The sequence below is a fragment of the Mytilus galloprovincialis genome, chromosome 12, assembly GCF_965363235.1.
Source record: "Mytilus galloprovincialis chromosome 12, xbMytGall1.hap1.1, whole genome shotgun sequence".
Lineage (NCBI taxonomy): Eukaryota > Metazoa > Mollusca > Bivalvia > Mytilida > Mytilidae > Mytilus > Mytilus galloprovincialis.
The window spans coordinates 73361442-73649325 of record NC_134849.1 but is presented as its reverse complement, the minus strand read 5'-3'; the positions used below and the strand labels follow the sequence as shown (position 1 = coordinate 73649325).

At 32.6% G+C, this 287884-nt stretch overlaps 9 protein-coding genes and 1 long non-coding RNA gene across 10 annotated transcripts; 7 read left to right on the top strand and 3 right to left on the bottom strand.

The window, feature by feature from the left end:
- The first annotated feature begins 23499 nt into the window (after positions 1–23499).
- Positions 23500–29716, top strand: LOC143054798 (uncharacterized). The gene is made up of 3 exons (XM_076227853.1): positions 23500–23657; positions 27691–27848; positions 29405–29716. Exons 1-3 carry the CDS (start codon positions 23524–23526, stop codon positions 29548–29550), a joined length of 438 nt encoding a protein of 145 aa, XP_076083968.1. The 5' UTR covers positions 23500–23523; the 3' UTR covers positions 29551–29716.
- Positions 29717–38803: 9087 nt separating this feature from the next.
- On the top strand, positions 38804–51999 carry LOC143054797 (uridylate-specific endoribonuclease C-like). The gene is made up of 7 exons (XM_076227852.1): positions 38804–38881; positions 44197–44313; positions 45000–45113; positions 48839–48989; positions 49732–49934; positions 50642–50868; positions 51674–51999. Exons 1-7 carry the CDS (start codon positions 38824–38826, stop codon positions 51902–51904), a joined length of 1101 nt encoding a protein of 366 aa, XP_076083967.1. The 5' UTR covers positions 38804–38823; the 3' UTR covers positions 51905–51999.
- Positions 52000–54467: 2468 nt separating this feature from the next.
- On the top strand, positions 54468–58472 carry LOC143054796 (uncharacterized). Its single transcript, XR_012971823.1, has 2 exons — positions 54468–54714; positions 57612–58472. It is a non-coding gene; the product is annotated as an uncharacterized LOC143054796 (long non-coding RNA).
- Positions 58473–58872: 400 nt separating this feature from the next.
- Positions 58873–67716, bottom strand: LOC143054795 (uncharacterized). The gene is made up of 7 exons (XM_076227851.1): positions 67598–67716; positions 66228–66390; positions 63808–64015; positions 62474–62600; positions 60493–60590; positions 59819–59966; positions 58873–59406 (listed from the first exon to the last, which is right to left on the bottom strand). Exons 1-7 carry the CDS (start codon positions 67621–67623, stop codon positions 58932–58934), a joined length of 1245 nt encoding a protein of 414 aa, XP_076083966.1. The 5' UTR covers positions 67624–67716; the 3' UTR covers positions 58873–58931.
- A 1462-nt stretch (positions 67717–69178) lies between these two features.
- On the top strand, positions 69179–78475 carry LOC143054794 (sperm microtubule associated protein 2-like). The gene is made up of 5 exons (XM_076227850.1): positions 69179–69293; positions 70512–70575; positions 71987–72051; positions 73038–73104; positions 77815–78475. The coding sequence occupies exons 1-5, from the start codon at positions 69281–69283 to the stop codon at positions 78362–78364; spliced, it is 759 nt and encodes a 252-aa protein (XP_076083965.1). The 5' UTR covers positions 69179–69280; the 3' UTR covers positions 78365–78475.
- A 7423-nt stretch (positions 78476–85898) lies between these two features.
- Positions 85899–87313, top strand: LOC143053636 (uncharacterized). The gene is made up of 2 exons (XM_076226426.1): positions 85899–86024; positions 86440–87313. Exon 2 carries the CDS (start codon positions 86451–86453, stop codon positions 87021–87023), a length of 573 nt encoding a protein of 190 aa, XP_076082541.1. The 5' UTR covers positions 85899–86024; positions 86440–86450; the 3' UTR covers positions 87024–87313.
- Positions 87314–121400: 34087 nt separating this feature from the next.
- LOC143054792 (solute carrier organic anion transporter family member 2A1-like) lies at positions 121401–136019 on the top strand. Its single transcript, XM_076227847.1, has 10 exons — positions 121401–121472; positions 124605–125319; positions 126747–126833; positions 128120–128329; positions 129120–129284; positions 130381–130564; positions 131337–131475; positions 133389–133543; positions 134407–134471; positions 135632–136019. Exons 2-10 carry the CDS (start codon positions 124614–124616, stop codon positions 135949–135951), a joined length of 2031 nt encoding a protein of 676 aa, XP_076083962.1. The 5' UTR covers positions 121401–121472; positions 124605–124613; the 3' UTR covers positions 135952–136019.
- Positions 136020–150159: 14140 nt separating this feature from the next.
- Positions 150160–194020, top strand: LOC143054790 (von Willebrand factor A domain-containing protein 5A-like). The gene is made up of 17 exons (XM_076227845.1): positions 150160–150368; positions 153386–153588; positions 154941–155175; positions 156344–156546; positions 158549–158660; positions 160786–160887; positions 162336–162462; positions 162777–162918; positions 163171–163250; positions 164209–164323; positions 166656–166829; positions 169668–169851; positions 171002–171117; positions 173858–174454; positions 188744–188780; positions 189352–189479; positions 190625–194020. The coding sequence occupies exons 1-17, from the start codon at positions 150308–150310 to the stop codon at positions 190802–190804; spliced, it is 2796 nt and encodes a 931-aa protein (XP_076083960.1). The 5' UTR covers positions 150160–150307; the 3' UTR covers positions 190805–194020.
- A 13376-nt stretch (positions 194021–207396) lies between these two features.
- LOC143054786 (von Willebrand factor D and EGF domain-containing protein-like) lies at positions 207397–234343 on the bottom strand. The gene is made up of 20 exons (XM_076227836.1): positions 234080–234343; positions 232954–233151; positions 231796–231978; positions 231442–231504; positions 230925–231181; positions 228755–228841; positions 227786–227886; positions 227034–227334; positions 224680–224765; positions 224304–224385; positions 223026–223220; positions 222387–222604; positions 218561–218873; positions 216808–216963; positions 214283–214532; positions 213343–213530; positions 211532–211795; positions 209274–209310; positions 208216–208339; positions 207397–208048 (listed from the first exon to the last, which is right to left on the bottom strand). The coding sequence occupies exons 1-20, from the start codon at positions 234138–234140 to the stop codon at positions 207934–207936; spliced, it is 3279 nt and encodes a 1092-aa protein (XP_076083951.1). The 5' UTR covers positions 234141–234343; the 3' UTR covers positions 207397–207933.
- A 7748-nt stretch (positions 234344–242091) lies between these two features.
- On the bottom strand, positions 242092–244027 carry LOC143053634 (uncharacterized). The gene is made up of 3 exons (XM_076226424.1): positions 243299–244027; positions 242909–243038; positions 242092–242373 (listed from the first exon to the last, which is right to left on the bottom strand). The coding sequence occupies exons 1-3, from the start codon at positions 243783–243785 to the stop codon at positions 242340–242342; spliced, it is 651 nt and encodes a 216-aa protein (XP_076082539.1). The 5' UTR covers positions 243786–244027; the 3' UTR covers positions 242092–242339.
- Between the last annotated feature and the right edge of the window lie 43857 nt (positions 244028–287884).

Below are 287884 nucleotides of genomic sequence, written 5' to 3'. Positions count from 1 at the left end.
AACAGCTGTTTGATATACACTACCTTAATCAAACCACAATGGTAAAAAACAGTTTGGGTCAGTCTTAAAAGAAGCAAATATAATTTAGAAAAAGTGCAAGCTGTTGATAAAAACTAAAAATAACTGCCAGTCCTAAATGTGGGTGGAGATTACCATTTAGCACAAATGAGTTTCTGGACTAAAGAAAGTAATTTCGGCACAAACCGATTATACCCTTTCAAAAACTATGTGTAGTCCCTTTTATAAAAGTGGCAGATTATCTTTCTATCTAGAGTATCTATGACAACTAACTGCTGCTCCTAGTGACGTTAGTCTTTGGTTTTTGAAAAGATTGGATATATTGTCACAATTCTTTTCTAAGTACCGGTCTGTTAAACAGGAAGTAGCTAGATTAGCTACTAAATATATGCACACTGAAATATAGTCCCTTAAAATTCCCATGGCTGTGTACATGTTCAGATACGAACTATGAAAATTTTGTTTATATCTTTAGAGAAGTAAAATCAAGTATGTATGTCTTTAGTTTTGTCAAATTGCTGTCTTGTTTTGTCCTGTTATTAGGTAACAGTACTGATACAATACTGTAAAAATACGGAGATGTGGTATGATTGCCAATTAGACGCCTACATGTATCCACTCAAGTTCAAATAAAGTGGATGTAAGCAGTTATATGCAACCATACAGCCTTCAACAATGAGAAAAATCATATCAAATAGACCCTTGTAAATAGGTGTTGATCAAATGATATTGTAAATAAGAGGGTTGTATATTTCATGACGGTATAATACTAAACCCCTAACAGGAGGGATTGTGCCTGATATTCATATGATGAAGACATAATCGTTCAATCAGTTTAATTAAGGTCTGGTTCTGGCATGTCAATAACTGCTAGTAGTCTGTTGTTATTTATGTATTATTGTCATTTTGTTTATTTTCTTTTGTTTCATATTCTGACATCGGACTCGGACTTCTCTTAAACTGAGTTTTACTGTGCGTATTGTTTCGCGTTTGTTTTTTCTACATTGGCTACAGGTATAGGGGAGGGTTGAGATCTCAAGAAACATGTGTAATCCCGCCGCAATTTTGCGCCTGTCCCAAGTTAGGAGCCTCTGACCTTTGTTAGTCTTGTATGATTTATAATTTTAGTTTCTTGTGTTTAATTCGGAGCTTAGTATGACGTCTATAATCACTGAACTAGTATACATATTTGTTTAGGGGCCAGCTGACGGACACCTCCGTGTGCGGGAGTTTCTCGCTACATTGAAGATCTATCGGTGGCCTTCGGCTGTTGTCTGCTCTATGGTCGGGTTGTTGTCTCCTTGACACATTCCCCATTTCCATACTCAATTTTATAGTATGATTTACATCTGCAATAATCACGAAACAATAAGAGACAAGTTTGGGTCTAAATCTGTATGTCCCACATAATCAAATTGACCGAAGAGAGAGGCGAAAGATACTAAAGGCTTATTCAAACACATAAGTCAATAATAAACTGACAAAACCACGGAAAAAAAAGAGAAAGATTAAAAAACAAACAACAGAATGCAAAACACAACAAAGAACATCACAGACTGAACAAAACGAACCTCGCCAAAAAACTGGTGTGACCAAATGACTAATTTATCTCAGCCTTACATTATTTAGCAGACCCTTCATTATACCAAACCAAACAAAGTTCTTTATGGTACAATGTTTTTGATCCATCGGTCTGTCAGTCCTGTTCTCGTTATTGCAACTCCTCTGAAACCACATAACAGAGTTTTATAAATCTTTGTAGATAATGAGGAAATTATGAAATTATCAATTCATTGATTTTCTATATACTCCTACAACAGCTGTCTAAAGACCACACCAGAGTTTCATGAATTTTTTAGATAGTTAGGACATGCTATGTAAATGTGCAAATTGGCAGAAAATCATGATTAATTTTTTTATGCCCCACCTACGATAGTAAATGGGCATTAGTTTTCCGGTCTATGCGTCTGCTCCTTCGTCCGTTTTCTCGCTTCAGGTTAAATGTTTTGGTCAAGGTTGTTTTTGTTGAAGGTCAGGTCCAATAAACTTGAAACTTAGTACATATGTTTCCAATAATATGTTTTTTTCTAAGCTTAATGCCAAAGAAGGTTTTTTTCCCCTATTTCACGGTCCACTGAACAAAGAAAATGATAGGGCAAGTGGGGAACGGTGTACGATGGACACATTCTTGTTTTTGTCGAGCCTGCGACTTTTGTCGCAGAAAGCTCGACATAGGAATGGTGATCCGGCGGCGGCGGCGACAGCGTTAGTTCACTTCTTAAAAGCTTTATATTTTAGACGGCGAACGACCTGGATGCTCCATACTTTAAATACAGATGCCTTAAGTTTGGAAGTTTCCGTCTGTCACATGTCCATTGTCCTTGAACTCATTTTCATGGTTCAGAGACTACTTGAAAAAAAGTTAAGAGTTTTTATAATTTCTCTCATATTATGGGTAACTATGTTTAGTATTTGCGTACCTTGGTCAGCATGCCCATCAGACAGTTTTCACTTGACCTCGCCATCATTTCATGGATCAGTGAAAAGGGTTAAGTTTTTGGTGGTCAAGTCTATATCTCAGATACTATATGAAATATGTCTTGTATATTTGGTGTATGGAAGGATTGTAAGGTGTACATGTCCAACTGGCAGGTGTCATCTGATCTTGACCTCATTTCCTTGGTTCAATGGTCAAAGTTAAGAGTTTTGTTCGTTTTTTCTAATACTATATGCAATAGGTCACCTTTATTTGGTGTCTGGAAATATCTTATGATGTCAGCCTCGCAAGTCTCATTTGACCTTGACCACATTTTCGAGGTTCATTGTTCAGTGTTTAGTTTTTGTGCCAAGTGTCATCTGACCTTGACCTGATTTGTATTGAATGATTGTAAGGTGTAAATGTATTCCTCATTTTGGTCATATGACCTTGATCTCATTTTCTTTGGTCATGTTATTAATAAGTTTATGTGATAATTGTAGTAAAACTTTATATTTAGGTCTATCAACATAAATAAGGAGAGAAATTTCAACGTGTGTACTCTTGTTAGGAATTAGGAACTATGCCTTCTGAACTTAGAATTTCGGCCTAAATATACTCTGCATATCTTCTGAAATTACACAACAGAATTTCATGCGTGTTTGAACTAAATAATCTGTTGAAATTTTGTTTGCTTAGTGGCAATGTCGGGCTGTGAAGTATGTGAGCGTGCTCACAAAGGTTCTTTGATTACACACAGTCAATGCATTGTCTGTGCTTACCAGATACAGTCTGTATGCATTTTCTTTGTTGTAAATTAAATTCAGTTTATGTATTGTACGTCGTTCTTAGTCTTTATACATTGTTTATATGCTTTGACTATGAGTCTAAGATACTTCTATTGTCGGTATATCTTAGATTTAGTCGGTTAACACTGTCTATGGATCAGAGACACAGTATGTATGCATTGTAAGTTGTTCCAAGTTGAAATAAAAGTCTGTATGTTTTGCCTGTTACTGCAAGATAAAGTGTTTCACTGCCTGTGGCTCTTATATACAGTCTGTATGCATTTTCTGTATGCTTTATCTATGAATCTAATTTTTAGATACAGTCTGTATACAAACTGTATCTCTGACCCATATACAGTGTCAAAAAAAACTCTGTTTTAAGATCTCTAACCCAAATACAGTGTGAAAATGATCTTTGGTTCTAAGATGCATTTTGTTTGATTGGCTGAATGCTTAGTATATATTGGTTTCGATATATGGTCTGTATGTATTGTATGGATCTTATATATTTGTATTTTTTTCCATCTGATGAGTAAGCCTTTTTCAACTGATTTTTATAGTTCGTTCTTATGTTGTACTGTTACACCATAGTTCCAGATTATTGGAGGTTTGGGATCCCGCTAACATGTTTAACCCCGCCACATTCTCTATGTATGTGCCTGTCCCAAGTTAGGAGACTGTAATTCAGTGGTTGTCGTTTGTTTATATGTTACATATTTGTTTTTCGTTCATTTTTTGTATATAAATTAGGTCGTTAGTTTTTTCGTTTAAATTGTTTCACATTGTCATTTCGGGACTTGTTATAGGTGACTATGTGGTATGGGCTGTGCTCATTGTTGAAGGCCGTACGGTGACCTATAGTTGTTAATTTCTGTGCCATTTTGGTCTCTTGTGGAGAGTTGTCAGTAGTGTTTGTGGGACAGAATGAACCCATAAAGGTGGACGTCGGACGCTAACGCTATATTTGGACCTGGGTGTGAACGCCGACGCCATATTTGGGCCTTAACGCGGACGCCATGGTCGACTATGAAATCGGGACGCGAATTTGAGGGTGGACCGTATGATTCGAGACACCGACGCCATATTTGGGCTTTAAACTTGGACGCTATACCTTAATGTTGCATCAGACTACCCTTTAAAGTGACGTCATACCCTTAAAAGTGGACGGTATATTCTCGAAAATGGACGAGAATTTGTCTTTGATAAACGCTTACCCAACCCCTAGGTAATAAGTCTGTGATAATTCTGAAAAGAATCTTCTACCTCTTAAATAATTAACTGCATATACATGTTTATAACAACTGTAAGAATTCTCCAAGACATACTATTTATATTAATCAGAAAAACTGTCACTCAATGCAGTAGGCGGAACTATTCCCGTGTAAAAAGAATTGGATTAAAATGTTTGATATCAATACATAAAATATTTGTCTTTATCTTTTTAATTTTTGGATTTCTTATCTTATTAACATGACAATCGTGAAACATTCAGTAGTATTGCTTTCTACGGAAGCCCATTTAGGACCTCCCAAAAGTATAAAATTATTTGAATTCGAAATCACGAATTTAAATTGTTATCTCGAATTTTATAATTCGTTTTAACAGATTAAATTTGTGATAATGAATTGGTGAAAATCGTTATAACAGATCTTGTAATTCGTTATTAAGAATATTCTTTATCGTTATAACGAATTGTAGAATTTGTTTAAACTGATTAAATTTGTGATAACGAATTTGTGGAATTCGTTATCACAGTTTTTATTGTAATTGGTAATTGCAGATTAAAATTCATTATCACAGATTTTTAGCTCACATGGCACACAGAATTAAGAGAGCTTTCTTCCTCACTCTGCACCCATCGCTGTTTATTACTTTTACAAAAATCATTAAAACCTTTTTGACAAAGTGAAACAAACTTGACCGCAATAAATTTAGTTTTAACGCATTTTACACTATCCCTAGAAATTTTTGTCGTGTAAACGGGTGGGTTTATTAGCCAGCGACCCAGTTTACACACCGAAACTCTCCGGGGGAAAACTTGTCTAATTCTCATATTTCTTGACCGAAATATTTTTATTTTTTATTTTCTACCAAAGTTTTTTTAAGCGGTGAATATCATTAGTGTGTGTACCTGGATACATTTTACACAGATGCAACGGAAATAGTTTCGCCAACATGGTTTATCGAAATGTAAACCTAGGGATGAAAATCTTAGGTTTTACACTTCGATTAACCATGTTGCCGAAACTAATTCTTTTGCTTCTGTGTAAAATATATTAATTGGCGATACACACGAAGGAAATCGCCTGTCTAAGAAGACTTTAAATTAAGAAAAGGAATACAAATGTTACTGTCACGAATTATGGGTATCAAACACATTTTTTATGCCCCCGCCGCTAGGCGTGGGAGAAGTTTAGTCTAGCCCTTGTCCGTCAGTCCAGTCCGTTTGTCGGGTACGTTTGCCTCAACCAAATGTTATAAATTCAACTTATACACTATGCCAATTACTAAAACACACAGATAAAATTTGAAATTGAAGGGCGTCTCTTTTATAGTTCGTGAGTTATGCCCCTTTACAAATGGTTAAAAAGACGTATTCTGTAATTTCCGCTCTCTACATTTAGTTTGCCTCAACCAAATGTTATTGAATTAATACACAATGTTTATCAACACAAAACACTGAGTCTGATGATCAAGTTTGAAATTGGGTGACGTCACTTTTACCGTTCTGAACTTGTGCCCATTCAGCGCTAATTTACAAAAACAAATCAAAACCAACAAACAACCAAATTAAGTGTCCAATCAATTTTGCTAATTTTTAAAATAGAAATCGTTAAAACTAAATTGCTCGTGGTCAAGTTTGTTTAACTTTGACCAAAAGGTTTCAGTAAAGAGAAAAAAAGCTCACTTAACCCTGTGTGCCAGGTGAGGTAGTTCAAATTTAGGTGAAAATGTTTTTAATCTGGAATCAAAAATTACATTAAATAAAAAATGTGATAACAAATTCCACAAATTCGTTATCACGAATTTAATCCGTAATAACCATTTATACAATTCGTTATAACGATTTTAATTCGGTATCACACATTACAAAAAATTGTGATAACGAATTTAATTCGTAATAATTCGTAACGAATTACAAAATCTGATATATAACGATTTCCAACAATTCGTTCTCACAAATTTAAGCTGTTATAACGAATTATAAAATTCGTAATAACGATTTAAATTCGTGATTTCGAATTCAAATTATATTTGTGGGAGGTCCTATGGGCGTCCGTAGCTTTCCGACTTATTTGAACCACTTAATTAATATCCTATGGTCCTGTTTAACATGACATCTCAAATAATTAGATTAAGAGATAAAGCACATCTGGTGATTAAAAATAAGTATCTTTATACACTTTCTTTCAATAACATGTTTACAGGTGTACACTTTTTTTTATTTGGTTCTAATTAACGGACACCAATTATAAAAATAAAGTCTGTGACATTAAATAATTATCTTTATCTTTTAGATAAGCATGAGAACCGTAAACATTGAGTAGTATTGCATTCCAACTCATTTCAACCACATATAATTACTATCATATGATTAGGATTTCAACCCAAATGATTAACTAAAACCACGTCTGGTCATTTAAAATTGTTTCTCATTTAACATAATCTTAACTATATATTTGAAAATTCCACGGTCGTAGTTGGTTTTTATCTTCAAAAATACACGGATAATATATTTAATCAATCAATATTTATATACAAGGAGTTTGGATTGGGTTTACAGAATAGATAATAATGGACGAAAAAATAAATAAAGAATGATATGGGCGAGTTTTGTTTATTTATTAATAGCGAAAACTCGCTTTCATCCATCGTTTGAAAATAACGTACGTGGCAATTTCAAAGTGCGCCTTGCAAAACGCTATACGTTGGATGGATCGTGGGAATGTGCATTGAAGGTGTCGTTCATACCGGAATTAGAAGCCTAAACGAGACGTATGTACTTCTGTTTCGATTTCGTGCACCAGTCGTACGTTAGGGAAAATCTCTCCATATTCCCCAGTCGATACGATTAAATGAAGATATCACGGACGTGACGTTTGGGAAACCAGTCTATTTCACGGTAACCAGGAATGAATTGTATCACATCGAATTTGTTTTGAGATACGATCATCTTCAAATATGTCGTCTAAAAGATGACCATGTATTTCTCTTGCTATATTTTCGAAGGAAGTGAAGTAAATCTATAAGAGGAAACTACTCACTGTCATTTAGGAAATTACGAGTATGTTTAATTGCAATATTTGCTGTAAAGTGTATGTGTGGCCGCACGATCTTCAAAGACATATATGAAGTAAGCATTCTTCCGATGAGCCATTATACCACCCAGGTGTTACCCAGTAGCAGCAAAAGCAGCAAAAGCAGCAACAGCAGCAGCAGAAAAAGAAGCAGCAGCAGAAGGCTTTCGTGTTTAGACACCCTTTCACCATGATTGTGTCCGGTCCAACCTCCTGCGATAAAACTTATTTTATTTTATTTGTTTCAACACATAAAAAAACTGTGAAGTCCTAGTCCAGACAGGATCGTTTGGTTGTATAAAAGGTGGCAACCTCATTACGAGGAAATACAACGAACATGAAGTGCTTCCACGCGTTGAATTCATTCATGGAATTCCTTTTGATCTCGAAAGGGACGATTTTTTCGATCCCAACATTCGAAACATGATCCTATTAGATGACCTCATGTCGACATCGGACAAAGACTCCAGAATAAATGATTTGTTTACGGAAGGGTGTCACCATAGGAATTTATCGGTCGTCGTTTTTAATCAGAATTTATACTTTGGCAAAGACCCCACCCAGAGACGAAACTGTCATTATCTCATTCTCTTTAATAACCGCATTGATCGACAGCCCATCGTGACTCTTTGCCGACAGATGTATCCTTCTCGAGGGGACTTCTTTCTCCGGAAATTTGAAGAGGCAAAGAGGACACCTTTCGGGTACTTTCTTGTTGACCTAAAAGCTAGAACCCCAGAAGCCTCCAGATTGCACACAGAGGTCTTGCAGGTCGGTCAAGGAAAGACACCAGACGGACAGAGGGATGACGACCGTCTCTCGAATACTTTTGAAGACGATAGTTCGGTCTCATCAGACGAAGATATTGCCGACGAGACAACACATAGTTCGTCAGAGGATGCTGAAACACGGAAAGATCTCATCGCCTGTCAGGATTGCGGAGTACTTAGTGTTTGCTCACCTACGTGGATTAGAAGCCCAACGTCAGCAAGGTTGTGGGAATAAAAACGGCATTGCCCTTAACGATGACCGGGAAAGATGTAGAGGATGCTTTGTGTGGATTGCCCGTGACCGTTTGCTGTGCAGAAGACTTGCCTAGATATGTGAGCGACAGGCTTAGAAGGTTTGTGGTCAATACGGACAACTGTGATCAAAAGGGGAGTCATTGGGTTGCATTTCATTTCCCCGCATCGGGTCCATCAGAATTTTTCGACTCCTTAGGACGATTACCGGAAAAGTACCAACGCTATTTCAGAAATGTACTCATCGTCAATGGACCGAAATACTATGTGGTTTGCAATCAAATCCAACCCGATGATTCAGATACATGTGGCCTGTATTGCATTTATTACGTCAAATTGAGATGTCGGGACTCGAGATGAAGGACATTATCAACAACTTTTCATCCACTGAGACGATTCAGAATGACAGTAAACTCGTAGCTCTATTTGGTTAAATGAAAAATAATGATACAAAAAAAAAATAATGAAAAAAGAAAGAAAAAAAAACAGAAGAAAAGAAAAAAAAATCTTAAAACACCTACATGGATGTATAGCAGGTCTCAAGTCTTGAAAAAGTCTTTCTAGGGTCACTAAAAGTATCCACCCTGGAGGGTAGCCTGGTCAAACATTAAGATATAGCGTCCAGGATTTAAGCCCAAAAATGGCGTCGGCGTCTCGATGTCCGAGTAACATGGTCCAACCGAAGTTTGCGTTTTGATTTCAAAGCGTCCGCTTTAAGGCCCAAATATGGCGTCGGCGTCTGCGCCAACATTCGAATATGGCGTCAGCGTCCGACGTCCACCTTAATTGGGGTCATTCTGTCCCACAAACACTACTGTTGTCTCATTGGCAATCATACAACATCTACTTTTTTATATTATATATATATTATCTATACGTATATATTTTCTATATACGAATTTTACATCTTTAGATAATGCAATGAAAAGTCAGAAGATATGTGGTAATATTGCCAATGGGAAACTTATCCACCAAAGACAAACGAATGTGAATCAGCCATGAGTTTCACATATGTATTCATGTAAATGCTATTAAAACCCATTCCTGACTAGATGTGACGAAAAACGAAAACTAACAGCCCGATTAATGCTGAAACGATAAACGTAAAATCAATATCAAAGACAGCAACCAATAACAATACAGTGCTCCTATATATCGTCTACCAACAGTATGTATCTATACCTACCGTCGGTGGTTAACATGCAATACAGTACTCCTATTTACCGTATATCAACAGTATTTGTCTATACCTACCGTCGGTGGTTAACATACAATATAGTGCTCCTATATACCGTCTATCAACAGTATTTCTTTATACCTACTGTCGGTAGTTAACATACAGTTTAGTGCTCCTATACACCGTATATCAACAGTATTTGTCTGTACCTACCGTCGGTGGTTAACATACAATATAGTGCTCCTATATACCGTCTTTCACCAGTATTTGTCTATACCTACCGTCGGTGATTAACATACGATATAGTGCTATTATATATACTGTCTATCAAGAGTTTTAGTCTATTCCTACTGTTGGTAGTTAACATACAATATAGTGCTCCTATATACCGTCTATCAACATTATTTGTCTATACCTACTGTCGGTAATTAACATACGATATAGTGCTATTATATATACTGTCTATCAAGAGTTTTAGTCTATTCCTACTGTTGGTAGTTAACATACAATATAGTGCTCCTATATACCGTCTATCAACATTATTTGTCTATACCTACTGTCGGTAGTTAACATGCAATATAATGCTCCTATATACCGTCTATTATCAGTATTTTTCTAAACCTACCGTCGGTAGTTAACATGCGATATAGTGCTCCTATATACCGTCTACCAACAGTATTTATAATGAAATTCAAAACAGTGTGGCTGTGGCCATTGATTGACACATTAAATTCATCCATTGACTGGGACAATTAAGGTGAACGTTTGTATGTAACTACCACTGCTCACTATGTACTTTTTAAAGATACTTAAACTATGGGGTCACCAAAGGTTCTCAACAACTTAATAAAGTAATTCGAAAAACTAATCAGAAATAACACGATGTTTTGATTTATATCAATTATATAAATCAAAACATAAAGGTTATTCCTGATTAATTTTTTGAATTATTTTATAATTAAAGGCGTTAAGAAACCTTTGGTGACCCCACAGTTTAAATGTCTATCGTAGGTACGTCGTGAACAGTGGTCGTTACAGACACACGTTCATGTAAATTGTCCCAGTCAATGGATGAATTTAATGTGTCAATCAATGGCCACGGCCACACTGTTTTGAATTTCATTCTATCTATACCTACCGTCGGTGGTTAAAATGCAATACAGTACTCCTGTTCACTGTATATCAACAGTATTTGTCTATACCTACCGTCGGTGGTTAACATACGAATTAGTACTCCTTTACACCGTCTATCAACAGTATTTGTCTATACCTACCGTTGGTGGTTAACATGCAATATAATGCTCCTATATACCGTCTATTATCAGTATTTTTCTAAACCTACCGTCGGTAGTTTACATGCGATATAGTGCTCCTATATACAGTCTATCAACAGTATTTGTCTATACCTACTGTCGGTAGTTAACATACAATATAGTGCTCCTATATACCGTCTATCACCAGTATTTGTCTATACCTACTGTCAGAAGTTAACATGCAATATAGTGCTCCTACATGTGTATATACCGTCTATCAACAGTATTTGTCTATACCTACCGTCGGTGGTTAACATACAATATAGTGCTCCTATATACCGTCTATCAAGAGTTTTAGTCTATACCTACTGTTGGTAGTTAACATACAATATAGTGCTCCTATATACCGTCTATCAGCAGTATTTGTCTATACCTACTGTCGGTAGTTAACATACAATATAGTGGTCCTATATACCGTCTATCAACAGTATTTGTCTATACCTACTGTCGGTAGTTAACATACAATATAGTGCTCCTATATACAGTCTATCAACAGAATTTGTCTATACCTACTGTCGGTAGTTAACATACAATATAGTGCTCCTATATACCGTCTATCACCAGTATTTGTCTATACCTACTGTCAGTAGTTAACATACAATATAGTGCTCCTACATGTGTATATACCGTCTATCAACAGTATTTGTCTATACCTACCGTCGGTGGTTAACATACAATATAGTGCTCCTATTTACCGTCTATCAAGAGTTTTAGTCTATACCTACTGTTGGTAGTTAACATACAATATAGTGCTCCTATATACCGTCTATCAACAGTATGTGTCTATACCTACTGTCGGTAGTTAACATACAATATAGTGCTTCTATATACCGTCTATCAACAGTATTTGTTTATACCTACCGTCGGTGGTTAACATACAATTTAGTGCTCCTATATACCGTCTATCAAGAGTTTTAGTCTATACCTACCGTCGGTGGTTAACATACAATATAGTGCTCCTATATACCGTCTATCAAGAGTTTTAGTCTATACCTACTGTTGGTAGTTAACATACAATATAGTGCTCCTATATACCGTCTATCAGCAGTATTTGTCTATACCTACTGTCGGTAGTTAACATACAATATAGTGGTCCTATATACCGTCTATCAACAGTATTTGTCTATACCTACCGTCGGTGGTTAACATACAATATAGTGCTCCTATATACCGTCTATCAAGAGTTTTAGTCTATACCTACTGTTGGTAGTTAACATACAATATAGTGCTCCTATATACCGTCTATCAGCAGTATTTGTCTATACCTACTGTCGGTAGTTAACATACAATATAGTGGTCCTATATACCGTCTATCAACAGTATTTGTCTATACCTACTGTCGGTAGTTAACATACAATATAGTGCTCCTATATACAGTCTATCAACAGTATTTGTCTATACCTACTGTCGGTAGTTAACATACAATATAGTGCTCCTATATACCGTCTATCACCAGTATTTGTCTATACCTACTGTCAGTAGTTAACATACAATATAGTGCTCCTACATGTGTATATACCGTCTATCAACAGTATTTGTCTATACCTACCGTCGGTGGTTAACATACAATATAGTGCTCCTATATACCGTCTATCAAGAGTTTTAGTCTATACCTACTGTTGGTAGTTAACATACAATATAGTGCTCCAATATACCGTCTATCAGCAGTATTTGTCTATACCTACCGTCGGTGGTTAACATACAATATAGTGCTCCTATATACCGTCTATCACCAGTATTTTTCTATACCTACTGTCGGTAGTTAACATACAATATAGTGCTCCTATATATAGTCTTTCACCAGTATTTGTCTATACCTACCGTCGGTGATAAACATACGATATAGTGCTATTACATATACCGTCTATCAAGAGTTTTAGTCTTTACCTACTGTTGGTAGTTAACATACAATATAGTGCTCCTATATACCGTTTATCAACAGTATTTGTCTATACGTACTATCGGTAGTTAACATACAATATAGTGCTCCTACATGTGTATATACCGTCTATCAACAGTATTTGTCTATACCTACCGTCGGTGGTTAACGTAAAATATAGTGCTGTCTATTAAAATAATGTGTCTATACATACTGTCGGTGGTTAACATACAATAAAGTGCTCCTATAAACCGTCTATCAACAGTTTTCATTTATACCTACCGTCGATGGTCAATATAACGTATTATATGGTCCGTATGTAGTGCTCATATATACCGTCTGTCAGAAGTATCTGAATTTACCTACCGTCGGTGGTTAACATACAATATAGTGCTCCTATATACCGTCTATTAACAGTATTTCTTTATACCTACCGTCTGTGGTTAGCGTAAAATATAGTGCTCCTTTATATACCGTCTTTCAATAGTATTTCTTTATACCTACTGTCGGTGGTTAACATAGAATTTAGTGCTCCTATATTCCGTCTATCAACCGTATTTGTCTATACCTACCGGCGGTTGTTATCAAAACAAATTATTTTCAATCGACAGTCCAAAGTTTCGTATCTATACTTCACTCTGAATGACCGATGACATTTATTTGACCAGTAACATTCCCTATTGTATTCATTATTTAGTTTTCTCCCTGAACTTGTCTGAAATATTTGCGGCTGTACTGATGGCAAACAACAATCAATCAATTTCTTAAAGTACTTCTTAATCTAAATCATATATCATTTTTTAATCTAACCAGTAATATGTGATCGGTGAATGTACGTATGACAATTACCAGTGTATGTAAAGTGCGGATCCTAAAATATCATTTTTACTGTATAGGCCATAAATGTCTAATGAAGAATGATAAATAAACAGACGAACTTTTTTTAATTTTTGAAGAAAATAAAGAAAATTAGTTAAAATGTATATGTTCAGAAATACATAATACTAATAAAACAAAGTAAGAGATGCGAGCGGGGTTTTATCGCGCATAAAGCCATCCAGCTGTGAAATATATACCAAAATAGGTGAATATTTAGGACATTTTACGAACAGATCCTGCAGGTGCTTTATAACTAACATGTAAGATGTTGTTGCAGTAAAAAATATTCATTTTAATACAATTATTAAAGTTGTGTAACGTAGAATATGTTTTGTCATTCAGTTTCTTCATATTTAACTAAATTCCACTATGATGATTTCGTAATGCTAGTCATGTTTACTGTCGAATAATGATACTATTCTTTCATTTTCACTGTGGAGCGAATCATTAGTATTGTATATGCGGTGCATTTTCACTGTATACTTTTTTTTTTTATCTATTACAGCTCATTTCTTTACGCATGTAGAGCAAGACTTTAGTTGATTTGCTTGCTTTTTTTTTATTGTATAATCATTATGATAACACCCAATTTAATTCAAATATTAAAAATACAGGTTAAACTATGCCTATTCATATTGTTTAAAAATGTCAATCTTATTTACAAAGCTTGTATAAACAATTTTACAAACAAAGCAAGCAAACCAACCAAAGTTTTGCTTTACATGCATTAGGAAATTAGCTGTAAAGCCTTAATTTAGCCGACTTGCTCAAACAATAGATAAAGTAAGAGAAAGATTTGATAAAATTTAACTTACGGAGGAAAGTTTGGTTTTAAAACACTCTAATAAATTCAATAGAAATAACATTTATTTCAAATGTATTCAATTTAGTTTCTTATAAAGCGTATAGGGATCTTTATCCTTATTTTTTTTATTCATTTCACCACTAATTACGTACATCTTTGTTTTCCCGTTTAAAAGGTTTTACACTGGAGCCCTTTATAACTTGCTGTTCGGTGTGAGCCAAGACTCCATGTTGAAGACCGTGTTTTGACGTATAATGGTCTACTTTTATAAAATGTGACTCGGATGGAGAGTTGTCTCATTGTCACATACGACATCTATATATGGCTCAAAAACGAAACGAGACGGAATGAAAAGGGATAAAAAAATCCACGCTACTTTTTTAATATATTTATAATGGGTTTAATATGAGTCAAAATAGAGTAAAATAGTGGGTCGCATTTGGGTATAAGCGTCACGCCGGATTGCCGATTTTTTGCAAGCGTGACAGGTGAAAGTCAAATGATTGTGTAGTGAAAAACGGGAAATGAAGTCTAGCGGGACACGGATAATTACAAAAAATTAGAACTGCATAGTATAAGCGGGATACGGGAATTTGACAAAACAATAAGCGGAATACGGGAATCTGCCAAAACAGTAAGCGGGATCCGGGATCAGAACCCCCCCAATGAGACCCCAGAATAAGATATTTTTGTATATTCATCCTATTGTTACAGTCATGCCTTCAATAACAAATGTATCCGATGCATGCATTTTTTTATATTTTTGGTCCCTTTTTCAATTGTGTGGTGTCCAAATTTATAGACAAAAGTCCTTTAATATAGATATTTAGAATTCGTTGACATGCTGATTCTAACCTTGTATCTAGTTTGGGGATTATTTGCCTAGTTGCTGAAATAGCCCACATAGAGTTCCAAAGGGTTTAAAATCAACAAAAATGAATTGTAGCATGCATTTTGTGTACAATAACCCAAATGTGCATGGCTTTACCTCTGCGGTAGTATCCATTCGCGGATCTAGAATTTTTCATAAGTAGGGGCCCACTGACTGCCTAAGAGGGCCCGCTGCTGTCACGCTCCAGTGATTCCCTATATAAGTTAAAATCAAGGAGAAACGTAATCTGAAGAATACAATATGACATTTTGAGAATCGCTTTTGTTACAAGTTTGAAAAGCTATATATTTGATGAAGAATGAATGAGGCGTTTGTATTTCAATTTGAAAATACATGTATCATAAATCCTAAAGTCATCAACTAAGTTTTTTTTCATTTGTTGCAAGTGCATTTATCACATAATTCTACAATAAAAATTCCTCGCATCTTTGAAAATTCTACATTAATAATGACTGCACTAACAGTGATAATTCATCGCATTTATAGTTAAAATGGATCGCTTTCAATAATCGATATGCTATATTATGATGCTTTTATAACACTTATTTGAACTTTAATGCTATGTTTGTATATTATAAAGACATATCACAATGAAAATATGTTAAAACTTAACTTAAAATCCTTTAACTTGATATTTTCAAAACGTAAACAAATACAGTTTTCCCATGATCCTTTATTCTACAATAGACATACCCGCATATGGGTCATTTTCAAAAAATGTCGAATTTTGAAATTGAAAAAAATATTAAAAGTTACTTATTCAAACAACCCTCTACATAAGCAAATCATAACAAACAGTACTTTAAGAACAACATATTAAAAGATGCAATCTTAATGATGTCATACAAGAAACATTTTTTGATCGGTGGTACATTATTTTGTCTATCCTGTTACCATTTTCAAAAGAAATTTTGGGTTATTAAGAAAAGGTTAAGATAAAATGTTAAGCTTGTTTTACGTAGACAATTAGATGGTTTTCAAGAGAATAAACTTCTATATATATTCATTCTGTAATATAATAGATAATTTGCCAATTTTCCAGGTTGTACTGAAAAATGCCTCTAAAAATTGGTTTTCAAAGGTTGTAAAAATTAGCACCAGTAATGCAAGTCTAAGATAGCAATTTATATTGTTCGGCATTTTTTCACCCTTTCAAATAAACCCAACATCAAGTAAATCCCTCATAAGTTAGTTTACTTTTCTCTATATTTCATTGGTAACAGGAACGTACGTTTCTGATATATTACTATATAAAAGTCTATCCTGTTACCTTTTTGTCTATCCTGTTACCGATATCAGTATTGCACCTGCGAATGCTTAATTGGGAAGATTAAGACGTTATAACCTGAAGATGACTTCAAACAACGAAATATTTCATTCGTTTTGCACCTATATGTTAAGATAAAAAAATTAACGACGTTTTTGTCTACAATTGTCTATGCTGTTACTGTAACCATAGCAACCATAGTAACAGGATAGACATAACAGGATAGACAAATTTCTTCGTTTTTGATTGCTGTTGTGAAATAACTACTCCCTTTGGAAAAGTGATTATGTTTTTCTATTGTGAATTTGGTTTCCAACACGTTATTGCACTTTTTACAAATATACTGTTGGTGTATTTAATCAAAATTGGTGGTAACAGCATAGACATAAAAAAAAGTACGCTATATTTTTTTCACTAAATGTCTTGAAATTTCTTTTCTCTACACTGTCGTTCAAGAAACGAGGCGTTTTAAATGTAAAGATTACTTTGCACTTTTGAAATCAACACTGACTGATTCAATATTCATAGGGAGATTAATTTCACGGCTGATATAAGTAGCGGTAACAGGAAAGACATGAACCTCCTGTACGCAGATTCAATTTAGTTTGTAGATAATATGTTACATATACAGTGATATAGAAGCTACGAATTTTCGTTAGAATAATATTTAACGTTCTTAAAAAGTCCCTTTTGCAGATATCAAGGCGATCGGAAAATCGCAAAAAAATCATTTGAAATGTGTTTTTCTGACACTGTACGCAGACAAATACCCCCAAAATGGGTCTTAAATGCAGTTTAATCTTATCAAAATAGATGTAAGGTGTGTTTATTATTAATGTTCTGAATCACAAATCCGACAAGCTTTCATTTAAACCATTACAACTGAAATTTCCATTAGAAATAAAAAAAAGTTAGCATGGGTGTACTGAAAATTCGACATTTTTTGAAAACGACCCATATAACAGTAAAAATGAACTAGCTGGATTCGCACTTTATATACACTGATTACGCCAATTTTGAAAAAGCATATTTTTTTTCATTTGCGCACATTGACATTTTTTAATTTGCGCCAAATTGATTCGAAAGGTTAGGTCTGATAAATTTAGATGATAAAATTAAACTTGTTTAACCAAACGCAGCAATTCAATGAACACAAGCTACAATATAGATAAATGTGTGTATAGACACATGTTCAGCTCATGGGTATCATCATTTAATCACACTTCTGGTACCCGAACATTTACTTTCATATATGGAACCGATGCCATAAAGAAAAAAACAGGCTTTAACTTATAAAAATTTTGATAAAAAAGGGGATGCTTTATTGTAGGGAAGATATCACAAGGTGCAGTTCAACAGAAGTGTTGCATGACAATACTCAGTTAAAAAAGATTTGTGCATATGCAAATGTGCTTTTTATGTCAAACAGTTACAATCTTATTTTATAAAGTGCTACTTCAAGTGTGATGTACACTTGCAATAAACTTATCCTGCTTTCAATCCCCCTCCTCCTCCCCGTCACGTGTGAGCAAGTGGCAGGTGGCAAAAGGCCAGAAGGAATATTTTTGTTATTATATAAATAAATTCTATACATCTTATATGCCTCATGACTTGTGTTTACCTGTTAATTTGTGCAAATGAAGAAAATAAATTTGGCGCAAAGAAATAAAAAAATAGGCGCTAATTAAGTGCAGATTGGCGCAAATGGAAAAAGCCGAAACAAATATAATCTTTTCTCGTATCAAGATTTCAAGATTTTATTCATAACCTCAGACACATACTTGTGTACAAGAGGACAATAATATATACAACCATATTAAAATAATATATATAGCGAGACAGGACAAACGAAACACAAATACATAGTATATTTTAAAAGACAATTGGTATAATTAGATTAAGTATTTTATGATTTTCTTCACGAAAATTGATAATTTCCTTTGAACTTGTACGTTACACATAGACAACAAGCCAGTGAATTTCTTCTTGCTTGGATTCATTACATAGTAATTTGGTACAAACTTTGATCTAAGAGCAGAAACATCAGCATTTTTACAGGTAAACAATATATGAAACTCATCCCCTATTCCCTCATTACATAATGTACATATTCTATTTTCCCTCGCGATCCCCGCCCATCTACCCGTCTCAATAGGTAACTTCAAATTCGAGCATCGAAGTTTAGATATGTAATATCTGTCCTTGGGTAATAATCGCAATAGATACGGTTCCAAACCAAACTCGAGTTTGAATAAAGAATAGAATTCACCCCTATCAGATCAAATTGGTGTTTTCTTTCTTTTTTTCGTTCAGTTTCATCTAGTCCATTTGTTCATTTGACTCTGTCTCCATCACGACTAGGATGCATTTTAATTTATAATGTAAAGTCGTTCAGGTTTTTGTTTTATTATATAAAAAAAGAAGATATGGCATGATTGCCAATGAGACAACTCTCTAAAAGAGACAAAGTGACACCGGAATTAACTATTAAAAAAAACTTTAACAGATCACGGTACGCTGACGGTACAGATGTCTGTAAATTCAGAAATTAATGCGAGGTTTTTATTATTGCGACAATAATTAAGACTCGCATTTTGAAGTATTGCGTTTGACTTAATCAATCAAAATCTCATTTCAGGCTATAATGACAATCATCGCATTAGGGACGACATCAAAAGATCAATGTAAGATAAAAAAAAAACTTAATTCAAATAGTTTGGGGGTGGGGTTGAACGGCTGCAAGATTTGGTTATCCGACATTGATATTTACATATATCTATATGGGTCAATCAATTTTTCCCAAATTAAGTTAAGAGGGGGGGTGGGGGATCAGTGAAAAAACTGTGTGAATTAAGTTTTTTATCCTTAATACACCTTAACTTTTGATGTTGTCCCTTAAATATTTAACAATTGCACGCAACAAATTTACATTCAAAAATTTCATGTGTATTTCACAAGATAAGTTTGTTCAACTTCCCAAACATTCTATAATTAGTCTATTATTCTCCCAAGTTTATTTGAAAAGGTATAATTCCTCTATACAAATGGCAAAATCTTTCATAAAATATCCAGTAAGTTGGATAAACGTTTACCAAATCATCCCAATACAGTTTGATTTATATATTCACTTTGCTATTCCGTTCTTGCACAGTGATATAGTTCATTTTGCGTCATCCCATATTCTAGCAAAGGGAGATTATCTAAGCATCACCGTTACATCAGTAATAGCTCTCGTACATAAAATAGTTAGCTCGAACTGTATGATCCTGTGTGAATCTGATCTTTATATTAAAAGTGCATAAATGGTTCACATATGGGTCTTATTTAAAAATTAAACAGTATCAAAACAATTAGTGCATTATAATATAACCAAATAGGCATGCAAAAAAGAATCAATAGGCAAAATATGCTTGTCTACCGTCTAATTCTAATTGCCAATATTTACTGTATTGTACATAGCTCAATTCCATTCCATTCCATTCAATTTTATTTATTTTTTAATTTTCAGCAGAAAACAGTATTTCTAACAATTAAATTGAATTAATTTGATATGACGTTGACACACGGTAATCACTCTCATGTTTTTATTTACATCGCTGTCAATCATCCGGTAAAGATGAATATTCATTACTACCCTCGGTAGTTAACGTCCCTCGATGGTTAACTTTAAGTGCCTACCCTCAAAAAACAGAAGATTCAGCAATATGTACCATAATTGATTGTATAACATGTACTACTTTCCGACTGTACCTTAACAGTTGGAGTTCTAGCTCAACTTAGAGGACTCCCGACCTAGGCCCTATAAGCCAACATTAATTACGAAGAAACGAGTTTCAAAGTTAAACAACACAACACAACTTTTTCTATATTTATCCACCATCTTGTACAATGTAGCTATCTATCCAACAGCTCATCCAATCTGACACTGTCAATAATCAGAAAAAATTCAGTCATACAATCACTTCTACAGACCAATCCAAACCGTATCTAAAGACTCATATAAGTTCTCTTTTTGTCCTAGAACACTAGTGTCATGGAACCTTAACATACCTGTTGCTACAGTAAAATGTACTACCTTATATAGATATAGGAAGATGTGGTGTGAGTGCCAATGAGACAACTCTCCATACAAATAACAATTTAAAAAGTAAACCATTATAGGTTAAAGTACGGCCTTCAACACGGAGCCTTAGCTCACACCGAACAACAAGCTATAAAGGGCCCCAAAATTACTAGTGTAAAACCATTCAAACGGGAAAACCAACGGTCTAATCTATATAAACAAAACGAGAAACGAGAAACACGTATATATTACACAAACAAACGACAACTACTGTACATCAGATTCCTGACTTAGGACAGGTGCAAACATTTGCAGCGGGATTAAACGTTTTAATGGATCCAAACCTTCTCCCTTTTTCTGAAACAATAGCATAACATCACAACAAAGAAAAACATACGATAAAATATCAATTGGCAGACTTAACTCAATCAAAAAACGTATGATTAAACTGTTTCCGAAAACAGATCATCAGTATGTTGATCGATGGAGTCCTGAACCACAAAGAAGAGCACTCACTGAAGAAAATAGGCGTAAAAAAGATTTCAAGAGGACCGCCTTATGATAGACCGAGACATATATAATACATGTGATATTAAAGTATGACTGTAATAGAACCAGTAAACCAACACTGCGAGGCAACAAGTGATGCTTTGGTAAAATTAATTTTGAGGCTTATTTTAACGGTTGTTTGTGAGTAAAGGCTTATAGATTAGACCGTTGGTTTTCCCGCTTGAATGGTTTTACACTAGTAATTTTGGGGCCCGTTATAGCTTGTTGTTCGGTGTGAGCCAAGGCTCCGTGTTGAAGGCCGTACATTTACCTATAATGGTTTACTTTTATAAATTGGTTATTTGGATGGAGAGTTGTCTCGTTGGCACCAGGGCCGTAACTAGCCCTTTTTAATACTGAGGCAAAATATATTCGCCGAGCGTAGCGAGGCGAAAAAATTTTGGCGAGGGGTCTGGGGGCCGCTTAAGGCCCCTAGAAGCTCTGAGAAAAATAATGCAAAATCGTGCATTCTGAGCGTTTCCCGGACTCTTTCTTACATAGAAACGCAAATCATTTTTAGCTATTTTTTCGACGATATTCTGGTCTCAAAGCAAACACATAGATTCATTGTTATTTAAGACTTTAAAGTTTTAGGGAAATTCAAAACATTAAAAGACCGATATGTAGGATAAAGCAAAAATTGTAACTCTCATAATTATTAATACCGGATCTTGTCTTGTATTGTGCTGACTTGAGATTTTTCATGACTATATTTATATATAGTGACAGTCATTAGTGCAGTAATATACGTTAAATACTAGTACTGCTCAAGTCGACACTAGGGACCATATCATGCATGACCTTGTTTTACGGTATTTATGATTCTTTCATTATTGAAGACCCTCCAGCAACTATCAAGATGAAGAACAGGAATAAAAACTTTGACCATTGATCATTTGTGTTTTTGTCTATACATTGACATTGTGTGCGATTAGCTCCCGTGCACGTGTACTTCATATGTTAAAGGGTCTGAACACGACTTAATGCAAATTTAACCCTTGAATGTAAAAGGTTATATGGCAATACATTGATGTTTTTTTCAACAAATGATTTGATACCGGGAATTTGGTGGTCTTACTTTAATTTAAACCATGTCAGCTATCTAGTTTTATCCACAGGCGCTTATGTATATGATACAGTTATTATTTTTTTTTTTTATTTTTTTTTTTATTAAGATATTCAATTTTCCATATCTATAATAGATATCTATCACGTCTGTGCATATCTCACCTACAGAAAATATCTAATTTTGCTATCCATTGGGTATGGTTTTATATACAAGAAAGACAGTTTCGTAATCTTTGATATCAAGTTCAATTCTCCATGCAGAAACGACCACTTTTATCTGTGTCCAGTAGCATCGTAGATTCTTAAAATATTTTCTCGCATAATGCCTGGACACCGGTGGACATGCAGCATTACACAGTGTTACACGTTTACAAATGAAAATCAACACTCAGACTAGTCATTAAGTAGGGCAATAAATGAACAAAAGACAAACCCGGGACACAGAAGTACAAACAATAGACCATCAACTCTGAAAACCAAAAGTAAAATAGAAATATGGATTACGAAAAATATGCAGGGGCGACATCAGAGAGTGAAGAGAACTTGCTTCTTGCAAGACACTTCAGTGAAAACAATTTGATATGAAGACAATCATATGAAACAATCTAGTTACGGCCCACTTATCTTCCTATATCTATACACTGAACATTTTACTTCCAGTTAATTCTGGTGGATACTTAATTTTATTCATTTTATAAAAAGGGGTAATGGGGTAATGATGTCAAGTGAGTTTTGAAAAAGTCAGGACTAGACAGTTTGAAACTGAAAAGACAGGATGACAATTTAACGGTAAAAAAAGTTCGGATAAACTAATAAAAAAAAGGCAGTATCGAATAGGGAATAATAAAAAGGCAGGACAGATATAACACTGAAAAAATGCAGGATGTCATTCAAGCCTCTCCTTATATTAGTTTAAACTTTTATCAAATTATAGCTCCCTAAAAATAAAATTAAGACCATCCGGATTTTTTTCATGTGCTATTCGGTTTTGGTTCCTAAATGTAAACAAAGGGAACAAACTCTGTAGGAATGGAATATATCAATTTTTTGGAACAAGCAAAACTTTTAGAAAAGATTGATAGAAAGAAAGCAGAACAAAAATATAGCGAATTTATTGATTGTGCAAAACGAGCAAAGCTCGATATTTCAACAGAAAACAACCTGTATGTATCTGACGTTTAATGCATGATGATGGGAAATCAGAAAAGGGGGAGAGAAATTATGTATCTATCTATCGGTATTAGCAGAGACATACATGTATATACACATATATATGTCTCTGGTATTAGTATATAGCTACATTGATTACATGTACATTTGTACATGTATTCAAATGGGAAAACCAGATTGTAAATAAGAACTTTTAGAACAGCTGTAGAATACTATAGAAAATCATTGGTATAAGTATTACCCCAAACTGACATGTAAAGTGAATTCAAAAAATGTATTAAGGTTCATCATAACCTTTTGGCTAATATGGCTGTATTTACACCACAAATTTTACTCTGATGCTCTGAGTACAGACAAACCTATGCACCTGCAAAATTTTTAAGGGATGACAAGAACTAGATTATATATAAATTATTGAAAATAATAAACTTTACTAGACTTTGCTTTCCAGTTTTTTCGTTCCTGCAGAAGAAGTCCAAATAATTATGACGTCTTGAAAGTGACAGGCTATTATATTTTTTTCTTTGACGTCTTACATGTCTTACATTGAAATCTATTCATATTTTTTTTCATTGACGTAAGGCGTCAAAGAAAAAAAATATAATAGCCTTTCAAGATGTCATATCTATTTGGACTACTGCAGAAGGTGTCAAAATAAACTAAGTTGGGAAAGAGGTTTGAGAATCTCTCCTCATGTAATTAATGTTGTGAGTAGTATTGATTTAAATGGACAATAGACATCTGCATACAATAGGTGATTTAAACTATGTAAGGGAGCTACCATTTGATTTTTATGGGGGGGGGGGGGGGGGGGGGGGGGGCTAGGATAAAATTTGAAAAAAATAGGCAGGACAGGAGTTTTGAGTAAAAAAAAAAGGCAGGATGAGACACTTTGCAAAAAAATGACAATTTAGGTAAAAAAAGTCAGGATAAACTAATAAAAAAAAAGGCAGGACCGAATAGAGTGAAAAAAATAAAAAGGCAGCACAGAGATTACAACTAAAAAAAATGCAGGACAAAATTTTTCATCCTAGCCCCCCCCATAAAAATCAAATGGTAGCTCCCTAACTGAGTGGACCCTATCAAATGAAATTCTGTTTGTTTATTTTGCTATCTTCTGCAGACTGGAAAAAAAAACTGGACATCTAAATCATGTACCGTAAATCAAGACAAGTTTTTAATTTTCTGAAATGTATACTACATATAACATGTATAGCTTTTATAGGGTCCTACTAAAATGCGCCCGGGAGCGCCTGGGTGAAGAAAAAGCGCCCAGGGAAATATTTAAATATTTTATTGGCATGAGACAACTTTGTGTTGATGAAATAAGTTATGCACATTAATTGTTTTTAATTTTAGACAAGTAATTTTCAAATTCAGATAATAGACATTTGTAATAAAACAAGTACATGAAGTATGAATGTTTCAATTTTAACAATAATATAATTTATGAATACTATTTCGAAAGACTGATTATAATGGATCACAGTTTATGCGGAAGATTAATGAAATGTAAGACATCAAAGGCAAGTTTTTCAAAAACGATATCAAAATGAAAATGTAAAAAAAAACAACTTAAATTTCACAGATAAATATTAATTTAATCAAAATTAAAAGAGTTAACTTACACATAATACATCAGCAAATAAAGCAGTACTATACATGTACCATAGTTAAAACAAGGGGGTGACTGAAAAGCAGGAGTTTGGTTTAAATTTAAAAATAAGCATTAAAACCTTGATAAGCATAGCCATTGAAACAGTTTTAGTTTCATAAAAAAGATATAATAAATGTATATCAGCATCTGCATAAAAAAGTGTTCACCATGCAGTTGCGAAAATATTAGACTTCAGGCATCATATCCACATTTATATTAAGGACAAAACAAGCAATGATTATTTATTCTTTTATATAAAATATTATTGTTTTATTCTCCCGGCCGCTAATTTTCCTTCCCCGGGCGCTTTTTCCTTTCCCGGGGCGCTTTTTAGTAGGACGGCTTTTATATATCTAGTTCCTGCCATGCCTTAAAACTTTTGTAGATGTACCAGTTTGTCTGTACTCATAGTAAATTTTGAGGTGTAAAAATGGCCATATTTTCAATTCCTTATGATGAACCTTAGGTTCATTTGTACTTCTGAGACTACTTTTCTACTAGCACGACTAGTATATTAAAACACATGTATGTTGTATGAAGGAAAGAAATGTAAAAAATCTAAAGTTGTATATGTTTTCAGGTTTTTGTGTGACTTCTTTATTATAGCTTTTGAGTTTTTAGGAATGATTAGAATTAGTATTGTTCCAACCTTCAAGGCACTGACCTCACAAACAGAAAGTAGACAGATTGATAATCATGTTAGCTATACGCTGATAAATTTTAAATATAAATCTATACAAACTGAAATATAGTTTCAATGATTCTCATGTCTATGTCATGTATGTCTGTATGTATAAGGGACGACATCAAAAGATCAATGTAAGATAAAAAAACTTAATTCAAATAGTTTGGGGGTGGGGGGTGAACAGCTGCAAGATTTGGTTATCCGACATTGATTTTTACATATATCCATATGGGTCAATCAATTTTTCCCAAATTAAGTTAAGAGGGGGGTGTCAGTGAAAAAAACTATGTGAATTAAGTTTTTTATCCTTCATTGAACTTTTGATGTCGTCCCTAAATGAACTGTTAAAACAATAAAACAATTGAAAATATCTTTAGATCAGTTCATTGACATCCTAGACGTAAGTCATGTATGTACAATGATTTAAGTTTTGTCAATCTGCTGGCTAGTTTATTTATGATCATAAGGTTAACGTACTGGTGTCAGATTGACAACTGCTAATTCAACAAACAGGGACATTTAACAATGTTTAACTGCCATAACCATGTTAACTGCAATAGCTTCAAAATGTCAATCATATTGATAAATTACTCATTTATAACAACATTCTTACATACATATGTACATAACTAATATATACCGGTATATATATAAGCATGTAGACGGATTAAAAAATTCAATTTAATACAATATTGTTGTCAAACCTAAAAAATGATTACAAATGTATGTCAGAATAAACAATTGTACAATGTAGAAATGATACATTTTGCTCATTGTGGAAGACTGTGTGGTGACCCTTTAGTTTTTATGTAGAAATGATACATTTTGCTCATTGTGGAAGGCTGTGTGGTGACCCTTTAGTTTTTATGTAGAAATGATACATTTTGCTCATTGTGGAAGGCTGTATGGTGACCCTTTAGTTTTTATGTAGAAATGATACATTTTGCTCATTGTGGAAGGCTGTGTGGTGACCCTTTAGTTTTTAACTTCTACATCATTTGGTCTCTGGTCATGCTTGTAGAGAGTTGTATCATTGGCAATCATACCACATCTTCTTATTTTTATATTAATATTATTAATCTTTTGGTGTACAGTAACACTGCATTAACACTTTTTGTGCTGACATGAATTGTCATTGATATGGTTATATTTATAAATTTACTGTTTACAAATTTTTGAATTTTTTGAAATACTAAGGCTTTTCTACCTCAGGCATAGATTATCTTAGCTGTATTTGGCAAAACTTTTAGGAATTTTCGTCATCAATGCTCTTCAACTTCGTACTTTATTTGGCCTTTTTCAAACTTTTTTGGAATCGAGCATCACTGATGAGTCTTTTGTAGAAGAAACGCGCGTTCGGCTTATATACTAGATTTAGTCCTGGTATCTATGATGATCTATGATGAGTTTATTTATAAACATTTGTATTGAATATAAGATAATAAAGATGATTCCTTTAGATCAAGAGTTATAAAAAACATTGGGGAATTTGACTGAAATATTAAGGTAAACCTAAGCTTCCTAATTTGGAGCTTCTGTAGCACAAAGTGGTGCATCGTAGGGCAGTTAGGTTGCTTACTTTGCCTGGTGGGACAACCCCTGTACCATATCAAAATATGATTTGAATTTCTAATCTTTCCATCATTTTGTCCATTAGTGATTTGAATCCCTTTGATTTTTTCAGGAGATCTTCATTTGCTTCAGCATATAATAATAGAGGATACCTGAGATATTTATCTGTGGATTTTGACCAAGCATCAAATGATTATACTTCCTGTTTGACCATTGACCCTAACTTCACTTTTGCCTATTATAATAGGGGAATGATACATTATAGATTAGGTAAGACAGAGAATAATGTGTACCAGTTAATTATAACATGATTATCATGTGACATTTCTAGACTAGGTTTATACACAAAGTACAATCATTTGTCACAATGTGAAAAGGTACTATTTATATATATTATATATATATATATATACAACTCGTCTAAACATCAACCCAACAGTGTTAGATCTGTAAATTTGCTTTCGCAAATTTTTTTTTCTTCCCTCGCAGGTATTTGAACCCATGCTACTGAGATATCGTGACACCAAATCGCCTGCACTGTAGCCGTCCCACTAGACCACACGACCACCTGGGCTTCATTGCTGGTGATCCGATGGATAAATCTGTTGTAGAGTTCAGAGGCAGATTTAGGGGGGGGGGGGGGGGGCTGGGCCCCCCCTTTTTGGGAAAAAATTTAGTTGCTTATCTAGGGAATCACTGATGCGTGACTGGAGCGGGCCCCCCTTAGGTCAGTCAGTGGGCCCCCTCTTATGAAAATTTCTGGATCCGCCACTGGAGTTGTCACTGACTCAGACGTACTTATATATATATAAATATATGCTCATAAATTTGGGTAATGCACTTTGCAATATATATATTTATCTATCTGTATATGACATGTGCAATGTAGATGTATGTGTTTGTACACACATGAGATAGGTAAATTTTGCACACATCAGTCAGATATAATGAGTTCTCTTCACCTGCTAGGATGTGGTATGATTGTATTGAGACACTACTATCTATCAGAAAACAAATGAAGGAGATGTTAACATATCATGTTTAGCAACTTAACTGTTGATTAGTTATTTTGTGGGTACCAATTTTCATGGATTGCAGAAGACTTGCCTTTTCTTGACAATTCAATTTTGTGATTTTGACCAAATTTGCATACAACCTGATAGAACAAATGTAGAACAGTTTTTGAGAACTTCAACTTATCAATGGTCAAGCTATGAAAAGTCAAGAGAGAATATTTTCCCGCCAAAATTTCAATGGGTAATATCTCAAAAACAAGCATGGTGACCTATATTTTTTTTGGCTCTATGGATTCCTTTATTAATTCCCTATCAATATAAACTATAGTGTTTTGAAAAGTTAATTACTTTGAAACTGAGAAGCGAACTCCCTTAACGGAGCAATGTTTAACTTTAAGGAGGGGAGGTTATTATTGTTGTGTGCAAGGAACATTTTTATTTTATTTTTCAACACTATTAATCAAATTATTTTCATAAAAATTTGACACTATAAGATATGGGGAAAATCAGGATTCAAATATTTTTTTTTTGTCATCTGCTTGACTAGTCCAAATAATTATGACGTCTAGGAAGGCTATTTTAAAATTTTTTCTGGGACGAATTCGGTCGTAGGAAAACAAATAAAAAAAACGCCTTGCCATATGTCATAATTATTTGAAATAGCTTGACCAGAAACTTTTGGAGATTAATTAATATAATATTTTTTTTAGAAAAAAACATTCCCCCCTATCCCTAAATGGTTGTTTCCTTATACTTGTTTACTTCCTTGTGTGACCATCACTATAACATATTTTTATGCATTTTTTTCAGGTAGATTTGATGAAGCCATTAAAGACATGACACAGACATTAAAACTGGATCCTTCATTTGAACAGGCCAAGATAGGACTTGATAAATCTATGCATGATAAACAAACATTTGAACAAAGAAGAAAAGAAGGATTTTATAACTCCTGATTTTAAATGCTGTGTTGTATTTATTGTGCCTGATTTTTAAACTGTGTTAACGTTAACTGTTTGTTAATGGATGAATTTTATGTTCTCTGTGTTAATTATTAACTTTGTTACATACTATCAACAGATGTTTTATTAATACATTAAAATGATTTATAATCATGAATAATTCTTTTAAATTTGTATGCCTGTATCTGACACTGTGCTAAAACGGTTCAACTCTGAAAACTTTCCCACTTTTTTGGGGATATCCTCATTGAGAGATGTTGACCTTTATGGTATTCAAATATTAAAACGTAAATCCTTTTAAAAAGTAATCTGAGGAAAATAAAATACTATATATTATACTCATAGAAAAATAAAGAATGTACATTTATAATTTAACATAGAATAAGTAACAAAAGATTTAATTTAATTAAATTGAGAATGGAAATTGTAATGTGTCAAAGAGACAACAACCTGACCAAAGTGTAAAAAAAACAGGTCATAATGGAGGCCATACTAATCTCCAAAACATATGTAAATCAACTAAAATTAAAAATAATTAACATGATCAATACAAGACTAACAAAGGCAAGAGGTTCCTCACTTGTCACAGGCAGATAAACTTGGCAGGGTTAAACATGTTTGTAAGATCCCCCCCCCCTCCACAATACCTATAACCAATGAGGGGAAAAAGAAACACACAGCAATACTAACAGTAAAATTCAGCTGGAAAAGTCTGATTCCGAATTTGTCAGAATGAAAAACAAAAGAAACTAAGCAAAATGACAATAATACATAAACTAACAAAGGACTACTTGCAGTTACTTTTAAAGATACTTGTGAACCATCCTATAGAATAAGTATAGTTTGTTGGTTGAATGTTGGAGGTAGTTACACGTATAAGAATTTTACAAAGGATATATACTGTATACCTCTTTATAAACATATACATGTGTACAACTTTATATAAGTTTTCATTTTCATTAGTTTAGCAAAATAAACTTTTAGCTGCATGTCTAAATTTCTTGTCAAAAAATCCATAGACAAACGGATTGACAATATTATTGACTGTCACTAGTTGATCCATAAATCTAAATGCACTCGCCTCAGCCTCGGTTTGTTTTGTCCAGAAATAGCGATCGTTGACCATCGAGAATAGGAAAGCTATCTGAATTATGTATGATATAATGAATGCAATGCTGATTACCATTATCATCAAGGAAAAATTTCTAGATGCAGACGTGTGATCTTTTTCTTTCTGCATATTTGTTAGATCCGGCTTATTTGTTTGGTTGGTCGATTTTGCATGGTTAATGGTCCTATCGTCTCCGGGATTTGTTAACGTTTCATTGGTCGATCCTTCTGACTCGTTGATATTAGAATCATAAAATGTTGCAGTTGAATTTTGGGTCGATGATTTTGCCTTTCTTTTATTTTCGTTTCTTAAAACAGTAAACATTCGCTGTGCAATTAACGAATTAAGAATGACAAGTTCCATCATCACAGCTATTATTACGATTGCTGGATATAGTATAAACGAGAGGAATGAATCGCTATTAATAACGTTAGCTCCACATATATACCCAGTGATATTCAAAGATTGGTTTGGTATTTCGAGAGTTTCATCGAACATCACAAATGGCGCAGAAATCGAAAACGATAGTATGAAAATGACAAAAAGACATATACGTCTAGGTTTAAGAGTTAACTGTGATCCAAATGGTCGACACACTTTCAAATATCTCTGAAATGTTATAAGACCAAGCAGGAATATTGACAAAAAACTGAACAAATCGAAGAAAAACCAAATTATTTGACAAGCTAGTAAAAACGTATACTTTACTGGCATTAAGTTTTTCCAGAGGTCGAACGGTGACCTTATGACGCATGCCATCAAATCCACGAACGCTAATATAGGGATGAAATATTTACTTTCATTCTCTTTTGTGAGTCTGAATTTGTATACAAGCAGTACTACTAAGTTGCCGACAAAACCGATTATAAAATATATAACCAGAAATATATTGTGAGCTATATATTTGTTTGTTTCTTCGCTGTTCCATTTATCAAGTCTCTCTTCTACTGAGAAATTCATTCTGACTGCGACTAACTTCTCCTGAAAGAAACACAACACTTGTCAGAAGATTAGAGCCGATTTCATTGAGTGTGTAGGTAAAGGTAATATCTTTGGTTAGCTTGCTTGCTAATTGCTAACTCAGTAACTGAACTGTGAAGTCGTTGTTAGGTAAGATATACCACCCTCCTTTCGAAGTAGCATAGTCATACAGACAGATAGGTTGATTATATGTCGGACTAGTCTACACTTAAAGGAGGATAGTTTACCTAACATAACAAAGGCTTCATGGTTCAGCTAGCAAGCAAGCTAACAAAACATATTACCTTTAGCTACATACTCGTTGAAATCGGCTGTAAATACCAAACTTGTTATGTATACTTCACACCAAAGACCTCACTTTGTAATATATATTGTTGAATTATTATTTATTTTTTGCAAACAGTAAATGATAACTTAAAAAAAAAGAGAATTGGTAATAATAGATTATGTATCAAAGAGTAAATTTATTGTACTTACCCTTCCGGAGCTACTAGAAATAGTTCTGGTTTCTGAAGGGTTTTGTTTTGCTTAGTCTTTAGAATCCTATGTATTTGATCTTGTTAGTAATTACGACGTTATTCAATTGAATTGAACATACTTTCAGTTTATCTCGAACAAGCGTCTTTAATGGGTTTTTTTCTTTTATCTTCCGCGTTTTTTTTTTAATAAAACAAGCGAGCGAAAGTAGTAACACAATTCTTAAAAACTGACATTTGTTTCTAAATGAATTTATTCGAACAGTTGTTTATCCCAGAAAAAAGCGTTAATCAATCACATTAAGTATAAAGTTTTTTCTGTCAAATTGGTTGTAATAATTATTCATATACTTCCTGTTTCAGAGAAAAGTAAATCCCATATTTCGTTCATTACCGGATGTTGCAAATTTTTTTGTTTTCATATTTTCACTCTTCCTTGATGAAAAGTGTCTTTATTGTATTTATTTTCTATTATATTTATTTTTAGCTAACTTATCGTGAAACAAGTCAGTCCTAATAAATGGAAACAAAATGTTGATACTATACATGTATTTTTAGTCTGAACAAAATGGTCGTTTCTTGGTATTGTGAACATGCTAACACCCTAGTCATAAATATTGCAGGATGCTTGATTGTTAATCCAATATTTATAAAATAATTCAAACGTACAGAAAATTGTAAGTGACCCTCTCTTCTACTCACCCACAGACAAACTCGGAGTACTTGAGTATTCGCTTGGAAGGCGGAGTACTCGAGTATTCGTTCGAAAGGTGGAGTAATCGAGTACTCGCTCGGAAGGCTGAGTACTCAATAGCTGGGAAGGCCGAGTACTCTAGGATTCGTTCGGAAGGCGGAGTAATAGAGTATTCTCTCGGAAGACTGGGCACTCGAGTATTTGCTCGGAAGGCGGAGTATTCGCTCGGAAGACGGAGTACCCAAGTATTTGCTCGGAAGGTGAAGTAATCGAGTATTCGCTCGACAGAGCAGAGTAATCAAGTATTCGCTTGGAAGGCAGAGTAATCGAGTATTCGCTTGGAAGGCAGAGTAATCGAGTATTCGATCGGAAGGCGGAGCAATCGAGAATTCGCTCGGAAGGCGGAGCAATCTAGTATTCGCTCAGAAGACGGACTAATCTAGTATTCCCTCGAAAGGCGGAGTAATCGAATATTCGCTCGGAAGACGGAGTAATCGAGCATTCGCTAGGAAGACGGAGTAATCGAGTATTCGCTCGGAAGGCGGAGTAATCGATTTTTTCGCTCGGAAGACGGACTAATCTAGTAATCCCTCGGAAGGCGGAGTAATCGAGTATTCCCTCGGACGGCGGAATAATCAAGTATTCGCTCAAAAGACGGACTAATCGAGTATTCGCTCAGAAGACAGACCAAATTAGTCTTCCCTCGGAAGGTGGAGTAAACGAGTATTCGCTTGGAAGACGGAGTAATCGAGTATTCGCTCGGAAGGCGGCGTAATCGAGTACAGTTTTAGATCTTTGATAATCGTTTTACTTTTAAACTATCATGAGACATTTTCTTTTTCATCTAAAGTAATATCTGAACAAGAGCAAAAGCTAAGTGCCATGAAGTGAATCCTGCGAAACTGATTAGGGACTTTGTAACGGTGTTTGTATACGGATCAACCAAAGGAGTAGGTCCGGTAAGACCCCTTTTTGGCCCCAAAATATACAGCGCGTATCCAGGGTTGAAACGATGTGGATGTTTTTTTGGACCTTTTTATGCAGAAAATTAAGCACATGTACTCCCCCAGAATCCGACACTAGTTAGATATTTGTTTAAATTCAAAATACCCACCAATACATATATTTATATTTTCAACCAAATTTTATTGTTTCCTCGAAACTATCATCGTTCAATTCATAAATATTAATTTGATGTAAAGTTTCCCACCCAATCTTATATTTGACATATCAAAAAACGGACCTCATTACAGCGGCACTTCTGTAGAATTTTGGAACTTCGGAAGATAGGAACTGAAGTGACTTCTTTTTCCAGGAATTTGAGTCTTCAACCTTGGGTTTTTGATTTTTGATTACCATGATTACTGAACTAAACGCGTTGCAGGAGACATAAAAATACCGGGTGTCCGATCGTCCGGTCTTGTTAGCACTCTTATGTGTACAATTCTTGTCAGATTAAGTGAAACTCATATCATAATTAGCAATGTCTTTGACAATTTGGAAAATAAGTCGTGATCAAATATTTTTCACCAGTTATGACCCTTTGAAATATAAATTGTAATGGAAATCTCATTTCATTTACTGTGAAGCTTTTATTACTTAACATAGGCGGATCCAGGGGGCCTGGGGGGGCCGCCCCCCCCTTTTCGTGGGAAAAATTTGGTTGATTATATAGGGAATCATTGAAGCATGACTGGAGCGGGTCCCCCCTTAGGTCAGTCAGCGCCCCCCCCCCCCTTTAGGAAAAGTTCTGGATCCGCCACTGCTTAAGATATTGAAAATAAAAAAGAAAAAGAAAAAAAGTGTTTTTTTAGTTATTCCCTGATAGATAAAATATGACATGAAATGTGCATGGCGGGGAACATTGGATCTTTGTTCTTTACTGATTGAAAATAAAATTAGTATTTGAACCTAGATAAAAACTGGAATTCATAAGCCTAAGACTTATCACGATCTATTACAAGTTTATTTTTTTTATCACGTCGTTTACCATGTCGCAAGAAACGATATCAGGATATGGTGTTTTAGTTGTTAGTTGCTATGGTCAAATGAGAAGGCATCACTCCACTAGGTTCAATTTCAGATGAAAACATGTCCACGGGTCTGCGTATCAGTCTTCTCCGCTTGCCTTAGCCAGCAACCATTTGATTTTCGGGGGGGGGGGGGGGCTATGGATTTTTTTGGAAAAAAAGTTTGTTTCCAGTTTTTAGTTGGTTGCTGCCTTAGCCGATGACGCAGACTTTTTTACGAACAAAAGTTAACTTGAAACACTATTCTGCGATTCAACTATCGTGTTTACATAAACTAAATTATCCTTAATGAAAGACCAGGCATGACTGGACGTTATCCTCATATCTTCAGCCTTGTTACATTTGGATGCTTCCGAGTAAAACTGCTGCTATTTTTATTTTTTTTTGGTCAAAATGATGTGGATGCTTGAGCATCTGAGCATACATGCAAGCTACGCCACTGATATAACAGTTTTACAAAATTGTTAAAATGTAAACTTTTAGTTATTAATTGGACAGTTGAATGCTTCTGCTACATAAATATGGGCTGTTTTTGACAATACAATGCACATATATCGGGTTGTAGCACCATTAAGTCATGCTAAATTACTGAAATCTTCAACATTCTATCATTTTAGTTAAATTTTAGACGGTTTTCTTGTAAAACGAAAGTGGCCGCATTCGTGTTCATCCTTAATATTGAAATGTAAGTTGTATTTTATGATAATACATAACATATATAAAGGTTGTGGATGAACACAGATGCGGCCACTTTCATTTTTGACAATAACCATCTGAAAAGTGACGTTTTTTTGGCATATTTGAGAGATTTTTCATATTTGAGCTTGAATCGGATCGTTTTTAATGACTAAATCAGTTAAAATCTTTCACTTATACTAATTAAATCAAGTGAAATAGACACTTAAGTCTTTAAAAAGTGGTCAAAATCTTTCGTCAGATGAAACTGAAATTTGAGGCCAAAATGAGTCCTTACCGGACCTACTCCTTTGAATTATTTAGAGAAAGCGGAGAGTGACGTTTAATGAATAATGCCAGCTTCTTTTCACGAAAACTTCTTATTTCAAAAATAAAAGAAAGAGGGACTTGTTTGCTATACCCATAGTAATACAGATGTTGTTATGGAGAAACATGTCCTTCAAGCAGTAGCTATATATGTTTTTATTTTAAAAAAATCATAGATTTCTTTTAATCTTTTGATGGAATCAGACGAGATTTGAAAAAGCATCATAATGATTTGTCCATTACAAAAAAAAAAGTTGTTTGCATTTGCGTTTGTCATCTTGTCTATAGGTTTAATACAGTGAAACCTAGCTAAACCGAATCCCGTATAAACCGAAAACCCATCTAAACCAAACATGTTCTAAAGCACCATAATATCAAATGTGATGACGTTACGCATATGCATTGTGAACCTCATCAACTGGAACATCGGCCAAAACCGAACAAAATCTTAAGTCCAAAAGAGGTTCGGTTTCAACAGGTTTCACTGTACTACCATTGATTTCCCTCTTTTAGTCTTAGTTCAATTTGCACCCTAAGTTTCCAAAATATTCTGTTGAAACCCAAATAAAAAAATTATGGTGCTTTGAAATACTCAAGATATATGTTTATGACCCCGATACTTTTTACTGCAATAAAATGTAGGATGAATTATCTACAAATTCATGAATAAATACCTTTGACCTATATTCGTATGCAACCGGATAATTTGGTGGTAAATGTATACAGCTAAATAAAAAGTTTGATTTATTATATATAGATTTAAATTTGTCTTTGAGTTGTGAATAAAAATAGTTGTAGTTTATAAAGAGTATAGATTTATTGATTGAATGATTGATTGATTGATTGTTGGTTGCGTGACGTACTGTAGCAAATATTTCATACATGCTCAGCGCGAAATGATTCGAGAAGCCGCATGTGTATATTATTGCATCTGCATATATACTTTGATTGTAGTTAGTATAGTATACGTCAACAGATTTCATAATATTTTAAGTACTCGCATTTGATTTACACCACACACATACAGACAATAACTGTTTAGTGTCGTTAAATATCAGCTGCAATTGTACGAGGCTAGGAATTAACAAGGTGTATGCGAGCTTTAAGCGAGCTATAACACCTGTTTCGAGAAGAAAAAACTTATTTCAACAGTAAAAACAAACATTGTCCAATTTGAAACAGGAGTGTACGAGTTGTCCTACGCTTCAGACTTGACATTCACTTAACATGCATGCTGAAATTGATATGGTTGTTTTTGTCACAGGGACTCGGTTAGCTGATTAAAATTTTGTTAATCAATGTTTTTTTTGGGTTTTTTTTCAGTATTTTCTGTCTATTTGTATTACTTTATTAACGTATTTGAGGATGACAGCGATATTTCTATACATTCAAGTTTTGAAATCGATAGAAAAGACGGTAACAGTTGTTCATTGGTGTATGTTATCAGAAAATTGGTGTGATTCTTATTGTTCTACAGAAATGTTTGAAAACAAACAGATCATACAATACTCAGTCAGGCAGTGGGCGGAGCTTTAAAGCGATATATGTATAGTATACAGATACAGCATAGCGATATCTGTAGGGTTGTATCGATCTGTATACATGGTATAGTAGCTAGAACACCCAATTGCAGGATAAATATATTAAATAATTATATATATTATGTACTATGTAGTTTCACAGAATCTCTGAACAGCGGTTTTTCTATAGATGATAAAAGTTGATGTAGATTATTTGAAAAGAGGATTCGGTATGCATTTGGCAGACTAATCAATATAACGGTGTTTGCAATTTATGCAATTTGCGTAGCAAGTCGAGTACTTGAGAACCATCAGTGGTGGATTAAAAAGGAACTCCGGGGATTAATTGGAACCAATTTTTTTTTACAGTCAATGCTTTAGAATTGGAACATAAGGTTGGAGCCCCCTTTATCTTGGGTTGGACTCAAGTACTTATGTTTGTTTTATCCAAGACCGTGCAAAACACAGACCTAATATTGGAAGTTGTTGCTTCTACGCTAAGCAAGCGATATTAAAACATCATAGCTGGGACTGGTCAGCCCTTAGTCAGAACAATGTGTGCAGGTATAGGGTGACCTGTCCTGTGGTCGTTACTTGTAAATTAAAACAATCATAATCGATTGTACAGTTAAAAGGCTATATTTAGGGACGACATCATAAGTTCAATGAAGGATACAAAATTTAATTCATATAGTTTTCACACTGACCCCTCTACCCCTCTCTTAACTTAATTTGGGGGAAATAAATTGACAGATAACATGGATAAGGATATATATAAAATCGATGTCAATTAAACAAAACTTGCAGCAATTTTGACCCTCACCCTAAAAATATTTGAATTAAGTTTTTTTATCCTTCATTGATTTTTTTATGTCGTCCCTTATTATTATGACTTTTAAAAAAAACACCACCAAAATATAATAACTTAAGTCTAACTTTACACAAAGGAGTTGAAACCATAGTTATTTCTTAATTTAAAAAAAACCAGATATTTCAAGAAAGGTATACCTTTTTATTCATATAATTTGGGTTACGCTAGCTCCAACACGTGTTCGTACACTAAGTCACTTATGCTTAATAAATTATAACTACTTGTACGAATTTAATTTACTGCTTTATCATATGAAGTACTTTCACCTGCAATGTTCCCAATCATATCCATGTATAATAAATTTTACAGCACTTGTAAGAGTGTCCGAATTGGGGTTTAACTTACTTCATTTCTGTATTTTTTTTTACATTTTTGGCCATGTTTTACTATTTTTCTATTTTTGCCCATTATTTCCTATTGTTTTAATTAAAACACATCATTATTTTTTCCTCTCTAATTTTTGGTCCATTTTACTCTATTATTAAAATTGTTCTCATTATTCTCTGTTTTGTAATCCCCCGTCCACACCCTCTTGTAAAAGTCCAGACCTGGTGATTATTCTTGTGTTATTTGACGTTTGTCATGATGCTGTACACCACTACATTCCTTCTTCTGTCACTCGTAGGTCTAATTAGCACAGGTAAGTTAATTAGTATTATTTTGATTTTCTTATCTATGTTTTTAACTAAAACGTTACTTTTGGGCACGAAATAGTTTGAAAATCTCAGAATTTACACCGCGTATTGAGTCATCATCGAACTAAAAATGATGGTTGTGCGTCCGTACTTTTATATTTCAATATTGTTTGATAGATAAGTTATGTCCCTTTACTATTCAGAGTTTGTTCACTGCAAGAAAATGTGGGATAGATAGTTCTCACACAATATACGTATATGGTCAGAACATAAACAAAATCGAACTATTATAGAAACGGGCAGAAATGATATCAAACATTGACACTTTACAGTTTATCATATTTTATTTCATTACCATCTTCGCTAGCCTACATTTTGTAACAGCGAAAATGCATCTTTAAAGAAACAGACATTGCATTTTATAAAGGCGAATTTGATATAATCGTGCATTTGAAATTGAAGTAGGATGTTAGGAGATATTTCCATAAAACTAAAACTATTACAAATGAAACGTCAAACTGTTATGTGTATATAACCGGACGAAAAGTGACGTTGGGAACTTTACCATAATTCGAAAAGTGCTTTATATGAACTCCCATTTTAGATTGAATATTGATATGAACTCTCGTTTAAGATTTGATATTTCTATGAACTCTCGTTTTAGTTTTAAATTGAATATTTCTCCTTTTAGTTTTAGATGTATATTTCTTGTTTCATTCTTAAATATAATGTTTCTCATTTCAAATATCCAAAGAGATTATAGATTTACTATTTTACAACTTAATCCGATGGCTGTCAAGAGTGTGAGAGATAATACTTGTATCTAACACTTGAACTACAAAAGCAATTATCGCTATTTTATAAAGTTTAGCCGGAGGACAATAATCCTATTAGTATTACATAACATTGGACAAGTATATTTATATTTTATAAGAACCTTTTCATGTTTTAATACCCTTATCTTTGAATTAATTTATGTTTTGTAAACTGTTGCTGGGGCAGTCTTCCCCTAGCTTTCGAACTGTAAACTTGTGTTAATAAATTTGTATATATATGTTATACGGTCTTGCGTTTAAAGCAGCCATAGTGTCAATTATAGACCTACAAACTTTAATGTAACCCGTGCCGAAGTTCACGGACTTATGCCGGAATTTCACGGGGTTATAATTGGGGAGGATTCCTCGATTACCGCAACCTTTGCAGCCAAGCGAGTGTTTTATTTATGAACTAGTCCCAGTATACAAAAATCAAAAATGGAGTTACCGAAGTTGGATAAGTTTAACGCGTTCGAAACCGAAAATACAGATTGTGCTTTCTAGCTGGACAAACGGCAGTGATGGAGCGGTTTATACATCATGGACTTAGACCAGAGTATGTTGCTCCATATGCTTTGCTAGCAGACATTAATTACCATTCAGACAGGATCGGAGGCAGAACCAGTCAAAATCAATAGTGCTATCAAGAAAAACCTAAACCACAAACCCAACCCAGAAGCGATGGTAAGTGTGATACATGCTGTAATAGTTACGAACATTTTGAGAATGCACATGTTTACGTTACCCCAATTATTTTCTAATATACTTAATCATATCAATAGGCAGCAGAACCACCCTAAATAAAATACATCAGAAAAGAAAATTCATTTTTTATCATAGTAGTGTTAAGTTCCACAAGTCCCATATAATTCAACCAAAGACAGGTTTATGAATTCTAGAAGTAGTTCCTCTATCTAAATATTTTTTAATCTGTTTGCAAATACAGGCTGTTCAAGAGCCGATTGTAAAATAAATGTAAGAAGAGGTTCTGTTTTCGTTTTTCATGCTTAAATTTAGAATTTATTAAGAACTAACTTCATTATTCTAAGATGAATAATCACTTTTTTCTAAGATATTTGCCACTTGCAGCAAGAAAACCTCCATAAATCGAGCTAAAGTCTGTGTATCCTTGTTGTATCATAGAACCTAGTGTTAAACACAAGTGGAGGTTATAACTTTGAACAAGGATCACTGACTATAGTATATTGAAATAACCACAATTATTGTTTTAGTTGTCGTTATTGTATCATTTAATACAACATGCTATACGTAGGTGAATTTACACGTGTAAGCTTGTTTACAACATAGATTATCGGTGGTGTAACAAAATCATTCTATAATACAATTTTAATGCGAAACAAAAATGCAAGATGGACTCGTCATCTGTCTTGTGGTCTTGTTTCCGTTGGGTGTACAGGAGTGACGACCTGTATACTACATTTCAGAAAATGCCTTATTATGTTTGATCAAAACCTGCTTACAAGGTAGAAATATAACCACTGATAATCTGATAATCTGTTTAAATTCTTGATAGTGTTTTCGAAAACCTTCCAGACAGTATAGTGTAGTTTGATAGAATTCTAAACGGGCCAATGATCATTATTGCCCCCCCCCTTTTTTTCTGCAATTCATTGAATACTTAGATACTTAGTTCTACTTTTATGATTATGATAAAAGCACCCTTTGTTGTTTATATGTCTATACATGTAATAGAGCCATGCTCTTTTGAGTTGTGAAGTTGAAATAGATATTTCAGTATATTTATGTCAGTATAGTACCCCTCCTCATAGTTAGGATACTTAAGTCAGTAGCCCCCCTCCTCAGAGTACAGTATACTAATGTCAGTAGTCCCCCTCCTAAGAGTTAGTATACTTATGTCAGAAGTCCCCCTCCTCAGAGTATAGTATACTTATGTCAGTAGTCCCCTCCTCAGAGTATAGTATATTTATGTCAGTAGTCCCCTCCTCAGAATATCTAGTATGTTTATGTTTATCTCCCTCCACATACCACCATTGTATATCTATTAAAAGGTCCAATATGTGCATTTTCTATGTTCGTGATGTTTTCAGTATGTACACACTTTCAGCAACTAGAGAGACGAATTACCCATAGACGAATTACCCATAGACGAATTACCCAAAGACGAGTTACCCAAAGACGATTTACCCAAGACGAATTACCCATAGATGAAATAACATTACAAACCCAAATACTAAATGTAGCAATTTGTGCTCGGGACGAGCACTTCGGGGAAGTAGTGGAGAATATAACCGGACGAAAAGTGACGTTGGGAACTTTACCATAATTCGAAAAGTGCTTTATATGAACTCCCATTTTAGATTGAATATTGATATGAACTCTCGTTTAAGATTTGATATTTCTATGAACTCTCGTTTTAGTTTTAAATTGAATATTTCTCCTTTTAGTTTTAGATGTATATTTCTTGTTTCATTCTTAAATATAATGTTTCTCATTTCAAATATCCAAAGAGATTATAGATTTACTATTTTACAACTTAATCCGATGGCTGTCAAGAGTGTGAGAGATAATACTTGTATCTAACACTTGAACTACAAAAGCAATTATCGCTATTTTATAAAGTTTAGCCGGAGGACAATAATCCTATTAGTATTACATAACATTGGACAAGTATATTTATATTTTATAAGAACCTTTTCATGTTTTAATACCCTTATCTTTGAATTAATTTATGTTTTGTAAACTGTTGCTGGGGCAGTCTTCCCCTAGCTTTCGAACTGTAAACTTGTGTTAATAAATTTGTATATATATGTTATACGGTCTTGCGTTTAAAGCAGCCATAGTGTCAATTATAGACCTACAAACTTTAATGTAACCCGTGCCGAAGTTCACGGACTTATGCCGGAATTTCACGGGGTTATATGTATACTAGTGTAGGATACAAACTATTCAATGCTAAATGGATTTTTAATCAGACATTCAACTTAATAGTATTATGAAAATCGTTATACATATATATTACATCACAAAAAAAGTGAAAGTAAAATCAGTAGTAAGTTACAATGTAATATGTATGGTTCTTTAATTATGTCAGCATTCGTTAGTAGATATAATTATCTCCAAATATCATTATACAAATGTACAACTTCTGAATTGGGACAGGCACATACAGAATGCGGTTGGGCTAAACATGTGATCAATCCCCCTTTTAACCTAAGACATTGGTTTAACTGATCAACATAAGAACAAACTATACAAATTAATTGAAAAGGCTTAACTGATCGGATCTATGTAATTCAAAGAAGAAAAACATCAAATATAAACAAAGACATTACGTGGGTGACTTAATTCCTTTGTTCTCTAAAGATTGAATCAAAACTTATTCTGGTACAAGTTTTTGTTTGTTAGATCGTAATGATTTCTATGTTGGTTGTTTTTGTTAGGTATTTGTTTTTAAAAGGGCAGAAGATACACAAGGAAATTCATAAGTTAAAAAAAAACCCCACAAACTGTAAAAACGAAAATGGACCAAGCCAAAATCACAACAGTTAAATAGAAACTGAAGACTGAGCTATACGAACCCCCTTCAACCGGGGATAATCTTAAGAAAGAGTTGTGAGACACTATGCTATGGTTTTCATTTATTTCATACCTGCCAACTGTCATTATTTCATTTTGCGGGAGACTTTCCCCATGGAGGTTCCCAAATGGAAATTTTAAAAGAGAAATTTTGTTCACAGTTTTAAACAAAACAATTAATTTTTAATTGCAATATGCTTGTAAAAGTACGAAGAAGCCAAAATACAACATTAAACTAATAATTAGTGTCGGGAGGTGTGGGTTACCGCCAGATTCCAACCACCAATGCCAGTGTAACACAGCTTGTAAAACGTACAATGGCTATATATTTACTTGTACAACGTACAGAGTCTATTTCAGAGTCTTGTGTCGGGAGGTACAAGAGGTATATTTACTTGTATAACGTACAGAGTCTATTTCAGAGTCTTGTGTCGGGAGGTGTGGGTTACCGCCAGATTCTAACCAACAATGCCAGTGTAACACAGCTTGTAAAACGTACAATGGCTGTATATTTACTTCTATTTCAGAGTCTTGTGCCGGGAGGTGTGTGTTACCGCCAGATTCCAACCACCAATGTCAGTGAAACACAGCTTGTAAAACGTACAATGACTGTGTGTTTACTATTACTTCAGAGTCTTGTGTCGGGAGGTGTGGGTTACCTCCAGATTCCAACCACCAATGCCAGTGTAACACGGTTTGTAAAACATACAAAGACTGTATATTTACTTCTATTTCAGAGTCTTGTGTCGGGAGGTGTGGGTTACCGCCAGATTCTAACCACCAATGCCAGTGTAACACGGTTTGTAAAACATACAAAGACTGTATATTTACTTCTATTTCAGAGTCTTGTGTCGGGAGGTGTGGGTTACCGCCAGATTCTAACCACCAATGCCAGTGTAACACGGTTTGTAAAACATACAAAGACTGTATATTTACTTCTATTTCAGAGTCTTGTGTCGGGAGGTGTGGGTTACCGCCAGATTCTAACCACCAATGCCAGTGTAACACGGTTTGTAAAACGTACAATGACTGTTGTGATGATTATGATGCTTTCTGTTTAGGAGGTTTGTTTATCTTAATTGGCTGGTCTCATCTGTTGTATGAAAACTATCGGTAAACCTCGGTAGATTCCGCGACCCTACATTAGGTGTGCCGAGATCTACCGAATGTACGAAATTTAATGTATACGACCCACAATTATGTAAATGCATTTATTGAATACACTCACTAGTGTGTTGTCAAAAGAAAGTTTAAGATTCACATATTTTTATAATATAGAAAAATTGTATTCAGTACCTTAATAAAGTTAAAACAGTTTAAAACAAATGATTTTTTAGTACACTGTTATTTATTTTCATATATTTTTGAAATGGTGTAAACAAAATATATGAGTTTTTTTAAAGCTTGATTGTCATAAGTTAACACACGAATAAGGGTTTGGATGGGGATTATAATGTCTATACAGGGGCGGATCCAGCCATTTTAAAAAGGGGAAGTTCCTAACCCAAAAGGAACCCCCCCCCCCCTCTGGACCCGCGCCTGCTATATTGGTATACCATTGTTTTAAATACATGTTTTTGCATGTTATTCTATATTTAGGATAAATATAAAAATCAATTATTCTTTATGCTTTGGTATATATATCTCTTTTCTTTATCTTATGCTCCCTTGTTTAGTATTGTAAACTCATTATTCTATAGTCTGTAATTCTATAACACTTACTATTTTGAATGTTAACAATGTTTTGTAGCAACATGTTCCGGACGATGTAATGCTCTAGTTGACAGTTCCAAACCTTGTCAGTGTAACACAGCTTGTGTTTCTTACAATGATTGCTGTCCTGATTACCAACTACTGTGTAATGGTAAGAAGATAGTTGTCCCATTACGATCAGTATAGATAGTTGTCCCATTACGATCAGTATAGATAGTTGACCCATTACGATCAATATAGATAGGTGTCCCAGTATAGATAGTTGTCTAATTACGATCAGTATAGATAGTTGTCCCATTACGATCAGTATAGATAGTTGTCCCATTACGATCAGTATAGATAGTTGTTCCATTACGATCAGTATAGATAGTTGTTTCATTACGATCAGTATAGATAGTTGTTTCATTACGATGAGTATAGATAGTTGTTTCATTACGATGAGTATAGATAGTTGTCCCATTACGATCAGTATAGATAGTTGTTTCATTACGATCAGTATAGATAGTTGTTTCATTACGATCAGTATAGATAGTTGTTTCATTACGATCAGTATAGATAGTTGTTTCATTACGATCAGTATAGATAGTTATCCCATTACGATCAGTATAGATAGTTATCCCATTACGATCAATATAGATAGTCGTCCCATTACGATCAGTATAGATAGTTGTTTCATTACGATCAGTATAGATAGTTGTTTCATTACGATCAGTATAGATAGTTGTTCCATTACGATCAGTATAGATAGTCGTCCCATTACAATCAATATAGATAGTTGTTTCATTACGATGAGTATAGATAGTTGTTTCATTACGATGAGTATAGATAGTTGTCCCATTATGATCAGTATAGATAGTTGTCCCATTACGATCAGTATAGATAGTTGTTTCATTACAATCAGTATAGATAGTTGTTCCATTACGATCAGTATAGATAGTTGTTTCATTACGATCAGTATAGATAGTTGTTTCATTACGATCAGTATAGATAGTTGTTTCATTACGATCAGTATAGATAGTTGTTCCATTACGATCAGTATAGATAGTTGTTTCATTACGATGAGTATAGATAGTTGTCCCATTACGATCAGTATAGATAGTTGTTTCATTACGATCAATATAGATAGTTGTTTCATTACGATCAGTATAGATAGTTGTTTAATTACGATCAGTATAGATAGTTGTTTCATTACGATCAGTATAGATAGTTGTTTCATTACGATGAGTATAGATAGTTGTTCCATTACGATCAGTATAGATAGTTGTCCCATTACGATCAGTATAGATAGTTGTCCCATTACGATCAGTATAGATAGTTGTTCCATTACGATCAGTATAGATAGTAGTCCCATTACGATCAGTATAGATAGTTGTCCCATTACGATCAGTATAGATAGTTGTTTCATTACGATGAGTATAGATAGTTGTCCCATTACGATCAGTATAGATAGTTGTTTCATTACGATCAGTATAGATAGTTGTTTCATTACGATCAGTATAGATAGTTGTTTCATTACGATCAGTATAGATAGTTGTTTCATTACGATCAGTATAGATAGTATAGATAGTTGTCCCACTACGATCAGTATAGATAGTTGTTTCATTACGATCAGTATAGATAGTTGTTTCATTACGATCAGTATAGATAGTTGTTTCATTACGATCAGTATAGATAGTTGTTTCATTACGATCAGTATAGATAGTTGTTTCATTACGATCAGTATAGATAGTTGTTTCATTACGATCAGTATAGATAGTTGTTCCATTACGATCAGTATAGATAGTTGTTTCATTACGATGAGTATAGATAGTTGTTTCATTACGATCAGTATAGATAGTTGTCCCATTACGATCAGTATATATAGTTGTCTCATTACGATGAGTATAGATAGTTGTTTCATTACGATCAGTATAGATAGTTGTTTCATTACGATGAGTATAGATAGTTGTCCCATTACGATCAGTATAGGTAGTTGTTTCATTACGATGAGTATAGATAGTTGTCCCATTACGATCAGTATAGATAGTTGTTTCATTACGATCAGTATAGATAGTTGTTTCATTACGATCAGTATAGATAGTTGTTTCATTACGATCAGTATAGATAGTTGTCCCATTACGATCAGTATAGATAGTTGTCCCATTACGATCAGTATAGATAGTTGTCCCATTATGAACAGTATAGATAGTTGTCCCATTACGATCAGTATAGATAGTTGTCCCATTACGATCAGTATAGATAGTTGTTTCATTACGATGAGTATAGATAGTTGTCCCATTACGATCAGTATAGATAGTTGTTTTATTACGATCAGTATAGATAGTTGTTTCATTACGATCAGTATAGATAGTTGTCCCATTACGATCAGTATAGATAGTTGTTTCATTACGATCAATATAGATAGTTTTTTCATTACGATCAGTATAGATAGTTGTTTCATTACGATCAGTATAGATAGTTGTTTCATTACGATCAGTATAGATAGTTGTTTCATTACGATCAGTATAGATAGTTGTTTTATTTCGATCAGTATAAATAGTTGTTCCATTACGATCAGTATAGATAGTTGTTTCATTACGATCAGTATAGATAGTTGTTTTATTACGATCAGTATAGATAGTTGTCCCATTACGATCAGTATAGATAGTTGTTTCATTACGATCAGTATAGATAGTTGTTTCATTACTATCAGTATAGATAGTTGTCCCATTACGATCAGTATAGACAGTTGTTTCATTACGATCAGTATAGATAGTTGTTTCATTACGATCAGTATAGATAGTTGTTTCATTACGATCAGTAGAGATAGTTGTCCCTTTACGATCAGTATAGATAGTTGTTTCATTACGATCAGTATAGATAGTTGTTTCATTACGATCAGTATAGATATTTGTCCCATTACGATCAGTATAGATAGTTGTTTCATTACGATCAGTATATATAGTTGTTTCATTACGATCAGTATAGATAATTGTTTCATTACGATGAGTATAGATAGTTGTCCCATTACGATCAGTATAGATAGTTGTTTCATTACGATCAGTATAGATAGTTGTTTCATTACGATCAGTATAGATAGTTGTTTCATTACGATCAGTATAGATAGTTGTTTCATTACGATGAGTATAGATAGTTGTCCCATTACGATCAGTATAGATAGTTGTTTCATTACGATCAGTATAGATAGTTGTTTCATTACGATCAGTATAGATAGTTGTTTCATTACGATCAGTATAGATATTTGTCCCATTACGATCAGTATAGATAGTTGTTTCATTACGATCAGTATAGATAGTTGTCCCATTACGATCAGTATAGATAGTTGTTTCATTACGATGAGTATAGATAGTTGTCCCTTTACGATCAGTATAGATAGTTGTTTCATTACGATCAGTATAGATAGTTGTTTCATTACGATCAGTATAGATATTTGTCCCATTACGATCAGTATAGATAGTTGTTTCATTACGATCAGTATAGATAGTTGTTTCATTACGATCAGTATAGATAATTGTTTCATTACGATGAGTATAGATAGTTGTCCCATTACGATCAGTATAGATAGTTGTTTCATTACGATCAGTATAGATAGTTGTTTCATTACGATCAGTATAGATAGTTGTTTCATTACGATCAGTATAGATATTTGTCCCATTACGATCAGTATAGATAGTTGTTTCATTACGATCAGTATAGATAGTTGTCCCATTACGATCAGTATAGATAGTTGTTCCATTGCGATCAGTATAGATAGTTGTTCCATTACGATCAGTATAGATAGTTGTTCCATTACGATCAGTAAAGATATTTGTACCCTTACGATCAGTATAGATAGATTTGCTATGAATTGTCTGTGTTTTTTTTTTATTCCTACAGGAGGCGGAGGTTCAAACCCCGGATGTGATATGAGTTGCCTGGCACAACAGCTATGGGACAGCGACGTGAACAAAGTGTCTTTACTGGATATGATCCATAACTATCAAGGTCAAACAACCTCTAGTGGAACCAATGACTTGGCACCAAACAAGTAGGTCATTCACATAGTTAAGCGTATTCATACGCCAAGCGACTATCTAAAGACGGAATGTTTCTTTTTGTAGATCAGTTTGAACTTTTGTGTAAAAGCAAATACTGAAAGCAGCGGATGCGATATATGACAAGAACGTATGCACTATCAACTCTTTTCACCATCCCGAAAAACAAACTCCTTTCAAAATAGCTTATCTTGACACCTATGTGCACCCATTTTTATTCAGAAAATTGTATTATCTTAAAGAATAATCAAAGATACCAAATGACATAGAAGTTTTACAACTATATAATTATCATTACATTGCCTTTAACAGCAAGTAAGACCCAATAACGCATATACAGAACAACCGGCCTGATGCATGTTCAAAACATCAAACAATAAGAATGTGTCCCCAGTACACGGATGACCCATCCGCACTATCATTTTCCTTGTTCAGTGGACCGTAAAAAGGGGGTAAAATTTCAAATTTGGCATCTAACTCAAAAAGATCATATCATAGGGAACATGTATACTAAGTTTTAAGTTAATTGGACTACAACCTACCTTGACCAAAAACTTTAACTTGAAGCGGGACAGACGTGCGGACGAACGAACGGACGCACAGACAAGAAAACATAATGCCCATAAATGGGACATAAAAACAATTGTGCAACAAACACCAACACTTATTAGCATTTTATAATATTAACACAACAAAAATTTGGCAAAGCAATCCATGTTTGATATCCATTTTTAGATTATTCACTTACATCAATGAGAACCATTTCAACTCAAAACCAACTTTCCAGAAATTCATAGCTTTATTAGATAACTATAATAGAAATATAGGACAGACGGAGGAACTAACGACATCAGAATGGAATGAGATTGAAGATTTCCTAACTACCGTTCTACAGACACAAGTCATGAAGCTGACCTATGATTATCTACTAAACAATGGTTTGTTTGTTTGTTTGTTTGTTTGTTTGTTTATTTGTTTCTTTGTTTATTTGTTTGTTTGTTTTGTTTGTTTGTTTGTTTGCAATGCTTCGTTTTAAGTTGTCAGTGTTGTTCGTTATTTCTATGATAATGATTATTCAACTGAGGCAAAGCCACTGAAATAACTTGTCTGGCCTGTAGAAGTTGAACGGATATAGTAAAAAAAAATGTTATAATATTACTATGGTGATTTTACGCACATGCTAGTAATGCTACACTAGATCTACGCCACCGTTCAATGGTGAAAATTTGCCACCATGGATGGTATAGCCAATTGTGCTGAAAATTGCCTTAAAACAAAATATCAAAAACAAACAAATGAAATAACGTTGATATATAATATATATAATTCCTATAAGATAGAGGACAATGGGATTGCTCCGTTCCCTACTATAAGTTATCTACGTTCATATCCGTAGATATGGATATTTTAACACCCTGAAGTACCCCAGTACACCATGAGGCGTAACACAGTTAGATGGTCACTTTGTAAATGATACAAATGGAAGTGATGTACTGATTCATGATGCAAAATCACTCGAAACAATAACAAAAAAATGAAATGAAAACAAATTTCATATATTGGTCCCTTATATGTGATTCCTTACAGAAAGGGTCTTCCCGAATTGATAAGACAGCATATAAAACTATATTTTTGTTTGTCATAGGACATGTGACAGGTGAAGCTGACTTTAAAGATGTCTTAAAGGAGTTATGGTTTAACCTCTATCCAAGGTCAAGCAGCAGCGGCACTGCAGTAGACAGCAGCGGATTCGAGCACGCTATGGTCGGAGAAACAAGAGGAACTGTTTCCGGATTTCACAGCTGGATCCAGTTTTATTTAGAGGAGAAAAAGGGCAACCTCGACTACCAAGGATGGGTTTCAAAGGCTGATGTAAGTAAAACAAAAGATGACTTTCAATTTCTTGTAGAGCGTTTAGAATTTTAAAATTTGTCAATGAACCCATTAATTGATTTATATCAGCATGTTAAACTGTTTCGTTTTTTAAAATCATTCCCATGGAAGATTGATTGAATGAATGTTTCTATGTACCATCTATATCTTACGCTGAATCTCATGCTTAATATTTTCAAAAACGTACACTTATAAAATATAAGTATATATATATATATATATGAGTCTAAAAGATTGTGTAACAATACCGATAAATAGATAGAAAACAAAACACTAAAAAGTGTTGAATATCATCGCACTTTTTAGTTTTTTGTTTTCCATCTATTTATCGGTATTGTTACACAATCTTTTAGACTCATATATATACAATTAAAATCTGTGAATTGCAACAACGTCCTAAACTATGGATGATTTACCAATGACGTGACGTTATTTTTATATTGGGTTACCATGGTTACAAACAATGAAAAAACACATGATCCATTAGATTTTGAAACAGCGATTAACTTTGCATATACACAGCATTATAAGTGATTGCATTTCATAAATTTTTAAATAACATATTTATATAACAATAATGCTTATAGTTATAATAAGTATCTGGGATATTTCTAGAAATTTGATTTCTTCCGAAAAGGAGAATGATGCGCTAGCCTTTTTGAATATTGGATATAGAGGGTAGAAAGTGGAATTTGAAATAAAACATCCCCGTTAAACGTTTCATCCCCACTTTTTTTGTTGTCCTAACAAATTCAGATGTTCTATTCTTTTATATATATTTCAGCCAGAAATCATGGGTGCAAAGTTCACATGGTATGGCCAGATGAAGACAAAAGGCTCATTCTTCATGCGAGTAAGCCCGGAATTTGACCTTGCCCTATATTCTGTGTGTGCCCTTACAAAACCAAACGCTATCTGTTCTTTCACAATGGCTGGACACAACATCAGGATACAGACATGGGATGTCGCCCATAAATCTGGTTCCCAAATAGGATCAGCTTATCCGGCTATCTAATAAATGTGAAGTTACCAGTTGAATAAAAAAAAATGGCTATCTAATATCTGTGGAGTAACCATTTAAATTAATAAAAAAAAATATAGCATCAATAATGTGTTATCTTTAATTGTAGTTGGTATTTTTTGGAAATACATGAAAATCAAATATATATCAATCTATTGCGATTTTACCAAATTCTAGTATCAAAAATAAAATACTTTAATTTGTTCAAGACATTTCAATCTTAGAATTTTCCATTTTTAAAAATCAACGACTATTAAAAATAGCAACAAGATTTATTTCATAGCACTCCACCAGTTTGCTTATTAAACTGTTATGCAGTGATAGTGCATTCAACCAAATGTCGTATTCATTCATAAATTAACGTCTTGTGATACCCCGAGATAGTCGGAATATTTGCATTGTAATCTGTGAGATTGACGTTTTTTTAATAAATGTACAAAACTAAGGAGATATGGTGTGATTGCCACACCACAAAAGTTTGGGGGGGGGGGGGGGGGGGGGGGGGGCTATAAAATGTGGAAGGGATCAATATGTTTGAAGGCGCCAACCCTCCCCTAACCTGGGACAGTGGTGTAACAGTCAACAGTAAAACAGAATACCCTTACAAAAAATAAGTTGAAAAAAACTTAACTCAAAATTCGATACAAAGCAAAAAACAGCTAATAGAACTTAAACCGGACGTGGCAGAGTATTTATACATCCATCAAAACACTAGACTCAAAGTACAGATTTGAGAGTACTCGTAGTAACTGATACTGACTTCAAAACCAATAACAATTTATAGAAAATTCATGTAAATTTGACTGAAAGCTTTCTTTGCGAAATGTAAGATATGTTGTTGTTATAAGCTTAAGATTGCAAATATAATGTTGATGTGAAACTTGTTTGACATCTTGGAAATAATCCCGCTCGAACGAGAAAAAGTGATCGTTTTGAACTTCCATTGCGCGAGATATTAGACTCCATGTGGAAATCTTTACCTTGAGATGAAGAGCAGCATTAAAAAGATACACAAATATGTATGTTCATTTTGGATTTTTGGTTAGTGTGTGAGCATGTGTGCAGGTATTGAAAAGATATCACGAATCAATAACTTCTACTCTTTTCGCTATACAGTTAAAAAGACAAAAAAAAAGAAAGTAATTTGTATATTGAATAAGACTAGTGCTTATTTTAAATTTTGAAATGTTTAACGCCATCATACACGTGTGAAGGAATCGTGCATCAAAGGCACACATTAAAGTTAAATTAACAATCTTATGGATTGGAATTTGATTCTTCAATATGTCTGCGAGATGCAACCCATATACGTGATGCATGTATCATTAAAACGTTCCTATTAGAGCTTTCTTACAAATTGACGAAAGGTACGTATGCTTGACGAATCATACGTAAGACTCGTTTTAGGGATCCTTTGTTTTGACATATTTAAATAATAGTCGTGGAACTTCGGACAATTATCCTACATGCAACGACACTTATTAAGTTGGATTTTTTTTTAGATATATTTAGGACTTCGGGACGTACGATAGGTTAAAATATGATACCACCAGATCGGAGGAGATAACACTTCAAAATATCATAAATATAGAGTAGTCAGACGAAAATATTTCCCCTAATATACTAAAAACCGGCCCCTCCCTTACTCTTCAATATTTCAATGTTGCACTGTTTAACCTAAAAATACATTGCCTTCTTCCCTTACAGAATATTAAGAAAAACAAAAACAAAAATACTTCCTTGATTCAAAATTTACAACGCTCAAAATAATAAAATGAAAATGAAGAAAAAAGATGATCTTCATACTATGCCATATGCTGGTGCTCGTTTAATAACTTTTGAATCATCGCCTCTCCCCTGATAATATTCATTGCCCCCCCCCCCCCCCCCCCTTAATGTGTCGGAGCAACGGTAGGGTTGTTTTAGCGTATAATTACGTTTTGCCTATAGTCCTGAACATTCATGAAATATTAGACAATTTCGAGTCTATCTTCCAAACATGTGTACTGTTAAATCGTCATTATAAAATGCACAATATATATGGTGCAAAATTGTAGATTTATTTTCTTGATATACAAAATATGTTTTTCTAGATTTATTCAACATTACTTTTTAAAAACATTGTAGCATCATTTTTTAGCAAATCTCGATATTCCACTTTGACAATTTGCTGAAAGTGAACTATAAAAAATAAAAAAATAAATGTGAATCTTGTCGTTAAATTTAGACTAACGTACTTCAACAATGCCATTGAAATGTTAATCGTGAAACTCGTGCTTAAAAAATTCCCGCGGAAATGTGTGTACTCGTGGTTTACGTAAGTAACGTATCGAACGTAAGTGTATTTGACACTATATTTCTCTGTTTTATTATATTAAAATCGTGTATTATTTACGATATTATTATTTTTGAAAAATAAACTTGATTTAGAAAAGAATGCTGTTTTACTGGATAAAATAAAGACCTTTTTAACTGTTATTGTAAAAATGAAATACATGTACGTGCTCCCTTTCCGTTCGTTCGTACCTTTCGTCAATGAAAGCTCTATTGTGACGTCCATAGCAACGTACCAACTGTGTCCCTTTATTGCGTATGATATTGTTGTTCCTCTTGGCAACGAGGACAAAGAAGAGAGGGTTACAGAAAGGCGAGCAACATACCAGCTGTGTCCCTTTCATATTGTATTGTCGTTCCACTTGGGAACACGAACAAACGAAGAGAGGATTACCGATTCCTCTTGGGAAGGAGGACAACAGAGAAGTGGATTAAAAGTCGGGCGTATTTGCAATACTTCAGTTACTAACGTACGTATCATTAATTGTATAGAAATAATAACAGAAGTCAAACACGTTTTTTTTTACCCTGGTATCAGATCAACACACCGCAGGCGCTTTCGGAATAGGACCCCCTCCCAATATATTCGATTTTCTAGGGGTTTTTTTTGGCGAAATGTTTTTTTGGTAAATATTCTGTAATATTTTTTTTATTGTTCTTTTACTCTTATCAAGGATTTTTTTAGTTATTATACAAATGCTTGCTCTTATCCATACAATTTTATGATTGCAATAGTTAATATTTTGACCCAATATGATAATAGAGAGATAAAAATTAACAAACTGACGGTATTGTTTATCGTATGATTAAGAGCTATAAAACATTAAAAGGCGAAAATATGACATATTTGAGTATAATCTATACTGATTAATGAAAAAAAAAATATGGAAAAATAAAGAAGTCAGCACGATCATGAACCATCACTATGTAACAACAAATCTTTGAGGGGTCAACTGGTGACATATTGTAAATGTTATGACCCAATCCAAAATACACTTTTTAATATGTTATATTAGTCTGGACCTCCCCTTTTCCTCCCTTTATTCACCGAGGAGGACCTTATGTGCAGAACCTTTACTTATTAGATAAAAAGTTAATGTGTTCCCGCCATTAGACTTGAAATATTTGCAGCTGGACGTTTGTCGGGGATTATGAATCTTTGTTTATAATTAATATAACTAAAGATATTATTGTTGCCTCGTCACGGTACATGTTCCACAAGAAAGAACTCTGGGTATTTTTGCTAGAAATAATGGTACTTCAATTTATTTCCATGTTTAAATTTGGTGTTATAAAACCCGGTAGTTTTGAAGGAAGCAATTCATCCATATTATTAAAAATGTGCGCGTATTTGTTGTAATTTTTTTAATGCATTCATTTCTTTATTTCCTCTTTTAAGAGAACAAATATAACAAATTAAATTACAATATTTTTTTCTTTCTCGATTTTATAGTGTAGTACAAATAAACTCGTATACATTGTTGTTGTCGTTCCGATTTAACCTCTACTATTTTATACCTGTGTGCGTTGCTAAGGGGAATAAGGTAAATAAAAAGAACGGTTGACGAACTACGCATTTGTGTGTATGGTGCGTAATAATTCTGTTACCGTTGTAGTAGGCGTACCAGTGCTCATTTTTAGTGACGTTTTCCCTAAAGGCTGATTCAGGTAAATAAGCATTTCATATACATATAAACTATGTGTATTAATGTTTATTCCTGGTTAATTGACCATTGTAAACTTTCATTTTCTCTGACCAAATTGATTTTACTAAAATTTATTAAGACATTCTAGTGAAGGTATTACATGTATCAGAGGCGGATTTAGAGTTTTTTCAGGAGGCCAGCCCCCTTTTTTTGTGGGGAAAAAATGGTTGATTGTATAGGGAATCACTGAAGCATGACTGGAGCGAGCCCCCTATTTAGGAAAATTTCTGGATCCGCCACTGTTTATTTTTACCATACTGTGATGATTGAGGTGTAAATTTGTTCAAGTTATCTTATAAATAAAATGAAATTAGTGATTTGAAATTTGAAAATAATGGTATTACTATAAAAATGGAAGCCTTCATGGGTAACGTTTATAAACAAATGCCTAACACAGACGAGATCAAGGATCATTGTGAAAATTGTTCCAAAACTTTTTTGCATGTACTTCTTTATTGTTATAATTTTCTCCAATAAATACTGTTCAAACTAAAAAAAAAGGGGGGGGGGATGGTAAACTCACCGGCAATTGGAGTGATATATATTTCAGTTCCATGCCTTCATGAAATGCATGTATAAAGCAGCTCGATATGGGCGAATTTAGTGGGGGGAAGGGGGGGGGGGGGGTCCGCAGGATGCACGGTTCTCCCCTTTTGTTCGAAAAATTTGTTTGATTGTATAAGGAATCACTGAGGCTAAGAGGTATTTTTGAAAAAAAAATAATTCTGTTTTGTCATTATGTTTGTGTATGTGTTGGTTTGTTTGAATGTAATATATTGTACCTTGTTTTGCGGAGAGGGCTTACATAAGCTATGCCTGTTGCCCAAATCCAATTAAATTTATTTGAATAAAATATTGTTTAAACTTAAACTAAAACTAATCACTGAGGCATGACTAGAGCGCCCTCTTCCTTTGAAAATGTCTGGACCCCCCACAGCTGACCCGATCCCCCTGGTCCCTCTTAACCGGACACTGTAGCAAAATCCTGTCTTTTTGTCGTATTTTTAGATACAAATATTATATATTAATCATGTTCACTGAGGTTCTCTTTAAGATCTCTTTGGTGTGATATTTTTTTTTCTAAGATGAACATCGTCCTTAACATGCATGCGATATTTGCCACTGGACGTTATACGACCAGCAATCACTCAGATTATAACAAACAAACACATCTCGAGTAAACACCCCCCCCCCCCCCCCCCGGCCCTTCCCCTATTAAAATGGAATAAACTCTAATTACCATTATATGTACTAGAAATAAGGCGATGGTAACATAAAATTGAGAATGGAAATGGGAAATGTGTCAAAGAGACAACAACCTGACCATAGAACAGACAACAGCAGAAGGTCACCAACAGGTCTTCAATGCAGCGATAAATTCCCGCACCCGCATGAATACAAATTATTAAATTTGCTGTGCTAGAAAAATATTTGTAAAATCTAGTGTATGATAGTTTGTTTGCAGTCTGATTAAAATCAAACCTCTCAGACTTCGTTTTCTGATATACGCGACATTTCAGAAAACGAGAGCGCTAAGAGGTTTGATTTCAATTAGACTTTTTTTTTAAATAACGGTTTCATGATTTAGAAAGAGGGTACATGTACATCCTTTCCATGGACTTAAATAGATTTAAAACGAAAGCATTTTTATTATCTTTCAGAAAGGAAAATGACAAATCCGGGAGTCAATCATTTTGCAGTTCTTGGATTGAAACCTGGAACTTCGGAAGAAGAGATTAAAAGAACATACAAATCTCTTGCCAAAATTTTACACCCTGACAAAAATAATGACCCAAAGGCGGAAGAAAAGTTCAAAAACATAACTAATTCTTACGAGGTCCTGAAATCAAAAGATAGAAGGAACATGCATGAAAGGGAACTAATAGAAATGGAAAAATATCGTCGGGCAAAAAAGTACGAGAAAAAGCGAGATTACAAGGCAGAGCATTCGAGACGTGAACGAGATTATGATGTCAGAAAACGAAACGACAAAGGATATGATTACTATGCACACTACACGCCTGGATTTTCTTTGGGAGGATTTAAATCGTACGATGACGAATTCAGCGCTTTTTTCTCCGAAAAAGATTCATTTTCAATTAGAGGAAAAAATCCCGAAGATATTTGCGTCGAGTTCATGCCATCTTTCACATATCGGAATATAGATGATATGGTGAAAAATTTAATAACGGACATTTTACCATCTGTAAACGAAAAACGTACTAGCCAACCAAGAATTCGAAACAGCGAAGAGAAAATCGGCCACTTTAAAGTTCCTAGCTCAGAATTTACCTCATTCTATGGTAGAGGAGATCCCTTCCGAGATTTTGAGTAAAATGACAGTTTTAAGTGAGTTCCAATTAATAAACTGAATGTGAAACAATTTTTTGTTTTCTTAAACAACACAAAAGTTCCATTTATATATATATATATAATTTCAAGTACTACATGTATGTATCATATCGTATGCTCTGTATATATGTTGAAATCTATTTATTGTAATAAAGAATTTACATCTTCAACTCTATCTTATTTATCAATATATCAGAGATTATCTCAAAAGCTGTATCAAACCATTTAAAAAACCTGATTGGCAGAATAACAAATTTATCAGAAGGTCACCAATAGGTCTTCAATGCAGGCAGAAACTCCCGCACCCAGAGGCGTCCTTCAGCTGGCCCCTTAACAAATATCTAAACTAGTACAGTTATAATGGCCGCCATACTAAACTCCGAACTATACACAAGAAACTAGTGCACACTTTGTTTCATGATGGGCCAGCCGACGCCCACCTTCGTGTGTAGGATTTCTCTCATTGGTGGTCTTCGACTGTTTTCTGCTCTTTGGTCGGGTTGTTGTCTCTTTGACACATTCCCCACTTTCATTCTCAAATTTACTGAGTAAAAAATGTTAAACAATTCAAACGATACATATAATATTTTATCAAAAAAACATTGAAAAAGCTTAAAGTTAAATCAGGTTCACGAGAAAAGGTCAATATCGTCTTCTTGTTCAGTGTTAGCTTCGATGTATTGTAAAATATCGTTTGTTTCCAAAGACTGAACCTCACGTGACTTTTGTCCATTACTATCAGTCTTCACGATTTTATCGTCTTCTATGATTGGTTGTTTACTTGGTTTCTTCGGAATCGGGGGTCTAAACGGGGTTGTAGTTTTCGGTACTGGATCTATTTCCTTTGGGGAATTTTTAGAGTTCGTTCGAATATCTGATTCGGAAACACTAATTATATTTGTTTCCGGTTTCGTTGTTATCGATACTGGTTTGGTGGGCAATGCGGGTTTAACGCTTAGTCCTGACGGTTTAGGTGAAATCGAAGGTTTCGTTGTAGTTGTTGGCTTTTGTTTTGGTGTTGGTTTTAGATTGGTTATATTACTGTCTTCTGTGTCTTTCTTCTGATCTTCTACACTAAGAAACCTACTCAAATCGTCCTCTATTCTAGAAATAACAAAGAAATCACAAACAATTAATGAGTGGTTCTATTAGACGTTTACATAATGGAGAATGATAGGTCAATACTGCAGAACAATGCAACGATGAGATATGGGCAAACAAATTAAGGAAAGAGAATAATTTTTAAACAAAAATAATAACAGAGAAAATACAGAATACAGAATTGAAGGACCTCTCATTCAGACCCTTGCATAGCACTAAACAATGAAGTTACAACATTATATCGTCAATGAGAAGAAATTTAATAGAAAGTGCAAAACCAATTATGACATATATTTTCAATGGACTATAGAAAAACATAACGAGTCACAGTCATTGCATATCACAGAAAACCCGTCATTATAAAGGTGATACTATAAAAACTGACTTGAATAAATGTTCCTTAAGAAATACTCACTTAAGAAGATCAGAATTGTCCTCGTCTGGTACACGTACAGTTTTTGTTATTATGGCGGGAATGTTAGACCCAGGAACAAATAAATCATTTTCCTCTCCATCCTCTATACTACCTCTCAGGTCGGGATTGTCAAATATTTTGGTGTCCTCTACAAGGAACACAAATAAATAATTCAGTAAACTTAAGTATCTACCCTGCGACTATTACATTCACCAGAACCAGATCCAGGATTTCTGAAAAGGGAGGCGTTAATCTGAAAACTGTATATGAACTGCTGCGGTATTTGAAACGAACAATTAAATTGGAATTATATTTTTTTTTGCCAAATTACAAAAGGCAGCAATTAACGCATCACTGAATTTGTTGTTTGTGTGGCATACGTCTAGTACTTTCATATAACCCCAGATAAAGATGACTGAATCAACCAACGAAAGCTAAATTTCATAAGCGCCTATTTGGTCGAGTGGTCTAAGGATTTGGACGCCAGTGCAGGCAGCGTTGCCACAAAGTTATAGAAGCAGGGGTTCAAATCACACTGCGGAAAGATGCTTACGCCAAAACATTATTAGGATACATTTTAAATTTTTTGTAAAAAGAATCATACTTCCTAACATCTTTGTTATGTATTGTTTAAAGCTTGTTGTTTCCATACCTTAGAAGAATTGTTTCCATACCTTGGAAGAATGTGTTTGACGACGTATCTTCTGGAAACATGTCTGTTGCGAACAAATCTGATTCATCGTCATCATCTATACCGTCACCAAACATGTCACTGTAAAGACAAATTAAACACATGTATAACATATGCCGTCACCAAACATGTCACTGTAAAGACAAATGTAAAATATACCGTCACCGAACATGTCACTGTAAAAACAAATTAAACACATGTATAACATATACCGTCACCGAACATGTTACTGTAAAGACAAATGTAAAATATACCGTCACAAAACATGTCACTGTAAAGACAAATGAAAAATATACCGTCACCGAAAATGTCACTGTAAACAAATTAAACACATGTATAACATATACCATCACCAAACATGTCACTGTAAAGACAAATGTAAAATATAAAGTCATTAAACATGTCACTGTGAAGACAAATGTAAAATATACCGTCACCAAACATGTCATTGTAAAGACAAATTAAACACATATATAACATATACCGTCACCTAACATGTCACTGAAAAGACAAATTAAACACATTTATAACATACCGTCACCGAACATGTCACTGTAAAGACAAAATTAAACACATATATAAAATATACCGTCACCAAACATGTCACTGTAAAGACAAGTAAACAAATATTTAACATATATCGTCACCAAACATGTCACTGTAAAGACAAAATAAACACATATATAACATATACCGTCACCAAACATGTCACTGTAAAGACAAATTAAACACAAATATTACATATACCGTCACCAAACATGTCACTGTAAAGACAAAATTAAACACATATATAATTTAAAATATACCGTCACCAAACATGTCATTGTAAAGACAAAATTAATCACATATATAACATAAACCGTCACCAAACATGTCACTTTAAAGACAAATTAAACATATATATAACATATACCGTGACCAAACATGTCACTGTAAAGACAAAATTAATCACATATATAACATAAACCGTCACCAAACATGTCACTTTAAAGACAAATTAAACATATATATAACATATACCGTCACCAAACATGTCACTGTAAAGACAAAATTAATCACATATATAACATAAACCGTCACCAAACATGTCACTTTAAAGACAAATTAAACACAAATATAGAATATACCGTCACCGAACATGTCACTGTAAAGACAAATTAAACACATATATAACATAAACCGTCACCGAACATGTCATTGTAAAGACAAATTAAACACAGATATAACATATACCGTCACAAAACATGTCACTGTAAAGACAAAATGAAAGACATATATAACATATACCGTCACTGAACATGTCACTGATAAGACAAACTTAAACACATATATATCGTAAACCATCACCAAACATGTCACTGTAAAGACAAATTAAACACATATATATATAATATACCGTCATCAAACATGTCACTGATAAAACAAAATTAAACACATATATATCGTAAACCATCACCAAACATGTTACTGTAAAGACAAATTAAACACATATATATATAATATACCGTCACCAAACATGTCACTGTAAAGACAAAGTAAATTAAGAAAAAAAATGGGACCTTTAAAGCTTGCTGTTCGGTCTGAGCCAAGGTTCCGTGTTGAAGACCGTACCTTGACCTATAATGGTTTACTTGACATGTCATTGGCACTTATACCACATCTTCTTATATCTACTAAAAAATAATGTATTGAATTTGAAGAAAACCTGCTACAACTGACAAATAGTAGTTTGTAGTACGAACACTGAGTCTTAAAAAAATCGTTTGAAAGTCAAAGCGAAGAGAGCAACCCGACAATATGAAAAACACAGTAACACTTGATTACAAGAGGTTAGCATACGCGAAGCAACTTATTTTAAAATAAGTCAAGCGTTTTATAGTGAGGTCTAAATCGGACCGATTCATTGAAAAATCCACTTCAATTTTCTTCTCTCTTTTCAGTCAGTAGTGAACATGCAGACTTACCTTGCCTGTTCTTGTTCTCCGTCGTCTTTGTCATCTTCTTTGTCAACTGCGTCTGTTGTCTCTTGTTGTGCATCATCCGTTTCGTCAACGTCCGTTCGGAACTTTCCTGCTTTTATTGCATTTACACCTACAATTAAAATAAGTGCAGTTGGTCCGGGACCACAATTGTCGTTCCTTGATTTTCGTTGTTCGAATATAGTCCCTAGTGTTGACAGTGGGTTACCTGCCAATATTTTTCATACCCCTTCCAAATTTATTTCTCTATAATATGTGCCTCAAATTGGAAGTAGGGGGTGAAATTACACTGTAAAAAAATTTGGGTCCAGAATTTTAAAGGAAAGTAGTGATTTGGTCCAACTGGAAAAGGTTAAAAATTAGCACTTCGAAAGCTGTCAAAAGATTTCAAGACACCCTAAACATAAAATTGTCCATATTTTGAGTTAGAGCCGATGAAGTTTTCTATAATTTTGATATAATTTGTCCCAAAAGAAGTACAACACACTAAAAATTTCATTGAGAAAGCGCAGGTAGGATTTTTTTAATTTCCATTTATGTTCTAAAAGAAATGCACTATATATAAATACGAATTAATTGTGTTCTCGGACGTAAGTTACTACAAATAAGAGTCTGCTTTATAACTGTCTCACAGGAATACTACCAATTCTTTGATCGATTCCTTAAAACTAAGGACAGACGCAAAAAATAAGGCAAACATCATGTAAACCTAGTAACTGCGGTGTTTGCTAAAATATTGTAAGATGAATCTAAACTCGCATGTCCGATATCTGACATTTTGCGGCAATATGGTAATGCTTCCAAATGCACACTTTTGTTATACACAGCTGTTTTCAGCTAAAACGATTGAAACTGGCCAAGAAAATCATTCATTCTTATTTATTCTTATATATATATATTTACGAAAGATACCAGATGAACATTCAAAACTCATTATAAGTAGAAGAAAACAGACGATATGCAACACAAACAAACGAAAAAAAATAAAAAATGAAAAGACCACAATAGAATACTATATACATGTATGGTAGACAAAAAACTAAAAACTGAGCAACATGAACACCACTACAACTGGGTGATTTCATGTGGCTGTGCTCCAAAAGGGTTAGCAGATCTTGCCCCCTTTGGTGGCACCAGTCAAACTATCAAACAATCCTAACATAGTCAATAAAAATAATTCAGCTCGTATTTAAGAAAAAAGTACAGGATTGTTTTCCTTTTTAGGGGGATAGACCTTGATATGTTTGTAAAATTCAAGTTATTTGACAAAAACTAAAAAAAAAAAAAAACACCATCGAACAGCTTATACATGTACTTACCTAAAAACTCAAGAAAGACAGAACAATTGACTAATTTGTTTGTGACAGCAATGAACTGTAAAAACTTCTCCAATGTCAACTTCTTCTCTTTAACAGCATTCTCAGATGTTATTAATGTTTTCTTTGGCAACGAGGGCAGAATTGTGGCGGGAAATTTTTCTGTTAACTTTGCATGTAATGATTCAAAGTCTGCTTGTCTCTTTTGCACCTATTGAATAAATATTGCATTTATAATGTAGAAATGCAACAAAAAATAAGAGAACATGAGATCTAAGATCACCATATTAACATCTTTAAAAATTATCAATCGAGTGCATATGACTATAAAATGGTGGTAGAAACACATTAAACAAATATGAGATTTAATTCCTAACAGTCTGTTATACCGTTTAAGGGAGTTCGCTTCTCAGTTTCAAAGTAATTAACTTTTCAAAACATTAGTTTATATAGATAGGGGATTAATAAAGGATTCCAAAGAGCAAAAAAAATATATAGGTTTCGAGATATAAGTCATTGAAATTTTTGCGGGAAAATATTCTCTCTTGACTTTTCATAGCTTTATCATTGACAAGTTGAAGTTCTCAAAAACTGTAAAAAAGTAATTAAAATTTTATAAGACTTTTACAGATGGCTTATCATTATTTATGTAAAAGATTTACAAAACGAAAAATGGGGGTCACCGGGCAATTTTTTTTCAAGGCATTTAAATGGATAAAAGCAGAGGATTCCGAAAATCTGACAAAAAATCTAAAACATGACAAGCTAGCTTCCTTAACATAATATGATAAATGGCAGTGGCGATAGCGATTAGAAAAGAAATGAGGGAAACAAACCTACAAGTAGCCCAAGAAAAAATAAAACGACAAATAACTCTTTTTGTCCAATTGCCGATTACGGTCTAATTAATAGCTTGTATTATGATTATCAAATAAATTTGTTTTGCCCGTGCACGATTATCCAATTTGTTCTTACATTCTGATAGTAACACTACGCATGCTCATTTGTTCTTACATTCTGCCAGTAACACTACGCATGTCCATTTGTTCTTACATTCTGACAGTAACACTACGCATGCCCATGTGTTCTTCCATTCTGACAGTAACACTACGCATGCTCATTTGTTCTTACATTCTGACAGTAACATTACGCATGCTCATTTGTTCTTACACTTTGTCAGTAACACTCCGCATGCCCATTTGTTCTTACATTCTGACAGTAACACTACGCATGCCAATGTGTTCTTACTTTCTGACAGTTACACTACGCATGCCCATATGTTCTTACATTCTGACAGTAACACTACGCATGCCCAAGTGTTCTTACATTCTGACAGTAACACTACGCATGCCCATTTGTTCTAACATTCTGACAGTAACACTACGCATGCCCATCTATCACAGTCTGTGTGTTACCTTGGCTTGAGTTTTTACTCTAGTCATTTCTTATGACAGTGTAGCAAGATAAAATGGTACTTTTGCCTAAGTTTTTACTCTGTTCATTACGATGCCAATTTAACAGAGTCTCTGTGGAACTTCTGTGTTATATTTATTAAATCAAGGCGATAAGAATCTTGAAAATTAAAATGTACATACAAACCATAAACTACGTATATGTCATCTTCGTTAGCCAAGGGTAACGATCCACCCCTCGGCTCGGAGCGTAACCCTAGGCTAGCGAATATTTTCGTATGCATGCATACCAAAATGTAAATCTTGGCATGTGTATACATGTGTAGGTGTGCAGGTGTGCAGGTGTGCATAAATATAATTATCTGTACGAACATTTTTTGTATCTATACATACCATAAACTGTGCGTATATAGTTTTAGGAAGATGTGGTATATGAGTGCCAATGAGACAACTCTCCATCCAAATAACAATTTATAAAAGTAAACAATTATAGGTCAAGGTACGGCCTTCAACACGGAGCCTTTGCTCACACCGAACAACAAGCTATAAAGGGCCCCAAAATTACAAGTGCAAAACCTTTCAAACGGGAAAACCAACGGTCTACTCTATATAACAAAACGAGAAACATGTATAAATAAAATAAACAAAGTTAGCGACAACTACTGTACATCAGATTCCTGACTTAGGACAGGTGCAAACGTTTGACTACATACCATAAACTGTACGTACATGTATGACTAGTCTACAAGTCCCAAGTCAGGAGCCTCTGGCCTTTGTTAGTCTTGTATTATTTTAATTTTAGTTTCTTGTGTACAATTTGGAAATTAATATGGCGTTCATTATCACTGAACTAGTATATATTTGTTTAGGGGCCAGCTGACGGACGCCTCCGGGTGCGGGAATTTCTCGTTACATTGAAGACCTGTTGGTGACCTTCTGATGTTTTTTTTTCTATGGTCGGGTTGTTGTCTCTTTAGCACATTCCCCATTTCCATTCTCAATTTTACATACCATAAACTGTACAACATCATTATCTTTATGCTTTGGTGACTTGAAATATTGCAGATTAGATACAACTACTACATAGAACTCCCATGATGAGTGTAGTAACCCCTTTATTTCTTTATATACAGGTATACTTATATCTATCCCGCTGTCCTTATTCTTTAGGTCCCTGAAATCAATGTAAAAATGAAAAAAAAGGACAAATTGATACTATATCAAGGGTGGGGTTTTTGTTTGCTTATTTCGTCTTTTGTTTTCTGGGTTGTGTCTTCCATGCTATTGTTTGTCTGTTGTCTTTTTATTTTTATTTTAGCCATGGCGTTGTCAGTTTGTTTTCGATCTATGCGTCCCTCTGGTATCTTTCGACCCTCTTTTCAATGCAACAACTTTATCGTTAAACCTTGTTTGTTTGTTTTTTATTCATTTATTTTTGATATTAAATAAAAACAACTTTGGTTTTGTTTTCTTCTGTATCTACAAATTAAAGTCGTGGACAAACTAATATAAAGTTCACTTTCCATTCACGTAAAGATAAATAAAATGTTATTCTAAAGTTAAATCGATCTAGGATATAAAATCTACAAGCTATCATAATATAAACCCGGATGAAGTATCAAAGGGAAGCAATTCTTACAAGGTGTTATCAATTATGTACAATGAGAGTTGCCTCCCATTGTACGCAATTAGATCAACCTTTTACTATGCAAGTTATAGATAGCATATTCAACATTTTATAGACAAAACGCTAGGTTTTCAATAATAACTATACTCAAAGTCTTTATTCATTTGGGTTTGTCTGGTGTGGTTTTTTTTTATTGCCTGTGTCTTTTTATGTTTTTTTTTTATTCATTTCTCAGTATTTCGAATTATTACATATAGACACTTGTTAAGCATGGGAAAAAAAGATATATGAAAAAGTCACTCCACTCATTTTGCAGAATAGACAATCTTGTACTCATTCGTGGTACATGTTCAATTTATAAAGTTCAAATTACAAAATAAATGTACCTTGATTGTTGACTTTAAATGCATTTGTTTACTTATTTTAAAGATTTATCTACGAACAAGTACAGTCATGCATGATTATTTAAATGATGTTCAGTACATAATTATTTTTCTTCAATTAGTTAGTACCTTTATTACTGCGCTTGTCTTTAAAATGTTTGGTACTCTTATTCTACAACAAATGTCAAACCAAAAAGTCCATGGATTTACTAGACATGCTAGATAAATGATTTTTTAATCGACATATTTAAGTTTAACTTTTTTTTTTATAAAATTTAAAATTTAACATGATTTATAACATGTATAAGACGCCTACCTTTTTAGTGTAACAAAATTAAAATCAATCTTCTAAATAAACAGTTTACAAGTACCTGACTGTCACAATTGCAGATGGCATCTTCTTTTTACTTCATATCGAAAGTAAGATTAAGATACGCCCACTTTTTGTTTATTATTTATCTGTGCGTATTTGATCGAATACGGACTTCTTACGAATGGTATCCGATTCGGGGTGCGGGGGTACTTGTGTTTTAAATCAGTCTTGTTTGAAAGAATTTGAAGTTGCTACTACTTCTTATCTAAAAACCAACTTAAAGCTTATTTTTTGTTCACTGATTTGTTCTTTGGCATATATTTGATCGGTCAGTTTTATCTTTCCCTGTCATGAAGTCAATATCATTTCTATGATACTTCAGTTGGTTGTGTGCGCGTTGTGTCTGTAACTAAATATTCAACTTTGCATCAGTTCGCCTACGAATCCCTTTATGTATTTTTTTTTTTTTTTTTTTTTTTGTATGTTTGTTTTTTGGGGGGAGGGATAGAATGTTTTGAATGTAGGCTTGGTTGTTTTAAGTGGGTCACAGTGTTGTTATGTTCACATGTACGTCAAGTGGCAAATATTTCAAACAAGTTCAAGACCACTGAGGATGAAGGACGAAAAATATAGACTGGCATTGCAAAATTAAGATAGGAACATCAAAACCCCCCTTTTTTAAGACGTTTTTGCAATCTATGCTTGTTTTAAATGTCAAAAATTTATATTTTCAGTAATATGATATTTTTATTTTTACTAGATAAGAGGATGTGGTATGATTGCGTATGAAACAAAGTTTTAACAAAAATGGATTTAAATTTGGTCCAAAAACGCTTTCGTTTATGTTCGCTTCATTTTCACATATTCGTGTGATTTTCCAAATATCATAAACTAAGATAATAATAATAATTTGTATAGAGTCGATGTAGATCTTGTCTTTTTGTAGACACTCTTCTTTTGATAGGAATTGTAATTTAGACTCCAGAGTTTAATGCTGCCTTAACACGTAATTCGAATTCGATTCGCATTAACTAATTCGAATTAGTTTTTTAATTCGCATTCGAGTTTTATGTCTGAAAAATTTGCTTTACTGTCTGAACGACGTTAACTTTTAATTCGTATAACAAAAACGTAATTCTAATGCGAATTGGATAATTCGAATTAGCCAATTCAAATCAATTCGAATTAAAAAAAGAAGAGTACATGTATTACTATGATTACAATTAGCGAATTCAATTCGCATTGAATGTACGTTTGAACGAGGCATAAGCCATTGATTTCTTGTCTTGTCGATCTATATACCACTGTTTCGTTATCCATACATATATTCAAATAAGGAGAATATACAAAAATAGTCCAAAAGAAATGGATATAAGCAATAATATGCAACCATACGACCTTCAATAATGAGACACACCCATGCCGGAAACATGTACTAGTCGCTATGCTTTCGGAATAACCTAAATATGTATATATACAGCTTCCGAAAAGCATATGAGATAAAAACTAACTTTTAAACCTTATACATAATGTTTCAAACTTAATCATGATATTTAAAACTCAATCAAGAAATTTGAAACAATCACACATTTATGTACTGGTTTTATCTGATTGAATAGTGAAAAGAAATGAATGCGTTGATGTGCAGCGAATCATTGAAATTCGTTAGCGACACAAAAGTGTAAACTACTTTATTAAACCAACAACACACATTTATTTGAGGACAATAACCATATTGAAAATGAAGACGTCAGGTAATTAATATAATAAATAAATCAAATAATGTTGCAGTCGTAAACTATGATCATAAAGTTATATTTTATAAGCTTTTCCTTTTTGTATTTCCAATATTTCAAATTGTATGACGATGTATATCAAATGTTAAACCCGTTTAATTGCGTTGGAAAAAAAGACCTGTATATATTACTGACTGTACCTGTCCAAGGATTTGTATAGTGAGAGTGTGTAGTATCTCACTATACAAATCATTGACCTGTCTTAATGAAAAATAAGAAGATGTTGTATGATTGTCAACAAGACAATTACTCAAGAGAGCATACATGGCGTACAACTAAATATTTCTACGATTAGTGGTTTTTCAGCCAAAAAAAGAAAGGATTACTCTCATGAAAGTCGTTTACAGTTTCGTAAAAAAAAAGACAGTTGACAGACCATAATACTGTTTGTTTTAATGATAATACAGATATGCAGTGGTATCATTGAGACACCAATACAGTCCTTCTTAATGTTTAGAACCAGTAATTCGGGTCCGGTCCAAAGGAACATGCAAAGAAATTAGTTCATATTTAAACAAAATTGTTCCTGGACCTACGCATAGCTGTATCGTTGTCAATAGGTGAAATATTTGGGTAGTTTTTGAGAGAAAAAAAATGAAGGCTTGGAGACTCGGGATGACTGTATATCTTTTGTTGAAAGTTTCTTTGGATTTATGAAAATAACGTATATCAAAATATAATTAGGAGGGCACATTTTCGCTGTTGTTCAGATCTGAAGTACCTGTTTTGGTACTATCAAAATTCCGGGAACCAGTAGTACGCTCTAATAGGCAATACAGTATGTTGAATATTTCAGCACAAATCAGGATAATGTATTACAAAATAGACATCAAATAAATGCCACTTAATTTAGAAGTAGTCATTAATGATCGACAATGCAGAAGTTATGTAAAAATATGCACAACCATTGCAAACCATTTTTTAAGCTTCTCATAGATTTAACATCTGTTTTTTTCGTAACCAAACTAACCTTTTTAGACATACATCAAATTTTAAAATGCTAAGAGCAGAACAATTGACATTTACAATAATTACACTACAGATAGCATGCAAACACTAAAACATTAGACGAGTTTTAGTAATTTAAATTCAGTTAATATTTTCGTTTAGTACGTACAAAATTATTTGATGAAAAGTAACATGAAGTCCATTAAATACTTAGTTTCCACATTTCAGAATACAGTAGGATTATTGTTCTAGCACAACCAAAGCCTTTACATAATGATTTTCGAGATCAGAGGTATATAACTTATCATGTAAAGATATGTTCAATATGAGAATTTCACGTTTGATATCGCACGCACTTGTACATTGTATGCATAACTGGCTCTATTCTTGGATCTTTACAAGCAATGCATTCTTCAAAGCTAAAAGAAAAGCGGAGCATTATCCAAACTTGTGTTTGAAGCATTGCACGTTGGATGTGCTGTAAAAACGTGTTTTCACATGTAAATTAAACTTTTTTTGTTTTAATCCTATAAGGCAAACAATAGGATTGATAAATAATTCTAGAGTATTGTTAAATGTATTACATCAGACAACACTGGAAGACATTACTGGTTTAGGACATGCACTTGTTGCAAGTTATTATTGTAGAAATTTATTTTTTAATCATGTGAACATGATCACACCATTTTATCAGAAGCGTTAAAAAAAGATTAATTATATAGCTATTTATTCTGGTGTAGTAAATATGAAACGTACTAATCTAGACAAACCGCTATTGTACATGTATACAGCACTAGACTAAAGTACTCTAAATATACAGTTTTAAATTTTGAATTATTCCCCTTTAATTGATATAGTTTCGCAAATGGACTTAATAAATTATTTTATGTTTTCTTTTGAACACATCATAATAAAAACTGAAATTGTATACATGTAGATGCATATTATAGCTATTGAAATAAACTAAAGCTATATTTGAACTGTTTAAAAGTATTATATAAAAAAGAAGATGTGGTATGATTGCCAATGAGATAACTATCCACAAAAGACCAAAATGACACAGACATTAACAACTATAGGTCACCGTACGGCCTTCAACAATGAGCAAAGCCCATACCGCATAGTGAGCTATAAAAGGCCCTGACAAGACAATGTAAAACAATCCAAACGAGAAAACTAACGGCCTTATTTATGTAAAAAAATATCGGCTGCAAGTGTACTATATATATCAAAGTGACACACCCTTGGTTTTTCTGTTGCATAATTATATAGAAATGTTAGCACTCACACTTCCTCCTTTGAACATTGAACCCTTCGACTGTATAACCGTTTTTGTTTATGTTGTTTATTTTATTTTAGCGGGTATATATTTTTGTTATGTGTTATGTATAAATATCCAGCCACGTCCACTCGACACGGAGGAGGGTTGCGTCGTTTTAGTAAAATAAAAACTTTCAATATTATGTTGTCATTACGTGAGGCAAAATGTTCTACCTTACCTAGCAAGGTATATAAATAAAAAAAAAAAAAATAAAAAAAATACGAGTATCGACAAATAAAATGTTACAAAAGTCATTCAGAGTTTCCATAGTCAAATGAATGAATTTCGAACAATAGTTATAACATAAGAAAAATAAACAGCTGACAATTCTGATTTCTATTGTTCTGACGAAATTTCGTTTTTTTTTTGTTTTGTTTTGTAGACGATCTGTTTACTGGATAGACAGGACACCATTTGCACCAGGTCCGAACGGCACAACTCAGATAGGTATGTTAGATCAGATGGCTAGGGAGCTCCCTTGGTTTGTACTAACATGAGCAACACGACGGGTGCCAAATTTGAAGCAGAATCTTCTTACCCTTCTAGAGTACCCCAGACCACCTCTGTTTTTGTCGTGTTGCCCAGTCTTTAGCTTTCTGTTTTGTTTTGTGTACCTTTTTTTGTTTGTTTGACATTTTCTTTGTTAGCCATGGCGTTAACAGTGGATTTAGGAAAGTATATACAACCGTTCGGCATTTAAACAATGCGAAAAAACAACATACGATAAAGTTGGCTATAAAATGTATGGACTTGTATATTGGTTATAGACCATACGTTAACATATCATTTTTGCTATTGTAAAACCTAAATCAGCAAACCTCGGGTCAATAAAGATTCGGAACCAGATGAACGTACACTCCTATCGGCAAACCTCGTGTGAATCCGGTGGTCACCGTTTAGAGGTACGTTAGGGGACGATGTCTTTTATTTCATACTGTTGAACATATGCCTAATTCAATTTCAATAAAGAGAGAGATTTTCAATTTATTTTTGAGATAGAGAATACATGTAGAACTAGTATGTATTTTACTATAATTGTATGCAACAATTTTATTTTAACACGTACTTATAAAGCGTATTCAAATTTGAAAATCAGAAGAGCATTAATTTAGTTAAAGAACAGAATAAGCTAGATAGGCAAATTTTTTATGAAACTTCTTTTCGAGACATTTGATTTTCGAAAAAATGGCAGCAAAAGGCTGACTCGGGCCTTACCTTATATTTAGCATTGGTGTGGCTCTCATTCATTACAAAATAAATCTAGGAACTGCTTAGATTTTGGTAGTGAACTTTTGAAATATTTAGTTTTCTTGAAATAGAAAAGTGGGAGACATGGGACAAATATTTTACCCTGTATCGGACGAAAATTCTTAAACCTGAAATGACTAAATCCTTTAAGGCTTTGTCTTATTGAGTGAATGTTTATATTTCAGTTGCAACAGAAAGAATAAATGAACTATCTAAACCAAGATCGCTAACTGCCAATTTTAAATTTAACAAGTAAGTCAGATGAATATCAGGAAAAAAATTGTATCTGGAAAGTTTCGTTATCCAGATATAAATAAAAAATTGTTACTTAGCATATCACGAAACATATACAATATATACATTTCTTATTTTATTGTACCCTTTTAGGGCTTCTGATTTGACATGATCGACTTAAAATGAAGATGAAGTATGTCTGCCCATAAAACAAATATCAGCTTGATATGCTGACTTTTCTGATTGGCTGAAACCCGATGTATACTCAAACAGCTGACTTTTAAGATTGGCTGAAGCCTAATGTATGACTCAAATTAAAATGTTGACTTTTCTGATTGGCTGAATCCTAATGAATGACTCAAACTGCTGACTTTTCTGGTTGACTGAAACCTAATGTATGACTGAAACTGCTGATTATTTTTGATTGGCTGAATCCTAATGTATGACTCAAACTGCTGACTTTTCTGATTTGCTGAATCCTAATGTATGACTCAAACTGCTGACTTTTCTGATTGGCTGAAACCTAATGTATGACTCAAACTGCTGACTTTTCTGATTGGCTGAATCCTAATGTATGACTCAAACTGCTGATTTTTTTGATTGGCTGAAACATAATGTAGGACTCAAAAGCTGACTTTTCTGGTTGACCAAAACCTAATGTATGACTCAAACTGCTGACTTTTCTGGTTGACTGAAACCTAATGTAGGACTCAAACTGCTGACCTTTCTGATCGGCTGAAACCTAATGTATACTCAAAGAGCTGACTTTTCTGATTGGCTGAAACCTAAAGTAGGACATAAACTGCTGATTTTCAGATCGGCTGAAACCTAATGTATGACTCAAACTGCTGACTTTTCTGATCGACTGAAACCTAATGTATGACTCAAAGGCTGACTTTTCTGATTTTTATGCTCCACATACGATAGTAGAGGGGCATTATGTTTTCTGGTCTGTGGCTTCGTTCGTCCGTCCGTCCGTCTGTGGTTCCGTTCGTCCGTCCAGGTTAAAGTTTTTGGTCAAGGTAGTTTTTGATGAAGCTGAAGTCCAATCAACTTGAAACTTAGTACACTTGTTGCTTATGAGATGATCTTTCTAATTTTTAAGCCAAATTAGACTTTTGACCCCAATTTCACGGTCCACTGAACATAGAAAATGAAAGTGGGAGTTTCAGGTTAAAGTTTTTGGTCAAGATAGTTTTTGATGAAGCTGAAGTCCAATCAACTTGAAACTTAGTACACTTGTTGCTTATGATATGATCTTTCTAATTTTAATGCTAAATTAGATAATTACCCAATTTCACGGTCCACGGAACATGGACAAAGGATAGTGCGAGTGGGGCATCCGTGTACTTTGGACACATTCTTGTATTATCATAAAACATTATGTTAGCCTCTGGCGACTTTACGCTCTATTAATTGTATTGCATTCAGCAAAACAATAAAAACATCTTGTAGTATGACTTAATGAATCAAATATAAAAAATAAGAAGGTGGTGGTATTACTGCCAATTAGACAACTCTCAACAAGAGACCAAAATGAATAAAGGCAACAGTAGTATAACGCTGAACGAAATGACACAGACATTAAAAGCAGTTCTTTAAATCATCGTCTATTTTAAATTTATATGCTCAACAGAAAAATACATCAAATTATGAAGCTCAAGTTAACAGAAAAACTCGTCATTTTATGAACAATATCTTTTACATGTAGCTCTATGGTTAATAGCAGGGTCTATTATGAATCCAAGAAAAGAAATATTAACCTCGGCACACGTTTTGCATAATTTATACATGTAGAGCATTCTATAGGATGATACTAGCACAGTGACACTCTCGCTCTCTCATTCACTTACACCGTCTGTCGCACAAACTCATACTCCTTCTCACAAATACTCCATACCCCCTCTCACACATACTCCATACTCCCTACTTCCTCTCCCTCACTCGCTCAGACTGTCACGTCCTCATTCACACTTTTACTTCCTCTCTCTCACTCTCTCGCTCACCCTCTCTCACGTTCACATTGTCACGATCACCCACTCTCTCACTCACGATCGCCCACTCTCTCACTCTCTCGCTCTTTCGCTCGCGCTGGCAGTGTTATAATAATTTGCCTAGAATTCGTCAGTATGACATTTGATGGATATGCATTTCATATCAACAATTAAAAATGGCTCTAGCTGTAAATGGGTTCTACTCCTTCATGGATTTGATATATCAATTCCATCTGAGAGAACACGTCAATCTACTGTAGGCCATTTTATCTAGCAAGTATTAGTACACCTCCCTTCAGTTATATCTTCAATAGAGTACAATAATATAAACATCATCTTAATAAAGTTACTGGTATCGGATAATTAATTACATTATTTGCGGTATTTTAACATCTTATATTTTGCAATTGTATTTATAACAAAGAATCCGCTATGGTTTTTTATTCTTTTGCATTTCATTTGTTTATTGCTCTACTGCTTTTCTTCTTTATTTAGCCTTTAATTACTTTGTTTGTGTATCCTTGAAAAATATTAAACGCGACGAATTAAAGGGTGCTAACTGTGACATTCATTAAATGTTATACTTCATTGTAAATCAAAACAAATGATAATAAATTATATGGCTTTTAACTCATATAAATTTAGTTCACTTACAATCAGTGAGGTGTAAAAATATCAACAATTATGTTCCACACTGTAAGGGACGACATCAAAAAATCAATGAAGGATAAAAAAAACTTAATTCAAATAGTTTGGGGTGGGAGGAAAGGGGGGGGGGGTCAAATTGCTGCAAGTTTTGTATAAATTGGTATCGATTTTACACATATCCTTATCGGTCAATAAAGTTTACCCAAATAAGAGGTGGGTAGGGGGTCATTGAAAAAACTATATGAATTGAGTATTTTTTATCCTTCATTGAACTTTTGATGTCGTCCCTAATTGAAATTTATTATACAGATTTTTTTAAGGATATAATTTCAACAATAACACTCTTGCTCATAATAAATAAAAAATACTGAAATAACTACTTATATTGAACACATATTAACAAAATAAAAAAATAACACCAACCTACTTCTCCAAAAGAAAGCAACTATAATTGCAACAATGGATGTAAAGCAACAGCAAACAAAAAAGAACATAACTGTCTCCTATCGTATGGTAAATTATTAAAAACATTTTCAGGGTTTATTAATAAGAGATAGCATTTATTCTATGTCTAATGTTAGACATTCTCAAATTGCTTGGTTTAATTAGCCGTCTTTTTAAAATTAATTACAATGTATACTACTGGAACACATCCGCAAAATCGCGGGCATTTTGAGCTTAGTTGAAAGTATGTACTATTTTAGGGATAATTCTATAGAAGATTTTGTCTGGAGAATATTAGGAAAGGTGTCAAAATTCATAGGAGACAGGATAAATTGTTTAAGCCATCTCCATTTTTTTCTGTTAAAATCTATTATTTAAGCATTCTGTATACTATAATGAACATACGTAAGTTATAAATATAGTGTATTTGCTATTATCTATCAATTTCATGTTTCTTCTCCACGGCGAGCACTGCTATATTGGGGTCTATATTATATAGAGAGTACTAGTCTCTATCAACGCGAAAAGTATTGTCCTCTCCCAGAGTACTTTTATGAAAAGTGTATGCAATTTAAAACCGGATGTCTTGTATTACTTAAAAGTTAGTCTAATGACGGAAACAATATCTGGACGCCTTTAGGTGTCAGACCACCAATTAAAAACCCCTATCTGTTCAACCAAATTTTGCAATTTTCACAGCTGTCTAAATATTTTACCTTAAGTTTAACTTCAAAGATACCAGGTATATCCTGAATTGTGCATGTGTCAACTTTCTACGTGCCAAATTTCAACCCATGTTTTATGAGTTTTGAACAGCGGTATACTACTGTTGCCTTTATTTATAAGAAATGTCTGATCTTGAAAACACAGATATTACCAAAATAACTTCCGTTTTTCTGGAAATCTAAAATAAGTATACTATATAACGCATTAATCCTGAATTTTTAATGCAAACTCCTAGACAAGTGAAATTTGGCTCAAAATGGTCTAAATATATTTCCCTTTCACCAAAAGTTTAATTTCTGCAAATGTGTTGGTTAGTTTAAGTTAACAATCATTATGACATGAAAAACACTATTTTGTGTCAGAGTAGGGCTACTTTTACGTTCTAAATTGAAGAGAGTAATTGGTGGTCTGATACCTTTATTTTCGTTTTTCTCGCAAAATAAACCAAACTGAATAGTCATAAGAATAGATGACAAATGCGACTATGCATGGTATAATGTACCTATAGAAAACAGAGGCATGATGATTAATATATCGTGGAAGGAAGAGAAGCGACACACAAAACGAGGTCTCCTCGTTTAATAGTATAGATTTGCATCTAAATCATTTACTATCTATATTAAATGTTTAAAAATCAAATGAAGACTATAAATATGACGGTAGCTGAATTTCCCCATGACTAATACGAGTTACCTTTCCTTCTGTTTAATCAGTTAATGTTATTATAGTTTTCCAAGTACTTGAATACATCGATAAATTCCACTTCATTTGTAGTATAAAGTATAAAATTAATTGTTCTGGTCAATAATATTCTTTTCTGTTTACTAAATGCAAACCCTCTTCTATCTTTAAACTCATCTTTAAAATTTTGTTCTTTTACACAAATATTTCTCAAGTTCAGATTTATCTATTTCAGAATGTCAGCAATATCTCCTATAAAAAAATCAACGTTAGAAAGAAACCCGGCTGGGAGGATTTTATATTTGTCACTTCCGAGAAGGCCTTTAGCTAAACCTGACGGAAATGTGTTTTCGTCAATCCCTACAGGACTACCGAGACAAAGCACATTAGATAGAATAGATATGCTAAGCCAGCCCAGAATACGAGAAGACACCTTTGCAACTGACGAAACGAGGTGGGGACAACCAAAACCGGTATCATTTGACGCAATGGTTTGTACTCCAAGTTCCCGCCTTGAGGATTTATCTCGACCAAAGAAATTCCACTCGGAATTCAAACCGGAACGTCCAGTAGAATCCGAAGTACCGGAACATGCACTGACTTCAATGGCTAACCAGCACCTGCAAAAATTAGCGCGTCCCCGCACGAGAACAATGATAATTGATGACTATGATCCGTATAAAGTGACGTCTGCTGCGCAACACGCTAAGCCAACAGCGAGAACAGAATTGTTGTCTGTGCCTTTTACGCGTAAACAAAAACAAAAAAGCCAATTAAGAAATTAAAAAAAAAAAAACAGGCAACTTTTAATCTAACAAGTTTACTTTGTGTCTTAAAACCGTATTATTTTTATGTTAATATAATGTAATGTTATGTCAAAGAAGTTATAAATCTGATTGATTACTTGTTTATTTTTCGGGAAAGGAAAGATATCAGATCTTCATACTAATGTCACTTTGCAAATATTCTGTATTCTATTTTCTTGTGGTTTTTTTTGTGTTTTTTTTTATATCAGAACCTACACACATTGTTTTAGACAACAACTATTTAACTAAAAAAAGATGGAGACACACCAGTTTAAAATCCCCTTTTCAACAGATTAGCATATAGTTTTACTTAAAAGACGAAACAGAATATTTTATGCAATGCTCAGATGTAAAAGCTGAGTGTTTTCGTAAGAAATAACTTGGGTCAAATAAAACTCATTGGTGTAAATATAGGATGATTATGATGAGACAGCAATCCCTGTATAAAATATCTTTTTAGCAAAGATAATGATTGAAATGCATTATAATATCTTTAACAACATATAAGTTTATAAAAGTATTTGCAGTGTGTATACAGACATTAGAGGTGGATCGAATGAAGAATGAAAGGAGAATAATTGTCAAAAATGGAAAATGAAATCTAAATATAAATGTTCGGTCTCGTGAAGTTAAGGCCGGTGCTTTCAACAAATGCTATGGTATAATTTACGAAACACTGACCACAAAACTATCCAAAATATATGAAATATCAAATTCAAAGATTATTAAACTAAGGTATATTATGCTTCATTTTAATGAGTAATCAACGAAAACAAAAACAACTTTTAAGTTCAAATAAAGCAATTCAGTAATGTGAATATCAGTTGTTTATTTATAAAATTGAGAATGGAAATGGGGAATGTGCCAAAGAGACAACAACCCGACCATAGAAAAAAACAACAGCAGAAGGTCACCAACAGGTCTTCAATGTAGTGAGAAATTCCCGCACCCGGAGGCGTCCTTCAACTGGCCCCTAAACAAATATATACTAGTTCAGTGATAATGAACGCCATACTAATTTCCAAATTGTACACAAGAAACTAAAATTAAAATAATACAAGACTAACAAAGGCCAGAGGCTCCTGACTTGGGACAGGCGCAAAAATGCGGCGCGGTTAAACATGTTTGTGAGATCTCAACCCTCCCCCTATACCTCTAGCTATTTAGTATTCATCAAAACCAATAAGATATAACAATGATCAACAATCATATAAATCGTGAAACATCCCATATTTTTTTGGGAGGGGATGGGGAGTCAAAGTTAGGGTACACCCTCTAATACTTATTCTGAACTCTCCAATGATACACAAAGTTAGGGTTCACCCTCTAATCCTTATTCTGAACTCTCCACTGGTACACTTTAGTTTTATCAGTAAATAGGAGCTTCAAAACTCTTTATTTATTTACTTTGTTTGAACTTATGAATGTTTTATGTTATCTTTTTTTGTACAATAAAGTGCGCATTAAACTAGAAAAAGACCAGATATAACAGACCGTGCTTTCTTAATGATATATTTACAGTGTGGTGTTCAATTTTAAGTACAAATTTTTTCAAAATTGTAGAAAAGGTCATCAGCTCATACTCAAAATATGGCTATTTATTTTAGGTATTTTTGTCATATAGCTCTTCAACGGTTTCGGTACTTATTCATCTTCGGATTTCAAATGTTTGGCTTTGAGCGTTCCAGATGAAGGTAAATCCAGAAAAGCGGTTCGGACGCATCTATAGAATTATTAAACGTGTTGTTTTCAATTTTTTAGGTAAGGGGTCTTAAATTCTTTAGATATCTTCCGAAACACTAATTTTTTACCGTTTTAAGCTAGATCACTCCTTTACTTTGAAATTCATCAACCAAAATTTGTTATAGTGTTATGTCACCTCCTTACTTTAAAATATTTGCGCAAAAAGACACGAAGAAACAAAGCTCATAGACATAATATGAATCTTCCTTTATATTTTATTTTGCTATGACAATTTGATATATGGTTTTGTTATGCTGAACGTTCAGTAGCAAATATCTCATGTCGGTTGAGAGCACAAGAACCAATTTATAGAAAAAAGCTGACTATACGGTATGAGTTTTGCTAATCAGTGTTGAAGGCCGTGCGGTCACTCAATAAATTTGTTTACATCCGCATCATTTGACCTTCGGCTGGACAGTTGTCCCATTGGTAATCATACCGTATCTTATTTTCAAAAGGAATCTAATTCTACCTTGCCCGTGAATTATCAGGCATATCGCTTAATGTTTGGCTAATATTTACTTAACTTTGTGTCAATGTGACGACCTTAGCTAGGGGTATGTTGATTCAAAGATATCCTAACCGATTATGTCTTAATTAATCTTCATAGAACCAGGTGGACGTATAACTGCGTTTTCTCCCCTACTGTGATAGACTTATAGGGCAATATTACTCCGGTCTATGTAAAATTTACGTGAAGGACATTTCTTGATAGAAACTAAGGTACAAGTTAACTTAAATGCAAAAACACTTTCCACTTAATTAGACAAATATTGGTATGACCCGCTTAGGGACATTATGTTTTTCGTTCTATGCATCCGTTCGTTCGTCCGTCCGTTCGTTCATTCGTCTGTCCGTTCGTTCATTCACCCGTCTGTCCCGCTTCATGTTAAAGTTTTTTGTCAAGGAAGTTTTTGGTGAAGTTAAGTCCAATCAACTTGGAACTCAAGACCCTATGATATGATCCTTTTTATTCTAATGCTAAATTAAAGTTTTGACCCCAATTTCACGGTCCACTAAGCATGGGAATTGATAGTGCGGGTGGGGTATCTCTGTACTATGGCACATTATCATTTTACTCTATTTCTATCAAGAATCTACTGTTACAGTAAAGCATCTAACAACTAACCTAGTGGTCTGAGAAGTGTGCATGTTTTATCATAGCATTGCGTTTTCATGACTTTGTTTTACCTGTTGGATTTCAATCATTTGTATTTCAACGTAAATACTCCAACCAGATATCATTTATCCCTTTTTTTTCCTTATTTATTTACTATTGAATCCTAGAAACCGACTCACTTGTTTTGTGATTGCATGTACTTCGGGGTGCAAGGGGTTGTTGATTAAAGCCCGGTCATGTTATATTTGAATGGAAACAACTGGCTGTCTCTCTTTTAAAAGTTATGCATATTGACCTTGTCTCCAAATACTTTATCGCCAAAATTTATAATTCTCATATTTGAAAATATCCAAAAGTATTTGATAGATTTCAATTTTTGAAGGAGTCTAGAGATATAATTCATGAGTTTCATGATTTTCAAATTATGAAGGAGTATTATTATAACGGCCTCAATAATTTCAAATAAAGTTATTTAGCATATTAGTACTTATTCTGAGCACCTAAATAAGTCTTCGCCCGGTTGTTTTTTTTTTTTTTTTTTTTTATTTGATGGGTTTTATATTTCCCCCTTGATATCATCTCCAGTTTTATTTTTTTAAAAAGCGTGGACGGACAAATAAAGTCAATAGTAGTGAACATATCTTGTCAAAATAATTCTATGCTTAAGTCAGCACAACTTGGATACATTGTCGAAATGCGATGATCTGGTGCGGTGTGTTTTGTTTTTGTCTTAAAAGCTTCCGGAAATCCTAGGCAACAACCTGCGATCCAAAATGTTCAGATGCCAATTGAAAGCAACAGCAGTAAACCGCTGTTCAAAAGTTATAAATCAGTTGAGAGAAAACAAATATGGGTAACAAGCTAAAACCATGGAAACACATCACAACTATAAGAGGAAACACAACAGAGCAACAGCCTTTTCAATACTCACATCTCGTGAATATTTTTGAAGTCTAGTTTGATGAATATTAACGCTGGCTAACTTCACACTAATTCTAAATACATACTTATGTCTAAGACATAAAATAAGCTTTCTGAAATTATAATTAAAAAAAAAAAGCACTGGCGAGTGAAAATTTGTATTCTGTGACTGAAACAGTGAAAACGAATCCAGAAGCATAATTACAAGTATTTCTTTTCATTAAATTGAAAATAAACATTGCAAATTCGGAAACCTATCTGTTCATAGGTTTTCCGCTTATTTTTAAAAAGTCTAGGATTTGATACATTGACCACTGTAGTATCTGGCTTTGTAAATAACTTTATCAGGTATTTACCTGATCTAAAAGTCTATTCACATTGTGTATGTTTGTATGTCAAGGTAAAAGCGGGGGTTATCATAATATTATGGCCTTTGATAGCCTACATATATATAAACAACGAATATATGTGTAACAACATGACATGATTTATATGGATAAGAAATAGGCGATAAACAGCTTATTATTCGGCGTGACCGCTTGTCTCTTGTCGACAGCGACCTTAAGTTGTCTATTCTTTCACTTGTGTCTGCCCCCATGACATTTTCTCTAGATATTATTCGGCGTGACCGCTTGTCTCTTGTCGACAGCGACCTTAAGTTGTCTATTTTTTCACTTGTGTCTGCCCCATGACATTTTCACTTTTGTCTGCCCCCATGACATTTTCACTTGTGTCTGCCCCATGACATATTTTAACGTATGTCTGCCCCATGACATTTTCACTTGTGTCTGCTCCATGACATTTTCACTTGTGTCTGCCCCCACGACATGTTCACTTGTGTCTGCCCCCATGACATTTTCTCTTGTGTCTGCCCCAATGACGTTTTCACTTAATTGTGTCTGCCCCCATGACATTTTCACTTGTGTCTGCCCATATGACATTTTCACTTGTGTCTGCCCCTTTGACATTTTCTCTTGTGTCTGCCCCCATGACATTTTCACTTGTGTCTGCCCCCATGACATGTTCATTTGTGTCTGCCCCCCATGACATTTTCACTTGTGTCTGCCCCCATGACATGTTCACTTGTGTCTGCCCCCATGACATTTTCACTTGTGTCTGCCCCTTTGACATTTTCTCTTGTGTCTGCCCCCATGACATTTTCACTTGTGTCTGCCCCCATGACATTTTCTCTAGATGTTAAGGCAACAAACATTCAATCATCAATCAATTCTCATAGGTGGATCTAGTCGTTTTTAAAAAGAAGGGTTCCAAACCCAGAATAAAAGGGTCCGGGGGGTCCAACCATATGTCCCCATTTAAATGCATTTATCGCCATGAAAGGAAGGTTACAACCTCCAGAAACGCACTCACTGGGTCCGCTACTGGTTCGTTTGTCCCATATCACTTCATGCACACTCCTTTATAGACTGTGAACAGACGGTGTAGAAAAGTTTTTATGTTTGTAATGTATTAGACATGTCAGACGTTTAGCAGCTGAGTGAGGGGATGGAGGGATATGTTGATTGGTGGTAAACGTTGCTTTACATCCAGCGTGCATATCTTATGCTTGTTCAGACGATATAGGAACAAACTACTAAAATATTACACAATACACGGGGGCAATTTGTTTTACCCCTGTTCATCCGTCTGTCCCTCTATGGGTGTATATATTCCAGAAGTTTTCACTTTGCGGTCTGTTTGCACATATATTGAAGGTGTGCATGTGGTCTGGGTTTTGATTTTTATTGCATGTAATTTGCTCTTTTGCATGGAAGATAAAGTTAAACTTGGTCATTTTTGATTATTTACTTGCATAAGAGGCATATAGCGTTTCCTGCCAATAACTCCTCCTACAGTGAACCATAAACCTAGGTACTCCTATTTTTAAGGGAGTTGGCTTCTCAGTTTCAAAGTAATTAACTTTTCAAAACACTAGTTTATATAGATAGAGGGTTATTAAAGGAATCCAAAGAGCAAAAAAAATATATAGGTCACCGTGCTTGTTTTCGAGATATATGCCATTGAAATTATGGCGGGAAAATATTCTCTCTTGACTTCTCATAGCTTTATCATTGACAAGTTGAAGTTCTCAAAAAGTGTTTAAAAGTAATTAAAATTTTATAAGACTTTTACAGATTGCTTATCATTATACATGTAAAAGATTTATAAAAAGAAAAATTGGGGTCACCGGGCAATTTTTTTCCAGGCATTCAAATGGATAAAACCAGAGGATTCCGAAAATCTGTCAAAAAATCCAAAACATGACAAGCCAGCTTCCTTAAATAACAATTTAATGCAGGGGCATCACTTGTGTCTACCAGACACAATAATATTTCATAGAAAGTCTCACATTGACTTTTTTATAATACATATTACTTCAGAGTGAACAAAATGTGCAGAATTTCAGGATAAGCTAGGTAGGCTATGGGAACGTGGATTTTCCCGGCATTACGAAGATACAGACGACATTTATTTCAAAGTCGATACCAGGGGCGGATCCAGCCATTTTAAAAAGGACAACCCAGGACAAGGGGGGGGGGGGGGGGGGGTTCCAACTATATGTCCCCATTCAAATGCATTGATCGGCAAAAAAGTGGGATTCCAACCCCCGAAACCCCCCCCCCCCCCCCCCCTTAGATCCGCCAATGGATACTGTGCTAGGTCATTTTCAAATACTGATCTTGAATTTCTAGTTGGTGCACTATGGCTTTTAATATACGGTTGTTACTGTAAAAAATGTTTTTATCTTTTGATATACAATTTGCATTACAACTTATTACCCACTGCATGTAGGGTAAGACTTTGGTTAGCATGCTTGCTTTGTTTGTATTTTGACAATTATAATTTGGATAACTTTCAATCAAATTTAAATATAATATATACTGCTTTAATAATGCCTGTCTATATTGTTTGCTGATGTCAATCTTAACAACACTGTTTGAGCTAACGTTTATACAAGTTTATACAAAACAAAGCAAACAAACCAGCCAAAGTTTTACTCCACAAGCATAAGGAACTTAGCTGTAACTGCGAAGATATTATTCTTATAGTTAGATATGTCTTTTACATTACTGGAACTAGACTAACCCTGTATTACAGTTTATGCCTTCATTTATTTTATATTTCTTTGTTTGTTTTATGTTTTTATTTTGGGGGGGGGGGGGGGTTTGGAAAGGGGGGGGGGGGTGTCATATTATGCCATCTTCAAATTGGATACAAGCTTGACATGTATGCCTTACCATTTTTACTTGATTGGTTCGAATGGAAAAGAACAAAAATAAACAGTTTTATATAGCCAGAATAGTATGTATAAACATAATGCATTGTGATGCATATAAAACTTAAAAAAAATAAAAAAAAAATAAATATGCTGATCAGGCCTTGAAGAATGTTTAAAAACTATAACCTGCCTTACTGAGTAACAACCTCAACCTTGGCGTCTTCCTGTTTCTACCTTGCACCAAATTGTACTTGAAATGTTTTTTTTTAATAAGGATATAGACTAAAATGTTGGTCTAATTATTTACATGCATTTTAAAAGAAATAGATCTCGGTAAAAAGGAAAAGTTCAATTTATAATCATTTATAATCAATTAATGTCTTTAATTAATAATTTATTTCCCGATTGTGCCGACAAAACACCTCTTTTGATTGACAGTTTTATCAGGTTAAAGTGACGTTCTTTATCTATCTGGTAATTGGCCAGGATTTTATTGATAAACATAAGTATATAAGGCCTAGACCTACAAATATATATCGTTCAAATATTTACAGGTTGCAAGCACCAGACGTTTAAAGAACATCTTAAAAAGTTAATTTACTTCAGGAATAATTTTCAGCCTAGATATTCATAAGGTAATTTTTACATATTTTTTCATGCTTATTTCATGCTTAAATGCTGCACAACGGATAGCTCAAATGCACTTTGAGTGGCATTTAAAGCCAACCTAGTATGCCAACCTGTTTGAAAGGAAAGCACATTTTAAAAGTAGAAATAATAAATGCATATTGCAATATTTAAGTTTTAAACAATAAAATCCTCAAATGACTACCAATCGCAAAGTTCGTCGGCGCAACACAATCGAAATCATTTAAAGATAACAATTTTAATTTTACCTAGTCATAAAAACGAAAAGAAAATTGTGATTTACCTATGTCCTATTTTGATTTTTTTCTTTTTTTTAAATAAGAAAAAATGTGAATCTTTGACTCTTTGAAAAAAGACAAATGGTGATTATTTATAATATGAAGTTTATTTTTTTCATTTCAGACTAAGACAGAATGTTACTTAAAGAAAGCAGACCTTTTATCACAAGCTTACCAATGGTTGACACCTTAGCAACCGGAAAGCATGTAATTATTGATTACATGACGGAGAGGCAATTTTCCGAAACTTATCTGATGATTCAAGAAGCCGCTGAAAATGGAGATGGTTTTGGCGTTGATGAATTTTTAAATGAAAATTTGTTCAGAGAGGAATTAATAGGCAGCGATTGCTTTGTCATAACGTGCAAGGAAACTGGAGAACTTTTAGCCAGTTTTATGCTAGCGGTCAGCAAATTTTACCGCGGTGCATCTTCGGTGGTGGATCCTTTCATTATTGTAAAATCAACCGCACGCGGTCAAGGATTAGGGCTATTTGCTATGCTGAAAGCCATAGACTTTTCAAAACGCCTAGGTTATGAAGCTATGTATGTGGACACATTCACTAACAATGTGGCTCTTTTACACATTCTTAAGAAGATTGGAGGCTTTCAACAAGTTGGACTTTTACCAGTCGGTGGAAAAATGAAGAATGGAGAAATCGTTGGGTCCGTTATTTTCTACATGGAACTGTCAAATGACTGCACCTGAGAACATTGAAAATCAATTTGACAACCAACTTGTGGTCATCCCAAGATCATAAAATGCCAGAGTCGCCCTAAATCTCGGCGATTTGAATGAACATGACAGAAGGAGCGTCAAGGTCACCGTGAGCACGAACAAGCTCAATTCTGCGGAACACTTGTGTAAAGCTTACTAATAACGTTCGAAGTCGTGCCGATGTTGCACACTTGGAAATATTTGTAACCAAGACTTATTATGGAAAGGACTAGAGATCTAGACAAATTGATTTTTATGAATAAAAATATTATTGAAATATTTCAACGTTTTTGTTTCCATTCATTTGTTAATGATCTGTCATAAAAGCTATATTATAAGAGTCATGTTCAGTTGCGTTATGTAACTGTATAAGATACATACAAGATATTTACAGAACAAAAAGAAATTATCGGCATATTTTTAGTTTAACATAATGAAATTAAGCACAATACAATTTTCTGTTCTTCTGTTTCATTTGTTGCCATTAATTATAAAGTTTCCCCCAACGATTCTCTAGGTATTATGTAAACAAAATCCAGAATCTCATGAAAGGCCCATCTCATTCATCTGAAATTTAATTATGTCACCTAGTTGTGTATATGTCAGCAGAGCAGTGGTACTGTGACATATATACATGTTGGATCACCGTCAAACCCCGATCAGTCCAAAAGTATCAATCGAGAAAAGAACACAATCGATTCATACGTCACACAGTTCTAGTATCTTAGGATAAAAAACCGCGAAAACATTTGGCTAGTGATTTGAGAAGTATAATATATCGTATAGGTAAGCGAATTCGTGATGGTGACCGTGATATATCGGGTCTGAACATGAAACGGGGGAATTGATTTTCATTTCATTGTTCCAATAGAAAATTTGGAAGATGTGGTATCATTAACAATGAAACAAATTTCTTTCTAATGACGTATCATTTCAGTGCATGTTCAATAATTATCATACTCTAATTGCTATTCACAACTGCATACTGTAATACATTGTATATGGTATACTACACCATGTACTATAGTAACCCATTCTGTCACTATAAATTCCTCAACATGCTAAATAGCTGTTAAATACAGTTACGCCGGTTAAACAATAAACATTTTTCAAGTTGGAATTTACGGAGATAAAATGCATGTCATTTCCGTCATGTAGATAACAAGGAAAAACGAAGATTTCACAAAATGGAAATATTGACGTCTACGTCTCGTTCAAAGACAAATATTTGACAGTTTGTTTTTATGTTATGGTGTACACCTCTGTCCCATGTTATACGAAGGATTGAGCACACCCAAAACTTGTATAAGCCTACCCTTTTATGTTGTACGAGTTTTCCAAGTCAAGAGCATGTCGGGTGTTGTTATCAGTGGCGGATCCAGAAATTTTCATAAGTGGGGGCACACTGACTGACCTAAGAGGGGGCCCGCTCCAGTCACGCTTCAATGATTCCCTATATAAGCAACCAAATTTTTTCCAAAAAAGGGGGGGGCGGGCCCCCTGCCCCCCCCCCCCCTAAATCCGCCTTTGGTTATTTGTTACTGTCTCTCTGTTTATACTATATTTGTTTTTCGTTTATTGCTTTGTCATAAATCAGTTTTTTTCTCTCGTTTAATTTGAATCACAGTTTGGCACGCTATGGCCTTAGAATGTTGATTATACAGTATTGGTTTTCCTTATTGTTGAAGGTCGTACGATGACGTATGATTGCTTACATTCACGTCATTTGGACTATAGTGGATAATTGTCTCATTGGCAACAATATCGGCTCTCATTATTTCCACAATGTTGTTGTCAGAGAGCATTCATCTATATTCACCAGAAACATTGGTTTCCTCACACATTAGGAATTATAACATTTGATAAATACAATAAAAGCTATTAACATTTATTCTCTAATATTCTAACACTTTTATACAATATATGCTTGAAATCCAATTTCCCTAAATCTGAGAGAGACATATATGTAGGGATAGTGATCCGGCAGCGGCGGTGGCGGCGGCGTCAAACTTAAAGCTTTATATTTTATAAGGTAGAAGACTTAGATGTTTTACACTTTGTATATAGATGCCTCATGTTATGAAGTTTGCAATTGTCAAATGTTCATTATCCTTGACCTCACTTTCATGGTTCAGTGATAACTTTAAAAAAAAAAGAAAAAAAAAAGATTTTTTTGAAATTTTGATTTCTCTCTTAGGATGAGTAATAGGAGAATTATATTTGGTATGTGCGTACCTTGCAAGGTCCTCATGCCTTTCAGACAGTTTTCCGTTTACGTTGACCTCATTTGATGGCTCAGTAAATAAGGTTAAGTTTTCATGGTATAGTTCATATCTCAGATACTGTACATAAGCAAAAGTCAACTAAATTTTGTGAATAGAATGATTGTAAGGTGTACATGTCCAGCTGGCAGGTGTCTTCTTATATTCTGAGTTTGGTTAAGGCAAATTCTGTTAAAGGCCTAGTTTACGTGGCTGATTTCATACAGTAGACCTCGTTCAAGATTGTAATGGGTCGAGAAATCATGGACTCTAGTTGCTGTTATATGCATACAATCCGAAACCAATGATAATGGCGGAAATATCGTCAATGTTGTCATTTTAATGTTATAATTAACACTGCCATTATAGCGGGAGTTTTTGCATGCCACAAAACCAGGTTCAACCTAGGGGGCCCGCTCCCGTCACGCTTCAATGATTCCCAATATAATCTACCACATTTTCTCATTTTGATCGTGAGTCACAGTATACTTACGATCAATCTTAGTCTGAAGTTTTTTTGTGAAACCGATTTCAGCATATTTACAAAACTATTACGTCAATCTCTGATGAAAATTTTTGTCCTGCATTTTTTTTAGCTGTATTCTCTGTTCTGCCTTTTTATTTTTCACTCTGTTCGGTACTGCTTTTTTTTTTTTTTTTTAGTTTATCCTGACTTTTTTTTTTTGCAAGTGTCTCATCCTGCCTTTTTTTTTTACTCAAAACTCCTGTCCTGCCTATTTTTTTTTTCAAATTTCATCCTTGCCAACAATTTCTCAAGAGAATAAAAATCACGTAGAACTACATCATCGTATGACGTAATGCAACCACTGACGTCACTCGTTAACTATTTATTGAAATATCTTTCCAGGATACATTTTGTACATTAAAATGATAATGATTGTATAAATTACATGATGTGTTAGATTTATAAGTCAATTAAAGTTTTAAATGACAATTATGGGTTTACTAATAGCATAATTTACTTGGTTTCTATGCATGTCCATAAACAGTGGCAAATTCTTATCGGCAGCTAATAATGGGAGAGACTATTTAACTTCAGAAGGGGAGGGGTATGTTTTTTTACTTCCAATTTGATAATAAAAAATGTGGTCAAGCAGAACTCATGACAAAACAAGATTTTTCATATTTAATCGTTGCCGTTGGTTCAGATTTGTTTGGTAAGAACGTCCACATTATACATAAAAGGGCAATACATCAGAAACAGGACATTTTTTTATTCTAATCATTGCCTTGGTTCAGATTTGTTTGTTAAGAACGTCCACATTATACATAAAGGGCAATACATCAGAAACAAGACATAGACAATAATAGTGCATTGACTTGACATATCAACGATATAAGGATGAGGCTTAGAAACGGGGAAATGCGAGGCTGTGCCGAGCATTTTCCCCGTTTCGGGCCGAAATCAATGGTGAACGAATTCGTTGCAGACTAAAATATCAACAATAAACATAAAACATAATGATTTATAGGTTGCAAACAAAAAAATATTAAAAAGTGAAATATGTTTTCCCGAAAATTGCAAAAGAAACAAGTTTGAGTCGTTAAAAGTAAAAACACAAAAATACTGAACTCCGAGGAAAATTCAAAAAGGAAAATCAAAAATCAAAAGGCAAAATCAAAAGTCCAAACACATCAAACGAATGGATAACAACTGTCATATTCCTGACTTGGTACAGGCATTTTCTAATGTAGAAAATGGTGGATTGAACCTGGTTTTATAGCTAGCTAAACCTCTCACTTGTATGACAGTCGCATCAAATTCCATTACATTGTCAACGATGCATGAACAAAACAAACATACTCAAAGAGTAAAAATGTCAAAAATAGGGGTACAACAGTCAATATTGTGTTATCATCTTAATATCACTACATAAACAACAAATGTAACAAAGTAGCACAAAAAGGCATACATCAAAGGAGTAGGTCCGGTAAGGGCCGATTTTGGCCCCAAATTTCAGTTTCATCTAACGAGATAATTAGGACAATTTTTAAACACTTAAGTGTCTATTTCAATTGATTCGATTAGTTTATGTTAAAGATTTTAACTGATTCAGTCATTAAAAACGCTCCAATTGAAGCTTAAATATGAAAAATCTATCAAATATGCCAAAAAATGTCACTTTTCAAATGGTTTTCGTCAAAAATGAAAGTGGCCGCATCCGTGTTCATCCTCAACCTTTATATATGGTATGTATTATCACCCAATACAACTTCCATTTCAATATTATGAATGAACACGAATGCGGCCACTTTCATTTAAGACGGAAACCGTCTAAAATTTAACTAAAATGCTATAATTGTGAAGATTTCAGTAATTTATCATGACTTTATGGTGCTAGTACACGATATATATGCATTGTATTGTCAAAAACAGCACATATTTATGTAGCAGAAGCATTCTACTTTCCAAAAAATAGCTAAAAGATTACATTTTCACAATTTTGCAAAACTGCTTAGTTTTGGGGCCAAAAAGGGGTCTTACTGAACCTACTCCTTTAACATTCTCATTTTGCTTTTCTTATACGGCTGAATTTATCTATGTAAAGTCTACCCATAAATGAAAGAAGGTTTTCATTACTGGTGTAAAATTGCGCGTTTGAAATTCGCACAGGTAGACATAAAAATAATTTTGTCGTATGACGGCATACATAAATGCAGACTCACGTAAAGTAGATATAACAAAAAACAGACTTACAGTAAAAATAATAAATAAAATAATGGTGTGGTTCAAAGTATGACGGGACACATAAGTACAGTTTCACGTCAAATATGGCTGAATTTATCTATGTAAAGTCTACCCATAAATGATAGAAGGTTTTCATTACTGGTGTAAAATTGCGCGTTTGAAATTCGCACAGGTAGACATAAAAATAATTTTGTCGTATGACGGCATACATAAATGCAGACTCACGTAAAGTAGATATAACAAAAACCAGATTTAACAGTAAAAGTAATAATAATAAATAAAATAATGGTGTGGTTCAAAGTATGACGGGATACATAAGTACAGTTTCACGTCAAATGTATATCATAAAAACAGACTAAACAGAAAAAGTAGTCTTATTGAATAAACGCATCATTGTTTACATTGAAAACAAGAACAGGTTGAAGAGGTCGTATGAATAATTAAACATAATTTCGACAATTTCTATTTAAATATTCATGAGGAAAAGTGATATCAGGTCAGTGACTGTATATGACATAGAAATATACGGTCAACGCATTTTGACTGCTCAAATAGAACGAGTGCAGTATAAATTGTTTTATTCTAATCGTTGCCGTTGGTTCAGATTTGTTTGGTAAGAACGTCCACATTATACATAAAAGGGCAATACATCAGAAACAGGACATTTTTTTTTATTCTAATCGTTGCCGTTGGTTCAGATTTGTTTGGTAAGAACGTCAGCATTATACATAAAAGGGCAATACGTCAGAAACAGGACATTGTTTTATTCTAATCGTTGTCGTTGGTTCAGATTTGTTTGGTTTAAAGTACGTCCATATTATACAGAAAAGGACAATACACCAGAAGCAGGACATTGTTTTATTCTAATCGTTGCCGTTAGTTCAGATTTGTTTGTTTTAAAGAACCTCCATATTATACAGAAAAGGGCAATACATCAAAAGCAGGACATTGTTTTATTCTAATCGTTGTCGTTGGTTCAGATTTGTTTGGTTTAAAGAATGTCCATATTATACAGAAAAGGGCAATACATCAGAAGCAGGACATTGTTTTATTCTAATCGTTGCCGTTAGTTCAGATTTGTTTGGTTTAAAGAACGTCCATATTATACAGACAAGGGCAATACATCAGAAGCAGGACATTGTTTTATTCTAATCGTTACCGTTGGTTCAGATTTGTTTGGTAAGAACGTCCACATTATACATAAAAGGGCAATACATCAGAAATAGGACATTGTTTTATTCTAATCATTGCCGTTGGTTCAGATTTCTTTGGTAAGAACGTCCACATTATACATAAAAGGGCAATACATCAGAAACAAGACATTGTTTTATTCTAATCATTGCCGTTGGTTCAGATTTGTTTGTTAAGAACGTCCACATTATACATAAAAGGGCAATACATCAGAAACAAGACATTGTTTTATTCTAATCGTTGCCGTTGGTTCAGATTTGTTTGGTAAGAACGTCCACATTATACATAAAAGGACAATACATCAGAAACAGGACATTGTTTTATTCTAATCATTGCCGTTGGTTCAGATTTGTTTGTTAAGAACGTCCACATTATACATAAAAGGGCAATACATCAGAAACAAGACATTTTTTTATTCTAATCGTTGCCGTTGGTTCAGATTTGTTTGGTAAGAACGTCCACATTATACATAAAAGGGCAATACATCAAAAACAGGACATTTTTTTTTATTCTAATCGTTGCCGTTGGTTCAGATTTGTGTGGTAAGAACGTCAACATTATTCATAAAAGGGCAATACGTCAGAAACAGGACATTGTTTTATTCTAATCGTTGTCGTTGGTTCAGATTTGTTTGGTAAGAACGTCCACATAATACAGAAAAGGGCAATACATCAGAAGCAGGACATTGTTTTATTCTAATCGTTGTCGTTGGTTCAGATTTGTTTGGTAAGAACGTCCACATAATACAGAAAAGGGCAATACATCAGAAGCAGGACATTGTTTTATTCTAATCGTTGTCGTTGGTTCAGATTTGTTTGGTAAGAATGTCCACATAATACAGAAAAGAGCAATACATCAGCAGCAGTACATTGTTTGATTATAATCGTTGCCGTTGGTTCAGATTTGTTTGGTTTAAAGAACGTCCATATTATACAGAAAAGGGCAATACATCAGAAGCAGAACATGGTTTTATTTTAATCGTTGCCGTTGGTTCAGATTTGTTTGGTTTAAAGAACGTCCATATTATACAGAAAAGGGCAATACATCAGAAGCAGGACATTGTTTTATTCTAATCGTTGCCGTTGGTTCAGATTTGTTTGGTTTAAAGAACGTCCATATTATACAGAAAAGGGCAATACATCAGAAGCAGGACATTGTTTTATTCTAATCGTTGTCGTTGGTTCAGATTTGTTTGGTTTAAAGAACTCCATATTATACAGAAAAGGGCAATACATCAGAAGCAGGACATTGTTTTATTCTAATCGTTACCGTTGGTTCAGATTTGTTTGGTAAGAACGTCCACATTATACATAAAAGGGCAATACATCAGAAACAGGACATTGTTTTATTCTAATCATTGCCGTTGGTTCAGATTTGTTTGGTAAGAACGTCCACATTATTCATAAAAGGGCAATAAGTCAGAAACAGGACATTGTTTTATTCTAATCGTTGTCGTTGGTTCAGATTTGTTTGGTAAGAACGTCCACATAATACAGAAAAGGGCAATAAATCAGAAGCAGGACATTGTTTCATTCTAATCGTTGCCGTCGGTTCAGATTTGTTTGGTAAGAACGTCCACATTATACAGAAAAGACCAATACATCAGAAGCAGGACATTGTTTTATTCTAATCGTTGCCGTCGGTTCAGATTTGTTTGGTAAGAACGTCCACATTATACATAAAAGGGCAATAAATCAGAAGCAGGACATTGTTTTATTCTAATCGTTGCCGTCGGTTCAGATTTGTTTGGTAAGAGCGTCCATATTATACAGAAAAGAGCAATACATCAGAAACAGGACATTGTTTTATTCTAATCGTTGCCGTCGGTTCAGATTTGTTTGGTAAGAACGTCCATATTATACAGAAAAGAGCAATACATCAGAAGCAGGACATTGTTTTATTCTAATCGTTGCCGTGGGTTCAGATTTGTTTGGTAAGAACGTCCACATTATACAGAAAAGGGCAATACATCAGAAGCAGGACATTGTTTTATTCTAATCGTTGCCGTCGGTTCAGATTTGTTTGGTAAGAACGTCCACATTATAGTCTAGATAAGAGGCAAAGGATACCAAGGGATATTCAAACTCATCAGTCTTAAATAAATTGACAACGCCTTGGCAAAAAGGAAAGAAAATGCATATGTACCCAAACAACAATATATATAAAACACAATATAGAGACAATAAAAATTGAGCTACACAGACCTACAATTAAGAACCTTGTTTTCTCGTTTGAATTGTTTTACATTGTCTTATAGGGGCCTTTTATAGCTGACAATGCGATATGGGCTTTGCTCATTGTTGAAGGCCGTACGGTGACCTATAGTTGTTAATGTCTGTGTCACTTTGGTCTTTTGTGGATAGTTGTCTCATTGGCAATCATACCACATCTTCTTTTTTATATACCAACATGCAAGACCCTTTAAATTAACAAAAATAAATGTTTGTATTTCGAGGTTCACTAGGATAAAGAGATGCTATCTAAAATGTGGGATATCATATCTTGCAAAACATATAAAAGTAAAATTGAAGAACTTTTTACATTTTTTACTTTAATGATGTGCTTGTTAAAATTTGCTTTTTATGAGTACAAAAGTAAGTAAGGGGTGCCCAATTAGAACTTATTGGATTACCAATTGTCTTTGGGGATATATTAAATAGATTTATTGATTTAGTTGTCGATCAAATAGTCCAGTATTTTGAAGATACCATATTCGGTCAATGTGTGGCTGGTATCAACGTACGTCGCTCTTTACAAATTAAGATTATTCGCTTCTAAAACGAGGAATTTGTATGTAAGATTTCCATGTTTGTAGAATAGGCTGTGTTCAATGAGACGATAAAGTCGATCCTACAAGATTTAATCAGGAATTGAAATGGAGGATATCCAATTTACAAGAAGTACACAATTTGGTTCATACATTAAACCATTTATGTTTAAGTTTGTAGAATGGAAAGATTTAGGTGTTTTTCGAATGACGTGCAAGACTTTAAACATGATATATAAAGTGAAGTTTGAGATAAGTTCTGGCCTTTCTCTATTAATCATCAATTAGTTTCCACGTACCTGCTAAGGATTGGAAATGTTACAACAAATCTTAAACATTTAAACTGTGCTTGACTTATAGCATGCTCGACCTTGGCTAAAAGTATGCAAGAACATGACTTATAACATGTTAGTTCTGGACTTATACCATTTATGAGCATGCCTTATAGCATAAAAAGTAAAAACACAAAAATACTGAACTCCGAGGAAAATTCAAAAAGGAAAGTCCTAAATCAAAAGGCAAAATCAATAGTTCAAAAACATGTAAGAGCATGTAAGAGCTTGACTTATAGCATGTTAGTTCTGGACTTATACCATTTTAGAGGATGCATTATAGCATGTAAGAGCTTGACTTGTAGCATGCAAGAACATGCATTATAGCATGTTAGAACCTGAAGTATAGCTTGTTAGAGCTTGACTTTAAGCATATTGAGCTTGACTTAACGCATATTGAGCTTTACTTAACGCATATTGAGCTTGACTTAACGCATATTGAGCTTGACTTAAAGCATATTGAGCTTGACTTAACGCATATTGAGCTTGACTTAAAGCTTGACTTAAAGCATATTGAGCTTGACTTAAAGCATATTGAGCTTCAATTATATAATGCTATAAATTGACTTACATCATGCTATAAATTGACTTACATCATGTTATATATTGACTTATGGCATGTTATATATTGACTTTTAGCATGTTAAAGCTTTAATTATAACAGGTTATATCATGTTAAATCATGACTTATAGCATGTCAAACCCTGACTTATAGAATGTTAGAACTTGACTTGTAGCATGTTAGATCATGGTTTATAGCATGTTTGAGCTTGACTTATATCGTGTTAGAGCTTGACGTATAGCATGTCAGAGCTTGACGTATAGCATGTCAGAGCTTGATTTATAGCTTGCTACATATTGATTTAAAGCATAATTATAAGAGCTTCAACTTGACTTAAAAAAAAATAATTTTGCTTTACTGCATGTAAGAGCTTACCTCGTAGCATGTTAGAGCTTGATTCGCAGCATGTTAAATCTTGATTCGTAGCATGTAATGAGCTATACTTACAGAATGTTTGACCTGGACTCGAAGCATGTAATAACTGGACGTATAACATATTTGATTTTGTCTTACTGCATATTAGAGCTTAAATCGTAGCATATAATAGCCGGACTCGTCGCATGTAAGGAGCTTGACTTACAGCATGTTAGATCCTGACGCGTAGCATGTCTGAGCCTGCCTTGTTGCATGTTAGATCTTGACGCGTAGCATGTCAGAGCCTGTCTCGTTGCATGTTAGAGCTGACTCGTAGCATGTCAGAGCCTGCCTCGTTGCATGTTAGAGCTTGACTTGTAGCATGTCAGAGCCTGCCACGTTGCGAGTTAGATCTTGACGCGTAGCATGTAAGAGCCTGCATGTTACAGCTTGATTCGTAGCATTTTAGAGCTTGACTTATATATTATGTTCGATCTCGGCGTATAGCATGTATATGCATTTGAACATGGAAGTAGGCATATGCATATCATTAATTATTTCATGCAAATGAATTTCAAGCTGAATTCTGTTTTTGAACTACTGAATTGCTGTCATATAATTCTGTTTAATGAGTCACTTTTCACAACTTGTGTGTGGTTTTGCAATAAATGTCACTTTGTTATGTATTATATATATAAGTATTTGTTTAAGTATTTGTTTACATCTATATCCTCGTTCTGAACACGGAAGAGACAACATAAACGTGTCGTTCCTAACTACATACTGGCGACAATGAGATTGTGATAATATTAAATTAATCATTGATGAACTATTTAATAGATATAAGAAGATGTGGTATAAGCGCCAACGAGACACCGTCACAATTTGTAAAAGTAAACCATTATAGGTTAAAGTTCGGCCTTCAGCACGGAGCTTTGGCATGTTTAGCATTTAAGGTTAAAGCAATCAAATCAACATATTATTCTTAGTACTTTGAGTATAAGACGGTTACGAGCAAAATGAACTTTTAGTTTATAATTTAGAATTTTCGATTTTAAATTTTTGAAACAGGCGCATTTTTTTATGAAGCCCTAAGTAAACAAAAAAAAATAGAAAGTATGACCGGTGGTTGGAAAATGAACTCGTTTTGCTTTTTAAAATTAGTTATTTTGAGGCCTTTTATAGATTACTATGCTATACGAGATTTGTTCGTTGTTTAAGGCCGTACGGTGTCTAAGTTGTTAACTTCTATGTAATTTGGACTCCGGTGAAAGTTGTTTCTTTGGCAATCATACCACAGATTCTCAGTCTTATATTAGGGCCAATAAAAGTCATGTATAATTAATCATTGAACTTTTGGTGGATGATGGTTGTCGGTACAACATGTATGACTAATTATACCCTGAGTATATATGGGTGTCGGTCAACACAGACAGGTATCATGGCTCCTGTTCTGCCTGCAAAAGAACTATGCAGGCTCACTCAAAATAGTTTTTAAACTTTCAATACTATTGAAAAACTTTGCACCTTTTTTTTCTATGAATCAAGATATTTAACGTATATATTTCACACAAGGTTAATTAAAAAAAATCTTTCAATGATAACAAGGGGATACTATTTGATTTTTAAGGGAAGGGAGGAATTTGGAAAACAATATCCTAGCCTGGTAACAAATGCAAAAAGCATCGAGTTTGCTCAAGTTTTGAGGGATATGGATATTATTCACAATAAATGCAGTAAATGTTTGTGTATAATTCAAAAATGAATAAACCGACCAAGAAAACTAGGGTGAAATAAGAACAACAATACCCGGCTGCAATTATGCAAATGTGAGTTCAAAGCTTGTCAGGTCATCATTTTAAACTGGTACCCTGTTCTCTGTTTAGCTCTGACTGATCAGATACCCGTATGTTACAAGGGAGAAATCCAGCTTAGTCACCGTTTATTCGAAACTCATACACAATTTTGACATACCAATACGAAGGACAAAATAAAAACAACAAACAAACAAAGAGAGAGCATATCACTCAAAATCTTAGGAACATTTATGCAGTAAACTGAGAATTATGACATTTTTATGATTGATTAACAATCTTTAAATCATTTTTTATTAAGATCCTTAAATGCAAAGTATATGTCTATTTTACAGGGTTCAGCAACTGTGCCTATGTTTTCCTTGCATTATCGCAATAGTATAAATAATTAATAATTCATGAAGGCGGTCACTTCACTCCTCTCGCGTGATTTATTGTAAAAAAAAAATACTTATTTTTCATTACTATAATGGCCTTGATCATTCTATGCTTTATCGGACATTTTAATAGTCACAACATGACCACAACCCACGACTTGCGTCAGTATAAAATTTTATAGAATGACAGTGCGATTTTTTTAACATGTTATTATTCCGAAACGGGTCACGGACATCTATAGGAGTTTCAATCACCGACTATTGACCTTGTGTTTTACTTTCTTTTCGTGCCTTTAAGTTATTTGTTTTTGTTTTTTTCCCCACTTGTGCATACCAAGCTTTTGATTCGCGGCGTTTCGAACACTAGTTAAATTAACGACTATTTGATTTTCGTGGGGTTGGATAGGTCGGACATTGGAAATGAAAATTCTGGTGTTATTATAATTTAATAAATTTTTAAAGAAAAAAAATAAGTGAAAATAAATTTTCCGCAGAAAACAAAGTCTGTCCCTTCCCTCCCCCACCAAAAAATCATATGCCATTGGTCATCCCGCACTTGGGATAATTATGTTCACACATGTCATACTGCTTTGCCACAAAGAGAGAAGAATTTCATTATATGCAGGATATCTAAAATGGTGTTTAAAATAAAATCATATTTGGGGCGTCCGCGGAACGCTTTTCTGGATTTGCCCTTATTTTTTATAGCTCAAATTAATTTCACCGTTCCAGAATCTAATGCATTCTGGGTAATATTTTCAAAAGTGTAAACTATACCAAAGCGTGGTGATTGGTTTAAAACGTCCTAAACAATCGAAATTCAACCAATGATGTAACGTCATTTTCATTTTGGGGTACGAACAATGAAATTACCCATAGTCCTTTAGATTCTGAAACGGCCAATTAACAGTCAATGATGCATAAAAACATGAGGAACTGATCTTATGTTACAAAAAATCATTGTCATAATCTGAAATCAATGTCTAGTATGTTTTGCTCTTTATTTGTCATCACTAGAATGAGAAGTTGTGGGGTTGGCTAGTAAATTCTGCCTCACAGTTCAAGAAGCAGCATTAAGTACTACGGACAAAGACTGGTCAGCCGCTTGGAGTCAGACACACGTGTCCGGGTAGGGATACATATCTATCTTCCTGTGCATTGTGACCTTGTGACCTTACACATGAAAAAAATCAGGATATTTATTACAAAGTAGCATTCATATTCTTAAATATTCTCGTCCTGATGTATATGAAAGTAATACTTGCCACTGGACAGTCACGATCGCTTGTTTTCTCATCAATCAATCTGAATTGGATAGCAAGGTTATTATGCCAACCGAGATACGTGTAAACATTATAACTTTTCATTATTTTTTTAAGTGCAATCGTACCTATTTGGGTCAAGGAAAAAACAAACAACTTTGACGAGTAAGAAAAATTTTATGAAAAACAAAATCATTTACAAAGTACATATCAGGAGAATTTACTTTGACTGATGTTGATTCTTTATCATTTGTAATGCAAATGAGTACTTTAGGGAACGACTATTTTCTGATCCTTTATTTAAAAAAATATATTGTGGTCAAGCAGATCACAAAAAAAGATTCTGCAGAATGTCCCCATACATTTTAGTGTTAAATTTAAAAAGAAAAAAAGTAATTTGTTTGGTTGAAAATTTTCAAACGTTTCCGAGTCAGACAAAAAAACTTACCCCCTTTGAAGTTTCAATGTAGCATGAAGTTTTTATTATTTATAAATTAACATTATGAACCAATCTAGTGTTGTGTTAAATGCTCGCAGATTTTATAATATTAATGTCCAAATATTGAACACACGATTTGTTAACTAACAATTCAACGCAAAATGTAACAAGCATTAGCCTTTCAAAAAGGGCTAGTCGACTCTTAGCTGAGGAAAATGGAAAGTGCTCTCGCTTTGTAGATTAATTCATTTACTATAATAGCCACGTGCATCAATCAACAAATTTTACCACACACGTGAGGTCACACGTTATGAAGTAGTATATATCATTTAACGTTGTTGTTTACGAAACTCCAGAAGATTCGACTATTTATAGATAAAAGTTACCTGTGTACCAATATCATGAATATGCATGATTAATGACCAGGCAAAATCTAATTGCTAAAATAGAGAGGACAAATCCGATACTCTACGGGATTGAAGGACATTTACTAGGTTTGGATTGTCCTAACCAATCAATAAACTTTGATTATTCACGTCTCGTAATATCTTCCAATCAGGTAGCAAGAAAAATTCACGCACTAACTGTCCATCGTTCAATTCTTAATATTGATGACTCCTAGGAGTCGATAATCATTTGCATGCATTTGGTTAATAGATAGATGATTGTCTGATTGATATCTAGTATAGTTGATAATCATCCAGTGGCGAATATTTCTAACAAATGAAGGCACAATTGGTATAAATAGTCACTGAAATGTGGAACGGCCAGTATTAAAAACGGAAAGAAGTTTTAAAAGTCTGAAAATAATATCATGTTGGATAAGACCAATTCCTAGGACAGTGTTTGTGCGTAACAGTATCATTTCATTAACTTTAGCTAGCGACCAATTTGTCGCGTCCATTCAATATCAAAATGAGCTTGGATATATGAGATGTACATTGTGTAAGAGGGAGGTAAAGGGTTATTTTCGTGCAATTAACGTGTTTTGCCAATTTTTATTTCACGATCAGCATTGAAAAGGTGGAGGTGGAGGATTTGATGAAAAAAAAATATTCTGATCAAACAAATGACAATTTTTTTTATTCTGAATGTAAATTTCCAACATAAGTTATAGTGTTAAATTAGAAAAAAATCTGATTGATCGCGTCGAAAAACTAAATAAGTGTTCTAACTTAGAGAGAAAACCATACCCCCTTCTTTTTGAAGGTGAATGGTTGTGTTCTAACTTAGAGAGAAAACCATACCCCCCTCTTTTTGAAGGTGAATGTTTGCTTCTTAAAATGCATGGTTAAGTTAGTCGGGACTGTTGGCAGTCGACTTCAGATCTATACCTTATACAAATTGTATTACAGATTTTAGATATCAGGACACGTGTTTGTACATACATACGTATATTACCTAAGATCTGAAGAATTAAGACACGTGTGTTCATATCTGGAATAGATTTTATCAGGTACTGTTGACATAATGAAATCTAAATACATGTGAGTATCAACGGCTTATCGAGATAAAAGGGGGATGTGTGGTTGAGAAACAACTTCACCCCACACTTGCGCTCGACTACAATCTTAATTGACTAGAAAGCTTTTGAGGGAACACTATACTTTATATTTATTAGTACAATAACTACCAAAAAACAGATTATATGTAAACCTAATATACACAAGAAACAAACAATACATGAAAAAATGCTAAACAATTGATATAGGAACATGTAGTATGAGTGCCAGTGAGACAACTCTCTATCCAAGTAACAATTTATAGAAGTAAACCATTATAGACCAAGGTACGGCCTTCAACACATAAGTCAAGTTAATATCAATCATATACATCTATAATACTAAAATTACGAGGTCCAATTTGTCAGCCGTCATCACGTAAAAACGACGAATCACAGAATTCAACTTTATATATAACTAATATAGTACAAAGGTGTAGATTAAAAATTACACCACTCCATGCCCTTTTGTTTTCCACGTATTTAATATTGCCAATAATTAAGAAGTTCCGGGTCGAGTCCGCTACCGATACCAATAGTATATTCACCTGTTACCTATTACCTTATCTGTACGTTCCGCATCTGACAGGCGCACCACCAAACGTTGTATTCAGGATTAATATGCTATATATACACAGGTCATAACCACAGGGTTGACACTACTAAATTGTCAAATTGTTACCTATTGTAGTATTTTAATCGGTAAGACTTTCTAAGATAACAATACGAATACTAAAAATCTGGACTAAAAATAAGGCGTATAGGTACAGTTTTCAATTTGTTAGTGGGCATGACGTAAAACAGAGAAGCAAAGAATTCAACTTTATTTATAACTTATATAGGACAATGCTGTTGATTAAAAAATACTCCATTCCAGGACCTTTTGTTTTCCAAATAATTAATATTATTGTTTCAGTTCGACGGGTTCAAACAGAAAGACTTGAAACCAGAGAAAAACTGTGTATCTTATAATCGGAATGACTTTATCAGATGACAATACTAATACTAAAATAAGGCTTGCGCATAGTTATATACTTTAATTCAGTCACGGACCCGTGATATCACGGGTGTGTTCTAGTATATAATAATATATACTAGAAGATAATTGACAAATGTGGACCTTATTTTCGCAATTTCATGGATTGTTTTATAAAGCTTACAACACTAGACAAAATATCTTTATTGGTATCTATAAGAGGGTTTGGATAAGTATAGAGAATACAGGCAAACAAATACACAACAGACAAACAGAAATAAAGGACTTTTCCAGATAAAAAAAATGTACTGGTGCATAAATCGATAGGATACCAGTCCAGAAAACAAAAGAATGTCAGTCAGTCAGGAAAACAAAAGTATGTCAGTCAAAAAAAAAAGTATGTAAGTCCAGAAATCAAAAGGATACCAGTCCAAAACATAAGGTACCAGTGCAGAAAACAAAAGGATGCCAGGACAGAAAACAAAAGGTACCAGTGCAGAAAACAAAAGGATGCCAGGACAGAAAACAAAAGGTACCAGGCCAGAAAACAAAAGTATGTCAGTCCAGAAAACAAAAGGATGCCATCCCAGAACATGCAGAAATTTAATTATGCCGGTCCAGGTATCAAAAGGGTACCAGTTCAGTGCCTGACAATTGAGGGCGTAAATTAAAACTATCATCTTTTTAACTAATACAAAATATACAATGATGTGTAGGAGATAAGTTATGGTTTCAAATTAGACATCTATCCGACAGAGACAAGAGGTACACGAATATTTTAATACATAATTTTTCACATCTACATATATTATCAATTATGTGACCTTCAGCAATGTGTAATATGCCATTTTGTAATTGCAGTACCTGGTCTATCAAATCTACATTTGTATAATTTGTAAATTTATAAGTAATAACAGACGCTTTCACATTTAATTAATTAGGTTATGTAACGTTGCGTCATCAAAAGTATGAAATTATCCTGTTGCTAAAGCAGACATGTCTGATCATTTCTAAACGTGTTGGTAGATAGCCCATATAATGATTAATTGTTCAAATATGGTCTGATAACATGTTCTTAAAAGTACATACGATATGTCAGACATTATATGTTAAGTTACGACTTTTCACGAAAACATCAGAAACGCATTTCAAGCGGCGAAAAAAAGGACCTTCTTTTGTTTTGTTCATAGATTAGATATCACTGCACACATATATATTGTCTGTGTTTGCACCATCCAACATTTTGAAATGTATTAAGAGGATATAACTTTTACCACTGGTAATAAAAAATGCAAACTCCTGGTTTCCTAAACAAAAATACTCGCGCATATAGATAAAAAAATCGGAACAAACAAAACAATACTTTTATCAAAACAAATTAAAAAGTCGTTTGAATAATTTCTGCAAATACTTGTTACATGTACATGTATACCAATTGTTTACCAAAATCTATCATAAATTCAATTGTAACACTTTGCAAATCACTTAAGGTGGGACAACAAGTGGAAGTTTTTAACGACCTTGACTGGCTATACAGCCCTTGCACGGTCGGCAATGGGTGTCTTTCGCCATCTTGTATTCTAAGAAAACAGAGAACTTTTAAGGTCCAGATTTTTAATCAAATTAGCAAAATTTGTTGCAGGAATGCAGATAACTAATGACAATTTTCATTTAAAAGAACAAATTTATTTTTATTTTACAAATATAGATTATTTTTGTTGATATGCAATGTTTTTAAATTGGCATTTTAAGGGGAGGTAACTCTTAAAAAGTGCTCTAAAGGAATCTACATGGAATTTTGCTATGTTGTATTTTACCGGGAAAAACATACGGTGACCCTATCATAAGAATCTTTTGATATTCTCAAAGCATTTTCGAAAAGCTATCTTTTTGTATTTTATTTTACAATTCTATCATTTAGTTTAGCTTCTAATCACATAATGTTTTATCCTGTATTTATCCGTACACAATGTGTCATTTTGTCACACAACCTGTACCTTAAGAAAATGTGCGATAACCTATCATTTTTATCATATTTTTGAAGATATATCAATATCTACTTCTCTTTGGCAAAGTATGAACAAATTCTATCATTTTCAATGTATACACTCATACCGCCTTTAACCTGCAAGTTAAGATTTTTAACACTTTACTGCTTCATTGTAAATATATGTTTCCGTATTAAAATAACGTAGAAGCAACACCAATATTAAATTGGTATATTCAAGGAATATCATAATAGTTCTGATTTATACGTATTTATCATACTGTTACAGTAATTTTTGAAATACTTTTGAAATAGTTATCTTAAAATTTATTTCACAAAGGCAATACACAGACTTGAATTGCCATCGCAAGCAAGAGCCGATGTCACGCTGGTCCACGTATTGCCACTTAACAGTAGCGTTCTCGACAGTGATTGAACGGTTTACTTTTTATGAAGTGTGACTTGAATGGAGAGTTGTCTCATTAGAACTCATACCACATCTTCGTATATATCTATATAATAAGCAAATCTTCGTGTGGAAAATGTAAAATCACAAAAATACTGAACTCCGAGGAAAAATCAAAACGGAAAGTCCCTAATCTATTTGGTCGAGTGATCTTTTAATTAATAGTAGTTTAACTACTTTAAATTGACAAGGTTCTCTCTGGGAACACCAGCTCTCGGTCCTGACCACAACGACACAACAAATAGTGCTAAAAGTAGCGCTAAACATCAATCAATCAATCAATCAATCAATCAATCAAATTAGTCAATCAATCAATCAATCAATCAATCAATCAATCAATCAATTCATAGACAATAACATTTCTCAATTCGATTACAGTTGAAATTTAAACATAAAAAAGTCAGATGATCTCCATATTGTTAAATCCATATTATTATTTATTCATTTACTGCAACTTCATCCATATAGAATACGATGGATAAAAGGGGACACATTTTTACAACAGGACAACAACCGTTCATCTTTTGCTGACGGCGGTATTTTTATTTACATCGACAAAATATTTTTATTTGCTTTCAACCCATGCAAAAACGAACTGTTTGTCCACTGATAAACATGATACGTATGATATTTTAGATCAAGGTTAATTCTAACTTTTGAACCCATATCCGATACAAACACACTTTTCCCCCCATTTTTCTTCATAACAAATCTTTTTAAGAGATTTTAAATCAAACAATTTAGTCAGACAAAAACATGACCCTACAAAAGATGGACGGAGCTTTCAACTCATGCAAAAACTAACTGCATTGTCCACTAATAAACCTGATACGAATTTTATTCTACATCAAGGTGGTTTATATTTTTAAACTTATATTCAATACAAACACAATTATTTTCCCTCTTCCCTTCATAACTGTTGAAATTTTTTTTTTTGAGATTTTGAATCAAAAAGTTTTGTTTGACAAAAACATTGAATGGTTTTACACATATCATTTGTGAGGCCCTTAAAGTTTATAGCTTGCTGTTTGGTGTGAGCTATTAAGGCTCCGTGTTGAAGACCGTACTTTGACCTATAATGGTTTACTTTTAAAAATTGTGACTTGGATGATTGAGAGAGTTGTATCATTGAATTGGCACATATACCACATCTTTTTATATCTAAGACCCCACAAAAGATAATCGGTCAGTGCCTCTTTCTCTCAAACAAGGGTTTACAAATCAGAATAATGAACTTTGATATGTAATGGTCATAGTTGTAAATTAACTTTAAATTTGACTGAAGTGTAAAAATATAATTATTTTTTTTGGTTCTCATACTGAAAATGCATAAAATATTTACCACTGGAATTTGAGAAAAGAAGAATAAATCTATCTAATTTTACCCTCCAATCAAGGGGTTTATTTCTAATAAATCTTTCTTAGAGTTAATAACCTCAATTGTATGAAAAATACATATTTAATATGGACATGTTGGCGTTCTATCAGAAAACTCGCTTATTAAATTTTCTATTTATGAAAGAAAGACAACCGAAAATGTACAATCGCTTAGACAAAAATAACCTACACAAAATATATCATTAGAAAAATAGAAAGCAAGAATAAATCTACATAATTTAGTTCTCCTCTGTATCGATAAAAATGTTTATTCCTTAAATGTATAATAAAAAATAAAACCTCCTTAACCTACATGTAGATGGCGTGAAGCATACATTTTTACTAGTAATTAAATTTTTTAAAATTCGCGTATAAAGTTTTCTTCTTATGAAAGAAAGACAATCGAAAATGCACAGTCGCTTAAACGAAAAATACGCTACAAAGAAAAAAATGAACATTTAAATAATTTTGTCTGCTGAACCCAATTGTTGTTATGTTAAACATTTAATTTGTCTTTTTTGGGATGGTCAGTCACTTTTTTTTCTTCAATTTTTCGAAACTATAAAACAACTCGTACAATTGTGTGTAAAGCTATCTATAAAACCAGGTCTTTATGAAGTCTTTATACTAATTCAATTGGATTTTGGGTGTATTTTAAATGATAATCAAGTTAAGCGTAGATGCATGATTTTTTCAACGAGTTGTTACTGGCTTTCAACTAACTGTCTGTAACTGCAAGTACTCTCAGATCTGTAACTTGTGTCTTTTTGTTGTTGGGATGTACAAGTACCCGGCCACATCCACTCTGTGTTATTGTTAGATGTATTTCTATGTGTATCCATCTGAAGAGTTAAGCCCTTTTTAATTTGTTTTAATAGTTCGTTATTATGTTGTTCTACTGTTAACCACTGTCCAATGATAGAAGGAGAGTTTGGATCCTGTTAGCATTTGTAACCCCGCAACATTATGTATGTATGTGCCTGTCACAACTCAGGACCCTGTAATTTAGTGGTTGTCGTTTGTTGCTGTGTTCCATTTTTGTTTTGGTTTCTTTTTTGTAATTTTATTTGGACGTTGGTTTCTCGTTTGAATTGTTTTATATTTGTCATTTCGGGGTCTTTAATAGCTGACTACGCGGTATGGGCTAGACTCTTTATTGAAGGCCGTACAGTGACCAGAAGTTGTTAATTTCCTTGTCATTTGGTCTTCTGTGAAGAGTTGTCTCATTGGCAATCATACCACATCTTCCTTTTCTATGTTAACTTGCCATTTTTCTTTAAAAAAACGGAAAATAAAATTTCTAGTATGGAACGAGACATTCCTATAGTTGATATAAATAATCAATAATACAGAATATGAGTTTGATTTGGTTAGATTTTATGAATTCGCCGTTTCAGAATCTAATGCATGCTGGGTAATATTTTCAAAAGTATACATCAAAACGTCCTGATTGGTTAAAAATGCCATAAACAATGGAAATTTAACCAATGACGTGACGTTATTTTCATTTTTGGGTACGAACAATGAAATTACCCATGATGCTTTAGATTCTGAAACGGCCAATTCCCCATGTTTGAATTTTCTTTAGAGTTTGGGTATTTTTGTTAACTCTTTTTTTCCCATATCAATTTCCTCCCTATGTTAGTTGAATAGTTGTGTCTGTACTTGAAATATATCGTGGTACACATACAAAACAAAACATTGAAGACATTTTGGTGATCTGTTGTCTGTTCTATGGTCGGGTTGTTGTCTCTTTGACATAATCAAACTTTCCATTCGAAATGTTATTGCCAAACGGTTGTAATGAACCTTTTGGTGATTGATATGCTAAAGCGATAAACGTGGTTTAATGATGTGATTCGAATAATAATTACAGAATCAAATCTCCAAAACTACTCGCATTGATTTCATCCAAATTTATTAAATATGTTCCTAAGAACTTGAATATTTCTAAGTCTGACATTCGTTATGAATTAGGGCCTACTCTGGAAACAGGTTTTCTTTCGGACAAAAAGGTCCTTGGTTTTCTTAGACTAATTTTGACACTGTTGTGCCATTGCGAAGCGGTATTTATTTACAATGCACAATTTAAAAAAAAACATTTGTTTTTCAATTCAATCTTTATTGCCATTACTTAGTTATAGCATGTGACACAACATAACAAAATAAACATTAACCAGATGCTCCACAGGGCGCAGCTTTATACGACCGCATAGGTTGAACCCTGAACGGTTGGGGAAAGTATGGACACAACATTCAAGCTGGATTCAGCTCTAAATTTGGATTGTGATTAAATAGTTGACACAGCATAGGTTTTGGACACAGAATGAATGTGGTCTAATGAACTTAAAATAATTATTTTGTCTTTGAGCAATCACTATGCTGTTGAATATTAATCCTCTCAAAAAAATGTTTGAAGAAATTTTATGAAATCTGAAATGAGAAAAATTAAACCCCCTTCCCCCCACCATTTTTTTTTCACACCCCCCTTTCCCTTTTTTCAGAACTGATCTCAATGCAAATTTCTAATGGAGTTTGCAACAATAACTACTCATTTAAATACATCATAAAATATTAAAATGTAACAAAAAGTGCTTGTTATCACTGAATGGTAAAGAGTGTTTTAATTTATCAGTTGGTAGTAAAAGTGAATATACATTGTGCATTGTATAAAACAATGATTTAAGTTGATTCAACTACTATTCTGGACAAAGAAAGATAACTCCAATCAATTGAAAATTTCTTGCTATAATTGCACAATATTGTACAATTAGATATTTCTTGCTATTGCGCAATACTGTGCAATTGAAAATATTTGCTATTGCACAATACTGTGCAATTGAAGATTTCTTGCTATTGCACAATACTGTGCAATTGAAGATTTCTTGCTATTGCACAATACTGTGCAATTGAACATTTTTTGCTATTGCACAATACTGTGCAATTGAAGATTTCTTGCTATTGCTGAATACTGTGCAATTGAAAATTTCTTGCTATTGCACAATACTTAATATAATAATTTTGGATCCTGATTTGAACCAACTTGAAAACTGGGCCCATAATCAAAAATCTAAGTACATGATTAAATTCAGCATATCAAAAAAGCCAAAGAATTCAATTTTTATCAAAATTAAACTTAGTTTAATTTTGGACCCTTTGGTATTTAATGTAGACCAATTTGAAAACAGGACTAAAAATTAAGAATCTACATACACAGTTAGATTTGGCATATCAAAGAACCCCAATTATTCAATTTTTGATGAAATCAAACAAAGTTTAATTTTGGACCCCGATTTGGACCAACTTGAAAACTGGGCCAATAATCAAAAATCTAAGTACATTTTTAGATTCAGCATATCAAAGAACCCCAAGGATTCAATTTTTGTTAAAATCAAACTAAGTTTAATTTTGGACCCTTTGGACCTTAATGTAGACCAATTGGAAAACGGGACCAAAAATTAAGAATCTACATACACAGTTAGATCCGGCATATCAAAGAACCCCAACTATTCAATTTTTGATGAAATCAAACAAAGTTCAATTTTGGACACTTTGGGCCCCTTATTCCTAAAAACCTGTTGCGACCAAAACTCCCAAAATCAATCCTAACCTTCCCTTTGTGGTCATAAACCTTGTGTTTAAATTTCATTGATTTTTATTTACTTATACTAAAGTTATTGTGCGAAAACCAAGAATAATGCTTATTTGGGCCCTTTTTTGGCCCCTAATTCCTAAACTGTTTGAACTAAAACTCCCAAAATCAATCCCAACCTTCCTTTTGTGGTCATAAACCTTGTGTCAAAATTTCATAGATTTCTATTTACTTAAACTAAAGTTCTAGTGCGAAAACCAAGAAAATGCTTATTTGGGCCCTTTTTGGCCCCTAATTCCTAAAATTTTGGGACCAAAACTCCCAAAATCAATCCCAACCTTCCTTTTGTGGTTATAAACCTTGAGTTAAAATTTCATAGATTTCTATTCACTTTTACTAACGTTAGAGTGCGAAAACTAAAAGTATTCGGACGACGACGACGACGACGACGCAGGACGACGACGCCAACGTGATAGCAATATACGACGAAAAATTAAAATTTTTGCGGTCGTATAACAACATCAACAAGATCATTAATATACGTAATAACAGAAAAAAAATCAAGGGTACCAGTAACCCTGTCCTCAGTTCTATAGACTCTTTTATATTTTATTATATAAGCGTTCACATTTGACAATAGAAATTATTTTTCATGAAAAAAATAGTGTTAAACTGCCGAAACATCACTTTCAATTCATCATGCACTGAATTGGTAAAAGCCAATTTTGTCCGGAATGGGGCCAGTCTACGATTGACAAACGGAAGTAATTTGTTTAAAAAGTTTGTAATAACAGAATCAATCAGTAATTGGCAAATGGACTATTCTACTCGCCGATTAGAAATCCGTGGTCCGAAGGAGCCGAATCCTGCTAAGCAATAATCATTACACTTTGTAAGAAGCATGCATTTTTGTTAAAGTACCTTATTTTCTGTTGAACTAACGAGAGAAATCTTCTTCTTCTTCCAGGGGTGTGGAAATATTTGTTGTGAGCACTTGTCCCTGGGCAAGTAAAACTAAAAATTTAACTTGTCCGGAAATTTTTTTACTTGCCCTGATGATCCCAATAAATATTGAAGTATTTCTTGTTAGCTAATATATGATTCTTACTTAGCACTGTTGTGCATCACACACAAATGAAATCCATTTGTTTATATGTGTCCAAAATTTAGAAAAGTAGGAAATGGGTTAACATCAATGGGACAGAAACCTAACAGCAAACCAACCAATGAAATGACATGTAAAGGACAATTTTGCAGCAGTTTTGGAATAACAATTGTAGCCAGTAGGTACATAATAATTATAATTAATTTGAGGACGATGATTGAAGAAATGTAAACTAAATAATAGATTAACTATTGATTTTGTGGTGTTTCTCTCAACTGACACACTTGTTTTTTCTTGATTATTTATTTATTGTCTTGATGTGCAATTAAAGCGTCCCTTCTATTTGTCAGTTTGACAACACATAATGTTGACCTTTCATCTATAAATAAGACAAAAACTTAATTTATCAATCTGAATCTCGATACAAAATTTAAAGAAATGACACTTCCAGTAAATGATTGTTGAAACTTGATCGACGATCCCGGGTCAATGGACAAAGCCAATGCAATGTTACGCGACTCTGGTTCCCATACTTATTTTTATTTATTTTGGTAATTGATCTATTTCCAGTATCATGTAATATTTATCGTCATGAACATTGATGTTTTCACTTGCTGAACATTGGTTTATTTTACATGAATTAAACATTTTTATACATTTTGAAATTAATTTTATGTTTTTGTTGGATTTGAACTTTGTCTTGTATATTTTTTTACTTGTCCACGGGCAACCAAGACAAAAATAATTACTTGTCCGGTTGTTCAAATGTACGAGTCGGGCATAGCATTTCCACACCCCTGTCTTCTCTTCTTTATATACAGAAAAACATCAACTGGTTGATGATTACTTTCCGGCGCATGCCTGGTTTAACAATATTGTTAATGATTAAAAATATATATTTTTGATTTCTTAATAATTTTTCAATTTTTATATAATACAAATGTATATGTAAGTAATATTTTTCAATTTTTATTTTTAATTTTTGGTATAAGATAAAAACAAGATACATATTATACATGTAGGTGTTTGTAAGTGTCAAGGAGCATCTCTCTAGTGAGTTTCTCCTTGAAGCACTCAGTAGTGGTGCTGCAGGCTATTGGTTCAGGTAATTTGTTCCAGTCTTTTATAGTTTGGCAGAAAAATGAAAATTTGTAACTGTCTTTGCTGCATCGAATTTGTCGGTATGTTTGTTCGTGGCTAGACCTGGTGTTTGATTGGCTTTTAATTAATATGTCAGTATGTGGTATGGCAATTTTGTTATTCTATGGAACATATTTAATCTGCTTTTGAGTCTCCTTTCTTGTAATGTTGGCCAGTGAAGTGTGTTAATCATGTTTGTTACACTTTCAGTATATTTGTAGTTTGAGCATACATATCTCGCTGTACGTCTTTGAACTTTTTCTATGGAGTTAATGTTCTCTGTTGTGTAGGGGTCCCAGACAGTGCAGCAGTATTCAAGTTTTGGTCTAATAAGGGCTTGGTATGCTCGGTCTTTGATGGTTACTGAGTTTATTTTTAAGTTTCTTCTGATGAATCCAAGGGTCTTATTTGCTTTAGATGTCATGTTCTGAATGTGTTTGTTCCATTTTAAATTTGATGAAATAGTTATACCTAAATATTTTGCATTTTCAACTGACTCAAGAATGTGACCGTGCATGTTGTAATTAAAATGGATAGGTGTTTTCTTTGTGGTCACTGTAAGAATGTTGCATTTATCAGGGTGGAACTGCATTAGCCAGTCTTGTTCCCATTTGATTGCCCCTTCTAGGTCTTCCTGGAGTTTAAGGCAATCTGATTGTGATTTTATCTGTCGGTAAATGATGCCTGATTTGACTATGATGTAAGTAGTCAGGTAAGTCATTGATATATATCAAAAATAGTATTGGACCTAATACAGTGCCCTGATGAACACCTGATGTAACTGGTATGTTGTCAGAGGAATGGTTTTCTAGCATAACTGTTTGTGTACGATTTGAAAGGAAAGATTTTATCCAGTTTGCGGCTTGATCTGATACACCGAAAAATTTAAGTTTATATAGTAAGCGGTTGTGTGGAACCTTGTCAAAGGCTTTTGCGAAATCCATGATGATTAGATCGGTTTGCATGTTTTTGTCGTTATTTGAACATAGTTGGTGAATTAGTGATATTTTTTGGGATTCGCATGATCTATTTGCCCTGAAGCCGTGTTGCAAGTCATAAAGTATGTTGTTGGATTCAAGGTGTTTCATAATGTTGCTTGCAATTATGTGCTCTAATATTTTGCATGAAATACATGTAAGTGAAATTGGACGATAGTTACCAGGATTATGTTAACTTTGTCTCCTTTTTTGAAAACAGGTGTTACATTTGCGTGGTTCCAATCGTGAGGTACTTTTCCTGTTTGCATTGATTTTGTGAAAAATTAGAGTGAGTATGTCTGTGCATGTGTTGATGTTTTCTTTAAGCACTATTCCAGTAATGTTATCAGGTCCTGTTGCCTTTTTTGGGTTTATATTTTTAATTAATTTATAGATGCCGTCTCTGTTGATGTCTATGTCGTCCATTATTGGATGTGTTGATGGACCTTTGTCAGGGATAACTGTATTGGTCTCAGATGTAAAAACTGATTTAAATTGTTCATTTAATATGTTAGCTTTTTTTCAAGGGATCTGTATGAAGTAAACCTTCACTCCTAAGAGGTGCAATACCAGTGTTTTCATTGTTTTGGCCTTTTATGTATGAAAAGAGTTTTTTAGGTTGTTTGTTAAATCTCGAATTTTCAGGCTCTTGTATTTCAATGTCAAAAATCATGTTTTCGATATAATTCCAATAGGCATTTCTCATCTCTTTCTGTAATTGTGTTTTAATTTGTTTGAACTTTTTAGTATGTTTGCTATCATGTTTTTTCTTTTTATAAAATTTGTTTTTCTTATTTATCAGTTTTTTCAATTTTGAGTCTATCCATGGTAGATGGGTTTTATTTCCTATTAGCTTAGTTGGTATATGCTTTTGGATACTTTCTGTTGTTTTTGTTTTAAAGAAATTCCACATATTGTCTATATCAAGTTCTAATTTGTGTTTTTCCATATGTGTGTATGTTTCTTTTAAGTCTTTTCCAATTTTTTCCCAGTCTGCTTTCTTGTAAATCAATACTTTGTGTGGTGACTGTTTGGCTTTTGAAAGGGAAAGATTTATTTCACTGAAGATTATGTCATGGTCACCTAGTGGTGGTAATGTTTCTACTCTGTTTACTAGGGATGGATTTGACATGCACAGTAGATCAAGTGTGCGTTCATTTCTTGTTGGTTTGTCAACTACCTGTGTGAGATTGTGATCTTGTAATATATCTAATAGGTGTTGATGAAGAGAAGGATCTGGTTTGCTAGGTATTACTGATGAATTTGACCAGTCAATATTGCCTAAATTGAAATCGCCACTGAGCATGATATTTGCACTGGATATGTTGCATATCCTATTTAGTGAGGTACCTAGATGTTCTAGTGATTCCCCTTTGTCTGATGGTGGTCTATAATATGCTCCAAGATAGGTGGTTTTATTTCCCGTTGGAGTTATTTTTGCCCATATTAATTCGCAATCTGTGTCTAATTCAGGCACATGTGATGTAATAAGTGTGTTTGTGATTGCGAGTAGCACACCTCCATAGCCATCTTTCCTGTTTTTGGTGTAGATGGTGTATTTGGATGGAGAAATATATTCATATGCTGATGTGTCATTTGAAAGCCAGGTTTCAGTACCAAATATAACATCAGGTTTGTATGAGTCTATCATCTCATCAATTTCTGGCTTTTTGTTTTTCATTGATTGAAAATTAATAGTGAGTACACGGAGAGGTGGAACTGTACTTTGTTTCTTATTCTGTTTAAATGGTTTTGATTTTTGTTTGAGTATTGGTGATGATGTATGAGTTGGTGTTCCAATGTGATCTAAGCTACATGTATTATCATCTGTGCTCAAGTCTGCATAGCTATTTGATGTTTCAATAGTGGTGTTAAAAAATGTGGTAGAAAAGTTTGGCATGCCACATTTAATGCATTCCCAAGAGATGTTGCTATTATTTAGGATTTTATACATGTGCTGATCAATACCTTCACATTTGATGTGATACCATTCATCACATGTGTCACAGCAGACTGCCTTTTGTCTCCATGTGACTGCTTTAGAACAAGAACAGCAGGGGTATTTTGTAGGACCTGGGTTTGGCTCAGGTGCATAAGAATTGCCTAAGAGGAGGCTACATAGGTAAGTTAGAACTAATTTATTATGTTTTATTTCTCTGCCTCTCCTGATACTGATGTTTATTGAGAGGGTAGATATGTTTGACTTACTTGGTTCTTGACTTGTGATTGACCAAGAGTTGTCTGGAGAACTGCATGCTGTTATAGTGCAGACTACTTTGTCTTGACAGGTCAGTGATGTAATTGACAGTAGTGCTAAGGTTCAGCACTTTTGCTGTTAGAGTCGTCACAGCTATAGTAATAAGTACTGTGTTTATGATTTGCATTTTGTTTTTGTTGATACTAATTTTTTAATGGTCTGTGCACGCACTGAGATGGTGCCGAAGTGCAGAGAAAATATATAGCAGGATTGTTAAATAAATGTAACACAAGTTAGTCTTCGTCCCTTGGGTAACTCAAGGGTACTGGGTATTACTTACTCAAAGTTCAACCATGTTAGTAGAACAATAGAAAAGTCTTGAGACAGGATAGTAAATGTGATGTTTGTTTACTTCCGGTATATTTGTTTGGTCATGTGACTGATATTGGCGGTAGTTACTGTCAATTTCAATGAAATGTCTGAATTGTGATTTTTTTGACTTTTTGGAAAATGTTGAATGAAAAATGTTATCTCTATGATTGGTTTACTGTTTGAAACAGTTTTTGTGGATTTTGGAACGTAAAATATGTATGTATTTCACCAAAATAAAGAGCTCAAAACAAGGAAGTCTTTCGATGTCCAGGCATGCGCAAAAAAAAAGTTAATATCGAGATAAAAAATAAAGTTAATATCGAGATAAAAAAAGAAATCGCTTAAATTTTACAATCTTTAGTTAAAGAACAGCTTATTTGAAGATAATAAAGAAAAATATAGGTCACAGATGAATTAAAAAAGATATTTCAATTTTAATGTAAAAAAAATGGCATTGTTTCACCAAAGGGAGATAATTTGGTGGTGCTTTTTTAATGATACATGTAAATTTGTCCTCTTTTTCGCTTACTCACTACATTGTACCACATGATTAATCATAATAGGAACAAACTTCTTTAATTTATTTCCTACACATTACTTCTAGACCAGTATGAAACTCTTCTCGGGTGCCAAAACTTTTTAAAAGTATATTAGAACTGTTTTCTTTAAAACAATGTAGGGTTTCTCTTTAGACGTGTAGGGCCATGTTAAGGTGAAAGGTAAGTGTATGCCACTGCTGGTGGGGTTTTAACTCCCCGAGGGTATCACCAGCCCAGTAGTCTGCACTTCTGTGCCATACATGTCCAAGACCAAACAAGATGTTGATATCGACGATATCGACAAACGAATCCACCGTGACAAAACATCTTCTGCATAAACCTAATAATCTTATTTTTTTTTTTTATATCAGTTTGATTTACCACATTACATCATCACGGAGTGACATTTTCTAACATCGTTTTCATTCTTATTATCGAGGTGGAAAGACCTTCAATTGTTCTCTGAAGAATTGGTTTTTAATTCTTCTTACTTTCCATTTATTCAAAGAAATTCATAATCAGCTGAGATTCAATATGTGCTTTGAATTTTAGCCGAGCCTGCGACATTTATGACGCGAAAGGAAGAAATAGCGAACCTAGATTTCTTCAGCGGCGTCAACATGTAGGTTCAATATGTGGTTATTTTAATATCAATAATTTTGTCAAACCTTCATGAAGTTTTACGAAAGTTGGACAGAAACTTTTTATTCTTAATAGAGTATCCAAAGCATAATGATGAATTTATATTTTTAATTTTACCATATTTTACTGATAAAGGGAATTTTTGTTTGCAGTTAAAGAGTGGATATAGTCTGTGGTTAAAGAGTGTTACACTTCAATTACTTTGTCAAACCTTCATCGAATTTTATGAAACTTTGACAAGCTTTTTTTGTTGATTAATGCCTGAAGCAACTTTTAGCAATTAACAGACGGTCTGTGGTTAATATTGATTTTTACTAGACAATTTTGAAAACATTTAGATATTGTATTGAAACTTTGGCAGAAGTTATATTCCGGCAGATCAAGAAAAAAAAACATCTTAAGAAATTTAATGTTTGATTATTTTAAATCTTGTAATGTAATGGACTGATTGATGGATTCAATTTTTGAAGGGGTAATCTCATCAAATTGAGAATGGAAATGGGGAATGTGTCAAAGAGACAACAACCCGACCATAGAAAAAACAACAGCAGAAGGTCACCAAAAGGTCTTCAATGTAGCGAGAAATTCCCGCACCCGGAGGCGTCCCCCAGCTGGCCCCTAAACAAATATATACTAGTTCAGGGATAATGAACGCAATACTTATTTCCAAATTGTACACAAGAATTTAAAATTAAAATGATACAAGACTAACAAAGGCCAGAGGCTCCTGACTTGGGACAGGCGCAAAAATGCGGCGGGGTTAAACATGTTTATGAGATCTCAACCCTCCCCCTATACCTCTAGCCAATGTAGAAAAGTAAACGCATAACAATACGCACATTTAAAATTCAGTTCAAGAGAAGTCCGAGTCTGATGTTAGAAGATGTAACCAAAGAAAAAAACCAAAACAAAATGACAATAATACATAAATAACAACAGACTAGTAGCAGTTAACTGACATGCCAGCTCCAGACTTCAATTAAACTGATTGAAAGATTATGATTTTATCATATGAATATCAGGCACAATCCTTCCCGTTAGGGGTTTAGTATCATACCATCATAACATATATGAAAAGAACATAACCCGTGTCATGCCAATAACTGGTTTTTGAATAAATGTGTTTAGTTCCGATGCAAAGACCCTATAAGTGAATCAATATTAACGCCAAAATATGCAATCTTTAATGACCTGACAACAGTATCGTAACTATATCCCTTCTTAAGGTGGTACCTAACACTACAGAGAGATAACTCTGTAATATCAGCTAAACGTTTTAATTACGTTGCGTTGTGAAGGCAATATAAAGCTCCTCAATGATCAAAATTAGTGTTTGTCAAACTGCTATATAACCAGTGTAATTTTTCTGACAAAACGGTTGGTTCAAAAAAATTTTATTTTTTTTATTTTTGTAAAAGTGTCAAAATAAATTCTTTGACAAAATTTTATGAAAATTAAACGAGCCAAATTAATTTTAGTGAAAGTGTTGGGTACCACCTTAAAAAGTCTATTTAAAGGTTTGGTTAGTTTCTGAGTTGAATACTGACATTTTTGTGCTTTATAAAGAATATTTCCATAAAAAATTCAGACTAGAATCACGGTAATCCACGGACCCCTTTACTAATTTTCATAATGTACCTAAAAATCTATGCATATTTCCAAATCAACAAAATGGGTTCATTAACATAAAAGATTAAAAACAATAGTCTCTAAAGTATTTCAACTTGCTATATGCAGTTCGTTTTAATGATAGAAATGGGACTCCCCCTCCTCCTACCCACTACTATGAATAGGTTTTATAACCTGGATCCGATTGGAGCTCTCAAACTCCTCGCTGAGGTTGGGACGTACACCTTAAAATAGCCTAGCTACGCCACTGACTGTATACAAGGACAAACAAACAACACTTGACATTGAACTAATAACAAATGAAAACCGCAATCCTGAAATACTGGGGCGACCATAATACCATACACTCTTATTGCGTTAACATCAATGTGTGGATGAATGTCAAGTTAAGATATTTTACATGATCTCTTAAAAGCATTGCCAACATAGACAAAAATGTATGTAAACTGGATTTCGACAACCAAGACAGAGGTTTGAGATCGTTGTTCAATCTATGAGATGCTTGTCGATATTGATTCGATATCGTCGATATCGACAACAAAGACAGAGATTTTGGGCTGTTGTTCAAGTTATGGGATGTTTGTCGATATCGACAACCAAGACAGAGGTTTCTGGCTGTCGTTTAAGTTATGGGATATTTGTCGATATCGATTCGATATTGTCGATATCGTCGTTATCGACAACAAAGACAGAGGTCTAGGGATATGGAATGCTTGTCGATATCGATTCGATATCAACATTCAAGTCAGAGGATTCAAGCCATGTTGACATAACAACATACATACGGAAAGTCGTGTTTCGATATCGAATTGCTGACATGAATTATCATTAATATGGTCATATTTATAAATTAACTGTTTACAAAACTTTTGAATTTTTGAAATACTTAGGCTTTTCTACCTTAGGAATAGATTACATGAGCTGTAATTGACAAAACTTTTAGGAATTTTGGTCTTCAATGCTCTTCAATTTCGTACTTTACTTTGCCTTTTTAACTTTTTTGGATTCGAACATCACTGATGTCTATTTAACCTGGTATCTATGATGAGTTTTTTAAAATTCCAATTCGCTGTATTAGAATCTACAGAACTAGGGGTAATATAAATTTTAAACACCCGCGTTTGGAAATATTACCAAAATGACATTATATTATGAACAAAATTGGACAGGTGGTTGTATCTTCTGATGAATGCATATCAAGAAGCAACGCGCATCAAGTTCGGCCGTTATAACCTTTAAATTGAGAGTGGTACCTATTACTTGGAGATAACTCTGTACAAATCAGCTAAAAGTTTTTATCATATTGTTTTGTTTAGGAAATATTAAGCTTCTCAATGATCAAAATTAGTGTTTGTCAAACTGCTATATAACCAACGAATTTTTTTTTCTGATAAAGTGGTTGGTTCAAATTTTTTGAATTGTTTATATTTTTTTATCAAAGGTTCAAAGAGATGATTTTGTCAAATGTTATGAAAATTAAACGAGCAAAATCAATATAATTCATGGTGTTAAGTACCACCTTAATTTTTTTTCGTGTTTGCATCAACATGTAAATGTTCGAGATTCTAGATATAAATTTATAAATACTGAAAGGATACAGTTTTCTCCATAATCCAGAAAATAACCTCTGTTCTACCTTTTAAACTTGTCATAACATATTACATATATTTAATAAAAGCAAAAATTTCAAATCCACGCTTAAAACCTTCAATAGTCATGACGAGGAATAGGTTACTTATATATTAAAATGATAATTAACATAATTGATCTACATACATGTTTGCATAACTGGACATTGTGTCACGTGATATGGTACTAGCATACAGATCGTTGGACTAGAAAGATCTGATTTTAAAACGTCCACAGTCAAGGTAATAGAACTTTAAGAATTCAAATAACACTTCATAATATTTATTTTTTAGTCGCATATCAAAAATGACTTAAACCATTTTAGGAATATTTGGCACAAGTATTATATCAAATGAGACCTTCCTTTTTTTTATTTGATCGGTTTTTAGAGTGACCGATTAATACAAAAGTGAAAAATAAAAAAATAAAAGCAAACATTAAAAATTTGATACGTTCGGAGCGCTTTTCTAGATTTACCTTCATCAGGAACACTCTCAGCTGAATATTTTAAAGCCAATGTATAAGAATCGAAACAGCTGAAGAGCTATATAACAAAAAAGGCATTGGAAAAATAGCAAAATCCATCTATGTACAACTTGTTTCTATCTATTTCAAAATTTATTTAATGACAATTTCAGTAAGGTTACACATGTAGTTATAAATTATGTCAATAAAAAAGACCTGACTACTGAGCTGATTATACCATAGGGGACTTACAGTGTACCAGCAGAGGTTTCAATCCAGACTGAGTGCTGTAAAAATGAAGAAAAAAAAAAACGTCTCAAGCGCTTTTCTTGATTAATCTGCATCAGGAAAGATCAAAGTCGAATACTCGGAAGCCATGGATGATCAACAAACTGTACGTACAAAAAAGCCGAATATATCTAAGGTCAACTTTGCCTAAAGGACTTGAAAACCTAGTTTTCAAAATTCATTGACGAAAAAGTTGGTCAACAGATGATATCCTTAGGGATAGAAAGTCCTCAAACAGCGGAATAAACCCAGTGTTGTAAAAAACCAAACTCCGAAACAGCGGTTACGTCCTCTTTACTACGCTACGTTGATAGTTTAGCGAAGCAACGTCACCACTGTTTCGGAGTTTGGTAAAAAATACTTTATAAATGTCGTGCATCCGAAACGTTTCATGAATTTACCTTCTCCGGGAACCCAACTTTGCCCGAGAGAGTTGAAACCTCAGTTTTGTAAATAATTCATTAACGGAAAATTTTAGAAAGGTTTGTTATAAATCAAAACAGAAATGATAGGCAGGCAACATTGCATGTAGGGGAAGGTACCGTTTCTTGTCATACAATTTGCTAGTGACTTATTATATTTTTGGGAATGATATTACTATATAAATTATATCAATTTCATACATGTCAACTGCATACGTACATGTAAAAATGTGAGTTGAAACGGGGAGTCATAGAAACAACAACCTGACCATGTAGTCACATGTACTTGTCTCAGAAAAAAAATTCCAATATACCTTAACATAACATAAAGGTATGTAAGGGGAAAAATCTGAGACGAGTGCCTGTGCATGTTGCCTATTTCCGAAAGTGATACTATATCTTTGGCACTTAGATAAATTGTTAATAATATTAACAGAAAGTCGTTGATTACGCACTAATGTTCGGAGTTTGTTATTTTATGTAGAACGCCACATACAAGTTAGTGACTATGTTTTACACTGGATAGGAGATTCAAAACGACAAAAAAGTTTTAGAGGAATACGAATATGTATCTTGGTTAAACTAGTCTGTAGATCACAAACTTTTTCCTTTAAAAAAGAAACAATAGGTAAAACAAGAGGCTGTCACAACGACAGCAAACCGGATTTATTAATATTTATTTGTGTCCTGGCAATATCACAAGAACCATTACTGATGAATGGTGAAAGTGAAAATCGTCAATATCAAATTTGACCTCCATTTTGTCATCAGTATCAACATATTAAAATTTGAAAAGCTTAGATTGTATAGGTCATGAGTAAATGCAACAACGTGAATGGAAACGCCATTTTACAATCTTTCAAGAACCATAACTCCTGAACGGTAAAAGTCAAAATCGTCATTATTGAACTTGACCTCTATTTTGCCATCAGTAACAACATATAAAAATTTCAAAAGCTTTGGTTGAATGGTTCATGAGAAAATGCACGGACACGACTGGAAACACCATTTTTCAATCTTTCAAGAACCATAACTCCTGAACGGTAAAAGTCAAAATCGTCTTTATTGAACTTGACCTCTATTTTGTCATCAGTAACAACATATTAAGATTTGGGAAGCATTGGTAGAACAGTTCATGCGTAAATGCACGGACACGACTGAAAACTTCATTTTTCAATATTTCAAGAACCATAACTCCTGAACGGCTAAAGTCAAAATCGTCATTATTAAACTTGACCTCCATTTTGTCATCAGTAACAACACATTAAAATTTGGGAAGCTTTGGTAGAATTGTTCATGCGTAAATGCACGGACACAACTGGAAACTTCATTTTTCAATCTTTCAAGAACCATAACTCCTGAACGGTAAAAGTCAAAATCGCCATTTTTGAACTTGACCTTCATTTAGGTGTCAGTAACAACATATTAAAATTTTATAAGCTTTGGTTGAATGGTTCATGAGTTAATGGACGGACAACATTTGATTGCCGACCACCCGCCCGCCCGACCGCCCGACCGCCCACCCGAACGCCGTACATCCCCAAATCAATAACAGACATTTTTGTCACAAAAATCCGGTTAACAATTATATATTCAATAATTGCTTACATCCACTTCATTTGAACTTAGATGGATAGTTGGTTGTCGTTTGTTTATATGTTACATATTTGTTTTTCGTTCATTTTTTTACAAAAATAAGGCCGTTATTTTTCTCGTTTGAATTGTTTTAAATTGTCTTATCGGGGTCTTTTATAGCTGACTATGCGGTATGGGCTTTGCTCATTGTTGAAGGCCGTACTGTGACCTATAGTTGTTAATGTCTGTGTCATTTTGGTCTTTTGTGGATATTTGTCTCATTGGCAATCATACCACATCTTCTTTTTTTTTTATATCAATGGCAATTATACCATATCTTCTTTAACTTAAACCAGTACATATAAATAAACGAAGAAGACGTTACTATTGTGTGCGATCAATTTGTCATTTTGAACAATAAAACAGATTTAAACTAATCTAAACCAATTATAAAAATATATAACAGAACGAACAACATTTTTTTCAGGAACACTTTTATTATTTTCAGGAATTCACAAATACTTTTATTCTTTTCAGGAATTCACAAATACTTTTATTCTTTTCAGGAATTCACAAATACTTTTATTCTTTTCAGGAATTCACAAATACTTTTATTCTTTTCAGGAATTCACAATGGATTGGAAACAAAAAGAAGAGAAGAAATCACAACAGAATAACATTGAAATAATTGATGACATTAATTACCAGTGTAATTTCTTTGGTCTTCGTTTACCATTCCTACAAATATTTGGGAACGCCGCTGGATTTACGGCAATATATAGCGTCAGCGCCTTGTTCACACAGACATTGTCTTCATACATTAGCTCACAGATCCCAACCCTAGAGAAACAGTTTGGACTAAGTAGCTACGAAAGTGGGATAATTATGACATTTAATGACATTGGTTTTCTTGCTTGTATTCTACTTGTGTCAGCTATACCTCGATTAGTGCATATTCCAAGATGGCTGTTCGGAACAATGTTTTTGTTTTCAGTTTCGGCACTTCTCTGTAGTTTGCCGCATTTCTTATTTCCAACTGAATCACCAAAGTTGGATTTAGCTATGTCGTCAAACAATATGACAGGAAGTTTGACTGGATCCAAATCAAACTTTATACTTTGCTCGGAGGAACTTGAACGTAACAATAGCATACCAGGCATGGAGAGAAAGAGCGGAAGTAGAATGCTAAACTCTGTTGATTCGTCAATGAAGAATATTTCAATAGCGTTGATTGGTCTAGGAATGATTTTGCAAGGTATTGCAAAGGCACCGCGTGGGCCATTCACAACAGTTTATCTTGATGATGGTTGCGATAAAAGAAAAACCGGATTCTATTTTGGTATGTATTGCCGCTATCGTAATAACTAATTACTTATTATCTTTGACAATCATGCAAACATTGTCACAAATTTATGACGTCTGTCTGAAATCAATTTGAGGCATATCAATAAAAAATTAGTTACTTAAAGGAGATCATATTTAGATCATAATTTGTATTATATATTATTAGCAAACATTTTTACAAGACTATTTTATATTTGCAGGAAATAAACTCATCATACATACCAGGATTAAGTTTTGCACCAAATGCGCGGTTTACAAAAGACTTATTAGTGGCGTCACGCCCAAATTTAAAAATACAAATGTAGTTAAAAATGCAAAAAAAAACTACGAAGTTGAAGAGCACAGAGAACCAAACAAAATCATAAATATTTTTGCCAAATACAGCTAAGGTCGTCTATTCCTGAGGTAGAAAAACCTAAGTATTTAAAAAAATCAAAGTTTTATAAACAGTTAATTTATTATTACCATATAAATGATAATTCATGTCAACACAGAATTCATGTCAACACATGTTTAGCACCATGTTGAAGAGCATTTAGGAGAAAACAATCCTAAACGTTTTGCCAAATACAGCTAAGGTTACCTTTTCCTGCGGTAGAACATACTTGAAAAGTATTCTACTATTTAAAGCTAAATCTATAAGAATACTACATGCACTGATTTTGGTATTAGTTTATATTTTTATTTGAAAAATAAGGAGGTGTGGTTTGATTTCCGGTGCATTTTAACAGAAACAATACAACTGTCAACACTTTTATATTGATTTCTATTATGGATAAAAAGAAAAATCACAAAAAGTACTGAACTTTTGAGGAAAATTTAAAATGGCAAAATCAAATAATAAAACACATCAAACGAATGGACAATAACTGTCATGTTCCTGATTTGGTACAGACATTTTGAAATGTAGAAAATAGTGAAATGAACCTGGTGTTATAGCGCTAAACCTCTAACTTGTATAACAGTCGCATCAAACTCGTGTATATTTATAACGATGCGTGAACAAAACAGATATAATAAATAGGTAAAATTGCCAAAATAGGAATACAGAAATCATAACCGTGTCACAATCTCAATCAGAACAAAAACAGATATGGTCATACTTATACAGTATATGCTGTTTACAAAACTTTTACTTTTTCGAAATAGCAAAGATTATCTATTCAGGGTAATAGGATTGTTTAGCTGTTACATGCAGTATTTGTCAAAATCGTTTGGAATGTTGGGTCCTCGATTATCTTTAAACGTTTTGATTCGAGCGTCGTTAATGAATCTTTTGAAAACGAAATGCGAGTCTGGCATACGAACTTAAATTTAAATTTTAGTAGCACATTTAAACACTATCTCAACCCAGTTCAATTGAATATTACTTAAAGTTTTGGATTATTAATAAAAAAAAATCATGATAGATTCATCTTTCAGGAATAATTATTGGTTGTTCTATCTTTGGCCCAGCATTATCGTTTGGCATAGGAGGTGTTTTTAGCAGGATCTACGTTACTTTGGAAGGTATGTAGTTAACACAGGCATATATATATACGTCGTAGAATCAGAATGGTGTTTTAAATAACACCATTCCAAACAATGAAACACGTTTGTCATTGTAGTCACAAACCATCGAGTTTACAAACATCGAGTTATTTTGTGACCTTGTTTTAAAAATTATCTCGTAAAGACATTTTTAGAACTACGGCGTTTAAACCATCGTAAGCACTTCTATGACAATAGTTAGTACTTAAGGTAGATTCAGGGTATATCGCCATCTTGGATTGTACTTTCGCAGTACAATATCAGTCTAGTTATTTGGCCAAATCCGCCAATTTGTAGACAAATCTAATATTTATTGGTTAGACTGTTTATTCATATGAAGAAAACTTGCTGATTTATTGAATTATCCAAAATATTTAAACAAATACCAAACAGTTGTTTTAGAATCATTTTTTTTGGAAAAGTTTGGTGTGTTTTCATGAGCAATCTAAGCAAATTTAGGCAATTTTCAACGACTTATAGCTTGAAAAATAGCAAGGTGACCCATTCTTTCCATTATGTATGTTTGAAAAAAAGCATAGAATAATCTTCATTTTGGCAAAGCATAAGAAAAATCTATTACGGGAAACATATACGGATGATCTTCCGTAAGGAATGTAGATCATAAACTATAAAAAAAAATTCAAAATGTTCACATACATGTTTTAGCGACAACTGAAGCTATCTAATTCATTGGTTTTTGTTTGGGCTGGACTAGATAGCGTTGAGGTGTGTTTCATTCATGATGTTTATGAGTCCATACATAATAAACAAAAACAAGATCAAATACTGATGTGAATTTGTGACGGTGCAAACCACTTTTTTTTGAGAGGTTAAACCTTGGTATATATGTAGTTTCACAAGTGGGTTTTATGCATTCATGTGAAATATAATTAAAATGATATATGTTGCTTACAAACTAGAACATGAGAATACATGACTGGAATAAGCGTTACGGTGCTTTTTGAGAGTCTTTAAAGGGGGGGTTCTTTTTTTAATATATTTAGTATTGAAAGTTTAAGGCTAATTTTTGTATCTATTATATTTATTTGATCCATCATTCTCTTTTCTATATTTGTCCCCTATTTTTCATTATTTTGATGATGCCATTTATTCTCCATGTTGTAAATAGTTATCAAAGGTACCAGATTATATTTAACATTATTCCCTATTCAGTAAACCCTATAGCTAGATATCGGTACTAACAATCACATTTAAATAATCAAACCAACCAGTAGTTGCTGCTATTAGTTTCATTTTGATTACAGATGTCGATATGTCCCCTAAAGATCCGCGTTGGATAGGTGCATGGTGGCTAGGGTTTGTAGTGTTTGGAATTATGACTTTAGTGTCAGCATTGCCTGTGTTGTGTTTACCAAGATATCTTGCAGACAAGAAAAGCAAAAACTACGAAGACAAAATTAAACACACTGACAAATCAGAAGATTCAACAATGACAAAAAAAGAAAAATTCAAAGGTAACCGTCTTTTTTACCGTCAATAAACACTAATTTAACAAAATACGTAGACAAATCAAATGCAAAAGCTAAACTCTCAAAGCGATAAAGATATTTAATTTATTTTATGTCCTGCAATGGCACCAACTTTTAGACATATTCGTTAGATAAAGGCAACAGTAGTGTAACAATGGCCATTTGTCTGACTTGTTACAGGGCATTTTATGAAAAAATGGTGACACGTATTGTATATTGACCAAATAAAGTATTTGATTTGTTACATACGAACATGTCCAATAAATTACAAAATTCAGTATAAATTGAAATAACAAAAATGCACAACTCCTGATTTAGTTCAAAACGGGAAGTCTTTTTATCAAATAAATTGTTCAAATACAAAAACATAAAATAACTAGACGAAATTAACCTGTAGTTATTATTCTCTTCCCAAATGATCTACTATTGACCACACTGCAATCGTTGCATATACACAGAATGGCTCATAACTTATTTTGAAATTTGTAAGGAGCGTTACTATTTTCAACGGTTGAGTTTTGTTAAATCAACTGTACAGAATTTTGGAAAATACTATGGATTGTTCTTTGCAAATAAGCATGGATCCAAGGACCACTGATGAATCTTTAGTAGACAAAACACACGTCTGAAACACAATATTATAAGCCTGGTATATTTGATTAGTTTCTGTGTAGCACCATGACAATATCCATATATGTGACTCACATCTGATATTTTGTAGTGTCTGCAAATTTTGTTTTCATTTATGATCTTTTCTCTTATGAAATAATTTCAGAGAGAGCTACGTCGTATATACGTGTAATAAAAAGTCCAGTATTCATGTGCACATTGTTAGCTTCTCTTTTCAACTTCTCCGCCATTATTGGAAAGATAGTTTTCCTGTCAAAATATATAGCAGCACAGTTCGGTGTTCCGTTGTGGAAGGCTAATATAACTGTATGTGAGTATAAAATGTATGTGAAATACATGTAATGTAAATTTTGTTTTTCAGAATTAAAGGCATTACTGTTACATTTTACACCAAACGTTGTCACCAGGTGCACCAACCTATTCGTCAGCACTTCAATGTTGACATGATTTGTCATTGGTATGGTCATTATTCTAAGTTAACCGTCTACAAAACTTAGGATTTTGGAAAAGAGGCTTCTTACCTAAGGTGTATATTACCTACGCATATTTGGCAAAAACTTTTTGAATTTTTTGGTCTTCCATGCTTTTCAACTTCATTCTTTATTTGACCTTTTTAACGTTTATAATTCTAGCTTCTCTGACGAATATTTTGTAGACGAAAATTGCGTCTTGCGTTTATAAATTTAATCCTAGTTATATGTTGAGTGAATTTACAATTTGGATACACAACTTATTATATAACAGTTCAATCATGGCTGGTACCTCATTTCATTGTGTATATGTATGAATAAGGAAATTACTCATAACCCTTAATATTATATTATGTAAAGACTAACGCAGAATTAGACAAAGTTGGAAAATCTTGAAAAAGAATAATATACACACCACACATCAATGAAAGAGGGGCGTAAGATACCAGATGAACTGACAAATAATAATACACAAGACAAATCATAACAAACTATAGACTAAGCAACACGAACACCACTGGGGGATGATTTCATGTGCTCCGGAAGGGTAAGCAGATTCTGCTCCACATGTTGCACCCGTCGTGTTGCTCATGTTATTACAAACCCGATAAAAAGTCCAATGCAGTAGGTGAATTTCAATATGATCTGTGATACATTTATTGCGAAAAGGTGTCTGTTAAATGTAATGATGAAAACAGACAGACAAAAAAATGACAGAAAGTAAAATTTGAAATAGACAAACAGTCTATATCAGACTTCAGAGAACATATTAAAAACACGAAGCCGACAATAAAAACGGGTGCACATGTATTTGTACCGTATGGAATATGAACGTTACGCAGACTGTTTTATTAAAAACTAGCACATTTATTTTGAATAATAGTGTAAATATCATACATTAATCTTAACATAATTATTACACATTTTTCATTTCAGCGGCTGCAAATCTTATAACAGTGTCCATTGGAACAATTCTAGGTGGTATTATAACAAGGAAAGTGGAAATGTCTCCACGTCGATGTTTTCAAATCAATACAGTTCTATTTCTAGTACCATTTCTTTTCTTTATTAGTGAATTATTTCTCGGATGCAAGCAGCCAGAAATCTTCGGATTTAATAGGTAAAAATGCAATAAAGATACTTAAAGTTACTTAAATGAGTTGACGTGCGACATACGACCTATTGGTGGCGCTAGAATCAAAATTGTTGGAAAGTCTAATCAAATACGATTTCAAAGTGAAGAGCATAAAACAAGACAAATTCGTTCGAGTTCTTAAAAGACATAATGATATATTAGTAATAACTGCAAGGTCAAGAGAGACGATGGCATGCAAACTCATAAGTCGGAAATAAACCAACAATGTCATGGATAAAAAAGAAAAGGGACACCCAATAGATCACAAAATACAACATAGAAAACTTGAGACAAAACACAGAAAAAGAATTATGTTTTTATTTGTCAAAAACCAAATCAGTGTTAGTACAAACAAAAACCGACAATGTTCAAATTTATTTCAAAACAGATGCAAAGGATATCAAGGAACATTCAAACTCACAAGTCTAAAATATTATTCAACTTATTCACTTCAATTGAAAATAAAATCCTGTATATCGAAAATATATTTAGACGATACTTGTAAGTTAAAGTCATTTTAAAAGGATAATATTTGAAAAACAATTTACTGCTGGTTTATTTCATTTTACATATATGTCACGTCGACATATCTGAAAATGTATCCTGAACTTATATACTTGAAAGTATGTTTACATATTCCGTTGCCGGAACATGTCAATTTTCTAAGGACATGGAGTGTAAAGGGGGGGGGGGGGGTAAGATTTCATTATACATGTTGTACTCTGACTTACTTTTATTTTAATTTATAAAATTTAAGTCACATGGCCAAAGCAGAAAATATATCCAGTGTTTGTAACTGTAATCCTCAAGAATACTTTCCGGTTTGTGGTACAAACGATGTCACCTACTTCTCTCCGTGTTATGCTGGGTGTTCAGATACAGTTCGCAATGGACGGGTTTGTAAAATTTTGTAAAAATGTAGTATGTAAAATGTAATGTAGTAGTTTTTTTCACACGGGGAAACAGAATTTAGATTTAGATATTATCGACATACATGTACATTACGATATCAATGGATCAATTAAAATCAAGATTGGAAGAAATGATTAAAATAACGAATGTTCGCTACTTTGTTTCAAAATAACAACCCCCTTAAAAGACGGTTATAAATTGGTGATATATAGATATAGAAACTAAAAAGGCAGAAAAAATAAAGGATTCATGTGCTTGTTTTCGAGATATAAACCATTGAAAATGTGGCGGGAAATAATTCTATCTAGACTATCCATACATTTGATATTGGCACCCTATTTCTTTCAAAAATTATTAAAAATCAACAATTTAAGGATTTTACAGGATTTTGAAATATGGCTTATTAAACTATATGTAATTAAATTATGAAAAGAAAAGTAGGGTTTGTGGGGAAAATTTTTTCATGGTACTACAATAATAAAACTAGGTGATTCTGAATATCTTGCATAAAGGAGTAGGGGCAATAAGGCCCTTATTTGGACCAAACATTACTGCAAATTTAAAAGTTATCATACATATTCTTAAATTACTGAAAATTTGACTTAGGTATAAGATACTATGAAAATCAAAACAAATTTGATATCGAACACGTTACCATGACAACAAATCATTACTTAATTTGCATATTTTGTTAAATCTCGTGATTTTCTTTGTTTTTCATCAAATTTTAAGTATATGTTAGATTGAAAAAGTATGTGGGCACCCAAGAAACAACTTTATATTTGGTGAGATTATGCCAATAGTTATAATAAAGCTTCTGTTAAATTATTTTGTTGTTTCTCGGCTGCGCAGGATGTTTCCACAACGGAAATACAGATAGAAAACTGCATAAGTTCTGTATTTTTCATCGTTTTTGTGAATATAGTACACATTATGAAGTAATTGTGACGTCACCAGAAAAAAATCTTTATGTTTTTTATTCATATTTCTTGAGCCTATGCATTTCTAAACATTATATGGCAATTTGAAATAGTTATCAAACATTTTATTTTCTTGGGCCAAAACTAGGCCTTAATGAGGGGGGATAGGACCTTTATCGGGACTCCGGGATCGGGTGTTTTTAAGCTCGGGATTTCAGGATTGACCCTTTCGGGATCCGGGAATTCTTTTTTTTTGGATTTCGGGACGTCGGGATTTACTTTATTTAAATTCGGGACCTCGGGATTTCGTTTTTTTAAGTCCGGGATTTCGGGATCAGGACCCCTCCTATCCCCCCTCCTTAATGCCCCTACAAGAGGAGCGAACATCCCTAAATGAAAGACACTCATGTTAAAGCAAAACAGCTTGTAGAAATTTAAAATTAAGTTTCACAAATTCCTCATGACAAAGATCACATAGTAGATTTGGTAATATAGAATTTATGTATTATTTCACTCAAACAATTGACAGTCGTGCTAGGTAGAATTCACAAATTAACATGACAATGAACAAAAACGAGATTTCTGTAAACAGACCAGAGCAAATCGGAATTGAGATAACCAATTCAAAGCAGAAGACAATGGAATTTTATGTTGTATTTTTGTAATTAAAATAGTTATAGTTGATGAATCAGCACTAACCAAAAAAAAGAAAAAGAAAAGAAAAAGAAACATAACACTACAAAACACAAAACACAGAGATCAATCACCATTTTTTTCTATTGTATTTATGTTGATCGTATATTTCCCTAAAATGAAGGACTGGTTTAATACTTGTACTATACACCCTGGGTATCAAATGTCGCAGAATGCCAATGAATTGAATATTTATTTTTGTGTGAATAGTTTAAAAAAAAACATATATCCATATCTGAATGATAATGCTTCATCAATATGGATATTATTATTTGTCTTTTTAGTTATTCGTGAATTGTACACAGATCACAAGCGGTCAGGCAACTGCTGGATTATGTCCCTTTGACTGTAACACATTTTATCCATTCATTATTGTAAATGTTATAGGATCGTTTATCGGGGCACTAAGCATTATGCCTATGGTAATAGCAAAAATGAGGTGAGTATAGAAAGTTTAGGTCCTGTAATGGATCCGTTACGAAATGGTTTGTTAATGGCGTGTGTTTTAGTTTGTTACCCGGATTTGTGTTTACTTTATCGAATTCTGACTATTGAACAGAGGTATACTACTGTTTCTTTAATAAATCACTCGATAGCAACATTTTAACTTGGGCATACTAGTAATTAAAAATGAACAGAATCTTCATTACAATATTTCTACGGTAACTTCCAAGCTAAAAAAAACCAGGTTTAATCTATCATGCGTGTACTAGTTCAGGAAAATGGCAACAGTTTTTATTCGTTTAGTATGTTAGAGCCTTTGAGTTTGCCGTTTGATATTAGACTTTTTTTTTAATTTTCCTTGGAGTTTTTTTTTTAAACTTTACTTTTCTTAAGAACTTATCAATTGCTTTAGTTTCATACTTTTGCAACTGTTTTTTTTTTCTCTTGTTTTTAAATTTTGTTTTTTGTTTTTGTTTGTTTCTATTCCACTCATAATTATCAAATGTCTTTATAGTTATTTGTATCTTCCATTACTTGTCAACAACCTGTAATATAAAGTCCTGCAGTGTACTTCCAGTTTTCCGTGGTCATGTTGACACAGAAATCAAAGTTTATCATGTTTGTAATTTCGACACTTAAGGCTGTCATCTTCATGATCGAATGAAAAGAGATGCATAAATAGCATGTGATTCAGTCAAACTAAACCTATCGGTTTCACGACATATTCAACAAATTATTCCAAGTGCTGAACAAAATAAGGTTAATTGCATACAATTTATCTTTAAATACTATCTGTTATGTCTTCAGATACTAACAACATGAATAAATACGACATACTCAAAATCTTTATTTATATAGGAGTGTTGAAGACCGTGATAAAGCTACAGGGATGGGTTTACAATCAACAGTGGTTTCACTTTTAGGTACGTAAAAAAATGAACATAACACATTTGAATGAATGAATTTTATTTCTCATAAACTACAAATTACATAGTTACAGAGAATATATAAACAATTTCATTAAATATTGAAGCACATACAACAATACAAACATAAACATTAAATTACAAACTAACCAGGAGGAGTGACCCTCACATTTATAATTTTTATAAATCTGCAAAGTTTTTCAAGAACAATATAATTATTAGAGCTCATCAATTGTTGATATTTATAAATATTTGGACGAAGAGTACAATAGTATGGTAACAACCTCTTTCTTTCTTCATTTAGAGCATTACATGACATAACATAATGATATTCATCACCTACGTCTCTTGATTCGCAAAGATGGCACAACCTATCATTTCTTGATATGTTATTCCACCTTCCCGTCTCGATAGTTAATCGGTGACTTCCACATCTAAATTTACACAATATAAATTGATTATATATTGACAATTTGGAAAAATAGCTTTCTAATTTAATATCAGTTTTAAAAATTCTATAACATAAGCATTTATGAGTAGTGTTAATTTCGCTTAGGCAATTCTGCAAAAACTGGTCTTTAAGTTTCAACTCAATACTTTTAATTACCCATTTATCTAACATTTAATAATGTCATGCGTCCAAAGCGCTTTCTGAATTTACCTTTATCAGGAACGCTCAAAACCCAATATTTGAAAGCCGAGGATGTATAAGTAGCATAACAGCTATATGACAAAAAAAAGACCTTCACAAAAGACCGAATTATATTTAAGGTCAACTTTGCCCGAGGGAGTTGAAACCCTAGTTTCTTTATAATTTCAAAATATAAAAATATATATCGCAGTTTCATCAGGCCAAAACTGCTGTATGTACAAGTTTAAAGATAATGAATCCGAGTGATATATAAAAAAACAAAAAAACTAATCATACCTTTGACTTTAATAATGTTAGTGTCGAGCATGTTTATCTTAGAAACCTAAATATACGAAATATGCAGGCTTTAAAAGATAAGAAGAAGGTCTGAAACCAGCTTTTAATGAGGCAGTTGTAATTGGTTTAGTAAAATAGTGATCGATTTCAGTTTGTATATTTTAAAGAAATGTTATATTATGCATGTTCCGTAATTCTGAATAAAATGACAGGCTTCTTTATTTTTCAGCTGCGATACCAATTCCAATCATTTTTGGCAAAATCATTGATACAACTTGTCTAATATGGAGTTCCGGACACAACACGAAAGGAGCATGTGCGTTATACAACATAGAGAATTTAAGGTTCCGGATGGTTGGAACTGCAATTATGTACAAATTTGTGGCACTTGGTTTTACATTATTAGCTTTAAAGTTAGTATGGAACATAAATGATTGGGGAGATTTATGGAAAGGAAAATCGTTAAGGAAAAATGAAGATGAGGTCAAGCTTGTTGTTTCAGCTAATGGCCACGATGCAAATAAAGGACGACAAAACGAGGATAAATAATTATATATGATTGACAAGCGTTACAATTGTTTATTATCATATTTTTAATAAAACATATGTGTGTGTAATATGTGTCCAAGGAATCTTATCATATATATCATAATTAAAGTGACGTGCTTTTTTCCTACAAAATACAAACTTATCTTAGGTGCTCAAATCATTACAATTGAAACATAACAACGACATGTTAAGTCGCCTGGAAGTATATTTGTTACGGAAGCTATCAACTGAATGGGATATATAAATTTTACTATCGTTAAACAGGCATGAGTTCTATTGACTAACCTCTGGTTCTGAATTCCAAATTATAAGAAACTGCAAGACATTAAACTCCAAATAGTTACAACACTGTAAGACTTTTAGTTGTGACTTGTGTGTGAATAGTAAAACAAGTGAGTGTGTATTCTAAATATATAGGAAGACTTGCATCTAAGTTGCTAGCCTCTACGATATGTGGTCTCTAATGGAGAGTTGTCTCTTCAACAATCATACCACATATTCTGTTAAGATGACATTACCAGGAGGTCAAATTCTTTGTTAATTAAAACTTTCACAAAATGTGCTCGAGTCTATATATTTACAAAGATTTGCGGATATCGTTTTAACTACTGAATAAACTCATCATAGATATCAGGATTGAAATTTTGTATTTGCGCCAGAGACGCGTTTCGTCTGCAAGTGACTCGTCAGGAACGCTCGAAACTAAAATTAAAAAGCTAAATAAAATACGAAGATGAAGATGTTAAGGACCAACAAATGCCTCAACGTTTTGCCAAATACAGCCAAGGTTTACCTATTCCTAATGTAGAAACGCCTAAAGTATTTCAAAACTTCATAGTTTTGTAAACAGTTAATTTATAATTATTATCATATCAATGATAATTCATGTCAACATATAAGTGCATATCGACATGCAAAATTGTAAACACCAGTAGTCGGGTTCACACAAAACTTGCCACTAAGATTTCACGTAGGTATACTAAAGTATGTATCCCTTACACTCAATCTTAGTCTTGAGTGTTTTTGATGAAACAAACTCCAGCATTCAACAAAAGACTCATCAGATTCGTGACGCTATCATCAAAGAAAGATTTTAATACCAAATAAATCACAAAGTTGAAACGCGTTCGAGTCCCAAATTCTGAAAAGGTATTCCAATTAGAGGTAAGGTAAATCTATTCGTGTTTCATACAATTGAGAGGTTTAGCGCTTCAAAACCAGGTTCAATCCACCATTTGCTACATTTGAAAATGCCTGTACCAAGTCAGGAATATGACAGTTGTCCATTTGTTTGATGCGTTTTATCATTTGATTAGGGACTTTCCGTTTTGAATTTTCCTCGCAGATCAGTATGTTTGTGAAGAACGTATAGTATTTCAAAAAAAGGCAGCGTTGTTTACACGTATAATCCTTTTTGTTTTATTAGCCCTCAACGTCTGTTTAAGGTTTCGGCTCCAGCAGCAATGAAGTGACATTAATTGTTTTATGGAGAATTAAGTGCAGTAAAATTGGTACCGATGGTATTATACTGATTGTCATCAAATTCGGAGCATTTGCAAAATTACACTTGGAAAATTAAATTTATTAATGCACAAATGATTTGTTCATATCATATGTATATGGATTAAAAGATTCCAAAGTGTTTTATCTGAGCTCTTATATAGATAAAAGGGGTTGAGGTATGAGTGGCAATGATCCAACTCTTCATATTAGTCACAACTTGTAAAATTAATGTGTCTTAAAATGACTCACACCGAACAGCAAGCTATAAAGGGCTCCACAAATGACTAATGTAAAACCATTCATAGGGGAAAATCCAACGGTCTAATCTATATATAAACGAGAAACGATAAACACTTATGAACCACATCAACAAACAACAACAACTGAACATCAGGTTCCGGACTGAGGACAGGTGCAAACAAATTCAGTGGGTTTAAACATTTTAATTATCGCCATCTTTCACCCAACCTGAATCAATAGTGTAACATCACAACATAGAAAGACACACTATAAAAATATCAATTAAATTGGCTTAAGTCGATCAAAATACATATTAACAAAAACAAGTAAACATACACCGAAAGAATAAATTTGATCGATGACACAATTTCAATATTAAATTAAAAACCAATTGTTCAGAGAACATTTAAAGGTCTTTCCACCAAAAACAATGTATTTTAATATGAAAGTTGTAGAATTATGTTTAAAATGTCATTTCAGTCGTCAAATAATAGCTTATTGTACGCTGATTCCAAAAATATATGGTTTCTTTACAATATTTTTTAAATAAGGGAGATAATTTGTTACTTCCAGTTTGAAAAATGTTACTTCCGATAATATTTGAATATTTACTTGACACTGATTCCAATAATATCTGGTTCTATATACTTTCATATTAATAAAGTACAAAAATAGCTACTTCCGGTTTACACAAGGTCACTTTCGTTTTTTTTCCAGTTTGAATGGTTTGATATCTTTGGCCAAAAGTCTCATTGCTTTACTCATGTGAGGTAAAAACAAAGGTCAAAAACTAGAACGTCAAATTAAGCTATGACCTTGAGATCAATTTCTAGGTCATAAACCAAGGACCTCAAAATCAAAAGACCATGGGTCTTAATTATATTTGGTTAATGAGTTATATCACCATACGCGTATTTTTAAATATTAGAGGGGATAAAACTCCCTTTAACGTTCAACATACCCTTACAATCACGTGTCGTAACTAACAATATAGCAAAAATTATTTGATGATGTCTTATACGGTTTTTGGGAATAAGTGAATAAGCCAAATTCAAAAATTAGAATATGACTTTGACCTTTGACCTTGATCTAATTTTCATTTTTTTTGGACCAAGGACCTCAAATCAAAAGATCCTAGGTCTCTATCACTTATGGTTTACAAGATAGAAATGCACATCACTTATATCAAATGCAAAAGGGGAAATAACTATCATTTGGAGCGTTCATATTGCTTCGGTCAAAATAGGACAAATCATGCGAAGGATGTAACGATCAATTTTATAACATAAATTTGTCATAATCTTTTATGGTTGCGAAGGAGTATTGGACACAAGGAAAACAGTGTTTGGAGAGATAACTCCTACAAAGAAAAGTATTTGGTTATGCAGGGTAAATTTCAAAAGCGCATAAACTGTTCAATATAATATACCAAATATCTAAGCGACATATTGCGAAACAAGTATTTATCGCAAGAATAAAATTAGGCGGGGAAAAAAATAATAAGAAAAACAATAGGTCTTTCCACAGAAAAGTGGAAAGACCTAATTAATAAACCGAGGGTGTTATATGTAAAACATATCCGATAGACAACCATAACCTATCTTTTTTGGTCCGTAATATATAATTATTGTTGTTGAATGAATAACAACAATGATACAATGCGATGTTTAATTTTACTTCCAACTGATAGATACCAGCAATCTTTGTTACCCCACAAGCACTTTCATTCTCATATCACATCAATTCAAAAGGGGGGACGAAAGATACCAAAGGGACAGTCAAACTCATAAATCTAAAACAAACTGACAACGCCATGGCTAAAAATGAAAAAGACAAACAAACAACAGCACACACGACACAACATAGAAAACTCAGGTGCTCCGAAAGGGTAAGCAGATCCTGCTCAACATATCATATGACATCAATTAAAATGATGTATACCACAAAATGCCTCTAATTTCATTATCCTCAACTTCTAAATGGCGGGCTTTATATCAATCTTATTGCTGAGAAACAAGGGTCGGTTCTAATGGCTTGCTTTCCAAACCTTCATTTTTAAAATTAAATTATTAGTATAAATAACTTGTAACTGTCCTTGTTTTAGTTGTGTCATGTCTAGGCTGTTATCAACATATTTATTAATAACACCAATAATGTAATAGAATTGAGAATAATTCTAGAAATTTGGAATATGTCAAAGAGACGAAAAAACGACCAAAGAACAAAAGGCTACCAATGGGTCTTAAAAGCAGCGGGAGGTGGTCCTCGGCTGACCCATAAATAAAATTGTGTACTAGTTCAGTTGAGACATATCAATGAACAAAAAATATAAAAAAAAAACAACAGACTAACAAAGGTCAGAGTCGCAAAAAAAATGCGGCGGAGTTCAACATGTTTTGTGAGATCTTCACCCTCCCATATATCTCTAACCAAGGTAGACTAAAGAAACACAGAGCAATACGTACAGTAAAATTCATTTAAAAAAAATACAAGTACGATGTCAGAATAAGTAACAGTATAAACTTAGCAAAATGTCAATGATACATAAATTAACAATAAACTCATCATAGCTATTAGGATCAAAATTTTGTATTTGCGCCAGACGCGTGTTTCGCCTACGAAAGACTCATCAGTGACGCTAGAATGAAAAAAAAAATAAATGGCCAAATTAAGTTCGAACATTTGACGAAGTTTAAGAGCATCGGGAACCAACATTTCCTAAAAGTTTTGCCAAATACATCTAAGGAAATCTATCCCTCAGAGGAATAAAAACTCCACCAGCAGTGGAATCGACTGGTCATAGATTCATAAACTATTCATAGATACCAGGATTAAAATGTTGAATTTGCGCAAGACGCAATGGACTACTAGCACTTACTGATTTGCCAGCTCCAAACCTCAATTTTATTTGATTTAAAGATTATGTCTTCATGATACGAAAATCAGGAACAATCCCTCCCGTTAATGGTTTAAAAAACCAGCTAGGTTCAACTCAAATTTTTTTTCTTAAAATGTCCTGTACCAAGCCAGGAACATTTCCGTTGTTATTTTATAGTTCGTTTCTATATGTGGTACATTTTAATGTTGTGTTTCTGTTGTGTCGTAGTTCTCCTCTTATATTTGATGTGTTTCCCTCAACCTTAGTTTGTAACCAGGATCTGTTTTTTTCTCAACCGATTTCTGAAATTCGATTAGCGGTATACTACTGTTGCCTTTCTTTATTATACTATCATAAAATATATGAGAAGAACATAACCCATAGTATGCCAACAACTGGTTTTATAGAATAAGTGTTTATTTCTGATGCAAATATACTATGAGTGAATCAATATTAATACCAAAATATGCAATCCTTATACATTGTTATAATGACCTGACAACAGTATCGTAATTATATCATTTCCAAAGAAGTCTGTCTAAAGGTTTGGTTAGCTTTTAAGGTAAATGTCGACATTTTTGTGCTTTGTAAAGAATATTACCATAAAATATTGGATGTGAAATACCTGAATGAATAAGTAAGTAAGCAAGTAAGTAAATTTTAGAGTCGGCATATACAATGTATATATGTCGTGTACAAAAATATTGTACATGTTATAACTTGACGTATAATGCAAAAATACAAGTTATAATATGTACAAAAGTACCTCGTACATGTTATAACCTGTACAAAATGTTGCTTTAAAATGGTTTTAACTTGTACAAATTTGGAAAATAAAGATATGCTTCTATTATTGCAACAGATGTTATTAACCTTAATAATTTTTCATCAATTTTTATTATTCATTCATGTAAGTGTGTTTTGTCCTTTTTTGGTACAGCTAATGTCCAGGGGTCTGTATTACGAAACATTCTAAAACCTGTCATAAAATATATCTTAGGACATGTCCAATGTTCCTCTTATGACTATCTATGGTCATATCTTATACCTCGTCTCAAAGCTGTCTTCGGATGATCTTAGCTTGATAAGATAATAAATGAGAATAAATTTGTGACTATTAAGACCCTCATTAAACACCTCTTTTGCATTTTTGACTTTGTGACCATTTTTAAGAGGAGCAGGACCTTTTAGGGACGTCAGGATCAGGTATTTTAAAGCTCTATATTTCGGGATTGATCCTATCAGGATCCGGGAATTCTTCTTTTTTTTTGAATTTCGGGATGTCAGGATTTATATTTCTTTTAGTTCGGGACCTCGGGATTTCATGCTTTTAGGCCGAGGATTTCGGGATCAGGAGACCCTTCCTACCCTCCTCTTTAAGAGATGTTCTAATTTAGGAATACTTTTGTGACACCGACTTAGGATTAAGATATGTCATAAGACCATCCTAAGACATGTGTTAGTCATATGACAGCTTTTATGAAACAGATGCATAGTTTAAATTATTTGTTGTACCTTTTAAAACACATATTCATTCAACAAACATCATTCAGTATTCTGATCTGATGAATCATAATGGTGAGTGTCCACTTTGAAGGCAATAGTAAAATACTTTCATTCTAGCTGACACTAAAAGACGTAAGAGGATAGCCAGGATAGATTGCTCTACAAATAAAATTGATAATGGAAATAGGGGATGTGTGAAAGAGACAACAACCCGACTATAGAGCTGACAACAGCCGAGGGCCACCAATACCTGCTTTCAAAGTAGAGGATATATATCTAAAACGTCTAAATGACATTCACCTCATGCAATGATAGCTTACAATTTATCAAAAAAATAATAATTTGAGGTATAAATTTACACAAGTCATGCTGAAGGTCAAAAATGTTGAAAAGTAGATTCAAAGATATTTATAATGAAGGGTGGTCTAAGGAAAACAATTTCAGCTCTCTCTTGCTTTTACAGAGCAATCAAATGAGACATTACTATAAAACGAGGCGGAGGAGTATTACACAAAATGTTAAAGAATTGTTCTTAAAAAATTCAGATTAATTTAGTTTCTAGTGTATTGTCATTTAGGAATTTCAAAGATAATGTATGCTTTTAGTAAATAAAAGAGAAAAGAAATATATGCTTTTAGTAAATAGTGTCACGCTTATGTAAGCCATATGATGGACTGCATAAAACATACAATTACATGAAAACACATTATGCCAACATAAGTCATGAAGCATGCATTTCTGAAACTTTGTGATCATTTTCCTGTAAAGAATAAACACGTTATGGCCTATTGATTGTTGTTCTTTGTTCATAAATAAATTTAGATGTCTATTTTACTTCATTTATATTTATCCTAATTTTTGTACAAGTTAAAACCATTTTTAAACAATATTGTGTACATGTTATAACCTGCACAAAATCGAAACATGTACACGACATATACATAATAACAGGCCAAACTTAAGCTCCTGTGTGCAATTTAACCGACTTTTTAGCTTGATGTCTGCATGTTGGTTTATATTTACGAATGATGTGCTTAAATACCAATGATAAAATTTAGATAATGTTTTGACTAGTTTTTGATATCGAAAACCCTGATGTAATATTTTTCAGTAATACAGAGATTTCTTTCGTTTAAATCAAATACGTTGTTTACATACAACATTATAATCGAACAAGTTGAGATATATAAACACCAAACGATGGTGACAAAGGAACATCACTCTCTGAAAGGGACAATTAAAAACAATTATATATACATGTTTATATATAGGAAATGAAAAATCATCTCTTTTATCATAAATTTTGGTATTAAGCTTCCCATTAAAGATATAGATATCAGGATCCAGGAAAGGGTAGTGTTCGTTGTTAGTATTAGCTTTATTTTAAGTTAGTTCGGCAGGAAAAATCTCTTTAGTGTAAATACTGAAGTCGTCAATATTGAGAGCCGATACATACCATCTATATATCTAAAAGTATTATTATTTTTTTGATCAGATGTTGTTTTGATGAGTCTTTGCTGATTTTTATCATAAATTGTAACTCATAAAAATACAGAAACAGGTCCGTAATAAGTGGTGCACAGTAAGTCCCCATTAGAATTCCGATAACCTGACGATAAAAGGAATCTTCATAGCGAACAAAAACTGTTATCTAGTAAAATTTAAAGGGCAGTTATAGTATCAAATCAGGTCCAATTGACAGAGTTATGTGATATAGATACAATGGATAAGCGTTGATTCTTGAAAAAGAAACCATGAGCCCGGAGGGGTATCTATAACTTAAACTATTGTGTTAATGTCTTTTAACAATTAACGCCTATTCTTCATTAGAAGGTATTGTAGGTGAGTATAAATAACCATGTAATCGTGTCAAACGATTCATTACAATAAATTGAGTATCACAATTAAATGATTAAAATAAAAATACAAATATATTATAACACAATACGTCTGTCCTTAAAGATCTTCATACTATCAGGCATCTGAATATTAGTAGTTTTTACAAAATAAGATATATTCGAACTTATTTCTATTAAAATTGAAAATGGAAATGGAGAATGTGTCAAAGGGAATACAACCCGACAAAGAACATATATATAGTGCATATGATAAGTATGTTTCCGAAATTTCTAACAAATAGCCTAATTCTAGGCACATCACGATTTTCTAGCATAGGAATTTACGAATTAACAGTTGTAAAATTATGTAGTAAAACAGATGAAATCATATTATATTAATTCATAAAACAGAAATGGACAAATCATGAGAATGTAATCATTTTTACTTCAAACATGTGGAATAGCCAACAATAATCCAAAAATAAACGACCAAACTCGCTTTTATTACACAAATTATCCACAATAACATACAAAACAAGAACAAAAACTGGAAAAGTAGAGAATAGGGACAACAAAGAGAATTCAGGGATTCGAACCTAAAAACACAAGTCCGTACCTTAAACTCATTTATATTAACAATGAAACCTCGTGGGTACCAATTCATACTATTCGTTTGCCTGTTATGTATATATAAAGGTAGAAGCCCTGTGCGTCTGTTGTACCGATGTATATCATATATTCATTTATATATATAAAATAGACAATTAAGTCTTAACCGATTGTTAGCCCAGAGGTTTCGTCGATATGTTGATGTCAGTAACATGTATCAGAATTCATGGACGGGTTCGATTCCCAGTGAAGGCATATAGAAATCACACAAATTAAAGGTAAGTTTTTAAAACAATTCCATTAGTGAACAGAAATCAGTTAATTAGTCAATTCAAACTTAATGAAATTAGGCACACAAAGGAAACAAAAGAATCTTATATGGTGAGCCCATTTCAGTGACAGATTTAGGAAGCGTTGATTCTAGAAAAAGAATCCACGGTAAATGAATAGGCTGACGTCACCACAATGGTTTAATTAGTTTGGTGTTACTAAAAATTATTATAAAATAGTAGTCTCAGGTAATATGTATATTCGCATTCCGACTTTTAAATCATACTTGTAAAGAGGGCAATAACAATTTGGAAATCAAAATCAAAAACTGCAATGAATATAAACTGGAATCCGCTTGTATTCACTTCACTCAAACAACCGGTATGACCCGATATTTTAGGGCAAAATTTTGCCCTGGATATTTTAACGAGATTGGACAATACTATGTTACATAGCAACATTCAATATCAGAACATGTAAACAAACAGAACAATTTGTTTTCTTTTGCATAGACAAGCCTTAATCAACAGTGATGCGCCAAATACATCCCTATTATAAATTTAAATAATCTGTTGCATTAGATAAAGATAAAATTCCGCTCTACTTCATGAACGATTTTCGAAAATCAACGTGACGTCATACAAAATGGAAACTTTTGAATTGAAGGCTGTGGTTTCGACAATACATTTTCACCTGTGAAAAAATGTTCCATTATATTATTGGAAGGAAAATAGATGATTCCTTTCATTTGCGATAACATTTCTTGGATTGTAACATTAAATAAAACTGCATGTGTACAATATGAAGTGCTGTGTAATACACGTAATTTGATTGGTCGACTAATCAGATTCTACAATAGATCGGCTCACACACAGGCTGTCTATGAACAAAATTTAGTAGTCAGTCGAGAACCGGCTTACAATGAATATATCTAGCGTGACAGTACCCAAATTGCACCTATTTTGACAGTTGTTCATCTACGTTTTTTTATGATAAAGACAAAAATGTCCGTTCTGTGTTTATTTTGTAGCCGTATCCTTCTTTATAATATATATAGGGACACCAATTTGATTTTTAATCCCCAATGAGTTTGAATCGACCTCCAAACTATCCATGATTTCGGCAATGAGCCAGAGGAGTACCAAAATTACAAAATCAAATAATAAATGTTTTGTTTTGCTTGGATGCTTGTAACATATTTTTTTGTTCACTTTTAAAAGATAACTTTTTGTGAACGTCGTATGGCGGCGTTTTCGAACTTTTCTTTTCCAGTTAAAGTTTCATCTGTTGATATAAACTGTGAACGTTTAATATTTATTTGAATATATTCATCTATTTTGTAAAATGTGTATAAAGTCAAATAATCAAAATACAAATTGTTTAGTCTCAAAGAAAACTTCTTAGAAGTTCTCAGCTGTTTATGTTGAATAAGTGCAATTTGGGTACCTTAGTTGAGGTTTTGGCATTTGTGTCAAATGTTCGGACTCCTTGGTGATTTTCCATAAAATACAATGTAATTGTTTTGTTGTCCCATAACACCTATTTTTTTTCTTCATACAAGATTTAATAGCTCATGAAAGGTCATTACCAAAATTATAGCAGATTGTTGATGTTCTTTCTTTTGACCCAAATAATCATGATAATACCAATCAAAATTGAAGGTAATAGTCCGAGTCAGCCTTTTCCCGCCATGTTTTAAATATCAAATACTTCGAAAAGGAGCTCCATGACCTTTCAAATATTTCTTTTTTTTTTTTTAGCTTACTTTGATTCTTAACCAATGAATCCAGCTAATATTGTCTTTTTTTTTTTATTTCACCTTAGTACATCATTAATTTATATTCGTGTTGCTTAATTATTTTTTTGTCACTTATTGACGCTTTTTGTCGCTGCTTGTCCTGAATTAGTGAGACTTGTGTTTAACGGTCTCACTAATTAGAGACAAGAAGAATTTTAGCGACAAGAAGCGACAAGAAACTATTTAGCGACAAGAAAACATTTTTTTTTTTAATTAGAATTACTTATTCCAAATAAATATTAAAAGAATATGCAAAACAGTTTTAGTGACAAGAAAGTTTTAAAATATTGATAGCAAAAAAATGAAACATATATCTAATTGCTACATTTATTTACATGATATTTAATTATTTATTATGTATAACAGCAAGTATTACGTTTAACATGTCGTATTATGATATTACTTTTACTTGTGTTTTAGAACAATGATATATTTATCTTATAATTTGTTTTTTAAAACTTTCTTTGTACAATATATAATAAACTTGCAAAATGCATTATTTGTGATTCATTGTCCAGAAAATACAGACACAAATTGTGAAATACAAAGAACTGAAATCAAACAAGAGGAAACAAAATAGAGTAGTTCAGGGAAAGCTTGTTCGCGACCTAGAATTCTGAGTGGGTCAAGCGTTTAATTAAAATCCATGCGAGAATATGCGAGATTTGAATGAACTGGGGGCAAAGTCATATATAGTACACATCAATATTCAATATTCAATAGGCGTTTATTGGTGACACTAAATAATTTTATTCTCTTTAGCTTTTTTTCGGGAGAATATAGATAAACAATCTAAACCAAATGACTGTCATGTAAAACGGAGATTTTTGAAAAGTTGTTGCTGGTCATAACACATAGTCGTAATGAATGATATTATACGATGTATTCAATAAAAAAATAACTGTGGCTTCATAAATGTTATGTTTTCAATATTGTATTAATAATCTGATCGTTAAACCTTGGAACAGTAGATACGTTCCTAGTTCAAAACATAATAAAATAAGTTCCCATAAAATCAAACAGCTACAGCTAGGTCATCATATGGAATTAAACTCTTAGCAAAAAAGCCACACCGGCACTAATGAGATATACGATGTCTTTACTCTGACTGTTGCATTTTGAATAAACAGGTGAAAAGTCCAGCGCAATGTAGAACAAAATAGTTTCAACATTCATATATCATTATCATGATCTTGACCTGCATGGATATGCAACTGGACGATTAAACAAAACGGTTATTGATGACTGCATAAAAATCTTCAACCTCAGAAAAAACATGAAATTAACTGTTCAGAAAAACGAAGTTCATCTTGTAGTAAAATACGGAAAAATGAAAATAAATATTTGCAAAATTCTGCCCTGGATACTGTATTTTGGACAGAAAGAAGCTTCTGTCCCAATTTCCCAAAAATCCTTTATGTTTGACAACGATTTTGATGTAAAACAAAACTTTAACCACAGACTGAACCTGCATGTATGCTGAAGTAGTCGGCGTGAATGCTGACGACGGAATCTATGATCACTAAGTATCGCTTTCGCGAAACTTGTCAACAAGAAGGATGTATGTCAAAAGATCCAAGTAGGCAGCTATTTCACTCATAAATCTTAAAGACCTCCTTGCTTTCGACAAGACGACAATAATTGTTTTCTTTTTGTCTAGGGGGGGGGGGGGTTCTTTTTTCTATAGTAATTGTAATATAACAACACTGTTCATTAAAAGTATGTAATCAAATGCCAAACTATATATATATACATGTATATGCGAGAAGTATCTTTTTTTTCTGTTTTAGATCTTATTAAATCTCATTGAAATTAACTAGATATTCTGTATACAATATTAATATATATCAATATTATATTGAATTAAGTACAAAAAAAATTATGTAAATTCAATACACGCATGCAATCAGGGCTAGCATTTTGAACATATATTTTAATGGTACCTAACAGTCAGAACATGATTATGATTATTAAGGGTATATTAATTGTGTCTAACTGTCGCCTGGTGAGATTAATAATTTAAGGTAAAACTTTATGACACCATATGGCCTAGGCAGTGTTGATTGACTTTTATTTTTATGACCTAAGATCAGTGCCTCAGATATGGTAATGAAATAGCACCCGTACCTTCTTGAATATACAGACAATCTGCTAAGTGAACATCACAGCATGAATCTGTCCATTTTTACGTAAAGGTAACACTCAAAGTCAGGTGACATATATCAAACCGTTCCTTTTGTAATCAGTAAGATTAATTAACATAACGGTCAAAATAGTCTGCTTTAATATGTCAGTGGAATCTTCAGCTTTAGAAGAATGTAACAAACTTTGTATTTATAAAGGATATAAACTATTTGGTTTTGAAAGATACTTAGATTTTCATTGTAATGTATCTATATTAACAAAATTGCGTAGCGGCACACTTAGATTAAATGTTGGTCGTTATCTGAATACTCAAAGAGAAAATAGAATTTGTATATGTTGCAATATGAATGTTTTGGAGGACGAATATCATTTTGTTTTATCATGGCCAACTTATAGATCTGTGCGTATAGAATTTTATATTTATTCTACTGTTCTTGGCCAAATCGGCACAAGTTAGATAATTTATTCTAAATCTCTGACAGTAAAACTTTGCAATTATTAAATGCAGCTTGGAAAATTAGATCACATATGATTGTCATAATATTATTGTTTACTCTGTAACTTCTGTTCTCTGCTGTCTTAATATGTTTGTCATATATTGTATATATTTTCGTTTGCCATAGCATGTATATGCTTCTTGAAAATAAAGTGTTCATTAATCTGACTGCAGTAATTACGATGCCGATCTGAAAAATCAATAAACTGATAATGCCCCCAGTTTATCAAATCTCGTATCTAATTAGTCGATAACGCAAAAGCACGATCGATCTTGCACATGCGCATTGTTTCCCTGAACTAGAGTATTAAAATGTGAATATTTTTCATATTTTAATTTGTGAATTGCATCATTTAACAGTTTAACGACATTTGTCAGGTTTATGCATATTGATTGAAGATTAAAGGAAATCAATGACAATCTTTAGTTTTCAACAGGTGATTATTTACCATGATTATGTTTATTATGGCGCGTGTAATTGTATAGTCTGACGCGTGTACAAATTTGAAGGTGTTAATTGGATGTTATTGTAGCAATAAATCAAGGGACACGCGCCTCATTAATCTCATTTGATGTATCACATTCTGTGTACCTTAGGGTGAAGCAAGGACTTATAACTAACATACTCTGACTTAGCGGAAAACAGATATACATTATCTTAAACATATTCTTTATATTTAATAAAAACTACACAATCCCTTTCTTCTTCCCCAATGGTTAATTTTTTCATCTATAAATATTATAAAAAAATCAATTTCTTTCTTCCCGTATATTAAAAAAAATAATTAAATGCATATTTCTTTATATTTAATTTAAAAAAAATGTTTTCTTGTCGCTAAATAGTCTTCTTGTCGCTTCTTGACGCTTCTTGTCCTTAATTAGTGAGACTTGTGTTTAGACATTCCCAACAGTTATAAATAGAACAGGGATTTCCAATATGGTCGAATGTTGTTATTGAGCAGTTGTCGAGTTGAACTTAAATCAAACAGTTAAATCAAAAATGCATTGACATTGTAGTACACAACTATCAAAACACTTACTTGAAGGCAGCTCCTTTAAATAGAAAACAGAGAATGTTTAACAATTTCTGTACAACCTCCTGTGGTTTGGTTTGCCAGGAAAGTGGACAGGAAGGTATACAGCTCCTCGCTCTGGCAACTCGTAAACAAAACAGCAAAAAAATGTCACGATTTGATTTGTTTAACTAGGGGTGTAACCATTTATAATCAACGAAGCTTAACTGACTTATCAAAATCTGCTCCATTTTTCATGGGTGCGACTTTTTACCCCAATTTACTCCAACATACCCAAACAGTTTCCTCATAATTTGTTTGAATTTTCATTTTATTTCACATTTCAATCTTATGTTTAAAGCAGTGTCTGTGCGTAACCCTCATTCGGGTATGTTAGCCAAATTTGCCTTTGTAAGCATTAATTGCGTATCTGTAACCGATTTTTTATATAAATAACACATAGCTGAGATGGCGGGTGATAGAGCAGATTGTAACCCCAAGAAACATTGTCAACCAGGGTACCAATCTGCTTTATAACCCTCTCAGCTACATGTTATTTAATTTATACTGAATGTCCTATCATCATTTTCTTTTACAGATTAATTGTATTTTAAAAGTATTTTCTATGACGTCATGAACGTACATAACAACGTTACAGTAACGGGTAATATTTAAAAAAACAGCTAAAGTTAAGCAAGATGTTTTATTTTTTTTATTTTGACAGTCAAATAAGAAATTCTAAGCAAAAAAACATAGAACTTAAATTAATATAAAAAAGAAGATGTGGTATGATTGCCCATGAAACAACTGTCCACAAGAGACCGAAATGACACAGACATTAACAACTATAGGTCACGTACGGCCTTCAACAATGAGCAAAGCCCATACCGCATAGTCAGCTATAAACATGATAAAAGGCCTTGTATATAATTACTTGATGTAAATTCGATTCATTTTTCTTTAAACTGTCGATTTTTGATTGGTCTAGACGAGAGAGTAACGTTAAAAAAAAATGTCACCCTCTCAGCCATGTGATAGAGTAAATTAATACCCTTGTATAACTTATTATACTTCACATTAAAATGCCATATTATTTGGATTGGCTTATACGGTATAAGCCAATCCAGATATGGCATTTTAATGTGAAGTACAATAAAATAAACTGTCACATGATCAGGAAATGAAACATGAAGTGAAAGATACACGAAAAATATAAATGCAATGCACGTTAAAAAAATAAAATTATACTGAATTTGAATAAATATATATATATTAAAAAACTTAAGTATGAAAGTTATTTTCTAATCAAATTCGAAACAGAAACATTAAAATATCTAAAACAAAAGGTTGAATTAATGTATACACAAACTAATGTGCATTATCATTTAATTTATATTTTTCTATAAATTACATTAAATACAAATAATGATTTGCCATTCTCTTCACTGAATTCACACAATCAAGAGATTTATATCAATTACTTTTGTGTATCTTTCATTATAAAATTAGTTGCGGGTACGCTTAGCCTACGAAGGCCAACTGGCTATGCATACCCACATGCATAGACACTGCCTGACTGCCATTTATTGTAATGAACATAGTTTTACATGTTGGAAGATAAAGATATCTAAACGCTGTGTAAGTTTAGAACCACAAATCATAGACTTCCTATAGAAACAGGACGGTGGAATGGTATAGAATATCATTATATTCTGGAATGTAAATTATTTGAAAATGACAGAAAAAAACTCATTGATAAAAATTTGTGGCAAAGGCCAAATATTTTGAAATTCAAAGAAATAATGAGTTGTACTAACAAGTTTAAATTAGAAAAACTATGTAGATTTATACGCCAAATAAATAAATCATTTGTTCTGTGTGTATTTAACGATAGTTAGTGTATGCCTGTGTGTATGTATGTTTGTGTATAAGATGTTATTATAAATAAGTTTGTTTTATTGCTATATGTATGTATATCTCTGTACCGTTGTACCTTATGATTTATGAGATTAAAGATTATTATTGTTACAATTACACTAGTTCTGTTCATCTGACTGTCATCTACTTACTATCACAATATGACTTTTTACCCCAATATACTACAATAAAAGGTTTCAGTACAATGTTAATATTAATCATGTTCATATTTTGGTAATATTTATTTCATTTTAACAACCCTGTACACGTTTGTGTTCATTTAAGAGTTTATAAAACTGTAGTCAATGCATACATTGTATCTTCTTGAGGTTAAAATTAAAGACCAGAATGCTGACTAGAACCAACTTAAAGATAACCGCTTAAATTTTACAATAGTTTAGTTAAGTAAAGCTTATTTGAAAAAAATAATAAAAAATATAGGTCAGAGATGATTTAAAAAAGACATTTCAATTTTAATGCAAAAAAATGGCATTTTTTTCACCTAAGGGAGATAATTTGGAGCTTTTCCAATGGTATAAACATTTGAAAAGTCATCTGGGGCCAAAATGAATCGATTTTTTGGTTGATTTTTGTACCTTATCATAAAGTCACAACTAGTACATGTAATAGTGTAAAAAATAAAACTTGTAATGTAAAAAATAATGTTTAAATATTTGCTGAATTTTTAATACCCCTAAAGCCTCCTAAGGTACATGTACAATGTACTTAATCTAGTAGAAACACCTACATGTACATTGTAAAATAAAAGACACAAAACATATTTAATATGATAGCTAAAGCTAGCTCATAAAACAACAGCAATCAGAACCTAAACTGCATGTTATTTTTCTATTGTACATGTCTATTATTTGAACTTAGAATTATTTTTAAATATGGAATTTGCTTGATTTTTTGTTATTGAAATTTTTAATAAATTCCATGATTATTCTATACTGAAATGTTCTATGCTGCGCACAACACTTAATTTCTATTACAAAGAAAATAGTATATTTTCAATTGAATGTACTGTGTCGTGCACTGAACAGTCTATCTAACCAAAATATATTGTATGAAAAGTGTTATTTAAAATCGCTCAAAAGATCATAATACAAAATAAACTTGGAATTTATAAAAAATTTCAAACACAAGAAATTATGCGAATTCCATAATTAAAACTAATTTCAAGTTCAAATAATAGCCTGTTATGTATTGTTTTTGCAGTTGCACTCCAGAGTATAACAGTAAATGTAACAGTAGGTCACATGATCAGTCATGTGGAATCAGTTCTGTCATACAAAAATGAGGGACCAAATGCCATTGAGGCTTTATTCAAATTTCCATTGGATGAGGGAAGTGCCATCTACAAAATGGAGGCGGAGATTGATGGCAGAAGAATTGTTGCAGAATGTCAAGAAAAAATTCAGGTATTTGATAGTAATTATATGAAAATAAGAAAATGTGGTATGATTGCAAATAAGACAACACTCCACAAGAGACGATTCACGAATTGACACAGAAATTAAAACTATAATAGGTAATTCTTGTGTATAATTCTGAGTTTAGTTAAACATCCATTATCACTGAACTTAAGTATAATATTTTTAAGAGGCCAGCTGATGGACGCCTCCAGGTGCGGGAGTTTCTCGCTACATTAAAGACCCATTGGTGGCCTTCGGCTGTTGTCTGCAAAATGGTCGGGTTGTTGTCGCCTTGACACATTCCCCAATTCCTTTCTCAATTTTAACTGTAAAGTCTTCAACGATGAGCAAACCATAGCGCATAGTCAGCCATAAAAGGTCCCAAAATGACAAATGTAAAACAATTCAAAAGAGAAATTTAATGACCTGATTTATGTACAAAAAAATGAACATAAAACAAACATGTAACACAGCAACAAACAACAACCAACCACTTAATTACATGCTCCTGACTTGGGACAGACACTTACAGAATGTTTGATTATTCTTTTGTTGTTAATGTTTCATTTGCATATTCCCAATAACTTTTATTAATATATATTCTAATGCAACTGAACGTTTGTAACGTTCATTTTGATTGGATAACGTCACTTATTTACATGGCATCAATTAACAATTGATGCTATGGGACATACGCGCAAGCGCAGACGGCATATGACAGATTTTAAATACATGTTTTAACGTTGTTTCCTGTCAGTTTCATTAGAATGGAGATAAAAATATTGTATTTTAAGCTCCGACGGCATCAATTGGGGATTTGATGGTCGCAAATACCCGTTTACTGTCTCCGCTAACGCATTGCCAGTAAACTTAATTTGTGACCATCAAATCTCCAATTGATGCCTTCGGAGCTTAAGATACAATACAATTATCTCCTAAATGACTTCACATGCACAAAATCCTTCATAAATCAACCAAAATCAATTTACTGTACAGCCTTTCGAAAAGAGTTTGTGTCTGAACTTTAATCTTCATTTGTTTAATAAAAAAAACAAAGGATATATAGAGTATCAATCTTTGACACACAATCAGTTCATGCACTATAAGCATTGTTACCACAAACCGATTACACAATGAAGCAAAGGCACAGTGTTATTTTGCTGTTCTTCACCTCAAAGTCAAAGTGAAGCCTTCAACACAGATCAAAAAAACTCTCACCTTACTGCAAGTTTAAGACAGCCCACTCACACCAGCTTGATCAGACTTACACAACATCTTTCAATTGGGTTAGTCAAAATAATATTATATAATATAGTAATATTGCAGCAGAATGTTTATTTTTCTGTTTGTAATTTTAGGCACAACAAACCTATGATGAAGCAAAAGCCAAAGGAATGACAGCTTTTCTTCTTAGAGAAGATGAAAACTCTGGTGATATATTTAAGTGTTTCCTTGGAAACCTTCCATCTCAGAAAGAGGCTAAGCTCACCATAGCATATGTCTCAGAACTACAAAGGGAGATAAATCGAGCAGTAAAGCTTACATTACCAACAGTACTGAATCCAAGATATCATCAAGAAACTTCTATACAAAGTATGATTTAATCCCTAGATGTCATGATACTCAGTAAAGCAGCTTATTTTTGCAGATGTTTTATTTCACATTTTGCTCTATTCTTTTTATTACCCAGGCCACTATAGATTCACATTTTCAAATTTACTTGATTTAATGAAAGATTCAAGTAAAAATTTCCCTACGATATATTCATGTTATTTTTCAACTGGCAAAAGTCCTACAAATTAATTGCTTGCGAAAATTAGTTGGTGTACAGCACATGCAGTATGAATGTCTAAATAAATGCAGACACTTTTGCACACAAGTGTAAATAAGTTGTAAAGTTGCACACGGGAAGTTTATCACTCTTCAAAATTTAAAAAAAGAAGTAATTTTAAAAACCAATTTTTAATTTAAAATAAAAATTATTTATGAGGGGGAGGACAGGGGTAAGGGAGACAGGGAGAAAGGGGGTAGGAGAAAGGAGAAAGGGTGTGGGAGAAAGGAGAAAGGGGGTAGGTGAAAGGAGAGGAAGGCTGGGATAAAGGAGAAAAAGTTGGAGAAAGGAGAAAAAATAAAATATCTCTCCTTTTAAAAAAATTTCTAATATTTAAAAAAAAAATATCTCAAAAGAGATGTTTTATTCTAATGGGAGAAAGGAGAACGGGGGTAGGAGAAAGGAGAAGAGGGGTGGGAGAAGGGAGAAGGGTACCCCCCTGTCCTCCCCCTCATTTATAAATACAAGAGTATTGTCAGTGAACATGAGCATGAGCATGCAGCAATATATCATAGTCAACATCTGCTTATCCTTCCATTGCATCTTACATTACCTCAATATATCACAGTCAACATTGACAAAGGGTCTGCTTATACTTCCATTGCATCTTACATTACCTCAATTCTTATATGTATTTGTGTTGAATCTGATTTTCCATGTTGTGTCTTGTCTAGTGGTTTTTTGTGTTCTGGCAGTTTTTCATGTTTTTACCATATGGCATGGTCAGATTGTCATCAACATGATTAATTTATGATATGTTCTGACTTTGTTTATGTGTTACATATTTCATGTATTTATTTTACGTTCTTTTTTTTTAATTTAAAATAAGTCTGTTAGTTTTCTCGATTGAATTGGTCTCTTGTGGAGAATTGTCTCATTGGCAATTGTACTACATCTTCTTTTTTATATTTCCATTTTTTATCATTTCAGATAGAGATACTGGTTTCTCAGGCTTTGGATTTTCTGCAAGTCCTTTCCAACAACAACCAGATCAATTTACAGAGTCAGGAAAGGGAGGTTACTCATTCAGCCTCACTATCAGTATCCAATCACAATTCAGGATTGACAAAATAGAATCAGAAACTCCAGAACTTACAGTATCAATAGAAGAACCAGATAAACTTAGTGCACAGGTACTTATATTATAAGCTAGTTTAAAATCCCTCTGTTGATGTTGGATACCTTGCCCGAAGGTCCAAGTGAGCTTTTCTCATCACTTTGTGTCCGTCGTCCGTTGCAGTTGTCATTAGCTTTTACAAAAATCTTTTCCTCTGAAACTACTGAGCCAAATTTAACCAAACTTTGCCACAATCATCAATAGGGTATCTAGTTTAAAACCAACCAAGATGGCCACCATGGCTAAAAATAGAACATAGGGGTAAAATATAGATTTTGGCGTATAACTCTGAAACCAAAGCATTTAGAGCGAATATGATGGTGTAAAATTGTTTATCAGGTCAAGATCTATCTGCCCTGAAATTTTCAGATGAATCAGACAACTGGTTGTTGGGTTGCTGCCCCTGAATTGGTAATTTTAAGGAAATTTTGCCGTTTTTGATTATTATCTTGAATATTATTATAGATAGGGATAAACTGTAAACAGCAATAATGTTCAACAAAGTAAGATCTACAAATAAGTCACATCACCAAAGTGGTCAGTTGAACCCTTAAGGAGTTATTGCCCTTTATAGTCATTTTTCACAAATTTTTCTTAAATTTTTGTATCCTTTTACAAAAATCTTCTCTTCTAAAACTATTTGGTCAAATTTACCCAAACTTAGCTACAATCATCATTAGGGTATCTTGTTTAAAAAAATGTGTGCGGTGACCAAGCCAACCAATCAAGATGGCGGCCATGGCTAACAATAGAACATAGGGGTAAAATGTAGATTTTGGCTTACAACTCTGAAACCAAAGCATTTAGAGCAAATCTGACAAGGTGTTAAAATGTTTATCAAGTTAATATCTGTCTGCCCTGAAATTTTCAGATGAATTGGACAACTGTTTGTAGGGTTGCTGTCCCAAAATTGGTAATTTTTAAAGAAATTTTGCCGTTTTTGGTTATTATCTTGAATATTATTATAGATAGAGGTAAACTGTAAACAGCAATAATGTTCAGCAAAGTAAGATCTAAAAATAAGTCAACATGACCAAAATGGTCAGTTGACCCCTTAAGGAGTTATTGCCCATTATAGTCAATTTTTAACAATTTTCACTAATTTGGTAAATTTTTGTAAATTTTTACAACATATTTTCCTCTGTATCTAAATGGCCAAGTTTATTATAGATAGAGAAAATTGTAAGCAGCAAGAATGTTCAGTAAAGTAAGATCTACAAACAAATCACCATCAGTAAAACACAATTTTGTCATGAATCCATCTGTGTCCTTTGTTTAATATGCACATAGACCAAGGTGAGCGACACAAGCTCTAAAGAGCCTGTGGTTTAAGTTCATTTTAAATTTTCTTCTGATGACTTTTAAATCACAATTTATTTTGAATGACAATATACATTTATATAATTATAAAATGTTATCTACCAGTACTACATTCTTCAGTGGAAACACTATTATACAAGATTATTTATTTCTTGGGATGTAAATGACATTTGTTTATGTTTTTTTTTTTTTAATTTCCACCTTCAGCCTAGTTTTGTCAAGCTTGTGATGTACCATAAAGAATATAAACAAGACATAAGGATCCAATGTATTCTATCTTTTTCGACTTTAGGTTCAGTCTAAGATTTAAGATAAAGATAACTTGTTTAGCATACATGGAAACTTGCAAAATCATGACTTACAAAAAAGCATGATTGAAGTAAAATGGTATTATTTTATTGATTATTTAAATATAATTTAATAATCATGATAAACAACATGTTTTTGACTTTTTTGGTCAGTGAACACTATTTGAAACTTCTTAAATCATATATAATATATATAGCAAGTATCCTTGGTAGAACATAAATATATATATCTATATCATTTCCAGTGGAATCTACATGATTCAGCATCCATTTATCCAAGTTGTAAGCAGTCTCCCATGCCCTTAATATTGCTGCATGATAATTTTACTGTATAATATATTTTCAAGTAATAAAAAAGATAATTAAAACTGATACAAATTTGTCACACAGGCTACCTATGCTACAGAAGATTGTAAACTATCCACAGACTTAACTTTGTACATACAATATGAAGATGACAGTCAACCAACAGCTATCATAGAAAGAGGGTCAGCAGGTCAAGGTAAGATGACAGTCAACCTACAGCTATCATAGAAAGAGGGTCAGCAGGTCAAGGTAAGATGACAGTCAACCTACAGCTATCATAAAAAGATGGTCAGCAGGTCAAGGTAAGATGACAGTCAACCTACAGTTATCATAGAAAGAGGGTCAGCAGGTTAAGGTAAGATGACAGCCAACCTACAGCTATCATAGAAAGAGGGTCAACAGGTCAAGGTAAGATGAGAGCCAACCTACAGCTATCATAAAAGAGGGTCAGCAGGTCAAGGTAAGATGACAGTCAACCTACAGCTATCATAAAAAGAGGGTCAGCAGGTCAAGGTAAGATGACAGCCAACCTACAGTTATCATAGAAAGAGGGTCAGCCGGTCAAGGTAAGATGACAGCCAACCTACAGCTATCATAGAAAGAGGGTCAGCAGGTCAAGGTAAGATGACAGCCAACCTACAGCTATCATAGAAAGAGGGTCAGCAGGTTAAGGTAAGATGACAGCCAACCTACAGCTATCATAGAAAGAGGGTCAGCAGGTCAAGGTAAGATGACAGCCAACCTACAGCTATCATAGAAAGAGGGTCAGCAGGTCAAGGTAAGATACAGCCAACCCTACAGTTATCATAGAAAGAGGGTCAGCAGGTCAAGGTAAGATGACAGCCAACCTACAGCTATCATAGAAAGAGGGTCAGCAGGTTAAGGTAAGATGACAGCCAACCTACAGCTATCATAGAAAGAGGGTCAGCAGGTCAAGGTAAGATGACAGCCAACCTACAGCTATCATAGAAAGAGGGTCAGCAGGTCAAGGTAAGATGACAGTCAACTTACACCTATCATAGAAAAAGGATCAGCAGGTGAAGGTGTTACATATACATGAAGGATCTGCAAAATATATTAGCACTTGATAAATGTTATGCATCTTTTTTGGAATTTATCTTTATCAGAAAGATTCAAAAGCAAAACAAATGAAAGCCAGTAATATATGAATAAAGCAAAGCAATATGCTCAAAAGGAACATGTTAATAACACATTTTAGTTGGTGACAATTGAGAGAAAATATTTTAATCTGCATGTCACTTTAAAGCCATTTATTGAATATAAACACAGAGAGGTATTCCGAATATATTTTAAAAAAACACAACTTTAATGTGTATGTACAAAGGTGTCAGTATTCACCTCAGAAACTTAAAAAACCTTTGAATAGACTTATTAAGAAGGGATATAATTACGATACTGTTGTCAAGTCATTAAAGATTGCATATTTTGGCGTTAATATTGAGTCACTGATAAGGTCTTTGCGTCGGAACTAAACACATTTATTCTAAAAACAGTTGTTGGCATGACACGGGTTATGTTCTTCTCATATATGTTATGATGGTATGATACTAAACCCCTAACGGGAAGGATTGTGCCTGATGTACATATGATGAAATCATAATCTTTCAGTCAGTTTAATTGAAGTCTGAAGCTGGCATGTCAGTTAACTGCTAGTAGTCTGTTGTTATTTATGTATTATTGTCATTTTGTTTATTTTCTTTGGTTACATCTTCTGACATCAGACTCGGACTTCTCTTGAACTGAATTTTAATGTGCGTATTGTTATGCGTTTACTTTTCTACATTGGTTAGAGGTATAGGGGGAGGGTTGAGATCTCACAAACATGTTTAACCCCGCCGCATTTTTGCGCCTGTCCCAAGTCAGGAGCCTCTGGCCTTTGTTAGTCTTGTATTATTTTAATTTTAGTTTCTTGTGTACAATTTGGAAATTAGTATGGCGTTTATTATCACTGAACTAGTTTATATTTGTTTAGGGGCCAGCTGAAGGACGCCTCCGGGTGCGGGAATTTCTCGCTACATTGAAGACCTGTTGGTGACCTTCTGCTGTTGTTTTTTATTTGGTCGGGTTGAATATGAATAATAATGAATCCACAGTATAGTTATTTAAGATTGATTTTGTATTAAATCATCATTAATGATAATGTACTGTGTAAATGGAGAGCTAAATAAATAATAAAATTGGTGTCATTATAACTGGAGCTATGTTTTCAGAGGGAAAATGAGTAGGATGATGTGATCTCAGAATTGTTTATAAATTAGCATGAGTTATGGGTCCTTTATTTGTTTATTTTTCTTTTGCAGATGGTATAATGAAATCTGACATGTTGCTGCTGAATTTTTACCCAGAATTCCAAGAGATCACCAGTAAATGTGGAGAATTTATATTTGTCATTGACAGGTCTGGTAAGATCTAACAAATACTATAACACTGAGTTTAAATATACCATTTTCAAATATACATGTTAAAACTGCATAAAAAGACTGAATAAGAAAATATAAGCAAATTATAAATATTTGTCTCAAAAATGATGTATATGTGTAAATAAGATGATGATTAAAATGTCTTTTCAACTTCCAATGGCAAAATATGAAAATGAATATGTCAGCCATACCTTTATGCTAGACCCACATTACTGAGGCAATTATATATAAGACACGTCTACCTAGAAACATTGTTCTGACTCAAACTGAAGCATAAAAATGATATGTATTTGCACCAATTTTCTCTTTCCTTTAGAATTTTGGCTTCTAATGTAAAAATGTTTTACCTAAATTTTTCCTACACTGATCAGCTTGAAGTCAGAATAACATGTCTCATTTTTACAGCTATGTGATATCTATTTGATGGACAATAGAAACTTGTTGTATTAGCATTGTTGGAAGAGATATCAATTAAGTTATAAACTTTCAATTGTGTACTTTTACTGCCAGTTATAATTGTTTTAAGGTAGAGAAAGAAAACTCTATGCTATGTGTGTTGAACTTTTGTTTTGTAGGAAATGTGGCAGGTTACAATGTTGCCTGTATACAATTTTTGTATTGCACTTTTGTAGGTAGTATGGCAGGTTACAATGTTGCCTGTATACAATTTTTGTATTGCACTTTTGTAGGTAGTATGGCAGGTTACAATGTTGCCTGTATACAATTTTTGTATTGCACTTTTGTAGGTAGTATGGCAGGTTACAATGTTGCCTGTATACAATTTTTGTATTGCACTTTTGTAGGTAGTATGGCAGGTTACAATGTTGCCTGCATACAATTTTTGTATTGCACTTTTGTAGGTAGTATGGCAGGTTACAATGTTGCCTGTATACAATTTTTGTATTGCACTTTTGTAGGTAGTATGGCAGGTTACAATGTTGCCTGTATACAATTTTTGTATTGCACTTTTGTAGGTAGTATGGCAGGTTACAATGTTGCCTGTATACAACTTTTGTATTGCACTTTTGTAGGTAGTATGGCAGGTTACAATGTTGCCTGTATACAACTTTTGTATTGCACTTTTGTAGGTAGTATGGCAGGTTACAATGTTGCCTGTATATAATTTTTGTATTGCACTTTTGTAGGTAGTATGGCAGGTTACAATGTTGCCTGTATACAATTTTTGTATTGCACTTTTGTAGGTAGTATGGCAGGTTACAATGTTGCCTGTATACAATTTTTGTATTGCACTTTTGTAGGTAGTATGGCAGGTTACAATGTTGCCTGTATACAATTTTTGTATTGCACTTTTGTAGGTAGAATGGCAGGTTACAATGTTGCCTGTATACAATTTTTGTATTGCACTTTTGTAGGTAGTATGGCAGGTTACAATGTTGCCTGTATACAATTTTTGTATTGCACTTTTGTAGGTAGTATGGCAGGTTCCAACATATTAAATGCAGTCCAAACCTTGATGTTACTGGTGAAAAGTTTACGAGTTGGTTGTTATTTTAATATTGTCAGTTTTGGCAGTTCCTACAGTACACTGTTCCAAAGGTAAATTTAGACAATACATTGATTAAAATACTGCAATTATCCTGCCCATATGCAAATGGTAAAATATTTGAGCACCCCATATGCATCATATTCTCTATTCTTTATTTTTTTTGCCCTTAGTTCTGAACTTTTTACTATATATTATCAATTCTGTAAGCCCTATTCTGCCCCTTGTATGTTATAATACTCCAAATTCTCTCACAAGTGAATTATGAAAATTGTGAAATTCAACAAGCCAAATTAATTTTAGTCAAGGTGTTGGGTACCACCCTTAGACTATTTTTTTGTGAAATGATTTAAGTTTTATCTTTCAGGAGTGTTATATACAACAAAGAGAACATGGCAATAGCTGTCAATCACATCAGTTCAATAGAGGCTAATATGGGGGGAACTGAACTAAATAATCCATTGCTGAAAGTCTTTAGTGAACCATTAGTACAAGGACATCCAAGACAGGTATTTCCACATGGCACAAAAAGTACTCACAAAAATAAATGTGAAAATGGCAAAATTACCACTGTTCAATCAATTAAGTGAAAACAAATCTGGGTCACAATAAAAAACCCTCAAAGAAAACACATCAAATACAAGAAAATAACAGAACAGCAGATATGCTGAACTGCAACAACAAAAAAATGCACACATAAATGTTTTACATTGAGGATACTTATTCTAGATATTGTTAATTTTCATTTATATTTTTTCCAGTTGTTTGTTCTCACTGATGGTGCAATTAATAATGTTAATCAGACTTTAGAACTTGTGAAGAAAAACTCTAAAAAAGCGAGGTAAATACTCATTAAAAGATAATGTCTGAAGCAAAACTTTGAAAGTATATTTATTTTTATTTTCAGTATTTTATAGTAATGAACCAGATTACATACTGTAAAACGAGCTATTATAGCAGATACTTTATTTCACGTTTAGGCCTTACAAGACTATTTGGCGGCTATTTAATTTGGCTATTTTTAATTTTACTTGTTGTAGTTAAGGTGGTTCCTAACACTACAGGGAGATAACTCTGTAAAATCAGCTAAACGTTTTAATTACGTTGTGTTGTTAAGGGAATATTAAGCTTTTCAATGATCAAAATAAGTGTTTGTCAAACTGCTATATAACCATTGTAATTTTCTGATAAAATGGTTGGTTCAAACTTTTTGAAATTTTTGTCAAATAGTCGAAGTAAATACTTCCAAGTCAAAATTTTATGAAAATTAAACGAGCCAAATTAATTTTAGTGAAGGTGTTTGGTACCACCTTAAATGAGAAAAGATACATGCATTACATATTCATGACAATCTATATCCCAGTTATTTTTCTATTGCACATTTCGAAAGAAGGGAAAATAAATAAAATTAACCAAAATACACTGGTTTGCAGTATACTGAGTAAAAAGTCTTGGATTAGATATTTTGACATGATAAATATTTAATTCTTCATGCACTAACTTGGAAGGAAGCTTATCTTTAAAAACTGTATCATCTTTATTTATGAGGAAGTTTTATAAATTTAAATAGAAATAAGAAGATGTGGTATGAGTGCAAATGAGACAACACTTTATTTAAGTCACAATGAGTAAAAGGTAAACAAATATAGATAAAAAAAACTTTTTAAACAGCAATGCTCAACAATTTGTGTGAATAGTGTTAGAACTTGAAGTGTAATGATAATTCTAACTGATGTTATCAAACCTCTTCTTGAATAAGCTCTATGCTCAAGTTAAAAGTTAATTATGAATATTTGTAGAGTTTTTTCGGTAGGGATAGGACAAGGAGCATCAACAGCACTAGTGAAAGGTTTAGCTAGAGCAGGACATGGGAGGTATGAGTTTGTTCAGGGGCAAGATAGACTACAGCAAAAGGTATTACAGTATATCATTCTGACTCAAACATTATAAATATAGGGCTGTTACAAAAATAAAATGTAAAGGGGGTTGAAAGACACTTTTTATTTGACCCAACCAAAATTTGATAGCTTTTTAACTAGACATTTCCTTAAAATGTTTTAGCAAGCTTTTTTAATTAACCACCACCATCAAAGTTTAACAAAATTGCCTTCCGACCCCTAATACAATAAATTTTGGAAAAGCTCTTATAAGCTTTCCTATAATTAATTTATTGCACACAGGACTTCCGCAAAGTTTTTGATAAAGATAAACAATGGAATACTATAATAATAATAATGGACCATACAACTTATGATATACCATGTGACAACATTAAACCAATAACATGGTAACTTTTACTTATGCATAAATTATATGCAAGGATATGAAGTAACTAAGGCCAACTTGTGTGAGGGCTGTATATATAGCCAGTCAAGGTTGTTGAAAACTTCCATCATCAAGTTACTAACAGTTAACATTAGAACAACACTTCATCTCGTGTCACACTTTAAATGAAATTGTTTGATTTTGTGTACAAAGAAGGTAAAAATAACTTAGGAAGATGGTGATGACTGATGGCTATTTAACATCCAGTGGATTTTTTAAACATTAAAATTGAGATTGGAAATGGGGAATGTGTCAATGAGACAACAACCCGACTAAAGAGCAGACAACAGCTGAAGTCCACCAATGCGTCTTCAATGCAGCGAGAAAATCCCACACCTGGAGGTGGTCATCATCTGACCCCTAAATAAAATTGTGTACTGGTTCAGTGAAAATGGACATCACACTAAACTCCAAAACATATAAATGAACAACAATTAAAACATTCTAGACTTACAAAGGCCAGAGGCTTCTGACTTGGGACAGGTGCAAAAATGCTCTGGATTTAAATATTGAATTTTTGTTGTTGACAGCTTAGGCTTAAATTAAAATATTGATTGTTTGCCCTTTACCGACCGACCCTATAAATTCGTTGCGCCTGAAAATCTTTTATTTGTATTTACCAGCAAGATTTTATTTTATTTAATTTTTTCGTTCCTACCAAAAATCTTATATTTATATTTCCCGCTCAAAACTATTTTATCCGGAATTCTCGGGTTTTAAATTTAACGTATAAGGTCAAGTCCGTTTGGAATCACCTGAGCGTTTGACATGAACACTTGCATTTGAAGTTTCAAAACATTTGTTTGAAATCGATGTTCAGCATGTGAATGCTTCCTGAAATCATGATATGACGTACGCTACTCTGTACCTTTATACTTAAAGAGCAGGGTTTATTTACAAAAAAAGTTCGTTTGATACAAAATTATCCACGGGTGTACAAACTAATTTGTAAACGGACGTTGTATTCTATGTAGGGATGGCCTTTTGTGATCCGCAGATCAGGATGATTATGTTAACGATGCTGCTATATACACCTTATCGCTATTAGCCTACTCGGCCGCTTGACCTTTTGACGCATACAACAATCACTTTTCCATTGTAGCATCAGATATTTTGTTTTATGATGTCAAAATTTTACGGGAACCTGGTAATGGCGGACAAATAGCGATAAGGTGTATTATTTATATCTGATATGCATCAAAAGTGACAAAACCATGTAAAGTGGAGAATATCTGGCAGTAAAATCGCCAAGTTGTCCATACAGATCATTTACAAATGCGATGTAAAATACGTGACAATTGTCAGAGTTTTAAGTCTTGTAGCATTTTTATTGGAAACAAAGGCACACACGATGTTTTTAACACTCTAGGGACTTTTCTACTAGTAATGTATGTCTGCCCGGATATATCTTATCAGTACAAAGTTATCTTTTACAGAAAATCTTAAGGTAAGCATACAAGGTACGTAGTACAGAATATAAGTGCAAGTTCAAACTCTTCAAAGTTCCAGGCATATAAACGTTGAAGATATGCGGCACAGCTCTATATTTTGATATTCGAAAACAAAATAGTAGTGCATATGAATTAGCTTCACATTCTACGTGATATTTTTTTTTAAAACTAATGGTCCCAGAAAACTTATTTGCAAAAACAAAACGGACACAAATGACATTATGCAGAGTTTGTATCTATAAAATAAAATATTATACCTACCTGCCTACCCATGACAAATAATATACCGAGCCAAATTATTTTTTTGGGGAAAAAAATAAAATATTTTACCTACCTACCTACCCTGTTTCAAAACATAGGGTCGGAAAAGGGCAAACAAACAATATTTTAATTTAGGCCTTAGTATTAGCCAATGAAATGGTTACATACTGTCAAAATTGCTATTCATCAATTTAATTTTAATTTTATAGGTAATGGGGCTAATGAAGTTTTCACTACAACCAGAGTTGACCGATTTGACATTAGGCTGGAATTTCTCACCAAATGAACATGTATCAGCTGTTACAATACCTGAGAAACTACCTACAGTGTTTGTAGGAGAAATGGTAACATTGTATGCTATTATTACGGGAGCAGAAAGACAGGTTTGTATATTGTGTTAATATTTATTTGTGTGGGGATCAATTTTTTCGTGGATCTAGGAAAAATTATATAATCGTGGATATTTGATTTTGTGGTTTTGCCGATGTCTGCATACAAGCCTTTCGAAAATTTGTCGTTCATTGAACATTAAATTTCGTGGTTCACCTTTACCTATGAAATCCATGAAAAATGGTATTAAGGAGGCTCGAGGGTATAAAAATTTCAGAAAAAAAAATAAACATTTGTTTTTCATTACAATTTTTATTTATTACCTTTTGTAGTTGTTACTTTATCATATGGTACAAAAAACATTCAAAACAATTAATTCGCGTTGGCCCCAGATGACTTTTAAAATGTAAACATCATTGAAAAAGTTCCAAATTATCTCCCTTTGGTGGAAAAATGCCATTTTTTGGCTTTAAAATTGAAATATCTCTTTTAACTCATCGGTGACCTATATTTTTTAATATAATTTCGATATATGCTGTACTTAAACTAAATTATTGTAAAACTTGAGCGATTTCTGTAATAGATTTCTTTTTTTTTATTTCGATATTACCTTTATTTCTCCTATTAGTTCAACAGAAAATAAACACTTTTACAAAGATGTATGCTTCTTTCGAAGGCAGATTGTGAGCGCAAATGAACGATGACCCCATTTTTTTATTTTATTTTTCTATTAACTATAAGATAAAGTTCATTTATAGAAAAATATAGAGAAATCCTATATAAATGATTTAGACCCGCGAACCCCCTTAAACGAATAATAATGAGTCCACATGTGCAGTAGTTAAAAAATATAAATTTCAGGTATATATATGTTTGTGAGTCCGAATACCCAAACAACGAAAATGTTAATGTAGACCTTGATCTTTGAGGAGTAACCCAAAGTCTTCAATAATAGACAAGGCCTATATCTCTCAAAACTGTAAATTTTGAAAATTAATTAAACAGAAACATCAAATATCTGTTATTGATGTTCACAATTTTTTTCAAATGATAAAAAAGGAAAAATTTGAGGGTTTTTACAACTGCTTACAAATTCCATGCTTGGAACACTGGTACAGCTAGTGGTGTGTAATTATTGTGTTATCAAAAAGAACAACTTTGGTGTAATAATCCATGACACTAAATCCCTACACACACATGATCAATTGATGACTTGTTCCTTTAAGATCAGTAGCAAATATTTCATGAATGTTTAGGATTACACTCACATGCCAAAATCAAAGGAAAGCACCTCTATCACTGTTCTTCATCTTAATATCATTGTGAATCCTTCAAAATAAAGCATAAACCTAGATCTCAATATATATAGCTATAAGATCAAATGGGCCCTTAGATTAAATGAGCAGAACCTTTTGCTTGTTGAATACCTCTTTTGTTTCTTTGTTTGAGTTAGGCAGCAACCATTTGATTTTCTGGAGGGGGGGGCTATGGTTTTTTTTGGAAAAAAAAGTTTGTGTCCCGTTTTTGGAGAAAAAAATAATTTGTTTTTGATTCTGTGAAAAAAAAATTTGTTTGTTTCACCCTCAGCTGCCACTATATGTAATGCTAAAATTGAAAGAAAAAAAATTGTTTTTGACTTGTCGCGAAAAAAATAGATTGTTTTTTGTCCAGAAAAAAAACCCATAGCCCCCCAGAAAATCAAATGGTTGCTGCCTTAATGGTCAACCTGTAGGCAGCTAAATTCTGCAGGTTTTTGTTTATTCAAAATTTTTATGTCCCATTTATGGGCATTACGTTTTCTGGTCTGTGCGCCTTTTCGTCCGTATGTTCGTTCGTCCCTCCATCCATTTGTCCCGCTTCAGGCTAAAGTTTTTGGTTGAGGTAGTTTTTGATGAAGTTGAAGTTTAATCAACTTGTAACTTAGTTTACATGTTCCTTATGATATAATCTTTCTGATTTTAATGCCAAATTAGAGTTTTCACCCCATTTTCAGGGTCCACTGAACATAAATAATTGTAATGCAGATGGGCATCTGTGTACCTGGGACACATTCTTGTTGACATATATTCTAGGTTGTCAAATGGAAAGTTTTAAGTACACATGAAACAGGTTTAATCCCACCACATTAATATCTATACTATTAGGCAGGTCATCTAGACCATATGTTGTTCATTGATTATTTTCTATAAAATTGAGAATGGAAATGGGGAATGTGCCGAAGAGACAACAACCCGACCATAGAAAAAAACAACAGCAGAAGGTCACCAACAGGTCTTCAATGTAGCGAGAAATTCCCGCACCCAGAGGCGTCCTTCAACTGGCCCCTAAACAAATATATACTAGTTCAGTGATAATGAACGCCATACTAATTTCCAAATTGTACACAAGAAACTAAAATTAAAATAATACAAGACTAACAAAGGCCAGAGGCTCCTGACTTGGGACAGGCCCAAAAATGCGGCGGTGTTAAACATGTTTGTGAGATCTCAACCCTCCCCCTACACCTCTAGCCAATGTAGAAAAGTAAATGTTTGTTTGTATATTACTATTCTTGAAGGAAGTGGGTTTTGAGTGCATTAAGGTCTACATTTCTCCATCAGTCTGTATGTACGTTCAGAAATTGGTTTCCATTTCTTACGTTAATTTGCATAACCAAATGTTACAAAACTTGTACACAATGCTTAATACCACAAAATACAAATCAAGTAAGTAAAGTTTGGATTAAGGTGGTGTCATTTTTACCTTTCTCTAATTATGCCTCTTTATAACATTATATCTTATTTCCAAGTGAGGGCATCATTATTTATCAAATATTTAATTAAGAAATGGTATACACATCTTGACTTTAAAATTGATATCATATAAAGGTACAGGTATATTTGAATTTCTAGGAAATAGTTGGAGGGACAGTTAAAATAACAGGAAATTTAGGAGAATTACCATTTGAATACTTATTAGAATTTGAAGGTCAAGGTCAAGTTAATGAAACAACAGTAGCAGCACCTATACACAGACTAGCAGCAAAAGCTTTTGTTAAAGATCTTGAAATTGAAGAAATGGCAAATGATAGCATAGGTATTTAAAATAATATCAAAGTGGAAGTACAGGTACATGTATAATTAAGGAATAGCAGTACTGTAGTTGAAGAGTTGCCACTGTCAATTGGCATATTGATGGTCGCAAATGCAGTTTTACTAATGTGACAAGGGGAGACATTAAAAGGGACAATATAGAATAAAGCATTATAATTGAGACCCTATCCATAAAATAACCAAAGGAAAATGAATATCAGACAAAAAACGAAAAAAAATCATGTTAAAGGGAGACAACTGCTAAAATATTTTCCACCATGGATTAATTTTAGATAAAGTGGATTTTTTTTTAAATCCCTATTTGTATCGGCTGAAAAAATTGCATTTAAATTTGGTAACTTAAATTTGTGGCTTTTACTAGGTCAACATACAAATTCGGAGGCAATTGGTAAAATAGTTCAAATTTCATCAATCCATTCAAAAGATTCATCAACAATTCGAATCAAATGATTTGACTTGGGCAGGATCTATGGATTGGCACCCTCCTTGAACCTTCAAATATAAAAAAGAAGATGTGGTATAATTGCCAATGAGACAACCCTCCACAAGAGACCAAACTAACACAGAAATTAACAACTATTATGTTACTGTACATCCTTTGACAATGAGCAAAGTCTATAACACAAAGTGAGCTATTAAAGGCCTTGAAATCACAAATGTTAAACAATTCAAATGAGAAAACTAGCTGCCTAATTAATGTACAAAAAAATGAATGAAAAACAAATTAATTTATGTAACACAGCAGCAAACGACAAAGCATAAATAGTAAATATAAAAAAGACTTGATTTGTTAGTCTTGTATTGTTTTTACTTTTAGTTTCTTGTGTACAATTTGGAGTTTAGTATGGCGTTCATTATCACTGAACTTAAGTATATATATTTGTTTAGGGGCCAGCTGAAGGACGCCTCCAGGGCGGGAATTTTTGCTGCATTGAAGACCTGTTGGTGACCTTCTGCTGTTGTTTGTTCTATGGTCGGGTTGTTGTCTCTTTGACACATTCTCAATTTTATTTTTAGAATTAAAAGATATGCAACTGAAGTGTCAGGAGTTTCTGCATGAATGAAGTAGATGAAAATATTTAATCAGAAACAAATTAATATTCAAATTATAGACAAATTTTATTTGCTTTCAGATAAGAAGTCTGACATAGTTTTAGTGAGTGTAGCAGCAAACATTATCAGTAAATACACATCATTTGTTGGAGTGGATAAAGATTCTAAAGTACCAGTTATCCAGCCAGTACAAATAGTAAGTAAATGATCATATATGAGGGGGGGGCAAGACCTTTTTCAGGAGGTTGGGATCAGGTGTTTTTAAACTTGGGATTTCAGGATTAACCTTTTTGAGATCCTGGATTTCTTTATAGAATTTTCGGGATGGCGGGATTTAATTTTTTTAAAATTCGGGACCTCTCCAAAAATATATATGTACAGCAACATAAGTGTATGTAAGGTGGATTGCATTTATTTTTGTAGATTTTATGGGTAAAGTTGAACCGCAAATTCAGATATTCAACATTTCACTACTTATTTTCTATAGGCTTGTTTACATAAGACTTTGGTAAAACAATTAGTCAAATATCCATGGCAATACAACTTTTTCTCAATGTACTAAAATTTTAGTGATAAAATCATTTGTACTTTTAAAATTACAAGATTTTGTACACCACCTTTAGAAGTAAGGGTTACGGTGGTTTCTGTCGTCTTTTGGATACCAATTTACTGAGATTGAAGAAAAAATGTTTTTTGGGTGGAAACTTAATTTCAAGGTTTTGCAAAAAAATCATAATAAACCTTCGAACATTTTAATTTGTGGTTTGTATTTACTCTTGAAATTTCATTAATTTTTTTCTGAGGAACTTCTGACTAACAGATAAGGGTTGGGATGGGGTTTGCAGAATAGAGGATAATGGACAAAAAGAACAGAAGAATAAGGGCCAAAAAATTTCTATGAAACTCAATACAGAAATATAGGCAAAAATTCAAATGAATAGAAAATAATGGATGTTTAGATGTAAAGAGGATAAATAATGGGCAAAATAATTAAAGAATATCTAGACCGTCCAGAATAACTCCAACTGTCATATTTTGTCTGCTACTTAACAGAGATGTTTTTGATTAGCTGGTGTAATGAATGCTTTCTTTCAAAAATTCAGTCCATACACAATAAGGATGCAGGTAATGCTAGTTGTTAATTTAAAAAAGACTTAAATTTTGTTTTTGACATAAGACTGCTCAAAGGCGTAATAAAGACTCCCAAAATCTTATGTTACAAAGGGTCATGAAATTTTGTTGCAAATTGTGTGTCTCTCTCTTTCTCTTTAAAGTTTGATATATGGCAGCTTAATATATTCATGTAATATTTATTTATGGAACAAAATCAAATAGGACTAACTCAAAGAACATGCAAAGATATGATTTCAAGATAAATTGTATTTTACACTAATTAAGGTAGTTCGGGTGTCTTTTTTCTGAGCATGATTCTTCTAGTATGTTAATACATGTATATAGGCTTGTTGCAAAAATACTTTTATGGTTTAAAATATATTACAAAGTCTAATAAAACAACAGGAACATCTAAAACTTTTAATTGACAGATTAGAAAAAAACTTGTTACTTGTATTTTAAAAATAAAAAAAACCAACATTTTGATATCAAGGGAGATAGTTGTATTGAAATTGATTGGAGAATTTTTAAAAAAATCATGAAAATTAGGCCTGTGAGCGGACCCCCTTTTTTCATTTAATATTGCAGAAGTATTTATGAAAAGCAATTTTCCAATAAAATAGTAACCAATTCTATTGTTAAATGTTCCTCATTAAGGAAAAATTCCCCTAATATAACCGGTATCAAATAAAATGTAATAATCAATTTCGAAAAAAGGGGAAACCAGGTCCATGAACTAATTTTTTATAAAAGTCTACAGTAAAAATTTAAACTCCCTATATCATGTAAATAGCTATAGTTACATGCACTTTATGCATGTTAAGTACTTTTTTGCTACTAATAAAATCAGAAGAATATGAAATATCTATAAGTGCAACCATCATCATTTTTCTAAATCTTAAATTCTATCAGCAGCTACTAATATTTCATATGTATTTTTTTTGTGGTTATTAATTTTCTTTAATACACAAATCATTTTATTTTTCACATTCTAAAAAAATTGAGAAAGGAAATGGGGAATGTCAAAGCGACAACACCCGACCATAGAGTAGACAACAACCGAAGGCCACCAATGGGTCTTCTATATATATTCCTATTTGTTATGTGGCCTATTAATTTATATTCCTACTATATCTGTGGAAATGAGCGACCAATGATAATTCTCCGTAGAGGGGGCATTAAGGTTTACAGTCCCTTGTCTGTATTGTACATGCGTCCATACATACTTACGTTTGTACGTCCCAAGGCTGGTTTCAGTTCTCTCCCTTGAGTATGCCTCAATTAAATGTTATGACACTTATAATGATAATTACTTCAAAACACAGATCAAGTTTGAATTTTAGTGGAATTACTATAACCTTTCTTGACTTATGCCCCTTTATAAACATAGAAATGCTGATTTTTCATTTCCGTACTCTTACTTTAATTCTCCTCAACCAAATGACACAGAAACTTTTAACATCTAAAGGTTAATTTCAACAATGAGCAAAGCCCATACTGCATAGTTTGCCATAAAAGACCCTGAAATGACAATGTAAAACAATTCAAACCAGAAAACTTACAGCATAATTTATGTAATAAAAATGAGCGAAAAAACAAATATGTAACACATTTGTTCCCAACAAACAACAACCACTGAATTACAGGTTTCTGACTTGGGACAGGCACATACACACATAATGTGGTGGGGTTACACATGTTAGTGGGATCCCTACCCTCCTCCTAACCTGGGATAGTGATATAACATTACAACATAAGAACGAACTATAAGTACTGCTTTGAATGTTTATTGCTTCTTATTAATATAATATTTTTAAAATTAGGAACCACCAGTTCAAGGTTTTTCTTTTGGGGCAAGTCCAGGAGCAGCTTATTTTGGATCTGCTAATTTCAACTCTCAACAAGGAGGACTATTTGGAAGTTCTCAGCCTACTTTTGGAGCAGCACCAGCTTCTACAGGAGGTCTATTTGGAACTGCTGGAGGAGGTTCAATTGGAAGTAATCAATTAATTTATGGAGGTGCACCTCCTCGTGGAGGAGGTCCATTTGAGAGTGCTCAATCAAGTTTTAGTGGTTTTGGAGGTGCACCCTCTGCTGGAGGAGGTTTATTTGGAAGTGCTCATTCAGCACCCTCTTCTGGAAGTGCTGTTCCAACTTTTGGAGGTTCAGCAAATAACAATTTATTTGGAAACAGCCAACCCCAAGGATTCAGTTTTGGAGGACAACAGAACTATTATACTAGATCAGCACCTCTTCCTAGAAGTGCCATACCCCAACAATGCAGTTTTAAAGGACAGCAACAGAACATGAACATGATGGATGGGAGTAGCCAAGGCAGTTCTTTGTTTGGTTGTAAACAGACATCTGCAGGGTTTGGAGTAGGTGCACCATCAAGTGGATTGTTTGGAAGTAGTTCTTCAGTAAGTCAAGATAAACAAGAATGTGTCCATAGTACATGGATGCCCCATCAGCACTATTATTTCTATGTTCAGGGGACCATGAAAATGGGGTAAAAACTCTAATTTGGCATTAAAATTAGAAAGATCATATCATAAGGAATATATATGTTTACTAAGTTTCAAGTTGATTTGACTTCAATTGCATCAAAAACTACCTCAACCAAAATCTTTAACCTGAAATGGGACAGATGACCAAACTAACAGACGAACATAATGTCCATAAATGGGCATAAAAACACATGTACAGTCCCTGTAACGTAAAAGTTAACACTTTTTTCGTTCGGGAATCGTACGTACAGCGTTCGGTAATCGTTCGTATAGAGTTCGGTCATCGTTCGTACATCATTCGTATATCGTCCGTACAACGTTCGGTCAGCGTTCGTTCATCATTCGTTCATCGTATGGTAAATGTCACCGTTGAGGGTTTTGTTATAACGTATGGTTCATGGTATCGTTAATCGTTTTATTTGTCGTATGGTTTATGGTATGGTTTAGCGTTTAGCGTTTAGCGCTTCGTTTATCGTATGGTATGTGCTATCGTTTAGTGTTTCATCAATCGTATGGTATATCGTTTTGTTAAGCGTCTGATATACACGTATGTTTTGGTTTTATTTCATAAAGTTATTTCAATTATTATAGTTTTGAGTTAAAATGATTTAATATAAAAAGATGCGGGATAAAAAAAAACAATTATTAGTTTGAATTGGATTAAATCTCTAACTAATATCATTATGGAATATATATAAAACGAATAGGAAACGTTACGTCCATCACATTTTGACATGAATAACATGAGACCAAATACCGTGATATAAGTCAGACTCTCTATGTCTCTCTCTCTCTCCTCCGCCAAACATTTCTCTGATCCAATTATTTCCTTGACACAATAAATTATAAAGAATGTTCTATAAATGAGGCTTTATATGAAGTACATGTTTTATATTTAAATGTATTAAAAAAAAAATACAACACATCCATGGTATTTGTTCTCCTCAATGTCAGAGTCTCATATTAACCGAAAACTGCCAGGGATATATGAAAATTCGTTAAAGATATCTATGGAACCAGTGTCGTTTGTGATTCCTGCTGTTGGTGTTAAAACTGGTTTTTTTAATGTAAAAAGTGCTAAGTCCATGTATGAGTAAAATACAGAATTTAAAAATAACTCTACCTTTTTTATATTTCTTTATTTTAGAGGTAAGCTTCTGGCCAAGTTTCACTTATTCTGTCGCAAATCATTTACCTTAAATAACCAATCAATTGTATTCTAAAAGAAATTGATTTGTTCTTTGTACGAATACATGAAATATTTCTCACTGGACGTTATGTTTGCAATCGATGATAAAATACAAATCTACAGTATTTATAAGAAAGAGACTAAATAATATATTTTTTTATTATTATTCTACACATATTTGAAGGATCGAAATAATCAGTTCTACAAGTGGATATTATTTAAAGACTTGAAATTTTACAATTATCACATGCATCTATGAAATTTTCAAGTTATCGACGCACCAAACTTTTCCCTTTCATCGTGCATAGCTCATTTTCCGATTCACTTAAGGTTTCTAACGATCTTCTTACTTGTTCATTACATTCTAAATTTAAAATCCTACACAAATGGCAAAAACTTTTATTCTCCGGCTAGACTGCGTAAAAGATGAATACTGTTTTGTTTGTGTACACACCATGTTTTGAAGGCCGATATCCAGTTTCTCTAAAAAAAGAATTAATTTGCGCCACAACTTAATTACGCCAATTCTTTTTTTTTTGGCATCAATTTATTGTAAAAACTGCAGCATTAATTTGTGCCAATAAAACAATCATTTAATTGCGCAAATATTATAGACTTGTTTTCAAATGTTTGACTGTTCTTAGTGCACTGACGAGGTCCTTTCCGGTATTTACAGGTACAGATACCGCAAGGGACTCCTTAGTGCACTTAGAACAAAATAGTGCACTAGGACCTGATGGCATACGGAAGGAGAAGTACATAATTTCAAATTTTAGTAATGTTAGTTATTTAACAGTTGAAGTCAGTATTTTAATGTTACATGTACGTGTAAATAGGTTAATCGTTTCGAGGTAAATATGACACAATTAATAAAATTGAGAATGGAAATGGGAATGTGTCAAGTTCCATTTATTGGCGCAATTCATATTATAAAAAAGAAAAGATGAGCGCGATTCAAACCTTTACAATATGACAAATTACACCTAACCGTTTTGACAAACCAGTAAATTCTTCGCCCGGTGATATACACCTGACAGTAATCTTCATTCAGTAATTTTACAATACCCAGCCATGTCATTTCCGTATATTGTACATGTAGATAGCACGTGTGATACATGTATATACACCATAAATACCCATTCAAGTGATTTTTATTTTTAGAAGAACACCATATCGGGTACATAAACATAAAATTACAATTGAAAAAAATGTATTAATAAGTTCAAATGTTGTTTTATTAAATGCACCTAGGTATGTATTTGTAAACTTATGTTAATTAGTTATTTTATGTATCTTTTTTTTTTGTTGCTTCAATTACTTTTTTTATCTTATTGAATTATTCGTAAATCGAAAAACGCACAAATCTGAATAGAATCATATGGCACTGAATGATTTCTCTAATTCAAAACTAGTTATACATGTACATGTAGATGCCTCTTAAGTTTTATTTTTCTCGTTGGGTTGCTTGTCCATTAATTGACGTTTACGCTAAATTCTTTTGTTCGGTATTTGTGAAAAAAAACCGCTCATCTATCGATTTCACAAGAAATATAATACTCGTAAGTCAAATAAAAAAGAAGATGTGGTATGATTGCCAATGAGACAACTATCCACAAAAGACCAAAATGACAAAGACATTAACATTATGAACATTGAAGTTTAACTTGCTATCAATTTTTCGTATACGCACAAACATAAAATAAAATGAAACACTTTAAAGCGGTTCAAATTATGCAGTGCATTTTGAAAATATAGCTTTGAAAAACCGTTTTTTTTTTGTTTCATACTTTTTCTGTCCCTTTTCTTAAAAATTAGGACTAGTGTCACTGGTTAATATAGAACTAGTCAACCATGAAAGTCCCAAACAACAAATTTTTGATTGGTTTGTCACACTTGCTTATATTATCAATGTTACGTATTGTTTTCGGCTGAGACAACTACATGTACATTGTATAACAGTTATAGTAGTCTCAGTTTTCGGCAATGTTGAAACAATATCCTTAAGAATTTTAATTGCTTCAGTCATTTAATATATATATATATATATATATTGACGCCGTATTAATATTATATATGAACATTTCGGAAAATTAAGGTGGATATGTAATCATCGACTCTCATGAAGTTTACTTGTAGGTTAAAAGAAGGGGGACAATATACCTCTTAGTAGTAAAACTTTAAGATTGGTATTCTTTAAATTGTATAACTTTCTTATTCTGGCGTTCTCCTCAATTTTTAAATTATATTGAGAATCACGTTTTTATGCCAGATCTTTTATCATTTGTTAAATCAAAGACTTGTAGTACATGTATTTTATTTTCCGGGATGAATTATTCACAATGATAAAGAAATAAGGGATGATTTAGAAATTGGCATGTTGTATATACACCTATCTGTAATTGGTGAACACTATATAATGTTACCCACTAGCTGTCCTTATGTGTTTTTGTTGTTTGATTGCTGTCTCGTTGTCGTTAAACCCACTATGATCTCCTACAGTTTCAATATATATTTCCCTTGCTCAGAGGAAAGTGATAGAATAGGTTTGTATCGTATTGTGGGTTAATTATTTTAAGCATTAAGTTCATAAATCGATCTCTGAAACAAATTATATATAATTTTATTAACCAACTAAGTACATTATTGCCAAAAATGACTGGTTATTAAAAATAACATATTTTCTGTAATGGCCCTGTTTTTTTCTGTAATGGCCCTGTTTTTCTGTAATGGCCCTGTTATTTCTGTAATGGCCCTGTTTTTCTGTAATGGCCCTGTATTAATGCCCAACTTGTCTGTATTTAGCCCAGTTAGGGTTTTTAATAAAGTTAATAAAATTAAGCTGTAAAGAGTATAATACCTTTTTGTATTTTATTTAATTTAGTAACCAGCAACAAACATTAAAGAACCATATAAAGGGATCACTGTTCATCCTGTCTTTCAACTTAATATCTTGGATATTTGGTATATTTAAAGCTTGATCATAGTGAAGTACAATTTTTTTTTTCAAACTAAACTGTCATTAAAAGAGTAAGAAAGTACATCAAGTTGGCAGCAACACATACACTTTTTTCATTTGGTTAATAAATGTATTAAGAAATGGGTGTTTTTATAATGGCCCTGTTATATGTCCTTGGTCAGTAATAATGGCCTCGGATGTCTGTAATGGCCCTCGGCGTTGCCTCGGGCCATTATAGACCCTCGACCATTATTACAGACCTTAGACATATAACAGGGCCATTATAAAAATACCCATTCATTAATACTATAATATAGAATAAAGTCAAATTAAAGATTAAACTTATGCATGGCGGAAAAGAAACATATATAAGCGATAGATGCAAGGGCATGCCCATTGCAAATGATATTCTAAAAAAATATATATTTACTTTATTAAACTTAGGACTTTAATTTAAGTATTGTTGATGGGATGTTGAAGTTTCCAGAACATAGAAAATACACAAGAAAATTTATCAGTACACTACTCTATCAAAATGTGTTTGGTGTCCATTTTACAATATATTTGTTTAAAAGAATTTATTGTTTTCTTATTCCTTCTGACATCTGTGTCCATGGATCTGAACAAGACATTGCGAAGACATTATGCTTATCGGTTTACCCTTAATTTGAAAAAATAATTTTTCTACAGAATATTTAATATATAAAATTATTTAATTTTTGTTTGTCTTTGCGAAAACAAAATGGCCCTAAAGCTAAATGTCATCGTCAGCATGTATAATGGAAGGCGATAAACACTTTAGAATATACACGTAACAAGTATGAATGTAAAATTCTCGATATGGTATATTCAGTCGAATATACACGATATCTCTGGACTGGGTTATTTAAGGTATTTTGATCTCATAATGTAACATGTAAATTTATTTATGCTTTATGTAAAAAAAAAATGCATTTGACCATTTTATTTTCAAAACTTCTTTAAAATGAGTTGACTTTCAGCACTTATTTATTTTCAAAACCGGGTACAAATCACTGATTTTCAATTTTAGACCAATCTCATTATTATCAGTAGTAGGAAAATATTTGAAAAAAAAATGTATTTAAAAACGTATTTAATCACTTAATTAGTTATATTTCAAATATACAAAATGCGTTTCTGTTTCAAGTTCATATTTGCCATTTGAGAATACTAATACCGGAGTTCCACAAGGCTCTGTATTAGGTTCCCTACTATTCCTTATTCATGTATATGACATAGCTGGTAATTTGATAAGTCTAACTCGATTGTGTGCTGTTGAAAAATCCCTTTCTTATTGAAGTACTAGTCCTAACAAATTAGCTAATGTCTTAAATAGCGATTTAGAACAAATGTTAGTATGGTCTAAGGATTGGTTTATTGTTTTTAATCGGAACAAGACTATTACTATGCTATTCTCTTGTAATACTTCTCCAGATGATGATAAAATAGAACTTCAAAATCAAGTAGTAGAATTGTCTCCTGTCATAAACATTTAAGTATTACTTTTGATTTCAATGGTAAATTCTATACAATATAGAAAACGTTTCTAAGTGTGAAAGCACAAGAATAAATTTCTAAAAGAAATTGAAATATGTATTGACTAGAAATTATCTTATTCACATAAACTTAACACTTATAAGACCAATTATGTAATATGCACGTGAGTTATGGGATGACTGTACTCAACAAGATTAAAACAATCTGGAACATGTCGTTCAGTTGGAAGCAGGAAGATTAGTTACTAGGTTGTCTGTGTTCGCTAGTCCAGAAGTTATATATATTTTCAGTGGTACAGGCAGACATTTGCTAGTGGACAGAAGAAAATCCAAAAAGCTGAATACGTTCTATTCTTCACATAAAGTGGGACTCCTCTACGATTTAATGCCATTTTTTTCAGTTATAGATAGAATATCCGAAAATCCTTTTTTTTTTCATCTGCTACTATCGAATGAAAAAGCCTAAACTCTGACATATGTACGTCCAGAAATATAAATATATTTATCTAACTTGACACAGACCCAATTGCACGTCAGTCTTTATTATTAAGGACAGTTGATTGGATAAAAGTGATGGATTGCCACGCCTATATTAAAACTGAGATCCTATAAACAGACTTCAGATAGCTCCCAGTATTCGAATTTGATAAACAAAAATATATTTATATCATGCATTGTTTCAATATTAAAAGTGTAGGGTAACGTAGTTGAATTTTAGATTAAATTTGGGAAGTCGTGGATACATGTATCCCCATTTGTTAGGTAAATATTCAACATGAAGAAATAAAAAAAAAATAGTAGCTGGTTTTAAGAGTTGCAAATATTAACAAATTAAATTTATGATACAGAATTATTTTTTTATTTGTGTTCCTCAACAGTGTTTGCTAAATATTTTTTTTCCTCGAATCCCGAAAAGTGAAGAGGTTTTAATACGTGTAAATCCCGAATTCACACAAACGACGCACAGGCACTTGTCTCAATAAATAAATCCTATATACCTTAATATTAAGGTATATAGGAAAACAAAATTTGAGACAAGTGCCTGTGAAACGACGTTCATAAATGGTTTGTTCAAGGGTTTAATTTCACTTTTCAAAATATTTCAGACACGTAAATAATATAGGTTATTCGTAAGATTTTAATATTAAAATTTTCGATAACATTTATGTATTTTTGTTCGCCGTACCATTGTAATTTATGTTTAAAGTGACTTATAGACCCAAAGGGTCGGGTGTTCTTATTATTGTTTTTATATCTCACTGTATAATATAATATTTTGTGAAAAAAACACATGTCACTATAATAAATAATTTACATACTTACTTACTTGCTTACATTTTACTTACTAGTGCTAGCTTCACAAAGAAAATATCCACTGACATGCATAATATCTAATGCCATGGGTCACGCATGGACTGTCTTATTTTATAGGGATGCCCATATGGCACATCAAAGATAAGATTGATTTAACCATTGTACTTTAGAATTGCAACAAATCTTAAATTCACTTGAATACATTAACCTGTTATCTTGTCGAATTTACAGCTAATTTCCCAATGCTTGTAGAGTAACACTTTGATAGGCTTGCTTGCTCTGTTTGTATAAACATGGATTCAAGCTTTGTAAATAACATTGACAACTTCAAACAATATAGAGGCATATTTTCATCTGTATATATTATATTTAAATTTGATTGGTTATCCCAATTACAATTGTAAAATATACAAACTAAGCAAGCAAGCTAACTAAAGTCTCGCTTTACATGCATTTGGAAATTAGTTGTAAAGCCAACAAACAGATAACCGCTATATCCTGAGAAGAGACCACGATAAAATTTGAAAGTTAAACAAATCTTAGTTTTCACGGGAACGAATATTTTGTTAAAACGTTGTAGTGATCAGATCATCAATGACGTAGTTTAAGAAATAAGACGACAAGGTTGAAAATAGCAAGAAAGTCTCCTCACTCAGCTTGTGGTTATGTGCTGGTGGTGACTAATTATCCGCGGTTACAATTAAAGCTCGTTGTCGAAATCAACACTAGGGAAATACCATTAAACTTTTACAGGGTAAGGGTGGGGGAGTTATGGCCAGGATGAAATATGTTGTCAGACACACTTTTTCGTGCATGTGACTTCATATTTGAAAAAGGATAAGAAATGTCTTAATTGATAAGTTCTGTTGAACATAACCATCCATTGAAAGAATATCGTATAATTATAAATAATTGTCCGCTGTTGGAGGTTCAGTTTAGCCATTTTTCGTGCTTGTCATAAGGCGATATTTCAGGGGTTTCGATTGTTAAACTCGTTAAATCAAATAACGAACATATTCCATAACCTGAGAAAGAGTGGCTCATTTACATCAATTTTATCAATGATTATCGTTTATAAGATGTTGTACTTTCAATGCTATTTATAAACGCCGAGTAAAATTTTAAATGTTCGGTGTAAAAAAAATTATATTGTTCATCTTAAAAAATATTCAGAAGACAATAGGACATATCGAAGAATCTTTGAGTTCTGACGAAAATTATAGTGTTTTTCTATCTTTCCACAAAGTATATAAAAGTACCAAGCGTTTTTCTCAACTTTGACACCTTTTTTCTGTAACAGATCCTGGTAGAATTTTTCAACGACAATTTTCAAAGCGCTTAGACTATTACAGTGCACCGTTACGATTCAAATACGATGTAATCATTGATATAGAAAAACCTTGCAGCTGACTAACTATTGACAAAAACATGCTACATTTGAGAAAAATGGCTGTAAAGATTTTACATATATCTGCCGTCGCCATATTGGGATAGTCGTAATTTAAGTTACGGTTATCAGTTTAATACCAGTGCAGTTGAGTAATATGGTGCAGTTATTCAAATGCAGATTTAAACATTATCAATATTAAACCCAATCCCGCAAGCAGCTGTGGTCATCTTGGTGAGGATAGTATTCACTATTTTGTAAGTGCCCTTTTATCAACGGGGCAAGAGAAATATTGTTTTCAAAATTAGAAAGATCTACTATATCCATTTTGCTTTTATTGGCTGACGACGGTGACCTTTCATTTCAGCAAAACAAAGACATTTTTGAGTCTGTACAATCATAATCAGAAATACACTAAGATTTAGAACATTCAATTAACATTTGGAATTCCTACTTCTCAACTCTTCACTCTAGTTCAGTTATATATATTACTCTTATACGTTTTATTTTTGAAACAAGGCTATATTTTGTCAAAATACAAGCACAATAACCCCAAAGGAAATTGCGAGAAGTGGTTTCGTATTTCGTTTTCGTTAAAGAAAAAAAATTACTAATAGTTTATGTAAAATAACGACTCTTGTACGGTGTCGCGTTTATATCTTTTGAATGCATTGGTGCAATTTGATGCAAACAATAATGACCATAAAATGTCAGGTTTGCGAGATCAGACAGTAACCTAACAACTAAACATTGAAAACCTAGAGATCAATGTTTAGCATTCGCCAGCAATGAGCAATTTTCATAAATAAAACATGATTTAGGTGAATACTTTTCGAGTAAAGAAACAGAGACTACTGTCCATAGATTTGTAACAGTTATTAACCCCAGATGATTGATGGGTACAAATCAGTATTCAGGAATTACCACTTTGCATTACACCACATTACAACAGAAATTATAAAATACATGTAGGGAATCAAAGTATTTCTAAGACATTGTTATTTTCCTGTTGTACATGTATGTATTTTTTTTCCTGGCAAACACGGTTTTATAAATCCTGACAGGCACCGACCATTGAAAAACAATCGATCTGTTTAAAATAAGAAATGAAAATAATTGTTTTTTTTATGGCAAATAAAAAAAATGACCGTTTGATTTGAAATTGTTTAAAATTATTTAGAATACATGTAGATTGAAATAGATGAAAATATCGTATTTTAATGTGAAAAGGCTAGACTTTAATTTGTGTCGCAGGGATGTGAGTGAGTGGTTTTGTTTACAATTATTTCCCATTATTTCCCTAGTGAAAATCTACAATAATTATTGTATCATCATGTTGTTTGATTTTCACATTATAACTAAGAATATGACGGATGAATTTATAGTTAGTTGTTTAATGTCCAGTGGCAACTATTATATGTATAATTATTAGGAGGGCATTTACAATGTTATAATAACATTAGATGTATGTTTCATTATATGTTGTGTCACATACTATAAATATGTAGTTTTATGGCAATAAAGATTTGAATTGAATTATTATACGCTATTCTGATTGGCTACACTGCAATTTTGCGTTATTCCTTAATCAATTTCATTATACAATAAAATGTATCATTCAAGATGACACGAGGTCCCACAATAGAGTACATGTAGGTAAATTAAAAAGAAAACTTGATAAAAATCGTGTTTTCATAATGATAGCTAAAAAATGTATTTATATTATATGTATTGAATGCTTCTTTCTGTAACTTCATAGGGTTGTAAAAGCGTTGACCGTGTGCACATTTTTAGAATGAAGCGCCAAAGCGCTTCTTACAAAATGTACTTCGGTCAACGCTTTTACAACCCTATGAAGTTACAAAAAAAAGCATTCAGTACTTAAAAATAAATATGAATAAGGTCATCCTGTGTTATGCAAAGATGTGTATTTCGGCACAAGCGATGACTTATAGACCGTGTGTATCATATGTATATTTAGTGTGAGTATATTTAGTAGGTATAAATACAAGAAAATAAAGAAAAAAAATACAAAATTAGATTAGAGTATAACGGGCAAAATAAAGAACAGAGGAATATGGTATAAGAAAATTAAGGAAAATGGTATAAGAAAATTCAAGAATAGACGGACATGGTCTAGTTTTTTGTCGGACAATTGTTGATGATTGTTTAAAGTAAAGTACATTTATAGGTAAAAATAATACACAATCGTTGTACATTGGTAGGGATTTATGTTTTGAGTTGATGAGGCACATAATGAGTAATTGTTTTTGTTTGAAATTTCTCTAATATTTTTTTTTTCTCGTCTGATATAAACTTTGAATGAATAATCAAAACTATAATAAAAAAATAAATTGTTTAATTAATACGACATATAGATAAAACTTCTATTCAGTCGTTTTTAAAATACATGCTATAAAAGAGAATACATAAAAAATATTTAACAATTTTTTTGAACAAAAAGTCAACCTTAAGACCCCGAATATATTTTTGTAAGAACATAATATTAATTCCGACTTCAATCTAAAATAACTTGAATTGTTAATTTGGAAAAAAAGGGTGATACCTTAGGCTATTTTCAAAAACATGTTAAGTGATCCGAATTTTACGCACTTATCACCTATATAAAAAGATTTAACAGAACACAATTCATGTTTTATATTTAAAAACAACAACATATACGCTAAACGAAACTATGCACGCCAAGAAACGATGTACGCTAAACGATACGATATACGCTAAACGAAACGATGTACGCTAAACGAAACGATGTACGCTAAACGATACGGTATACGCTAAATGAAACGATTTACGCAAAACCATAAGATATACGATAAAAGGGCGCTTATGTTATCGTTTATGGAATGGTTTATGGTACATGGTTTCGTTCGTACATCGTTCGTTGAGCGTCCGTACAACGCTCGGTCAGCGTTTCGTTTGCATTCGTACACCGTTCGGTAAGCGTACGTACATCGTTCGGGCATCGTCCGTACATGGTTCGGGCATCGTTCGTATTGTTAACTTTTACGTTACACGGACTGTATGATGAGAGATCAATACTGTTTAGTACCCTAACAATGAAGTCTAAGGGGACTTAAGGTTTGACCTCTGTCTATCTGTCTGTCCAGAAAATCAGTTTTCCACACTTTTTATACGACCGCAAAAATAAAAATATTTTTGGTTGTATATTGGTATCATGTTGTCGTCGTCGTCAGCGTCTCTGTCGTCAGAGTTGTCCGAAGACGGATAGTTTCCAGATAATAACTTTAGCATAAGTTAGTAGAAATCAATAAAATTTAACAATAAGGTTTATAACCACTAAAAGAAGGTTGGGATTGATTTTGCCGGTTTTGGTCTCAACAGTTTTGGAACAAGGGTCCCTGAAAAGGGGTCAAAATAAGTATTTTTCTAGTTTCGAGACAATAACTTGTGTGTAAGTGTATGGATCTTTCTGAAATTGTACCACAAGGTTTCATATAAAAAAAGGAAGGTCTGGGATCAATTTTGGGGGTTATGGCTCAAACTGTGTAGGAATAAGGGACCAAAAACAATACTTTTCTATTACTTTGTATAAATTGCTTATTTCTTGACCAATTTCAATGGGGTTTTATTCTTGAATTTTTGGGGTTCTTAAATCTGCTGAATCAAACCGTGTATTAAGTTTTTGGAATTTGGTCCCTGTTTTAAAATTTGTCCACATGAGATCCAAAGGGTCCAAAATAAAACTTCGTTTGATTTTATCAAAAATTGAATTCTTGGAGTTCATTGATATGCTGAATCTAAACATGTATATGTATTTAGATTTTTGATTATGGGCCCAGTTTTTAAGTTGGTCCAAATTGGGGTCCAATTTTACTTTGTTTGATTTCTACAAAAATTGAATGTATGCGGTTCTTTGGTATGTTAAATCTAACCCTGTATTTAGAGTTTTGATTTTTGGACCCTGTTATCAAATTGATCCAAATTGAGGTCAAAAGGGTCCAAAATTGAACTTTTTTTGATTTCATTCATCAAAAATTGAATTCTTTGATTCTTTGATATACTGAAACAATTCATGGCCACATATTTAGATTTTGGATATTGGACCATAATAGGTAAAAAAGAAATAAGTTCATTAGACCACATTCATTCTGTGTCAGAAACCTATGCTGTGTCAACTATTTAATCACAATCCAAATTCAGAGCTGTATCAAGCTTAGATATTGTGTCCATACTTGCCACAACTGTTCTAGGTTTGACCTCTGTAGTCGTATAAAGCTGCGCCCTGTGAAGCATCTGGATTTCATAATGCTAGAAGATATTGATTTTATATTTGGTGTATCGTTTAATCATGTCAAGTTACAGATCAAGTTCTAATTTTGTTCTGGTCTGATGATTTTGAGTAGAGTTATGGTCCTTGGACTTTGAAATTGACTCAAATAATCAGTTTTCTACACTTTTTTTGTGATGCTTGATGATGTTGATTTGAAAATTGGTATATATGAGTTTTTCAATGGCAAGTTAAGATCAATTTCCAAATGTTCTGTTCTGATGAGTTTGTGCAGAGAAATGGTCCCTCAAGGTCTAAAGAAAATTCATTTAAATAATCAGTTTTCAACCCTTTTCACAATGCTAGAAGATATTGACTTGATAATTGTTATATAGTTTATACCATGACCAGTTAGAGATCAAATTATAATTTTGTTCCAATACAATGAAGTTTTAACTAGTACGGGACCATGTATTGCCATGCACTACCTGCAGAATGCTTGTTACAGGGGCGGATCCAGACATTTTAAAAAGGGGGGGGGGGGTTCCCAACCCAGAGTAAAGGGGGAGTTCCAACTATATGCTCCCATTCAAATGCATTGATCGGCCAAAAAAAGGGAGGGGAGGGTTCCAACCCCAGGAACCCCTCCCTGGATCCGCCTCTGTTAACAAAAGTTTTTCATCAGTTTTATACTTATAATAGTAGTGTCATATATATTATACCTTCTACACATGAGCAATACTTTAGTTCTGAGACTCTCTATTTTTCTGTGTTTAATGAATTTCGTTTTACGCACAAAAGTCATGTGATAATGCCAGAAATATACCCATTAATATATATATAGTGTTAAATCAGTACAACAGTGTCTGCATTGAAATGTCATTTGGATATGGGGAATGTCACCTTACAGTGGATTTTCAGAAGGGTTAGAGGGAATATATATGAGGGGCGTAATGGCGGGGTATCTGCACGGAAGAACACGAAATAAAATTGCCATTTCACGATGAATGAACAATTAAAAATGTCTTGCACGTTGATCTTTTTACCGATTTCACGAAACACGGTGAATAACGAACCTTTTTCACGGCTGCACGTAAAATAAAAATGGCAAAACACTTTGCACGAAAATAACCCTTTACCAGCCTCATATATGAGGGTATGATTGATAATATGAACCACACATAAAAATAAATAACAGAAATCATTAAAAATGCATTACAAACATGGCAAAAGAAGACTTAAAACAAAAGTGTTAGTGGTCGGTTAGACTGACGTGCTGTCCAATTTTGAGGGTCTTGATGAATGGAAAATAATGGGCATTATATTCATCAGAATATATGGCAAAAGAATAAAGATAATAGAGGATAATAAGACAAAGGAACAAAGAATAGAAAATGATAGGCAAAAAGTATAATAGAGAAAAATAAGCTAAAAACTGAAGCCTACAAAAATAAAGGAGCCTCATTTGTATGATAAAAATGCTTGTTATCTGGGTTATCATGTTTATGTATTTAACATTATTTCTGAATTTACATTTAAGCATTTGAAGCTCCTTACCCGAATAGCAATTTGTTTTTTATTTATTTTTAGGATGGATTTGGTGTACAGAATCAGTCCAAAAAGTCAGGTAAAATATTTTTAAAAAGATTTTCTAAATAAATTTTTGCTTTTTAATATTTTTTTTCATGTGTTTTAATTTTAGTTACTTGAATGTTTATTTTCATTTTCTACTTTTTTGGGATAAAGATGCATGAAATGCAATCAAAACCATTAGGTTCTGACTTGGTATCTAAATCACTACCTTTAAGATACACAAAATACAGAGATGTACATGTAATTCCGGGACATTCAGGTCAGAAATTTGAAAAAGGCAGGATAGAAGTTTTGAGTTAATACAAAAAATCAGAATATACAAAAAAGCAGAATGAGCTACTCGGCAAAAAAATTAGGCAAGAGTACAACTTTTGTAAAAATAAAAGTCAGGATGAACTAGTAAAAGAAAGTAAGATTGAATAGAGTGAAAACAAAAAGGTGCAGGACAGAGATTACAAATAAAAACAAATACACCCACAATTTTTCGTCCTAGCTCCCCCCTTTTACACTGCCGAAAGAATCAAATGGTAGCTTCCATATAAATGTTATAATGTTTTAACACTTATTTAGAGTCAATCAGTACATTGTTCATGTTGTTATTTCAGCCATGTTTCAAGATGAAATGATTGCTGTGATAAGTCTTCAAGACTTTGAGGGTTCATGGACGTCATCAGACCAGCTTATAGAACTAATTAGGATTCCTCAGGCGTTAACTCAACCACCCGAAGGAATTGTAAGTTGTCTACATCCTCAAAACACCAGTCTCACGAACATTTACCCCAAAAAAATTAAAATAGGGGACTTTTTGAGAATTCATCAAACGAAATTTAAAGATGAAAAAGTCTTAAGTTCATACCATTACTGAGCTTCTCTTGTTGGTTTATTGATGTGCAATCTTTTAGCAGATATACAATTCAATGTACATATGAATTCCATTTCAATTGATCATTTATTAGCCCATCTTTAAATAGGGGCATGATGACTTTTGGTTTCTGCTTTCGTTAATTTGTTAGTCTGTCTGTCTGGTTCATTTGCTGGCCTGTCCATCTGTCCTGCTTCAGGTATAAGTTTTTGGTTAAAGTTTATGGTCAAGGTAGTTTTTGATGAAGTTGAAGTCCAATCAACTTGAAACTTAGTACACATGCTCCCTATGATATGGTTTTTGTAATATAATGCCAAATTCGAGTTTTGATCTCAATGTCACAGTCCACTGAACTGAGCATATGTGTACTATGGACAATTCTTGTTTAATATTATTCTTATATAATTTTTGATATTTTGATATTTTTGTTAAATGGTCAAAGTAAATACTTTGTCAAAATTTTATGAAAATTAAACAAGCCAAATTAATTATAGTGAAAGTGTTAGGTATCACCTTAATGCAATCAATGACAATAGTTCTGTATCAGCCAATCAATATCTGTATAAACTGTATCATCCCTAAACCAGTAGAGCTGTCTTTGTTATAGTGGTATATAAGGTTGATGACAAGTGTGATATTGAAAAGCCATAGGCTATTATAATTTTTATTGTTGTGCATAAGATTTAATTTTGTTCAATTTATAATTTGTACAGGGTTTTTGTACAAGTAATAAGTTTGTTGACATATACCTTTTTGCATTGATATCAGTTGATAAACGTCTATCTTCTAAGACATATCAGTTTATCTTAAATTCAAATTTAAGTACTTCATCCTAACATTTAGTGATAGTTTCCTTGTCCTCAAACTGGAAATAAGGACACCTAAATGGTTTAAGTTCTAATTTTATTTTTTCTCCTTATAACAATTAATGTGAATCATTCTGTATCATCGATCCTTTGAGCAGGTGTAATATTGAAAAAAAAGTCTATTAATTTTCTATGTCTATTTCATTTTAGGATGGAACTTGCTGGATGACATGCCTAGTCTTAGCATGGTTGGAATATAAACAAAGCAACAGGAAAGATGAATGGGAGTTGTTATATAAAAAAGCTGCTGATTGGTTAATCTCTGAAATAGGAACAGAACCATTGGCTACCCTGAAAACATTAGCATTGGAAGAGATGAAACAATTATAATTATTTACTAAAGCCTAAATATCCATATTGATAAGTTTACTATATACTTATACCTAATATATAGTTTACTATATACTTAGCCAAGTACTGTAGAAAACTTTAAACCTGCCATTACACCCTATTGTAGCAATAGGGTGTAATGGCAGGTTTAAAGTTTTCTACAGTATTGTAGCAATAGGGTGTAATGGCAGGTTTAAAGTTTTCTACAGTATTGTAGCAATAGGGTGTAATGGCAGGTTTAAAGTTTTCTACAGTATTGTAGCAATAGGGTGTAATGGCAGGTTTAAAGTTTTCTACAGTATTGTAGCAATAGGGTGTAATGGCAGGTTTAAAGTTTTCTACAGTATTGTAGCAATAGGGTATAATGGCAGGTTTAAAGTTTTCTACAGTATTGTAGCAATAGGGTGTAATGGCAGGTTTAAAGTTTTCTACAGTATTGTAGCAATAGGGTGTAATGGCAGGTTTAAAGTTTTCTACAGTACTTGGATAAGTCAGTGGCGGATCCAGAGGGGGGTTCCGGGGGTTGGAACCCCCCCTTTTTTTTGGCCGATCAATGCATTTGAATGGGAGCATATAGTTGGAACCCCCCTTTACTCTGGGTTGGGAACCCCCCCCTTTTTAAAATGGCTGGATCCACGCCTGTAAGCTGTATATAGTAAACTATATATTAGGTAGTTGTAAATTGATCTGATTCTCAGTTTTAAACATTAATAAAAGTTAAGGTCTTTTTGAATGAGATGTCAAGTCACTAGATGGCAGGCCAAACCTTCAAAGTCTCAGGTCAGTTTTGACATGTAAGATCCACATATATTAGATATATTGTAAAGGTTGAAAGTTTTGAAGATTTTTTTCAATAATTTTGAAAATATCCCGTTGTGTCAATTTATCTTCAAAAAAGTAGATTGAAATCGGGGATTAGAGGGAATGTGAAACAAAAATCCTAGATAACAGATTTCGTCCAGAAACCGTGAAACAAGAACAGTGTCATGAAACTAATTTAGAAATTTGATATTTGACCTCTTTTTCTAATATCAAGGGGAACTAATTTAAGAAAGAGGATTCATAAAAGTAAAAATATATGACAATTTAAAAAAAAAAGGGATTGTATTAGAATAATGTTCAAATAAAAATTTGTTATATTGCACCAAAAAGCATGAGCTTTTAACTTCTATGTCATTTGGTCTCTGGTGGATTATAAGTTGACTCAGTGGTAATAAAAAAACATCGTTTATTTTTGTATTGACAGTTTGTTAAACCTTCTTATTCATATATTCGAGGTAAATAGAATATTTTCTCTGAAACTTGACATACAACTCATTTTAAGTAAAATCATACTTTTAACATTGTTATACATTGACTTGCCTTCAGTTGCACAAAAAATTTACTTCTTTTGGATTCTTTCATTTCAACTTTTTGATTGAAAATTTAGACTTAAATTATTTACAACAGAAACATTTTGATCAGATCAAACATGTAATGCTTCTAAATTGATAAATATGTAAATAAATTTGTTTCCAGAATCAATATATAATATATTAATAAAACATGTAAAAATGGAGCTTCGCTTTCATTGGTTGTATTCAGTTCAATGCATGATTTTTATGTCGATTTATGTTAAGGAAAATTGATGTATATAGCAAATGGATTTGCAATAGTCTCTTAAAAGTATATATGCTTTATATTTATTTCCCATTTTGCTCTATTCTTTTTACTTTTGTACGCCATTATTCTCTATACTTTATTTTTCGCCTATTTCCCTCTTATTTCTTTTATTTTGTTGCTCATTTTTCTGCTGTAGTAGCTCATTAGAATCGATGGTGTAAATTCCATCCAGACCCTCTTAAGGAGGTAGACCTATTTTAAGGGAAATAACTCTTAAAATCATCAGTACGTTTGTGTCAACCATTTTCATAAATATATTCTAAGCTTCTATGTTACATAGATTATTTTCAATCTGTTTCAGGTAAATGCTTAAAATTCATTGAGGAAACTTGACTTTTACAAACACATAACTGATTTAAAGAGTTATCTCCCTGTACCCCCTTAAAAGACTAGTTAAAGGCACAAAACAAGATTGTACTCTCTTTCAACTCTTACTAACATGCAATTTTATTTCTAACTTAAACAGTGGATGGGAATTTGTGAATATTTCCCTCATACTTTATGATTTCTTTCCCTTTTCTAATTTAATCTTAGACTAAGATTTATATATAACACATGTTCCATATGATAATGCAAATCTATATTTGTTTTCAATATAATGATTGTTGAAACATTTAATTGTTGTAGTTCAATTTTTAATTTATAAGATATGGTGTAAAACCTAATTAATCAATGGAAGTAATCATGGTTTTTGTTATGTACTTTAATGTAATAATTTTTTTTGTTTAGTTAAGTTTATATTTTTTATTTTTATGTAATTAATTTTAATTACTACATGTACAATATATGTCTATCTAATGATGAGTTTTGTTATAACTATTAATATTAGTTATATAGTGTGCTAGTGACCTAATATGGTATGTATGGGGTTAGTAAATTCCATATATGGGGTGAGAGCAACTACAAATTTACTGACACCATATATACTGTATTAGGTCACTAGCACATTATGTAACAAATTTATCTTACCGACTATCTAAACATGTCATATTTCAACTAGTGACCTATCAAAATGAGCAAGTTTTCAATACCGTTAGCATTAAGAAACTACTTCCATTCATCATATACAAACAGATGCCAATAATAACAACTTATTAGCTTTAAATGTATTTTGTAAATTTATTTCAATCTTCATCAAATTTTTCGTCTGTTGAAACCTTTAAGATTTTTTCTCAGTATCCTTTTGTTTTTATAAAGGGGCGTAACACCACTACTAACCGTGTATGAAATAAGCCCCGCCTCCGTACTAACCTAATATGGAATATAAAGGGGCGTAACACTACTACTAACCGTGTATGAAATAAGCCCCGCCTCCCTACTAACCTAACATGGAATATACACGGTTTCCAGTGGACGCTATTAACCAATGCTATTCCTAAAAATGTATAGGAGGTAAGATAAATTGTTATATTGTTATGTTTTAAGTCAAAGGTTGTTTGCACCTGAAATATAAAAAAGACTTTCATAAATGAAGTTTTTTAAACATGTATTATTGTTTAGTTTTGTTATAATTAGAAATGTTATTTTATAAGCAGAATAAACCTGAAAAAATGTTGTGTTTGAAGTTTCAGGTCAAAAGTTGTTTGCAGTTGAAATATAAGATAACCTTTTCATGTATAAATCAAAGTACTGAAGTACTAAACATCGGATGTCCACAGGTTCTTGTGGATGGTCAAAAGCAATTGTCTAAAAAAAATCACACATCTCTTTACCCGAAACTGAGGTTAATGTACAGAGATATTTTTTTTCTGAGATAAGTTTGTGTGTGGATGATGAATAAAGGACAGGAAATTCAATTTAACTGTAATAACTTTTATATTATAGTGATATAAATCAGTATACACTGATTTGTTGTTATATATTATAATAATAATAACAGTTGCATGTATACATGATTTCCATCAATTTGTATATCATTCTATTCTACTATTCAAATAATAGTGCTATGCAAGTGCATGTTGGACACTATTCTGTCAAAACTTGATTTTTCTAAAAGATTGGATACGTGTATGCATTCATATTTACCTGAAAAAAACAATTACAGAGTTATTGGTCCTTGACGGTATTGTTGGAAAATGTTCTTTGAGATATTCTTCTGCATGCTTTAACACAAGTTTTTGATACATGTGCATTGATATTATCAATGATTTTTGTCGAGCCTGTGACTTTTGTCACAGAAAGCTTGACATAGGGAAAGTGATCTGGCAGCGGCGGTGGCTACGGTGATAGCTAACTTCTAAAAAGCTTAATAATTTGGAAGGTGGCTACGATGATAGCTAACTTCTAAAAAGCTTAATAATTTAGAAGGTAGAAAACCTGGAGTGGATGCTTCGAACTTTGTATATGGATGCCTCATGTTACGAAGTTTCTGTCAGTCACATGTTAAATGTCCTTGACCTCATTTTCATTGTTCAGTGACTACTTGAAAAAAAAGTTAAAAGGTTTTGTAATGTTAAATTCTCTCTTATTATACAAATGTTAGTAATAGGATAACTATATTAAGTATGTGTGTACCTTGCAAGGTCCTCATGCCCATCAGACAGTTTTCACTTGACCTCGACCTCATTTCATGGATCAGTGAACAAGGTTAAGTTTTGGTGGTCAAGTCCATATCTCAGATACTATAAGCAATAGGTCTAGTATATTCGGTGTATGGAAGCACTGTAAGGTGTACATGTCCAACTGGTAGGTGTCATTTGACCTTGACCTCATTTTCACGGTTCAGTGGTTATAGTTAAGTTTTTGTGTTTTGGTCTGTTTTTCTTATACTGTATGCAATAGGTCTACTATATTTGTTGTATGGAATGATTGAAAGGTGGACATGTCTAGTTTGTAGGTTTTATTTGATCTTGTCCTCAATTTCACTGTTCATTGCTCAATGTTAAGTTTTTGTGTTTTGGTCTGTTTTCTTAAACTATCAGCAATAGCTAGGTCAACTATATTTGTTGTATGGAAGAATTGTTAGCTGTACATGCCTGCCTGGCATGGTTCATCTGACCTTGACCTCATTTTCATGGTTCAAAGGTCAATGATTAGTTTTTTTGGTTTATGTAATGTTTATGTGACAGTTGTAATGTAAAGCTTTATATTCATAACTATTAACATAATATCTATGATTAATAAATAAGGCGAGATATATCAGTGTGTGCACTCTTGTTTACTTAAATATCTATATTTAACAACAAAACATTTTCCTATTATTAATTTATGTTGTAAACAAAAATGTTTTTTATCAGTTTTCATTGAAGAGATGTATTGATATCAAACGATAAGGAATGTAATTTTGCACTCGTTTAACTGAGTGTTTTTATCATGTTTACAAACCCAAAACTAATTTACACAATGGAAATCTAGGCGATAGTAATACATCAGAATGACCTCAAGGTCATCACAATGTAAAAAGTCTTTTTTTAAACAGAAAATGTACATTACATATATGATTTTTGAACGTTGAAATTTGAAACAAAAGAAGAATTTTGGTGTATTTTGTAAGGTTCTTATATATAAAGTCAACTTTCAAACAGACTTTCCATATAGATTTTATCAATCAAAAATTGGTCAACAGATGTATTGATATATTTGCATAAGGTCGAGTTCTATCTGACGCAACTCGTATATTATGGAAAAAAGAAATAGGTCTGAGCACTAAATAAAGAGATAACTGGTATTACTGAATACATTGGCCAGTACTACAGTTTACACCAACCACAGACATCCAACCCCTTGTACAAACAAGGACCGACGAGATATAACTACACATGGTCCAGATGTCATGACTTGGTACAGGTACAAAGTATGCCGTGGTCAAATCAGTTTACATGTAGGCAAAACCATCTTAGACTTTAGTTTAACCACTGACAGTATTTATTAATGAAAAATTACAAGAATAAAATGTTACAATGTTACATGAAGTTCAAATGTAAGCAAAACTAGCTTAGACCTTAATTTAACCAGTATTTATTAATGAAAAATTACACGAATAAAATGTAACAATGTTACATGAAGTTCAAATATATCTAGACCTTATGTCACTTAGATTATCTGCCAACATCATGACAATTTACTAGAACAAGGAATGAGAAAAAGGTGTTCACTTTGAAATATCTTACTGCATATTATATTTCTCTTTTCTCAGATAAATTGTTTTACATTTGTTATGTAGGGGCCCTTTATAGCTGTTTATGTGGTATCATGGCCTTTTTCCAGTGGTGAAGGCTGTAAGGTGACCTATAGGGACTATTTTCTGTGACATTTGGTCGTTTCTGAAGAGTTGTCTCATTGGCAATCATACCACATCTTCTTATTGTATACTAAAATGAATAGCAACATTGTAATAGATCAGCGCTTTTTATACGCTCGTCAAAATTTTGACGGGACGTATTATGGTATACAAATGTCCGGTGTCTGTCTGTCTGTCCGTCTGTCCGTCTGTCCGGCGTAAACATGTCGCACCGTAACTTGAGAACGACTTATCCAAATTTCATGAAACTTAATATAGTTGTTTCTTATGATGGTCAAATGATCTGTATACTTTTTGGTGAAAGTAAGATTTAAACTTTTTGAGTTACGGCACTTTCACTCTGTTTACTGTTTACTCACGTAGTGGTATTAACCATATGTGGATTCTGAAAAACTCTAAAGAACTTCTGGATAACTTTAAATCTCGGTCTTTTTCTGAAATTAGTTCTATTAAAACTTTTGATTTTTCAACCTTGTATACAACCATTCCCCATGTGAAATTGAAAACCCGTCTAAAAGAAATAATTCACAATGCTTTTCATCATAAAAATGGTAGCATACGCTATAAATTTATCACTTTGGGATACCACAAGGCATATTTTGTTAATAAGGAACAAAAGGGTAAAACATACTACACTGAGGAACAAGTGATCAGTATGCTGGAGTTTCTTATTGACAACATATTTGTTGAATTTGGAGGTAGACTTTTTCAACAAATTGTCGGCATTCCTATGGGAACGAACTGTGCGCCTCTCCTTGCCGACCTCTTCTTATTTTCATATGAATCGGAGTTCCTTCAGACACTTGTCAAAAACAAGAAGATCAAAGAAGCCAGGTTATTTAATTTCACTTTCAGATATATTGATGATGTTCTTTCCATTAACAATCCGAACTTTTCTGGTTGGATTCCATTAATATACCCACCAGAACTAGAAATTAAAGAGACCACAGACACGGCTTCCTCTGCCTCATTTTTAGACTTATACCTCGAATTTGACATACACAGTCATCTCAGTACCAGAATCTATGACAAACGAGACGATTTTAATTTTGAAATTATCAATTTCCCCCACCTAAGTAGTAATATACCAACTTCACCTGCATATGGAATATACATTTCCAAACTTATTAGGTATTCAAGAGCTTGCAGCTCCTATTCAGACTTTGTAAAACGTCACCAGTGTCTGAGCAGAAAATTGATGAACCAGGGATATGTCAAAGAACGTCTCGTCCTTTTTCTAAAAAAGTTCATCGGAAGATACCCAGAACTTGTTGATAAATATTCCGTATCAACTTCACAAATAATACAAGATGGTCTTGAAGTATAGATTTTGCGTACTGACGTTTGTTATCATCTTAATTACTTATTATAGTATTCTTTTATATGTCTTTTTTAGATATTCATTTGAAGTGACTCTGTGGTTATGTAAAACCACATACTTTGAACGGCAAAATTATTTCATTTATTGATATTACTTTTACTTAAGGATCTTGACATACTATGAATGACAGAACTATTTTATTCAATAAGACTCCTTTTTCTGTTTAGTCTGTTTTTTATGATATACATTTGACGTGAAACTGTACTTATGTATCCCGTCATACTTTGAACCACACCATTGTTTTATTTATTATTATTACTTTTACTGTTAAATCTGGTTTTTGTTATATCTACTTTACGTGAGTCTGCATTTATGTATGCCGTCATACGACAAAATTATTTTTATGTCTACCTGTGCGAATTTCAAACGCGCAATTTTACACCAGTAATGAAAACCTTCTATCATTTATGGGTAGACTTTACATAGATAAATTCAGCCGTATTTGACGTGAAACTGTACTTAAGTATCCCGTCATACTTTGAACCACACCATTATTTTATTTATTATTTTTACTGTAAGTCTGTTTTTTGTTATATCTACTTTACGTGAGTCTGCATTTATGTATGCCGTCATACGACAAAATTATTTTTATGTCTACCTGTGCGAATTTCAAACGCGCAATTTTACACCAGTAATGAAAACCTTCTTTCCTTTATGGGTAGACTTTACATAGATAAATTCAGCCGTATAGGAAAAGCAAAATGATAATGTTGAATTTGATGTATGCCTTTTTGTGCTACTTTGTTACATTTGTTGTTTATGTAGTGATATTAAGATGATAACACAATATTGACTGTTGTACCCCTATTTTTGACATTTTTACTCTTTGAGTATGTTTGTTTTGTTCATGCATCGTTGACAATGTAATGGAATTTGATGCGACTGTCATACAAGTGAGAGGTTTAGCTAGCTATAAAACCAGGTTCAATCCACCATTTTCTACATTAGAAAATGCCTGTACCAAGTCAGGAATATGACAGTTGTTATCCATTCGTTTGATGTGCTTGGACTTTTGATTTTGCCTTTTGATTTTTGATTTTCCTTTTTGAATTTTCCTCGGAGTTCAGTATTTTTGTGTTTTTACTTTTTTTTTATAACTAAAACAGGGGTGTGTTTTTTTCACATGTCGCACTGTATCTCAAAAACAATTCTTGATTATGACTTAAAACTTTAAACACTTCTTAGTTATATTAATCTCAATATCTGTATACTTTTTGGTGATGATTCAAAATTTCATTTTTGAGTTATTGAGTATTTTGTAAAAAAGGGGGAGGGTTTTTTTACATGTCGCGCCATATCTTAAAAACTATTTATGATTATTGCTTAAAACTTTACACATGTCTTTGTTATATTAATCTCAATATCTGTATACTTTTTGGTGATAATTCAAAATTTCATTTTTGAAATATTAGTATTTTGTAAAAAAGGGGGAGGGTTTTTTTTTACATGTTGTGCCGTATCTCAAAAACGATTTATGATTATTGCTTAAAACTTTACACACTTCTTTGTTCTATTAATCTAAAGATCTGTATACTTTTTGGTGATTATTCAAAATTTTATTTTTGAGTTATTGAGTATTTTGTAAAACAGTGCAGGTTTTTTACATGTCGCGCCGTATCTCCAAAATAAGTTATGATTATTGCTTAAAACTTTACACACTTCTTTGTTCTATTAATCTAAAGATCTGTATACATTTTGGTGATTATTCAAAATTTTATTTTTGAGTTATTGAGTATTTTGTAAAACAGGGCAGGGTTTTTTTTACATGTCGCGCCGTATCTCAAAAATAAGTTATGATTATTGCTTAAAACTTTACACACTTCTTTGTTCTATTAATCTAAAGATCTGTATACATTTTGGTGATTATTCAAAATTTTATTTTTGAGTTATTGAGTATTTTGTAAAACAGGGCAGGGTTTTTTTTACATGTCGCGCCGTATCTCAAAAATAAGTTATGATTATTGCTTAAAACTTTACACACTTCTTTGATATATTAATCTAAAGATCTGTATACTTTTTGGTTTTGATTCAAAATTTTATTTTGGTAATATTTAGTTTTTGTAAAAAAAACCAGGGTTGGGGGTTTCACATGTCCCGCCGTGTCTCTAAAACAATATATGGTTATTGCTTAAAACTTTCTCATAAACTATTTATGATTATTGCATAAGACTTCCACATAAGACGTCGGGCGTATCATGCGCTCATGGCGCAGCTGTTTATTCTGTGTTTCTAATTTGGCACATGTATAAAATATTTTTGCCACATATTTATATAATACACAATATCCTTTCCTTTCTTTGAAGTATTAATAGCTTTTAGAATTCTATCGGAACAGTTTTAGATTTAATACCGTGTATATATTTTATTTAAACGAAAATCAATAAAATGTATATAAAAATACGAAATAAATCTACAAATAAATAATGAAACATGCATGGACAATTTTAACTATAAAGTCAAGGCACAGACACAACCCGACCAAAACACCAAAAGATAAAAACCTCAATATTAAGCTGGTTTTCTCTATTTTTGTGTGTGTGATTGTTCACCTCCACCTTCCCCCTATTTTCGTTGTACTTAAGATTGATATAAATTGTATGATATCAACATAGACTGTACGTTGCAATCGTTTAATCTATCAATACGTCAATGAAGTTAAAGTTGACCTTAAAATTTGATATGCTTGACCTTAGTCATATTGCATTTAATTTCTTTAATAATTGAATTATATTATTGCATATGCGTGTATGAGTTTAATTTGAAATTTAAATAACATAATATTTAAACTGCCAAGGAACATTTGATATACGAAAGAAAATTATAATCAATACCGTTAATTACAATAATATATTATAACAATTAAAAGAGGAATATATGAGGTCGCATCTTAAATTGTATATACTTTAAACAAAACACATCAATAACATATACTATTTTAAATATCTGAGCTTGCTCAAAAGAATTCTTCAATATAAAATTACAAATATACCAGCATAATCAACAATTAAAAAAAACGTTTAGAAAAATGTGTACACCTCAGAGTTGTTCAACTAGATCTTTTTAATGTGGGCTGAAAAAATCAATTTCATTGTTGTTTAAAATTTCTAATTTGAGACCGTTATTTCATCTATATAAAATGGAAAATTACGTAGTACTTTTATAGTATCGTTTAAATGTATCTAGTTCAATCATAATCCGTCTGGCAGATTTAAGTGGAATTAGATATATCGAGCTGTGAGGGATTTTAATAAGAAACACCAAATCATAAAACAAATCGAATGTTTTAATAATATTGAGGATTAATAACATATGAATCTAAACGTTGTATTCCAAATCGGATAATCTGTGTAAATAGAAACAGTAAAACTATAGTGTGTATTGTTACTAGTGCAGCAGAACAAATTTTAACTAGATAGGAATAACCATTACAAAAACAGTGGCATCCATTGCATGTGTATCAAGTGAGAGTTTTCGTTCAGTAAAGAAAGATGTCGTGTGCACCAATAGGATGGTCCAGTGGGAAGATGAATCTACATTTTAAGCCAGTTCTTCCTACGGATTCAGGGATGTTTTCCATCATGCATAAATCCGCTAAACGATATAGTCCCAAGGAACTTAGGGAAGACATTAGAAATATCGATATTGCTAGACGGATTTTGCATCGTCAGCGCATGTCTGTCAAACTGTTTGCAGGACACAGAAGACCAGCTAAAGACGATATTCTCGACGTTTCTCGGAGACTTTACAAGGACAGTCGTGAATGTCTTCTAAGAAAAAGTCTTAACCATCTTCCTCCTGTAACACAACCACATTATGCAACTGATGACGTCAGGGATGTTGTGGACAGGCTTTCTACATACGACCCGGAAAAGATTCCTGAATCAAAAGGTCAAGTTGTAAAGCTTCCGACGCCAATTGTCTATAAGAAGAAATATACAGAAGAAGAAGTCAGAGACATTGTGAAAAGACTTGCACAATATGATCCAAAAAAATGGCCCGCAGAGTCAAAGGGTGGCGCTCCAAATGTAGTGACACAAATTCCGCGCCAAACCATGGCACGTGTCAAAAAGTGTTCTGCTGATGAAGTTCAAGAAATAGTTGATAGATTGTACACCTTTGATGATCAAAAATCTGAAAGTCGCGGAAAAACTGCCATTTCTCTTCCAGCACGTGGTAACACTTGGATCTAAATTTGTTTATTTGTAACGTCTTCATGTTTAAATTATTTACAACAAAATGTCTTGTTATTAGCTTAACGTTTATGGTGTTTGCCAAATAGAAGATTTTCGGAAGAAACATATCTGTTTATTGAAACAAAAATCTAAATAACGTTCTTGTAATGTATCTGTGATATTCATTGAAAAAGGCAAACCTACGAAACTTAATTTATATCATGGAATATTTTCTCAAACTGCCGTAAGTACTATTGGTCAATCAGTTAATCGATATTATGTCTTGGAAAATTGGAGCCATCGATTAGACAAGTTGGGGAAATTGATTATAAGTAATTTCTATCCAGAATATTGCGGTTTAATTGGGCAAATTGAACAATCATTTAAAATAAAATCTAAATCTCTACATGTGTAAACAACGATATATACTATAGCATTAAAAATCCCCCTAGATGTTGAAATATGCTGTTAAATATCCCAGCCATAAGTCTCGGATAAAAAAAAGACTGATAGTAACTGGGAAAATTTAAAGGCTACCATGAAGTCGAAACGCTATAACTCTTAACCTAGTATATTTTTGTATCCTTATTCATAAGTTGAAACATTAATAGGCAGTAATCCCAATGAAACAATTAAAGAGATCTAAACATATATTGACGGAATAAACTGACAACTTTTTTTTATCATTTTGAAATTGTATTTCTTTTGACCACAGATCATCAAAACAAACCAGCAAGCTTAATCAAAGCAAAGAAAACAAGTACTTTTAACCGATCAATTAAACACAATAATGTTATTCATACTATTGACGGGTGTTTAGATCTGTTGATCTTATTATTGTATACTTTTCAACATCACTATTAAACAAGGCTTAAAAAGATATAATCGGCTTTGATATTTAATGCCAAGTATACATATTAATACGATTTATGTATATATACCAAAGAAAATCTACTGTATTGTTAGCTAGTATACTAGACCACAGTTCGTGTAATTTAAAAAAAAAAGAGTTTATATTTCGATTGATCCTTTTGATAATGGCTATTGTTACAATTTGAAATGTATTTTCAGGTCATATGATTATAGGTTGGATTGGCAATAACTGTCAAACGTCTGGCTTTAAAGTTATATAACATATTATTTAACATGTTATATAATATGTATTGTGATCTGGATTTGTTTGGGGAAGGGCAATTTATTTTTGTATTCTTTAATTGTTTATATGTCACTTTTCTCTTTAAATGAGTTTTCTTCTCTTTTTTGTTCATTATTCTTTTCCTTGTTTTTAAAATATATATATATATAAATATATCTATTTATGAAACCAATTTTCTATATGTTTTAATATTTTCACTCATTTTTTCCTATTCTTTATATTTTGGAATTTCTTCTGCACTTTTTGTTTGTTATTCATCATTATGTATACTTTGACCTGTTTCATAAATCAATAAAAACAGTTTGACATGGATGAAATTACCATTTAGTTCCATCTGAGAAAACAATGCAGTTAACACTTACATAATATATTTAATAATTTAAAACAGTTACTGCCTTTCACAGCACGTTTTAAATGACAACCGTCCCTGCATTTTATCAGTGGTTTTCTCGTTTCATAATTTACAAATTTTATTTTTCTTGGAACTTTAGAGAATTTAGCTTCGATGTTTTCCATTCAAATAAAATCATTATAAAAGACCGCTCGAATAACAAGAAGGCAAAATGAAGAACGAAGTTAAAGAGCATTCACGGAGGACCCACAATTCCTTAGAATTTATCAATTTCAGCGAAGGTTAATTATTCCTGTTGGTAGAAACACATTAGTATTCTAAAATTCAAAGTTAAGTTAAAAGTTAATCTGTAATTAATATGTATTTGTTTACAAATTCCTGACTACGGGCGATCTAGAACGTGAAGACTATATGTATATAACCTCTAGATGTCATTTGGGTATTTCTGTCAATGGATTGCTTCATCGATCGTGAATTTAAAATATTGTGTCTTTTCAATTGCAAGCAACACGTTTCAAAAATGAGATCGGTATTCAATGAAAAATAAGAAAATCCTGCATTGTTCACTGTTATTGTAACAGAGCTTAGATTTATCGAAATCAACCAATCAACATTGTTTTTGTAAAACGTGTTAGGTGTTTTGAAATCAACATATCAACATTGGTTTTGTAAAAAAAGTTAGGTATTTTGACATCAACCAAACGATCAACATTATTTTTGTAAGACCTGTGTGAGGTGTATTAACATCCACCAATTAACATTGTCTTTATAAGAATAACAACAACAACGATATATACTACAGCATTAAAATGCCCCCTAGATGTTGGAAAATGCTGTTCAATATCCCAACCATAAGTCTCAAAGTCGAAACGCCATAACTATTAACATAGTATATTTTTGTATCCTTATCCATAAGTTGAAGCATTAATAGATAGTATGTGGAAATACGTTAGCTAGGTAGTAATCCCAACGACAAACAATTAAAGATATCTAAACATATATTGCCGGAATAAACAGGGTATTTCTGTCAATGGATTGCTCCATCGATCGTGTATCTAAAATTTTGTGTCTTTTCAATTGCAAGCAATACGTTTCAAAAACGAGATCGGTATTCAAAGATAAATAAAAAATCCTGCATTGTTCACTGTTATTGTAACAGAGCTTAGATTTATTGAAATAAAAAAGGTTAGGTATTTTGACATCAACCAATCGATCAACATTTTTTTTGTTAGACCTATTAGGTGTATTAACATCCAGCAATTAACATGGTCTTTGTAAGGATAACAACAACAACCATGCATAGGAATATTGACATGAAGAAATCAACATATTTTGAAGACAGTAAATGTGTAGTAACCACAATCAACATATCACCGTTGTGTCTGTAAGACAAGTTAAGTGTTTTGAAATTAATCAACAAATTGACAAGGTTGTGTGAACAGGTTATGTATATTACCATCGACTAACCAACATTGTATTTGTGAGGCACAGGTTAGGTGCACTGAAAACATGGACTTTATACGTAATTGTATTGGCGATTGTCAATCGACTTTTTTTTTGTCAGACGGCCTATATATTTACAAAAATAGAGAATAATGGGAAAATTAAAGAGAAAACTCGTATGAAATTTTTAAAAAAATAACGGAATGAATGGCCCGATTCCAAACCCTCAATTAGGTTCATCAACTTAAAAAAAATAATAATGGAGTATTTGACAAAAAAACGTCAACGGGATTCAATCTGAATGGTTAACAAAAGTCGAATCTCCAACAACATGAACAAACTTACTTTACATAAAAAAAGTTACACTTAATATTTTTTATCGATATGATAGTGCATATATCTAGTGATGTATGGGACATTTGTATTCACGCCCAATTTACATACACAATAAAATGTGAATTAAATTCCAAAAGCAATATTTTCAAATGAACGAAGAGATTTTTTCTTGTAACTTTAATTGCAGTTAGATAAATGACAAAGTATAGCCTTAAAACAAAAGACGAATATGGGTTAATGAAGAAGATGAGAAGTTTTGTATCTACAAAATAAATATTTAATGTTTCGCCAATGGAATCAATACTTTGCCATGCAATATCTTTAAAACAGATAATGAAAAATCAATTTTTTCAAAGAATTTTACTTTTGATCAGACTTGATTGTTCTATTTACGTCTAAAATACGGAAATCAAAACTATTAGTAAATGAAATATTCATTAACGTTATTTAAACTTTAAAAAATAGGTAAACAGCTCTGATAGAAATATAGTCTAAGTTGTGTGTTGTTTTCTAACCAGTCTTGTTATATTGTTTTTTTCTATGTGCCTACATGTGAAGACTAATGGCTACATGCGTCCACTTAATATATATATATATATATGTATACCAACTATAATCTACTCACTGTACATTAGCATTGGAGTCTTCTATTAACTACCGGGGTTCGTTCATTACTTAGACGGACTATTAGCTTTTCGCGTATATTTATAACACAGACCAACTGTTGGCAATACTATATAACCGTATACATGGACAATGGAATCATCTTTTATCTTTAAAACCTACCCGCGTCCACCTTACAAAGAAGCCAACTATTGGCTACTAAGTGAAACTTACATTTACAAAAGAAACGATAGCAGTGTATATTTACAATGGGGACTGACTATTAGCCATTTTCCTTTATATTTATGAAGGAGACCGTCTATTAACTTCCCGAGTACATGTACAGTCGAGACTAACTGTTAGCAATGAAAAGCCACAAGTCCAGGTACATATTCGGCGAACACTAACTATCAACTTTAAAATCTACTCAAGTGCATTTGCAAATAACACCGACTCTACTATTTATGATAGCTTCCTTTTTGCTGATACTTTTCTATTGCCCTTTTGCAGGTAAATTTCACTTTCATTTTTGCTGATGCCACACACTTTCTCTTACGTCGATACACTCTGACGTCCCCTTTACTTGAACACATAACTTCTTTTTTACTTAAACACATAACTTATCTTTAACCCAAACACGTAACTTCTATTTCACTTAAACACATAAGTTCTCTTTTTACTTAAACACGTAACTTCTATTTTACTTAAACACATAACTTCTCTTTAACTTAATATATAACTTCTCTTTTACTAAAAACGCATAACTTCTCTTTTTGCCGATACAAATCAATCTCCGTTCTGCGGATACGCATCATTTTTCTTTTGCCGATGCACCACGTTTTCCCTTATGTCGACACGCATCAATTCCCTTTTGCCGAAGCAACTAGCTTTCTCCTTTGCGATATGTAAATGACTCCACATAATAGTGTATAATACGATTCACAATGCTAACACGTGAAAAGTAAAATCACAAAAATACTGAACTCAGAGGAAAATCTAATCGAAAAGTTCATAATCACATGGCAAAATCAAATGATCAAACACATTAAAAACGAATAGACAAGAACTGTCATATTCCTGTGAAACCATGTAATCTAAAAAAAAAAACCCAACAACTTAATTGATGTGAAACCAATAAACGAAAAACAAATAGAAAATACAGTAACCAACGACAGTCACTTAACTACTCTACAAGCCTCTGACTTGCTATAGGCACATACAGAATGTGGCGGGTTAAGTAGTAACCCCAATTTTTAGTGTATTTTATTGACAAAAAGTATCGACTTGTGTTAAAACAAATGCACTTTGAGAAACCCTCACTCTAAAACAACCACAAGCATAGTAAAATATTCACTTGAAAGTATTTAAATTACAATTGACGAAAACTGTAGTATTTATACAATGCATGATCTAAAAATCTTGTTCAAAACCCTTCAGCTGCTATTCTGTGAGTTCAGTATATGAATCAAAATGATTTGCAGTGTACAATCAATCAAATTGATAACAATAACATTCTTTTCTTGACGTAGGCAGAACAGAAAGCCACAATACAGTTATAAGTTGCTTATAACAAAATATGTAAATTACATGCGCAAAACTTAATTTGAAAAACAACTGGAAATACATTGAGCTCCTGGCAACTATATGTATATGTGCTATGTACAGCAAACTGTAATCCTTTTTTACAACAGTGTGTCTTGACTTATCTTAATCAATATTTTTCTTTATTCCGACGTCAATGACAATAAGGAACGCCTTCTTCTTGTGGATTAACATGGTTATTGTCAAGATGTTTCTGATTTTCGAAGTAATGTGACTTCTTCTTCTTCATGTTCTTGTGATTGTTGGTCCCCGTGTGTCTCTGTCATAGGTATGCGTTCCTTTGTAAAATCATACCCTCTGTAAAGAGAAACATATATGTGTGTCATGATTGTATTCAAATTATATAGCCAAATTATATCCAGACAGGTCTGTAGCTTCTATACAACTGCAACATCGAACAACGAATTCATAGCAATTGAAAACTGATCTAAGCGTTTTACGTAAACTAGAAAAAAATATAATACCTATTTGTTTCTTTAGTTTGTTTTCTGCAGAAAATGAATATTCCAAGTGCGATGAGAATGATAATTACGATTCCAACTCCAATACCAACTCCTATGTAAACTGTGTTATCTTCAACATCAATAACTGCAATGGATTAACGTTAAAAAAGTTGAAGTACATTTGCATCAAACAAAATGTACCGAAAACACACAGATTAGTTCACAATGAGAAGTATTAAGAGGTTAGTTTTCTGGGCAAAACATGTTTGAAAAAAAATACGAATTCCAAACATGTTCAATTTCTTTATTAAAACACATATTTTCATTAAAAGTCTTTGAAATAATAAAATGAGAACCAATCTAGTGTTTTCCGTTCTGCAACTTTTTTAAATTCCTACCAACGTTTTAAGTTCATTTCGATTCTCGGCTGTCAGCTCCACGCTATCAGTTAATAAGGTTTCTGTTTTCGAGTGATGCAATGTTTGATGAGCAATATGTACTGATCATGGTTAATGTACATGTATAAATAGTACATCAGACACAAGAATATGAAATCAGAACCTTAAGGTAGTATAAATCACTATACTAAGATAACTCGTGTTGTTTTTCAAATCAAGTTTTTGGTGGGGTTCGTGTTGTTTATTCTTTAGTTTTCTATGTTGTGTCATGTGTACTATTTTTTTCTGTTTGTCTTTTTCATTTTTAGCCATGGCGTTGTCAGTTTGTTTTAGATTTATGAGTTTGACTGTCCCTTTGGTATCTTTCGTCCCTCTCTTAATAAAATCAGCTGAACGTTTTTATGTTTTAATCACGTTCTATTGTTAGGAAATGTTAAGGTTCAAAATGTTCATAAGTGTCAATCAAACTGCTTTTTTTCTAATGATTTTTATTTGACTAAGTGTAGGGAAACAGTTTTGTGAACTTTTCATATTTTTGATGAAGGATTAAGGTAAATATTTTTTCAAAATTTTACGAAAATAAAATGAGTAAAACCTGTTTTAATAAAAGTGTTCGATACAACCTAAAATCTTTTACAGGTGTTACTTTAGCCTTTTTGTATACACATACATAATTCGTACCATTAACCTGCTTCCGAAGAGGACAATCAAATTGATACTGAAACAGATAAAACATAATAACGAATTAAATACTAGAACGAATGTATAACAGCATCAGTTATATACAAAGCAACGTACAACGCTGTATTGAAAGGATATGTAAAACTCGACAAAGACACTTCACACTTAATTACGTTATTAGCGAGCGTTCACATCAACCATTTTGAAGGCAAATCTCTGAGATTTTTGAAGGGTATTCAAAACCAACCGTTTCAAATATTGTACCCCTGGCTAATGTTATTAGATTTGATTTTGTTCAACGTAATCTGTACGATAATTTACGTTTGAAGTTGGATTCATAACAAACTGGAAATATATGAATTATAGTTAATTGCTATTAATAAGTATTGCAATATGCATTGTGTTTAAATGTTATATCAGTATTTAGTTCTATTATAATCTTAAATAAATCCTAATTCTATCTTACTTTTGAGATATAGTTTTTCATATGTGACGTCATTTTTGTGCTGTTCCCGACATTTCATAAATTCAAATGTTACGTAATTTTTGTGCCTTTTCACCACCTCGTATGTGACGTAATTTTTATGATTTATTGCTTTGAGGCCTGGACTGAGTCGGGTGTGTCTATTCTGTGTTGGTCTTTGCATTATGTATTCGGGTTTTGTTTTCTGTAATTAGTTAATACTTCAATTTCATTATGTATATCTTTTATATTCATTTGATAAAATTTACTGTTTGCAATAGCATTTATTGTTCTAAATAATAAGGATGTTCTTATCCCAAGCATACAACATAGCCGTATTTGACACAACCTTTTTCAACTTTTGATCTTCAGTGCTGTACAACTTTGTACTTTTTTTCACTTTCGATCTTTTATATCTGGGTGTCAATGGTAAGTCTTGTGTGGACGAGGCGCGTTTTTTGACGTATTGAATTTTAAACCTGATGCTTTTTGTTATCTACTAATCATGTGTTTCTTTGTCTAATACGTTCTCCTATTTATTTGTATTGTAGTCCTGTAATATTATGTTGTCATTTCAATGTTATATTTAACATTACCATTAAAGTGCGAGGTTTGGCATGCCACAAAACCAGGTTCAACCCACCATTTTTTCCTTTAAAAATGTTCTGTACCAAGTCAGGAATATGGCCATTGTTATAATATTGTTCGATACTGTGTGTCTTACATTTTAACGTTGCGTCCTTTGTTTTCTCTTAGTTTTGAGTGTAAATTCACATTGCGATAAGACGTGACACGGTACTTGTCTATTCCAAATTCATGTATTTGGTTTTGATGATATTTTTGTTATTCTCGTGGGATTTTGTCTGATGCTTGGTTCGTTTCTGTGTGTGTTACATTTTAGTGTTGGGTCGTTGTTCTCCTCTTATATTTAATGCGTTGTTCTCCTCTTATATTTAATGCGTTTCCCTCGGTTTTAGTTTGTTACCCCGATTTTGTTTTTTGTCCATGGATTTATGAGTTTTGAACAGTGTATACTACTGTTGCCTTTAATGTCATCAATGCCTAGCGTAATAATTTACCATGAGTGTTTCAAATAAACAATATTTTAATGAACACACACCTACGCAAGATAATATTTAATGAAATATCATCTAGGTTCGCACCTATAGCTACATCAGATTTATCACTTCTACATGAATCAGAAAAAATGGCATAAGCCATGACGGCCACAGAATCAGATACAGATTGATTAATATTTTTGTGTTTGATGCAACTGTCAGCAATATTGGCTATTAGTTTCTCTTGGTGGAGGCGACCAAAGTGCCTGGAGAGAACCACGGGCCTTCTGCATAAAACCTCACTATCCTTGTCAATTCACATATGAGGTTGAACTTAACTGCCACGTGACGGATTTTAACTTACCATCTAAGTGTAATAGCTCTCTGGTAAAACAGTAGATTAACTACTTGAACCACTCGACCATCGAGGCCCCACAGAAGAAAGGGAAATGTTGTTCATAGTAATCAAACAAAAAAGAAACTTATTGTTTTGTCCTTCTATTTTTGCCTCCTTTCTATTGCCAGGCTTGTTTTGTCTATTCGTCTTTTGATTTATATTAGTTGGTAACCCATTTGGTATTGTCTAACATGAATGGTGTTTGTCGTTTTTTATTTATAGAAACAATTAATTGGCATTTATCATATTGTTTTCATTTGACTGTCTCAAAAGATAAAAAAATATATTAATGACATTTTCAAATGTTTATTATATTTGTAGAATTCAAAATTGTATATACCTCTTTTGTGCACCAAAAGTCTGTTACATTACAACTGTAGCATCTTGCGTCAAATGATACGACTGCCAATTCTTCAGTAAAATTGAGGCCATCATTTGATATACTGATTAAATATCCATTTGCTATTGTGCTTACATCAGGAGAACGTCGTCTTCGAGATTCCGGTATTTCACAGAACATTAAGAATATACTTCTATAGATTCCTCGATGGATGAAGGTTTCTTCGCTCTTTTGAAAATCAATATGCGTCTCATTTTCAATGAACTGTAAATCAAAAGCAAATGTCATTTCGGAATAATTTATAAAGCTATTGTCATGTAATGATATAATAAGTCAAATAAACGTCAATACAACCGTATGTGTAGTCAGATGATGAACTCTATCTCATAATAAATCAGACGGTATATTAGCACATTATAAACAATATCATAACATAAGGTAAACAGTTTTAAGCATATGAGGGATAAAAGTGGAAAATGGAAACAGGGAATGTGTTAAAGAGACAACAACAGCACCAATGGATCTTCAACACAGCGTGAAAATTCCGCAATCGGAGGCGGACGATGGAGTTTACCACTACAACATCAATTGATGTTTTAAATATCTCAATTTACTCAGGGTAGCAATAACTGATACAATGAAACTATAAACTAGGGATTTCAACTCGGCGAGGGTTTACATTGTTTACTCGTTGGATTAACCATGCGATACTCGAGTACTCGCTCGGTAAAACATTTACAAAATGGAAATACAAAATTATGCCCATTTATATAATATTGTAGGTCGTTGTTCAATTGTCGTAAAACCCTCAACATTATTACCTAGGACTTGATAATAGTCCGAGGAATTTTATGTCATAATTAAAACTCATTTACTACATGTACTAACTATATACACTGACTGGCAATACTCTAATGAAGTAATTAGTAGATATCTTTAGAAAAATTATGACTCAAACAACAGTATTTGAAAACCTTATTAAAACACATTTAATGATCAATAAAGGGGTGATGATTAGAACTTTCTGATGCTAATATTTATTTTATTGAGGCCAAAACAAGTTACAAAATTTTATTTTATTTAAGAATATGTTTTTAAGTTAAATGTCAACTTTTTCTGTGACGAGGAGGTTGTGAAGTGACTAAGAATAGCTAGTGTGTAAGTCTTGGAAAAATGCTCTTGTTCATATTCTTACTCTGTTTGGGGAAATTTTAAATGACAGTGAAACGAAAACATTCGAATCGTATTTTAGTTTTTATTAATTCCAAATAATATATGATTTTCCGGGATAAGCTCTCAATAAAACATTTTGTTTAAGCTTAAGAAAGCAACAATATTTTAACAGGACACCGATTGGTAATCAATACTCTATACTACCGAGCGATACTCGAGTAGTCCTGTACTTGTTGACATCTCTACTATAAACACAAAAAACAATCAACAAAATAAGATCTAAATATAAGTCATATTTAAGTGAATTGTCAGATGACTCCGTATAGAATTATTGTCAATGAATCAAAATTTTAGCATATTTTGCGAAAACTAAAATAATCTGAATGATATTTCATGTCTTGAATTGTGAGTGGTTGACTCACAATTCAAGACATGAAATATTTATTTTAGTTATTGCCCGTAACTCACGATTTTTTTTATCTAGTATTGCATCATTATACAAGAATGAGACTCAAAGTAAATGAAAAAAACTTTATCAGCAAAACAAGATAAAAAAGAAATTTTAGTCATGAAATATATATTTGTTTTTGATATTGTTGTTAATATTTCATATAAGTGGTTTGCTAATGAAAAATTACCTTAAATGGCCTAAATTTGCAGGTGAGATTTTTCGGATAAAAGTCTTGTCCAGGAATTATGAACTTTTTACATGGTCTTTCTGAATTATCACAGATACTTTCGAAAGCTGACTTTATTATCAGCGGTGCTTTTGTCTTTTCCAGAGAACAATCAACCCCAAAAAAATCATCGTTACATCCACAAACTCCTGGAATGATACATTATATGAATACTAAAAAAAAAAACCCTAATATTTTCATCCAAGAAAGGAATTTCAGATAATTGTCTGATTTCAATCTAATTGTAGAAGGATTTGCCTTTACAAAATTTGTTCAAGCTATATTTTTTTCATGAGATTTTACTAAAAAACATAACAGTTGGTGTCATTTGATAAGGATTATCTTTTCTAAATGGGAACTTTTCTATTTATTACATAAACATGATAAATATGATATCAATTGATTGATTTATTGGTATAAATTACCACGTTCAGCACGTATTGGTATTTCGTGGCGGTCAGTGTTTATTTCTGGGGGATGCTAGTGACAGAAAAACTGACTTTCCTTGTCTATAAAGTTTTGAGTCGAGTGCACCTGTAACGTGCGAAATTCGAACTCACAACCTCGGCGAAGACAAGGCTAGGGACACAGTAGTTTGAAAACTTAGACTAGCCGGCCAACAAGGCCCCTTTTATACAATGACATACGGTAAATAAAGTCTTTTATCTTTTAATGAGTTTTAGTAAAGTAGTTGAACATTAGCAGGAGACGAACAAAACATGATTAACATGAATGCATAACTTTTGAAGAACTTTTGATATAAGTGAGAAAAAATTCCGTCCTATCAATGATCAATTATTATCTGAATACACACATCTAAAGATATAAAAAAATAGGGATATTTTTTGGAAACATTTTATATGTAAAGTATAAACTGTTGGTTCTCTTTAAAATTAAGTACCGTTTTGACAAGCACCATTTCCAGAGCAATTATCAGGACATGTAGCTTGTTCAATCACTTCTAATATTGACATCATTAATGGTGCCCCAGGATCAGCTTCTAGTACTTCAGTTTCGTTTGCGGATTCAGTTCTGTTTTCAGTTTCAGTTCTGTTGGTTACTGTCAGATTTTCCATTTTCTTTGCGTTTCCTAAGCAAGTGGACGCAAAATTTGCAAGTGTTACCTTTAGGAACTTGTCATCACCAACGATCTGAAATGAAAACAATGATTTGGAATTCAAAGTGGTTTTTGCACTGAGTGGACAAGAACATAATTAAACTAGAGGCTCTTAAGAGCCTGTATCGCTCACCTAGGTATATGTGTATATTGAACAAAGCACACATATTGATTCATGACAAAACTTTGTTTTGGTGATAGTGATGTGTTTGTAGATCTGACTTTACTGAACATTCTTGCTACTTACAATTTTCTCTATCTATAATAAACTAGGCCCTTTAGTTACAGAGAAAATATTTTGTAACATAATTTTAGACTATAAAAGGCAATAACTCCTTAAGGGGTCAACTGACCATTTAAGTCATATTGACTTATTTGTAGATCTTACGTTGCTGAACATTATTGCTGTTTACAGTTTATCTCTATTTATCATGGTATTCAAGATTATAACCAAAAACGGCAAAATTTCTTTCAAAATTACCAGTTGGGGGGCAGCAACCCAACAACCAGTTGACCAATTCATCTGAAAATTTCAGTGCAGATAGATATTGACTTGATAAACAATTAAACCCCTTGTCTGATTTGCTCTTAATGCTTTGGTTTCAGAGTTATAAGCCAAAATCTACATTTTACCCCTATGTACTATTTTTAGCTATGGCGGCCATCTTGGTTAGTTGGCCGGGTCATCGGACACATTTTTAAACTAATATACCCCAATGATGATTGTGGCCAAGTTTTGTTAAATTTGGCCCAGTAGTTTCAGAGGAGAATTTTTTTTTAAAAGATTACTAAAATTTTAGAAAAATGGTTAGAAATTGACTATAAAGGGCAACAACTCCTTAAGGGGTCAACCTACAATTTTGGTCATGTCAACTTATTTGAAGTTCTTACTCTGCTTAACATTATTGCTGTTTACAGTTTATCTCTATCTATAATAATATTCAAGATTATAACCAAAAACTGCAAAATTTCCTTAAAATTACCAATTCAAGGGCAGCAACCCAACAACCGGTTGTCCGATTCATCTGAAAATTTCAGGGCAGATAGATCTTTACTTGATAAACAATTTTACTTGATGTCGGATTTGCTCTAAATGCTTTGGTTTCAGAGTAATAAGCCAAAATCTACATTTTACCCCTATGTTCTATTTTTAGCTATGGCGGCCATCTTGATTGGTTGGCCGGGTCACCGGACACATTTTTAAACTAAATACCCAAATGATCATTGTGGCCAAGTTTGGTTAAATTTTGCAAGTAGTTTCAGAGTAGAAGATTTTTGTAAAAGTTAACGACGACGACGACGGACGACGACAGAAGACCGACGACGGACGACGGACGCCAAGTGATGAGAAAAGGTCACTTTTCCCTTTGGACCAGGTAAGCTTAAAAGAAATATGTTGTATGTATGAACGTTCCCAATGGTATCGATTATAATTTGATATGCAAATATTGTGGACCATTGTTCTTATTAGACACAAAAAGAGAGTCCAATTGCCAAATGAAGTGTGAATTGAAGATTCATTTCTTTTTATTATCAATTCGTCAATATTGACATAAGAGAGTCATTTCAGATATTCCGGACTTGGTACAAACATTTTCTTATGTAGAAAATGGTGGATTGAACCTGGTTTTAAAGCTAGCGTAAGCTCTCAACTGTATGTTAGTCGCATCAAATTCCATTATATTGACAACGGTGCGTGAATAAAACAGACAGACATAATAGGTAAACAGCAGTCAACATTGTGTTATAAAAAAAAAAAAAAAATATGTAACAAAGATGCACAAACCGCAAATATACTAACTATATTACCAAAATTAAAGACAAGAATACACAAATTTGCCATAGTACAATAACACAATGACGGGATGTATAAATACAGAGCCACGTCAAAAGTCAGATAGACCAAGCACAATGCAAAAACTGAAAGACAAGCAACAAACAAGTTTTACAATAGCACAATATCGTTCTTCCTCGTAACTCCATGGGAGAAGTTTCTGCGTAAGGAGCACACTCCTGTACACGAAGGCCGTATAGTGTGTATTTAAACTATTTCACGTTTACTGACTGCCTATTTGAAATATGATACGCTCATTGACCGTATTTTAAATATACATGGTTTCCACGTGTTTGTTTTTAACCATTGACATCTTTAGACAAGTTAAGAAGGTTGGAACACAGTATATGTCTTTGAATACTCAACAGATGTCGTCTTATATCAGACAACATTTATAACTATTGGACACACCATGCATTAGATATATATACACTATAAGCACGTGACATCGCACAATCAACTAAATTCTATATACCTTCATATCTTCAATACACTCTGTTACATAATCTTGTGCATTTACTGAAGGAACGTATGTTGAACAAGCGGCATATGCAAGAGTTCTTTCAAACGCTTCTTGACACTTATTTCTAGCTACTTCTTCGGTGAATCCATTTTTCCACCCTAAGGAAACCTTAAATATAAAACTTGTATTAATAGCAGTATTAACAAGATCTTTGCTGGTACAAATGTTTTTTTACTAAACAATGATTGTAAAAGATTTGTGAAACCAATACTAAATTAACATGTATGATAATAACGGTGCCAAAGGAGTGTTCGTTGCTTCCTCCGAACGACGAAACAGTTTCCTAGCAAGCATCAATTGCAATTTGCTGTCATATTATCCTGATTTCCATCTTGTGTATATCCGTTGAAGGGTTTCATAAAAAAATTATTGCCATTTAGGAATCTGTCATTCACTTCTACCTAAGACTTTAAACACATTTAGAATAATTTTCAGGTGCAAAAAAGCACATTTAAGACTACGAATATAAGTTTAGTTTTTTTTTTAATATCTTTGGTACTCAATTGCATTTCTTGAAAAAAAGAAGATTCAGAACATTTGTGGTCATCAGATCAATCAATTTGACATGTTAATCATTAAAAGAAGGGTGAAAGATACCAGAGGGACAGTCAAACGGGAAAAGAGTGATTACAGTACTGTGTCTCTTTTGTTTACCCTTGTACTAACAAAATGGTTACAATATCGAGAAGGTTTATACTATATACAGTCTAAACATTTAACGACAAAACTTATTTGTGTTGACGTTATTTGTAAATTTAAATTTACTATCTACTTCACCTTATTTGTTGACGTTTTTGTAACATTACAATGTTATGTTCGTTTCGGTTGCTCATAAGTTTTACGAAACGAAACTATAAATAAATATCATACAACATGTACAGGTGTGAAGTTAACCTAGCCAGGTTTATCATACCATGTTCTTCCAAAAACGGCAGTACCAAATCAGGAATATGGAAGTTGTTAACGATTGTTCTGTTGATTTACAGACTTCCCTTTTATGAATTTGTCTTGAAGTTAAGGTTCATCATAACAAATGGACAAATATGGCCGTATTTTCACTTCACAAACTACTCTGTATACAGACTTACATGTGCTGCTTGGGAAGTTTTACGGCCTAGCATCCACTAGATATATAAAAGTTAAATGCATTTTGTGTTAAAGAAAGATAAAATCTTTCTTAGTTATTGATGGGCATTGTTTTTTACTATCTGCAGAAGGTGTAAAAATAAACAAACACCTGAAATATTTTGATACTGTCCACTCAGATAAACTCTTTAACTCACCTATAGTTGTGAAGATACCTCTTGTACATGTCAATTAAGGCCAATCAAAACAATACACACCGGTTTTTACCTGAGGGAGAATCTCAAAGTTGTACCACAACTTAGTTAATTTTCACACCCTATGCATGAAGGAAAAACAATGCCCATCAAAATCCAAAAGAGATCTTTCTGAAACACAAAATGCATTTAACTTTAATCTATCTAGTTGATGCAACGCATTAAAACTTTTTCAACTACACAGGTAGGTCTGTACTCAGAGTAGTTTTTGACATGCAAATACAGCCATATTTGTTCGTTTGTTATGATGAACCTTTTGTTATACCTTTTGCATTACTTTGAGTATTAGAAATCATATTTTGTATTTCCCAACAAAATTAAATAAATGGTTAACACAGCAATTCACATGAATAAATGACATATACCTCACTAGCAGCATGATATGCGTCTGGTTCTATATGCATAGGAAACATGGGAGGTCGCTCATCAATGTCGTCAATATCTGAAACATCTCGTTTATTACGATGAGTTGAAGTTAAGCAAGAAGCATGATAAACAGATTTACTCGTCTGGATTTGTTTACATTTGTCCATTTCTATACTTGATAGACATGTATATATAGGTGGGTTTTCCCGTCCATTTTGTGTTGTTTTGCATATACAGTATTCTTGTAAGAAATACTTCATTTCCGGTAACTTCCCGTTTAAACTAAACAAAGATTCTGAAGTGCCATCAACCCTACGAAATAATAAAAAGTAATATAGATACAGTAAGATATATATTTTCAGTTTGGAGATGTGTATAAAATATAAAGTGTGAATTCCAACGACAAGTTTGTAGACGAAACGCGCATCTGGCATATATACTAAATTTGGTCCTGGTATCTATGATGAGTTTATTCATAAACTCATTAAACGGTACCAGGGTGTCCCTTCAGAAATTCTCTGTCAAGACACACACAGACACATATGGGAAACGGTCTTAGTATGTTTCACTTGAACCCATTATTCTGTCTTTTAAACCCATCGTGCCCATTAAAGATAGTTTAATGTTATTTCATTTCATTGGTGATTACATAGCGACTAAAACGTGTATATTTGTATCAATCTGAAGTCCTAATAATTATTGATAGATACAGATGCAAACGAAATTGTTTGTGAATGTTACTTTAATTATATGTTTGGAAGAATACATAAGTAATGTGTAGCTTTTGAATTTAGTCTTTTTGTTTGGAAGAATACATAAGTAATGTGAAGCTTTTGAATTTAGTCTTTTTGTTTGGAAGAATACATAAGTAATGTGAAGCTTCTGAATTTAGTCTTCTTGTTTGGAAGAATACATTTTAAGTAATGTGTAGCTTTTGAATTTAGTCTTTTTGTTTGGAAGAATATATAAGTAATGTGTAGCTTTTGAATTTAGTCTTTTTGTTTGGAAGAATACACAAGTAATGTGAAGCTTTTGAATTTAGTCTTTTTGTCTGGAAGAATACATAAGTAATGTGTAGCTTTTGCATTTAGTATTTTTGTTTGGAAGAATACATAAGTAATGTGTAGCTTTTGAATTTAGTCTTTTTGTTTGGAAGAATACATATTAAGTAATGTGAAGCTTTTGAATTTAGTCTTTTTGTTTGGAAGAATACATATTAAGTAATGTGAAGCCTTTGAATTTAGTCTTTTTGTTTGGAAGAATACATATTAAATAATGTGAAGCTTTTGAATTTAGTCTTTTTGTTTGGAAGAATACATATTAAGTAATGTGAAGCTTTTGAATTTAGTCTTTTTGTTTGGAAGAATACATAAGTAATGTGTAGCTTTTGAATTTAGTCTTTTTGTTTGGAAGAATATATAAATAATGTGTAGCTTTTGAATCTAGTCTTTTTGTTTGGAAGAATACATATTAAGTAATGTGTAGCTTTTGAATTTAGTCTTTTTGTTTGGAAGAATACATAAGTAATGTGAAGCTTTTGAATTTAGTCTTTTTGTTTGGAAGAATACATAAGTAATGTGAAGCTTTTGAATTTAGTCTTTTTTTTTGGAAGAATACATATTGAGTAATGTGTAGCTTTTGAATTTAGTCTTTTTGTTTGGAAGAATATATAAATAATGTGTAGCTTTTGAATTTAGTCTTTTTGTTTGGAAGAATACATAAGTAATGTGAAGCTTTTGAATTTAGTCTTTTTGTTTGGAAGAATATATAAGTAATGTGAAGCTTTTGAATTTAGTCTTTTTGTTTGGAAGAATACATCAGTAATGTGAAGCTTTTGAATTTAGTCTTTTTGTTTGGAAGAATACATATTAAGTAATGTGTAGCTTTTAAATTTAGTCTTTTTGTTTGGAAGAATATATAAATAATGTGTAGCTTTTGAATTTAGTCTTTTTGTTTGAAAGAATACATAAGTAATGTGAAGCTTTTGAATTTAGTCTTTTTGTTTGGAAGAATACATATTAAGTAATGTGTAGCTTTTGAATTTAATCTTTTTGTTTGGAAGAAAACATAAGTAATGTGAAGCTTTTGAATTTAGTCTTTTTGTTTGGAAGAATACATTAGTAATGTGAAGCTTTTGAATTTAGTCTTTTCGTTTGGAAGAATATATAAATAATGTGAAGCTTTTGAATTTAGTCTTTTTGTTTGGAAGAATACATAAGTAATGTGACGCTTTTGAATTTAGTCTTTTTGTTTGGAAGAATACATAAGTAATGTTAAGCTTTTGAATTTAGTCTTTTTGTTTGGAAGAATACATAAGTAATGTGTAGCTTTTGAATTTAGTCTTTTTGTTTGGAAGAATACATATTAAGTAATGTGAAGCTTTTGAATTTAGTCTTTTTGTTTGGAAGAATACATAAGTAATGTGTAGCTTTTGAATTTCGTCTTTTTGTTTGGAAAAATACATAAGTAATGTGAAGCTTTTGAATTTAGTCTTTTTGTTTGGAAGAATACATATAAAGTAATGTGTAGCTTTTGAATTTAGTCTTTTTGTTTGGAAGAATACATAAGTAATGTGAAGCTTTTGAATTTAGTCTTTTTGTTTGGAAGAATACATATTAAGTAATGTGAAGGTTTTGAATTTAGTCTTTTTGTTTGGAAGAATACATAATTAATGTGTAGCTTTTGAATTTAGTCTTTTTGTTTGGAAGAATACATAAGTAATGTGAAGGTTTTGAATTTAGTCTTTTTGTTTGGAAGAATACATATTAAGTAATATGTAGCTTTTGAATTTAGTCTTTTTGTTTGGAAGAATATATAAGTAATGTGAAGCTTTTGAATTTAGTCTTTTTGTTTGGAAGAATACATATTAAGTAATATGTAGCTTTTGAATTTAGTCTTTTTGTTTAGAAGAATATATAAATAATGTGTAGCTTTTGAATTTAGTCTTTTTGTTTGGAAGAATACATAAGTAATGTGTAGCTTTTGAATTTAGTCTTTTTGTTTGGAAGAATACATATTAAGTAATGTGTAGCTTTTGGATTTAGTCTTTTTGTTTGGAAGAATACATATTAAGTAATGTGTAGCTTTTGAATTTAGTCTTTTTGTTTGGAAGAATATATAAGTAATGTAAAGCTTTTGAATTTAGTCTTTTTGTTTGGAAGAATATATAAATAATGTGTAGCTTTTGAATTTAGTCTTTTTGTTTGGAAGAATACATAAGTAACAAGAAGCTTTTGAATTTAGTCTTTTTGTTTGGAAGAATACATAAGTAATGTGAAGCTTTTGAATTTAGTCTTTTTGTTTGGAAGAATACATATTAAGTAATGTGAAGGTTTTGAATTTAGTCTTTTTGTTTGGAAGAATACATAATTAATGTGTAGCTTTTGAATTTAGTCTTTTTGTTTGGAAGAATACATAAGTAATGTGTAGCTTTTAAATGTGGTCTTTTTGTTTGGAAGAATACATAAGTAATGTGACGCTTTTGAATTTAGTCTTTTTGTTTGGAAGAATATATAAATAATGTGTAGCTTTTGAATCTAGTCTTTTTGTTTGGAAGAATATATAAATAATGTGTAGCTTTTACATTTGCTCTTTTTGTTTGAGAGAAGACATAAGTAATCTGTAGCATTTGTATTCAATATTTTAATCATCCGGAGCGGACCCACTATCTACTTTACATGAGAATGGTCAAACTGTATCAATGTTCGAAAAATTTTACACATTTATATAAATAATTTATGTTAACAAATTATGACGTTACTAATTGCAATTACGACGGTAAATTAATGTTAGAAATAAGTTTGATTTTACGCACAAGATACATACTTCCATGATTTTGCAAACCTCCAAATGTCATTTGGAACGTTCAAATGTGTGTTTCTTTCGATAAAATCGTCTCTTTCGTTATTATTGTATCTTCCACACAATCCAGTCGTGTGATCAAAATCCAACTGTGTTGGACGTATTTGAATCCTGTTGATCAAAGTAGAATCAGATACAGTTCCATGGCTGAATTCAACCTGTGTTCCACTTGGCAGCTGGATCTAAAAAAACAAATAAAAATAACTCTTAACATCGAATATCAAATTTGAAAGCCAAGGATACGCGAATAAGAACAGAAACAGAGTTGCGTTCAATATCTTAGCGGCTACGTAGTGCTACGTAGATTTATGACTATTGAACGAATAGTTAGCCTAGCTGCTATCAATATCTATGTAGCAGATAGGCTAGCTACACGTTCAACAGTCATAAATCTACATAGCATAATGTATCTGCTACGATATTGAACGCGACCCTGGTGACAGGAAGCTGACAAAAAGAGAGAGACTAATTTTTCTTAAAAGTAAACGTTAAATAAACATTAGATAACAAAAATACGAAATCCACAACAATTTTTTCTCTCACCTCCCTCACAAAAAAAATCGTGTGATCTGAGGATAAGGAAATTTTTGTAATAACTTTTACCTTGTAATTGTTTCCATTCTCTTCTATAATCAGATTTTGGTCATCACATAGCCATGAAGCAACATAACGATTCGCTCGTTTTTGTCCTTTGTAAATTGTCTCACAAAAATTGGCAACAAACAGGCTGTCGGCACTTCGAACAGCTATACCACAATTACAGAGTGCACCCCAACATTTTCGGAAGAAGGCATTGATCTACAAAAAACAATATCTATAATAAAATTAATATATTCTGATTTTTATTGATATTATAATGAAAGCAATATCTGATAATCTTCATAAATTGCTCAAACAGAGATGACAGCAATAATATATACTGTTTAAATATATTCTATGTTTATAAAAAAAACCGAAAATACATGTAGTTGCAATTCAAAATTGAGTTACTAATAGGATTAAATTCCGTTTAATGTCAATGATATATTCGAAATCGATTGATAGATACCTATTTAGGCATTTACAAATTTTGATTTAATGGGGTAAATTTTTATAGTAAACGATATGACACAAACATTTAAGGACATATAAGGTCAAATAATCGGACTCCATTGTTTTTTCCCTATGACACTGTGTAAAATATTTTGCCACATAACACCCTATTCTGTTTAATAACGCATTAAAGGTCATCTACCACAATTCAAACGCACTCTACATTTTATTTCTTTTAATTTTAGACCCAAACATTACCATTGCAAACATAAGGTAACAGTTCTAGTTAGCATGTACCAGCCTTTAATAAAAGATAAATGTCTCAAAGAGGAGAACCATAACCTTTCAAAATTTTTAGATCCTAACTCTCGGACCACCCCACCCCTCGTTATCCAGTGGCCGATCCGGGGAAGGGGTTTCGCGGGTTGGACCCGATCTAAAAGATCCATGTATTTGACTGATTAGAACCCCACCCCCTTTCTGTTGAGTTGGGACTCCAGCTGGAACAGCCCCTGCCCCCAAAAGAGAGAATTACGAAATATTAAATCTGTATCTTTGTATGCTGAGCGTGTCTGAAGTCGGGATTGTATAGCAGACGCACATATCCCTTTGTAGGTCCGAATATGAATGTTTATTTATTCCGGAGAAAAAGCCGTAAGATCAAAAATATAGTTATATAGGAATGTGCAAAACAACCTTGGCATTGATAAACTATACTCACTTGTCAAAGTGTGAACGAAGATAACCAAAAAAAGTTACTAGTGGGGTTTCATGTAATAAAAAAACCAAACTTATAAATTATGGTTTGATATTGTCAATAAAATACATGCTATCGGTTATTATTAATACCTGTTGAGGAAGCCTGTCATGTTTATACATTATGTATTCTCCTGTTGAGGGCTCGGGAAAATTATTTTGAAGTTCCCAGTATCTAAACATTAATAAAAATTTATCAACACACATAACATTTTTATAAACAAACCACAATCTTAAAGAGACATCTATATGGATGTTTGCAATAATCGTTTTCGATCTTTTTTTTCAGCCAAACTTCACAGTACCATTATATTGAATTTGAATACATTCAATTGTAATCGAAATGGTTGGATATTAATATTGTATTTTACGAAGTTCTGCCTTAAGATGAACTAACAATGACATTTTGCTTTACATTTATGACAAAGATTTAATATCACTATATTGTTACTTTTATGATATTACATACTTTCCTTGAAAGTTCCGCATATGAGGATCATTATGGGATAGGCATGCTTTTCCTAATGACAGTTCATCAGTATCAATTATCAATACCTATATAACAAAGATGCAAATAAATAGTAACAACAATAACACTATTTATAATCAAAGTATTCTTTTAACATTATTATCACTCTGTTCAAAATTCAGAACTTAAAACAAATCTAACTTTATAGCTTAGTGACTTCCCAAAAATATTTAACACTAAAATAAATTGACAATTAATATATAAGCTCATCAGAGATATGCATAAATTGACACGACGGCAGTTAGTATATCTAAACTACTAGTATTTAACATCAACCTAACACTAGATATATCGTTTTATATCAAGAGATTATACACAAATGAGAAAAATAGTATAACACTTAATTATGTTTTTCAACATATAAGTAAATCCAGATATCAGTCGCTCTAAACTCCCTTTTTGTCTCGGAATTGCTTGAACTTATCTAAACGTAACATTTTTTCTGATATACAGAATATATTCAATGATGTTTCATATACAGGTAAGCCTCATCATAATTCAGTCCCTAATATATACATATATTAACGACAGACAATCTTTATCGGATAACCTACGGCGCTAAATGAACTTAATTTTCAATTTACTTGTCTTGTGTCTAAAATATCGACGGTGGTATAAACAACTATCATTCAGATTGGAAATGTAGTCAGCTACAACACAAAGTTTAACTCACCATTTTGGGTTGCAAAATGTCTCCATTAAACCAGTAATATAACAGACGCCATAAAAATCATTCTGTTGGTTGATTGTTTTGATAAGTAAGCTTTACAGACATACTAGTTTTGAAATTACTGTAATATTTTTAACACATGTTTTGTCAAACAATGTTTTTCCCATATGTTTTGTACAAGAAATAATGATATGATTGCCTCTTCCGCTTTAAAAACAATAACAAATGTCTCGCTTACCGATATTCAACCAATTCAAAGGTGATTTATTTGGTTTCAGTTAATCCTCAACGAAAACCGATATGTACTGTACCAACTGTGAAAATAAATAGAAAGCCGAATTCGCGGATAAATTGAATTTGTTATTTCAAAATCAATTGAATGATTAAGTTTAATCCACCATTTTCTACATAAGAAAATGCCAGTACCAAGTCATAAATATATATTCTCGGAATTCCGTATTTTTGTGATTTAATTTTTTTCTTACATAGGCTGTATGGTCTTGTTAAACTGCTGTTTGTCTTCATACGTTTCAATCAATGGGTTGTATATATGTAGGACTCGGAGGTGCGATGGGGACGCTGAAGTGCGATGGTCTACGCCGAAGTGCGATGCCTGTGCGATGGTATAAGTATTTGACGTATAATTTTAGTTTAAAATCTACAGATGTGCAAGTTTTAATGAAGGTAGATGTTATTAATAGTTAGTATATAAATTTACATTCGTTATTCATGGTTTATGGATGACCTTAATGACAGATGCATACTAAATTTGAGATCGTCCTCTTCGATTTTCTGCATGTGGAAATATGTCCGCATTTTTATTCTATCTATACGTTATTTCTCTCATAAGTTCTTCGTTAACCGCAATAGTATAATGAAGAGATTCTGTTTGTGGACCTTGATGTATTAATAAAAATGTCAGGCCGAATTGGTAATAAAACAAAAAAACAAACTGTTAAGAATTTCGAAAAAAAAAATCGCTGCAGTAGATAAAATTTCACCTAGCCGCCAACCCTTTCTGTTTCTCGTAGTTTGTACGCCCCTTATCAACTTAAAAACCTGAATAACTGCTAAATCAATATGAAAAACATTGCAAATGTAGTTCGTATAAGCCTGTTTCCCGGCCGTTATGAAATTCTTGACCATAATATTTGTATATTTCGAAGGCATACTGAATGTTTTACGGAGGGGACCAACCTAAGATTGTATAGACCACCACACTCCAGCGTTACCACCATCGCACTTCGGCGTAGCTATCAACAAGATAGCGTCACAGTGACACAATCGCACTTCAGTGTGAATCAAAACGCACTTTGGCGTCAAATCATCGCACCTCAGCGTGACCATCGTGGTTTGGAGTACCATCGCGGTTCAGAGTCCTACATATATAAAAAGAACATGTGGCAATGAGACAACTCTTCACAAGAGTCCATATGACACAGATCACTATACGGCCTTCTACAATGAACAAAACCGATACCTTTTTCAGTAAGTGATTCTGATGTATCTTCTTACTTAAATTGAACGTCAACGTGATATGACAAGTGAGATGCATTAAAATATTCATTTATAAATAATATCAATGGTGATAATACAATAGGTGTTTTAAAAATCTATAAATTACCTTTATGTCTGGTAAGTGAACACTTTTCCATATACCCAAGTGCTTTATATTTGAGCCATGCTTTGGGTCACTCCATAATCTAAGAAATGTAAGTCGATCTCTCATATTAATTTTGTTGTCAATCTGCCCAATAATTTCAATGAAATGTTGTTCCTGCCAGTTACTGTTGCTTATTTTTATTCCACAATGTTCTGTTAGGAATTTCAAGTCCTCGTTTTCACACTTATCTCTTTGGTATTTAGGAATGGCATTGTACAATTCAACAAAACAAGAATTTTCTCTGATAGATTTTTCTCGGCGACTGAAATAAATTACACAGAGAGCAATATGAAGTATGATAGCGTATGCAATAACTACAAGATAGTGTTTGTTAATCGCAACAGTAGAGTAAATGGTTTATATTTTTATAAAATCTAAATAAATCTAACGCATTTCCTGAATAAGAAGAAACTTTACTAATACATGAAAAAGTTTGCAGGCCAAGTCTTGGCATTGTAATCTTTCAAAGTTTCGGTCCGGTAGGTTCCAGGCTAAAATTGTATTTCAAACGTAAATATAGTAAGCATGGAAAAAGTTCTTCAATACAAGCTACGATTCACATATATTATGCAGAGCGATTATATATCTATGAATGTACAAATAATGTAAAAAATACCTTGTTTAAAATCTGTTGTCCAAAACAAAAATAAGTTTTGTATCCATACATTGTATGTGTTGCAATAATTTTGTTCTGAATACTTTGCTTTTATTACCTATCAACAGGAAAAATGCATCCAACCGGGAGCGTAAATTCAATGGGTATTTTCAAGGTTTTCCCTTCTTTCACAGCAAAGCCTCTTTCGTTATTGGGAACCTGTTACAACAAAAGCATACATACCAATCACAAAAGTTATCGAGAAACTGCTATAACAAACACATTACTAATTTATCTTTAGATGATCCAAGTCTAGCCATGTATATCAACAAACCATTGTCGTCACAAAATGTGTATTTAATTCGAAAACGATGATGGGTGTCACAGATGGAGTGGGATCTGATTACCCTTCCAATGAACCTTTTATCACATCCAGTTGCTGACGGGATTCTTATAACTCAATCTTTGTAGTCTTATCACCGACTTTCGTATTTGTTTGTTTCACTGGTGTTGTCATATTTATCTCGATTTATGAGATTTGAATGTCTGCTTGGTATGTTCAATGCTTGGTATGTTCAATGCTTGGTATGTTCAATGCTTGGTATGTTCAATGCTTGGTATGTTCAATGCTTGGTATGTTCAATGCTTGGTATGTTCAATCCTTTTTTTCAAATTTGTCCACTGGGATTGACCAACTGAAATATGACAACTTCAAAAAAGAAGGGAACAATGATACATTTTTTTAAATATTTTTTTTTCAAGGATAGACGGTTGATCATGTTAGCAGTGCGTTTGAAACGTATATAGTTCTAATATCCCTGAATATCTGTGTTGGTATCAATTTGAAACATTTTGAAACTGTTGAAGTCTTCTTGAACATAAGTTAAGGGTTATTCGTGTTCTTCTGTGTTTTCGTTTGCTCTGACTGTAGACAACCGCGTAATAGTGATGCATTGTACAATTTCAACAATAAACGTGACAACGTAAATAATGTTTTAACGCAAGAGATCGCTCAGATGATATAATTGCCATACAAATATCGTACAATTGCAATGAGAAAACAACAAAACATCAAAATATTCCGTACCTTAATGCCCGCAAAAAACTGATCAGAAAACGTCTTAGGTCCTGGTGATGTGTACCCCTCAGCTCTTACTTGCATAGAACATTTTACCTAGTAATACAAATAATTGGATTTCATTCTCATTTTTTTTCATCTATTGTAACTCTAGTTAATAAGTAGCAACACAAAAAGGGTTATTGCTTCACTCGTTTTCTCTTTATATAAAGTGTAAATGTAGCAATAAATAATGAAAATACTCAAAATGAGATATTTTTCGTGCAATTATCAAAAAATAGAGGAATAACAATACGCAAAACATTTATCTGGTAAGGGGTCATCCATAATTGTCAACCATTTTCCAAAGTGTACAAAACGTACACTTTTTCAGACCCCCCACCCTCCCTCAAAAAGTGTACATCAACCATTTTCAGATTTCAAGAGAGGAATCAATCATTCTTAATAAAAAGAAGATCATGTTTATTATATTTTATTTTTGCATTGAAAATAAACTAAAACATATCTGACTGTTTTATTTGATGACATCTATCTGTGATGCTTGTGTTTTGTTAGAATAAAGAGTTCAAAGATTAGTGTTTCCCCTATCACACAGGACACCTAGAGCATGCAAAAGATTAACAAAAGGGCACATAAACTATGCTAAGAATCAAAGAAAGGGAAATGCATGGTTATATTGCATTGGTAAAGTATGGACTGACAGTTGTTGATGGAATCAGAGCTCAAGACAGCAATCAATAAAAGTGTAATGTTTTAAAACATTTTAAGTTTTTAAATTTCCCGCCTGTATTTCTATTTAAAAGGTCCCTGTAAATATGCCATTCATGGCACTATTAATTATCGTTTATGTATATATACTGTAACGTGTACATATATCGGATAATTTTTAAGGTTAAGGTTAAACTTCATATGGAGGTGCTCCTTATTGAAGGAGGCTTATACTAAGAAAAATAAGTTTACTTCCGGTTTACTGGTTTACTGTTTTGGAATAGACAGGTTTTTTCGATTATCCCCCTTAGTTAGAGACGCGAGTGTCGTCGTAAACAGCGCCGCCATTACAACCGTGAAAAAATTGTAAACAAGCCCTTACAAGGAAATTAATCGAAGGACAAGTTTAAAATCTTTTCACAAAATGGCGTCTTGTCAAAATCAAAACATTCAAAGAATTTAGTGTTTCCATCAGTTTTGTTTATTAAACAGAGTGAAACGATAACGATCTATAATAAAGCAGGTGAAATTGACAATCGGGGGTACTGAGAAATGCTTGCAAACTTTTTGTTTAAAATTTTTTACAAGTTTTCATTTTTGAAAGATTTAGTTTTCATTTAATTAAATTTGATCTTTTAATCGTTCAATCCGGATTGAGGAGAATTATGATAAAAATAAATATCATCAAGTGAAAATAATAAAGAAGAAATAAGAAGAGAAACACACCCAAGCCAATTATCGATTTTATACATCGACCTTCCCTACGGAGACGAAATAGATTCTGGAAATTAAAAGAAAAGCGTACGGTGAAAATGTTGATTTTTTAACCCCCTCCCCCCAAGTGTACGTTTTGTACACTTTGGAAAATGGTTGACAATTATGGATGACCCCTAAGTGTATATGTACAGAGTCAACACACTTGTGAACAAGATTTGATCAGCATGCAACATTCATTTAACTAAAATAGCTTTTAAATACTAAGCAACACAATATAGGTCATTGTTTGTGTTTCAATTACACTGGTTAATTAATTATTTTTCAGACAATTCGCTTGCGGTCAACTAGATTTGTTCAGTCTATGTCCAGGCTGCCCAGTTCTGGTCTTGACAACAACATCACATGTAATTGTTTACAAAGCTACCGAACAGTACGAAATTGATTGCAAGCTAATTGCCTGCATAATACTCAATTGACCGCAGTGAATAAGCATAAAAAGAGAATAACTGTCTGAACATATCAGATAACATCTCATGTTTTCAGATGATAGTAAGTCTTAGATGACTATTCCATACACAGTTTGATCAGTATTGTTAAGATTATAAGAGTAATATTCCTCTACAATTAAATGTTTAAAGAAAAACACATGGGACCGATATTCATGACAAATGTCCTTTATGATTTTTCTTAGTTATTTCCTAGTTCTAAATCTTTTTCTTGCTCAAAAGATTCAAAATATAATAAAAATACATACAAACATGTTCGGCTTGAAAACATCTTCCCAGTGTGATTGTAGCAATGCTGCTTGTTCAAGGTCCTCATACGATACATTAAGATTATTTGCACTGTCAATCTCTACATTATTTATGTAATATTTGACGTCATAATTGTATTCTTCAGTTGCATCATCAGCTGTACACTCAAATTTGGGGGTTAAATGAATTTTACCATCGATTGTTTCTTTGTGCATTTTCACAGAGAGTTTTGGACTCACAGTTGTGTTCGTAAATGCTATGAAATAGAAAAAAGAAAAAACTCGAGTAATACGAAAAATACATTTATGCTGAAACGGTTTTGCTTGTGACTACTAACTACTACTACTTGACCAAAATGACTTAAGGGTTATCATAATAAATTCAATATTCTAAAACAACTCAGGAAAAATCCATTTACGCAATTTAAATTGTAAACAAGGATTGTCATCAGTTGTTAACGTTTAAAATATTTTTATCAACAAGGGACTAAGTTTGTAGTTAATTCATTTTACTTACTTCCACAGCCAGGGGTGAATCCAGTTTCTGAAGACAGTCCTACAGGGCAAGGTAGCTCTGCACCTAAAAGAAATATATGACATTTTGAATTATTTGCACTTATTATCATTTAAAAATATGCTACGTAAAATGTTTTTTCTTTGAGGTGAATTCGATTATGTTATATCCAGCTACACTAGTGTTTCGAGTGACTAAATGAATGAGATCAGTGTTATTTGTGGCAGGATACACAGACATACACGCACATACATAGTAAAAATAATAAAGACAAAAAGAAAAGCAACTATTAAGAAATAATCGATATATGTCATCCATTCGAATAGTTTACACAATTACGACTAAATAGTAACATACCAAAACAGTATGCAGTAAGACATCCTCGTACTGGTTTAAGATAGTACACGTGATAATGACCACAATTCTTTATCTTGATTGGGTACTTTTTTGAATTACAGTTATCATCTGACACTGCATATCCGATTCTGGAAACAGTTTTACCAACATCAGGATATGTATTTTCACCGTCTTTAACACCATCTATAAAGATGAAATTATAATTTAAATTGTTTTGCAGATTATAGAGATATAGTGTAACTCAAATTGGATTTAACTTTTCCTACTACTTTACTCCTAAAATAACTCATATCAGTCGCCCCTAACCTTGTATGAAGGCATTGGGACACAATATCTGTGTGTGTGTGTGTGTGTGTGTGTGTGTGTGCTACATTTTAATGTTGTGTCGTTGTTCTTTTATATTTAATGCGTTACCCTCAGTTTAAGTTTGTTACCCCGATTTTGTTTTTTTGTCCATGGATTTGTGAGTTTTGAGCAGCGGTATACTACTGTTGCCTTTATCTATCTCACATGGAAGAAATTATCAGCAACATTGAAATTCAAGAGATTTTATTGTTTGCTTTTTTTTCGTTTTCGTAATAATAAAAGATAATTAAATCCAAACAGCGATTTTGTTTAATCTAAAATTTGAGAATCAGCACGAGTTCTGAAATGTGTTTGTCCGAATATACTTATCTAGAAATTAATGAATCACAACAGTTAGTTTTTTGGGCATTTTATATATACATTGGAATTCAAAATTTTTTTATTCTGAACTTTGAGATACATTATATTGCTAAATCTCTATTGCATTTTACACGCCAACATGACTGCATACATATTAATTTTACAATCATGTCGTTGACCTTTGTTCTGCAATGGAGGTAGATGTTTGTTGTTAACAGACTGCACGCAAGTAAAAAAGTTTGAAATAGTTTAACGATAAAGTGTTCAACTGAGAAACTTATTTTGTTGAAAACAAAACTTTACACACACACACGGGTGGTTGAAATGATTCATAATTATGTTTTTCATAAATCAATTAAAATCAACTTCAAAAAAACTTTTTTAGCATTTTGAAAGTATTTTAATGTTTGTATGTTTGTACAAAATCACTGGATATCGTGTTGCTGGAACCCTCACATAGAAATTGTAATAACAATTTATGTAAAAACGAACCTTTAGATAGCCAAATAGGATTAGTGGTTCCACATCGCCAGCCTCCTACCGGGCATTCTGTTGGTATCAGTTCTCCCGCACCACTTACAACCCTGTACCAGTCTTCCAGCAGGAAAGAGTCACACAGATTTGGATTATCTGGTTCGTATGCAACTGATCTTTTCCAATTATCTATGAAGTTGTTTGTCTCACATGGTTCTAAATTAAAAATGATAATAATCATAACTGAATAAGAATATGAAAGAAAATTCAAACTTTTTTGCTAGCTATCTGTGTGCTGCATCGAAACTGTTCAATTACAGGCGTCAGACCACGAAGTGTTTATATAAAGTATAATTTTTAAAGGTACGTATTCAAAATAAAGGAGCAATGTTAACCTTCCTGTTCTATCAATTAAACACAATAATTGTAAACGTTTTATCTCGTTTTAAAATAGTCACGTATTTATCAATAGAAGAAAGTAGAGAACGGAAAACGTATTTCAATTTCACAAACTCTTTTCTTTTAAAAATCAAAATCAAAAGTTACTTTCTTCGGTTTCCTGTTTGATTAGATAATTAGTGTGAATGATCTGAATTAACAAACAAACACGATTAGACTTCACGGATCAATTGAACCGTAAATGTTACAACAGAAAATAGTTCATCATTTAATTGTGTAACGTTGAAGCAGTCATTTCATCAGGTTTAATTAATATTACCTAAGCACATACATGATCATAAACTTTTATAGTATGGCAGTATATAATTTGCAGTGGATGGTAAATAACAATTTGCAAAAACTGCTCTGGTAAGAGCCGCTGCTTCTTTTTCAATTATAAATACTGACATGTTTCAGATAATTTGAATGAAAGACCTTGAGAAATAAATATCAACGCATTAATTCAAACGTAACAACGATCATACAGATTGTTTTTGTCTTGTACTAATATAGGTCAGGACTAGAATATTTTGTAGATAGATATTTTTTGTCAATAGCGTTTACTGAGCGGTTTAAATATTTAGCATGTTTAGTATAAATTAGGAAAACTGAAATAAAAACAGATACAGCCCCATGTCATAACAATGACGAAAAACAATTTGCAAATTTGCAAAATTTAATAATATGTTATATATAAAATATTTACCTTGATTCCCAGCATCAACAATGCAAGATATAATTGAGGATAAACACAATTCTACCAACATAATGAACGTATATCTGGTTTAAACTTAGACGTAGGACGTCTATTTCACATTCATTTTGATATCTAATTACGTAATCAGTTTGAACAACTAACTTCCGTGTTTGCAAAGAATACAGATTAACGGTCGATAATGTCGGATAAAATTTCTTTTCAAATGAAAAGATATTAAAGATAAATTGTATCCTGTAAACACGCAATATCTTAAATATGCAACTGATATTTGTGTTAAGTACGTGTACGTTTATACATTATGTAACAATAGTTTTAAAATTATTATAATGTTTTCGACATTTTAACAATGTTAAAAGATTTGTCATACATTTATGTTCAGCAGGTCATGGCCACTTAATATAAGATGACACTATGAATTTGCATATTAATTATACACCTGAACATGTACACATTTTTATTAAGGAACATAATGATCTCATAAATGAAATGCAAAACATTATGGGATAATAGAATAAGTCTTTCCGAAGAACATTTTGTGTGCATTTATTTATAACTACGATTGATCAGCAATTGACAATAATATATCTAATTCTAATATAACGATTTCCCGAGATAAATATAGAAAACCATATATATCGTTCCAGACAATGGTACACTAGGACGACTTGTAATAAAACAAAAAATATACTTTTATAATCAGTTTAATTAAAATCTGGAGCTGACATGTCAGTAGTCCGTTGTTATTTGTGTATTATTGTCATTTTGTTTATTTTCTTTGGTGACATCTTCTGACATCAGACTCAGACTTCTCTTAAACTAAATTTTAATGTGCATATTGTTATGCGTTTACTTTTCTACATTGACTAGAGGTATAGGGGGAGAATTGAGATCCATAAACATGTTTAACCCAGCTGCATGTTTGCGTCTGTTCCAAGTCAGGAGCCTCTGGCCTTTGTTAGTCTTGTATTATTTTTAATTTAAGTTTCTTGTGTACAATTTGGAGTTTAGTATGGCGTTCATTATCACTGAACTAGTAAATATGTTTGTTTAGGGACCAGCTGAAGGACGCCTGCGGGTGCGGGAATTTCTTGCTGCATTGAAGACCTGTTTGTGACCTTCTGCTGTTGTCTGTTCTATGGTCGGGTTGTTGTCTCTTTGACACGTTCCCCATTCCATTCTTTATTTTACATATAGTCGGATTAACATATCTGGATTTACTAAAATGCAAAATCCATTTAGTACCTAGATTAATTAACAAAAGGGACATTTAAAAACAAGATTATAAATTTCTTGCAAGTATGAATTTGAAATATAATAACTATTATTACCATAAATTCATATTAAACTACTGAAGCTATTTGAAGTATATATAAGAGGATGCAGCATGACTGCCAATAAGACAACTCTTTCATCCAAGTCACATTTTGTAAAAGTAAACCATTATAGGTTTAAGTACAGTCAGGTCTACTTTGGCAACTGAATTGCCACATCTTTTGTTTGGTTTGGTTTCTCAAATTATGTAATACATTACAAGAGGGACGAACGACACCAACGGGACAGTCAAACTCATAAATCAAAAAAAAAATGCCAACGCCATGGTTAGAAATAAAAAAGGCAAACAGACAAACAATAGTACACAAAAACAACATGGAAAACTTAAGACTGAGAAATAGGAACCCTATCAAAAACTGGGGTAGATCTGATTGCTCCGGACAGGTAATCAGATCCTGCCCCACATGTGGCACCCGTCGTGATGCTCATGTTAAAATTCCAATATAAATCATATCAAATGAATAAAAGATATTTCATTTTTATAAAATCCAAACTGGTGAACTACTATTCCAATCATTAACCATATGTGCACGTTCACTCTTTGACTATAATGTTATCACATACATCATATGATACATCTAACTATGTTATAATATTGTTTCAGAAAAGGAGAGAAGATTTGGTACCATTAAAACGTTAGTTCCCGCTGAAAATTTTTGCACCTGTCTTAAGCCAGGAATCGGATGTACAGTAGTTGTCGTATGTTTATGTAGTTCATACGTGTGTCTCGTGTCTCATTTTCATATAGATTAGACCGTTGGTTTTCCCGTTTGAATGGTTTTACATTAGCAATTTTAGGGCCCTTTATAGCTGTTCGGTGTGAGCCAAGGCTCCGTGTTGAAGGTCGTACTTTGACCTATAATGGTTAACTTTTATAGATTGTTACTTGGATGGAGAGTTGTCTCATTGGCACTTCTACCACATCTTCCTATATCTATATAAAGTTGTATACAATGGTATAGATATCGAAAGCAATCTGCAATATATTTCAACATATGTAGGTCAAGACCTGTTCTCTGATAAAAAATATAACTGTATAATCAAACTGTATCGAGAGTTCAGGAATATAAATAATTGAAGAGAAAACATGCCATTTTGATAAAACCAGGAACTGACCTGTCGACAATGAAAGTGATGTTAAAGTGAAACATTAAGAGATTCTTTAAAAATACACGAATAAGCATATCTGATCAAACATAATAACGTTGTACCTATGCCAATATGTTTTTTGAACTCGTATTCAAATATGCTTCGCACGTATCATCGATGAGTTTGACCACAATAGACTATAAACATCTTAAATGCTTTTTTACATGAATAATAATGATAGAATGACACAAAGAATTTGACAAATGCGAAATCGGAACTAAAAAATTACAAGTTGAGTACCTCATGGAAATATTTAAGGCTATTTGTTTCCCATATTACTCCAATGCCATGCTATAAGTATTACAATCGATGGCACTATACTGGTTAATAATGACGGTAACACTATTACAGTTTCTTATTAAGACCCAAAAGTTATCTCACAGAAGTTTCAAAAAGAATTAGAATTATGTAGAAACTGGTAAATTGAGAATATAATATCGTTGCCCCCATATACACTCAATGCATCGTATTTTAACGTATCTTAAAATCATAATTATTCGTTGAATACCATTTGCCGTTGATTTTGTGAGCACAGGCGAACCATGTTGACTATGCCATTTCCAAGATACAAAATACAAGCCCTTGAATACACGGCGTTATCCTTTGTTTGTTGCCCATGAACTGCATATAGTTGGTCTCCTATAACATAGCACATGGACAGCTAATAATACGACTAATCTATTATTAGAAATGTTCTGAATAAGCAGAGAGCATAACACTTCATCAATCAGATGCATAACATAAAATATCCTCAGTTTGAACGGACATGTGAAGAAATCTAATCATCCCCCAAATCATAAAGTATAGCCTACTTTGTCCAGGGTATCTCCTCTGATCTATAGAAGACCTAAAGTTGCCATAGTCTCATACCCCGGTCATTCTTAAGTCAACTCAAGATTTTAACAACAAATTACGTCTGGCGTATATACTAAATTTAGTCCTGGTATCTATGATGAGTTTATTTACAACCACTTGGTAGATGCCACTGCTGGTGGAGATTTATTTCCCCGAGGGTATCACAAGCCCAGTAGTCAGCACTTTTTGTGATGGCATGATTGTCATTGATCTGGTTATATTTATAAATTTACTGTTTACAAATTTTTGAATTTTTTGAAAAACTAAGGCTTTTCTACATGTACCTCAGGCATAGATTACCGTAGCTGTATTTGTCAAAACTTTTAGTTTTCGTCCTCAATGCTCTTCAACTTCGTACTTGTTTTTACCTTTTTAACTTTTTTGGATTCGAACGTCACTAATGAGTCTTTTGTAGACGAAACGCGCGTCTGGCGTATATACTATGTTTAGTCCTGGTATCTATGATGAGTTTATTTAAGCTGATTATTAATAAATGAGCTTTGAAAGTTTTATTGATGATAACCATCATGTTGCACACGGATCGTCAAACGCTGAAAAATGTCGTAGCTATTGTTGTCATAAAAAACTATCACATCAATGGGAGTTTTGTAAATCCATAAACTAAGTTTCAACCTTCAATTTTCTTTGGAAAATACCTGTTTAAACTAGAGTACTGTTTTTGTTTTTTACATGTTTTGTCAATTGAAAGCGTTTAATTTAGCTAGTTTTTATTAACACCCCTTTTTTAATTTGCCTTTCAGTTCGATCTTTTCGTTATTCGTTTTTCTAGTCTAATTATGTTTATATACACAAGCACAAAAGTATGCATAAGGAGAATCAGTACACAAATTACAATTAAAAAGGTGAAAAACTTGAGCAACACGGTCTATGTAAAATACACCAGCTTCTAAAATCGAAATATTCTATATGTTATAAGTTAATCGTCTTATTTCGTGCGTCTGATTTTTCTTCGTTTTTTGGTGTTGTTGGAGTTTATCATTCTGTCATATATATCTGGAATTGATAGTTATTCTTTTATGAACATTTCAGGCGTCACTCCATTCAAATCATTACAGTTTAAATTGTTCTTCTTTCATGCATATATACAGAAAACGACATCCCTAACTAATAGATCAAGTGCAATGAGTTACACTTTACATTTGTATTTAAACAACTGCCTTTTATAGCTGACTATGCGGTATAAGGGTTTGCTCATTGTTGAAGGCCGTACGGTAACCTATAGTTGTTAATTTCTGTGTCATTTTGGTCTTTTGTGGATAGTTGTCTCATTGGAAATCATACCACATCTTCTTTTTTATATTGATCCTTATTAATTATTGTGTGTATGTGATTGAAGTTTTCGCTATTTGTGTTTCCAAATGAACAAGTGTAGCCTTAAAGATGTTTGAGAATTTGAACACCACCTTTTATATGAACTGAACTATGATATTTTGCACTGAAATAAACGCTGCAAATTGACTTTGAAGAGTAGATCAACAATTAGTGCGTTGTTTAGCTTAGGTGCTTTGTCAATTTCTTGAAGTTATTTGTTTCTCAATAGTTGTTTCCTTTTTAAATATTTTTTAAATTCTATTATTTTGTAAATATGAATAATTTAATTTTGGATGTAACGCGTCTTCTGATTGGCTGACGTCGTTTTGTTTATCACATCATAGACACAATTTTGTCATGTGCCCATGACGTTATCAACGTTTTTTCATGATTAACGTCGGTTTAAAATGGAATTTAGAGTTAAATTATAAGAAATAACTGTTATAATTTTAGTCAGTCTATTCGAAATAACATAAAAAATAGGTGCACACTGGTAAATAACCCTCTACGCGCGTTATCCAGTGTGCACCACATTTTTTATGTTATTTCGAATAGACAGAAAAAAATATCACAGTCATTCCTAAAGTAATATCTATGAAATTTTTACCTGAAATATCTATTTTAGTAAAAAAAGAATGTATGTGATTGTCAACACATCCTGACCAAAACTTAAAAACGGCGTAAAACAAAGTAAACACTTCTACTTCTCAAACTCACTCTGATTCTTTGACATTTTGAAAAAAAAGAATGTATGTGATTGTCAACACATCCTGACCAAAACTTAAAAACGGCGTAAAACAAAGTAAACACTTCTACTTCTCAAACTCACACTGATTTTTTGACATTTTGAAATTATTACAAAGCTTACTGCAGGTAAAAGGTGGTTTCTATTTTCTGTAACTAATTCCTCCGAAAACACATGGATAAAAACAGACAATATTAGGTCTTTACTCTAACACATATTGTATCTATTTGTCGAACAATCACAACCACATGCAACACGCAGACGCCAAATGTATTTATTTGGAAAACAGAAACTAACATAAAGATAATTTTTATTTTCAATTCCGATAACTTAGACGCAAAAAAAAACCAGTAGAATTTATGTTATTTGAATAGACAACAAAAATATTTCGATAACCAAGAAAATCCAACACGAAAAGGTATATATCTTCCTAATGCTGTTTATTTCAATCTATCTCCAATAAGCCAGTTACCTTTGATGACTTTTACTTTACATAAAAGTATCATTACTTATAAATATTATAATCACAATATGAAGGAATGCGACTATTGTTTCAACTTCCTTAATCATTGCATGTAAGTATGATCTAAACATCTACTTAGCTTAGTTGTGTTTATTTATGAAAAAAAATCAAATTAATAGTTATCAAAGGTACCAGGATTATAATTTAGTACGCCTAAATTAAACGTGTCAAAGGAACAATTCTAAATAATTTTAGCCAAGAAATGCAATTGCGTCATTTGTTTGTTTATAATATTGCTTCAAATGTACTTTTGTGGAAAATCATATTTTCATTCAATGGTGGTATTTCAAATGAAATATTCGGCAGCAAAAAAAAAAAAAAAAAAAAAACAAAGAAAAAAAAAACAATAAATAGGCTTTGCATCAACCTACATTGTTATATATGCCTATCCTTAATGTTCCATTGGAGCCACGTACATTAATCCGTAGAAATGAATTGAAATAAAGTACAAAACGCATCATGTTTCGGTCTTGCAGAAAAACTGAGAATATCTTCTGGACATTATTGTAATAACTGTATTTCATGATAACAAAGCTTTCATTATAAATTGATGAATGTACGAGATTCGAAATGAGTCTCTGGTGCATCGAATTATTGATATTAGTATCGGTTAATTTTGAATTGCAAAGAAACCTGCTCAAGTAAATTTGTATTGATATTACTAATTTTGTTATGCTTAGAACAAATACATGTTCTATATCTCAAATGCAAATATTTTATTCGCTGAGTTTTCTCCGTATGGAGGAATAACGCTGGGTATTCTTATGTACTGCAGAAGTAATTAATTACTGCTAGGCGCGCACAGAAAAAAACCCCGAAAAGAACAACAATAACGAACTTCAAGCAATATTTAAACCTGGTTTTATAGCCATCATAACCTCTCATATTGTTATACAATACACAGGAGATATATTTCTGAGCAGATATCTTGCCATTCCTAACTCCATTAAAATAACAAGATTTGTGCCTGTAACATATATTACTTCACATTTGTTACAGTCCAACTGATAATTACATTTGCGTTAGTGAACAACTCTCGGTTAATACCTACCTTGTGGAGAAAAAAAAACATCCTCTATCAAGGAAATCTCAATTAAAATATCGATTTATTGTTAATTTGAATATGGAAATACAATTCCATTACTAGTAAAAAGAAAAATGACAAAAATACTCAAAAAAAATGAAAATTCAAACCGAAAAGTCCCTAATCAAATGGTAAAATCAAAAGATCAAACACATCAAATGATTGGACAACAACTGTCATTTTTCTGAATTAGTACAGACATTTTCTTATGTAGAAATTGGTGAATTTAACCTGGTTTTATAGATAGTTACACCTCTCACTTGTATCACAGTCACATCAAATTTAAGTTTTTGTTCTCACTCATACAGTTGGCGTCATTAGCAGAGAAGCAGCAAATGCTAACTCGAATGTTTTGGGGTTGACACGGCTGAAAAACAAATTCACGAACTCCCTCACCCATAGTAGAACGGAATCACTCGACAATCGATGCCGTCATTCTTATGACAATCATGTCTTCAGGATTATACATGTATATAAAAATATATTCAGACATAACTTAGATCTTACAAAAAGGATACTTTAGCTACATCCAAATATGTGAACAAAACGTTGCAAAACATTTTTTTTGGAATTTGCTTTTGTCATGATCACATCTAATAACGAATGAAAAACTTTAAAGGAATCTGTATAGTAATTATAATAACAAATTATCCGAGTCTTAACTCAAACATTAAAAAGTTGTATACATCCTGATATCTTACGAAATAATTGTAAGCATGTGAATAGTTTAATGATGAATATTCTTACCAATAGATGATCTTTGAACTCAATGGGACGAGTAAGATACCATTTCAACATTTTTTTAACTTCTGTTTTAGACAAGTAATAAAACAAAAATCCACTGTGGATAGTTTTAATATTTTTCTATATTACCAAAAAAAAAACCATTTGAAAAAGATGTGGTAGGATTGTCAATAAGACATTTCAAAACAATAGACTAATTGACCAGGAAATAATAACTATTAGTCACCGTACGGCCTTTAACAATGAATCAACAGTACCTGCTGAACTTGCTTTGCTATCTAAAAAGGTACTGTGGATTCATTGTTATTCGTTGGATATCAATTTTTCGTTGGTTTCGTGGGTACAAATGAAACACGAATTCAAATGTTCAGCAAATAGCATATTTTCAATTGGCTTTGTATACAGAGATTGACAAAACCACGAAATCCAATATCCTCGAATAAAAAAATGAACGTGTCTAAGATATATCCACTGAGTCAAATCTTTAATTCATTTGCTGAATTGGCAGAATTGTTCTCCTGTAATAAGAATAAAACAGATTTTTCTTTGTATGAGTATACCAAACTCGTTTGTTGGATGTCTATTTAAATGGTAAATGTACATCTTTTAACTGTTTTTGTCTAACTTTAGGCGCAAACCTTTTAATTCAAAGCGTTCTTGAATACAATAACTATTTTTTTTTTAATTTCAAAATAGCATCTTTTTTTTACATTCAACCCTGATTAAAAGCAAGAGCGTTTAGTCTTCTTTATATTGTTAGTTGAAATTTTTTTGTGATAAAACGACCATTACTATAAACGAAACATACTTATAAAATGCATAATTAATTGGTTTCTAAAAAGTTACCACGAGTCTTAAGATGAATGATATCTTCATTAACAAACGTATGTGCTGCGCTTCCTTTATTAAAACCTTTGTCATGAATTGTTAAAAAAACTTTTTCTTGATAAGACCTGATCAAGAGTAAATGCTTATTATCCGCATATTTCAATATATAGGACGCCAGATATAATTATAAATATACATATTAAAGTTATCTGTTTAATTACTCACGTTCGTTGCTTGTGGTGTTGATATTTCACATAAACCACTATGACCATCAACACACCAAGACTTATGATTATAACAATGGTTGACCCACCAACTATGCCGGAGATATTTCTTTTTGAATCTTCTACTTGCCCTAAACAAAAAGTTGTTCAAAGATAATGCCTTACAATGTTGAAATGAGCATAGAGCATGACATGAAGGAATTATTTCGATTCCAAAGAGACAAACACAGCATTTCAGTATTTTTTCTACATTTGAAAATGCCTGTATAAAGTCAGGAATATGACATATTCATGAACCAATCGGAGAGAAAGCTTTATGTTAATTATGCTTTTTTTTTAATTGGAGTTACTTAAAGAACGAGAAACGACACAAATAATACAAAGCAATTACCATGCTGTGCTTCTTTGATTCCTTGAAAAGGTGAGACATCACTAATTGTTGTTATTTGTTGTCCGACATAAATGTTGGTTGTTGTGTGATCTGTTGATTGTAATACGCCAAAACTTTTGTTGATTGTGTGATATACTGTTTGTTGTACATAATCAATGCTTGTAGTTGCTTGGTCTGTTGTTGGTTGTACATAATCAATGCTTGTAGTTGATTGGTCTGTTGTTTGTTGTACATACTCAATGCTTGTAGTTGCTTGGTCTGTTGTTGGGTGTATATGATCAATGCTTGTAGTTGCTTGGTCTGTTGTTTGTTGTACATAATCAATGTTTTTAGTTGCTTGGTCTGTTGTTGGTTGTACTTTATCAATGATAGTAGTTGTCTGATCTGTTGTTGGTTCTATTGTATCAGTTAAAGTGTTTGTATTGTCTGTTGTCTGGTTTGTGACACCAATGCTAGCAATTGTATGGGATGTTGTTTGTTGTTTCATATCTAGTATGGATTTTGTGTTGTCTGTAGTTTGCTGTACAATATCAAAGCTAGCTGTTGTAATGTATGCTGTTGTTTGTACTATATCAGTGATGTCTTCTGTGTTGTCTGTAGTTTGTTGTGCGATATCAATGCTAGCTATTGTAATGTCTGCTGTTGTTTGTTTAATATCAGTGATGATATGTGTGTGGTCTGTTGTTTGTTGTGCGACACCAATACTGTTGGTAGTATGGTCTGTTGTCGGTTGTACTATATCAATGTTGGTGGTTGTATAGTCTGTTTTTTGTTGTACGACACTAATGCTTGAGGTTGTATGGTGTGTTGTTGGTTGTACTATATCAATGATGGTAGTTGTTTGGTCTGTTAATGGAAAACTTGTTGCAGTCGTATGGAAATCTTCAATAATCGGATGATCACGTGTTGTTCTCATTGATTTTGTCTTTTCTGTCATCTCATCTGTTGTTTTTATGACAGGCTTTGTCGTTTTGCCGAGACTAGTGTAATTATAATAGATTGTTGTTAGTTCATTTTGTGTTGTTTCAGATGCTGGAATTGTAAGATAATGTTTACAAATATAAAAGAATTGCCATACACGTAACTCTGAAAAATTAAAAAAACAACATCTCACCTTTTGTTTACATGCTCGATGATGTATGTTATTGTTTGTCAAAAATGTCGCAATCTAGTATTCTTTAGAATATAACTGGAAGATTAATTAGATGCAAATAAACAGTCTGTTAAACGTTTTTTCGATTTAATATTATGAGTTGGTAATAAACATCAATAAGTGCTTAGAGATCTTAGTGTAGTAAATATACGTGCGGTTCAATGATTCTATTGAAATTATAACTATGAAAAATTCGTTTCGTATAAGACTTTAAAATTGTACATGCTAAAGTATAACATAAAATATTACTATAATATTAGTCAGTAAAATGAACCCCAAATATTAAAAAAAATCCGATGCATCCTTTATATATTCATCATGCTGTCATGAAGAATTCTAAATATTCAGATAAAAATTGATTCATTGTTACAACCATAATTCAAAAATATTTCTTGGAAAAAACAGACAAATATTTGTAATGTAATATGTAAAACTTCCTCTCATGGTTTCAACATGTGGCACAGGATCTACTTACTTTTCCAGAGCACATGAGCTAACCCCGAGTTGTTAATGGGCATTGTTGATCAGTCTTGACATTAATATCCATTATATGGTCGTTCTTATAAATTTCCTATTACAAAACTTTCGAAATTTTTTGATAATTTAAGGATTTTTGTTATCCCAGGAAAGGATTACCTAAACCTTATTTAGCACAACGTTTTGGAATTCTGCAACTGTGTACTTGTATGGCTTTATAACTTTTTGATCTGAGCGATGTTGACGGAACGCACGTCTGGCGTATTGAATTGTAATCCTGGTACCTTTGGAATTCATATCTGAATGTTCTTTGCCTAATAGCTGCATTCCGTTTTTTTTTGTAAATAGTATACATGTGTAATGCTGTCTATAAAAGGGTTGAAACCAACATTCTTTTCATCAGGAAATGCCTGTTCTACTTAAGGTGTATGACAGTAGTTTTCCATTCGTTTGGTGTGTTTGAGCATTTAATTTTACAATTTCATTTCGTTTTTTTATAGTTAATATTAAAACCGCCGCAGTTTATTATTTAGTCAAGATAATTCCTATAATTTTCTGTATCTGGATAGTTCTGCTATTCATTTATTAAGAAAAAGGGTATTCTTTCAGATACATACAATTTTTTTTTCGATTATCTTAATATTTTCGAACCCGGAAAAATACTCTCTCAGCTGTATTTGGCCAACACTTTCTGAATTCTTTTGTTCCCTCAATGTTTTAATTTGGCTTTTTCGGAAATTTGATACGAGTATCAGTGATGAGTCTTTTGTAGACGTAACGCACGCCTGGTGAACACAATTTAAATCCTGGTATCTATGTTGCTTACATTCACGTAATTTGAACTTTGGCTGATATTGTGGCATTAACAATCATACCAGATCTTTATTTTGATATTATTTTTAAATTTTTTTTATTATGACTTCTAAATTAAAATGTAATGATCCTACCTTTGCAAATAGCATCTGGCTCATCACCACCATCTTGACAGTCATCATAACCGTCACAAAACCAGTCTGCAGATATGCAAGTACCATCGCTGCACTCATACTCATTCTGTGATATGTCACACGCTGAAGTTTACAATATAATATAGTATAATATTATCAGTAAAAAAGCAGAAAAAAAATTCCATCGTCCGTATTTTAATCATGCTGAAATGCACAATATTAAATATTCAGATAAAAATAGTTTTATTGTAAAAATTATTATCCCAAATCCTGCGTGGAAAATACACTAGGTAATACTTACTTTGTGCAGCAACATAGTTGCAATATCATGTATAAATATTGTGTGATTGCTTTTCTACATTGGCTAGAGGTGTAGTGCATGTGTGCGCCTGTCCCAAGTCAGGTGCCTCTGGCCTTTTTTGGTTTTATATGATTTTTAATTTTAGTTTTTAGTGTATATTTCGGAATTTTGTATGACGTGCATTATCACTGAACTAGTTTACATTTTTGTTTAAGATCCAGCTGAAGCACGCCTACGGGTGTGGGAGTTCCCCGCTTCATTGAAGACCCATTTGTGTCTTCGGCTGCTGTATGCTCTTTGGTCGGTTTGTTGTCTCTTTGACTCCATCCCCATTTCAATTCTCAATTTATGATAATATATATAGTGTCTAAAATAGCAACTATCGACAGTCAATCTATTAAGGCGTGGATCAGTTTGTAAATCAAAATATATATATATATATATATATATATATATATATATATATATATATATATATACAATAATCCAACCCTGGCCAACAGCTTCCAGCCTATTCAAAGTTAGATTTTATATAAGTTAAAATTCTCATAAATACCACATAACTTAAAAAAACTAAATACAATCTAATGATCCTACCTTTGCAAATAGCTTCTAGCTCGTCACCACCATCTTCACAGTCTACAATACCGTCACAAAACCAGTCTGCAGATATGCAAGTACCATCGCTACACTCAAACTCATTCTGAGATATGTCACACGCTGAAGTACAAAATGAAATAATAACTAAATATGATATTAATCAGAAAAACGGAAAACAACACATCAGTCATATTGATCATGCTGAAATGCACAATATTAAGTATTCATATAAAAGTAGTTCCATTGTAAAAATCATAGTCCAAAATCATGCTTAGAAAATACTCTAGCCAATACTCACTTTGTGCAGCAAAATATTTGCAATATCATGTATATATATTGTGTGATTGCTTTTCTACATTGGCTAGAGGTGTAAGGGGGGGGGGGGGGCGTTGTGATCTACAAAAATAAAACATGCTCCACCGCATGTGTGCGCCTGTCCCAAGTCAGGTGCCTCTGGCCTTTTTTGGTTTTTATATGATTTTTAATTTTAGTGTTTAGTGTATATTTCGGAATTTTGTATGACGTCCATTATCACCGAACTAGTTTACATTTTTGTTTAAGATCCAGCTGAAGCACGCCTCCGGGTGTGGGAGTTCCTCGCTTCATTGAAGAACCATTTGTGTCTTCGGCTGTTGTATGCTCTTTGGTCGGTTTGTTGTCTCTTTGACTCCATCCCCATGTCAATTCTCAATTTTAGATAATATATATACATGTAGTGTCTAAAATAGCAACAATCGACAGTCAATCTATTAAGGCATGGATTAGTTTGTTAATCAAAATATATAAATATATATAAAATAATCCAACCCTGGCCAATAGCTTCCAGCCTATTCAAAGTTAGATTTTATATAAGTTAAAATTCTCATAAATACCACATAACTTAAAAAAACTAAATAAAATCTAATGATCCTACCTTTGCAAATAGCTTCTAGCTCGTCACCACCATCTTCACAGTCTACAATACCGTCACAAAACCAGTCTGCAGATATGCAAGTACCATCGCTACACTCAAACTCATTCTGAGATATGTCACACGCTGAAGTACAAAATGAAATAATAACTAAATATGATATTAATCAGAAAAACGGAAAACAACACATCACTCATATTGATCATGCTGAAATGCACAATATTAAGTATTCATATAAAAGTAGTTCCATTGTAAAAATCATAGTCCAAAATCCTGCTTGGAAAATACTCTAGCCAAAACTTACTTTGTGCAGCAAAATATTTGCAATATCATATGTAACTTCCTCTAGGTTCCGGACATTATTGTTTTACTCAGAACCGTTTCCTGTGATGTTGTTTTCATTCAACCGTCTATTAACGCTTTATCATTAACCAAAGACTTTAATTTAACCATCTTTGTTATAATATTAAAACTAGACTCGGCGAAGCTTATTATATCAAGAAACTGTATTGTACACGCTTACATTTAAATTTAATTTGTCAACTTATGTGTACTGCTCAAAATTGGCGATCTAAACCTCACTCATTAAGCTGTGATATTGTTAATTGGGTGAATATGGAATTTTTGCCAATGCTCCTTTTTTAACGGAATTGAAAAGCTTTACCATTTATAAAAGCAATGCAAGAACATCAAAATACCACAACACGCACCTGTTTGAAAGGAATGGACATAACATAGTTTGCATTCTATGTCTGAGTGTTCTTTGCCTAATAGCTACATTACGTTTTTCGGAAATAACATTTTTAGTTACCTGTAACATGTATAAACCAGGTGTAATCCATCATTTTCCTTCATAAGGAAATGCCCAGTAACAAGTCAAAAATACATATGACAGTTGCTTTATATTTGTTTGATGTGTTTGAGCGTTTGATTTTGCCATTTTTGAAAATGTGTTCTCTTTTAATTTTCCTTGGAGTTCGGTATTTTAGTGAATTACCTTTTAAACCGGTGCTCAATTGAACATTAAGTTCAAAATAAATCATCAAAAAAAAAAATAAAAAAATCCGATGGTGTACTGTATGGAATATGATGGAATATGTCATGTAGCTACCTGATATGCATTTCTTAAGAAAAATTCGTGTTTCATCTAAGAATCTGATAAGTATTGTCGCAACAACTAATCTCATGTACTAGCATCTAGACCACTTACTTTTATGAAAATACCTTGTTTCCCCCTTTTTTGAATAAGCCTAAGAACTTCATGGAATTTACTGTGCCGTTGATGTTCCGTTCAATTTAGTTAGCAGTTATGACTTTATTAACTAGGGGTGATGTTAGGTGCTCCGGAAGGGTAAGCAGAACCTGCTCCACATGTGGCACCGTAGTGTTGCTTATGTTATAACAAATCCGGTAAATAGTCTTTTTAATTAGTAGGTAACATTCATGAAAGGGTAGGTGATTGTAGTTACGACGTACAAAGCGTATTAAATTTCTAATTAATAAATCCATCATAGATACAATGATTAAAATGTTATATTAACGCCAGACGCGCGTTTCGTCTACAGGAGACTCATAGTGACACTCGAAACCAAAACTGTAAAAACGGCAAAATAAAGTAAGAAGTTGAAGAGCAATGAGGACTAATATTTCGTAAAAGTTTTGCCAAATACAGCTAAGGTAATCTTATCCTAAGTTAAAAAAGCCTTTGCATTTCAAAAATTCAAAGTTTTGTTAACAGTTAATTTTATTATAATCAATTTGAGTGATACCTTTTAATATATAATTGATGTCATATGAATTTTATAACTAACTACTTCCCCGATGGATTAGTGAAATGTAACAGGGAATACCAGGAGAAGTTTGGAATCCAGAAATATATTGTAATAAGCCACCAATTGAAATAAATATTTAATTATGTTGTTAGAAAAATAAAATATATAATTATGGAGTTCCGACAATTAAAATTATCGACAATTTTAAGTTATTCCTATGAATATTAATTGTGCTTCTTTAGTGGTAGACGTGTTTCTTAATTGTTAGTAGTCCTAATGTATAGCCAAAACGATGATGAATTTATCACACAAGTTAAATAATTGATTAATCTGACAAAATAATTTTAATATAAATATCTATATAAAAAAGAAGATGTGGTATGATTGCCAATGAGACAACTATCCACAAAAAACCAAAATGACACAGACATTAACAACTATAGGTCACCGTACGGCCTTCAACAATGAGCAAAGCCCATACCGCATAGTCAGCTATAACAGGCCCCAATAAGACAATGTAAAACAATTCAAACGAGAAAACTAACGGCCTTATTTATGTAAAACATAATCTTATCTATGTATGTTAAGTTATGCAAACATATTATCCTACATTCTGTTGTTATTGTTACTTTTATTTGTCATACTGTTTATGACGTCTTTAAAGATGTAAGAACATTTGGTATGAGTGCCAATAAAACAACTGTCCACCAAAGTCACATCTAGTCATCATTTGTAAAAAGTAAACCTTTATAGGTTAAAAACGGCCTTCACCACGGCGCCATGGGTAACCATGTATAAGGACATGTATAAACAAATGCAGCGGGTTCAAACGTTTTAACAGGCTTCAACATTCACTCTAACCTAAATTAGTGGTATAAAATTACAACATAGGAATATACGCTAAAAATATCACTTGAAGAGGCTAAACTCATGAAAAGATATTAACAAAAACAATTGAACGTACACGAACGACACAAATTGGTCTACGACATATTATAAATATCAAGTTAAAAACAATCTCGTGCTTGTATGGCGAACAACCCCCCCCCCCCCAAAAAAAAAAAATAAATCTGGGTTGATCACATGAGATGTGGAAGGGAAGGCGGATCTCAATCCACATGTGGCATCCTTCGTGTTTCTCGTGTCAGGACAAACTTGGTGATGTCATACGATGAAACTAGCACCATCTCGTAGAAAAAGCATTGACATTATTTTTAAATATTGATTGATTATGCAAGGAGATTCATTAAAACATACACGCTGAACTGTTTCATAGTGCTTTTATAATGCTTTCATAAAGACTCTTTATGAAATAATATGAATTTTTCGTTATTTATTATTTATCTTTTCTACCTTCTGTAAACAACTCTTCCCTGTAAATTCTTATTTCAAATCCACTTAATAAAAATTCTACCTTTCTGTACACTTTGATATACTCATAATGTGTTTGGACACAAAACAAATGCATTAATAGATTACAAACTAAAAACAAGAAGTAAAACTACTGAACTACTATGAAAATCCAATACGGAAAGTCCGTAGTCATATGTCAAAATCAAAAACCCAAACACATCTAATAAATGGATAACAATTCTTACTTCTGACTTTGTACAGTCACTAACTTATGTAGAAAATGGTGGATTAAACCTGGCTTTATAGCTGGCTTAACCTCTCCCTTGTATGACAGTCGCATACAAATCTATTCAGATTGAACACTCATATAATTTATTTGATTATTAATTATCAATACATGTTATACCTTAGAGGTAAGGCAAATTAAAATTTAAATATCTATTACATATATATACTTACATGATACCAGGTGACATACTATGAAAGATATATAAACTGGTTTTAAAACAACAGTTTTGATGTCAAATTTTTCCATTTCACAATATATCAATTTCAACAATATATAATATTTCACTAATGCTATCAAATACCTAACATTGTTGTATCTTCACACTTCGACAAAGCATTATCTCATGTGTATAATGTAGATGTTACCTTAAAGGCGACACAAATGACATCAATGATTTTGTTTATCAATCGGGACCTTTTTTTAATTATTCTAAACCGGAAAATAAGATTTCTATGTATTGAATAATATGCATCATAAAAACAACTTCAATGATAAACATTAATAATTGTACAAATGTTTTAACCTAAATTGTCATTTTAATCTGATTTAGTCTTAGTCGACTGATTTGAAATCTCTATAGGAAAAAAAGCAAAAAAAAAAAGCGGTTATGCTTTAAGTTTTCAGTAATGATGCAGATCGATAGTGCTTACAGACATTTCAGATCCATCCAAACAATGCGAAATCAGATTTTATTCAGTCGAAATAACGTTACCAATTTGGCTGCAATATCACCATAAAATATAATTGAGACAGCTTCACATGTGCTATTTCTCTGTTTAGATTATACTACCAGAAAGTGGCAGAATTCTAATTCTGGACATCACACGCGCGCTCTGTTTATACAATACTGGATTCCACTCCCATTCAAACACATGGGCTTCGATCATTGTTGAAGGACGTACGGTGACCCATAGTTGTTAATTGATGTGTCATTTTGGTCTCTTGTGGAGAGTTGTCTCATTGGCAATCATACACCATCTTCTTTTTATATATAGGTACAACATTGAAAGCTATAAAAAGTCTCCAAATAGTATATGAATTGTTACTAAACAAGAAATTTATATTGAAATATACTGTGACACTTTATTTTCAACTTAATTTGAAAATAATGAAACCACCAAATGCCCATTTTAAAGGGAATTCATACTAGCAACAATAAGGAAATACAAATGTTTTAAGCATCGCATGTAATTTTAAAGAAATATTTTTTAATTTTACGGCGTTTTAAATAGAATCGGAGTCAATTTGGTTTTGCTTTGATGTATATTTATTGCCAGTCACAAATATTTCACGAGGCAATTAAATCAAATTAGTCTAATGATGGACTCAAAGTTCAGCGTATATTCTAGTTCTATGAACTTTTAGGTTTTGTGTGCCTTTGCCTTACAAAAGCACACATAGCTTCTGCAAAAAAAGTTGTTGGTTGCAAACACAGTTTTTATTGCAAGCTGTTTTTCCTTGCACGTATACGTTCAAACAAGGTCTTAAAGGAAATCTGCAGACAAAGGTCCCTCAAATAAAACCGAGAACAAACAATTTTTACCCTCTTGCCAACCAGAGTCTTTGGATAGTATGATACCTGGTTTAGCAATATGAGAATTCATCCAACAAATGCATATTCCTCAACTTTCCCTTGGGATCATATCAGCGAATTCCTGATCCCCCGTTTAAAGACTTATCGAAATAGGGTATCACCAGCCCAGTAGTCAGCTCTTTGGTGTTGACAAAAATATCAATTATATGGTCAGTTTTATAAATTTTTGCGAGACAGAATATGTAGCTACTCTTTCTGAATGGATTAAGGTTACGAGGTCTTCGATACAGAATTAAAGAACTGAAGAGGTATATCAATACCCATGCTACATCGACCTTTAAAGGCCAAAATGTTGCAAAACACTTCTACCTCCATGACAAATATGTAGTTGTCCCCGCAGATAAAACTCCAAACAACATCGTTTGTGTGTGCAAATCACATTGCATAAACTGCTAAAAAAATGAATTATGTACTTAGTCATGTTATTATTGCCAATATATTAGAACATTCAACATATAACCCCATGACATTTACCAAAGAGGATAATCATACGTCTGTTATATGTTCCTTTGGAATTTAACCAAATGTAAACAACTTGATCTTTCATCGATGTGTTGGATACAGGTGTCCTCACAAACAACGTTAAATTGATGGGTCTTTCAAGTGCTCCACGAAACCTCTTTCTAGATTATTAACAGAATTCTTATCAGCAATCAAAGTCCATTGTTTAAGTTATTGTGAAACTGCCTATTCTAAAGGTGTATTCCCCATTCCAAACTAAAAGACAAATTGAAAGAGTTGGTATTGTTTTGTTTTATTAAACATAATGTCTTTCGTAGATACAAATATCTCGTCTTATGGAGGGATAATTCCTACTTTGTAAAACAAACACTCTGATTTAAAAAAAAAATCACTGTAACAATTTCAGGATTCTTGATTTCTTGATTGACAACATATTTGTTACGTTTTGAGGACGTGTTTTTTTTTCTAGAAACACTCGGTATTTACATATGAACCAACAGTGCCCCTCTACTTGCGGAATTGGTTTTTTTTATTGTTACTGACTTCATACAGGAACTTCTTAGGACCAAAATGACACAGACATTAACAACTATAGGTCACCGTACGGCCTTCAACAATGAGCAAAGCCCATACCGCATAGTCAGCTATAACAGGCCCCAATAAGACAATGTAAAACAATTCAAACGAGAAAACTAACGGCCTTATTTATGTAAAACATAATCTTATCTATGTATGTTAAGTTATGCAAACATATTATCCTACATTCTGTTGTTATTGTTACTTTTATTTGTCATACTGTTTATGACGTCTTTAAAGATGTAAGAACATTTGGTATGAGTGCCAATAAAACAACTGTCCACCAAAGTCACATCTAGTCATCATTTGTAAAAAGTAAACCTTTATAGGTTAAAAACGGCCTTCACCACGGCGCCATGGGTAACCATGTATAAGGACATGTATAAACAAATGCAGCGGGTTCAAACGTTTTAACAGGCTTCAACATTCACTCTAACCTAAATTAGTGGTATAAAATTACAACATAGGAATATACGCTAAAAATATCACTTGAAGAGGCTAAACTCATGAAAAGATATTAACAAAAACAATTGAACGTACACGAACGACACAAATTGGTCTACGACATATTATAAATATCAAGTTAAAAACAATCTCGTGCTTGTATGGCGAACAACCCCCCCCCCAAAAAAAAAATAAATCTGGGTTGATCACATGAGATGTGGAAGGGAAGGCGGATCTCAATCCACATGTGGCATCCTTCGTGTTTCTCGTGTCAGGACAAACTTGGTGATGTCATACGATGAAACTAGCACCATCTCGTAGAAAAAGCATTGACATTATTTTTAAATATTGATTGATTATGCAAGGAGATTCATTAAAACATACACGCTGAACTGTTTCATAGTGCTTTTATAATGCTTTCATAAAGACTCTTTATGAAATAATATGAATTTTTCGTTATTTATTATTTATCTTTTCTACCTTCTGTAAACAACTCTTCCCTGTAAATTCTTATTTCAAATCCACTTAATAAAAATTCTACCTTTCTGTACACTTTGATATACTCATAATGTGTTTGGACACAAAACAAATGCATTAATAGATTACAAACTAAAAACAAGAAGTAAAACTACTGAACTACTATGAAAATCCAATACGGAAAGTCCGTAGTCATATGTCAAAATCAAAAACCCAAACACATCTAATAAATGGATAACAATTCTTACTTCTGACTTTGTACAGTCACTAACTTATGTAGAAAATGGTGGATTAAACCTGGCTTTATAGCTGGCTTAACCTCTCCCTTGTATGACAGTCGCATACAAATCTATTCAGATTGAACACTCATATAATTTATTTGATTATTAATTATCAATACATGTTATACCTTAGAGGTAAGGCAAATTAAAATTTAAATATCTATTACATATATATACTTACATGATACCAGGTGACATACTATGAAAGATATATAAACTGGTTTTAAAACAACAGTTTTGATGTCAAATTTTTCCATTTCACAATATATCAATTTCAACAATATATAATATTTCACTAATGCTATCAAATACCTAACATTGTTGTATCTTCACACTTCGACAAAGCATTATCTCATGTGTATAATGTAGATGTTACCTTAAAGGCGACACAAATGACATCAATGATTTTGTTTATCAATCGGGACCTTTTTTTAATTATTCTAAACCGGAAAATAAGATTTCTATGTATTGAATAATATGCATCATAAAAACAACTTCAATGATAAACATTAATAATTGTACAAATGTTTTAACCTAAATTGTCATTTTAATCTGATTTAGTCTTAGTCGACTGATTTGAAATCTCTATAGGAAAAAAAGCAAAAAAAAAAAAGCGGTTATGCTTTAAGTTTTCAGTAATGATGCAGATCGATAGTGCTTACAGACATTTCAGATCCATCCAAACAATGCGAAATCAGATTTTATTCAGTCGAAATAACGTTACCAATTTGGCTGCAATATCACCATAAAATATAATTGAGACAGCTTCACATGTGCTATTTCTCTGTTTAGATTATACTACCAGAAAGTGGCAGAATTCTAATTCTGGACATCACACGCGCGCTCTGTTTATACAATACTGGATTCCACTCCCATTCAAACACATGGGCTTCGATCATTGTTGAAGGACGTACGGTGACCCATAGTTGTTAATTGATGTGTCATTTTGGTCTCTTGTGGAGAGTTGTCTCATTGGCAATCATACACCATCTTCTTTTTATATATAGGTACAACATTGAAAGCCATTGAGGACTTACAATTTTGGAAAAAATTGGCATATACAGTAAAAATAATTTTATCTCAGGAAAATGTGAAAGTTGTTAAAAAAGTTTTAAAAAAAGTTGTCGCGTATAAGAAAGGAAGGACTTAACCAAAAATGGTATATCTGCGGAAATAAATTGGTTAGAGTATGCCATTTGATACAGAAGTATGGGATCAAATAATGGATCATTAGTGATTGATTGATTGTTGGTTGCTTAACGTCCAGTGGGGATCATTAGTGAATGGAACATTAAAAACGTATATATAGTCATTGTTTATTTGAATAAATGTATTTTCTTATTGTATTCAAGAACAAGAGAAATGTAAATAGGTGTAAGGTTTCGTTTTGTTCTGGCGTTCGAGTCTATATTGTCACAACATCCGTTATGGTCAAATTGATCAGTCGTTTTGCATATTTATCCAATTAAACTTTCATAATCCTGGTACCTTTGATAACTATTTTACACCACTGGGTCGATATCACTGCTGGAGGACGTTTCCTTCTCGGGATATCACCAGCCCAGTACATGTAGTTTCTTGTTTACAAAACGTTGAATTATTCGGAAAACCAAGGATTTTCTTATCCCAGGAGTAGATTACCTTAACCGTATTTGTCACAACTCTTTGGAATTTTGGGTCCTCAATGCTCTACTACTTTGTACTACGGCTAACAATATATAAAGTGAAGCACTTTGTAACATTCTTCAGCCGAATTTTTCGATCATGTTTCTGTACATTTCATATAAAAAACTATGACAAGTTATTCTTCTAAGACTACAGGTTTTATGCGACAATTATATAGAGACGAATCCTTTTTGTCTACATTCGGGACGTTTCGAGGTAATAAACAACAAGTTGAATCTTTTAGTGGAGTGAACAAGCCATTACTTTTTCACCTTTACTAGACCATCCTATCTGCAGGCTATATCATGAATTTTGGAAAGAGAAATGTTTATTCTTTAATTTTTGCCTGGTCGTAAAATTGAAATATGGTAGAATTTATTTTAAAAATAAGGTCAAAGGTTAGAGATTGAGTTTTTCACTATTGTCAATTTATTTTACAAGAGGTTATAAAAAGTCTCCAAATAGTATATGAATTGTTACTAAACAAGAAATTTATATTGAAATATACTGTGACACTTTATTTTCAACTTAATTTGAAAATAATGAAACCACCAAATGCCCATTTTAAAGGGAATTCATACTAGCAACAATAAGGAAATACAAATGTTTTAAGCATCGCATGTAATTTTAAAGAAATATTTTTTAATTTTACGGCGTTTTAAATAGAATCGGAGTCAATTTGGTTTTGCTTTGATGTATATTTATTGCCAGTCACAAATATTTCACGAGGCAATTAAATCAAATTAGTCTAATGATGGACTCAAAGTTCAGCGTATATTCTAGTTCTATGAACTTTTAGGTTTTGTGTGCCTTTGCCTTACAAAAGCACACATAGCTTCTGCAAAAAAAGTTGTTGGTTGCAAACACAGTTTTTATTGCAAGCTGTTTTTCCTTGCACGTATACGTTCAAACAAGGTCTTAAAGGAAATCTGCAGACAAAGGTCCCTCAAATAAAACCGAGAACAAACAATTTTTACCCTCTTGCCAACCAGAGTCTTTGGATAGTATGATACCTGGTTTAGCAATATGAGAATTCATCCAACAAATGCATATTCCTCAACTTTCCCTTGGGATCATATCAGCGAATTCCTGATCCCCCGTTTAAAGACTTATCGAAATAGGGTATCACCAGCCCAGTAGTCAGCTCTTTGGTGTTGACAAAAATATCAATTATATGGTCAGTTTTATAAATTTTTGCGAGACAGAATATGTAGCTACTCTTTCTGAATGGATTAAGGTTACGAGGTCTTCGATACAGAATTAAAGAACTGAAGAGGTATATCAATACCCATGCTACATCGACCTTTAAAGGCCAAAATGTTGCAAAACACTTCTACCTCCATGACAAATATGTAGTTGTCCCCGCAGATAAAACTCCAAACAACATCGTTTGTGTGTGCAAATCACATTGCATAAACTGCTAAAAAAATGAATTATGTACTTAGTCATGTTATTATTGCCAATATATTAGAACATTCAACATATAACCCCATGACATTTACCAAAGAGGATAATCATACGTCTGTTATATGTTCCTTTGGAATTTAACCAAATGTAAACAACTTGATCTTTCATCGATGTGTTGGATACAGGTGTCCTCACAAACAACGTTAAATTGATGGGTCTTTCAAGTGCTCCACGAAACCTCTTTCTAGATTATTAACAGAATTCTTATCAGCAATCAAAGTCCATTGTTTAAGTTATTGTGAAACTGCCTATTCTAAAGGTGTATTCCCCATTCCAAACTAAAAGACAAATTGAAAGAGTTGGTATTGTTTTGTTTTATTAAACATAATGTCTTTCGTAGATACAAATATCTCGTCTTAGGGAGGGATAATTCCTACTTTGTAAAACAAACACTCTGATTTAAAAAAAAAAATCACTGTAACAATTTCAGGATTCTTGATTTCTTGATTGACAACATATTTGTTACGTTTTGAGGACGTGTTTTTTTTTCTAGAAACACTCGGTATTTACATATGAACCAACAGTGCCACTCTACTTGCGGAATTGGTTTTTTTTATTGTTACTGACTTCATACAGGAACTTCTTAGGACGAAATAAAGTACTTGTAATTTGCTGTATCCTGTATATTTACTGTCTAGCCATATATATGACTATGTTGAAAGGCATCTATTTCATCGGCGTTTCGGTTACCCTTTATCAGATGTTTCTCTTCTTACGTACATGTAATTGAAAGCAGTTATACGACTCAACCATACAAGTGAATGATTTTTCGACTTGATATCATTGACCTATGACCTGGAATTTGACGTTCTATATTGTGACCTTTGCTAAAGATTTATACGGGCTCTTTATAAAACCATTAGGTCTTTTGAGTTTTTTTGGTAGACACTTGACCTTTTTCAAAATAGGCAAACTGCTGGAAACATTATCTTAAGCGGAAGTAGCCTTTTTCATAATAATGCAATGAAAAAGTACATATATATCTTATTTATCAACAAATTATATGAACCAGAAGTGACAACTTCTAACACATTTTTTAAGCCCCAATTATGGGCATTATGTTTTCTGGTCTGTGCGTCCGTCTGTTCGTTCGTTCGTTCGTCTATTCGTTTGTCCGTCTGTTCTGCTTCAGGTTAAAGTTTTTGGTCGAGGTAATTTTTGATGAAATCAACCTTTCCAATCAACTTGATACTTCGTACATATGTCCCTATGATATGATCTTTCTAATTGTAATGCCAAATTAGAGATTTCCCCAAATTTTCACGGTCCATTCTATATAGAAAATGATAGTGCTGATGGAGTATCCGTACACTGGGGACACATTTTTATTTCAGTTTCATTCTTATCTTTCATAGTATCGAAGTTGTGGTGGAAAGACCTTCAATTGCAATATCTAATTCTGTTTGCAGTCTCAGAAATATTGGCTGTATGTACGTTCTTATTATTATTATAACTGATCACATGGTAAGTTGGCTTGATCGTGTAGAGGTGCTTCATATTTTCTGGGTCAAAGGTCCACGTTGCACTGATGAACGGAGCATTTCCAATAAATCGGTAAAATAATTGCCCAAATCAAATTTTGCTGATGTTTTTGCCTGCTTTACTCTACAAGATCACCTATGTCTAACGTAAAGAATTTACATTACGCTTAATTTGGTATTAATATTGTTAAAACAACCTTGTAAATGTAAGATCTAGATATTTTTTTATGATAACTCAGTGTATATATTTTCGTTACTTTCAAATAAACAAATGATTGAATGTTGTGTTTCCTGAATTAAGAGACAGACGCGCGCGGTTCCATATTGGACGCGGATTAAAAGAAACACACTTTATCTGGTTGACTTTTCCCAACACGAGGGGTTCTAATTTTATGTATCACGAAAGATTGTTTTCTACCTTTAAAAGTGTTATTTCTGAATGTACTGAAAATATTTGTGCAAAACCTTCCTTTGATAATTTTTGTTTGGCCACACATATAGATATTATCTCAAGGTACTTGATAGTAACGTATGTATAAGTATCAGTATTTTAATCAATTTGGGGTATATTTGCATTGATTTAAGTAGGAACAACAACAATAAAAGATTATTGCCAGGAAAACGTTTAGATGTATCAATTGAAAGTCATTATTAATCCACTCTTCAAAACATAATTAAAAATATAGTCCGATCGTACCTTTCTGCTTATAAACTGGTATTTTAAAGTTTTATGTTGTTCATTTGATTATATTTCAACCGAACTGTGAAGTACTTTTCCTGACTTCGTCAACGTCTACTAGCAGAACCATTGACCCAGTGTTGTAAATAATTTTTAAAGGTACCAGGATTTAGATATAATACACCAGACGCACATGTCGTCTACATAAGACTCATCAGTGACGCTCATATTAATTAAATTAGCTATTACGCCAAACAAGTACGTAGAGCATTGTGGACCCAAAATTCAAAATAATTGTGCCAAATACGGCTTAGGTAATGTATGCCTGGGAGAAGAAAATCCTTAGTATTTCGAAAAATTAATACTTTGTAAACAGGAAATAAATAGAAAAAATACACAGACCCAAATATTAGTTTGTCATCACATCTTTAAGTTTCAATGCATGTAGCTTGTGATGACTCTGTGCCATGTTACTAGTATGCCCACAGATTCAATGGCATGTGTTGTGGGGCTTGTGGTTAATCATGAAAACTTGAAAACAAGAATATCAATGTTGTACACTTGTAACGTTACATTTCGCTTAAAATAAAGCTTCGTTGAATTGTGTTCTTTGGTGAAATAACGTTACAGCATAGTCTGAATAAAATTAAATGATTATGAATTGTAATTGAATATGTAACTCCTATGAGTCAAATGTGAAGTTTAACATAAATGATTACTTAATAGAATTCTAAAAAAAATAGCAATTAAATTGAATGCTTCATCAATTTGTAGAGTCGTTTGACAAATTTCTGTATCAATCAAGTTGTATGTCATATATATATATATATATATATTGTACTAGTACTACATGTAGATGTAGATGTACTAGCACATTGTGTGCTGATATTTTACATATTATTGTGAAGATTAATATGAATCCAGGAACCAAGAGCAGGAAGCAAAACAAAAATAGGGCACTTGTTTCAATGCTACTTAGCTTACGAAAATAAATCCAGAAAAGCGCTTTGGACTCATGAAATTATCAAACGTTTTGTTTTCATTTTTTTAGCCGTTTACACACGTTTTAACTCAAAACAATTCAAAATTATTGTAACACTTACTAACTACGAGTACTATATCATTATGCTTAAGATGGTTTTTTTTTTGTTTTTTTTTTGAGTGTCACTAACAAAATTCTACCCGTCTTTTCAGTCTAAAAGTGAACCAAAGATGTCAGTGTCATATTAGGTATGTTGATTAATGGAGAAATCAGAATATAGAATAAAATAGATAAAAAAATGCATTAGAATATCTTAATTGTTTAAAATGTTTTAAAAAATCTGTAACTGCAGGGTTCTGTTATTTTGAAGGTATGTAGGTATGTTGATCTAATGGTAATGTAATGTAAATATCCCAGTAAAAACGTTCTTCTAAGAAAACGAAACAATTTTGACTATGTAATAAAAAAAAACCGTCGTTTTCTAGTAAATAATCGACGCATCTTGGTCAATACGTGTGTTATTCAATTGTATAGTATGTGGTACACATTTGCATTTGTCCATTTTATGATTGCACTTGTATTCTTTTACTTTTATATTTTACGCCTTACATCGACGTCATAACGCCGAACTCCTATTTTCACTGAGACTTTGAGAGGGAATTTACTACTTTATTAAAACGTTAAGCTGATTTCCCCTTAGGTTCATGATGCTTTATTTTAGGAGTATAAAATATATTGTTTGAATAAAACTCGGTAACCCTAACCCTAACCTGAATTTCCGGATAATATTTAACATAGTTTCCGGAAATTCGGGTCTGTAAAATTTTACCGAGTTTGGTGCACAATTTATATTATAAACTTCTACAAAGAAATCAGATAAACTTTTTGAAAAAAGAAGTCGATTGCTTCCCGCCTCGGATGGAATTGTTACTTATTTTATTATTACTGTAGGGATTAATTGGAAATAATTTACACAAACAAACACATAAAAGGTAAGAATTTTTTAATTTTTTTAAGAATGTGCAAACATTTTTAAGCCTTCAATGGAAATTGTATGGCTACATTGGGTCTCAAATTTGAGAGCAAAATATATTCTCAAAGTCCAACTAAAAATGGGTACATCAGCATAATGACGTCTCAAGAAGGCGTCAAAGCAAACAATTGAAATAGCCTTCCAAAACGTCATAATTATTTTGACTATTCTTTTACATAAGTGGATATGTAAAACATGTTGACAATGAAATGCATTCTTCTTTTTGTCAGGTAGATTATTGTCAAGAAAACCATCGGATTATGTTGACTCACTTCATTTTCAGCACACAAATAAATTGAGATTCAATCTTCATGAATATTTTTGTCAGTCTAATAACATATTAAGGTTTGGAAATTTAGGGGAAAATGTACGATAATGTTATGAACTTTAGATTTTTTTTGTTTCTTAGATGCAACTAAAACACGTTTTATTCATTGAGAACTTATCATGTAAGACCTCATTTTTCAGAGATAAAAATATCTATTGGATAGCCGGAAAGTCTTACAGAATGAACGAGCTAGATATATCTTTTCTCAAACTACTCAGCTACTTTCAACTTATTTTGAATAGTTGTGAAATTCTGTACATTGTCATTGATCGTTCTGTGATCAATCCATTATAACCACAGTCACGGGCATTTTGATTACAAAACGTTGTGTAAAGATACCTTTTTAGGGTCTGTATTATGCTCTTTGGTCAGGTTGTTGTTTCTTGGACACATTCCCAATTTCAATTTTCAATTTGATATACAAACATAGATGAGCGTACTGCCTTGAACATATAGATAGCTGTTAAAGTCCACGAAATGACTGCTAAGGAATTAAGCAACGACATGTTCTAGGTTTCTATAAAATCTGATTTGTTCACCATTTTCTGCAATAAGAAATTTCTGTTCCACGACAGGAATATAACACTTGTTTTTCGACTTTTTTATGTGTTTTGGGTTTTGGTTTTGCCATATTATACAGCACTGTCTTTCTTGAATTTTCCTTGTTTTTTTATATTCATATTTTTATTTCTGTCTTTAGGTTAATGTCTCATCGAAATTTCGAAATATAATATTGATGAAACTGGTATCAAACTAAAGAGTATCTATCTTTAAAACTAGAATTTGCAGAGTTAATAAGTCTTGATGTATGAAGAATGCAAAGAAGTTTATTAAACTAAATAGCAATGCCTCGTTATTGTGTAGTATGACAGAACCACTAGCTGGTTAAAACACTCAGAACTTTCGAAACACTAAGAATATTTTACACTTGTGTGAGGGGTAGGGCTTGTGAAAATGGGGTTAGATAAAAGTATCTGTTATCGGCAAAACCGTTTGGAATATTTTGCACTTTTTGTCAATTGTTTAACATTTTTTGGATTTGAGTCTCACAGATTGGATTTTTGTTCACGACACTCGTACAGAGTTTGAATTCTGATATTTATGTTTTAAAACCGATTTTCATATAGTTTGTTATGCTCTTTTAAGTGATTTGTTTTAAAGCATTAAACCCTATAACTGGTTGTGAACCTTACATCTAATGTTCTAGTGGTGCAAATGTAATAATTTTACATACAGAGTTTGCATATCACGAGTAGATTGGGGTACGTACATTTTTGCCGCTGTTGATTCGATCTTCAATGACGAGTCTTGTTTAGAAAACAAGTTCGTCTGGTGTTTAATCCTGGTAGCTATGATAATGGTATCATCTGCTTTATGCGAACGCATAAACTATTTCTATATATTAGGTTTTAGTGCCTTTGATTTGAAGTTGATCATACTTGCCTTCATATTTTAAATTTTCAATAGTCATTAAATGTTTTCTTTTAGATCAAAGTTTGAAGCATAGAATACAATACATGTGAATATAGTTATTGACAGATCTTCATCATATAAATTCAATGAAGAATTATAAACGTTAAAACAACACTAAAAAATTGATTATGTTAAAACATATTTTAATCACAAAAGTACTTAAAAAGATATGAATATTTTACATTTTAAATATAAAATATTCACATCTGCGAATAAAGACTACTAATAAGCTAAGACTTTGTGAGATAATGTGCAAAAATGATCAATATCACATGACATTGATTTTATTTCTGACGACTTTTATTGCTACTAAAACGAGAAAAAGCAAACACTAGAACTTACAATGACTTAACAAAAATGCAATATTATATATAGTAGTGATGAAATCGGTTCGATTGGAAATTACGCTGAGTAAATTATTTTCGGTTCAGGTTGGTTCTCAGTCATATAAAACGAGAATGAATTGACACGCCCCTTATTACGAATTGATACATAATGTGAATTCGAGATAAAATTTTCATTTGCAACACGAAATATCTTACCATATCTATTTTTTTACGACGTGATTAGTTGAGTTATCTGCAAAGATCACAAAGGTATGTATATCAGTTTACCGCATATATACAATTGTCATACTTTAGATTATATTGAATAAGGAATGAGCATTATATTTTTTCCTTATAACAGTATTTCTTCCTAAAAATATACTCTACATATATCAAATAGCTATTCTGTCTATATTTAAGTACAAGTGAACACGTTGAAATACTTTTCTAACTGCTTGCTTTAAAAAAATTTGAACACTTGTGAAAGGTCGATCATCTTCTTTCTAGAAATTGTTTTCCATCGGTTGTAACATGAATATCTAGGTGAATGTATCTTTCTTGTAGTGCATCTTGTAGTTGAATTATTATCTTGTAAAATATTCGAACATAAATTTCATTGAAAAATATATGAATGTATAGCTTCGGTCAAATCTTAACAGATAGCTCGATCGGATGCCCAACGGATAACTTTTTTTCAATCCGTTCATGTCCGTTAAACGTTCCTTCTTATCCGTTAAACGTCCGTCCATATCCTTTTCATGTCCGTTTAGCGTATCCAGGTGTGTTGATAAGTCGTTCTCCTAAGGATATTTTTTTCTTATTTTTACTGTAGACTTAGCTTTGATTTTCTATTACCATGCATTGTCAAGCTTGGTAACTCATAATTGTTTATCAGTACCTCAATGTACGATGCTGTTCCATACTGAACCTGCTGACCTTGTTTGTTTACATTCAAATTTCAATGGCGTCAAAATCACGTGATGTAAAATCGTTCTACCCAATCAAATTGTTCTATTATCAATAAGGTGATTTTTCAGTCTACGGCAATTACATTATTTGTTTGTGGGATATTGCTTTAAAATAGTTTGTAATAATTTGGGGTTTTATTCAACAGGAAACCTCATTTTTTGCCATCCCTTTCGACATCAATGGAAGTTTGTATGAATGGTAAGATGGTCAGAATATTGATCTTTTTATAATGAATCAATTTTTTTTTCTATGAAAAATAAATGTAATTTTTTTTATAAACCTACTCTATATTCCTGCACGATATTATGGCATGGACATCGTTTTTTCATATAGTTTTACTTTCATTTTGTTCGGTTTTTTTTTAGCGGGAGAATCGCGAAAGATGTAAGGAGCTTGTCATTTTGAAATTAATAAAAATCCGATTTGTGTGACCTGTATTGCCACAAGATTGGTGACGCTTAATGGAATGTACAAAAAGCAATGGAGGCCGGAAGTGGGATTTTGTGAAGTTCTAGAATGTTTTTAGACATTCGGAAGTCGGGATTGAAACGGTCATTAGAAAATTGGCATTTTTAGACCTGTTTTTTTTATTCAAAAGAGTAGACAAAAACTATTCTGCACTGTTATTTTACACCGGAAGTAGCATAGTGACGTCAATGCGTAGTTTCCCCGTGTGTTAAGTTCAAACACAAATACCTAACGAACTAACAAAATGACTGATTTTAGACTCCGGTAATATACGTTTTATCCGTCGACGTCCGTTCTATCCGGTGGAAAATATTGAGCATGTTCAAAGCTTTGAACGGACGTCCAACAGATGAATTGTCCTTGTAACGTCCGAAAGTCGTCAGTTTTGTACGGTACTCTTCCATGTCGTTTCCGTTTTGTATCCGTTACTTGCCCGATATACATCCGTTGGAGTTCTGGTAGACAAATTTAACAACGGACTTCTATTGGACGTTTAACAGATAAAACGGATGTTAAACCAAGGTGAAACGGATGTTGAACGAAGGTAAAACGGATTTCAAATGATGATGAACGGATTTGAAACGGATAAATGCCCATAAAACATTTCGCGTCAGGAATGCCAATTATACTGGTATGTCAGATTTATTGAGGTTCATGTTTGATTATTATTCATAATCGATCTTAGAGTAAGAGCACGTCTTCACTACCAGCAGCTCTTATTAGGCCAGACATTACCCTTTGGTAGCATTTTGAAGAACAAACAAAAACAAGTTACAAAGAAACATTTTGAATATTTATGCGATTAACTTGTATATTATTATTGCCACCTTTAATTTATCCGTATATCTTGTTCATCCGTTTTATCCTGTACGCTTCCGTTAGGTTTACGTTTTATGCTGTACTCGTACGTTGGTGTACGTTCGACATCCGTTCTCTCCGGTACGCTTCCGTTTCTCGTACGTTGCTTATCCGGTGTTTGTTCGTTATGCATTCGTTACGCGTCCGTTTTCTTTGGTCAGTACATCAAAGGACTCCCAACGGATAGCAATTTTGTCAACGGACAACTTTTATTTTCATCCATTAGGCGTCCTTTCGGGCTATCCGGTAAGGTGTGACCATAGCTTATAGAAATGTCATAATAAAAGATTGTGCATTTTATGTTAGTGAACATTGTTGAAACTTCTAACAATGTCATATTTTGTATTATGGATATCCCTGTACCTGTGGTAAAACATCTGCAATGTATTTCTCTAATTTAGCATGTTTAGTATATTACCTGTTGATTTGTAAAAAAAATAATGAACCTTTTATGTCATCAAATGCAGATAAATTGTAGATCTAGAAACTTAATATTGCTAGATAAAAGATGGTAAACATATTTCAAATCGTTTCGATCTTCTCGTTCCGTTCATTCTACGTAATTAATGAACACGATGAACTCGGTTACGACCCGTTCAAATGAACATTTTGAAAACGCGGGCGATCTGCTTTTATCGTAAACGATGATATACAAAAACATCCCATATAAACAAATTATAAAGCTTTTGGCAGCTTGGTGTTTTTTTTCAGAGTCGTAACACAGTGCGTGATATATAAATGTTTTTGTAAGACACAAAGATAGAATGTTTTTAGATCAGCTCAATTATCTATCGTAGAGGATCTTACAAAGTAATGTAGGATACTGTCACATAAATAAATATCTACTAGGTACAGCTGAACCAGTGACAACAGTACTACAGATTGTATCCATCAGATGAACAGTGACGTGATACAAGGCTGAAAAAAAAAAAACATTCTGTAATTCTATAATTCGTCTAAACCTCAGCCCAACAATGTAAAAGCTGAAAATTTGCGGAAGCACATTTATGTTCTTCACTGGTGGAAATTCAAACTCATGCTACTGAAATATCACGGCACGAAATCGTCTTATAGTCTGCCCGGCGCACTGGACCACTCGACCACCTAGCCTCGACAATAATCAACCTTTCGGTGGGGAGGGGTTTACATTTTTCGTCAGGTTTTATTTAGCGTGGTAACATAGTACATAAATTATAAGGTATAAAGATTGAATAATACAGATCAGACGAAGTATTTAGCGTAGAGGATACTACAAATTAAGTATATCACAAGTTCGCCTGAACCAGGTGTTATCTATCGGATCTCCAGTGACAGGGACACAAGGGTTAAATTATATTATGTATATATATTTATGTGTTATCCTGATTTTGTTTTTTGTCCATGGATTTATGAGTTTTGAACAGCGGTATACTACTGTTGCCTTTATTTATAGCGTGTCAGGCATTGTACTACTGATTTTGTGCCACGATTTATCAGTAGTACGAGTTCGAATCTGCAAGGGAAGAACAAAAAATTGGAGAAAATAGATCAAATATGGTTGGACTGTTCTATAACGATTTATGTATTTATATTTATACATTCAACTGTAGACATCTGTTGTCAAACTTTATTGTTTTAGCCTAAAATGTATCATAGTGTTTTTATATCGATGATTTGATAATTAATATAATAAATATATACTTTTAGAAAGTTGATGTTTTGTGTAACGGGTTTATGTTATTTACATGTACTTACTTATTATTTGATATATCTTAATGCGCCAATTGTCTCTTTATCTTATATAAAAATATCACGGTCACTGATTTATCATACAGAGAGTTTGCTATCCATGGCGGTCACTGATATATTATTTAATCTCTATAAGATATATATATGACCGTCATTAGAAGTAAACTTGGAATTCATTGACAATAGCAAATACACGTTTTGTATAGTCATAGTATACAGACAAAACGCAACAAATAAATTGAAATTACACTAAACTATGGATTATAATCTCTAATTTTCTCAAAATATAAAGGGTATTAACTGTATATGTTCATTTTATAAAATTGCCTTTTTGTTAATTATATACCTACTTTGACCTTTAATCGTTTACATTTATAAATTGGTACTTGGACGGAGAGTTGTCTTATTGGCACTCATACCACATCTTCATATTTCTATATACATCTACACAATTGAACGGATAGGGCTCAATATATCAATTGCCAAAGTCGTGTTTAAATTCACCGCTGTATTTTATGGGTACTTTATATTGAACTAAACCAAACGATGGCAGAAAACACCGGTAAGAATAGAATACGTAATTGTTACAAATTTTAAAGTAATATTGAAATGTCATGAATGTAAGTGAAGCATCAATGTAAATATTAAATTGTTTAAAGCTATGGAATTAACAATGTTTACCCTTAAAGTTATTTCAACTAAAAATGCAGAACTGTCGCAAGTAATATAGGAAGGAAAGATGGGACGGAAGTACATGTATACGGTTTTCCATAAAAACAATTTCCTTTAGATGTTCAAAACTTTTATTATAGGATGTTTAACTTTCAAGGTGCATATTATCTGTCATTGTAAAATTTCTATATCTTAATTCAACCCCGATACAAATATATCTGACACTGCAAGTAAATCGAACATTTTTACCCTTGGTTAAATTTGAATAGAATTGTATTTTCCCTGGCACACAAGTTGTCGAATTACACCCCTTCAATTACTTGAACCTTGGCTTGAGAATTATTTCCCAAGTCATCTATAGTGTTCAACTTCTGATATACATTTTAAAATAAAGTAATCTACTCCTGGATCGTCCGCGAAAACGGCTAATATAATCCCGGGTTTTTATTAATTCGATGAAACAGTTTTCGTCGCTGTTTGGGATTCGTCTTTCACTTACCTCCATTTCATGCACAAGTTTATATTGACAAAAAATTCCGGCCCTGGCTAGTACATGGATTACTTTCATCACGACAGTTATAACATGAATAGCAGGACAAATCGCGAAGTAAAACATTCCGTGAACTGGTATTAAGTCTTTTAATATTGGTGATTGCACCTTACTGAATTGACGACTTTAAATGGTCTATTTCGGAGTACTTCCGCAACATAAATTTCAATTCGCATTTTACATTTAGATGAGTGTCTTGGTGTCTCCAATTTGTCTTTGAAAAAGTTTAACAACGTTCATGTAATGAGATTTTTTCCCCATTTCCCCATTCTTTTAAATAAATCGTTAAAAGCTATAAACGATTAATAAAAACTGCAAAATTTAACCTGTGTCGAACCTATGTCCCCGGGCGAAGTCTATAGCAACATGCACTATTCTTTTTTTCGGCATAAATCATCAACCTCTTTTTTCAAATTTCATAACACGATTTGTTGTTAATTATCATGAACATTTAATTGAAACTTTAGCACATGTAGCGTCGGAAATTAGCGTCTTTCGGATTTTAGACTTTTCAGACGTTTGGACAAATTGGCTACCGTTTTGTAATGTGTGGAATCATTTTATTCCTTTAAGACTCAAATATGTAGAATCTTGGCATTTCTTACTCTTCGTGTATATAACTTTGTTTTGATCAACTATAAGAAATACGCGTTAACTGCTTAGAAAAAGGAAATATCAACTTGGACAAAATGGCTACCATTTGAAAAACGCTTGTGTAGAAAAGATTTTATTGAATCAGCAATATTCGAACTCACGAACAATGAGGCAAATATTTGTACTTTTGTTAGATATTATTATTGTCTTACTCTTTTTATTCATTTTCTGCTATATATTCTTATGAAATTCACTTTCAGTCGTTGAGTTAACGAAATACGTCGTTGGACATTTTTCTTATTCCAGTTTAATATGCAACCACCGAGTCAAATGAAATTTGGCAAAACAATTGCTCTAACGCCACAACGAACCGACACATGTCGCTGTTCCTGCCAAGTATCAAAATGATCAGAGAATAAGAAATAGGATCACTTTACATAAGAGTTAAAACAGTTTTTCATAAATATAACGTTGGACATCCGTTTTTTTCACATAGCTTTGTTATTTTAATCCTCAAATAAACGAGGTAATTCTTACTATATGATCAAGAGCTGTAAAAACATAATTTAAAACATATATTGATTTTGTTTTTATATTGGTTCTTGTTTTCTAACATTTTTATTTTGTTTTGCGGATGATATTTCGAAGATTCTGTTTTAAATCCTAGGGGTTGTAGGAACATCGTGCCCACCGTTTGAAAGTAGAAATAAAGCAATCAATACTTCAGTTCACCCTTATTACAAGAAGCCATGTAGTTTGCCCGTATTTAAAGGGAGGTGGATAGCTTGGCTTGCCTTGGTATGACTGAATGTCAGTCCTCTTATAGTTCCACATATTATTCTTCCAACAAATAGAAGTTCTCATCGACCTTGACAGGCTAAATAGCTCTTCCACGGTCGGTACTTTATTAAACTTAAATAGGATCTATAAAATATATAAGTTTCTAACAGAAGGAAACCAAAGAAGGTAAACAAAGATTTTGCGACGATGCAAATATTAAACTTTACAATATAAATAAATATCTTTAACCAATGAATTCATATAGCAAAAGCTATGCAATTAACAAATATATACTTATTAAGCTTCATGGAAATTATTTAGCAATGAAATACATTAAATATGAAATTTGGAGTTTTACCAAGGGAGCTAATAATATCAGATTATTACATGGCATTTTTCATATCGCATGTATTATCAGCCCTAAGTTCAATATCAGCCCAAGAGCCGCATGGCTCGAGGGCTGATATTGACCGAGGGCTGATAATACATGCGATATGAAAAATGACATGTTATGATCTTTTTATCATATGCTTCAACAGTAGAGAAAAATAACAGATTCATATATTGATCCTTTTACGTGGTTTCCGAAGTTTAAAGAGTAAAAAAGTTCACGGCCGTCGGACCCAAAATTTGATACATTCAATATGAAATCTTTCTATCATACGCCTCAACAAAGAGAGAGAAAAAAACCATTTTAATATGGACGAATCTACAAAAAAATAATTCAACAATACACATAATGATCATTGTTTGGAAAAGTCAACTTTTTAAAGAAACTTTCTAAATAATGTTTCAGAAAAACTTTAAAAAATGCATTTATTAAATAATTTGTTTGGTTTGTTTTTTGTTTTTTTATTATTATTTTTTTAAACAATATACTTTCCAGTATTCAAGTAATTGTTTTGTACACTACTTTGTAATGTTTTTCACTGAAACCGTAGCACTGAGGTGTATTTTCCGGAATTGGCCGAGTATTACCGGAATGCCATGTGATAACGTTACGGAAAGGCATGTGATAACAATCGAAGCATGTGATAAACTTTTCATATCAGCCAGCTAAGCACCAATTAAAAAAATATGGAATTTACGTCAATTTAATGCTATTATCATACGGTAATATTTATATGTTATTTATTCTAAGTATATGATAATTAATTAATAACACTGTCTGCCACACAGCATTTCGGGGACTCTCCCTCTGGTATCTTTCGTCCCTCTTTAATAGCTGACTATGCGGGTGCTTTTCTAATTATTGGGGGCATTATGCTGACCTATAGTTGTTAATTTCTGTGTCATTTAGTCTCTTGGCAATCATAATACATATTCTTTTATATATATATAGCGATGTCGTTATTACGACATAGCTATGTCGTCAAACTCTAAACTTAAAACTATTCTAGATCCCAATAAAGATATTTTGTCTAGTGTTGTAGACTATATAAAGCATCTATGGAATTGCGAAAATAGGGTCCACATTGGTCAATTATTATAGATATATGTTATTAATATCAACTTCACATTTTTAAAACATTTATCATGTATTATGTTTCTTGTCACTTGTGTATAAAATGTACCATGTTTGCATTTTAACCCGTCAGGGTTTCATGTTTTTTGCAATAAAGTTAAAACGACATAGCTATGTCGTTTAAACGACATAGTGATGTCGTTATTACGACATGTTATGTCGTTATTACGACATGTTATGTCGAAATTACGACATAGCGATGTCGTTATAACGACATGTTATGTCGAAATTACGACATAGCGCTGTCGTTATAACGACATGTTATGTCGAAATAACGACATAGCTATGTCGTAATAACGACATGTTATGTCGAAATTTCGAATATGTCGTAATTACGACATAATTTTTTTAATGGCGCTTATCGGCTTCCGAAAACCAATGTAACGTTTCTTTTTTTTTCCTAGTATATATAAAACAAAATATGTTTGAAGTAGAAAAAAACAGAATAGATACAAAAACTCATAGTGAGTTCTGCATTATAGACCAGATATTGAAGAGAACTGATAATTAGAGAGAAAAAAACATTTTGCATAGATAAATTTTAATTTAAAATCCTATCCTATTTCTGTCACATTTAAACATAAGAGTTTGTTTTATATGTTTGTACATTTATTTCTTTAACTGTCAAATAATATAGTGAAAGTATTCCACATTTCATCGAAAAGGAGTAGGTCCGGTAAGGACCGATTTTGGCCTCAAATTTCAGTTTCATCTGACGAAAAATTTCGACCACTTTTTAAACACTTAAGTGTCTATTTCATATGATTCAATTCATTTATGTGAATGATTTTAACTTATTTAGTCATAAAAATCGATCCGATTCAAGCTCAAATATGAAAAATCTACCAAATATGCGAAATAATGTCACTTTTCAGATGGTTTCTGTCAAAAACGAAAGTGGCCGCATCCGTGTTCATCCTCAATCTTTATATATGTTATGTATTATCATCAAATACAACTTCCATTTCAATATTTTGGATGAACACGAATGCGGCCACTTTCGTTTTACACGGAAACCGTCTAAAATTTAACTAAAATGCTGTAATTGTGAATATTTCAGTAATTTAGCATGACTTATTGGTGCTAGTACCCAATATATGTGCATTGTATTGTCAAAAAAAAGCCCATATTTATGTAGCAGAACCATTCTACTATCCAATAAATAACTACAAGTTTACATTTTAACAATTTTGTAAAACTGCTATATTTTGGGGCCGAAAAGAGGTCTTACTGGACCTACTCCTTTCCAGTTTCTTGTTTTTATCAGCAATCTGTTTCTCAATACAGTAAAAATCCTGTATTTTCTTTTGTACTCCAATAAATGTAAGTACTTACAACTAAACATATAATGGTTGATATGCAGAAAATCAGGTTGTTCAATATTAAAAAGCTTTTGAGATATCTCTAAATACAATTTTGAATAGTAAAGGGAATACTTATACCATTTGAAAGAAACCAATGTTTAGTTTCATTTAAAACATTTTGTACAATCTCACAATTCCAAAACAACTGTTCAATTGTTTCATCTTCCTTTTGACAAAGTATGCAATTTGGGTTATCCATTATTTTATTTTATTTAAACTGTCAGCATATTTCTGGTTTAAAAAATCTGTATGCCAATCCAGTAATCGTTTGAAAATTTAGTTCTATGAAAACGCTACAACAAAGACTAAGCTTTATTTTTTATTTCTTTTATTTATGTTCCAAAATCAGTCAACGCCTTTTATATGTACACGTTCACGTGTACTTGCATAAGGGCGATATATATCCGACAAAGATTATATTTTACTCAGATAAGTGCACCTCATAGAGATATTTTTTTGATTGCATACATGTAACATAAAAGGGATTAGTCATGAACACTCTACAAACAAGCAATCCATAATTTATCTTGAAAATCTAGACATTTTTATTACGGTAGCTCAACTCTTATCTTAAACTTAAGTGATATATGTTTGCAAACACCTATTCAAAAAGTTGAATGTCAAGTGAATGAATGACAAGGACGTGTAAGAACAGAAGAACCCGAACAGCTATGTCAACAACAAGGACATAAAGACTAAAGACTATCTTAAGGGAGTTCTCTTCTCAGTTTCAAAATAATTAACTTGTCAAAACACTAGTTTATATGATTGGGATACATAAAGGAATCAAAAGAGCAAAAAGTTGATAGGATAATGTGCTTGTTTTCGAGATAAAAGCCATTAAAATATTGGCGGGAAAATATTTTCTCTTGACTTTTCTTAGCTTTAACAATGCTAAAGTTTAAGTTCTCAAATTTAATTAAACATATTAAAATTTTATAAGACTTTTACAGATGGCTTATCATTATACAATCATGTAAAAGATTTATAACACGACAAATTAGGAGTGGGGAATTATTTTTAGTATTCGAATGGATAAAACCACAGGATTCCTAAAATCTGACAAAAATCCAAAAACATGACAGGCGAACTTCATTAAATGTGTATTAAAAATTTATCAATACATAAACATCGATGTTTTTAAGTATATATTTTTTAATAACAAGCATATTACATAGGTATGTTTCTACCATTTTCTTATAATCATTGGCCACTCTAAAAACTAACGCAATACCAAATGCGTCTTTAAATTCAAGAAAGACATGCCAATAATTAGTTTATATTACGCATACATATCATACTTTAATGTAATTTATAACATTATAAGTTAATTAAAATCGCATCTGCCTGCCTAAGCAATGTCATCAAATTCGGGCATGACATTGTTCTCATTAAACACACAATATCATTCATGTACCTGAATGAATATGTATTTTACTTTTTTTTCTTTCTGTGTTTTTGTTAAATGTTAAATACATTTAGAGAGCTATTTTTTCAAGGGCATCTAGAGCATTCAGATCAAAACTGCCCAACAATTTAATAGGTCAATTATTTTATTTTCAACACGCGAACTTTTAATATTGGAGCATTATTGTTTTGTGATAGCGTGGCACGCTAATCGGGACTATTGATGCGCTAATAGAAGGGCAAAAGATAAAAAAGGTAAGTTCAAACTCATGAATCGAAAATAAACTGGTAACGCCATGGCTATATAAATAATAAAAAAAAACAGACGAACAAAAGTACACAAAACAAAACATAGTAACAGAGAGACTAAACAACACGAATATCATGCCGTGCGTTACATTTACGAAGTGATGATTTCAATTTCAAGGGAATTATTTGTTCAATAGCTTCAATGTGAGCAGTAACCCTCTGATACATATTATATGTACGCAGGGGCTAATATATACACTCAAGCATAATATATGAGGCATTACGAATGCTTTGCCTTTTTTCTTTAATGTTTTCTGCAATATTTAAAAACGACTAGTAATCATTATTTTTTTCCCGTAATTGATGGAAAACTGATTATTATTCCCTATCTACTTTGATTAACAATAGTAGGTTTACATTGAATAGTTGAAGAAGGAGGTAAACATTCTGAACATAAACTTAAAACATCACAAAAGGAACAATGTTAGTCATGTGTATGCTATCGCAGAAACTGCTCCAACAAAGTTATGAGGAGAACAGATTAAAAAAAGACACGCCGTCAACTTTACGGACACCATCACGAATTGGTTGATCAATACGATGTGTCTTTGTCCAAATCAACTAAGGACATTTTTACCACGTGTTAGATTATGGTTTTTCATTACGTCGTCTGATCTTTCAATTACCGAACGTGACTTATTCTCGATCGCGATTGTAACTGTTTTGCTGAGTGTGAATTAAAATGCTTTAAGACGTTTCACGGTGCTTTTCTATCCAAAATTCATGTGTTTAGTTTTGAATTTATATTTGTTATTCTTATCGGATGTTGTCAAATGTCTTATCGTTTGTAGTTCATTTATTAGATTTTAGTTTGGGACAACTAAATTTATACAATATATTTGGTTTATATTTTTATTTATCTGTCTTATATGTTCTCCCATTTATTTATATTGTAATCCTGCTATGTGATGTTGTCATTTAAATGTTGCTAGAAGCACTACAAAAGTCTAAAAGTCTGAAAAGACCAGTTTTTGTCTTGATTGCATAGAATTTTACTCGACATTCTACAAAAGTATGACTTGTGTCTTATTTTTTCTTGACAAATTCTCGATTATATTAATTTTGTATGAAATTTACTCGACATATTCTTGACATTCTAAATATGGTCTTAAAATTTCTTGACAAATTCTTGACATTTGAATACTGTCTTGACATTTTTCGACATATTCTCGAGATTCTCATTTTTTCTCAGTATGGCTTGACATATTCTGAACATTTTGAATTGTGTCTTAAATTTACTTGACAGTTTTGAGTTTTACAAATCATGACCAATATTCATGATATAACTTTAATCTTTATTTCTCTTTATACGATATACTCTGTTTCAAACTACACTTCTTACGTCTATATTAACAAGTCGCTTACTGGCGTGGTCAGAAGATGAGGAAAAATTAATTGATAACCAATTTGGATTCCGACCAGGCCGTTCAACTATAGATGCAATTTTTGTTATCCATGGAATTATTACACATATCCTGCAACCTAAAATGAAACTGTTTTGTACCTTTGTGGATTTCCGTAAAGCATTTGATAAACTAAGCAGACGGATCTTATTTTATAAACTTCTACAAAATGGTGTCAGTAGCAAATTCGTTAATATGATCAAATCTATTTATTCGTCTGTCCAGCTACGAGTTAGATCTGGTGGTTTACTTTCGGACGCAATTAACAATTTACTTGGTGTGAAACAAGGGGACCCATTGTCTCCCTTATTATTTTTGTTCTTCATCAATGATATTATAGAAGATATGTCCGTAAATGCTAGTGATGACGTTGTACAACTGAATGGTTTTCTAATTTACTTAATTCTTTTCGCTGATGACACTGTATTGTTTAGTAAGTCTCCTGAAATGTTACAAAAATTACTAGATAATCTATCAATCTATTGTAAGAAATGGAACATTGAGGTAAATACAGACAAAACCAAAGTTGTTGTTTTTAGAAATGGATGGCAGCCAGCTAACTTCAGTTTCGTGTATGAGGGTAAAGAACTACAGATAGTGGACTCTTACGTGTATTTGGGTATGCTACTTCATTACAATGGAAAATTTTTACATACCCAAAAAAGATTATCTCAACAGGGATCAAGAGCGCTTTCGTCACTTCTGAACTCTTTAAAACATGTGTTTTTATCCACAAGTCAAGAATGTGTACTGTTCGATAGTATGGTTGGGTCCGTATTGAACTATGCATCTGAAATATGGGGTTTCCACCGTGCAAATGATATAGAGCAAATACACAACCGTTTCTGTAGATTTGTTTTAAAACTAGGTAAAAATGTTCCTTTAAGTTTTTTATGTGGTGAACTTGGTCATTTGCCTATGTATGTCTCAAGAAAACAAATTATTTTGAAATATTGGCTTCATATTATTGTAAATAAGCCACCTATTGTTTATGATGTTTACCAACTTTTATTAGAAGATGCAAACAAGGGTAAAAAGAACTGGGCGTCTAGTGTTCGTGATTTATTGTTTAATCTTGGTTTGAACTATGTTTGGACTGCACAGAATTATGTAAATATACAGTTAGATGTTATAAAAACTCGTATAAAGGACCAGTATTTACAAACTTGGTATGCATCAATAAATGATTGTGAAAAACTATGTATTTATAAACACCTCAAAACAGACTTTGTAATAGAGAATTATTTAGATTTTTTTATTAATAGTAACTTACTCACAAAATTGAGAAGTGGTACTTTGAAACTGAATTTGGAATTAGGGCGATATAAAAATATTCCTAGACATCTGCGTCTATGTATATGCTGCAATATGGCTTGTATTGAAAATGAATACCACTTCGTACTTGTATGTCCAGCCTACAGAACTGTGAGACAAGAACATTTGCCAAAATATTGTTGTTCTTGGCCAAATAATTTTAAACTTTTTCATTTACTTCAAGCAAAATCAAAATCAATCACAACTAAACTGTGTAACTATCTGAAATATGCTTGGAAAATTAGATCATGTATTGTGAATTAATTGTACCTGTATTATATCATGTATTGTTCTTTGCTGTCTGTTGTTTTGTCACATTGTATATACTTGTTTATGTATTGCCATAGCATATTATTTATGCTTTCGCAAATAAAATATTCATTCATTCATACAACAAAATTGAAAGTTTGGCATGTAAAATAAATGACAATTTGGGTATCTGAATATTTTTACTAATGCAAATATGACTATGAAATTTAATATATAAGATAATTTAAATGTAGGTGTGTTGATATAAAACAATTTAAATGTGGGTTTTTAAAAAATTACAAATTTGTATTAATAAATCTTTTTTATGAAATGATTAAAACCAGTCATAATGTAGACATATTTCATTCTACATTCATAAAATTCAATGTTAATATGGTAATTGAATTATTGTACAAAAATGTGGTTTATATAAATAAAAAATTATGATGATATACAAATCATTCATTTCACAGACGAAAAATTTGTGTAATGTCATCTGTTGGAATATGTATTAAGTATGAAACATGGACAGCATGTTCCCCATAAAATTAAGGTATTCCACACTCCAGAGTACACGCAACTGTCAAATAGAAATTACTGATTTACCTGTAATCAGCCGTACAACTTATCAGTTGACCGACCATGCCTCTACAATTTAAGAATTTTGTTGGTAAATGAAAGTAATGAAATTATTTTAACATACAAATAAATTGAATAATTCCCAAAGATTAAAAGAAAATTATTATCTACTCCAGGAATAAAACAAATGTACTTATAATGGGTCCCATCAAAATCATTGGTCCTATGAAATGGATCTCAAACAGACATGCATAATATATATCTAAACATTTTTTTTTTCTTTTCAGGAAGGAAATAAAAAAAAATTAATAAAGATCAACACTTAAATTTGAATAAAAAATGTTTTTGGGTTGTTCTAAAAAATGAATAAGGTTTTTGAATCAAGATGAAATCAAATTCTTTGACCTACACGAAAGGCCCCCACTTTTTTTAGCCACAAATACCCAAAAGATGAATTGTGGGGTCCAAAAAAGACACATGGTCACATTTTAAAACTGCCTACAAGACACCTATTTTAGTAAAGAAAATTTGACTGGCAGTTAAATTTGCGAATGGGAAACATCTAAATGCTGTTTGTCAGTAACTTCGACTTATATTCTAAGTGAAAACAATAAATTAAACATTTAATAAAAATAAATCAAAATTAAACTATATTGAGAATTAGTCAGGGTATTTCAACTTAGTTGCAGCAAAAGGCTATCTTACTAGAATTTAGGACAGAAAGTCACAGTATAAAAAGTCACATTTCAGTTTTGAAACTTTTTTGCTTCAAACAAGAAAAACTAACTTTAAAATTAAATTTGTGTTTTTTCTTGAAGTATTATATATGAAGCAAATTTGACATTAAAATTTATTCAATATATATATATATATATCAATAATGATTGAATAATTGTTATGAAAACAAAATGTCAAAGTGGCTTGGTACTTAAATGGCTTCATTGTGCCAAGAAATATATCCTTTGAATGATTAAAATATAATAAATTATGATTTATCGTGGCTTATGAACAATTTCCTTAACTTAAAAATGAATACATGTAATAAGAGAAAATGTATCAAAATCTTTCTCTTATAGACGGATTTATTCAATTATCGCCCTTTGATAAGATAACTGCCACTTGCGCGTCACGATAGCAGTCCGCCATTGCATTAGTGAAAGAAATATTGTAAACATAGCGAATCAGTGCGTAAAAATTGTTGGATTATTACCTGTATTATGACTACTCAAGTGAAAAGATCAATGCCCTCAGAATTAAATAACGTAACGGAGTGGATTGACGACATGAGAAAGTGGCCAAACATCATGTACGGGGACATTTTTAATTATTTGATATCGTCAAAAGCCGTGGATGGTGCAGAAATGAAAAACTTCAAAAGTCTCCAAAGCTACAACTATTTTCAGAGCGGCAATGTTGACAAAGTTTTGCATAACATTCTCTCGGATGCCAGAATGTATTTGAAAGCAGACGTTCGTGCTTCCCAGACAGTAAGTCGGGTGAACGAAGCCTATGTCATTTGCTCTATGGACGGAACCGTTGAACAAGGATGGTGTACTTGTATGGCAGGGCAAAGGCTATCCTGTAGCCATGTAGGTGCAGTACTTTGGAAGGTTGAACATGCAGTCAGGAATAACATGACTGGTGCTAGCTGTTCAGATGAAAATGCAATGTGGAATAGAGGTACCAAGAGAAACATTGAGCCAAGGCCTTTGTCAAACATAGTGTTCAAAAAACCAAAACAGAGTGAAAATTTACTTTTAGATTTAAATGTGAATGCTCCAGGTGTTCGTGACACACCAATGTATTATTCTTCCCAAGAACTTAGAACAGCTGTAGAACAGTCTCCTCTTCTCCCCTTGTTCAAAATAAAAGGAACAACAATTAATAAAAGTTTCGTCAGCAAACCAGCCGCTAAGGAGAACATTCCTAAAGACCATGGTGAACATGATTCGTTAAGTTCTTGTCAAAGGTGCTCATCCTTTTATTCCAAATATCTTGCTGTCGACTTGGCCCGTACTGTAAAATTACAAACTGACACTATTAACCAGAGCAAGAGTGTTCTGTGGAAAGATGCAAGAAAAATTCGAATAACTGCTAGCAGCGCAAGCAAAGTTCCGATTAAGGAAACCACAGACTGTACAAACTTTATTCGTGAACATCTTCATCCAAAGTTTGTGGGTAATAAATTTACAAAGCACGGCCAAGAAGGTGAAACTGCAGCTAAAGAGTATTTATTAACAAATGGATACCGTGTCGTTGAAAAGGGAACATATGTATCATCAGAAGAGAACTGGCTATCTGCAAGTCCGGATGGTATTTTAAATGAGGACACATTGCTGGAAATTAAAAGTCCTGTACCTTGTGCCAAGTGGACAACACTGAATGAACTATTCACAGGTCAAAAATATGATGTTCATATGAATAACAATGGTATTTTACTTTTAAAAGTGAAAGGGAATCGAGGATTTTTTATGCAAATTCAGTTAACTATGTTTTGCACTGGACTAAGAAAATGTAAACTTTTAATTTGGCTAAATCCTGATGAATTTCAGTTCATTGAAGTACCTTATGATGAACAATATGTATGTGAGCATGTTGCTAGACTGCGCACATTTTATTTCAAGAAAATGATGAATATTATTGTTGATGAAATTGAAGATGATAGATTAGTTTTTAGCAAAGCTTTTATAAAATTTATGCGACTGTGATATCATACACATTTCATGAGGATTATAATATTTAAAGTCATTTAGTATTTTCATTATGTTTAGTAGTTCTTTTCTTCATTTTGCTTGAATTATATATATATAAAAGAAAATGTGGTATGATTGCCAACGAGACAACTGTTCAATTGAGACCAAAATGACAGACAGTTAACAACTATAGGTCACTGTGTGACCTTCAATAATGAGCAAAGCCCATGCCACATAGTCAGCCATAAAAGGCCCTGATATGACAATGTAAAACAATTCAAAAGAGAAAACTAACGGCCTTATTTATATATAAAAAATGAATGCAAAAGAAATATGTTACACATAAACAAACGACAACCACTGAATTACAGGCTCCTGACTTGGGACAGGCACATACATAAATAATGTAAGTGTATAATGTAAATACAACATTCATATTTATTTACATGTATCATACGTATACTACATGTACTTTTAAATATGATTGTTAATTATTTAAAAAATCCTCAGAATGAAAAAAAAATATATGAACCTCCTCAAAGTGTTCTTGTTGCCAATATAATCATGAAAATCATTTAATACTGTAAATTCAGAAATTAGTTGGTGCATTCATTCTTGTCATGTCAAATTTCAATAGTAAATATACATCACATGTACAGGTACATGTATGTAAAGTATCTTAAAATTGAACACTTTAAAAATCAATAATATTTTTGAATTAAATAACATGAATAAAGACATTAATTAATATCTGATTTTACAGTAGTCAAGTTTCTAATTTGAACTGCTCCGAATCAACACAACTAAGGATACCAATCAAGTTACAATGTACATACATGTATCATCCTGAATATGCACGAAGTATTTTCCACTGGACGTTAAGCAACCAACAATCAATTAATTAACTAAACACATGAAACACTAGTCAATTCATTGTATCATTATTCTTGAACAATGCACAATTTGCATCTTCTAAGTGGACATGGTGGATAGATGCCTATTCTTCCATTTGTTTTCATACAAGTTGCAATTTTTAGAATCATGGCATTTTGTTTAATGTTTATCTTGGAGATCAAATGATATGCACAATGTTTACACAGTGTTGATATTTAAAATAAGTTGATGAAGTATTAGTACAAGAAGTAACATTTTATTATGTCATGTCATGAATATCTTGGGTGTCTTGTGGTGAGAATATTGTACATTGTAGTTGAAATTTTATCTTTTAGTCATTGCCAGCTCGTTATTATTATCCACACAGTCATGACATTGGTTTTAATATTATTATTCAGTGTCTTCCTCTGTACATGTGTCTCGAATGAGATCATATTTTAAATTCACAAGTGCAGAACAAACAATAAGAATGTCGTCAAAAAGTTTAAGTGAAGACACAGGTACTGTACCACTCAAAATTTTAAACACTTTTAGTCGCCTGATTGCTCTTTCTACATGGATTCTTACACGTGCAATCCTTCGTGTAGAAGTGACGTCCTCAGCACTCAATTGTGGCTTACCCTTAGTAAAGGACGGAATATTAAGTTTAACCCTTCGGGGGAAAAGTAAATCCTCTATTGTAAAGCCTCTATCAGCCATTATTTCATTACCAGGTAACAGATAATCAAGGAAACCACTTTTTTCAACAATAAATTTGTCACTTGCACGTCCACCAAACGCTTTTGATATAAACATTATTTGTCCATGAGGAGATATCCCTACCATATACTTAGCCGTATTGTGAGATTTATAGTTGCTATATGTCTCGCCCCGACTTTTCAAATTAGAAGGTCTTTGGATAAATGTCTCAGCACAATCTATTATGCACGTTGTTCGATGGTAGTTTTCTTTGAAAGATTCTGGGCAGCAGTCTCTTAATGTTTCCCGTGGAAGCCATATTATAAGAGCTTTCAACTTATCTGCCAAGGCTCTGTGTTGCAGTCCGTACTTTGACCTATAATGGTTTGCTTTTACATATTGTGACTTGGATGGAGAGTCGTCTCACTGGCACTCATACTACAACATATATTTGACATTGTTACTGCATGTACATGTGAGCATATTCATTTTTCATTTCTTTTTGTTTCTGTGTTTTTGTTGAATATCAAATGAAATATACGTTTATTGGAATTCAAAGCCATTATATCATGTTGCCACTCATATGATTTATAGGTCAATTGTTTATATATGCAAAGTCCTGTTAGGAAATCATGATTACACGTATAATGAATCAATGGAATGATTTAGATTCAAGTGGCTCATACCATACATATCAAGATGCGAATATGAGGATTTGAACTGGTTTTTTTTAATTAACTACGTATAGATACCTGGGTTGAAATGTTGTATTCGTGCCAGACGCGCATGCATAGCATAACATGATAAGCAAAACTATTGATGTCCTTATTCATACGCAGGAAGATAGGTTTAGTATCATTGGCAAGACATATAAGCCGTTATATATACGTATGTTTTGCCTTTTTTTCGGAATGTACCATGCATACTGACACATTAATCATGATCATTATTGTTTTTCACGATGTGATCGGAACACAAGTTGTCATGATTTTGAAAAGGAACAAAAGTATATGTATTTTAACATATAGGTAAACGCAATCAAAATTTTATATTTATAAGATTCCGACCACTTAAAATGATCAAGAAATAACAATGGCAATTGCGAAAGCACTTGTAAAATCCTATTAAAATTATTGAACTATCTTGGATTTAGCGACTGTAGACAGGAAATTCCCTTTGACTAAACAACAAACGATTTGGACGAGGGAACACATGTAAACATTCTTCTATCCATATCATGAACACTTTTGATAGGATGAAAGACAATGTAATGAAAGGTACCATGGCAAACGTATCAATTGACATCAATGAATTGAAAATCATGTGCAATATACACTTGATAATTTATCTGTATTTGAAAACGTTAGTAGGCACCATTTATTATGCAAACTAGGTCAAATTCCAATTAGTAAATTACATAAAAGGAGCATGACAATATCTCGTTCTTCATCCCACTCTATGTTTATTAAGGGGGCTATATTGGCATTCGATTGCTTCCTCATGCCGCTGTAGACTGTTCACGCGTATTGATAAACCTTAGGATTATAAACGGTACTTTCTGAGAATTAAATATATACAGAGGTATTCATTTTCTCAACGTATCGATTATATTTTAAGACTCTATCATTTAAAAAAGTATACCTCCCTATTTCGTTAACACAGAAACTACTATAATTTCGTACACATACAATGAAAAACACAACTGAAGTTTAATTTTCAATTAACGTAAGTAACATCAGATGTCAATGTAGAAAACGGTATTCCTCTAACTGAAAACTGTAAATCGCCGAATTAAGATATGATTCCAATGGCCATGTAATTACGGTTGACCTTAAAATCTTTTAAGACAGAGAGCTTAAAATTTGTTTGAAAGAAGGACCAAACTATAGTTTAACTTCCCAAACAGATTGGAAACAGTGTCGTCAGGTCATAAGAAGATCTTTCATTGTTTAGTTAAAATTGATGTGAACGATAAAAATATATATTTCATTCAGAAATAATTCATATTTATCAAATATTCATGAATGTAGAAAAAAGCACTATTTTTTGCTCCAAATTTATTAAAATTAAGAAAAAATGCACTATTTACTTTTCATGAAAATTGGCACACATGTTTTTCTTACATAATCAAACAAAATGGCATTTTTAAACATGGGGGTCCATGAACTCGTTTTCTAGTTAAATAAGTTTAAATGATAAAAATCAGTCGAAAACTGAATCGTTTCACGATAAGTCATAGTTTGGCGTCGCGCAAATTAACAATTTACGTTATCAACGTCACAACCTCTCCTGCAACTTTATCGTATGCCTTTAAGTCAAGTTCATGCTTTCTACAGATAGTTATATTGTAAGAAAACATTATCACGTCACAGCTTGCTCGTAAAAATCCAACTTCTTGCAATGTTTTGATACCAAAACTTCACAATTTTTTTTTGGATAAAATATCGATTCCTTTGGACATAGTAAGTGTTCTACAACTCAAATGTCAGTGCTTTTAACTACAACTTAAAAACTTATCATAACATTTTAAAATAGAATACACGAAAATAGTGCTTTGTACTATTTTTTGATTGTCCAAATTCATTAGATGTTACTTACGTGTTATTATTGGTCCCTTTGATTCTGTTGATGAAATTTTTTACCTTTCCATGTTTTACACTACAATCAACACAGTCTTATCAAAACAGTTCTCCAATTTGATTAAATGACTGTTTGGTAATTCTCATTTGAAACCTTCTTTTCTGATTATAAGGTTACCTTGCTAGATATACTTTCTGGACCTGGGTTAGGATAAAGGTAAATAGGCTAGATATACTTACTGGTGGTGTAATGTTATGATTGAAGCTGTTAATTTTCTCTTTGATAATATTAATGTACGTTTCGGCAACAAAGTGTACCGACATGTTGTATAGATTCCTGTGGGCACTAATTGTACCCTTTAATACATGTAGCAGATTTGTTCTTAAGTCGTGTCTTAGTTTCAATTGATTGATAAATGCAACGATACTTACCGTTATATTGATGATACGTGTTCGTTAAATAATCAAGAATTTTCGCAATATACTGCCAAAGTTTACCAAAAGGAACTTAGTTACTGTAAACATATTTTATTAAAGAAATCATTATATATATAGCTACAAGGGTAAAGACATAAATACGAAATATACAAAAGATTCAATAACTGGGATTAGGAAACAAGAGCAGTGCTCTTATATAAATCCGTCTCCCTAAATTCGAAAATAAAATCACAAGCTATGAACACATGCTGAATAGCAAACAAATAACTATGTAACAAAATACAGTCAATGATTACAATAACAAAAGGAATATTCATAAGAAAAAAATATGTAGCAAAGGAAGGGGATGAAAGGTGTTTTTAGAAAAATGAGAGTTGTTAAAGAATGAAACAATATTTTGGACTTAGTTTTAAATAAATCAAATATAAACGATAGATTTAGGTAGATATTTTTTTCACTGGAATATTTGACGCTCCTTGTTTATTTTTATAATTTTAATGGTGAAGTTACTTTAGTATCATCTGACAGTGTTCATATGTCACAACGTGTTCGCTATGAACGTGTCTGTTGTGACTTTTGGGGTTTTGATGAAAGTTATCTATGTATTACTGGTTAATTATTAAATCAGGGATTTTTTAACCATAAATTCCTTTAAACTTAATTCTTCCATAGATATATAGATTTAATTTTAAAGTATTTTGTACCTCGAAGATGTTATTTACCATATCTGGAAATCATAGATGTGTTGTTAATTTGCACATGGCCTGATCCATGATATACGCTCAGGATAAAATTCGAATATCACGGCCCAGGCAATGTGTAAATTTCCAACAAATATATGGCCTCTATGAATTATTTCTTAATTTGTTATCTGTATAATTGAAAGCTAGGGCTCCATATTTCAAACTTTAGAATTAATCTTATAAAGTTATGCAAATATTAACAATCTGTCATCATATTTGGGGTTAAAAAAAACTGTATGACAATATTATTACGGTTTTAAAATATGTAAACACTACTAAACAAACATACGTTCTTTTTTATGTTCCAAAATAAATCACATCCACGTGGACTTGCATTAGATATGTCGAATTTTATCCGACAAAGCTCATATATTAATACGAAAAATACTCATTATAGAGATACTTTTATTGCATTCATGTAAAATAAAAAGGATAAGCCAAGAGCACTTTAAAATACTGTAGAGCAAACAATGCATAATAATGTTGACAAGCTGAACACTTTTATAACGTCAGCTTATTTAAAATGTTCAAAGTCAAAAATTTGAATGTCAAGGACGTATAAGAACAGAAGCACCCGAAAAGCCTAACCAACAAAGACATAAAGACTTATGACCATACTAATTTGTAAAACAAGAATATTACAAACTTAAGGTATAATTCCGATAATGCATGACAAAAAACAACTTAAGAGGTCAATGGTGTGCCTATGCATATGCATGGTC

Bases quoted from the DNA above. Each gene is read 5' to 3' on its own strand.
- LOC143054798 (XM_076227853.1), top strand. From the start codon at position 23,524: ATGGAATATATCAATTTTTTGGAACAAGCAAAACTTTTAGAAAAGATT. The intron at 23,658-27,690 runs GTATGTATCTGA...TGATTTTTTCAG, and splicing joins ATTTCAACAGAAAACAACCT to GAGATCTTCATTTGCTTCAG. The intron at 27,849-29,404 runs GTAAGACAGAGA...CATTTTTTTCAG, and splicing joins AATGATACATTATAGATTAG to GTAGATTTGATGAAGCCATT.
- LOC143054797 (XM_076227852.1), top strand. From the start codon at position 38,824: ATGATGCTGTACACCACTACATTCCTTCTTCTGTCACTCGTAGGTCTA. The intron at 45,114-48,838 runs GTAAGAAGATAG...TTATTCCTACAG, and splicing joins TTACCAACTACTGTGTAATG to GAGGCGGAGGTTCAAACCCC. The intron at 48,990-49,731 runs GTAGGTCATTCA...ATCCATTTTTAG, and splicing joins AATGACTTGGCACCAAACAA to ATTATTCACTTACATCAATG.
- LOC143054795 (XM_076227851.1), bottom strand. From the start codon at position 67,623: ATGCCATCTGCAATTGTGACAGTCAG. The intron at 66,391-67,597 runs GTACTTGTAAAC...CATTGATTTCAG, and splicing joins TCTGCAATTGTGACAGTCAG to GGACCTAAAGAATAAGGACA. The intron at 59,407-59,818 runs GTGAGTATTTCT...TGTTATTTCTAG, and splicing joins GACAATTCTGATCTTCTTAA to AATAGAGGACGATTTGAGTA.
- LOC143054794 (XM_076227850.1), top strand. The intron at 70,576-71,986 runs GTATATAACTTA...TTTGTTTTGTAG, and splicing joins AATGATTTTCGAGATCAGAG to ACGATCTGTTTACTGGATAG. The intron at 73,105-77,814 runs GTAAGTCAGATG...TATCTATTTCAG, and splicing joins GCCAATTTTAAATTTAACAA to AATGTCAGCAATATCTCCTA.
- LOC143053636 (XM_076226426.1), top strand. From the start codon at position 86,451: ATGTTACTTAAAGAAAGCAGACCTTTTATCACAAGCTTACCAATGGTT.
- LOC143054792 (XM_076227847.1), top strand. From the start codon at position 124,614: ATGGATTGGAAACAAAAAGAAGAGAAGAAATCACAACAGAATAACATT. The intron at 128,330-129,119 runs GTAACCGTCTTT...AAATAATTTCAG, and splicing joins AAAAAAAGAAAAATTCAAAG to AGAGAGCTACGTCGTATATA. The intron at 130,565-131,336 runs GTAAAAATGCAA...ATAAAATTTAAG, and splicing joins GAAATCTTCGGATTTAATAG to TCACATGGCCAAAGCAGAAA.
- LOC143054790 (XM_076227845.1), top strand. From the start codon at position 150,308: ATGTTTAACAATTTCTGTACAACCTCCTGTGGTTTGGTTTGCCAGGAA. The intron at 150,369-153,385 runs GTATACAGCTCC...TTGTTTTTGCAG, and splicing joins CCAGGAAAGTGGACAGGAAG to TTGCACTCCAGAGTATAACA. The intron at 156,547-158,548 runs GTACTTATATTA...TTTGTCACACAG, and splicing joins CAGATAAACTTAGTGCACAG to GCTACCTATGCTACAGAAGA.
- LOC143054786 (XM_076227836.1), bottom strand. From the start codon at position 234,140: ATGTTGGTAGAATTGTGTTTATCCTCAATTATATCTTGCATTGTTGAT. The intron at 231,979-232,953 runs GTTCGTTTTTAC...TCATCTTTATAG, and splicing joins TCCTATTTGGCTATCTAAAG to ATGGTGTTAAAGACGGTGAA. The intron at 213,531-214,282 runs GTACTTAATTTT...GTATCATTCCAG, and splicing joins AAATGGTGCTTGTCAAAACG to GAGTTTGTGGATGTAACGAT.
- LOC143053634 (XM_076226424.1), bottom strand. From the start codon at position 243,785: ATGAAACAACAAACAACATCCCATACAATTGCTAGCATTGGTGTCACA. The intron at 243,039-243,298 runs GTAATTGCTTTG...CTTTTTGTTTAG, and splicing joins AATCAAAGAAGCACAGCATG to GGCAAGTAGAAGATTCAAAA. The intron at 242,374-242,908 runs GTGAGTAATTAA...TTCTTATTACAG, and splicing joins CAACACCACAAGCAACGAAC to GAGAACAATTCTGCCAATTC.